At 50.3% G+C, this 229,733-nt stretch overlaps 3 protein-coding genes across 17 annotated transcripts; 1 reads left to right on the forward strand and 2 right to left on the reverse strand.

Annotated features, from left to right (window-relative positions):
- Positions 1 to 12,746: 12,746 nt before the first annotated feature.
- Positions 12,747 to 50,428, reverse strand: RPRD1B (regulation of nuclear pre-mRNA domain containing 1B). 8 transcript variants are annotated; one of them, XR_014790823.1, is made up of 9 exons: positions 50,147 to 50,428; positions 47,042 to 47,171; positions 44,723 to 44,856; positions 30,884 to 30,996; positions 27,980 to 28,106; positions 26,733 to 26,908; positions 24,615 to 24,739; positions 13,616 to 14,765; positions 12,747 to 13,461 (listed from the first exon to the last, which is right to left on the reverse strand). XR_014790823.1 is itself a non-coding variant. In XM_084854894.1 (8 exons), exons 1-7 carry the CDS (start codon positions 50,289 to 50,291, stop codon positions 24,632 to 24,634), a joined length of 939 nt encoding a protein of 312 aa, XP_084711020.1. In that variant the 5' UTR covers positions 50,292 to 50,428; the 3' UTR covers positions 12,747 to 14,765; positions 24,615 to 24,631. The 8 variants fall into 8 exon arrangements, 4 of the variants coding, with proteins under 4 accessions (XP_084711020.1, XP_084711019.1, XP_084711018.1 ...); XR_014790822.1 differs by lacking the exon at positions 24,615 to 24,739; XR_014790821.1 differs by lacking the exon at positions 24,615 to 24,739 and having other exon boundaries at positions 50,141 to 50,428.
- A 250-nt stretch (positions 50,429 to 50,678) lies between these two features.
- TTI1 (TELO2 interacting protein 1) lies at positions 50,679 to 91,574 on the forward strand. 8 transcript variants are annotated; one of them, XR_014790820.1, is made up of 9 exons: positions 50,679 to 50,777; positions 52,121 to 54,463; positions 55,104 to 55,304; positions 55,711 to 55,859; positions 56,577 to 56,717; positions 58,999 to 59,203; positions 59,785 to 59,872; positions 81,104 to 81,301; positions 83,914 to 91,574. XR_014790820.1 is itself a non-coding variant. In XM_084854886.1 (8 exons), exons 2-8 carry the CDS (start codon positions 52,165 to 52,167, stop codon positions 83,930 to 83,932), a joined length of 3,102 nt encoding a protein of 1,033 aa, XP_084711012.1. In that variant the 5' UTR covers positions 50,679 to 50,777; positions 52,121 to 52,164; the 3' UTR covers positions 83,933 to 91,574. The 8 variants fall into 8 exon arrangements, 7 of the variants coding, with proteins under 7 accessions (XP_084711012.1, XP_084711013.1, XP_084711010.1 ...); XM_084854886.1 differs by lacking the exon at positions 81,104 to 81,301; XM_084854887.1 differs by lacking the exon at positions 83,914 to 91,574 and having other exon boundaries at positions 81,104 to 81,690.
- A 1,253-nt stretch (positions 91,575 to 92,827) lies between these two features.
- On the reverse strand, positions 92,828 to 186,993 carry VSTM2L (V-set and transmembrane domain containing 2 like). Its single transcript, XM_084854896.1, has 4 exons — positions 186,653 to 186,993; positions 133,988 to 134,157; positions 120,366 to 120,416; positions 92,828 to 94,490 (listed from the first exon to the last, which is right to left on the reverse strand). The coding sequence occupies exons 1-4, from the start codon at positions 186,762 to 186,764 to the stop codon at positions 94,146 to 94,148; spliced, it is 678 nt and encodes a 225-aa protein (XP_084711022.1). The 5' UTR covers positions 186,765 to 186,993; the 3' UTR covers positions 92,828 to 94,145.
- Between the last annotated feature and the right edge of the window lie 42,740 nt (positions 186,994 to 229,733).

Raw genomic sequence — 229,733 nt, forward strand, 5'->3', positions numbered from 1 at the left:
TCATCTTGGTAAACATTTAGCCTGGGTAGATGTGTCCGTTCTGTGTCATTAATTCTGTGGTCGCCATTTTCCAAGATGGATGACATGTAAAAGTGGATAAGCAATAAATATGAATGTGTGCCTTTTTGGTGGCAAAATATAAGGGTTTGTTTTTTTACAAAAGCCAAGATAGGCAGAAGAATTATTATTAGCCACTATTACCACCAGTATTGTCTAGGGGATTGAATGCCAGAATAGGAGCAGGAACAGCGAGGTTGAAATCCCTGCTCCGCTACGGAGCTTACTGAGTGCCCTTTGGCCAGGCACCATCTCTTAGCCTAACCTACCTCTATAGTGCTGTTCTGAGGATAAAAGAAAAGGGGAATATGTACACCACACTGAGTTCCTTGGAGGAAGGGTGGGATAAAAATGAAGCATATAAGCACACTCTTATGGCAGAATTGGACAAACATCTCAACACTACCAACAGCTTATTTCACAAATTAGAATCATAGAGGTGCAAGGGACATCAAAGGCCATCTACTGTAACCCCTTCCCTCTAGGACAAATAGTCTGGACGGGCGTAAAGCAGCTTCCTTCGTGCCTAAGTGCACATGCTGCATAACCGAGAATCTCTTCCTCTGCTGCCAACTTTATTATTAGGGCCGTGTGCTGCTTTGGCCCGGGCCCCGAACCCCAAGACGAAGCAGGCTGCTTCAGGTCACTTTGAGCCCCTTCCAAGGCGGAGCGACTGGAGCAGGTCGGGGGCTCTCTGAAGCACTTGGCGCACTTTGGAGCTTCCCCCCCGGCCCGGCCCCCCCGGTGCCTCCAGGAACTTACCTGAGCTGCCTTCTCCGCCGCTGCCTTCGCCAGTGCTGCCTGCCGTGGCTATCTCCCTGGAACTTCCAGGAGGCTGCCATTTTGAAAATGGTGACTCCCTGCAAGAAGAGCCGCCGTGTGTCCAGGCCTCAGGAAATGGCAGCAGTGGCAAAGGTGGCAGCGGCAGCAAGAATGTGGTGGCGGCGAAAGCGGTGGCAGTGCGGCAACAGAGAAGGCAATGGCTGCAGCAGCAATGGTGGTGGCAGAAGAGGAGGTGGGGGCCCAGGTAAGGAGCTGAGGGGGTGCACGGGGGCATGGGGGGGACCCGAAGCGGGGTTCAGTATCTGAATCCCGCTTTGGGTTCAGGGCCGAGTCAGGTCGGGGGGCTGCTCTGAATCAGCCCGAGCTGAATCAGGCCCACATCCGAAGCCGCGAAGCGCTTCCGAGTCGGATCGGGGGGTCCCTGAACAGCCCTAATTATTATGGAGCCTGGTGCTTGCCCCGGGAAAGTGGGTGGGATACACCTTCAGCCCCCACCCAGACCACTTCCTGGAAAACAGGGCTGCTCCCAAGAATATGAAAGTTGGCTATCCCTGGCCCAGTGGATGAGAGGCAAGTGGCAAATCATGGCTATTGACTAAGAACCCCCACCCTTGATACCTAAAAAGCTACTCAGACAAGATGGCATGGCTCTCCCATCAGCACAACCCAAAAGGTTTCTCCAACCATATTTATCCAGGAAAAAAAGCCTACCTTGTCGGCTGCTGGACATTCCCCCATCCCCTCACTTCCATAGTTCTCTGAATTCCAGGTACTTCCCTGGCAACTGGGGTGAAATAACTTTTCAGAGGCTTCTCACAACCAGCAATCACCTCCAGTGACTAGCAGGTCCCCCCATGCTTGAAAGAGGGGGCTGAACCGAAAACAGCAGCTCCCTTTGGATTCATTTTACACCCAGACTGCAAGCATTACAAAAACTAACCTGGAACTCCCACCAGTTTGGGAGAAAGAGTTACTGGGACTCCAGATTCTAGCGGCAGGGACAATTTGTCCGAAGCAAAAAAGAACACTCAGGCTTTGCTTGGCATTCAGGGAGGAGGCAGTTTTTCACAATGGATATCCATGCTTAGCCCAGGCAGCTTACTAGCTCAGTGTTCGCATTTCCTAGACGTGAGAAGAGAAAGCAGAGAATGTGACCTCAGCCAGCGCCTGACTTAACTAGGCACTGAAACATACTGGCACAGCTTGTTTTAGTTGTAAAACTGGCTCTGAAATATACAAGACGTGATTATCAGCATCTCTCTAGCCCTGCAGCATCCCACATGCCCTCCTGCCAAATGGGAGCTCCTTCTGGGATCTCTTGTGGGCCGCTCTGCGCTGCCAAAGGAGGTCAGCTGGTCACCCCAATGGAAATGGAAGCTTCACACAGTCCTTCAGGGTTAGCAGTAAGATGTTTTGGGTACATTAGCTCATGGAAGCCCAACAGAATGACTGCATTTGTCCCAAAAGTCACTGCAGGCAGGGTGAGCAAGAGATGCCCTGGGCTCATCCTTGCAAGAGCTTGCACCCTCCTCTCAGACAATCCACATGGGGTCATTGGCTTGGCTCAGCGATCATCTCCCCTTTCAGCACGTAGAATCTGCATTGCCCAGGTTTGCAGGCTGGTGCGCCTGGCGCTTCCTTTGAAGGACTCTTTCCGGTGTAATTGCTTTTTCCTGGGAAGGCCCACCACCACGCAGCCAGTTGCTCCCCCTCCCTGTCGCCCTTGCCCAAACCCACGTTCACAGTTCAGGGCAGATCCTGCCTCACCGCAGTTGTAGCAGCCTGTGCCTGACTTGGGCCGTGGCAGGCGGGACCACATCGCCCCTTCCCATCAGAGGATGTCTTGCAATTAACTCAAGGCCGAGGAGGGGCTCTCGGGGCTTTCCTGGGGGAGGGGCTCTTGGGGCTTTCCTGGGGGAAAGGCTCAGATATGCCTTTCCATGGTCTCGGCTCTTCTTGGAGGATGTCTTGGAGCACACAAGGCAAGGTCCCGAAATATCGACTTCCCCTACGCAGACCTGTTAGACCACGACAGTGTTCAGGGAAGGCGTGTTGCTCGCGCCACATCCAGCAGGCAGCAACATGACAGCAGACCTTCTCCATGGCCCTCCGGAACGACCTTCCCTCTGCGGCGCATCAGGCATCAACAAGCATGTGCCTTGATCAAAAGCTTACTTGTTTGTTTTAGCTTTCCCTAACCATTAACTGATTAAATAGTTTTAAGCCCTGTCTTGCAGAACTTTGTGATTTTGCTGCATTTTATACCGTTTCACCGTGTTATAATTTATGGTAAACCACATCAGGATTTTGTAAATGCATGTAAATATTTTAAATACTTGTAACAACAAAAGAGGCTCAACAGGATCCAGCTTGCTACTGCAACCTCCTCACCCTTGGGACATACATATTCACACACACAGAGCCCCGACACTGCAATGCCAAGGGCCTTTGTATCTGGAGAGCCAGGATCTGCAGGAGAAGCCGCCACCCGGCCTGCCTGCCACTGCTCTCCCTGTGGACTTTGGCCAGGCAGACCGCCAGCCCCTGCAGGACCAGGCCCCCAGGCACTGAGCCAGCTGTGCTGACCACCTCCACCTGTCCCCTCCTGCAAGGGCTATATAAGCTGGCTGGCTGAGGTGGCCTGGGAGAATTGGGATCTGCAGAAGAAGCCGCTCCCCAGGGAAGAGGGCATGCCTGCCACCACTGCCGCTCTGCCGGTGGACTCCTGCCTGGCAGTATTTGTGAGGGGATGTATTGTTTTGATTTTGGTTCAATTGTTGGTGGGGGTGGGTTTGGGGGGGATTCTGTTGTGCTTTTAGGGGTGGGTAGCCTGCCTGGCAGGCGAGAGCGAGGGGGCATATATCTGCCTGACGGGGGCAGTGGGGGGAGCACTGGGGGCCAGACTATGCAGAGTCTGGGTGGCCGGCGCTGGTGGAGGATGAGGGGCAGCCATGCCGGGGCAAGGGGAACGAGGGAGAGACGTGTGAGATCTGTCCCCTGTTCTGGGCCTGTCCAGAGACAAAGGATGGCTGCGGGAAGCGTTACTCCATCTTCTGGCCTTCGTCTGCTGCTCTGCAATGCCAGGTCTGTTACCCAGAAAACATCCCTCATCCATGACATGATCTGGGATGAGGGTACAGACCTGGCATGTATTACGCAGACCTGCCTAGCTGAGGCTGCTGCTCCAACTCTGGTGGCCAAATGCCCAGCCAGATTTTCATATGCCCAGCGGCTGAGGGCTGGGGATCGGGGAGGGGGAATGGCTGTTATCTACCAGGAGTCCTTGGTCTTCACCAGACCCGCTCTCCAGGAGACCAAGGTTGCTAAGTGCATGTACTGGAGGTTGGGCCTGAAGGGCAGTCTGGGGATTCCACTCGTGTACCGCCCACCCCGCTGCACAACGGACTCCCTGGCCATGGTGCTTGAGGTGGTCTCTGATGTGCATATAGAGTCCCCTAACTTATTGGTGTTGGAGGACCTCAATGTACATTCAGAGGCCGTCCTCACAGGGGCACCTCGGGGCTTCCTGGGAGCTGCACCCTATTCCAACGGGGCCCACCCATGTAGCCAGTCATGCGCTAGACCTTGTGTTTGTTTCTGGAGAAGCAGGGATTGATCTGGAAGTCGGGGGTATATCCACCCCCCCCCCGTCATGGTCAGATCACTATCTGATGATGTTGGACTTCCTGGTTCCTCAACCCCTCCGCAGGGGTGGAGGACCCATTAAAATGGTCTGCCCCAGGCGTCTTATGGATCCGAATGGATTCCTGAACATGCTTGGGGATTCTCTGGAGCATGCCAATAGCCACTCGGTCGAGACCCTGGTGGGTGGCTGGAATGCTGCAATCACTGGGGCATTAGATCAGGTGGCTCCGAAACGCCCTCTCCCCCTGAACAGGGCTCGGACTGCACCATGGTTCAATCCGCGGTTATGAGCTCTGAAACAGGAGGTGAGACGGCTAGAGCGACGGTGGCGGAAGTCTCGCTCCAAAGACGATCAGACACGGGCTAGAGCTGTATCTTCAGCCTATCACGTGGTGGTGAAGGCAGCAAAAAAGGAATATTATGCTGTCTCTATCGCATCCGCAGAGTGCTCTCCCAGGAGGCTGTTCCAAGTGGTCCCGAGCCTGGTTGGTCCAGTTGCTCCGGAACTGCTGGAGCATTCTAAGGCCTCCTGTGAGGCCCTGGCAAGGCATTTTGCAGATAAAATTGATTGGATTAGGACTGTTATTCCGTATGCCATGGATACAGTTAGTGAGCAAGAGGCGGTCTGTGGCACACTGGTTTTGTGGGATCAGTTCCAGCTTCTTCCTTCTGATGAAGTGGACAAGGTGCTTTCATCTGTAAGGCTGACCACCTGCTTACTTGATCCTTGCCCATCTTGGCTCATTATGAGCTGCAGAGAGAGATTGGGTGAGGGGATCAGGGCGGTGGTGAACGCCTCCCTTGAGGAGGGACATCAGCCCTCAAGGAGGCAGTGACAAGACCACTCTTAAAGAAGGCCTCCTTGGATCCCCAAGTTTCGAACAACTTTCACCCAGTCCTGAATCTGCCATTTTGGGGCAAGGTGATTGAGTGGGTGGTGGCAATGCAGTTGAAGGCACACTTTGAAGAAGCCGATTATCTGGATCCATTTCAGTCGGGCTTCAGACATGGGCATGGGACAAAAACGGCCTTGGTCGCCTTGGTGGATGATATGAGGAGGGCTCTGGATAGGGGCGAATGCTCCTTCCTTGTTCTCCTCGACCTCTCAGTGGCTGTTGATACCCTTGACCACAGTATCCTCCTGGACTGCCTGGAGGGGTTGGGCATTGGAGACACCGTATTGCGGTGGTTCCGGTCCTTCCTCTCCGGTAGGTACCAGAGGGTAGCACTGGGAGAGGAGGTTTCGGACCCGTGGCCGCTCACTTGTGGGGTGCAACAGGGTTCCATCCTCTCCCTGATACTATCTAACATCTATGTGAAGCCGCTGGGGGATATCAACAGGAGGTTTGGGGTGCGGTGTCATCAGTATGCGGATGACACGCAGCTCTACCTCTCGTTTAAATCTTCACCAAGGTTGGCTGTAGAATCCCTGTCCAAATGTCTGGAGACGGTGAGTGGCTGGATGGGAAGGAACAAACTGAAGCTGAACCCTGACAAGACAGAGGTACTTTTGGTGGGAGACAAGAGGAGGTTAGAGGATGTTGACCTGGTATTGAATGGGGTATGGCTATCCTTGAAAGACCAGGTTGGCAGCTTGGGGGTCATTTTACACTCCCAGCTGTCCATGGAGGCTCAGGTGTCAGCTGTGAGCCGGACAGCGCTGTACCAACCCCATCTGATATGGTGGCTGCGCCCCTACCTTCCCGACCATCTGCTCCCATTGGTAGTGTCAGGCGTGCCCCTGCTGCCTTCTGAAATCCTCAAGTAACCAGAATCAACACACAGACAAAAGGGCTCTTTTCCAAGGCTTTCTTTCCATTCAACCTAATGACACTTACAGATGCTAATTGCCTGAGACTAAGTTGAAAACTCAAGGGAGCAGCCTACCAGGGATTCTAAGCATTAGGAAGTCAGTTGGTCTCTGTTTGGAGAAAAGCGCGGCAACTCTCTGAACTTAAGGTGTAGAAGGGGAGACTCCCCCCCTTTCCCGTGGGGCATCGGGGCACAGCTGTTGTCGTCGCGCCAAACGGGCTGAGCGCCTTCTCTCAGCGCCCATAACCTCTCACTTGTCTCTACGCCTGCGCCTCACGTCTAGCTCAAGTTGTCCCTCCCTCTCCATGCCAGGGTCACTGTCTGGATTAGACGAATTCATGGAGGATGAGGCTATCAATGGCTACTAGTCATGATGGCTGTATATTATCTCCAGTATCAGAGGCAGCATGCATATGTACACCAGTTACTGGGGAACACCAACAGGAGGGTGCTGCTGCGCTCACGTCCTCATTGTGGGCTTCCCATTAGGGCATCTGGCTGGCCACTGTGCAAACAGAATATTGTTTTGCGCAGCCTTCCATCCGATTCAGCACAGCTCTTCCTATGAGTTTTCCAAAACCCTCCTCCAGTCACAACTCACAGAATAACCCCTTTGAGCCCTGCTTGTCTGAACTGGCTCCAAAAATCCAGCAATGGATACACAGACGTAGGGCACTGATATGGGAGAAAGGAAGAAGCGTGGCTGGGGCGTCCTCTTTAAACCCAAGTGATGCCGTGTGGGAGGAACTTGTGCTGCTCTGGAGGCTGGCACAAGACAGCAGGAGAACAACACCAGTGCACTACCAAATGCCACTGTTCAGGTGCGCCTCAATGTGCAGGCCACGATCATCCCACTCATAGCATGGTACGAACTGCACACGTTGGCACTGCCACTCACACTGTCATGTGCTGCTGCCCTTTGGCATTGCCTTGAGTTTCTAGCTCAAGCTGAGGGAATGATGATGCAGAGCAACATGTACCATCATGGAAATGCATCATTGTTTAAACATTCAAGTTCTTGGAAAAAGCCATCGCAGAATGTTTTCAATTAAGATGTTGATACTGAAATTAGATTTGTTCCCAAGCCAAATGACAAAGCATGAGCTTTTGCTGTGGTAGATGGCAAGCAAGCTGAGTGAACCCCATTCTAGCCACACACACTCAGCCATCCTTTACAGTGAGCTTACACTCAAGAGCTCTGGGATGGCCAACCTGCTTGGCGTTAGGGCTCCACTGTGTTTAACAGTTGTACAAGAAACCACATTTCCGACAGTGTAGCACAGTTGCTGGATTGAGAGAAACTGCATTGCAGACAGGATTCTTAATGGTGAACAGGCTGCAGAGATGACCTATAACCCAGCCGCCTCCTGCCCCAGACCTTACCTGCCTAACCCACTCCTCCAGCGGATGACTTTTCCAAGGAGACAGAGAAAGCTACATCCATGCCTGGTACTCTTTTCCTGCCATTTCAGGCCCTCATCCTGTAGGCAGGAATGCTGTGCAGGTTGCCTAGAGGTTCCATTAGATAGCAGGGCTCACCACTGAGAATGCCTCTGAGCATGTACAGTGTGCTTTCCCCCACCCCTGCGTAACCACAGCCTACTTTGTATACACTAGGAGAAATGGGGATGGCCCCAGGGTGGGGGTTCAAAATAGGCTGTAGCCCTTGTACTTTTTCTGTTGCACTTCCTTCTGTTTAAATTACGTCAGTGTTCCTTGACACAATTAGGAGATAGAAAGATGAATGAGAAAGCCCTCCGTACAAGGGCACTCCAAGCTTACAATCCATATATTAATTTGGATTGAGAGAGATTTCACAGCATGCCACAGCCCAAATCAGTTGAAAGTTCAGGTTACAAACTATAACATTCAAATGCTAATGCTATGAGTGGTTTGATACATAAGTGGCCAGTATTTTTTTTAATTGGGAATATGCTTATGAGCATTTTGACATATCAGCACACCCACTGGGATGACTTCCCCTGGAGCGAAGGAGCTAATCCCTGCGGGAGAGCTAATCTGGGTGAGAAGAATAAGATTCAGAGAAACGATAACGGTTTCTTCATTGCTTGGTGACAAGTGGCAAATGTTGTGGTGCTGGCTTAGACTCTTCTCCAGGACAATCCAACATAGTATATGCCAACCTTGCCCAACCTGGTAACTTTTGACCAAGTCGAAAGTTGTTATGCAGCTTTTCAGTCTGTTTCTCCTTAACAGATTTTCTGCAGTAAGAAAAAAGTCAGAGGCAGTTGTGGGAAAACATGGGAGGGTTTCAAGTGGAAGATGTTGTCATCTGGCCCCAAAATTCTGTGAGCGAGGCTGGGGAATGACACCTCAAAAGCTTTGTCTAGAAGCATGCCAAGCCTCTGGCCAGGTTTGCTTCAAGCAACCTACATGGAGAGAAAACCCATTCACAGACATCTCAGGGTCAAAAACCATCAAGTTGGAAAGGACCTTGGACATCATTCAGCCCAACTCCCAATCCCATAATAATACTAATAGACTCAAAAACCCCAGGCAAGACTGAACATTTCCAGTGGCCATGGAATTGGAAATCTAGGGGCGAGAGATGGAATGGAATATCCTGGAAAAGGGAAAGGCTGGAACACAGCACACGCTGCAATGTATCCTGATTGGAGGTCAATGGACAGGGCATGCTCACCCTCTACGCGCATCCCCCAGCAGGGCAGCCAAGACCAACCTAGATCCTCACGTTGAGACGTTTAAATGCAGCTTATTGCAGAGGGATGCTTGTTTGAGGGCTTCAATTCATCCATGGGTTTTAGACCTCCACATGACAAACTCAGGAAAAATTACCACTTAATTAAGAGCGATGACAAGTCCTCACTCTGAGCGTTCAAGAGTTTAGGAAAAGAAGGGAAGGAGCTTCAAATGTGCTGCCAAGGCTCCCAAGCAGGTCAGAACATAAGAGCCCTGCTGGATCAGACCAAGTGTCCATCTACCCCAGCATTCTGCTACCAGGAAGTGGTTCTTCAACATCATGAGGAAATGCTCCCCAAATCAGTGCTCAGGAAAGAATGCCTGCATTTGCCACGGGTCCTGGCAACTCATTGACCAGCAGGATTCCAGCAGAATACAGGCCTCTCCTCTCCAAGGGGCTCCTGCCAGTTCTTTATGCTACAGCTAATTCCATCTAAAGGCAATTGGCGCTTGCAATGCCAACGAACGAGAGGGGGAAGGGCCATGGAGTAGAGGCACCAGCTGGGCTGGATTTAGCGAGGCCTGGAGCAAAGGCCCCCAAGGAATAGTGGTCAGAATTGTTTATGCCATGGTCAACAGCCCTCTCGACTGGCAGACTGGTTAATACATTCCTGCTAGAAACCCAGAGAAAATTGGAAAAACAGAAGACGATGGACATAATTTAGCCAAAGTTAAGCATGTGCTTAAATCCCTCCCACTGAAAATCAATAGGATTTTAAAGTGCTTAATTTTGCATTGTTGGGGAAAAAAACATGGCTATAGGTAATCATAATGGAATCTAGGGAGGAAAAACACTTGATTTAAAGCAAACAGATGAACAGGCCCAGCCAAAATTGAACACCCTGAAGTCCTGTTGATTTCAGGGCAGGGGAGCAAAGCAGGGCAGGGGAGCAAAGGAGGTTGCCTTGTGGCAGGTCTACTTCCCACGTAGCCCTGCATGGTCCCCTCTGCCTAGCAGATGCTCCCCAGGGCCCTGGGCTGAGAGCGACCCTGGCCCCTCACCTGCTACCTGGTCCTTCTTCGTTGGAAGTGCCAGGACTTGAGCGGCAGACCTTCTCTATGCAAGGCCCTGCCCCCTGTGGAAAAGAAAGCATCCGAAGTGGGATGAATTGGTTCTCTGCCTCACGGTTTGCTCAGCCCTTAATTTCTAAAATGCAAACCCCATATGAACCTGCCCAGGCACTGCAATCCACTAGTGAGGCCCCCTCCCACTGGAAGCACTGCAAGTGGCCATACGAGAGGCCTGATGGGTGCCCCCCCGCCTGGAATGTGGAAGAGATCCCAAGAGCAGTCTGCCTCACTCCATGTCTGTTCACCTTTCATCAGATAGCAAATATACTTTCATTCCTTCTCTGGCTGTTTTTAATGAAGATTTGACTGCTGCTGTATTTGTTTCTTTGATTATTTTTCTCAGATGATTTTCATTGAATTATGGTGATTCTAACGTATAGGCCCAGATCTTGGATTCTCGTAGCTAACTTCGATTCTTTTTATATACAAAGGCAAGATGTAAATATCGGTAACAGGTTCAAGCCTGAATTGCATTCGGTACCTTCCGAGTGACCAAGAAGCTCTTCCTTCAAATGCAAAATCTCCGCTGCTGGCTAATCGGCAGTCGGGCACATTCTGCACATGCTCAAAGAACTTCTTACTTTGCATAGCCTAAAGTCTGAGCCCTGTCACTGATCCCCTAGGGAGGATTCAGCAGACAGCATCTAATACTATTATGCCCACCTGAGAAGAGCTCATAGGAGATACTGTGTTGAAATGACAGCTGACCCTTAAAACAGCTCTGATGTCACCAGAAACTAAGCTAAACATTCCTACAGAGCATGGTTAAGACTGAAACAGTGTCCAGAAAGATGTGGCCTCTGCTGTTTTGGGGGCTGGGAGTAATTAAGCACTGGTCAGAAGCTGAAATCCAGTTTCTGACAAAGACTCAGTGTACCACTTCTTCTGTCCAGGCTGGAGGGATGACCATATGGCTCAAGGCAAGCAGAGATAATGAGGCTTGAGTACATCACTGGAGCAGAGCACAGTGTGAGAGAACAGAGCCCAGATTTTAAAGACCACTCTTCAGAAAACCCAGACGATGACTTTGCTCTCAGTGAGCGCAGCAAGATAGAAATAGCAACCTCAAGGATGGCTGAGAGCAGCAAGCAGCTTGGCTGACACACAAATTAGGGGAATCAAGCTATTTTCCATTCTCTCTGTGCACAGAAGGGAAAAGGAGGGTCAAACAGGTGGTAGACTGATACAAAATGTTTAAGTTCTTAAAGTGGATTAAGATTTTAAAGGAAACAGCTGAGTTGCAGCCCTGTAAGAGCTACCCTGTGTCCCAAGCTCCTTTGCCAAGGTTGCAATCCACCATGCGTATCAGAGAGTAAGAAGATTTCCAGTGAAAGATTTGGAGTCTTGTTACTAGACCGAGAAATTGTGGCCAAGGACTCCCAGCTGCAGCTGGCAAAAAGGTGGTGAGGCTGTTTAGGTTACAGATGAAGGTAAAAGGAGACCTTGTGCCCATCTAGTATTTCTACACTGTCAACTGTGCACCTGCTTCCACCTGTGCTCTTCCTTTGGCCAAAACACAACTACACACAATACTGAAATGCATTAGAATTACTTCAAGCTCCTGCTCAACAGGGAAACCATCATTTCTAACATTGGAGCTGGGCTGGGAGAAAAGAGCCTCAAGTGACAGACTGCAGAAAGGAGAGAAAGGCTCCTTTTGGTGTAAATGTGCCTCCCCCACTTTATACCCAAACAGGGCAGATACATAAACAAGCACAGCCGCCCCATCCTCTCCAGTGTGGCCCCAGGATGGAGAGGAAGACTGCTTTCTTACCACCACCATCACCACCACTAAGGCATGCTGACTGGGGGTTGCTGGGAAGTGCAGCACAATGCATCTGGAGGGCACCAGGTTGGAGAAGGCTGTTCTAGAAGGATCTGGCTGGCCACAGGGTGCCGTTCTACGTGGATCTAGGTTTGTTCCTGCAAGGCAGTTCTGAGGTACACAGTCAGACCAGAAGTGCTCTCACACACTACCATTTACCCTGCCTGCCAGACTCAGGCAAAAGATATAAAACTTTCCCCACCCTGCCCAAGGACCTTTCAAACGGAGATGCCATTTAAGCAGCCTAAGACTGTGGATGACTTTAAAAAGAGAAGCCCTGCCCTGAGCTATGGCTCCTCTGCAAACCAATGGCCAGCAAGCACCCTGCTTGCGCTGCGACTGAATTGCCCACTGCTCTTCCCCTTTCTCCTGAATATTCAGTACCAAGTTCACATCTGAGAGCAGATTTCAGAATTTAATAGTCAACACCCAATATTTTAACATTCTGCAGGAAAAGGACCACCAGTGCAAGGGCAGTTGGTTAAACCCAGACTTACCATTGCTCTGTGTAGAATTTCTCTGCCAGCACTACCATTAGCGAACTACCAGCCACACCAAACTCTGAAGAAAACAATAGCACAGGTCGAACTTTATGCACTCAGAACACCCAGCTGAATGGGTAAATACTTCCTGAAAGTAGCAATTATCAAGACTTCCAAAACCCAGATGCACTTAAATTGCACCCATGTTGTGAGTGTTCAAACACAAGAACAGAGTTTAAGGCTTTGAAATTGTTTCTAAATTATTTCACCTCCAATCACTGCAGGGACTGCTCTGCTTGCAGAAGACCAAACAGAGCTCCCCACTCCACAAATAAAACGCCACTCACCTGTTGAATGACACCCTCTTTATTCAAAAATATATTTATGAGACATTTCAGAATATACTGCTGCTAAAATGGCAGCCTATACCTCTAAATTTATTTCTAGATCGATTCATATACAGATTTAAGAAAATGTCTTGTGGCGAGAATATGGATTTGATCTCAACAAAAGACCACCCAGGGCGCTAAGTGCCCCAGCACAGACTCCTGCCTCTCCCTGACCCTTTAAAGCAAATTCGATTCATAAGATTTCAATTACATTAAACAAAACAAAGGAGGAACACATGGGCTGCCAAAATTGTGCTGCTGTGTCATGGACACATGTGGGGCTCTCCCCATCACCCCATGACCTATGGCGGGAAAAAGCCATTGCATGGAGACTCTTCTGCCTCAGCTGTGAAGATCGAAGAGATTTTTGTGTTAATAAGGTAAAACTCAAAACCCTACTGCACTATGCTTTGGGTTTGACAAATAAAGAAAAGAAACAGAGTGAAGGGCACTTCCAGGGCAAATGGAGAAGAGAACTATGGGGCAGGGGATTGCCCCAGGAGATGAAGAGAAGGCCAACCCCCTCCTGAAAGATTAGAGTGCAAGGGATGGCGGGATGGCCTTAAGCTGCTAGAATAGCATCAGATTTGTTTTTCCTTTTGAAAAGAACAGAAAATCCCCCAAACCAGTCAGCTAATATTAGTGTGAAATAAAAAATTTGATTCTCTAGAGCAGCCTTCCACAACCTGGTGCCCTCCAGATGTAGACTACAAATCCCAACTTCCCCCAGCCAGCATAGCAGAGCTGGGGAATGCTGGTAGTTGTAATCCAACATATCTGGAGGGCACGAGGGTTGGGGAAGGCTGCTCTAGAAGTACAAATATTGCTGCATTGTTTACATAGCCATGACTGGGTGACAGGAGAAGAACAGCAGACCAAGAGAAGGGTACAGACCAACAATGGGCACAATCCAGTTGGAACACCTCTTACTGAGTTCCAGTTCATTTAAATGGGCTTGTGCAAACTGATGCTCCTCACAGAATCTGGCCACTTATACCCTCCTTCAAAGTTCAACCCATTTACTAATGGCTAACGAGAAATTTAACTGACAAGGTTTCAAAACCTTAAAAAGATCGTCCTTAGCAAAGGATTTTTTTAAAATTACCATTCTAAGTCGGGTGACTTAAACCTAATGCGCTTTGATGCTTTCCACTACTAAATGCTGCGGGATGAAGAAGTTGAATACACACAGGGCAAAACTGAGCAAAACTGTCTTGCTGATTCACAAGTCATGCGCAGCACTGCACAGAGGACCAGAAGCTGGGTATCCACCACAAGAATTTAGTTTTGGTCACCTGGGGTCCCTGTGTCTCCATGTAAACATGCTGCAAGAGAGCAGGAACCACCCACCGAGGTTATCTGTAAAGCAGATCCTCATCCATGCCAATTTCTTTACAGAGTGGTGCTGCATGTATACTTCAGAATCGTGAAGCCTAGAAAAATCAAGCTTGACACACACCAAACCAATTTGGAAACAACTCAGTTCTTTTTATACAGAAAAAAGCAAAGCATAAATCAACCTCTTTTTTTGTTGAAAGCTCTTGGAAGTTGACACACATGATCTGCACAGGCTGTGGTGGAAACTGGAAGTGCTATGCGGGAAGGAAAGTAAACGTGAGTTTTTGCCAAACATGAGGACGTTCGCCTTCTTTCAAAAGAGTCGCAGCCCTCTCATCACACTCATGGATAGCACAGCTTGCTGAGAGGGGTCAAGGGAAGGTCTCTGTCCATTCCTTCCTAGGTCAGCTGGCCGTGAAGCTTTCCAATTATCATGAGGCGTTCTGGTGGTATTAATTGGGGGACAGGGGGAAATGCAGACACCCATGCATCTTAGTCAGTTGAGAAAAGGTCCCCAGCAGATGGCAGAGGCGCCAACCCTCCTGTAACATTGGGCAACAGTGACAAATCAGGTAGGCTCTGGATGTGGGATTTAAGCTCTTTGCGGACCTGAGTTACCCGAGCAAGCTTCTGTTTGTACTCCTAGGGAGAAAAAACAAACAAAATGGAATTAGAAGCTGTTGCTGCTGCTTCCCCACCATCCTCCCCTACTTGGGGGCATATAAGAGTTAATTTGCAGCCCAGAGGAATATCCCCCACCCCCCTTGGTGGCAACATGACGTGAAGATTGCCGTTTTAGCCACAGTCTGAAATTCTGTACTGGTAGGAGATCCCTTTGGCCCTACACTGGGTCAGCAGCAGCCACAGCAAGCAGCAGCAAAAAGCCTGAAACAACCAGGTATCACCAGGGAGGGAGAAAGAGTTCCATTTGTGGGGTGGAGAAAATGTAGAGAGGGTGCATTTCCCCACTCTTTCCAGGCATGCTTGTGGTGAAAGGGAAGCCATTTTCGACAACTTTCAATTACTGCCTGCAAGACACAGGATGTCTTAAGAAGCTGGTGGTGGGCTGACAAACTTTAGAGAAATGGGTGGAATAGCTGGGGCTTGGGCAGACCAGCTGTGAGATTAAGGGTCCTACTCAGCCCACGCGCAGCTTCCAAGGCCCATTTTACATGTTTAACAGTCAAGTCCAGGTTTGCCATCAACACACAAGCACAGTTTGTTGTAGACACACTAAAATGTAAAGCACATTTTATGAAGTGTGGTGCGTGAAGCAGCTCTCAGATACTGTCAGGATTTTCACAGGTGAGGGTTGGCTGCTTGTGGATCCAAGCACAAGTGCAAACCTATTAGTTCAACCATCTCAGGCTTTTAGGCACTCCAAATAACACTGTAAGAGGAATTCCTATAGGGACCCAGCATCATTGCAAGACAAAAGATTTTGTCCACGTTCAGCCAGGCATTTGCTTGAGGGGATGCAACAAAATAACCCAATGTAAAACTAAGGCCTCATTCTTACAGAGGGAGTTGGGCTTTGGCACCCATCAGACTGTGGGTGGGGGCACATAGAACTGAATGCTCCTCCGCACAAAAATAAATACATCCCTGCATATAGAAGACTGCCATGTCTGGCAGAAGGCTAGGTGAGAACTCTCCTCCCAAACAGCTAGTTTTCGATGCGCAGGGGATATTACATGTCCGTCCATGTGAGCCCCCACTGGCTGTCTGAGGTGCTACAGCCCAGATGCAGGATGTTTACTTTAGCATGAAATAGATCTAAAAGTCTCCTAAATGCTGGCTCCTCCAAAAATTGCTCCTACCTTTATTCTTATTCTAAACTATTCTACTCAACTGCTTCTACTGGATTTCCCTGTTTCCTCCAGAACTGGGTGCACCGCTAAAAAATTTTTTTTTTAAATCCATCTGCTGACCTACGTTGGAGAGCTGCAACTTTAACTCAGCTTGGATTGCTTGGGACATAGGGAGACTTTATTGCCCTGGGCAAACTATAAGTTGACCATATCCCAAAGAAAAAAAGGGCCCTGAAAAATGTACAATTTCAATCTCAGGTCTTGGGGGGGGGGGCATGCCCCCTCATCGCCACAGCTGGTGCACGATGCCACGTGGCGTAGCTTCCAACCAGGCAGCCAGAGTGACTGGCTCACACCTCCCTCTATACTGCAACCACCACAGATCGGGTTATGGTGCCCTGGTACGCTCTCTCCACTTGCTCTGGGAGCACAGCATGCATTTACCAACTCCAGCTGACGCACAGATATGGATTTCCTTTAACATCCTATTTCCAGTCTACATTGGGTGGTGAGGCTGAGGAAAGTGACAGGCTGTACTTCCATGAAGATCTATGTGAGGAGCAGCAAGAGATGGGGTGACTGCAGAAAAGGCTCCACTGGTTTCCAAGCATAAAACAGCCTGAGACTCCAGAGGGAAGGCAGGCACCCCACAGGACCAGCTCAGTAAAGTGCCTGGAACTGAACTTCAGCAGAGTTCTCTGTGGCTTGAAAACCAGAGTGTCACGTGGCACCTTTGCAACCCACACACTGATTGTGGCAAGGGCCTGATTCATCACATGCATGTTTCATCACATCCATGTTGCGTGGGATTAAGACAGATGCAGAACAGCTACCAGTGCTCTTAATGTAACCAGCAAACCAGTGGGATGAATGGTAGAGTGCGCTACAACAAATGGGCTTTTTTTTTTGCCTAATATTACACTTTAGCTATGGCCAAGACAGAACAAAGAATACTGAAATGCAGAGGGCCCAATCAAATACACAGCCAAGTACAACCTGACCAATGTAGGAATGCACAGGAATAGACATGGGGAATTAGTGCTCTATCAAATAACGTTATTAATTAACTAATTAATTGCGTTTCTATACTGGCCAATAGCCAAAGATAAGAATTAAAACTATTGTTGCTAATTATCCACCAGGGCATTCCCTGCTTCATTTACAGAACTTATGACCAGAGGCGGTATTCACACCAGTGGGGTGGGAGCACATTTACTCAGGGCCCAGGAGTTACACACACTGTGTTCCATTCCACATACAAAGGGCTGTCTTCTCTGTAGGTTGCTATAGGGTAGGAAAACTGGTTCACAGGCTGGTCACGTGAGTGAAGAGCAAGCTGGAGCAGGCCCTGGAGATAGCCGCATTACAAAGATAGGCTGGCTTCAAGTCAGTTTTATTTTCAAGGCTCATCCAAGGAATGCAGCAGACTAGTTTTGGGAGGATGCTGAGATTTCACTCTCCACACATCCTTTGGCTATCATTCAGAACTGCAGTCCCACCTCCTTCCCTCTACCTTTTTGTCAGGGTGGAAACTGAGCCCAGAGAGCCTCAGAGCAGTTCAGATTCTGAGGAGGAACAGCTATCCGTGGGAGAGGGGCCAGCTCATCCCTCCCAGGCTCAGCACCTGGCAGAGATTCCTCCTGCCAGCATTCCTAAGATAGATAGTGACCCTGGCAGTGAGGGAATGCGGGAGGGGGGCTTCTTAGATGCTCGACACAGACGCAAAGGGCGACGAGCGATGGAGGGCGTGGAAAGCGCCTGTTTGGCACGCAAGCAATGGCCGCCTCCCATGGACTCAAGGGAAAGAGGGAGGATCTCTCCCTAGCCCATAAGTTCTGGGTCTTCAAGTGACTCTCTTTCAAACGGGGATCAACTGACTACTTGAAGCTTAAGCCACCCTGCTGTTCCTTGCTTTAGTCGCTGGTGATTAGCATCTGAAAGAGTCATTAAGTTGTAAAAGGATTAAAGCTTCGAAAAGAAATCCTTTCCTTTGTCTTGAGTTGGCTATTGGAATCTACTGGGAGAGGCCGCCAGAGCGCTCCTGACACTTTTATGCAGCTGTGATCTGATCACAGCTGCATAATGCCATGGGGAAACTCAGTATGTTAGCAGGCTGCATTGCAGACTCCCATGATAGCTGGCAACCATGGAGATGGTCACTTTAAGATGCCTCAGTAAGGTTAAGCAGAAGCAGGAAAAATTACAAAGGAACTGCCACCAACCACTGAATGAGTTATTATATTGGATTTTATTGCCCTAAGTCACCATGGGAGGGCCCCTGCCCTGAAAGGGAGCCTGGAAATATTTTAACAAATAGAATAACAACCATGGAAAAGATACGGCGGTAGGGCCTCCCTTGGGATGAGGATTCAGGAGGTGGGCCATGGTCCGGTCACACTCCAAGTGTCACTGAATTACCATGCTGAGGACTGAGAAAAGATCTCCCCTTGGTCAGCCCAGGAAGTTCCCTTTAACCAGTCACACTGTTTCCAGTCCATCTCATCCAGCATTGCCTATTTTGATGAGACCCAAGATGCCTGAGGTCTTTCCCATCACCTGCTTGCCTGCTACCCAAGATCCCTTTAGCTGGAGATACTGGGAATTGGAACTGGGACCTCCTGCATATAAAGCATGTGCACCCCATAGTCTAGTGATCCTGTTCCTCCTTTACCGTGCAGTGAGCAGCTTGTCTCTTAAAGCCATATCAGTCCTTTATGAGATGGCACTTAAGAGTTTGGGGGAGGGACTATAGTTCTGCTTGTGGTATACTGTAGCCTGCATTGAGAAGGTTGTAGGGAGGACTGAATGAACTCTGGGGTCCCTCCAACCCCACACTTCTGTGACACAGAAACCAGATGCACAGTTCCCCCTTCATTCCATGAGCAAAACAAAGTCATTTCTGTCCTGTTGGGAAGTAAGAAGGAACATCAAGTTAAGAGTTACAGGACAAGCTCTTCTGAGTTGCCTTGGGCGAGAGACAGAAAGGGATTTTATCGTAGCTAAACATGCTCACAGTCAGGAGGCCAATACAGCCGAGTCCACAGATAGCTTTCTGCCAAGGAGCTGCTGCCTGGAAGTTGTTATGCATTGGAAAGACAGAGATGGATGTTGCACTGGGAGAGCATGGGGGGGGGGGGAGAAGCGGGGGGGGGGAGAAGAGAAGAGAGGAACAGCCAGTTCTTGCTCTCCCTTGCCCAAGAATGCAGAGATTTAAAAAAAAGATCAGGCCAGGCCTCTGAGGCCTTCTCCCTCACCTGGGAGATAAGCCAGGCATAAGGGGGAGAAATATCAGATTTAACAGGCACATTCCTTAAAAAAAACCCTTTTTCTACATTCAGGTGGAGCTCCATTACTGCAGCCTGTCTTCTCACCTCACCCAAGATAGGATGGGACAGGAGATCAACCGGTTCAATGGGAAGAATGAGGGTGGTCCTCTCTGGAATTTTTTTTAGAATGGAAGGTCAACACCTCTTCATTCTTACCTACACTGAAGTGCCTCCCTTGAGAAAAAACTCCAGACAAATAAAAGTGGAAAGAAAAAGAAAAGGAAAAGAAATCTCCCTGAATAAGGCAGGTTGACACACTACCCTGACTTTGGATCATGCATACTTGTTCCAGGCACCATGTAAGAGGGTCACATTTCCCATCTCAAGGTCCCACATAGGGCAGAGGCATATCTTTATGAGGAGCACCTCCATTAGAAGGCTCTTCTACTACTCTGCCCTATTAGACAGATTTTGGAAAAGCAACTCTTTTGAACAAGTGACAGCAAGTGGCTCAAAAGAAATAATTTTCATGATGAATGGTCTTCATGTGCTTGATTTTGGAATACCTGATTTTTGTTGCATACCCCAAGGCTTAGAATCATAGAATCATAGAATAGTAGGGTTGGAAGGGGACTACAATCTCCCCTGAGAAGAAAAGACTGAGGGGAGATATGATAGTGCTCTTCGAGTACTTGAAAGGTGGTCACAGAGAGGAAGGCTGGGATCTCTTCTCGATCATCCCAGAGAGCAGGACACGGAATCATGGGCTCAAATTAAGGAAGCCAGATTCCGGCTGAACATCAGGAAAAACTTCCTGACTGTTAAGAGCAATACGACAATGGAACATCAGATCATGTCAGACTTTGAAGCTTTGGGAAGGAAACTCAAGAACTTTGGGGCCCAGATAGTTTTCTCATCCATCCTTCCAGTAGTTAGAAGAGGGATAGAAAGGGAACGAAAAATACTCTGGGTGAATGACTGGTTACGAAGGTGGTGCCAACGAGAGAGATTTGGATTCTGGGACTACGGGCTATACTTCCTGGAAGATGGGCTGTTGGCTAGGGACGGGTTGCACCTCACAAAGGATGGGAAGGTTACTTGATCAAGTCCACAAGGGAGGTTACTTCATCAAAAAATGAGATCAGATTCATCTGGCTGGATTTGTTCTTGACAAATCCATGTTGGCTTCGAGTAATCACGGTATTGTTTTCAAGGTCCTCACAGATGGATTGCTTCATAATCTCCTCCAGAATTTTCCCAGGGATTGATGTCAGACTGACTGGTCTGTAGTTCCCAGGTTCCTCCTTTTTACCCTTTTTGAAGATAGAGACAACGTTAGCCCTCCTCCATTTATCTGGCACTTCACCCGTCCTCCTTGATTTCTCAAACAGAACAGACAGTGGTTCTGAGAGTTCTTCTGCCAGTTCCTTTATGACTCTAGGATGCAGTTCATCTGGCCCTGGAGATTTGAACTCATTCAAAGTAATGAGGTGTTCCTTAACCATATGCCTATCGATCTCAAGCTGCAGTCCTGCCCCTTCACCCTGTACTTCGCCTTTGCCAGGGGGATCATAGACCCTCTTTTGAGAGAAGACTGAGCCAAAGTAGGAATTGAGCACCTCTGCCTTTTCTTTGTCATCTGTTATCATTTTGCCATCCTTATTTAATAGCTGAACCACCATTTCTTTCCTCTGCCTTCTACTATGCATGTAGCTGAAGAAAGCCTTTTTGTTGTTTTTAGCATCCCTTGCTAACCTCAGCTCATTCTCAGCTTTAGCCTTCCTGACGCCATCCCTGCAACTCTGTGCTATCTGCCTGTACTCTTCCTTTGTTACTTGGCCTTCTTTCCACTTCCTATATGTGTCCTTTTTTGTTTTCAGGTCATCCCTAAGCTTTTTGTGAAGCCACATTGGCTTCTTCTGTTGTCTTTCACCTTTTCTTCTTGTTGGAACTGTTTGTAACTGTGCCTTGAGAATTTCCTTTTTTAAAAGCTCCCACCCATCTTGGACTCCTTCTCACTGGATACCTGCAGGATTTCATTTAAATACTAGTGAGGCTACTGCTGAAATGGAACATTTGAGAAAAATGTAAACATCTCCAATGTCCTGAGCATTGTGGGAGAAGAGTAACATCACCACCAGTGATGTCGCAAACACTCATCAATAGGTGCACTTTCCCCCCAGCAGCACCAGCTTGATGTTTAAGTGCTAAGAAGTCTCGGTTGCCCTGCAACAGACAAAGTAGTGGGGGGCGGGGGGGTAGGAGGAGGTGCATGGAGGGAGCCATTTAGCTCTTCTGCAAGATCTGTGTTATGACTGTGCATTCTTTGCGCCATGATACAACTGTCTGAAATGCCTTTGGTTACAAGGAAATGACCATAAGGTGCATTTTGCAAAAGCACAGCCTTATTCTGAGTATCCCTCTTTGTCCAGACTCAGTCGATAAGCATAAACACTGTGGCAGCACCAGGATTTTCAGGCTTACCAGCCATGCTGTCACCAGGCTTACAAACAGGATTTCAAATGACGAACACAATAAGCACAAATCATTGAATACTGAAGCACCAGCAATCCATTAACCGGTCACTGACCCCCTAAGCTGAAAAAGTTAGTCCACAGTCACATTATCCTTAAAAGGAAACAGTTCAAACTAGTTCAGCTGAAAGCTGAACATTTTTTTAATAGGCTTAATAAAGAGAGCCTGCACAGCACATACAGGGAACAGAGAGACAGATAAAGCAAACATCACAATCCATGAGTTATATCCAATACTGCCCCCAGCCCAGTTTAGCCGAGATGGGAGAGAGCGGGGGGGGGGGTGAGCAAGGGGAGTCTTTAAAGCCTAGAAGGGGGTTCAAAAAGGGATTCTGTTCTCCTTGCCCTTGTAATTTTTGGGAAATGTGCATGCAAATGGCATCCTTCAGAGAGGCACCCTAGGTAAGAAATCTTCTGAAATTCTGAAAATTTGCAGGACAGGTGCAGAGGTTAAGGAGTTCTGATCATTGAAAACCAATTTTAGGGGTGGGTTCGTTTAACTTTCTGTTCAATTGACACTAAAGTAACAGATATGTTATCATCCTTGATGGAGCCTATTGACATTATACGGAAGTGCATACTGTAGAGCTTGCACACGCTACAAAGTAGAAGGGGAACCTTTAAAAGCTGGGGTGCTTTTAAAAAGGAAGTCCCTTCCCCCTTTTGTGGGCAACTTGCTGCATTCTTTGTTGCACGTGACACACGGCACACTCTAGTGCCTGGTGGAACTACAAAACTTGCTTAACCCTTGGAAGACCGCCTTCCCGCTATTATTTCAAGCAGAGCAGGGGGTCCTTTCACTCTGCTTCAGATTGGTAAGCCTAGCTTCTCACTGGGCTTTACATTAAGCAGAGGGAAAGGAGGCAGCAGAGGTGGCAAAAATAGCTCTCTCCCCACTCCCCAGCTAGGTTCCCTGACCAACCGCCTGCAGCTGGCAGCCCCCTATTGCAAGCTGCTGGCAGAAACCACCTTTAGGAGGAAGGGGGCTCCTGCCCTTTGCTGTATCAGGCAGCTAGCGATAAAATGCTGGGGAAATTTGAATCAGGCTGTGGGGACTCTGGAATTCCACATACCTGGCTGGTACAGGCATCCTCCACTTAGTACTGGCTCTCAAGTAAACCCATTGTCGGAAGCCCTGAGCACTGCTGCCACCTCAGCCACAGCCACAAATGTAGCAAAGAAACAGGAGCAGCCTCTGCTAAGTTCCTTCTACATCCCTCCCAAAAGCACAGTGATCGGAGGGAAGAAGGAGAGCCCTGCTAAAGTTATTGCCTGGTTGAAAGCTGGAACTGTCATTCACAAAACTACACTTCTTTATTCTCCCCTTTCCTCACTCTGGTGTTTTTCTTACATGGCAAGGTGGGGTGTGAGGGTGGGGGAGGATAAATGCTCAAGACATAAAGTCTACACCTGTGTCCCTCCAAATGGGTCCTGAAGCTCCAGAATGAGCCAGATTTGGAAGATGTTAGTTTTGCTTTCAGACAAATCCCAAATTTCTTCAAAGCAGCCCACTTCAGCTCTAGATCCAGGAGTCATCTAAAAAAAATGCATGCTCCTAAAAAAACAAAAACCCTTAAAAACTAAAAAACACACACAACAAAAACCCACTTATTCCTCGGCCCAAAGGAATTCTGGAATGACATGCAACACTTTAAAAAAAAAATAAAAATCATGAGGCTACTGGGGTACACTGCACCTCTTTTTTCTATTAGCCCAGTATTTCATCTATGAACTTCTTGGTTTCTCTTCTATTATGAGGCCAGTATTTTACCTATGCATCTCTCTCCTATTTTCGCCTCCAGGCCTTCCTGATAGCCCAATAAGGAATTTGAGTTAACATTGTGAGATCCAATGGATCCCAACAGCTTTTGGATTAGACTATGTTTTTGGAATGTGATACCAATAAAAATATATATTTTATGTTGGAGTCATTTTGAAATCAGTCATTAACTTATTTCCAAGAAGAACTTTAAATGGCTCTGCTATATCCCAACAGCAGATAAATACTATAAAGAAAAAACACACTGTTTGAGAGTTAAAAGGATGCCACCAAAGTCTGAGCAAGGCTTCAGTGTTCCTGACCTGCCAGAAGTGTGCATGGCACAACTGACATGCAATGCTACAAAGCAAGGTGCCAATATTTCAGAGGAAAGGGCCCCATCTCCTTTCTGATGCTCTTGTGTTTTACTGACCTGTTTGCTTCTCCGTCCTTGCTGCTAGACTTTGGAGGCCTGAGTTTCACTGAAGAACAGCATTAGGAACATCAGCTGTTTTTCACTGTACTGCCTGGCCTGTGGAACACTTATGTGGATTGGCTGGAAGGGAAGCATTTTTCATCGGGGCACAATATAGGTTTTGCTTACAGTTCCACATCTGACTAGCAAAGTACAATGTTTTAGAAGCCTTGCTTCAGGCAGAGATTACCGATGTACTTCTGCTTCTTTCCACTCTGAAGATTAACACCGTGAGTTTCTTTCCACTCCCCAGTTAGCCTTTGGGTCTAGCAGTGATAAAGACAGTAGGAAGTTCCATCGCTGCTCTTTGGCATCATCCTGTCTCATCTGACAGTGTGTCTTGGCTTGATTAATGCTTTGGTATGACAAATCCCAGCAAGGGTGCTCAAGGCCCCAGAGCTGTGCTATTTCAGGATCTCTTGGTCAACAAGGTACGATGACTAAATATTGGCACTCCCTGTAAATAGCGTTCAGTTTCAGAATTTGCCTTGGCCAATGAGTGAGCATGTCAGCAGCCTCTAAATTATAACCCCATTGTTTAAATAGCCAGCTGTGGTCTCAGAAACAGGGATTAACTATTTTAATTATGTGAAGGGTGAAAAATAACTGAGAATCTGAAGCACCCTGAAGATGTACAGTTACTTGCCTTATTTGATCACAGCACTACAGACTTAGCAGAAAAAAATCTTGATTTTGATTGTCAGAGAGATGGCAATTTTTTCCTCCCTGCTTGTACCAGAAACAGGGTTTGGGTTCATGATGCACTTCCCACTGTGGACAAAGAGTCCATTTTCATAAGACAGGATGTGGAACAAACTCAGTCTTCCAATGCTAGGAGGACTCATGTCATGAGAGGACATCACAAACAGGATATTACATTAGAAGCCTACACAGAGGTGCTTTTTGCCACAGGGCCTGAAATATATCATGTTGCACAGTTGAGGCACCATTTGCCATCCTCCTAGTCAGGGGCCAGAAAAGCCCTGATATATTGGGGGGGGGGGGAAGCATCCCTTATTCTTTTTAAAAACAAACCCTTCTCAGCATAGAAATAATCTAATGGAGGATGCTTCCATAATGGAGTCAATATTCGTGCGCGCACACGCAGACAGACACACACACACACACACACACACAGAGTAGACGACCTTGTATTTCAGCAAAAGTGGTATTAAACCGTGACCTAAGCCAGCACAACCCTATTTGTAAGGAATGCTCTTGCTTCTTCACGCACAGTTGTGTGTGGTGTTGTGCTAGGCTCTGTGGACCTCATGGACCCCAAGAGCCTGAGAGCTCAAGAAGACCTTCTGCCCTTACACTGTAGCTAGCAGTGAGCAAATACGAGCCACAGCACTGCCCACTGGCAAGAGGATGCATTCAAACTCTGGCACAAAAGCATCAGTTGCACAGCTGTGCCAGAGCCATGACTCTCCAAACTTGAGAGCTGCTCTGCCCATAGCAGGTAAACAAGCATGTTTTAATAGTATTTTGAAACCACGCACTGCTTTCCCTCTCATTATAACTGACATCATCAGCCAACTCTACCCATCCAGTAGCCTCACCGTGGCTGCCTATAATACTGGCTGAGCAACATATAGGTGCAGGATGACAGCCAAGGGTAAGGGTACGGTGAAAGGCAAGAGCAACATGTAGCTTTTGAGAAGACAACACGTGCCCACAGCAGGATAAGAGACCTCTGTTGGGCAACCCGCTGAGCACTTGTGTCTCCTTCTGGACAGTTTTGCCCTCTCCAGTAACTCATGTCCCACCCAAGAACAGCTGCTCATAACAGTCAGTGCATGACAGTTACAGGAAACTCTTAATCTGCTGCCTGGGGGCAACATAACAGATGGCAGAATGACATACACGTAGAATCATTAATTACATTCCTGTACTAGCCCCGGGGTGCAGAGCAGAACATGCTGCCTTGCTGGAAGTGGTACATTTCAGATAAATGACATTCAGCCATGCCCATGAGCTCTTCCCCTCCAGCTTCTGGACACTGCTGAGCTAGTCCACAGCCAAAGACTATTTACAGCCATTTCTTGTTTTCCCAGTTCAAGCTGTCTCTAGAAAACGCATTTTTACCATCCACTCAGCTAGACAGTTAGGGCTTCAGCTGAACTGATGCTGGCACCTCAAGAATGGGGAATACGTCATTTCAGCAAGGAGGAGCACCCAAAAGGTAAAAGTATCAGTTACTAGCAAGGTGCTTCTTAGACATTCCAACAATGGAAAAACACTGGGAACTGGCCTGATCATCAGAATGATCTGGAAGCTTAAACGTTTTCCTTCACAAAGAGTCAAGTTTTAGGAGCTGCTTCTTCAAACAGAAGTATGATGTTTTAACATTAAATTGGCACAACAAGCATTTGGATTGCTGTGTTCAAGCTTGAACACACAAACATGCCTGCTCCCTCCAGTCCCCCATCTCCACCCCGCTTTCTTCAGTGGAGCGTTTTGGTGGCTACATTCAAGTGCTCCTTCACATATCATGGATCAACAGCACACAAAGTCCCGTTTTAAGCAGCTATGTCAGTTTCATCACGTTCACAAGCTCAATACACACAGTGAAGACCTATAGCTCCCTACTGCATGTACACACGGTGGCACAGACATGCATAGATGCTTCAGATATGACTGTGTAAACCACAGTGTGTGGTGAGGCAACCCTAGGTCTGTGTTTTAAAGAACTCAGCACTGACACAAGAAATTTCTACTCTGAGGAAGGACAACTTTTTGCATCCATCTGAGCAATACTCACTTCTAGCTTTTTCTCCTTCTCCGTCAGCACATCCTTCTGGTTCTGTGTGTACTCAATCAACATGCGTGCCAGCTGGCGCCGGTCTTCCAGCTCTGCCGCCAGCCGCCCATTGTACTCCGCTAGTAGCAAACATGCCTCGTCCACAGTCTTCGAAAGGCGCTCTGCTGCCTCTTTGTCTATGCATAAAGGTAGCAAATAATTTACATTGGCTCCATTCAAAACCTTTTGTGCTGACGGCAAAAAGCACTCCCCACTAGCCAGCCTCATGTGTGGGGTGAACTCCAACTGAGAGGATTTCAGGAGTAACAGCAAATGATGATCTTGAAACAGACCATGAGAAAAACAATGGACACCTTCTGACTTTAATGCACCTAGCTGAAGTTTTTTCTTTTTTTCTGGAAAACCAAGCTGTCAGTGTCAGGGCTGGGAATCGAGAGGCAACCCAGGAAGCGGGGAGACAGGTGGTGCCCAGGGACACGTGGCCCAAGAGCCGCTCAGTGTGTGTCCAAGGGGCAAATGGCTAAGAGGAGGGTCCAGGCCAGAATCTGCAGCTTTGCAGCACCAGGGGGAACACCACTCATCTTATGTGTCACCTGAGCCCTGCTAAGCTGAGAAGTGCAATACCGCCCCCTTTGGCCACCTGCAGAGGCAGAGCTGAAGTGCAAGAGCATGTAGGCCTCCAGCTCCCACCTCCGAAGAACTACCAAGAAAGCACATTGTGCATGTTGCAAGCTCAGCACTCTTTGCTCCACGGTGAAGCATTATAAAGAGCAAGCTTGAACGGGCAGTACATAATTTGGGTAAGGGGGCCAGAGAAGAACAGCAATCAGCAAACATCTCCTGGGCTCAAATTTACCTGACCATACATTCAGCAAATTGGCAGTCTTAACAATACAACCTGCGTGGCTCCCCTTACATGGTAGCTGCCTGACGTGATGAGAGGCAATTGACCATTTCAGTGAGGAACGTGATGACTGCTTTCACCACACTAACAACTGTGCTCCCAAAGAGGGAAAAGTAGGTAGTGGGCCAGATAGGCGGCGGTGGTGGTTGGTTATGGGCCAGCAACATCCAAGCCATATTGTGCTAGAAACCAAAGGAGAAGACATAGGTCTATATTCATCACTTGCCCTCTGTGGGGAAACCTTGAAGCCAGAACTCACTAAACCAACCTGTATGCCACATTCCCAGGAAAAAGTCACATCACACACCCTCTGCATTCAAGTGTCAGTACTTTAGATTCTCACCTGTAATCTTCTCTAACAGCGATACGTCCTGAACCTCTTGGGGAAGAGAGGCAATTTTCTGTCTCACTGTGGCATCTCCTGACGCTGCGTTTTCCAGATCTTGCAGGGCTTTGATCAAGTCCTCAGTCTGCGCAGTTGAGACATAAAAAGATTGCAATGACTGTTTTCAAATGCCACAGCCACTACATTGCTTTCTATGCATGGCACAGTCACTTTCAAAAGATCCTTTGGCCCCTCACTGTGCCGTTATAATTTACTATGCTACCCTCTTCACATTCTGGAAGTAATTCTTTAGAGTTTATTTTTTAAATTTATTTACTTATTTACTTACAACATTTATATACCTCTCCACGTCTAGACAGATTCCAGAGTGGTGAACAATAAAAGATATACACGCTTTGCACTTACATCCCGATGCCACAAAAGCACTTCTGAAACTTTTTGGGCACCTCTTTTCCAAAAAACATTCAGTTCCTAGAGTTTTGGTGTGTTATGTGCGATCTTTGTGAAGTTGCACTTGCCTGTTGCTTAGAAAAGGATGACTAACGGATCAGGCTGAAAACTGCAGTCACCCATGGCTGCGGTGTGTGTACACGTGCAGCACCAGCCTAAGATTTTGCTGCCACAGGGAACGTTACCTGAAAACCTAAAAGGCCTTGTAGCTTTGCTAGCACCCTTGCTGGAACAAATTGCTATTCCAAGCATCCCACATTTGCTCACTTCAATGGTGCTAGCAACTCTGATAGCACAAAAGAGCAGCCTTTGTGGCTTTTCACAAGTCCTCTTGTGCTCTGCAGTGCCATAACTACCAGTTCAAAGTCTGATGAAACTTCTGCCCAAGGCATTAGGGAGTTCCTTCTCTTTCAAAGTTAGACTCTATGCCCTCACACCAAGTTTAACGCATAAGCTCCTCCTGGCTTATGTTAGATACATAGATAGATAGACCTGTCTGTCTGCCACTGTGTAAAGCACCATGCACCCTAAGGAAATAAGAGTTCAGGACAGATTAAAGAAGTTATTACCTCCCACAGCACAATTAGATTATGGAATTCTCTGCTTTAAGATGCAATGATGGCCACCAGCTTAGATGGCTTTAAAAGGGGACATGCTATGCTTATAGCATCACCGGGGGCGGGGGGGCAGCTACTGCCTTCAAGCCCTACTTAGGGCTTCCTGGAGACATTGGGTGAACAGGATGCTGGTCTAGATGGACCGTTCCGCCAATCCAGCAGGGCACTTTGTATATTCTTAACAAAAAGGAAGCCTCACTCCTGGGAACTATTCCTGTACAAGTCACTCTTGAAATGAATGGCAAATGTGCAAGGCTATGCAAATTGAGCAGAACATACAGCAAGGGTCCTTCACCTTTTTGGACCCGTGGGCACATTTGGGAATTTGAAAAACTGCTCTGGGCACCACCACAAAATGGCTCCCATGGAAGATGTCACTAGACACATAATGGCTGCCAGGGAGCATGGCTAGTCAAAAGTGAGCTAAAGAGAAGTGGGGAAGAGAAATAGAGAAATATTCTCACAGAGGCTGGGAGGGAGGGGAAATAGCAAGGCAAACAGGTAGAGAAACAGCAATGCTACCGGCTAGGAGGGGAGGAACAGTGAGCTAAAGAGGATGGGGGAAATAGCAAGGTTAGTGGCTGGGAGGGAGAGAGGGAGGGGGAAACAGCAAGGCAAAGGGGTAGAGGGGAGAGAAAGAGCAAGGCTAAAGGCTATAAAGGGAGAGAAAGAAGACTGGCCTAATATTTCCAAGGTTTTTTTTTTAACAATTTTTTTAAGGGGACAGTGAAGGGAGATCTTTGTGGGTGCTATTGGAGGGACCCGTGGGTGCTGCGTTGGGGACCCCGACATACAGTGTTTTCATTCTGATACCAGCTGGGTTAACATAATATATTCTAAAGACAAAGAGGTACATTGTTGTGGAGTTTGAACTGGAATGTAAGATCGAAGGTGCTGCTGGCCTGCTCGATCCCTTTGCCAAAAAGGATGTAACTATATCCAGTGAGTTACAAACACGAATGCCCAACAGACCTTGACCCCACCACAAAGCTGTGACTGGAGCACAGAAGCACAACACATGAAACATAATGGGATTAAGGCATTGCTGCACTAAGTGCAGAGCCACCTGGAAGCCCCAGAGCAGCCAGGCTCTGTCAACGAGCAATGATGCTGTAGAAGTCGCTGCAGCAACATCCTGCGCTGGCTCAACTTGAGGATACCTCTGCTTGCTACCTAGCTGAAACTCTAGCCTTTGTTCCCCAGAGAAGTTCCAGGATGGAACCCTGCTGCCTCACTTGACTGGTTGAACTGGTTGACTTCCAACCTTCCAGAGCTATTACTAGGCCTTCTGGATCTCAGTTAACTCTTGGTACACCGGATCCTTGCCCACTGCCTGCAGAGGAGCACACCTGCCATCAGCAGACTCCCTTACACATCTCAAGGAGTACGCCTGGACTCACCGGATCCTTGTTCTGCATCCCTAACAATGCCAACACACCATCCCTAAACCAAACTGGAATCGCAGATTTGAAGGACCTTTTCTTCCAGCCCAAAGGACAGACAGCCTAGTAGCTCTGAAGGGCAGGAATTCCAAGTTTACCGAACTTCCAGTTATACGAATTAAATCACGCCCTGCTGGGCTGTAATACACTGCAGTGCTTTGGGCAATTCATTTCATTTTGCTTTGAGCGTGGCAATTCTATGGAATAATATTTGTTTTATATTCCTTTTTACCATGTTTCGTGTTCTTCCTTCAATTTGTGAGAGCCAATAGTTTTAAACAAATAAATGGAGATATTAGTTCTCTTGCACTTGCTAATGGCGCCATCTTGTGGCTCTCTCTTTACAAGAGGGGGCTTGAGTACATCTCCAGCCCCTGGCTTTCCAGTCATACCAGAAGGGGTCCAGCATTGGGGTCCTGTGGGGAGTAGCTCCCAGGGTAATCATCATCTTCCTCTTCTTGTATCTGCTGAAACGTCCGCTTCAGTGACTTCTTCTCCTCTGTAACTGAGAGAAGAGACACACATTCACAATCAGGGGAGACACATTGTTTAACGCAAAACCTAAATAACATTGGGCATGGTTTCCTTTACTTTGGAAGATGGAAGTCTCTGAGCAGGCTTACAAATTTTTTTAAAAAATCATCATTAGGCTCAAAAGATTTACACCAAGCCAACCTCACATACTTCAGTATCCTGAGTAGCAAGTCTCCTACTACAACCTGCAAGGTTGTTAAAAGGAACAGGTAAGTGCTTCCATTTCTCCTGGTTTCAATTGTGCACTGAAAATAAAAACACAGGAAGTGTACAGATAAGAAGTGCACAGGGCCTGACCAGATGCAACAGGTGCTCCTCTGAAGAGGCATGTCTCCAAGAGAACTTCCTGCGCAAGCCCTGATAACATGACCGGGTATTGTTAATGGTGGCTGTTGGAATCTTGCCCAATGACCTGCCATTTCTACAAGGGCTGAGCAGAAATGTGTTTTTGCCTTTCTGCTCATGGCAAGGGATGGTGGGAGATGATGTTCTTTGCCACTGGGAAAGCACTTGGTAGAATTAGAAATGTATAAACACAAATTAACGTATGATTAGGCCACTGTTTGATCCAAAGAGGTCCTGGCCTACGATTGCTCTCACAGTCTCCTAACCTGATCAGAAAGGCCTCTTGGCTTGCAACAGACTCCGTGGAAACCACTAAGAGCTTGGCCGGAATAAAACCAGCTGGTGATGGTGCCATGACTGCTGCACAGGTACAATAGAGCAACAGTTGTTCAACTTCACCTCCACAGCAGGGCATCTTTAGGCAGCTGAGTCTAACTAGGCATGCTCCCTTTCCCTGCCTGGACTTCCCTTGCTGATGAATTCAAGAGTTACATTCCTCTCTGAGTAATGCTCACAGGCATTCCCTCTACAGGGAAGAATATACGAGATTTAGAGAATGCTGTTTTGCTAAATGATATCAGCACAGCGTTATCTCTTCTGGTAGAATAATATACTGGCCTGGTACTCATGCAACAGCTATAGGCAGAAGGCTAAAACTGCACTCTCTTGCTGAAGGAGAGCCTCTGAGCAAATGAATACAGAATGTTTTTTTTCAGTGGCTCCTTGACCCTTTACCACGAGCAGAAAATACTGATGGCTCCCCTTGCAACCATCCTCTTGTAGCCCTATCTTAGCCTCATCAATTGCCTTCTTTACCAGTGAGGGCACACAAAGCCACACCCCTCCTCTGACCCTAGATTTGAATTTCAATCAACTCTCCACACATCACTATTTTGCTCTTTCTGTTCACTGTCTTTCGGGGCACATTTGCCATTTTGATTAAACTCAGTCACCAGATTTGCAGAAAGGACAGCTCATCCAGGTCTGCACAACACTCAAGGAAGTCCAAGGGCAGTGCATGAAGAGTCCTCTTTGGCAATATTGTGGAGAGAAACACCACATTCTTAAGCTTCCTGGAACTTCTTGAAAGCCACCAGACATCTACTATGCAGGCAGCAGCTCCTCCAACGCATGAAGGAAATGTCCATACAGCCTTTCCCATTTGTGCTAACCCTGTCTTACTCTATAATCAAACACACTAAGAATGAAATGCTTGAAAGCTGTTTTACCAGAAATCCTACCCACTAATTGATAGGCGTTTATGGACTACCAATTTTCATCCAGGTAGAAGGTGGGGTTGTTATAGAGTAACATAAGCTCCTGCCTCAAGGTGCTTACAGAGGGAATAGAGGGAAACGGGGGCGGAATGTGAGCATTCTCCAACCTGTGACAAATGTCTGGAAGGCTAGCATTTCACCTGCTGTAAACATGTTCCAATCCTGTACAGGTTAGAAAGGCACAAGGAAAGACTCAGACTCACAGTCCAGCTGTTTCCTTATGAGCCATACCCCCTTCAGTCTGTCAGCATATTTATTGCCAATTGATATTCTGGTGGTGATACAATGGCAGTCGGCCTTGATAACCCAGAAGGTCTTTCTGACAACTGCTTGCAATGCATGTATCTGCTCACTTTGAAGTGAACTGAGCTCCTATAGACAACAGTTCACTGTCAGAGCCCAAGACAAACCTGGTCTTGACTTCTAGTCTCCAAGATACTGGACACACCCTAATCCACATCCACAGGTATTTTGGAACGCACCAAAAGCAAAGCCAGACCACAATCTCTGGAGAGACACCATGCTGCAATCTAGAGTTAAGTGTTGTAGTTCTTCTGGAAAGCCCCAACAACAGGTACTACCACAACCCAGCAGTGATGGCTGCTCACTTGGCTCCTCTCAACAGGAGTACAATTCTGAATGAGACTTGTTGGGGGTGCATAGCTAATCACTCACACAAGTTGCCTAAGGTAACAGGACACGACAAGTGGGAAGAAGCCACAGTAACTCATGCAGGGGTAGGGGGTAGGTAAAAGGAAGAAGGAAAGTTTGTTTCCCACTTCCCCTCTGAACCAGCCCTATAAAGGAAGGTGGCAGAATGATCTAGTGGTTGGTGCCACTATGACTGCTATGCATTCAAGTCTGGGGTGATCTTGGGGTCCTGTCACCAGTTCCCTGCTCCTTCCTCCTCTACGAAGACAGGCAAGGAGAGGGGGCATAACAGAAGTCCTTCCCTCCCAAGACAGAGGACAGCATTATTTTGGGGACAAAACCTCAGGCTTTCCCAAGACAAGGCCCACTCCTCCCTGCATGTAGAACTATTTGCATATTTTTGCAGGTGGGAACATGTTTCCAGATGACTAACAGCTGAAGGGCAATGGATGTTTGCCATGTCCTCAGAAACCTTGCCGAGAAGGAAAGCAGCATCTGGCAACAGCAAGAGAAAGATGAAGCGCAAGCTGATCAGAAAGCATTTGCTGCCACAATCTACAAAGGGGTCAGGTGTTCCTGGCTGGCTTCCAGAGCACAAATGAAAGCTTCCTGAAGCAGACAGACTCTTCTCCTTATCCTAGCCAAATCTTCCAAATAAAAAAAACCCGAGGAAAGTCAACTGTACTAAGGGCACTCTTTCCCAAGCACCTCTTTCAAGTGCCATTGTACTGAAAAGCACAGTATTAAAGATTCTGACAGAGGATAAACCATTAGAGAGTAGATGAAGCTCTCTCACATCCTGTTGTTGTTCAGTCGTTAAGTCGTGTCCGACTCTTCGTGACCCCATGGACCATAGCACGCCAGGCCTTCCTGTCCTGAACTCTCTCCTGGAGTGTGCTCAAGTTCATATTCATTGCATCAGTGATGCGATCTAGCCATCTCATCCTCTGCCGTCCCCTTCTCCTTTTGCCTTCGATCCTTCCCAGCATCAGGGTCTTTTCCAGGGAGTTTTCTCTTCGCATTAGGTGGCCAAAATATTTGAGCTTCACCTTCAGTATCTGTCCTTCCAATGAGCAGTCAGGGTTGATTTCCTTTGGGATGGACTGATTTGACCTCCTTGCAGTCCAGGGGACTCGTAAGAGTCTTCTCCAGCACCACAGTTCGAAAGCATCAGTTCTTCGGCGCTCAGCCTTCCTTATAGTCCAGCTCTCGCAGCCATACGTTACTACTGGGAAAACCATAGCTTTGATTAGACGGACCTTTGTCGGCAAGCTGATGTCTCTGCTTCTTACTATGCTGTCTAGGTTTGCCATTGCTTTCCTCCCAAGGAGCAAGCGTCTTTTAATTTCATGGCTACAGTCACCATCTGCGGTGATCTTGGAGCCCAAGAAAGTAAAATCTGTCACTGCTTCCATTTCTTCCCCTTCCATATGCCAGGAAGTGATCGGGCCAGATGCCATGATCTTCGTTTTTGTAATGTTGAGTTTCAAACCAGCTTTTGCACTCTCCTCTTTCACCCTCAACAAGAGGCTCTTTAGATCCTCTTCGCTTTCTGCCATTAGGGTGGTATCGTCTGCGTATCTGAGGTTGTTGATAATTCTCCTGGCAATCTTAATTCCGACCTCTGATTCATCCAACCCGGCTTTTCTCATGATGTACTCGGCATATAAGTTAAATAAGCAGTGCGACAATAAGCAGCCTTGTTGTACTCCTTTCCCAATTTTGAACCAGTCGGTTGTTCCATGTCCGGTTCTTACTGTTGCTTCTTGACCCTCGTACAGGTTTCTCAGGAGACAGGTAAGGTGGTCTGGTACTCCCATCTCTTTCAGAATTTGCCACAGTTTGTTGTGATCCACACAATCAAAGGCTTTAGCGTAGTCAATGAAGCAGAAATAGACGTTTTTCTGGAATTCTCTTGCTTTCTCCATGATCCAGCAAATGTTGGCGATTTGATCTCTAGTTCCTCTGCCTCTTCGAAACCCAGCTTGTACTTCCGGTAGTTCTCGGTTCACATACTGCTGAAGCCTAGCTTGTAGGATTTTGAGCATCACCTTGCTGGCATGTGAAATGAGCGCAATTGTACGGTAGTTTGAACACTCTTTGGCATTGCCCTTCTTTGGAATTGGAATGTAAACTGACCTTTTCCAGTCTTGTGGCCACTGTTGAGTGTTCCAAATTTGTTGGCATATTGAGTGCAGCACTTTAACAGCATCATCTTTTAGGATTTTAAATAGCTCAGCTGGAAGACTGTCATCTCCGTTAGCTTTGTTGTCAGTAATGCTTCCTAAGGCCCACTTGACTTCACTCTCGAGGATGTCCGGCTCAAGTTCAGTGACCGCACTATCATGGCTATCAGGGACATTCAGATCTTTCCTGTATAGTTCTTCTGTGTATTCTTTCCACCTCTTCTTAATCTCATATGCTTCTGTTAGGTCCCTGCCTTCTTTGTCCTTTATCATGCCCGTCTTTGCACAAAACGTTCCCTTGAGATATCCGATTTTCTTGAAAAGATCTCTAGTCTTTCCCATTCTGTTGTTTTCCTCGATTTCTTTGCATTGTTCATTTAAGAAGGCCTTCTTGTCTGTCCTTGCTATTCTCTGGAAATCTGCATTCAGTTGGGTATATCTTCCCCCTTCTCCCTTGCTTTTCGCTTCCCTTCTTTCCTCAGCTACTTGTAAAGCCTCAGCAGACAGCCACTTGGCTTTCTTGCATTTCTTTTTCTTTGGGATGGATTGAGTTGCTGCCTCCTCAACAATGTTACGGACCTCTGTCCATAGTTCCTCAGGCACTCTATCAGGTCTAATCCCTGAAATCTATTCCTCACCTCCACTGTATATTCATCAGGGATATGATTTAGGTCATACCTGAATGGTTTAGTGGTTTTCCCTACATTCTTCAATTTAAGCCGAAATTTTGAAAGAAGCAGCTCATGATCTGAGCCACAGTCAGCTCCAGGTCTTGTTTTTACTGACTGTACAGAGCTTCTCCATCTTTGGCTGCAAAGTACATAATCTGATTTCGATATTGACCATCTGGTGATGTCCATGTGTAGAGTCGCCTCTTGTGCTGTTGGAAAAGAGTGTTTGCTATGATCAGCATGTTCTCTTGGCAAAACTCTATTAGCCTTTGTCCTGCTTCATTTTGTACACCAAGGCCATGCTTGCCTGTTATCCCGGTGATTTCTTGACTTCCTGCTTTGGCATTCCAATCCCCTATGATGAAAAGGACATCTTTTTTTGGTGTTAGTTCTAGAAGGTGTTGTACGTCTTCACAGAACCGATCAACCTCAACTTCTTTGGCCTCAATGGTTGGGGCATAGATTTGAATTACTGTGATGTTGAATGGTTTGCCTTGGATTCGTACTGAGATCATTCTATGTTTTTGAGACTGTACCCCAGTACTGCTTTTCCCACCCCTTTATTGACTACGAGTGCTACTCCATTTCTTCTCAGGGATTCTTGCCCACAGTAGTAGATATAATGGTCACCTGAATTAAATTTGCCCATGCTTGTCCATTTGAGTTGGCTGATTCCCAAGATGTCGATGTTCAATCTTGCCATCTCATGTTTGACCACCTCCAGCTTACCTTGATTCATTGATCTGACATTCCAGGTTCCTAAACAATATTGTTCTTTACAGCATCGGACTTTCTTTTCACCACCAGACACATCCACAGCTGAGTGTCCTTTCGGCTTTGGCCCAGCCGCTTCACTCTTTCTGGCTACTTGGAAATTCCCTCTGCTCTTCCCCAGTAGTATATTGGACACCTTCCGACCTGAGGGGCTCATCTTCCGGTGTCATCTCTTTTAGCCTTGTGATACGTTCCATGGGGTTTTCTTGGCAAAAATACTGGAGTGGGTTGCCATTTCCTTCTCCAGTGGACCACATTTTGTCAGAACTCTCCGCCATGACCTGTCCGTCTTGGGTGGCCCTGCATGGCATAGCTTATGGCTTCACTGAGTTACGCAAGCCCCGTCGCCACAACAAGGCAGTGATCCATGAAGGGGTCTCTCACATCCTACTTGCTGGAAACAATGCTTTTGGCAACTACATGCGGCTACTCTGGTGCATACCACAGGGAAAAGCACGCCAGACTTCAAATCTAGTTTCACATCACATCCACCTGCTCCAATCTCAAGATGGCAGTTAAATGGCATTGATCTATTAAAGATGAATGATGCAGATATGTGCCCAACAGCAAACTATTTGCATCTGGCCCAAAAGCCACTATCAGTTCATCAACATGTGCAAAGGCTTTGGCTTAACTCTTCGGTCCACATCCACAGCTAGAGATGTAAACTTTGTGGAAATTTTGAGGCCATGGAAAAAAACCATTTTTTCCCCAGAGAGTTTTCAGAAAAAAACAGAATATGGGAAAAAATGAAAAATGAGCAATACTTATTTTTTTAGTGCTCTTTACAGATCTAAATTCACTTTATTGCTTTCACGACTGCCTTCCCCAACTTCGTTCCCTCCAGATATTTTGGACTTCAGCTCCCATCAGCCTCAGGCAGCAGGGCCAATGGTCAGGAATGCTGGGCACTGTAGTCCAAAACATCTGGAGAGCACAACAGGTTGGGGAGGGCTGCTTTAGGAACATAAAGCAGCCTTTCTGTTATTTTATGTTTCATTTAATTTGCTCATAAAATTATCATTCTATTTTTAAAAGTAAACTCAGTAAATGTGCAATTATTGTCTGAATAGATTAAAACTACATTGAATGACTGCTACAGCATCAGAAACATAGGACTCTATTGAACAAAACTCAAACCAACAAGAATGCCCATTTACTGTCAAGAATGCACAATGGTGACTCTCTACTCACATGTTCGGAAACCGAGCATAAATGTCCATCCATAAAATATACTTTAGATCTATATTTTTAATAAGGAATGAAAGAAATAACTGTGCTGGGAATTTTACAGAGAGGATTAAAAATGTTTTTCCCCATGGCTTCATTATTTCCAGACATTTTACATCTCTAGTCTTTCTATAAAAGTGTTCTTATTACAATGTTTTTAGAAATCATTTTTGGGATCACTGCCTTGTTGTGGCGAAGGGGCTTGCGTAACTCCGTGAAGCCATAAGCTATGCCGTGCAGGGCCACCCAAGACGGACAGGTCATGGCAGAGAGTTCTGACAAAATGTGGTCCACTGGAGAAGGAAATGGCAACCCACTCCAGTATTCTTGCCAAGAAAACCCCATGGAACGTATCACAAGGCTAAAAGATATGATGCCGGAAGATGAGCCCCTCAGGTCGGAAGGTGTCCAATATACTACTGGGGAAGAGCAGAAGGTATTTCCAAGTAGCGCCAGAAAGAGCGAAGCGGCTGGGCCAAAGCTGAAAGGACACTCAGCTGTGGATGTGTCTGGTGGTGAAAAGAAAATCCAATGCTGTAAAGAACAACAGGCAGGCATGGCGTTGGTGTACAAAATGAAGCAGGACAAAGGCTAATAGAGTTTTGCCAAGAGAACACGCTGATCATAGTAAACACACTTTTCCAACAGCACAAGAGACGACTCTACACATGGACATCACCAGATGGTCAATATCGAAATCAGATTGATTATGTCCTTTGCAGCCAAAGATGGAGAAGCTCTATACAGTCAGTCAAAACAAGACCTGGAACTGACTGTGGCTCAGATCATGAGCTTCTTGTTGCAAAATTTCGGCTTAAATTGAAGAACGTCGGGAAAACCACTAAACCATTCAGGTATGACCTAAATCATATCCCTGATGAATATACAGTGGAGGTGAGGAATTGATTTCAGGGATTAGACCTGATAGACAGAGTGCCTGAGGAACTATGGACGGAGGTCCGTAACATTGTTCAGGAGGCAGCAACTCAATCCATCCCAAAGAAAAAGAAATGCAAGAAAGCCAAGTGGCTGTCTGATGAGGCTTTACAAGTAGCTCACGAAAGAAGGGAAGCGAAAAGCAAGGGAAAAAGGGGAAGATATATCCAACTGAATGCAGAGTTCCAGAGAATAGCAAGGAGAGACAAGAAGGCCTTCTTAAATGAACAATGCAAAGAAATCGAGGAAAACAACAGAATGGGAAAGACTAGAGATCTCTTCAAGAAAATCGAAGATCTCAAGGGAACGTTTTGTGCAAAGACAGGCATGATAAAGGACAAAGAAGGCAGGGACCTAACAGATGCAGATGAGATTAAGAAGAGGTGGAAAGAATACACAGAAGAACTATACAGGAAAGATCTGAATGTCCCTGATAGCCATGATAGTGCGGTCACTGAACTTGAGCCAGACATCCTCGAGAGTGAAGTCAAGTAGGCCTTAGAAGCATTAGTAACAACAAAGCTAGCGGAGATGACAGTATTCCAGCTGAGCTATTTAAAATCCTAAAAGATGATGCTGTTAAAGTGCTGCATTCAATACAAATGTGGAACACTCAACAGTGGCCACAAGACTGGAAAAGGTCAGTTTACATTCCAATTCCAAAGAAGGGCAACGCCAAACAGTGTTCAAACTACCGCACAATTGCGCTCATTTCACATGCCAGCAAGGTGATGCTCAAAATCCTACAAGCTAGGCTTCAGCAGTATGTGAACCGAGAACTACCGGAAGTACAAGCTGGGTTTCGAAGAGGCAGAGGAACTAGAGATCAAATCGCCAACGTTTGCTGGATCATGGAGAAAGCAAGAGAATTCCAGAAAAACGTCTATGTCTGCTTCATTGACTACGCTAAAGCCTTTGATTGTGTGGATCACAACAAACTGTGGCAAATTCTTAAAGTGATGGGAGTACCAGACCACCTTACCTGTCTCCTGAGAAACCTGTACGAGGGTCAAGAAGCAACAGTGAGAACCTACATGGAACAACCGAGTGGTTCAAAATTGGGAAAGGAATACGACAAGGCTGCATATTGATGCCCTGCTTATTTAACTTATATGCAGAGTACATCATGAGAAAAGCCGGGTTGGATGAATCAGAGGTCGGAATTAAGATTGCTGGGAGAATTATCAACAACCTCCGATATGCAGACGACACCACCCTAATGGCAGAAAGCAAAGAGGATCTCAAGAGCCTCTTGTTGAGGGTGAAAGAGGAGAGTGCAAAAGCTGGTTTGAAACTCAACATTACAAAAACGAAGATCATGGCATCTGGCCCCATCACTTCCTGGCATATGGAAGGGGAAGAAATGGAAGCAGTGACAGATTTTACTTTCTTGGGCTCCAAGATCACCGCAGATGGTGACGGTAGCCATGAAATTAAAAGACGCTTGCTCCTTGGGAGGAAAGCTACGGCAAACCTAGACAGCATAGTAAGAAGCAGAGACATCAGCTTGACGACAAAGGTCCGTCTAATCAAAGCTATGGTTTTCCCAGTAGTAACGTATGGCTGTGAGAGCTGGACTATAAGGAAGGCTGAGCGCCGAAGAATTGATGCTTTCGAACTGTGGTGCTGGAGAAGACTCTTACGAGTCCCCTGGACTGCAAGGAGGTCAAATCAGTCAGTCCTAAAGGAAATCAACCCTGACTGCTCATTGGAAGGACAGATACTGAAGGTGAAGCTCAAATATTTTGGCCACCTAATGCGAAGAGAAAACTCTCTGGAAAAGACCCTGATGCTGGGAAACACTGAAGGCAAAAGGAGAAGGGAACGGCAGAGGATGAGATGGCTAGATCGCATCACCGACGCAAAGAATATGGACTTGAGCACGCTCCGGGAGACAGCTCAGGACAGGAAGGCCTGGCGTGCTATGGTCCATGGGGTCATGAAGAGTCGGACACGAGTGAACGACTGAACAACAAAACAGTTTATAAATATTTTGTGTAAAATTCTTGAAGAAAATATTTCATAATCCAAACCTATTTAATTTTTTGAGAAAAAACAACAACACTCCTCACAAAAAACTGTTTTTCCCCTAAAAATTTTCTGGTTTTTTTCAGTGCCTTCACATCTCTATCCACATTTGAAACAAAGCTTCACATCTCTATCCACATTGGAAACGTGTAAATGCATCTGCTTGTATTAATCCCTTGTTAACCTTTTGTCCTGGATTTTAAGGAAAAGCTGATTTTGCTTTATTGAACTTGCTGGAAAGACTACTGAAAAAAATGCTAACCCACCTGTCTTAAAATGATATAAGATCTCTAATGAAATGCAAATGCTAAATATTAATGATGAATAATTAAGAACGTGAAAATGTAAATAAGTAAAAAGTAGTTAACTGTAGTACAGAGAAAATACACATTCACAAGCAGGTTCACAATGAATTCTGGTTAACTGGCATAAAAATAACAGTCAAGTTTACCTGGATGGTATCCAAAGAGAAAACATTGAGTTACAGCCCTATCTCTTGGGCCAAAAAGTTATTTGAGGAATGAACAGCTGTGAGACTGTATTATTCCAGGTCAAAAGTGTACTTCAAGTTTTTGCCTATCAATTAATGAGCAAAAAATACTGTGTAATGTATACACATCAAAAAGTTTGATATACAGATTCCTACAAAAATTAATAGACTTAGGTTTAATTGGTAAATTTTGAGTAAGGAGTTATCTTCTCAAAGGTATACTTCAAAATTGATCTTATCTAGCCTGACAGGTGTATGTGTAAGCCTTTTATATATGTTCTGATTTTTAGAATGTTTAATAACAATGAAATAATTAAGACTGTGAGCCCTAACCTATGGGACAGTAGATATTAGTTATGAATTAATTTCTACACAAAAAAGCTATAAAGATGAACTGATTTTAGAACGTGACAGGCCTGTGAACCTGTCAGCTGAATAGCCGATGCAGGCCACGTTCAAGCGTCACTTTAAGCCACGGTGGCATAATAAGCTACACACCATGGCTTATTTTTTAAATAATCCATGATCCCCCACCACACAAGTGGGCTAATAAAGTACTCTGAATAGCTTACTAAGCTACTGTGCATCATCTGAGCCATCCTCCCACCCCCCGTCTAGCTGCAGTCCTCCCGCCCAGTGGTGCTCTTTCAACCCTTGACAAAACCTTGTACGCCAACTCTGAAAGGAGCAAAAATCTAACCCTCACATCCTACCCCCTGTAGTAAGGAGGCGCCCAAAGCACCGCCAAAGCCCTGCGCGCTAACTCTGAAAGGGTCTAAAATCCCGGGTGCTGCTTTAACTTGTTCCCAATAGGGAAATTGCTCATCCCCCCCAAACACTACCAGTATTGGGAACAAGTTAAAGCAGCCAAGCCCACGAAGCACTATAGTGCATTAGTACAAAAGCAAATTGTGCACCCCCTTGCTTTGCTGATTGAACTGGTTCCCAATATCCGTAAAGCACTACAGAGCTTTAGTACAAAACTGTAAATGAACCCCTCCCCCCCCAACACTGCTAGCTTAGTTACTTTTACTTTTTAGCAATACCGAAATTCTGCATTCCCCCACCCTCAACACTGCTGGTCACTTTAACTTGTTCCTATTAGGTAAACTGCTCATTTCCACCCATTGACACTCCCCCCGCTTTAACATGATCCTAAGTGCTAAAGCCAGCAAGGAGCAGAGCGGCAGTGGTTTGTCTGCTCTTGCACCGCAGCTCCCTAGACGACCAAAATAAGCCACAGTAACCGCCAGATGACACGATAACCCACGGTGAGTTAAATAAACCCTACCCCAGACCATGGATTATCAGAGTGGGTTATTTTGGCCAAATAAGCCATTGTGGGTTAAAAAATCCCCGACAATATGATAACCCACCATGGGTTAAATAAGCCATCGCGGTTTATTTAACTCATTGTGGATTGTCCTGATGTCTGAACCTAGTCTCAGTACTGAATGGGTAACCTGGTACTTAAAATGAGATCTCTCCTTAAAAAGGAGATATAAGGATCTTTAGCAATGCTCTGTTTAACAACAAAAAGTGTTTTCTATGTGCAATATATTTTGATGTGATGCTACAATTATATTTCTAATGATTTTTTTTTTAAAAATGGATCAAAAAGATTTTCCTTTATTAATTCTTGTCCGTTGAATCCACCTAAAACAACTTTTGGTGTATACTTTGTTTGAAGTGTATCGATCAGCTATGAGTAATTAACTGGCAGCCAATGGCTTCCTAAATACTAGAACTATAGACTGAAAACACTTAGCAAAGGCCAAATCCGTAACACCTTGCTAATCACTCCCCCCTGCCCCCAATCAGAAATTTAGAATGCAAGCTCCTCTGGGCAGGAACATGCCTTTTTTGTGTTATTCCGTAAAGCATCACGACAGCGATGGCACTCTGCAAATACAGACTAATAATCATTAATAGCCAGAGTGCTTTGTTCATCACTGCCACTGCGATGGCAGGTCTCTTAAGAACAAACAGAGAGGCTTGGGCCTCTCCCAAGAGGAAAAAACTGTGAGCCACTAAGAGATACATCTATAGCCCCCTCCCAGACCAAATCTCTTAACACTTTACCAGCAAGGCTACCTTCAGAACACGGAATAGTCCTAATGCACTTACTGCTATTGCACCGATAAAGCTAAGCGGCATTCTTAGGATTAGGGGAGAGGCCACAGGTCAGTGGTAGAGCACCTGCTTTCCATGCAGAAGGTCCCAGGTTCAATTCCAAGCATCTTCTGTTAAAAGGATCAGGTAGCAGGAGATATGAAAGGCCCCTGCATAAGACTCTGGAGAGATCCTGCCAGTCAAAGCAGACAATACTGGACTGATGGACAACTAGTCTGACTTGATATAAATCCTATATTCCTATGACTCACCATAACCCAAGGATGGACAAATTTCAGGTTCGATGGATCTGCTTTTGTATTTAATAGAGCCCCAAGATTTACTAGAGAGCCAGGTGCAAAAGACATACAACTTCCGACTCGAGCATTCTGAGCCCAGTAACTGGTTTTCAGTACCAGAAATCAATGGAGAGAACAAATTTGGCTCCCTTTCACACAAAAGTCCACTACTGGTTACCCCAAGCTTTCTTCATTTCAGAAGAAATGAAGTTCCTCAATTTAGTTCCTCAAAAGTTCCTAAATTCCTCAATTTAGGTGAGGAAAGTGATTTTATTGTCACTATTATTAATCAATTGGGAGTCAGAAAGCCGTGCAGACCTACTGTAAATCACCTAGAGATCTACCAGCAGATCCTGATCTCCTTTCTGTCCACTCCTGCCCTAGCTGCTGCTTGTCATAGCCTAATAGACCACTTGTGATGACATATAGTGCTCTGAGCTCCCCAAAGGTAGACTGGGATGCAAGTTTAACATCACCACTTCTTATAAAGAATCCAAACAGACAGGATAAAAAAACCAAAGTGCTTAAAATGTATGGACATCAAGACTGTTACCAGGTCAGTTATGACCACACAAGAGCACCCTGAGTGCAAAGTGGTGCTCTGAATGTATTGTAATAAAACATACTGTGTTACGTAGCAAGCTATCATTTCATGATGGCTCAGTCAAAGATGTTGTGAAAAACAAGCATATTTTTACCTTTGGGTTGGGGACTATTAGAGTCCTCCATAGACAGTTTCAGCTGCTGTATGAACTCGCTGCCATACACACTCCTCTCTTGCCAGATGTTCAGCAATCGTTCCAAGGGCTTTTTGCAGCCCTCATCTGCCTCTCTGGAAGGTCAGAGATTTAAATATGTCAGTTAAAAAGAGACACAGAGCAAAGAGATGCTTGTGGCAAAGAGCACTAGAGAGTATCCACCCCATTCCACCCCTCCCATATGTTTTAATGATAGACACACAGGCAAAGCAGCTATGGAAGCCCAAGCTGAAACAGCCAGGCTTCCCAAGCAAGATGTTCACCTGCATGCCAGCTGTTAACAATAGGGATCCAAGTTTAAAAGAAGCTGTTTCAAACTAAGAGTATTTAATAACCTCCAGCATACACTAAGTACAGAGTTATGTAGAACACATCTGCTCACTCATTCCTCTGTGTGTTCTAGATAGAATCAGTTTTTAGACTTAAGGTCTTCTCTAAATAGCACCACAGCCTTTAACTAGCTGATAACATATTGCATGCCAGGAAATGGCATGAAGCAGCTCATTTGTAGCTAGCCTCACAGTGAGGGAACAGTCACCCAATGACAGATGGAGCGTGCCAAGCAGAAAGGCAATCTTGAAAAAAATCTGATAAATCCATAGCATTTGAGAAGCTGACCTCACTTAAAATGGTGTTCAGACAGAGCAAAGGCACATGAAATAACTAGCAATTGCTCAAGGCTGCCAATTGGGGGGCTGATGGAAACAAGCTGAAATTTCTGCAGGGAATAGTCCAATTGATAATGTGTTTGCCATAGTTATAACTCTTCAAATAACAGATCAAAGGGAAGTTAGATTTGCTGACATCTGAGAACATTTATACCACGTGGGAAGATCAAATATAATGTCCAGTTAAATCCCAGAAAGAGCAAAGCAACTTTGCATTAAGCAAGCACCTTCACATTCTTGTTGCAGTTGTGTAAAGACTAGAGATCTACAGCCAATGTTTCAGCTGGTAAACTCCGATATGTCCCGTCTACCTCATACCAGCAGCATTCTTGCGCTCTTTCTCTCAACCGCACCACCACCACCACCAGCTTCCCACATGGCCTTCCCTCCACCATGCATCTCAAAGAACATGAGACCAGATGCTTCACACTACCACCACCTAATCACACAGATGCCTTGTTCACATGACTGATCACTGTCTCCTTGCCCCCAGAGAAAAGAAAGAAGTGACATGAGCAAGGGTTTTATGTGAATGGAAGTCACTGTGGAGGGATGTTTAGCTCACACATCCTTCAAGAGGAGAAAGAAAATAGAGGGCAGAAGCCACTGCCAATGAAAGAAACCATGGCTTCCCAACACTGTTTCTTTATGATGTATGCACTAATCACGGCAAACATCAATGCAAGATTTAAATGTCCAGAAGCCATAAAGCTGTGGGACATCCACAATGTTGGGGCAAAAACAAGGAACAGTTACTTAATCTAAACTTTATTTACTACTTTAAAAACTATGAACTCATAAACGTCCAAGTTCTAGTCATGTGCAACCGCTTAACCTGGATGGAGATGAACATCCCCATCAAGAGCTGCATCTGATAAGTTCAACAAGACCAATATGAATGTTGCAATGCAGGGAAAGCAAACACATGCACACACATGAAAAACATGCAATACCTGAATGTTCCCATCTCCCCCCTCCACTGGCTTTCATTTCCTCTTTTAGTCCACAGCCATGTGGATTAAAAGGGGACTTCTCAAGAGAAGGATCTGAGCTGGGATGATCTCTTCCATTTGCCAGGCAACTGATTCTGGACATGTCAGCTGAATTAAACTCATTCATAGCACCACTTTTAAGAGCAGAAGACAACCAAACAACCACCCAAGTTTGGAGGTTTCCACTAGCTTTGCTTGAACAAATAATAAACTACAAGTACTTCAAGCTCTACACAAGAAAGAAGCACCACTGAACAGAAGATCTGATGTGGGGGCAAGCAACAGAAGGTCTTCATCATCTCCAGCTAGCTCCACTTCCAAGCTTCCCAGGCGCAGCTGACTAGTCACTTTTGAAAACAAGAGAGATGGACCCTTGGTCTGAACCAGGATAGGCTGTTCAACAAACTGAATCCCTCTCCTGTAACATCCACCAAGTTTCTTCTGAATTGGCCAAGAGCAGTTATTTCTGTGAGAAAGGGCATTGGCGCTGACCTCATTTCTGGTAGCAAGCACTAGTAGGCTAGAAGGTTCCCAATATTAAACAAATCCCCTCAAATCTGTGAAGAGAAATTGCAGAATGAAGAGGTTGTTATACCTACCTGGCAACGTGTGAAAAAGCATCCACAAGAACAGATTCAAATTCCCTTGTAAACTCGGGTCCCTTCCTTTTACTGTTCTGGATGACATCGTTTGCCAAGTATAGGAAAGTAAGTTTCCTACTTGACTTTGCTAGTAAAGAAAGAAAGAAAAATATCTGTATGGCACATTTCACACTCAACCCACCTTCTAATCATTTTCATTCTGTCTCACCTTGTGAAATGGAATGAAATTCCCATTCTGGATGTATATGCAGAGGAAGAACCAAGATTAGGCTGCCATGGCATTAGGGTTCGTGTGGCACCTTACAGGCTGGGTTTATTCTGGCATAAGCTTTCAAAGGCTAGCACCTACTTCATCAGATGCAAGAAGGGGCCTTCCAATACTTGATGAAGATGCTTACAGTTAAACTCAGTAGCTACATGCTTCAAAGGCACATAGTTCTCAACTAGCCTGCCTCAAGTCAGTTGTTCAGAGAGGAAAGGTATAAGAAAGAGAGGGGAAATGTATTTAGTTTTACTTATTTTATGTATTTACATTATCTATAGACTACCCCATAAGAAAAAGTTCTCTGAGCAGCTCACAAAACAAATTCAAAAGATATAATACAATAAAAATACAGTAAGATAAAATGCAGCATTAAATCTTCATCAGATAAATTCAGGAACAAATCCAAAAGAAAGAATAAAAATCAGCAAAGTTAAAATGCTACAATCAAAACTACAAGTTTTTAAATGTGTGGGAAAATAAAAAGGTGCCAAAAGGACATCAGAGTAGGTGCCAGGTGGAACTTTCTGGGAATGGCATTCCATAACCTAGGTACTATCACTGGAGAGTCCTTTTCACTTGTAGCCACCTGCTACACATCGCTTGGCGGGGGGCACATAAACAGGAGCCTCAGATAAAGTTATCAGGGTCCAGGTACATATGTAAAGAAAGAGGCAGTCCTTCAAGTATTATTACTAACAGTATTTTTATACCGCCTTTTGAGGCAAAGCCTCCTCAAGGCAGTTTACAAGGTAAACTGTAAAAGCGATAAATAGATAAATGGGCAAGGGATCACCCTCAAGGAATCTCAAGGAATGAGGCAGCCCCAGGCAAAGCAGTGCTGATAGTGAACGACTGTGCAATTCTACAAGACCTCCTCCAAGCATCACACGCAACAATGACACTTGACAGGTCACAATATCAACATTCAGATGAAAACACAGAGCATGATAGCAACATACAAATTAAGAGATGAGAGAGCTGTTCTAGACACAGGTGCACTTGCGCTTGGCTATTATTCAAGTGCTACTAAATGGTAGCCCCTGAAATGTGCAGTCCCCAGGAATTCTTTCCTTGGGTCTCTGCTTAAAGTTAATTGCAGTGAGCCTTGTGCTGCCTCTCTGCACTACAGTCAGCACATGTTAAACACAAAATGTCTAGCCTTCTGCATTACACTCGCTACACAGCTCTCTACTTGAACAAATAAGGGATCACCCTAAGCTATGGTGACAAGATACAAAGGAGGATGGGGGCATAATTTTTTGCTGGAGGCCAACAGCTTTCCAGCAAAACCTCATTTAAAAAGCCACAGCCCATAGGATACTAATGCTTTAATTCAAATACAAATTTACCAAGCCTCCTTAACAGTTGTGCATATCTCCTTTGCAAATGAGCCATTTCTCCTGGCCAAAAGCAAAGCCCACAGACTACTAAAATGTAGCTGTAGCACATGTACGCATCACATTAGAGAGACTGAACATTGTACATTTTTCTATATTCTTCCCAAACCTTCCCTTGGTTTGCTTTTAGGTGACAACAGAGCCACAAACATTCTACTAATTATGCAACATCCAAGCCCAACATACTAGTGGGGCGACTCCATCTCTAGGGTTCTTTAAACACTTGATGAAAACCTGGCACATTGTCATGAACACACACCAACCAGGTGGTGGGGAGAAAGGAAAAGCAAAGACCAAAGTAGAGTAAGGTACTGGCAGCTCAAGACAAAGGGGAGCTTCTGCTCCTTATGCGTGCTACTTTGAGGTCCCGTGTGAATATTCTACTTTGGAAAGAATGCACTACCTCCGAATCACGTGTGCTCTAATTTTGACATCACATCTTGGGTTGTACCCGATGGTGGCTTTGCTTTAGCAGAAAGCACTTCCGGTCACGCAAGGCGGGGTGTGCCCAATTTTCACCAATCCACTTAATCTCTCAAACTGCTCCTGAAGGTTGGGGGACAATGAGCAGGGATAGCTAACAAATATTGGGTGCCTCAACTTGCACAAGCAGAAGTGCAAAGCCACCACTGGACACAAACCCTTTTTTCCTTGGGCCTCAGATAAAGATTAACATCACTCCTTCATACACTTTTGCATACTCACACAACGAGGCCTGAGAGGGAATTCTACATCCCACTCTTATAGAGTGCATAATTTTTTGAGATAAAGTGGGTGTTCTAGTCCATTATTAGCGACCACATACAGTGTTGGTTCAGAATACAACATTGTGGTCTCATGTACATGGTAAAGTAACCTGTCAACGTGCTGCCCCCGCAAATTCTACCTCAGCATCATTTATCTTTTACTCAAATATAGTGTCTTCATTTGTGACTACACCCTGCCAAAGTCCCACACAAGCTCAAACGCAGTAACGTCTACACCAGCTTGAACGCGCCTTCTTTCCACTCTGACGTGCCCCGCTGCAAAGCAGGTCAGGTGTGCCACCGTTCCAATTCCGGCTACACGTACCCTCTTTTGTGGGCTGAGAAGCCAACTAGAACCCCTAAACGAGCCACTGGGCCTTGGGAGAGAGCGCTCCCCTCTTCCCCGCACACCCAGGGGCTCCTTCCCCACGGATAACGCCCCGCGCGCTCCCCAGGGCCACTGCCCAGCCGCGCCGACGCCGGCAGCTCAGCCACGACGGGCTGAAGGAGGCGGGCAGCTCCCTGCGGCCGGCGGGCTCGCCCCTCGCTCTCCTTCCCGTAGCGCAGTTGTTCAGCCGCGCTGGCATCCCGGCACGGGCTCTCTTTCCCGGCGGGCACGAGAAGGGCCGCACGTCGCGAGGGCCCCTCCCGCGCACCCGGCCTGCCGGCCGCCCTTCCTCCTCCTCACCCTTACGGAGCTCGCGGTGCCAGACGCTGACGATGGGCCCGGCGTGCTTGCGGTGGTGGATGAGCCACAGGCTCAGCGTCTGGACGCTCTGCTGGGAGTTGCTCAGCTCCGACAGCTTCCGCTCCAGCGCCGACTCCGAGAACGAGGACATGGCGGAAGCGGGGGCCGCGGAGGGCCCCAGACCCGCCCGGCTCCGCGCTTCGGCTCCGCCCGGCCTGGCTGGACCGGACCGGCCCCGCCGCCCGCCCTCTCCGGGCCCCCCTTGCCTCAGAGACAACCAACCGCCACAAAATGGCCGCCCGCCCTTTCACCCCGGCGCCGGTGCGGGCCAAAGGGCAACATGCTACGGGTCGCCGGAGGGAGGCAAAAAAGGGAAGAGGCGCGGGGAGGCGGCTTATAGCGCGCGCGGAGGCCGCGGCCGGGCGGGGCGCATGCGTGTGCCCCTCCGGGCGGGAGAGGCGCGAGCGGCGCGCGTGCGCGCTCAGCGCCGCCCCGCCCCGCCCCGCCCCGCCCCGCGCCGCCCCGCCCCGCGCTTTCTCGCTCCGCCCTCGCCTCGCTCGCCGGCGGGAGGTTTCTCGCAGGAAGAGCGGGGCGCGGCTTCCGGCCTGCGCCGGGCGCCCCGTGAGCGGCCGCGCGGGTGAGGCGGCGCCGGGTCCGGGGCTCTCCGCGGGGACGGCGGGGCGGCGGCGCCCCATTCCGCGCCTCCGGGGGAGGGCGCGGCGGCCGGCCGCAGGCCGAGCGAGCCCCAGGGCTTGGTCCGCCTTGCCCGGCGCTGGCGCCCCTGGCGGGCGGCCGGGGATGCCCGGGCCCGGGGATGCCGGCGGGCGGGGCTGCGGCCGCTTCCCCGGGAGCGCGGCAAGACTGGCCCCCACGGCTGCGGCCGAAGGGCCGGCTGGGACGGGGGCACGGGAGCTGCCTTGCGCCCGTCCAGGCCCGTATTGGCAGCGCCGACCGGCGGCTGCGGCTCTCCAGGGGTCCGGCGGGGGCCTTTCCCGCCCTGCCTGGAGAGGCCGGGGGCCGAACCCGGGGCCTTCTGCAGGCAAAGGAGGGGCTCCGCCGTTGAGCTCCAGCCCCCCGGGGCATCTCTCTGTCCGCCTGGTGCGTCGGAAGCAGCCGAGAGCCCTGGTGGGGCGCCTGGCAGCGGAGCGGGACCAGAGCTCAGTGGGGTGACTAGACGCACCCCTATTTGCATGCGCATGCACGCCACCATGTTCAGCCCCCACACCATTCTCAGCTGAGGTAACAGGTCCATAACGGCTGGGGGTTAATAATGCTCCATCCGTCAAAGAGCACAATGCGTTTGTGAGCTGCCACTTTGGGAAACCCTGAGGAGTGGGTGTTTATGAGCCTCTGCCAGTAAGGTGTGCAGGATCGAGGGCAACCTCTCTTACTCCTCCTAGTTGCAGCCCATCGTAACACAAGGACTGTGCTGGTTTATCCCCACGCAACACCCCTGTGAAGTAGATCAGGCTGAGAGGGAGTGACTGGCCCAAGGTCACCAAGCAAGCTTTGTGGCTGAGAGGGGATTTGAACCCATCACCCTTGCCCAAGTCCAGCACTCTAGAGATTACACATCAGCGATTCTCCTTTACATAGCCCAGCTTCAAATGTCCCATGCGACCCTAAGCAGCCACTGCTCTCGCTTCCCCATGAGACGAGGTTTCCCCATTCAGCTCTGATTGGAGCAGCTTTTGGGAGGAGCGGGTGCAGGGCTTGGAGGTTTTGGATGAGAACTTTGTGGCACGCTAGAAAGTCTGTATGCGCTCTCCACCGGACAATGGTTGCCCTGAGAAATGCCACTCTGATGAAGAGCTGCGAGGGCTGCCTTGCAGCGGTAGTGGCTGAGTGCCAGCAGCACACGAAGCAGTGTCCAAAACACAGCAGGGGTGGCCCAGTTGCTGCTGGGAGGGCCTCCACTGGGAAATGTGTAAAACAGAATGGAACTGCTGTCATGGGTCCTTTTTCCCCTTCTGCATGCAGGTGACGGCCGAAGAAGCGTGACGAGGGAGCAGCAGGACTGGGCCATGGCAGTCTTTGACACCCCACAGGAGGCCTTTGGGGTCTTGCGCCCTGCTTGCGTCCAGCTGACCAAAGCGCAGACAGCGGAGAACGTGGAGCGGCTCCGCTCCCAGCTGCAGGCAGTCGGTGACTCTGCTCTTCAGGAGCTTCAGGAGTATGTCCTCTTCCCCTTGAGGTTCACCCTCAAGACGCCAGGACCGAAGCGAGAGCGGGTGGTCCAGAGCGTGGTGCAGTGTGTGACCTTTGTGCTCTCTGCCACCTGCGTGAAGAAGCCGGACCTTCTCCTGGAGCTTTTCTCCGAGCTCTGTGTGTGTCTGGCGTCTCCTTCCAGCCCCCAGCAGCTGGCCCCGTTGTCGGAAGACTTAAAGCAGGCCGTGGCTCAGGCGCTTTTTGCTTTGCTTCATTCGGCTTCTGGGGACACGATCATGTCTCTGTATCAGCCCTCCACCCTTCCCCACCTGGGCTTCGCGGTGTCCTTGCTCTTGTCCTTAGCAGAGCAGGAGAAAGCCAAGCAAATTCAGGTGATGGCCTTAAGATGCCTGCAGGCGCTCCTTCTGCAGTGCGACTGCCAGGAACATCACAGGCCCCTGGATGAGGAGGCAGTGAGGCGCTGCGGGGATTTGTTTGCCTCCTTCCTCCCTGGAATCTCTACCACGCTGTCCCGGATCATCACAGGGGATGTGAAGCAAGGCCACGCAGTCATTGTCTCGGCCCTGAAGCTCTTCTTTCGCGCCGTAAGTTTGGTAATGGCGGATGAGCACCTGGCATGGATCCCACCAGAGAGGGAGAAGGTAGCCTTGGGGCAGAGCAGGATAGCGGAACTCATGGTCCGTAGAGGCCTGGACTGGACAAAGAGCACCGCAGCCAAGCTCTCCATCCTTATCAAGAAGGTGGTTGCATCTGTTTCTGCGCACCCTCACTGGAAAGCAAGGCAGGAGCTAGTTGAGATGGTCCACCTCCTGATGATGACATGCAGACGGTCTCTGGCAGAGTCTGCTGGCCAGCTTTTAAAAGCCTTGGTTGGTCTAGTTAATGACGAGAGGTCTGAGATCCAAATTCAGAGTCACGAGGTCCTGAAGAGTATTGCAGTGCAGGGAATCATGGCTGAGGACAGACTGCTCACTGACATCCTGTCGGAGGACCTTCACTTGCTCGCCACGGCTCTTCCTCGCTTAATGAACTCCCAGGATGACCAGGGCAAGATTGCGACCTTGAACTTGCTCCTGGGGTACTTGAAGCTGTTGGGTCCCAAGGTGAACGTTGTTCTCAACTCCGCGTCCCACCTCCAGCGCCTCTCTAAGGCACTCATGCAAGTCTTAGAGCTGGAGGGGAAGGATGTGAAGGTTGTGGAGGAAAGGCACTGCAGCTCTGGAGGGCTGGGGGAGGCTTCGGGGCCTTTGCTGGAACCCTGGCGCCCAGGCCGCATCCAGACCAAGTCCTTCCGGTTCTTCACAGATGATCGGATTTTCTTCCTGCTTCAGCAGATTTGCCAGGCTCTTGGTTACTATGGGAACCTCTATTTGCTGGTGGACCATTTCATGGAGCTGTATGGAGAGTCTGCCTTGTACCGGAAGCAGGCTGCTCTGGTTATGAATGAGCTGATCGTTGGGGCTACAGGTCTGGAGGCAGACATCCTTCTCGAACGGGAAACTGTCCTGAGCGCTGAAGATCTTAGAGGGGTGGTAGGTTCCGTGTTGGAAGAATACGTGGACCAAGCCAACTGGCATTTGGTCACCAGCATGGAGACAGAAGAGCCCCCTGCTGAGCCAGTGAGGAACTATGCCGGGCTTCTTGCTGTCCCATCCAGAGCACCCAGCCAGCCTCTTCCTTCCTTGGATTCAAGGCCCACAGCCAACTCCATGAACAGCAACATCTGGCAAATTTGCATCCAGCTGGAAGGGATCGGCTGCTTTGCCTACGCACTCAAGGAAGACTTCCGATTGCTTCTAATCTCTGCTTTGTACCCTGTTCTGGAAAAGGCAGGAGACGGCACGCTACTTATCAGCCAGACGGCGAGGGGGACGATGGCGGACATCTGCCGTGCCTGTGCTTACGACTCAGTCCCTGACATCATCAACCAGAATGCTGACTACCTGGTGAATGGGATCTCCTTGCACCTGCGCCATCTGGCTCATGAGCCCCACGCCTTGCAGGTCCTGGAAGCCATGCTGCAACACTCCGACGCCAGTGTGCTGCCGTTGGTGGAGGACATCGTGCAAGACATTCTGGCCAGGCTTGACCAGAGCCACAGCGACCGAGTGTCTTCATTCCTCGGGGTCATGCACACGCTGATGATGACGCTAGGTAGCTGAGAGCAGAAGTGCAGCAGACATGTCTGCACGGTGGGGAACTTCTGGCCAGAGGAATTTTCTGTCCTGCCCAAGGTCTTAGCTTTGATTGCAATGTCTTATGGTCCATTCCACTCTTGCAGCAACTCTGTAAGCCGAGTGAGGATTTGAACCAGGATCTTGGATCTGTGCTGTGATCTGCCCCATGTTCCTGACAGCATCTTCACTGTGGGGCTGCAATCTTATATGTGCTTCCTTGGGAATAACCCAATTAAACTAAATGTGCCTTACTTCCAGGTCCACAGGCTTAGGATTGTACTTCATGGGTGATATTTAGCCCTGAATGTGTCGTGCTTAAGAAGGGGCTGATTGGATTCAGTGGGAGTTCCTGGTAAATTGCTTAGTTTTGCCTCCTAACCGTAACAGCTGTAGAGAAAGCCAGGAGGACTAGCATTTGCCCCGGTACACCTCATGCCTCATAATGTCCAGCCTGTGTAGCACGGAACCCGCTTCTCTCAAACCAGGACTTAAAAAAAATCAGCTGCCCAAAATATAATCTGTTTCCACCAATATCGCTGATTTAAGATCCGTGTTTTGTACATTCAGTTTTGGACCTGGGTGGGACAACATTTTCTCTTCCCTCTTTCTTTTGGCAGCTTGTCGGTTCTGCGTGGGGCACCAAACAGAAAAGGATTTGGAGCAGGAAAGCAGCACTTCCTTGGGAGCAGCCTGGCAGCGGGAGAAAACGCCTCCCCCGGCGCCCACGTCGGAGGAGGTGGAGGGCTTTTTCCTGGAGTATGTTACACAGAAGCGCATTGCGGAGGGGGAGCTTTCGGATGCGGAGGCTGAGAGGGAAGGTCAGTGCAACCATGAAATCCCCCAGTTCTCTATTTAGATGGAAGGCTGTACGTTGCCCTACACCAGCTTTCCCCAGCCTCCAGTGTTGGACTACAACTCCCATCATTCCCACACAGCATGGCCAATAGCTGCCTGGAAATAATGGGAGTTGCAGTCCAACACGTCTGGATGGGATGGCTGCCCCACATATGGGCATGCAAGCACATCAAAGTCCCCAGTGGATCCCCTGACTGGGTGGGTGAAGGAATGCTTTGTGAGGAAACATGCGGGCCAAAGGTGTGCCCGTGAGGCTGGTTCTTTGTGCAGCATCCAGCCAGCAAGTCCCTTGTGCTGCGTTTGAATGCCACCCAGTGGTGGCCAGCCTGTCCCTACACCCGCCAGTTCTGTCCCCTTTCTATTCCCCAGGAGAGGAGCTGCCCGCTTCAGAGCCTGAATCCAGCAAGCAGACCCTGGAGGTGGAGAGCCCCTTGCCCCCCTATGCCCAGACTGCCAAAGATGTGATGGAGAGATGCGCCCACTTGCTCTCCAGCAAGAGTCTTCGTGTGCGGCTGAAGGTACTCCTCAGAGCAGCTGTGCTGGCCGGAGCCCCCTTAGAAATTCCAGGAGGTTGTAGAAGCACCTCCGTGCCTCGCCTGGCTCTGATACTCATGGGACCCCCTATGAGCCCATCGATGGAAGCAGCTTCCTCCTGCCTCAGCGTCCTGCTCATGGGACACTGGCACCGTCCTCCCAAGCTCCTGTTCCCCTCGTGGCTTTTCTGTTCCCCGGGCGCCTTGTTCGGAAGCAAAAACGCCACTCTTCTGCCGCTTTCACCGGAGCAAATTCAGCAGGGCCAGTGGGGGACTGTGGAGGAGGCCTGTGACCTGTGGGCCACCTGTTGCCCACCCCGGTTTAGAGTTTAATTTGAGCCAGTGCTTTCCAGAGCTGTGGGTCCAGCCCTGAAAACGGCGTTGATGCCAAGGGTCAGTCCGGAACATGTAAGCCAATAATACGAAAGTGAGTTGCTTTGAGCATGTCCAGAGTTCCTTTCCCTGCACCTGAGATGAAGGGGTATGGCTCCCTGCTTGAAGGGCTTTCTTGAAGATGGCCAGAGTGGGGGTGCACACACGTATCTCTCTTTTGTTAAGCAGCAAAGCACTGATCCCATCTAAAGGTGAGGACAAAGCAGGAGAGCTGCTGTGCACCTCCATATTGGAGAGCCACTGATTGTGTTGGAGAACCGCCCCCTAATTCCAGTGTGTTTCCTCTGAATCCACCCTCTCCCCTGGCAGGTCCTGGATCTCCTGGAACTCTGTGTGACAGTGCTACATCCTCACGAAAACCACTTCCTCCCGTTGGCTCATCGCACGTGGCCGGCTCTTGTCAGCCGCCTAACTAGTGACGACCCCCTGGCCATACTCAGAGCCTTCAAGGTAAGCCCGCCCTGGAGCCTGCGAGAAGAGGAGCGTGGTCCCAGAGCAGCCCATGGTTCCCTGGTCAAAGCTCTGTCCTACTTGAGACCTGGGTGCCAACCCTCCTGAGCAGTGTTATTGATGCCATTTCGTGGGGCTGACCTGCCGCCTCGGAGACCGCCCCCTATTCATGCCCACTGCCTCGGCCGAAACCCCGGTCTCAGGTGGCCTGACTCCTCCTGACTTTGGAGTGCATTCTTCTAAGACAGCAGTGAGGGTGCTGGAATGGATGCACATGGGATTGTAAGTGGCTCTTTGCATTTCAAAGAAGTGGCAGCAAGCTACCACAAATTCTGTGCCAAGTTGAGATGGGTCCTGCAGCTTGTATGCAATGGAGGCAGATGAAGGTTATTTGCTTTTTTTCTATTTCATTGATTAAATGTTTATAGACCGCTCCACAGCAAGGCTCTCTGAGCAATTTACAGTAAAATCTCCTATTTTATGCTACCACTCATTTTACATGAGGCTCATTTTACAGGCTATTGTTCTGATGAAGAAGGAAGTTCTCCTTAAGCCTGCAGTCCTATGCACACTTCCTAGGGAGTCAGTGCCAGTCACCCTTAACAGTACTGGGCTAGATGGACCAAAGGTCTGACTCTGCCTAAGGCAACTTCCTAGGTTCCTGTGCTAGTAGTGAATTCAGCTGCTGAATTATTGATTGTTTAATTTATAGCATTTTTATCCTGCCCTGTAGTCGAAAAGTCTTCCAAAGTGGCTTACAAAGATATTTCTTAAGCACATCCCTGCCCGCAGGCTTACAATCTAAAAAAATGACACAAAAGGAAAGAGGATTGGGAGGAGGAAAAAAGCAAACCCAGGCAGTAGATCCTTCACTGCAGAGTTCAGCAGGTCATGGAACGGCTGCTGCTTCCTCTCCCTCGGATGGCCTCAGCAGTGACCATCGGTAGCAGGAGCGGTGGGTCTTTTGGCTGGAGATGGATCCAGGCACAATGGAGCGGGGGGGGGGGGGGGAGGTTTCCTGACAATTACAATGGTTATGTAGCCAAAATGGGGCTACCGGGAAATAAGATGCATGTTGGGGCAAAAAATCCCAACTTCAAGGATAGCCTCATGGGGTCTGAGCTAGCAGTGACCGACCAGGAAAGAGATCTTGGGGTTGTGGTGGACAGCTCAGTGAAGATGTCAGCCCAGTGTGCGGCTGCTGTAAAAAAGGCAAATCCATGTTAGGCATAATTAGAAAAAGAATTGAGAATAAACTTCCAAAATCATACTGCCATTATACAAATCTATGCTGCGGCCACATCTGGAATACTGTGTCCAGTTCTGGTCACCATACCTACAAAAAGATATTGTAGAGCTAGAAAAAGTGCTGAAAGGGGCAACTAAAATGATCAAGGGGCTGGAGCATCTGCCCTGTGAGAGAAGGTTTCAACAGCTGGGATTGTTTAGTTTGGAAGAAAGGAGGGTCAGGGGAGACATGATAGAGGTCTACAAAATTGTGCATGGTGTGGAGAATGTGGATAGGAAGACATTTTTCTCCGTCTCAAAATACTAGAACCTGCGGTCCTCCCACGAAGCTGAGTGGTGGGAGATTCAGGACAGATAAAAGGAAGTGCTTCTTCACACAGCGCAGAGTTAAACTATGGAACTCGCTACCACAGGATGTAGTGATGGCCACCAATTTGGATGGCTTTAACAGGGGGTTGGACAAGTTCCCAGAGGAGAAGGCTATCAATGGCTACTAGTCTTGATAGCTATATGCTACCTCCAGTACCAGAGGCAGTGAGCCTATGTACACCAGTTGCTGGGGAACATGGGTGAGAGGGTGCTGTTGTGCTCATGCCCTACTTGTGGATTCCCGGTCGACAGCTGGTTGGCCACTGTGAACAGAATGCTGGACTAGATGGACCCTTGGTCTGATCCAGCAGGGCTCATCTTATGTGCTTAAGAGGGAAGCATCAGCATGCTCAGGGGAACCCAAGGTTTGCAGAAGTAAAAGAAAAATCTTTAGGGGAAAAGAACTAAGGGGGGAACCCTGTCCCTTACAAAAAACTCAGCGAGGATGGAGCATGCTCAGTGGTCACAACCTGTGTTGGTTAGGGGAGAATGGAAAACGGTGGTGGTGGTGGTGGTGGAATGGAGTATCCTGGTGAAGGGCATAGCTAGCTGGAACCTAACCAGGAATGCTCCGCTCTGCAACATTTTGTTGCAGGTCCTGCTTGTGCAAGCAAACGTTGATGGTCTCTGTCAATGAGAGCCTGTGTGGCGGGGCTTTTGGCAGGTGCTGTGCGCTTTGGGCTCCCACAGCGGTGACTTCCTGCGGCGGCGATTCTCCAAGGATGTGTTGCCGAAGTTGGCCAGCTCCCTTGTCGCTCAGGCACCAATCAGTGCCCGCGCTGGGCCCATCTACAGCCACACCCTTGCCTTCAAGCTGCAGCTCGCGGTGCTTCAGGGCCTTGGGTCGCTCTGCAAGACCCTGGACCTTGGTGAGTACCCAGGGAAGGCGGGGAGTTGCCCTGATTACAGTTCTAACATTTTCATCCCATCCTGGTGGCTTCAGGTGAGTTTATAAATAAAGGCAGGCGATACAGGAAGACTCTAAAAATAGCCATCCATGACATGTTAAATATCCACGACATGTTAAACATCCACAGAACTGAAAACCTCAGCCAAGCCCGTTCTGCACTTCTGCTCTGCACCAACATTTCCCACCCCTCAGCTTGTGTTTTTTGCCACTGAAGTGTGAAGCAGAGGGGGTGCTGTGTATCCCATGATTCCACTCAGATGCAGGATGCGACATTGGCTGCTTCCAAGGAAGAGTATGTTTCCGGTCCCATCATGGACCAGTCAGAAAAAGGAACTGCATCTGCCCATGATCCCACCCCTGCCTCTGTTCCCCTTGCCCATTCTAAGGCCTCGATTGGCTTGGCAAACTACATCCCATGCACTCTTCCTTGCGTTCAGGTTTAAGCTGGACTCTGACACACCAAACCTCATCCCCTGCCCCTCAGGACACCAGCTGTGCGAGTTGCCTCCAGCTGATGCTCCCCTTTTCCCATTTCTGCAGGTGAGAGTGACCTGAATAAAGTGGCGGATGCCTGCTGGGTCTACCTCAGCGCCAAGCAGCCAGTGAAATTGCAAGAAGCTGCCTGCAGGTAATGCAAACATTCATAGGCGCGCACACACTGCAGGTCTTGCATGTGCACGTGGAACAGGGTTTTGTAGCAGTATGGGATTCCGTTGGCCATCAAGTCTAACTAATCCCTCCCATCACTCCAAAGCATGGCTGTCTATGCAGTATTACACACACACACACACACCCCTCTCTATTCAGACCGTGTTCCTCAAGCACACTGCAGAATTGTGCCCACAGAGCAGGTTGCTCCACATGAGTTATGCAAGTGAGCCAGGTTGCTGGGCTACAGGAGCCCAGGGGAAGCCCTCACAGGCCACATGGTCCCTGGTAGATCTGGCCTGGGAGGTTCCCTTCCTGACTTCAAGTGTGACACTTAGTCAGGCTGTGGACATGAAGACAAACAGAGCCAGTTGCGCCAGCGGCCATTGCGAGGGGTGGAAACGGCCACAAGAGTAATGGGCTTCAAACAGGCTGAGCAAATTACAGCGAATGGGCAAGGGGAACGGGCGTGAGGCGGCCTATCGGTGGCTCCTAACATGCAACGATGGGAGGCAGCATCCTGTGCAGAGGCAGTATCCCCGTAACAGGGCTCTTGGTGGCTTCTCATGTATAATGGTTCCATGGTAGCCTGTCTGACTGCCAGATGCTGGGGATGTACGAAGCTGGCTTGCTTACCCTCTGTCCCTCCATCCAGCCCAGTGTTCCCTCCTGTGACGGGCCGTTCTGTCTACCTGCTGCCTGGTCCTTTCATCTACATGCACAGCATGTGCTCCGCCACTGAGTGATGATTTCTTGCCCCACAGACCACAAGGAGTGACCATTTTCTTCATGCTTTTAGCTTCTGGAGCCAAGTGGCTGGACACGAAATGCTGGGCGACTTGGACCTGTTGTTCTTGTCCAGCAAGGGGATTCTGCTGTTCTGGCAGCTTAGCTTTAGGCCTTTGCGAGGTCCAGATTTGATTTTGTGGGGAATCCCTCCTCCCCAGCATGCCATTGTCTTCTAAATGTTCAGAGAGCCCCCTCTCCCTTCTGGCCCATGACATCTTTTTCGCTTGCCTGTGCAACGGAAAGAGCTGAGCCCCGAGCCTGGACCGTTTCTTTCCTCCCCTTGGCTGAGCGTGGCAGACAACCGGGAGCTCCTCTGCTGTATCCTTCCAAAGCTCTGCTCTGTGTGACTTCAGCCCCAGCAAACATGGGAGGGGAGAGGTGCCCTGCTGTGCTGAGCTGGGAGCTGCAGAGCCCCATGCATTTCCAGTCTTGGCACTTCTGTGGTCTTTATTTGTTTGCGTACTGCATTTTTCTCCCACTGTCCAGGCAATTATTGTCTCCCAAAGTGGTTCACATCCAGACAAAAGAGAGAGGGAGGCCCTGCCCTCAGGCTTACGGACTGAAATGACAAGACACGCCAAGGAAGCGGGGCAGAGGCAGGAGGAGGAGGAGGAGGGAGCAGAGTTTTTCAAGGCCAGCAAGGGCATTTCAGTGCACTTAGGGCCAGGCTGCTCTTCCCTCGCTGCTGCTCTTGATCGGATTGCAGTTGGTGGCTCCTGTCCCTCCGGCAGGAGGATGGGGCCAGAGTGTTCTTTCCCTGTCCTTCTGCAGTTGGAGCAGAGTGTCCTTTCTGGCAGGGCGGGCGAAGCGACCTCCCTACAATCGCTCCTTTGGCTGCTGGATGGGCCAGGTTGATCTCCCGCATGGCTTGATCCTATGGCTAGGAGAGCGGGGCAGGGTGGCTGTCTTCTGGGGGCCTCAGTCATGTTACATGACCGCTGGCACTGGGAGGCCAGGGCTGCTCCGTGCACCCCAAGTCTGAGAGCTTTGTGGGCCCCAAAGAGAAGAGGGTGGCTGTGGGGAGCTAGATGCCGGCGGGGCTGAGCCCCCCTTGCTCCCTCCCTCCAAGGAGTGTTGTGAGATGGTGTGGAGAGGGGCAAAGCCAGCTGCAAGTCCTGAGCACAGGCCCGGGGGGCACCGGGGTGGTGGAGGGAGGCCGGCAGATCAGGCTGGAGGAGGTCCTGTGGTCAGCCCAGGCCCAGCGCAGTGCGGTGCGTCAGCCAGGAAAGCGCCTGCCGTCCTGGGCCACATTAGCGGGAGCAGTGTCCAGGTCATGGGAATAGTTCCCCTCTGTTCTGCGTTAGTCAGGCCGGATTTGGAGTATCGCGTCCAGTTCTAGGCACCCTATTTTAAGAAGGACGTTGGCAAGTTGGAGCGCATCTGGGAAGAGCAACCAGGATGGTGAGGGGGCTGGAAACCGCGCCTCACCAGGAACAGTGGAAAGAGCTGGTCGTGTCTGGCCCGGGGCAGAGCAGGCTAAGGGGAGGCATGATCGTGGTCTTGAAATAGCTGGAGGGCCGTCACGCTGAAAGGGAGCAGACTTGTTCTCTGTTGCTCCCAGGGCAGGACTAGAACAAAGGGGTGGAAATGGCAAGGAAGCAGATTTCAGCTAAGCGTTTGGAGCAACTTCCTAACAGTGAGGGATGTTCAGCAGTGGAACAGACAGTCCTGGGAGAATTGTGGCTTCTCCTTTGCTGGAGATATTTCTGTAGGGGCTGGATGGCCCTCTGTCAGGGATGCTGCAGCTGCACCCTGCAGTGCAGAGCCTTCATTGAGCAGGGGGTGGGACTAGATGATCTCTGAGGTACCTTTGAACCCTGTGATTCTGTATGAGCATTTCCTGGCTAGGCTGGCTCTCTGGCCTGGCCACCGACCTCCCTTGCGCCACCTTGTCCTTGGCACATGCCTTGCCCTTCCCTCGTGGCCTTCATCTTGCCACCCCCAGAGCCAATTCCAAAAAGTTGCCAGAAGTTCGCCTACCTACCTGGCACTCTGTGCACCTGGTGCTGCCTTTCAACTGGGTGCCCCCTGCACAGGCAGCCTTGGCGGGCCAGGGCTGTGTGGGCCGGGTGGCTGCTGTGCCACCAGGTTCCCCCAGCAGGCTCGGGCAACTTGATTCCATGGAGGAGACGCCAGGGATGTGGAATGTCCCTTGGGTCAGTACACTTGGTATCATGTTTGGATCGGGCCCCCTGCCTCTACCCCAGGATCCCTTTTTATTGATCGGACTACCGGGGACTATTTAGCCTCTACCCCGGGCCAGGATGCCAACATGGATCTGCTCTGGGCTTGAGTCACGGTAGTCTTTGGGGAGTCTCTGGTTGCCTCCCCAGCAGCTGGTTCTGCCTGTCTTCTCAAGGGCCCAGCATGCCTCGGAGTCCAGTGAACTGATCCCAACAGCAAGGGAGCATCGGTTCTGTGGCTCCGGGAGCGGGGCGGGGGCGTCTTCTGCCTCTGCACGTTGCAGGAGCCAGAAGGATGCCATAGCTTCTCTGAAGGACAGGACAAATCCAGTGTCACAGAAACATAGTGGACACCCCCCAGTGCATAATCTTTGGGCACCACACAGGATCTCAGCATGGTGGATCCAGAATGGCTGTGCTGTACTCTCCCTGCAAGGCTTAAGCTGGCTGGCTCTCCCCTTGCTCCTCGAAGGCGTACTTGAGCTGCATCTGATTACTCCCCCACCCCACCCAGAAGAGTGAGGTTTAGGTAGAAGGGGGGGGGGGGTTGGGAAAACATTGTAGCTTGTGCCTGGTGAGTGACAGACACCTCTGTAACACAGTAAAGCGAACTAGCAATCCCTCTACATTGATCTAGTTCTTGCCAGTTGCAAAGCCCGGACTGCAGAGCTGTGCAGCACTTTCCGAGCAGGGAGGTAAGAGCAAATGTCAAGCAGTGGGAGTTGGACCAGGTTGCCTCGCCCCCCTTCCCCTTCCCCCGCCCGCCCCTCTCCTGGCTGCCTCTAGCACCTCTGCAGTCCCCTGGCGTCTTCAGCTAGCCAATATACTCAGTCTTGAAGCTGTTTCCATGCTTCAGCTCAGTGTTCCGACAGTGTCAAGGGTCTCCAACAGACCCCAGAAGAAGATTGGGGTTTTTTTTAACCTTAACAACAAAACAGCCCATACAGATAAATATTTTATTCATTTATTTAAAATATTTATTTCCTGCTTTTCTATTAAAAAATATCCAAAGTGGCTTACAATAAAAATCATCCGAGAAGTGTGGGCTTTGTGTCTCTGCGTACTCTGCCTTGGCACGTGAAACTGCTTAATAAAAAGGGCTGTTCTTGGGACGTCCAGGGCATAGCCTACGGCCCCTTCCAAACCAGAGACAGATCGCAGAGGAGTTGCCCTGCCGGGCAGCTTGCTTCCATCGTGGCTCCAGTTTTGTCCAGCATGTCAGGAGGGCTGCAAACCAGGAAGAAGATCCAGTTCTATTCCAGGCTGATTAGATGAGTGTGCAGAAGTCAGCGATTTTGAGCCATATCTGTTCATAGAAATGCAGGTGCACACACCTCTCTGTGACCAGTGTGAGCCACGTTCAGTTCTTGGATGCCTGTTTGTATCTGCCAGTTGTAAGCCAGGGTGTAGTAGGCTGCCAAGCAAAAGCAAAAAAAGATCAATAAATGACACTGGAACAAAGCAAATACAAACGTAAGCACACCAGCCAGGATTAACCCTGAGATCTTTTACCATGGAAACGGAGGTTGCTTGGAAACTACCCGAGTAAGAGTTTAAAAAAATAAAATGCAGAAGTCAAGTTGCTGCTTAAGCTGCAAAGCCACCAGACTCTCTCTCGAGAGAGAACGGCTTGCCTTGAGCCATAGGGGGAAAGGTGTGTGTCTGTCTGTCTGAGCTTGGCAGTTTTGCCATCTCTGCCTGGCTGTGCTGGATCTGGGGCTGCTGGGTGAGAGCAGAAGGCACAAGGCAGGCAGCTTGGATGAGGGGCACGGGGCAAGATGGAGGTGCACACCAGAAACCCTGTTGTGCTCCCAGGCAGGGTAATGTGCACCTGTGGCAGCTCTCTGTCTTTTGTCAGTGCTTTGAGTGTCCCTTGGAACCCAGCCCATCACTGAGCTGGGTGTTCTCAGCTGGCTTAAGTGTGTGTGGAGAGGCAAAGCCATTGCCCTCGGATGCTGCTTTGCTGGGAGGAGCCCCCGCCCCCCCAGGGTGCGTCGCATAGTGGCGGCACAATCACTTTGCATGCAGAAGGCCCCTAGCTCAGTCCCTGGCAGCATCTCCACCTAAGAGATGTCTGGTAGGAGGGCTGGGGAAGCAGCCTCTGCTGGGGGCCTTGGGGGGCAGCTGCCAGCTGGAGGCTAGGCGGACACCCCCTCCCTGGCTGGGCTGGGGACAAGGCAGCTGTGGGTCTTCCTGTCGTTGACTTTGGCCATTGCCATCGGTGCCCTTCAGTGGGGTTCGGTTGCCTGGAGGCCTCCGGTGCCACAGCTGCCACTCATTTAGGCCAGTTGGGCATCTGTGTCTGGTCTGCAGAGCAAGAGAAGGCTGTGGTTTAATTTCTCCTGGGTAGTGGAGGGATAACGGAGGGCCACCTCCCTGCGTCGTCTTGCGTGCCCAGGCAGGTGGAGGAAATGCAGACATGATAGAATTTGTGTGTTAAAAAGGCTGGGCATGAATTGGCAGCAAGAGAAGCATCAAAGGCTGGAGCCCATCAGGGGGCTGGTTCACTGCCTTCCTGTGTGATTTGGGGAGCCCTGGCAACTCCCCTCTGTGTACCCCAAACAAGCCCAGGCCCTCTCCCTTTTCCTATGGGACCATCTGTGCATTGCCGCTACCATCTTTATGGAGGAGGCTCTTTGGCCCTCCTGCGCGGGGCCTTACCCAAGAGCATGGATTTCTCCTCGCCTGGCGGCTGTTTCCTAGGCCACTTGGCGTACCTGTGATTATTCCTCCAGGAGGAGGGTCTCAGCCTGGAGAGCCTCTCTTGGCTCTAGCAAGCTGGGCCAGGTGCAATGAGCCTCTGATTCCAGCCTCTGGGGTTGCCTCAGTGGACCTGAGAATGCCCAGGTGCAAGTGTGCTCTGAAGGAGCAGGAAAGCAGCTGGTTGGAAGGCTCCTTGTCTGGTTCAAACAAGAAACTGAAAATTCCTCCTTCACCAGGAGAAGAGGCTGGATTTCTCCAGGGACGGCTGCCTGCAGCCGGCTCCTTGGCATTTGACAAGGTCTGTGTGCTGCTGCTGGCCGGGTTCAGATTTCTGTGACAGAGACCCTGATCCGTACTCACCTCGGTCTTTGGCTCTGGCAGTTCAGGAGGTCACTGGGTTTCATTCCCTCAGCTGCTGTTTTGTGGCTGGCTCTGCCCTCCAGCCACTATTTTGCACCCGGCTCTGGTAGTGGGACCTCAGGGTGCCAGGAGAAAAAACAAAGTAGATCCTGCAAGCTTGATGTCTCCCTGCACCGGTGGCAGGGGACGATCTGAAGCTGTCCTGCAGAGACTCACCTGCTATTACGAATCTTCTCAGTGAGAAGTTTCCCCCAAAGCTGAAGTTCCTTGGAACACAGTTTGAACACCCTTGGCCATGACTTGGTCATGAGTCACAGAAACACTTGCTTTGCAAATGTGCTTTGCTAAACGAGGAATCCTCTGGGTCAGGAATGTCGTCTCTCCTCTTTTGTTCATGAAAAGCCACCACTGCATTCAAAAAAGCTCCCAGCTCCTTGATGTGGCCGGCTGCAATGCAACTCCACCAACAGACTTTAAGGGAGTGACTCGAGTCTGACATTGACATCTCCGGCCTGAGCGGAAGTGGAAGACCACTTGGTCCAACTCACAGGCATTTGGGGAAACTATCCAGATGGGAAAGGAGGGTTAGAGGGCCACTTCGTAGGTGATGTTTTGCACTTTGGTGTCACCTCTTGAGTACCAAATACCCGAGTGGGCCAGCATGCACAACCCTGTGGACTCCCAGGATTTCTGCATCCTGCCAGGCTGAAGCCAGCAGAGTGGGAGCAGCAGCAGAGGCAGTCTTTGCCTCCATGTCCTCCGATCCCATTTTTTTTTTCGCCAGATGGGCTTTTCAGCCTGTCTAGGGAGGACTCTTCAGAGGGGGAGGGAAGGGGGCTGCAGGAGGCTCAGGATAAATAGTACCCTGGCCTCTCCAGTCTCCATTCTCCACTCCCACTGGAACACCCCCCTTTCCCCCTCTCCAAGGTCGATTTTCCGACCTCAGAGAGGCAGCCAGCGCAAGGGGGTGGGGACGGGTTGGATCTCCAGTGGGGGCGGTGCTGTCTCTGACCTCGGAAGGGGTGTGCCAAGCCACCCTGTTGTCCCTGGGATGCTTGCCATAGAATTGCACTCTCAGTCACTGCGTTTCCCTTTAAAGCCGGGGGCATAACGGAGTGGTGGAGCACTTGCTTTGCAGACAGATGGTCCCCAGTTCAGTTGCCAGCAGGGCCGGGTGGCAGGTGATGGGAAGAGCCTTCTCGTCAGAGAAAATAATACTGAGCTGAATGGACAAATAGTCTGAGTTTGCACAAAGCAACTTCCCATGTTACTGCTTAAAATGTGTGTAAGCAGGGCTGATCCTTTCTTGTGTGTCGGTTGCATTTTTAAAAACAAGCAGGGGAGGGATGAGTTTTATATAGGTCAGTGGCCGTTGTAACTGGTGCCATATGCATGATCATAGAATAGTAGGGTTGGAAGGGGCCTACAAGGCCATCGAGTCCAACCTCCTGCTCAATGCAGGAATCCAAGTCAGAGTATCCCTGACAGATGGCTGTCCAGCCTCGTCTTGAAGGCCTTCAGTGTGGGAGAGCCCACCACCTCCCTAGGCAATTGGTTCCATTGCGTATTGCTCTAACAGTCAGGAAGTTTTTCCTGATATCATTTTGGGATCTGATATCAGCACCTGAGTACGAAGTGTTAAGAAAAGCAGCATTGAGGTATGAAGTTAGTGGGAAATTAAGCTGTGTAAGGAAATATTTTGCAAAATTCCGTGTGGGGGAGAGAGAGCAAAACGAAGTCTCTGCTGGAACTAAAATAAGACTCTGGAAATGACAGCCCAGATACTACCACACTGCCATGTAATAGTTTGAATTTTGTTTATAAGTAATTTCACCCTTTAATAGAATTGCTTGAAAAAAGCATCAAACCAAACTGTATGCAGATGTTAGGGGTTCACTATTAATCTATACGCACGCGTACACGTTGCTGCCAGGGCTTTTCTTTGTACTTGCACAACCTTTTAAAAAATGTAATCTCTGAATCAGCTGTTTTGTGCAATCACATTCTGAAAATGCAACTAATAGTAATCCACCATAGTTTGCTATGTATTGATAAACCAGGTTTAAAATGAGAAGTGGCAATGCCTGAAATTAGGGCTCTGGCTTTTTCCCCCCAGGGTCCGGCTCCCAGTAAATCGAAATTGCACTATTATACTTAGTACGTTTCATGTGTTCAGGGAACTGACGGTGCTGCATGCCAGTCTTCCTCGACCTGGTAACATCCAGATGTTTGGGACCAACTCCCATCATCCCGTCAGCATGGCTAACAGTCAGGAATGCTGGGATTTGTAGTCCAAAACATCTGAAGGGCACCAGGTTGGGAAGGCAGCCACATACCAAGCCCACACTGAAAGCTACGACCCCAAGTAAGGTGTACCAATGATCCTGTATCTGTTAAGACGAGTTGTAAACAATTCAAGATGGAGTTGCAACTCTCCCCAGTCATCCAGGATCAAGTGTATAGACTGAAAAGCAACCGGTATGAATTACCATCCTTTGGCATCGATTGGGCTGTGACAGACTGGCAGGAATAATTTCTACTGTAGCAAAATGGTCCCCAGTCATCCAATCAATAAAAAAAGGAAGGAAATCCTTATTGACAGCATGCAGAAAAAGTAGTTTAATTTCAAGGCAGGCAGCCCACTATGTGGGGGCGGGGGGAGTTAGGTAGTCTTTATGTAAGGGAGAGTTGGTGTGATAGAAGTTTTGGGTTGCTTTACCATGATGGTAATGTGTACGTATGAAAAGTCCCCTGCGTGAATTTTTTAAACTGCTGAGCCTCTGAAGTGGGAAATTAGGGCAGCCTGAAAAAAGCAAGAGCAACCTGGAATTGTTGTTGTTGTTCAGTTGTTCAGTTATGTCCGACTCTTCGTGACCCCATGGACCATAGCACGCCAGGCCTTCCTGTCCTGCACTCTCTCCCGGAGCGTGCTCAAGTCCATATTCATTGCATCGGTGATGCTATCTAGCCATCTCATCCTCTGCCGTCCCCTTCTCCTTTTGCCTTCAATCTTTCCCAGCATCAGGGTCTTTTCCAGAGAGTTTTCTCTTCGCATTAGGTGGCCAAAATATTTGAGCTTCAGCTTCAGTATCTGTCCTTCCAATGAGCAGTCAGGGTTGATTTCCTTTAGGATGGACTGATTTGACCTCCTTGCAGTCCAGGGGACTCGTAAGAGTCTTCTCCAGCACCACAGTTCGAAAGCATCAATACTTCGGCGCTCAGCCTTCCTTATAGTCCAGCTGTCACAGCCATACGTTACTACTGGGAAAACCATAGCTTTGATTAGACGGACCTTTGTCGGCAAGGTGATGTCTCTGCTTCTTACTATGCTGTCTAGGTTTGCCATAGCTTTCCTCCCAAGGAGCAAGCGTCTTTTAATTTCATGGCTGCAGTCACTGTCTGCGGTGATCTTGGAGCCCAAGAAAGTAAAATCTGTCACTGCTTCCATTTCTTCCCCTTCCATATGCCAGGAAGTGATCGGGCCAGATGCCATGATCTTTGTTTTTTTTAATGTTGAGTTTCAAACCAGCTTTTGCACTCTCCTCTTTCACCTTCAACAAGAGGCTCTTTAGATCCTCTTCGCTTTCTGCCATAAGGGTGGTATCGTCTGCATATCGGAGGTTGTTGATATTTCTCCTGGCAATCTTAATTCCGACCTGTGATTCATCCAACCCGGCGTTTCTCATGATGTACTCTGCATATAAGTTAAATAAGCAGGGTGACAATATGCAGCCTTGTCGTACTCCTTTCCCAATTTTGAACCACTCGGTTGTTCCATGTCTGGTACTTACTGTTGCTTCTTGACCCTCGTACAGGTTTCTCAGGAGACAGGTAAGGTGGTCTGGTACCCCCATCTCTTTAAGAATTTGCCACAGTTTGTTGTGATCCACACAATCAAAGGCTTTAACGTAGTCAATGAAGCAGAAATAGACGTTCTTCTGGAATTCTCTTGCTTTCTCCATGATCCAGCGAAAGTTGGCGATTTGATCTCTAGTTCCTCTGCCTCTTCGAAACCCAGCTTGTACTTCCAGTAGTTCTCGGTTCACATACTGCTGAAGCCTAGCTTGTAGGATTTTGAGCATCACCTTGCTGGCATGTGAAATGAGCGCAATTGTACGGTAGTTTGAACCAACCTGGAATTACAGGGAGACAACTACAACCTGTAATCCAGAGCGATGTGACTTGGTTATTCCCCTTTTTGAAATATTCCAGACACAGACAGAGGCTACAAATCTGGCCTTTGGGGGTTCCACCCGTAAAGGCAGTCTAAAAATAATTTTAAATAAATGAAAATCCAAGGGCCCAATCTGTCTGTAATGCCAAGTACTAAGGAAGCGATAGCACAACAGATGTGTGTGACTCTCTTTTGGATTCCCTGTGACACTTCAGGGAATGAATTGCTGGGCTGGTTCTGCCTAATGTGATATGCAGAGCAAGTGAGCAAAGACCTGTCTTGGACAAATTAGTCTCTCAACCCATACTGCAAGTCAGCATTTGAGGTAAGCACAGCTCTTCTTCGGGAGAACGTGTTCAGCAAAATAAAAGAAGGTGACCTCACACCCTCAGGCTTGGGGTAACCTAGAACTAAAGGGAGATCAGAAAATGATGCAGAAAAACTCCTGGGGCAAGAGGTGACGTGCCGAACAAAGCCCGGCTCTGAGGTTATCCTCGTGGTTGTGCAATTGCTATTCTTAGGGGCTGTGGCCATCACCTCCCAGGGATGCGTTGGGGCAGCCACCCCCTGGACGGCAGCTCCCATTATCTCTGTCCATTGGTCAGTGGCTGGAGGGCACCAAGTTCGGGAAGGCTGCTTTAGGATTCCCCCCCCCCCCCAAGGATCCAGTGATACACCCTCTTGCAGCCTTCTGTGCTTGTAGCAAAATCATTGAGATTTTCCTAGGGCCGTTTTAACTGATCAGGCCACCTCCGCAGTCACAGAGGAAAGAGGTGTTTGCCTCCTAGGATTCCTTGCACCGTCACAGAGGGCTGCATGATGCAGGAACTTTGAGGGGCTGGCAAAATGTTTGGGGCTGCTGGCCCAGATTCGTTCAGCAAAGAAACTATGGCCCCACAGCACAGTCCTGTGAGGGCCTCCTCGGCAGTAGGTCCCATTGAGTTCAATGGGATTTACTTTCAGGTAAGTGGTCATTGAGCACGCTCCGGGAGACAGCGCAGGACAGGAAGGCCTGGCGTGCTATGGTTCATGGGGTCACGAAGAGTCGGACACGACTGAACGACTGAACAACAACAACAAAGTGGTCATTGGATTGCAGCCTTCTTAACAGGGTGACGTATGAATACCCAGCAGAAACTGCCAGTGGGGCAGCGGTTGGCTGTGGACTGGGGAGACCTGGGCTCCAGTCTCCCCTCCGCCCTGTAGCACCTGCTAGCCTTGAGTCAGTCATCAGTTCCTCAGCCTAACCAGCCTCTCGCAGGTTGTGTACTCCAGAGATGCCACCTTACGCTCCTTGGAGGAGAGATGCAGTGCAGATGTGATAAAGCACCTGATTCGTAGGCTGACAGCCCTCCTGCATGGCCTTGTCGCCCATTGCAGTGAGAATCTGAAGCAGAGGCACAAGGAGTTTATGGCCCTTCTGGATTGGTGGGAGGTGGGGGGCTGATGGCCTCGCTTTAGGGTAAGCCGCCTGGGGCCCTCGGGACATTTTGGACTACAACTCTCATAATCCCTGATCATTGGCCATGCTGGCTGTGGCTGATGGGAGATGTATAGAGGGCACCGGGCTGCCTACCCCCGGCTACGATCCTGCCTGCCTTTCTTCCTCCCGTGCTGTCTTGTTCTCTGCTGCCGCTCAGCTAGGTAGACTGTAGTAGACCTTTTGAGTGTCTGTAAGGAGGGATGGGCAAACGTGTGATGTTTGAGCTTGTTGAGGTTCTCCTAGTTCCTCCTCAAAGCGCAGCTTGCCTCGTTTGTGTTTCTGAATGCACGGCGGGGTGGGTGGGTTGCATTTTGGATTGGGAAGAATGTGCATTTTTAAATGTGTGCTTTTTTCAGATCAAAAATGCTCATTTCCCCCCAATAGGCTAAAACATGAAAATGCGGATTTTGAGGAGAAATGCGCATTTGCAAACTTGCGCACATTCACATTTTTTTGAAGTGAGCAACGGAAGTTTGGGGAATTGCAAAGACTTTGTGAGGATTGCGCCCCTGCCCAGGTTCAGGGTTGTGAACGGGGCACATTCTCATGATGTGTGAGCAGGAACAACGTTCCCGCACATTCCAGTCTGGAAAGGCCATGGAAACCCACTGCCGCTCCGAGCAGACCCTGCTGGCCGAGAGGGACCACCAGCGATCTGATTTGGTGCAAAGCCACTTCCTGTGAGAAAGCTGGTGGCATTGCTGGCTGTATTTTCTGAAACCAGGAAATCTGGAATCTGGTGGCGGAAATGGAACAGCAACAGCAGAACACGCCAGTTCACTTGGCATGGAATTCCGAGTTGGATGCATCGGCATTCATTTATGTCGTTTAAGCGCTTTATTCTGTTTGGAATGTGTGCGTGCTTCCGCTCTGCTCGCTTGCTTGGAGAATAATACTTCGCTCCAATCGCGCGTCAGGCATTTCTGGATTCTGCCCTCCAAGCCGTTTTCCTTGAGCCGCCGATACCGGGGCTGTGCGCAGGCTCCCGGATGCCTCGCTTGAGGCCTGCTGTGTTTGGGGAATGGCGGGGGCCGAGGGGCCGCCTTTCCGAGGAGACCCCACTGGGCTGGGTGGAGAGCTTGGCTGCCGCAGCGCAAGGCAGCTTCGGGCGTTCGGAGGGCGAGTGCCGCGAGCAGGGCGGGATGCGGGGAGGCGCGGTTCGGGGCGTCCGTCGCGTTGCGGCCAGAGAGAGGCACTCGCTCGACGGGTGGCAGCGGGCCGCCTCTGCCATCCTGTCGACGTTGCCGCTCCGTGGGCTCGCGGTTTGCACAAATGCGGGGGGGAAGCTGCGGGTGGGAAGCGAGGCCAGAAGCAGAGCCACGCCGTGGGTTCGATCCGGGCTGAGTCAAACTTCGAGGAGACCCACTGGTTTCAGTAGGCCTACTCTAAACATGACCAAGCCTGGATCCGCCCGTGGGGAGCTAGGGCCCGGCAAGCCTGCGGAGAGGGCCTCGTCGGGTCGGGTCGGGTCTCTGGCGCGCGCCTGCCGGCTCAGCGTCTTTCTGCTCTCGTTTCTGCAGCGTCTTCCTCCGCCTGATGGAGATGGACCCGGACGCCCTCTGGCTCCTGCTCAGCGGCGCCCGGCGGCCGCACGCCTACGAGCCCCCGCACCCCGGCCTGCGCCCCGTGCGGCTGGGCGGGGCGGAGGAGAGGAGGGGCGAGTTCGCGGGCAACGCGGGGCGCCTGCTGGACGCGCTGCACCGCGGAGAGGGCGCCGCCCCCGGCGGCCGCCCCTGAGCCGCGCCCCGGCGGCCGCCTTCCCCGCCGCGAGGCCCGGGCAGGGCAGAAGAGCGACGATCCAGCGGGCAGCGCCGTGCTGCGGAGGCGCGTCCTCGGAGGGCGATGGCTGCGGGGGGAGGACTTGGCGTCCCCGCGCCCCGGCTTCCTGCCGGCCGACTTCCCCGTGCAGCGCTCCTGGCTCGGACTGACCACGGGGGGGGGGCGCCTCCGCGTGCCGGCGGCCGGGCGGCCCACGCGCTGCGGACGGCTGAGCGGCCGCCTGCGCGCCGCCCCCTCCGCCCTGCCCGGGGAGTTCGGAGGGGGCCGGGGAAGCGCGCGGGGCGCCTGGGGGCTTGGCGTGGAGGGCCGGGGCGTTCCCGAGCCGCTGTCTGGAGACGGGCCCAGGAGCGAGGCGCCGCCTGCCGCTGGGCCCGATCTGCGGAAAGCGGCGCCCTGCCTGCTCGCGCCTCGGCCTGCTGGCCGCCAGCGCTCTTCGCGGGTTCGGCGCCCCGTTGATCTCGTTGCCCGGCGGCGGCGGCGGCGCCTCAGCGGCTCTTTCTGGGAGCGCCGCTGGAGCGGAGACGGCGCCGGGCCTTCCTCGGGCGGCGCGTGTCTTCGGGAGTCGCTGCCCTGGGCCGGCGCGTCGGGCCGCAGGGGCTCCGTGCAGCGGAGGCGGAGCAGCGGGCTGCCTTCGACCCGGGCTGCGGCGCCAGTGCTGGGTCGCTATCTGGCGTCCTCCGTGAAAGCCGCAGGCGCAGCGGGAGCAGCGCTTGGCAGGGGCGGCCCAGTGCCCAGGGGGCGGCTTCGCCCCGCGGGTGTCGATGGCACAGCAGAGTCAGAGCCGCGGAATGTCTAGTGGCCGGGAACGATGGGAGTCGTAGTCCAGCACCTTTGTAGGGCCCCGGGTTGGGGAAGGTGACTTGGAAACTCGCCTAAGGGGAAGTGGGGCTGGGAGAATGAGAATGGAACAAAAGGGGCGTGTGGTCCCCCCCCCCCCGGATATTTGAGTTCTGGGCTATTCGGCCTCTCTCTGGCTGCCTTCTTGGAGGCCCCGATCCATTAATGGCTTTGGCATAAAAGGTGAGACTCGTACACATCACATCTATTGATTACAGAGCAAGGTTTACAGTGCTATGGATGAAGCTCTGTCAGCGGAAGGCAGCTTTTTCCAGGTGTCATTAGTTAGGGAATAAAAGATATTAAAGCATCAGTCTTTTACTTTGTCAGGAGCCCAGGGAGAGAGCGGGGTGTGGGGACCTTGTTTTTGGTCACAAGCAAATTGATCGGCTGCATTTCTGTGAAGATGCTTCAGCTTCTTGGTTGAATCCCAGGCTGTAGCCCAGAGATGAAGAACAGAGGAGCATAAATGCTGCAGTGTCATTAGGCCTGCACACTACGGGTAGCCAGGGGGACAGGCAACCTCCTCACCCTGGCACTGAAGCCCTACCGCCTTTTCAGCCCTGCACCCTCGTTACATGCACAAGCCTCTCTTTCTGATCGCAGGGGCTAGAAATTCGCCCATGTTCGTTTCGTGGGGTTTTTTTAATGAAAGCTGAGATTCTCAAGGCTGAATGGAAACATTTGCAGTGCACTTCCATGATGTGATGGTGGAATGCACAGAGCCTGGAGCCAAGCAGTGCACAAATCTATTGACAAATGAGGAAAGAAGCCTCACTTTGTTCAGGGTCCAGTCCCTGCCTCCATTTTTCTCTTGTAATGCTTGAAATGATAAGATATAATGAACAAGGGATGTACAGCTAAGAACCTGGCCTTCCTTACCGAAGGGATGATGGCTGTACCACCCTTTCACAAGCAGATTTTGGGGAATTGCAGAAATACTCCCCCCCAAAAAAAAAAACTTAAGAAAAATTCTATGGAGGGGGACCCTAAAAACAGTCCCATGAGGACAGAGTGTGAGCACAGAATGCTGGCTGACTTTTGAAGAGTAACAATGGAGTATCTTGAAAATGGGCATAGCTGGTTGAAAGCCTGAACAGAAGCAGCCCACACTGCAGAATTTTTTTTGTCAGGCCCCACTTGTTAACCACGAAGGCTCAGAATGGAACTTCTGTGTACCAAAGGCAGCATCCCTCTATATATACCAGATGCAGGGGACAAAACAGGAGGACGGAGGGAGGCTGCTCCCTTTCCAGCCCTGTTCGTGGACACTGCTGGAAACGGGATGCCAGATTAGAGGGTTCTTTGGAGAGATCCAGCAGGACTCTTCTGGGTTATCTTCTGAGTGGGTATAGAATCATAGAATAGTAGGGTTGGAAGGGGCTTACAAGGCCACTGAGTCCAACCCCCTGCTCAATGCAGGAATCCAAGTCAGCATCCCTGACAGATGGCTGTCCAGCCCCATCTTGAATGCCTCCAGTGTGGGAGAGTATATCATTGGGTATATCACTGTGACTAAAAGCATGGGCTGTGAGCCAGGAAGTCCTTTCAAGTCCTGCCACTGCTATAAAAGCTACAAGTGCTCAACTCCCATCCCCCTCTGCACTCCACAAACTGGTCTACCCTGCAGAGCTGGTGGAAGAAAGAGCTTTCAGTGTACTGGATCCCTCTCTGTGGAGTTCCCTGCCATTTGATGCGAGGCAGACCCCAACATTGCTCTGTTTTCACCATCTTCTAAAAATACTTTTATTTAAACAAGCCTTCCCTGAGTAAAAGACCAGCCAGTTGAATTGGTATAGTTTGATTTGTTTTTTAATGGATGTATTTTTCCCCACTGTTCACTGCTTAGGAATCTTTTTTAGATGTAGAGTTGTACATCGAGGAACAGCAGCCCTGAGTGTGGGCAAGACCCCATCCCAACCTTTTCCTCCCAGTATGGGCTGAGATTACCAGGGGAGGGGGGTTGCAGGAAAACCAACCCTAGGGCTCCTGCCACGAGCCAAGCAGCAGCATAAATTGGCGCACTTTCTGGCGTGGTGTGTTTGGAAAGGCCTCTGGCCGTGTGCTTTATTAGTTTGCAAAGTGTCCGGGCTGTAGGAGCCGGGCACTGCGGGAGAAAGGCTACATTTCAGAAAATAAGGCACCTAGACCATGAGTCAAGCAGTCGACTGATTGCTTTGCAAACCACACTTCTCCCTTTCTGCCCCCCGCCCCGAAGTTTGGAGAGTAAGCTCATCAGCACCTTTCAAATTGTAGCTGAAAAGTAACCCTATTTACCAACAGTGGTGTAGCTGGGTAATTTTAGACCTTGGACTGCATGGTCTTATGGGGGTGTGGGGCGGGGGTGCTTCAGATGGCCACGAGCATTACTTCCGTTGTGAATCCCACCACCAGCATTGATCTTCTCCTTGCATACACACATCAGTATTCCACACTTTACAACTGCTTCTACATTCCTGAATTGTTAGAGCAAAAAAGAAAATAAAAAATTATTTGCCATCCCTGATTTTTGTTTAAAGAAGTACTCTGAACATGTACAGTTTTGCATTTTAAACTCACCTAAATCACTGCACCATCATGACTACAGGAATAAAATGGAGTTTGTTTCTGCTGCCCTAATGAGGAACATATTTACTTGGGACTAAGCACCGTTTTGTTGTTCAAAAGAATATGTTTTAAAAGTTAAAAATAGAAATTGAGCAACTGTAGCCATGCACATGTCTGGCTCGGTGCCTCCTGACTAAAACCGGTTTAAGAAAGAAAGGATGCTTTGACAACCAGTGTCAGCCTGGGGGACCAGGCCTGCCTGTGCTGGCCCAGCTGCAAATGCTGGGTCTGTTTGCTGCTGCCCCATCACCTGCCACTCTGGGTGATTACTAGGGGGGATCTGGGCTGTGGACCCCTGGACTTTGGCTCTGAGGCTCAGCCCCAGCTGCACAATCACTTCCCAACAGGAAACGGGGGAGTCTTTCCCACCTCCAGCCCTCTTGTTTTTGCTGAAGCTCAGAAGTGAGTGGGGTTCCTTATGTAGCCAAAATGGCACTATCCATGCGCAAGAGGGAGGCATCAGCAGGGGAAGTTAAAACGAACAAAAGGGGGACATTGGAAAAGAAACATCCTGTGGGAGAGGGGGACCCTGTGAGAACTGGATATGCTCTGTGGGCATGGAACGCTGAGTGGCATTTGGGGGAGGGGAATGGAACATGGGGGGGGGATGGAATGGAGTGCTCTGGAGAGGGTCATGGCTGGCTCGCATCCTCAACAGAAGAACATGTTATTAAGAGCAGGGGGTTGGACTCTATGGTCTTATAGGCCCTTTCCAACCCTACTATTCTGTGATTCTGTAAGAGCTGAATGTACAGGAAAAACTGAGGAAGGCTCTGGCAGGTACATATGAGCCATGCAAATAAGAGATTTCCGGTTGCCCTGAATGTGTCCAGGACCCCATTTCACGTAGAGGTACTGGGAGACGGGTGCCGAAGCATTCAAGAACTCCTGGGTTCTTCCCCTGCCCACAGTGTACATTGTACTGCCAGCTCTGGGCCCCTTGGGATGCCCTTTCCCCCTGCCCCTGTCGTGAAGAAGAGGCCCAGGCTTGGACCACGTTCAAATGTGGGGTCGTATCCAGGGCACCGAGTGACCTGTCAATCTGAGAATGTCCTAGGCTTTTCAGAAACTCAAAAGATTTGTTTTACGCATTAAAAAATAGCATCATAGCGTTATGGTGTTATACCACCGTCATAAGCTTCAAACCTCTGCTGCTTATAAAAATGGCACCGGCTGAGCTAATAACCTGAAACTTGGCATCCATGATCTACTGATGAATTCAACGGACGTGTCGTATTTCAGACCCATCCAGTAAAATTGCCACAAGTATAAGAGCCTTGAAAGAGCCTTCAGGTGCCTTCACACAGCGCTACACGAGGTGCCCTTAACATCCCAGATGGATGAAAAACAGAGTTTTGAGAGGGTAGTCAGAAACACCTTGGAAACACAAAACAGTTTAGTTCCACTCTAGCATGAAGAATTGGTGTTCAGATGCCCCCTGCTGTGTGTGCCCCCCCATCAGCCAGGAACCGCTGGATGCCCTCAAAGCCAGGCCTGTTCTTCTCCAGGGGCAGCTTTCAAGGCCTGGCTTCCTGGTGATGGACTAAAACAGCCGCTGGTTCGTAAGCTGAACCAGGGCTCGCTGCAGAACGCTGGAGAAGATGCCAGCGCTTTGGAATGAAAAAGGCAGCGGTGCTGAGCGCAGTGCACCTGCTGTTTTGCCCCTACTGGAGCAGGACTCTTCACTCTGGGCTCAGAGCTGGATGAAGAGGGGATTGTCCTTCACCAACTGACAGAGTGCAGCAGAGCTCAAGGGGGACCTGCAACATGTGGCAACTGGGAATGCTGCTGCTCAGGATTCCAGCCAAACAACCAAGCTCCTTTCCTGGACACTCCATTCCATCCCCTCTCCCCTCCAACAATCAGCACTCTGTGCCTACTGAGCATGATCAGCTTCCATTGGGGGGGGGGGTGTCCCTCCCCTGCTGCGTTAGGGTTCTGTCCCCTCCCCCCTGCCCTGTAAAGGTGTTGGGTGTGTGTCAAGTGCCCAGCCTCTGGCTTCCTTTGTAGTCAAGCTGTCAAGCCAGTGTTTCCAGTCAATTACTTTTATTATGCAAACTATAAACAAACAGGCCCTGCCCCAGGCTACAGGCAGTATCCTCATGCAGCAATTGTCAGCAAGCTTTCCTAGCAGGCTTTGCATGATACAGTAAGCTTCAGGTCACTACCTGGGATAAAGCACCATGAATGAGAGTTGCTACTGAACTGCAGCTGGCTACCTCAGACCCCCCTTCTCAGGCTGAGTGGCCTTCCAAGTCCTGCCCTAAAGGTGGGTCTTTCCATGGGTTCGCCTACCTTGCTGCAAGTCTGCTGGAGCACCTCGTGACCCTGCGTTGCTCTCCCTTTGCATCTGCATTGAACTCATGGGGTTTTTATTCCTACCCCTCCTCCTCTTCACTAGGAGCCAGCATTCCCACGGGTTGTGGGGAGGGCCCAGTGTGGCTGTCCTCCAGCTGATTAGAGTGCAGCCAGGCTTCACCCTCCCGGTCACTGTTATTCTCCCCAAGGCCCTGCTCTTGCAGCCTTGGGGCCTCAATCACTCCCTCCCCCCCGACTTGTTCAGAAAGAACAGGAGGAACAGAAAGGGAGGTGGGGTTGCACTGTATGCGAAAAATATCAACAAAAATACAGGACGATGAGCTTGGTAGCCCCATCAAGAACATCTGGATCAAAATAAATGGAGCAAAGAATAAAAGGAACCTGGTGGTCGGAGTCTACTACCAGCCACCCAATCAAGGAGAAGATGAGGACGAAACTTTTGAAAAGCAAATAGCCAATGTTTCAAGGAAGCATGATGTAGTAGTAATGGGGGACTTTGATTTCCCCGATATTTGTTGGGAGACAAATTCTGCAAAACATGGCCCCTCCAGCAAATTCCTGACTTGTGTGGCAGATAACTTCCTCCTACAGAAAGTAGAGGAAGGAACTAGAGGATCGGCTGTCCTTGACTTGATCCTAACCAACAGAGATGACTTAGTGGATAAAGTAGCAGTTACAGGAACTCTGGGGGAAAGCGACCACGTTGTTCTTGGTTCTAAGGGAAGCAAAAGCCGAGTGTAGTCAAACGCGTACCCTGGATTTTAGGAAAGCTGGTTTTAATAAACTCAGAACAGTGATCAGTAAGGTCCCATGGCAAGCGGCTCTAACGAGAAAAGGAGTCCAAGATGGTTTTTTCCTTTAAAAAAGGAAAATTCTCAAGGCACAATTACAAACCATTCCAACAAGAAGAAAAGGTGGAAGACAACAGAAGAAGCCAGTGTGGCTTCACAAAAAGCTTAGAGATGACCTGAAAACAAAAACAAAAAAAGGACACATATAGGAAGTGGAAAGAAGGCCAAGCAACAAAGGAAGGGTACAGGCAGGTAGCACAGAATTGCAGGGATGGGGTCAGGAAGGCTAAAGCTGAGAACAAGCTGAGGTTAGTGAGGGAGGCTAAAAGCAATAAAAAGGCTTTCTTCAGCTTTGTTGTTGTTGTTCAGTCATTCAGTCGTGTCCAACTCTTCATGACCCCATGGACCATAGCACGCCAGGCCTTCCTGTCCTGCGCTCTCTCCCGGAGCGTGCTCAAGTCCATATTCATTGCATCAGTGACGCTATCTAGCCATCTCATCCTCTGCCGTCCCCTTCTCCTTTTGCCTTCAGTCTTTCCCAGCATCAGGGTCTTTTCCAGAGAGTTTTCTCTTCACATTAGGTGGCCAAAATATTTCAGCTTCAGCTTCAGTATCTGTCCTTAGTAAAAGGCAGAGGAAAGAAATGGTGGTTCAGCTATTAAATAAGGATGGCAAAACGATAACAGATGACAAAGAAAAGGCAGAGGTGCTCAGTCTTCTCCCAAAAGAGGGTCTATGACCCCCGTGGCAAAGGCGAAGTACAGGCTGAAGGGGCAGGATTGCAGCTTGAGATCGATAGGTATATATGGTCAAGGAACACCTAATTACTTTGAATGAGTTCAAATCTCCAGGGCCAGATGAACTGCATCCTAGAGTAATAAAGGAACTGGCAGAAGAACTTTCAGAACCGCTGTCTATTCTCTTTGAGAAATCATGGAGGACGGGTGAAGTGCCAAATGACTGGAGGAGGGCTAATGTTGTCCCTATCTTCCAAAAGGGTAAAAAGGAGAAACTTTGGAACTATAGACCAGTCAGTCTGACAACAATCCCTGGGAAAATTCTGGAGCAGATGATAAAGCAATCCATCTGTGAGGACCTTGAAAAGAATGCAGTGATTACTCGAGGCCAACATGGATTTGTCAAGAACAAGTCCTTCCAGACTAATCTCCTCTCATTTTTTTATCAGGTAACCTCCCTTGTGGACTGTGGGAATGCTGTGCACATCATATACCTCGACTTCAGCAAAGCTTTCGACAAAGTGCCCCATGATATCCTGATGAGCTCAAAGTGGGCTTGATGAAACAACGATCCGGTGGATCCACAGTTGGCTACAGAATCGGACTCCAAGAGTGCTTATCAATGGACTTTCTCATACTGGGGAGAGGTAACGGGTGGGGTACCGCAGGGCTCAGTCCTGGGCCCAGTGCTCTTCAACATTTTTATTAATGACTAGGAGGAGTAGGTGCAGGGAATGCTGATCAAATCTGCAGATCACACAAAGTTGGGCGGGATAACTAATACTTCGGAAGACAGAAACAAAATTCAAAGTGATCTTTATAGACTGGAGCACTGGGCAGAAAACAACAGAATGATATTTAATAGGGATAAATGCCAAGTTCTGCACCGAGGAAAAAGAAACCAAATGCACAGTTACAAGATGGGGGATACGTGGCTCAACCACACGACAAGCGAGAAGGATCTTGGAATTGTTGTGGATCACAAGCTGAATATGAGCCAACAATGTGATGTGGCTGCAAAAAAGGCAAATGCTAGTTTGGGCTGCATTAATAGAAGCATAGCTTCCAAATCCCAGGAAGTACTAGTTCCCCTCTACTCAGGACTGGTTAGGCCTCATCTGGAGTACTGTGTCCAGTTCTGGGCACCACACTTTAAGAAGGATGCAGACAAGCTGGAGAGGGTTCAGAGGAGGGCAACGAAGATGTTCAGGGGACTGGAAACAAAGCCCTATGAGAGAGACTGAAAGAACTGGGCCTGTTTAGCCTTGAGAAGAGGGGAGATAAGATAGCGCTCTTCAAGTACTTGAAAGGTGGTCCCAGAGAGGAAGGCCAGGATCTCTTCTCGATCATCCCAGGATGCAGGACACAGAATAATGGGCTCAAGTTACAGGAAGCCAGATTCCGGCTGAACATCAGGAAAAACTTCCTGACTGTTAGAGGAATACGACAATGGAACCAATTACCCAGGGAGGTGGCGGGCACTCCCACGCTGGAGGCATTCAAGACGATGCTGGACAGCCATTTGTCGGGGATGCTCTGACTTGGATTCCTGCACTGAGCAAGGGGTTGGACTCGATGGCCTTGTAGGCCCCCTCCAACCCTACTATTCTATGATTCTGTGATTCTATGACTCAGAATCTGTTCCCATGTCTTCTTTGGGCACGTCTGCAGAGGTGCTGGGCCCCATCCCTACAGTGTGTGTGTGTACGCACACATGTATGTATTTCTTCAAAACCTGGAGTTCTCCCAAGCCTGCTGATGCCTCCCTCTTGTGCACATAATAGAGGGTACTGTGTTGGCTATATCAGGATCATTACTCAGATCGTGAGTTCACTATTAGCATATAGCAGGGATGGGGAACCTCCAGCCTGGGCCAAGTCTGGCCCACGGGTCGGCCTCGTCTGACCCACCAGCCTTTTCCCAGCCCCCCCCCCACACCTTCTGCCCAAACTGCCAGCAGGGTTCCCCAACTCAGGGCTGCAGAAAGAACAGAAGATTTCCTCGTCTCCTTTCCTTTTCCATATCTCTGCTGGCTGTCACGTAGCACCTCTGCAATGCCCTGAAGATTTCGGAAAAGCAAATGCAGGCAACTAGGCTTGCTCAGGCCAATGGAGGGAGGGCATGCCCAGAGGTCATCTGGCCCCAGGGGTGCCCTGGAGGCACATTGGCCCCTGGAACTGAAAAGGTTCCCTGCCCCTGGTATATAGGACGTTAGTGCCGCAGCTGGTGGAGCAGAGAGCTGGCTGTTCCTGAGCCAACGTTCATCTGTTGACTGCCTCAGCACCGTCTCCCTGTGTCTCTGTGGTCGCCCATCCGGTCTGGCAGCTTTGGCCCCACCCCCTCTGCCGCGGGGGGACGGGAGGGCTTTGCTCTCTGATCAGCAGCTGACTGCAGAGGTGCTTCCCCTTCCGTAGCGCTGAAAAGGGCTCCCTTTCCCTGTGGGGCAGAGCGGGGCCCCCAGGGGGAGAAGCGGCTGAGTGGTTCAGTCCCACTTCCTTCTGAGCCTTATCATCCAGAGGCGTGTCATGCTTTCTTTGAGTAGGTAAGAACATCAGAAGAGCCCTGCTGGATCAGACCAAGCTTCCATCACACAGTGGCCAAACAGCTGTCGACCAGGAACCCACAAGCAGGGCATGAGCGCAACAGCACCCTCCTGCCCAGGTTCCCCAGCAAGTGGTGTACACAGGCTCACTGCCTCTGGCACTGGAGGTAGCATTTAGCCATCAGGACTAGTAACCAGTGATAGCCGCCTCCTCTAACCCCCTTTTAAAACCAGCCAAATTGGTGGCCATCACTACATCTTGTGGTAACGTATTACGTATTTTGACTATGCGCTGTGTGGAGAAGCCCTTCCTTTTCTCTGTCCTGAATCTCCCACCAATCAGCTTCTTGGGGTGACCCCACTGGGTTCTAGTAGTGTGCAAGAGGGAGATAAATGTCTCCCTATCCACATTCTCCACACTGCATAATGTTGTACACTTCTGCCATGTCTCCCTTACTCGCCTATTTTCCAAGCTGTTTAGCTGTTTTAACCTTCCCACATAGGGGAGATGCTCCAGCCCCTTGATCATTCTAGTTGCCCTTTTCTGCACTTTTTCCAGCTCTACAATATCCTTTTTAAGGTGAGGTGACTGGAACTGGATACAGCGTTCCAAGTGTGGTCGCACCATAGATTTGTATAGGGGCAGTACGATGTTGGCAGTTTTATTCTCAGCCCCTTTTCTAATTATGCCTAACGTGGAGTTTGCCTTTTTTACAGCGGCTGCACACTGGGCTGACATCTTCATTGAGCTGTCCACCACAGCCTCAAGAGCTCTTTCCCCAAGATGTGAAGAGGTTTGCCCGGCTTACTTGTGAGTAGACATGCTACTCATTTTAACATCTGAGTAGACATGCAGAGGCTTGGTGAAATCAGGTTCTAATCTGGGTTAGTGATGATACTGAGAAAAACCGGGGTTAGTGTTTAGTCCAGCAAAACTAATGTGGAGCACAAGAGTGTGAGTGGTCAACTTCTTCCAATTTAAACTGAAAGTGAGAAAAATCAGAGTCAGATCTTGATGACGCCGTGTTCTACCGTTATTAAGATTCAACGTGGCCTTGTCAAGCTGGAATGCCGGGCCAACACAAGCCAAACGAATTTCAGCAGAGATAAATCTTGCGTTTAAGTACAAAAAACAAACTGTAAATGAAATCAAAGGCATGACTGCAGGGTGGGGAGAGCTGGCTTGGAAGCAGGGCCTGACTGATCACAGGCTGAAGCTGAGCCAGCAGTACAGTGCAGCCGCTGAGAAGCCGGCTGCCACCTTAGGCAGCGTTAATGGAAGGCTGATGTCCAGATCAGGAGATGTAATATTTCCCCCCTGCTGTAGAGAGTGTGTTCTCCACAAGTCCCATGTGGAGAACATTTTGAGCAGGTTGACCAACGGGAGCAGCCAGCATGCCGAGTCCTGTGAGGAGGACTGGGGAAGAGGAGATTAAGGAGATGCTAGTGGTCTTCACGTATCTGAAGGACCATCACACAGAAGATTGGGTAGGGCAGAGATGTTCTCTTGCCCCAGAGGGCAGGACGGGATGGAAATTGCAGGAAAGGAGATTTCAGCTAAGGTTGGACTAGATGGTCTCAGAGGTACCTTCCATCTCAGTGATTGGGAGGAACTTCCTAATGGTGTGAGTTGTTCAGCAGTGGAACAGATTACTTTGGGAGGCGGTGGGCTCTCCCTTGCTGGAGGTATTTAGGCAGAGTCTGGTCAGGGATGCTGTAACTGCATCCTGCTTTGAGCAGAGAGTTGATGACCTCCATGGCCCTTTTATGAGTCTATGATTCTCTGCTGCTCAGCATACAATAAGACACAAGATGGTGGGGCAACGTTCTCATTTGCATAGGGCAGAAAGTGACCTTGAGCCGGCTGCCCTGGCTGTCGAGATGGCTGGGCTGGGCTGGAGGGAGGCGATTCAACGTCTGCCTTCCCCAGGGTCCAGATGGTGTCTCGGAACTTGGGCCAGATGCTGCAGAGCGGGTGGGATTCAAGGCGCCGCTGCCACCACCACTCCCCCACCCTCTCTTCCCCTCTTGTTCCGGAATGTGCCGTCTCGGCCGTTTGTGATTTGCAGTGCTGGTGTTTGGGGCAGGAAGCTTCAGAAGCCTTGCACAAGCCTTGATTTTTGGCTTGCAAATGGAGCAAACTTAATATGCAAAGCACTAGCAGAGAATAAATAGGCAGCGTGAAAATGTCATTTCCACACAGTCACTTTTCTGACCATTATGCTGCTTCAAACAAAAGCAATTTACTCTGCCTATAAGCCAAGGTGATAACGAAGCTGTTGGGTCTCTTCTCTCCCCGCCCCCGCCCTCCCTTCCCGACTGCCCAAGTCCCAGCCAGACACCACCATAAAAAGGAAGCATGAACAATCCTGCCTAGAGCCTGCAGCTTCCCAGAGAACTTCTCATGGAGCCATAGAAACATCTTGTTTCCTGGGCAAGGAGGGCTATAACCTGGACCAGGGAGCTAGGGGCGAAAAGTCAGTTCCTTGATGGGAGGATTAAGCTGGGCCACGAAACTAGAGGAGAGGCACCCGAGGGGGGGGGGCATGACTGATCCATCCATGGCCCAGCCCAGCTAGCAGTCCTGAGTGTGGAGATCTAGCAGGCCTTTGCATGAATCAGTATTGGAGTGGGGCCCATTTCACAGCATCAGGCACGGCATGAGGCTGACGACACAAGAGCCTCCAGCAGGAGGAGTTCTGTTTCTGACCCTGTTTTGTCTAGCCCAAGGAAGGAATTCATGCAGAAAATCCACCTTCCTATGCACGTTCCGTCTGATTCCTCTCGTGCTGCCTCTTCTCCAGTATCAGGGCTGGTGTCAAAGGTCGGCATGGCCAGGCAGCTGCCGCGGGCCCACCGCCCAGCAGGGCCCCCCGACAAGGGCCCCCGGACCGGCTCCTCCGCTTCCCCAGGGCCCCCGGCTTGTTCCCCTGCTTCTCACCCTGGCCCAGACCACGGTGGTGGTGGTGAGGTGGCGCAGGGGATGCCCGGCCCACCGGCTCCCTGGCGCTCTGCCTGTGCGGCAAGCAAGTGGCGGCCACGATGAGAGAAGAGGAGGAGCAAAAGGAATGGCGGTGAGAAGGTAGGCTGGCCAGCAGAGGGGCCGCTGGGGGTGTGTTGCCCAGGGGCCCTCAAGAACCGGGAGCAGGCGCTGTTCAGCGTCGCCAGCCATGTGTGCAATGCAACATGGGCCTTGTAGTCTTAGGGCCTTGTAGTCTTAAGGCAGCCCAGCCCTCACCATTTCTAGCTAGAAGTATTCAGAACCACATGTGCGGAGACCTTGTCGCACAGGCCTGTTTTCTGTAGGTCACACAACGGGACACAGAACACTCTTGGCCAGGTGGCCGCCTTCCTCGTCCTACTGGGGCTCCTGTGTCTTAAGCGCTACAGAGCAGGCAGAGATCCAGCACCTCCCAGCATGGAGACGCAGCGTGTGTGTGTGTGGGGGGGGGCTGAGCAGGGGCTCCCTTCGCATCCTGGGGCTTTCCTTCTGGTGACGCACTGGGAGCCGGAGCCCCGTCTCTGGAAGTCCTCATGAAACAGCTTATTTGTCCTTCTTGGTTTGGGGCACCCCCAGCTTATCAGTATCGGCCTTGGGCGCACCTCGGCTGGTCCCCGGTTTCTCCCTCCTGCCTCTTGCTGGGGAAGACATACGTCTGCCTGACAGGAGGCACGAGGAAAGGCGCGCAAAGCCAGAAAAGCACCGTCCAGTGAAGCCAGAGAGGCAAGAGATGATTGCGGCTTCAGGTCTCCAACCAAACGGCTTTCCACTCGAGCTGCTGCGCGTTTCTTTTCTGACAAGACAAGACAGTCAGGCTACTCACTTGCAGGGTTCTGCACAATTTAACCCTGTATCCCATTGAGTCCGGGCAGCAGTGGGGCTGAGGAGGAAAAAGAAGCGATCCTGCTCCACTGCGTATGACGCCTTGCGCATCTGTCTGCTCTCTTAAGAACATGCAGCCAAAAAGTTAGCAGCTAAATTCAAATCAAGGCGCATCATTCATGCCCCCCACCCGCACCCCTCGGGGTTCCCTGCCCCTCCCTTCTTGCCCACCACGCACACCTCTCCTGCCCTGAGCTGCCATAGGGAGGGGCCATTGCCCAGTGGCAGAGGCCCTGCTTTGCCTGCAGGAGGCCCCAGCTCCAGTCCCCGCCATCTCCAGCTAGAAGGGTCCCGGAAGAAGGTGCGAGGAGCCCTGCTGGATCACACCGAGGCCAAGCTAGTCCGTTGTCCTGTTTCCCGCAGTGGCCATCAGACGCCTCGGGGAAGTCCACAAACAGGATGCGAGGGCACGCGCCCCTCCCGCGGATGTCCCCCAGCGCGGGTGCTCGGGAGCAGCAGGTGGCAGCCTCTGACGCTGGAGGTGGTGTAGAAGCGGAGCGTGTCTGGAAGAACTTGGGCCAGAATGCACGTGCCGGCCTTTCAGGTGCCACAGGACGCCTGGCTGTTGTAGTCACAGTCATGATGACCAGGAGCCACTGGCAGGCCTGTTCTCCACGGATTCGTCCAGCTGCCCTTTAAGCTAGGGAGAGGGACACCCCCACATCTTGTGGAAGTGGACCCCAAATCCAGCTCCAAGGGGAAACAAAATGATAATCCATTTCTTTGCAAAATTCTGCCTATAATTTTTGTATTAAGAACGTAAGGTAGAAACCTTACCCCAGGGGCATCCCAGGTATGATCTGAGATGGGTTCTCCTGCTCTGGATGGACGGGGTGGGTGCTACACATTTCAGCCTAACAATGTGCTCGTTGACTCAGGGCAACAGCTTTGAGGGATAACCCTGTTCCTCTGTTGCAGAAGCACCAACAAAGGGTTTTGTGGCACCTTGAAGACTAACACATTTATTGTAGCAGAAATGTTCATGGACTAGAGTCCGCTTGCCCTTATTCTTCTTGATTGCAAGTCAGGGGGTGGGGTGGTCAGTGGACAGGCCATTTCCCTGGAAACACCACCTGACTTTTCCAGCCTTGTGTTCCTTATCAAAGTAGAGCCATAAGAGGGATTGTAGCTCCATGGCAGGGCCACTGCGTTGCACACAGAAGTCCCAGGTTCGGTCCCAGGTTCAATCTCTGGTGTTTCCAGGTAGGTCTAGGGAAGAATCCTGCTTGAAACCCTGGAGAGCCACTGCTGCCAGTCAGTGTTGACAATACTCAGGGTCTGCCTCAGTATAAGGCAGCTTCCTATGTTCCTAGAGCCCCTGAGGCGCAGGCTCCTGTGCAGGCTGTGCTCAGTATGCTTCCTTTACCCCACATGAGAACAGTGATGGCTAGAGCAGGGCCTTTGTTGCTGTGACTCCTGAGGCTTTGGGATGCTCTGTCTGTGCCTGTGAGGCGGTTGCCTTCTTCTCCCCACTTTCTGCACTGGCTGTAAAACTTTTCTGTATCAACTGTCATTGCTTGGCTGATTTCTCTGGAAAGTTTATTGGCTCTTTTACTAGCTGTTTTTAGTGGTCATTATGTAATTTCACTTATTGATTTAGTTTTTAAGTGTATTTTTATTTTACATAAGATGCTTTAAGGTGTTTGGAAAACCAGTCTAGAAATATTTAAAATGAGGAATTGCAACAAATGCATATGCCTGGCAGGAGCAAACTTCAGCCAGCCCAGGTTTTGCTGCTGCCCTGGGCAAATTAAGGTCCCCTCCTCCCTCCCCTTATTGTATGCTGAGCTCCAGAAAACCACACATTAAAATGTGCAGTTCATTCTATACATGTTTAAATGTACATCTTCACTGTATACATTTATATACCCAATTAAGACCTTGCCTTTCTAGCAGGCATTTAAACTTTAATCCGTTGCTCTGGTTATTAATTTTACTGATGGCTCCTTAATGTTTTTAATATTTTAAAATGTTTAATATTGTATTATTTTCATCGAATCACAGAATCCTAGAATGGAATGGAAGGGGCCATTTAGGCCATTGAGTGCAGCCCCCTGCTCAGTGCGGGGATCCAGTTTAAAGCATCCCTGACAGGCGGCCGTCCAGCCTCTGCGTGAAACCCTCCAGCGACAGAGATCCCACTGCCGCCCTAGGCAGCTGCTTCCATCGTCTGACTGCTGTGACCATTAGGAGGTTTTTCTGATATTCAACCAAAATCTGCTTTCCTGTAACTTAAGCCCCTTATTTTCTGTCCTACAGTCTTGGATGACAGAGAACAGGCTGCAGCCCTGTTCTGTATGACATCCCTTTAGGTATTTGAAAAGTGCTCTTATATCCCCCCTCAGTCTTCTCTGAAGCCTAAACATTCCAAGTTCCTTTGATTTTACCTCATAGGACTTCATTTCTAGTCCCCTGATCATCTTTGTTGTCCTTCTCTGAACTTGTTCCCATTCAACTGAATCCTTCTTAAAGTTTGATGTCCTGATCTGGACACGGTATTTGAGGTGAGGTCTTATCAGCGCAGCGTGGAACTATTACTTCCCATGATTCTGAAACTATGATTCTATTGATGCAGCCTAAAATTGCATGTACCGTTTTTGCAGCCATATCATGCTGCTGATGCATATTCAGCTTGTGATTGACTACAACTCCAAGATCCTTTTCACACGTATTATTGCTAAGCCAGGTATCCCCCATCTTATATCTGTGCTTTTGATGTCTTTTTCCTAAATGAAGAACTTTGCATTTGTCTCTGTTAAGTTGCATTCTGTTATTTTCTGCCCAGTCTTCTAACCTAACAAGATCATTTAAAATTTTCTTTCCATCTTCTAAGGCATTAGCTATGCCACCCAATTTTGTGGTATCTGCAGATCTGATAAGCATTCCCCCTACCTCCTCCTCCTCCAAGTCATTAATAAAAATGTTGACAAGTATGGGGCCCAGGACCGACCCCTGCAGCACCTCACTCAATATCCCCCTCCAGTGATGAGCTCTCTTTGAAGACAGTTCTCCAGCCAGCTGTGAATCCACCTTGTGGTAGTGCCATCCAGCCCACATAACTAGTTTGCTCATCAGAATATCATGGGTACTTTGTCAAATGCCGTGCTGAAGACAAGATATATTATGTCCACAGCATTTCCACAATCGACTATGGAAGTTGCATACAGTCTCCTGGTCGACATTTGATTGATTGGTTGATTGATTAGATCTGTATACTGCCCAACCGGTAGAAAAGGAAGGTCTTAATTGGGTATCTAAATATATACAATGAAGATATACATTTAAATATATATAGAATGAATGCACATTTTAATGTGTGGTTTTCTGTGGCTCAGCATACAGTATACAATCGATCGATCTATCAAATATTGACCAGGAGACTATTCTCATCATTAATGTCCATTGTTTCTTTTCTTCCTCTTCCCATGGAGCCCAGAAAGCTCTTGATTGGGTCAAGGGGATGATAATGACAATACCAGCCAGGAAACTGCTCATCTGCTTCCATGCACCTCCCCCAAGAGTGCTTCTCCCCCAGATGTTTACACAGGTGAAGTGGGTGCCTCTTTACTATTGTCACCCCAGGGAAGTTGCCAGACTTTGCCTCTTGCTTGGGCCAGCCCTGCTGGGAGGGACAGACTTTTCACCACATGGATAACCAATGCCAATAGGTTGGGGAGGGGGGCGCTGTGGTAGCAGGTTCCACCCTGAGCCATGTGCAAATGAACATGCCCAAGTCTGCCCATGCATTGCCACAGCCCCTCCCATCTATGCACACTGATTGACCACACATGGTTAACATCTGAAATGGGCTATTGTAACTGCAAATCTGAGTTAACTGAGAAGAAACAGGGTCCAACTTTACCCCTCCCACCAGGTGGCCTTAGGCAAGTGACAACCCCCCCACCCCACCCCACCCCAAGCCTTGCCCATCCCCATCTGCAGTGCGGGGATAACAACACTGGGCAATTCTACAGTGCTGTTGTCAGGATAGCTGAGAGCATGTGTGTGAAGCACTTTGAAGATTCTAGAGCACTTTATACAAGCGAAAGGTGCAACCCTATGCATGTTTAGACGGGAAAAAAGTCCTACAACTGCTGGGACTTGCAAGGCTTTTTTCTGTCTAAACATGCATAGGATTATGCCATATACATGGCTACAATTATTGCTGTCCTCTTCCTCCACCACCACCACCGTTCAGTACTTGGGGCTTAGTTGGGGAAGCTGCACACGAGTATTTTAGACAAATAAATTTTTGATTGCCTTTGATGCACACAAACAGAAAATGTGCCCGTTGTCTTGCGTTGTGGCTCAGCTAAATACATTCGTGTCACGTGTTCCTCCTCCAAGCCAACAGCAGTCCCTGGCCACGCTGAAAGTCTCCACTTTGCTGCCCTGAACCCACCGTCATAGCACTTACTTGCACAGCACCTAACGACATGCCAGCATGTGCATGTTTGATAGGAATGAATGACGACGCTGACACTGCATGTCCATGGAAAGATCTTTATTCACATCAGCTGATCACAGACTGGTTCGTGTGGTGCAAGGGTGGTTCCTAGCAGGAGAAGGGCCTGCCTACTTCCCTACAAGCTTAACTGTCAGTGCAACATTTGGGGCTCCCCTGATGCCCAGGGTTTACAGGCATAGGGCTGGAAGGGATGGCCCATTCTCATCTAGGCTGACCCCTTGCCCAGGGGCAGGAGACTGTGTTCCAAAAGCATTCGTCTTGGCTGCCCAACTGTGCCATGAAACCCTCAGAGATCCCTGCCCCCCCCACCTGCCCACACCAGTCTTGATTGTTTATGCAAACGGCCTCCCGCCAGACACAGCAAATAGAAATGGATACAAGAGGAGTGGGCTTTTATTTTATTTATTTATTTATTACATTTATATCCCGCCTTTTTTTTTTCCTCCAAGGACCCCAAGGTGGCGTACATAATCCTCCTCCTCTCCATTTTATCCTCACAACAACAACCCTGTGAGGTCGGTTGGGCTGAGAGTCTGTGACTGGCCCAAAGTCACCCAGTGAGCTTCCATGGCCGAGTGGGGACTAGAACCCGGATCTCCCGACTCCCAGTCCAGCACTCTATCTGAAGTATTTTTATGCTGCTCTTCAGCTAAAAGGGCTTCCAGAGTAGCTTACATTAAACAAAGCAGTTGGTTTGGGTGTCTATTTTGAACCCTGGAAGATGCTTATTTCTTGTGCCTGATAGCGGGCCTGCATTCTACACTCTCCCCTCCCAACGATGCAGATGGAGATACCTGGCTGCACAGCCCCGACCTTCCCATAAAGCCGAAGACAAAGAAGTGCCTCCCTAAAGCAGATCAGAGTGGGGCGGGATACGTCGAGTTTCCGAGTGTCTGTGTAGCCAGGAGCCTTTCCTTTCCCAGGCCTCTCCCACCCTGCGGAGATGTGCTCGTGAGATTTTGTCGACCTCAGAGTCGCCAATACTTGTGCGTTGCCAGAGGCATTTCAGTGGGTGGGGTTCATGTCTCGAAGGCATTCACCCAAGTGTGTGTCTACTCCCAAACCGCCCATAGCAGTGGTTCGGGTGACTCTCCAGAACAGTCTTGAAACCCAACTAAGTGCTGCTTCTTATGGGACTGCCTATCCTCATCGCTCAGTTGCTGAGAACGAGGCATCCATGCCTCACGGCAGTGGCGACCGGTGCCCATGCTGCTTCTCTGAAGACAATACATAGAAGCAGGAGCCCAGTCTTATCCCAAATAGCATTTTTACCAAAGGACAGCAAAAGTATCATAGAAGCAGCCTGACAATCCAGCCTGTCCCCTCCACAAGTATATCTCCTTTTTCTCTCTGTGTGTGCACCAGTAGCTGATGTTCAACCAATCCTGGAACATACCCTCCAGATATAAGTTTCTGGTAGACAGAATACCACCATAGTTTGCTCTGGTACCAGGCCAAGCAGCGCAAGTCGAATACACTGCAGTGTTCTGGGGACACTGATTGGAGTTTTACATTAAAAAAAAAGAAAAGAAGGAGCGGGTGAAGTTCCAGTACAAACGCTGGTGTCGTAAGGTACAATCCATTTCAGAATGGTCATTTCTCAGATTTTAGGGGGATTTCCAGTCCCCCAAGACAGCTATGTAAAGTAAAACAAGCGTGCCAGTGTTCAACAGATGTTGAGCTGAGTGCAGGGAGAGTTGGTGCATTTAGTGGACCTTTTTGGAGAACTGGGTACAGAGCTCAGTATCCTGCATGGCAGTGGGGAAATATGGAGGAGAAACAATCAGTTATATTTACAATATACAGTCATCGAGTTCATAGTAACACAAGTCGATACTAGCGAGTTAAGAGTGATGAGTCTAAACGGCTTCCCTCAGAGATCTCGTTCACAAAGCAAGGTCAAGAAACTCCGAGGGGTTTACAAATGGCATGAGAAGTGAGCGATGCAAAAGGCGGGGCTGCGCCAGAGGCGGCTTGAGGTGTCCTTTTGTGGGGAAGGCCCAGCTTTGAGAGAAGTGTCCTCACAGCAAGGCAGGCGACCTTGGAAGTCCAGGTCTGGGGACCCTAAATACTTCCGAAAGGCCACCCTGCTCGGAGGTGCCACCCGGGATGCCAGGGTGGGCTCCACAGCTGTATTCCTTGGGAACACGCCCTCGCCCACCTCTGTGGCCACAGGCAGTCGGGGAAGCAGCCGGTGGAACAGCGCGAGCCCACCAATCCGGCTTGCTCCATCCATGGCCACCCAGGGGTGGCTCCGCTTTACCTCCCGAGTCCCAGAAGCAGCCCACTGTCCGTTCAGGGGAGAATGAATCGTCGGAAAGGAAGGCGAGAAATGCTTATCTCTATGGCGAGCGGAGGGATCGTGACCACGGCATTCATGCGGAGGGGGGGGAGTCTCTAGTTGTGGCGCGGGTTTCACACTGATTCGGTGGCAGCCAGGCCCCAACCCGCTCTGGCGACGGAGAGGCTGCGTTCCCACCGCCCAAGAGGGCGGGGCAGGTGGTGTGCACGTATGAGTGCGCGTGGGGGGGAGGGGAGGGGAGGGGGGGAGACACCCCACCAGGCCGCTCAGGGCCGCTCCTCTGAACGCAAGCCCGTCTAGAGGGCGCAAGCGGCGTCATCGTCCGCGGAGCGTTTCTTGAGCTCCTTGCCCGGCGTGCGGTGCTGGTGCGGGTGGTGGGGCTGCGAGCCGCTCGCCATGCTGTGGCCGGAGAGCTGCGCCCCCAGGGGCTGGGCGTCTTGCAGGTGCCCTGCGGCGGAGCTGTGGCGGCGCGGCCCCGTGGTCTCCTCTGCTTCGACCCGGAGGTAGGCCTTCACTTTGTGGTGGCGGGCTTTGCTGTCGCTGAAGTCGATGACCCGGCACTCGTACGTCCCCTCGTCTGTCGGCTTGACCCGGGACAGCCGCAGCTTGTGGGAGATGTTGCTGCCGACCACCTTCACCACCTGCGGGGTTGGGCAGAGCAAAGGGGAGTCTGCAAGAGCGCAGGCACCGCCGGTGCAGGCGCCCGGGCAGGTGGGGCGCCCAGCTCACCTCTGCTGGGAAGGCCGCAGCCTGGCACGGTGCTTGGGCACGGCGGGCCCTGGCCTCGCTGTAGCCCACAGCCCCCCCCTTTCCACCACTGTCGGGAGCGCACTGCCTGTGTAATAGCGCAAAGACCCGGGCGGCACACGCCCTTGTGCAGCTCCACGCCGTGCCCACATTTGTATGTGCAAGAATACTTGTGAGTAAAGCCTTGCCCTTTCCTTTCACCAAAGCAGGGCGTGGCCCCTTTTTTTAGCCTCTGGTGTGCAGGTGGGAGCAGCGAGCGCCCCCCTGCTCTGCCTGTTGTTTCTGCTCTGCTTCCTGCCTTCCCAACAGGCGGCAGCAGTGCACCCCATAAGTCCCTCCCCATCTCCGGCGGAGGCAGCCCTTTGCATCTATCTACGCGGTGGAGGCAGGTGGCCCCAGGATCAGTGGAGCGGTGAATCCACTCTGCGAATCCACTCTGAGTTTCTGTCAGAACCCTATCCAGAAGTCGCCTTGGAGAGCTCCCTCAGAGTTCTGACTGAAACCCGGGGCGGATTCACCACCCGCTGACATCGGAGCCACCAGCCTCCACTGCACCTGCAGCCGCCTTCCCACCCTGGTGCCCTCCAGATGAGCTGGGCTACAGATCCCAGACACATGGGGGGAAAGGGGTCATCCGCTCCGCTCCTCTAACTCTCACTCATCCCAAGCTGGGTTTCACGTTCTGGCATGAGTCACAGAAGGCGGCCAAGTCCTCCTTGAAACGTATTTTTACATCAGCCTGTGTGTAGCCATCTTGACCTGGTGGAGCCATTGTCAGGGACAATTTTTAGTCCAGACAAGACAGAGGTGCGCCTGGTCAGCTGAAAGGCAGATCAAGGAACAGGGACTCATCCTGCGCTGGATGGGTTGCACTCCCCCTGAAGGCTCAGCCTCACAGCTTGGGTGTGCTCCTGGATCTGGCCTTGACCCTGGATGCCCAGGTCTTGGCAGTGGCCAGGGGGCTACCGGGCCAGCTGCGCCCATTCCCGCAGTCTGGCCACAGTCACACATGCCTTGGCTACACCCCGTTTGGACCACTGTGACGTGCTGTACATGGGGCTGCCTTCGAAAACTGTTCTGGAACTTCAGAACAGTTCAGAATGCTGCAGCCAGACTGGGGCTGACTACAGAGAGCACATGGCTCCCTTGTCACAACAGCTTCACTGGTTACCAGTCTGTTTCCAGCAGGATTCTATGTGCTGGTTGTGACCTATAAAGCCCTATGGCAGAAGTCCCCAACCTTTTTGGACCCATGGGCCCATTTGGGAAGGCTATCAATGGCTACTAGTCCTGATGGCTATATGCCACCTCCAATATCAGAGGCAGTAAGCCTATGTACACCAGTTGCTGGGGAACGTGGGCAGGAGGGTGCTGTTGCACTCATGTCCTGCTTGTGGGTTTCCTGTGGGCAGCTGGCTGGCCACTGTGTGAGCAGAAAGCTGGCCCAGATGGACCCTTGGCCTGATCCAGCAGGGCTCTTCTGATATTCTTATGAATTTGAGAAAGTGTGGTGCGCACTACCACAAAATGCCTAATCAGCGAATTGTTTTGGCATCTACCTGTCATGTCTATGGAACTTAGGCTGTGCCTTATTCAGCGGACTTTTGTTTTGGGTCCGTGGGACACTGCAGCTGGTTTGGGATCAGGCTACCTGAAGCATTGCCTTTTTCCCTACCTGCCTGGGCCTTGAGATGTTCAGGAGAGGCCCTCTTTTGAGACCATTTGGTGATGATGCAAAAGAGGGCCTTCTCAGTATCTGCTCCCAGGCTGTGGAACTCCCTGGTGAGTTCCACAGCCTGGTTCGCTCCCTCTCTGTTGTGCTTCCGCCAGCAGGCAAAGACCTTTTTGTTCAAGCAGGTCTTTGGCATGTAAGCAGGTCTGTTGGGTTGCATGCAAATTTTATTCTGTTATTGTTGTGTTTTTAATTGTGATTTAATGCATTTGTTTTATTATTGTTTTCATCAAGTTTTATTTATGATTGTAAGCCACCTTGAGTGCCATTTTTCTTGGTAGAAAAGCAGGGTACAAATCAAATAAACAAAACTAAACAAACAGTTCCATCCATGTAGATCCCCCCAAACATTCATGTTGACTGCCTAAAATGGCTGGTGAGTGACCCCACCTTGAACGGAGAACTTTGTGGAGAAGCTGTAAGGTGGGTCATGTACCATGGTCTTCTCCCTCTCCAGTTGGCTCTTGACAAATGGCTTTGGACCCCATGACACCATCCAAGGGCCCTGGAACCCACAGTTCCCCCAGTCATGGGAAGATTAACTCCCGGGCATCCTGCAATGCAATGCGTTTGAGATCGATGCGGAATCACGCAAGCTAATTAGCTTTCCCACCAAATTGATGTCGCTCTCAGTATTTATCACCTAATGAAATTTAAGACGTACTCACTAGCCAGAGCTGCGGCTGCTGTTATTGGGCTAGGTCAATAAATCAGGTTTATTACCACCCTGAGGCCACTGGCTCTGTTCCCTATATTCACACTGGATGTTAAAGGCCATTTCCCCCCTTGCCTCCACCACCTTTCTTAGCTGGAGATTTTATAGTGTTTGGGTAATGGTCCAGGGTCACTCACAAAACCGCCCAGTTTCTGAAGGCCCAAGAAAGTGAAAGCAGGACAGATTTCGGTGGGACAGATTTATGAGAGCACTGTTGGAAATGGCCTTTCCTGCAGTCTGAGCTGCCAACAGGAAAAGGAAAGGTTTACAGAGCAAGCAACCCGCCGGTGTGAATCGAGTTCCCCGGCACTGGCACTAGAGGCACAGACAAGGTGCTTCTGCTCTGCTTCTGCCCTGGTCTCGGTTATCTTGGCACAACTTCCAGCCCATCTGCCCTCTGTTCCAGAGCAGAGGAAGGCAAAGAGCACGGGCATCAGGACTTCGCCCAGCCTTCCCCCACATGGTGCCCTCCGGGTCTTTTGACTTCCACTCCCATCAGCTCCATCCAGTACGGCCCTGAAAAGCCAAGTTGCGGACTGGGGGCCGCAAGTGGAAGTGGTGCAGGGGGGTAGGGGTTGTGACAGGATTGGGGAGGCCTGTGGGGGCTAGCCATGCCCCAGAATCCTGCCTGCTTGTCTCTACACTAATCCCTTGTGGCCCATTGCCCAAGGAAGGGTGGCCATCTCTGGTTTTGTCCACTGGAGTGCTCTGCCAAATGCTACGGGCTAGACAATGCTTCCAGTTCTAGACCTGGAGAAAAACACAACTTGTTTTGGAATCCATTTGATCACCACTGGCACTTGTCAAATAAAAAACTGGGGATTCTGAATGAATGAAAATGACAAGGGGGACTGAGAGACTCAGAGGGACATCAGAACCTGCCTTATACTGAGTCAGACCATCGGCCATCAAGCCCAGCATTGTCAACGCTGCACTGGTTTGCACGGCTGAACAGCCCACTGTGGCTTTGTAGCAGCCATATCAGGGGTCAGACTAAGTAGCCTCATGCAGTCTCATGCTTCATGTTCTTGCTGAGCTCTTTCTCCCTTGAATATATTGTTGTAAGCTGACGAGACACAGGAATTCCTTATCTTGTCAAAGGTCATACAATTGTATATCTTGTTCTCTGCTGTTCTCTTCTGTTCTCTCCTTATCATGGCTACCCTATAACCCAGTTCTTGTATTATAAACAATGGTGCTAGGAGGAAAAATGTTGAGGATTGCAACCCCATGCGGGAGGGAGAGGAGGAGCCATTTCATATATGTCACAATGTCTATAAAACCAATGTGCTAATGTAAATCGGGGCTTCTGGCTCTTTGGAAACGATTCCAGCCTTAAGCCCGCGCGTTAAATAAAGAATCTCTTTTTCCTTCACTCCGTGGTCTCTCTGACTCTGGGTTCTGCAACATAAATGGTGCCGTGACTCGGATGTGGCAGGCTCTGAGCCAGACAGGTGGCAGTTGCCTGCTCTTGATCGCCGCACCGGGAAGACGAGCTCGGCGCATGCCTCCCTTTCTTGGCGCCACCGACCTTTTTGTCGAGTGAATGGGAGAAAGCCTGCACCGGGATCGCCCAAACGGTAGCGAGCAGCAAGAGAACCTTGGGAAGCGGAGGAAGGAACTTGAGCCCTGCCTATATCGCAGCTGCAATTGAGTTGAAACCCACATTGGAAGCCTTCAGGAGAAAGGCAAGTATATGGGAAAAAGAGGGCCCCGCCTTTAGGGAGAAAGGCCACTGGGCAGAAAAAAAGAGGGCCCCGCCTTATGAAGAAGGTCAGTGTTGGTGGTATACGTATACAAAAGAACCTACTCCTTGCGGGTAGAAGGGGGGCCTGATCACACCCCCGAGTGGGCGCCAGTACCTAGCACGCCAGTACTCAGTAGGAAGCTGAGGAAGCTGGGGAAGCCGTTTTCCGCTCTGGTAAAAAGTGGGAAAAGTGGGTGGCAGGGACATATGGATGTAGTGGAGAGATTGATGATTGTGTGAGTGGCTACTGCGGTTTCTGACGCATACCGTTGACCGTCCGGGTGCCCAGGCCAGTAGCAAAGTGCGTGGTGTGAAAAATCCTCTTGTGTCGGCCAGTGAGACCCCTTACTCACTGACCAATTCCCATTCCCTAATTGTGTCTGTCTTCAATTTAGGAGGGAGGCTATGGGTGGTGGGGGAAGCAAACCTTGCACCCCCTTGAGATGTATGTCAAACAAAGAAGGAAAAAGGTTTTTTTTAAAAAAAGATTCAGAATAGAGAGAGAAAACAGCAAAAAGCTCAAGGTCGAGCTGAGAGAAAAAAAAAAACAAGATCTGAGGCTGTTAATTAGAAAAATGTTGCAGGACAGTCTGGCTTTTAACAAAGCGTGGGAGCGTGAGAGTGTAAGGCCAAAGAAGTAGCTGTTAGCCTAGCGCGCCGAGAGAGGGGGGGCAGGAAAATTGCCCACAACCTTCTGAGTTGTGCAACATCATCACCTCGCCTAATTGAGATGAAATCCCTAAGAAATGGAAACTGAAAATGAAGACCCAGAAAATGAAGGCAAAATAGAAAATAAAGGTGAAGAATCAGCCCCCAGAGCACAGGCTAGACCCCTCTTCGAGTGAAAAGTGTGCCATAAGACTGTCCCAAAGCAGAATGAAGCGGAAAGACCACGTTGAAGATCTCTGTCAAGGTAACCGTGTTTAGCTTTGAACTGTGTTAAAATTGCATAGAGCCTGTAGCTACTGACCATCAGCTATATGATTTCTGAAGAGCGTAACCATTAAGCTTTTGCCGTGGGATTCCCTGCAATGAAGAAATCTCACTGATTTGAGTATCCAGTGTTACACTGCCTAAGTGTGTGTGCTAAAGAGACCGAGAAACCAGACAGCATGTTCCTGGCCAAGCCAAAATCACGCTACTGCCATGCTCCTGGAAGCTGCAATAAACTGTGTAAGCTGGGAGACCCAACCTGATTGAGAAGAAAAGAAGATATTGGAGCAACTGTCTTGAAAAAACAATGAGATCTGTGTAGCTGGCTGGCTGACGCTGTCAGTGATGTTACAACTTTAAATTAAGACTGTTTTCCTGTTTGAGACCCCAGTGAAGAAAGCTAACCCGAGTTATTTGTTGCCCGTGCCAAAGCAAGAATTTGGTGGCCCTGTACCTCATCGTGTCCTGTTTTGAGCTTGGGATTTACAAATACAAACAAACTGAGAAGCCTGCCTTTGAAGTCCTGCAAATCACCCCACCGCCTCCCCGAAGATTAATGGCTGCCTGAAAAATGCAAGTATAAAGCGATGCCCATCACCCCCCAGCGTCCTGAGTTTCGGCACTCAGTGTTTCAGTGCTTTTGTGTACCAGGTTAGAAAAGAAAAAAAAAAGAGTAAGTTTTTAAAATGTCTGTGAGAGAACCTGACAGAAGTAAAATAAAATTTACAAAGGAGTTGCCCAGGTTAAAGTGTCACGGCTAGAGAGCTAAGCTGTGCCGCTCTGTTTAGACAGAGGCCTTGCTAAAAAGTTAAAGGCCCTTGTCTGTCAGAAGGGGTGTAGGGCCACACTTCCCCTTTTTAAACTAATGCAAAAGTGGAGAGCCTTTGCTGGAAACATCGCATCTTCATTGCCCAGAGCCTTCTCTGTTTGCCTCCATCAATGTCTAGGCTTTTTAGAGACACTCTGCACATGAACTAAAATTTTAAATTGTCAAAGACTTGCCATGGACAGTGCTATGAAGCTTTTGATAAACTTGAACTCTCATCGCTGTGGACCGTGTGTCTATGTTTGTAGTCAGCTCAGTGTACAGCAGGCTGAGTTTGATCTATAACTTTTAGATTTCCTTCTGCCAGAACTCATGCAGCATAGAGTTGCCGATGCAAAAATGGTGACCTAGAACTCTGCGTGTGTGGGTATGCCCGTCCCTTGATTTTAATGAGCCCTGAGCTTTCAGCCAGAAGACCAGTATAATTGCTGGATCTGCTCCATCATGCCTTACCATGCAAAAAGTGTTTTCCATTCATTGTGTTAAATTGCAGAAAAAGTTTGTTGTGTATATTTTATGATTTCTTAAATATCATAAAGTATATGTGATATTTGCAGATTAGTGTTAGTTGCAACTCCAAATGATACTAAGTGTAGTTCCCAATGGATGACGAAGAGAAAAGACAAAAGCAAGTAGAAAAGAAGGAATAGAGAAAGTAGAAGACAGATAGAGAAGAGAGAAAAAGAAAAGGCAAAAGGCAAAGAAAAAAAAAAAATTTGTAAAAAAAGAAGCGTGGCCATAGTTGCCCCCAGGGTAAATTAAAAGCAGCTGATTGTGCCTGGAGCTTATTACCTGGGGTAAAGTAGCCACAATAATGTAATAGTTCTTTAAAATGAAGAAAATGTAACTAGAAGGAGAAGAAGAGCCTATCCCAAATGTGTGTCAGTGGGACTAGTGTAAGGCAGAAAAGTTTAAGTAAGTTTAACTTGAAAAAGACAAATAAAGAGACAAGGCTGGTGCATGGAGCAGAAAGTTTTATATAAAAAGTTTGAAACATGATCTGCAATACAGGCAGATCAGCAAAGAAAAAGAAAGCAAAAAAAAAGAGAAAAAATTTGTCTTCCCATACTAATAAATAAAAAGTGTTATCAAGCACTTTGGAAAGCGAAGTTGTTTACAGGAAGCTGTGCCTGAGAACCAAGCACTTCTAGCCTATGCTAAAAATGCTTGCTAGTGTTGTGCTGCCTCATGGGTAACATGTATAGTATAAAAACCCATTTAGTGCAATAGCTCGTGGTTCAGAGAAGCTGTCTGATCCAAAAATTAAGTACGCCTGTGTGCTGTAAGTTACCCAATAAAGTCTCCTTGTAAGTAACCCCCCCTGCTGGAATCCCAAAACACAAGTGGGGCTAGAGCGCCTCACCCAGTATCAAACCCTGCTGTTAAAAGCCATGAAAGCAGGTATGAAGAAGTCAATTAATATGACCAAAGTGTCTAAAGTGCTGCAAGGTGCCACCGAGGCCCCAGAGCGTACTTGGAGCGTCTTTCAAATGCCTATCGCCAGTACACCCCCCTCGACCCAGAGGCCCAAGAAGACATAAACGAAAAAAGAAAAGAAGAAGACCCGGCAGAGGCAGAAGATTCTTAAAAAAAGAACCAGTGTGCCCAGTGTGGACAAGATAGACATTAGTGGCATGAATGCCCAAATAAAATAAATCAAATACACAAAGGAGAAAACCAAAGGGGCCAGAATGGGCGAAGAGGGAGACAGCTTGAGAGGGGCCGTGATATTGACTGTGAGGGGCCGTGACATTGACTTCATAATTGACACTGGAGCAGCATCAAGAGCAAGCAAACGTTAGCCTTAAACAAGAAGTCCAAACACTGAGCAAAGGTCTTCAAGCCCAGCGTCGCTTTGTCTTAAAAAAATAAGCCCCCAATTCCCATCACAGAAGTTCATCCTTTCCAACCAAGAGTTAAAGTATGAGTTAAAGAGGGAAAAATAACCCTTTGACTCCCAGATAGAGAAGACTGAAAACTGTCATACTTTCCACCCCCGCAGCTATGAAAGCAGCTAGAATTAAACCCTGGATACATTGGACACGAGTCAAGAGAGCGAGAGGGGGAAAGTAGACCATAAACAGAAATCCTGAAAATCCTTTAAAAATCATTCTGAAAAAGCAGTAAGAAGACTCAGGCTAGACCTTACTGTGGACACACCGGGAAACTGTCCCCCTGCGTATGGTCAGACCTGCAACTGGAGAATTGAAGAAGGGGACTAGACCCTACTGCAGCTTGCCAGGTAAATAGCTGCCCAGCGTACGGTCAGATCCCAAAGAAGATCAAACATGCGTGTTGTAGTGTTAGTAGTGTTGCATTGTGTTTCCTTAATAAGGTGCAAAAAGGGGGGTCTGCCCCTGGAAAAAGAAGTTTGTCCCAGTGATTTGCTGATAATTACTGGCTTCACCTGGCTAACATCATGAAAATAAAACATTTTTGTTTGCCAAGAGGTATACCTGCAAACAGGCTTATTAGCTCTTGCTTAATACCTGTCTGTAGACATCCTGGGAAAATTCAAAAAGATACCATGTTAAAAGTTTATGGTGTAAGTTTAACTTATTCCCAAAATGCTAATTGGGGCGTGGTTGCAAAGATCCTACCCCCTACAGAGTTCACTCTACGCACCCCCATCATTGCTGAAACAAATGCTACGTGTGCACAAATGCTTAATTGTCAAAATTTTTTCCAGAAAATATAAAGCTATCCCTGGCCCCCTTCCACTGTAATAAAATTCAAAACATATCTTTTAATGATGCCCACATACTTTTGCCTCATGGATGGTTTTAGACATGTAATTCCCGCACTTGGTCATTCATTCCTGCCAACTTGTCTGATAACCACCCATGTTGCCTCAGCCGCCAATTGAACTGGTGCCAATTCTTCCCCTGTAGCCTGAAAAAATCCGTCAACGGCAGCCTCGAGCACTCCAACTAACTAAAAATTGTAATAGTCATGTGCAGTTATATTCTGACTCAGAAAAATTGGCCTTAGCAATGTCACTAGTTGGGGTTCCAAGTTTAGCCGTGGCTGATGGTCTGGAAATCAACCGGTTAGCTTGCAGCTTAGCCAAATGCATAAATGCCACCTCACGAGCATTGTCATTGTTAAATAAAAAGCTGCGTGATCTAAAAGGTGCAGTTCTAGAAAATAGAGCTGGTATAGATTACCTCTTCCTTCTTCATCATTTAAGTTGTGAGACACACCAAAAGCTCTGTTGTTTTAACTTAACTGATAATGGCAATGCTGTAGATGAACAGATCAACAAGCTGCACAATATAGTAGCTAACAAAACAATAAGACAAAACAATTAGCTAAATTAGTTAACCCCTTGGCTTCCAGATCTTAGCTGGCTTGAAAGCATTGTTCATCCTAATTCTACCAGTATTGTTCATAAAAGTTCTGTTATGTCTCTGCGTTCCTTGTCTTATGCGCTGTTTAACCAATCTGTTTTATGTCTCAGCTAGTAAAACTGCTGCCCTCTATGCTCTAATAGCCCAACAAGAGGCTAAGTAATATGTATGTCACAAAAAGCTTTGTATGGTTATCAGAAATGCTATAATTGTAATGAAATTATGCATTTAAGGGGGGAATGTAGCAGCCATATCAGGGGTCAGACTAAGTAGCCTCATGCAGTCTCATGCTTCATGTTCTTGCTGAGCTCTTTCTCCCTTGAATATATTGTTGTAAGCTGACGAGACACAGGAATTCCTTATCTTGTCAAAGGTCATACAATTGTATATCTTGTTCTCTGCTGTTCTCTTCTGTTCTCTCCTTATCATGGCTACCCTATAACCCAGTTCTTGTATTATAAACAATGGTGCTAGGAGGAAAAATGTTGAGGATTGCAACCCCATGCGGGAGGGAGAGGAGGAGCCATTTCATATATGTCACAATGTCTATAAAACCAATGTGCTAATGTAAATCGGGGCTTCTGGCTCTTTGGAAACGATTCCAGCCTTAAGCCCGCGCGTTAAATAAAGAATCTCTTTTTCCTTCACTCCGTGGTCTCTCTGACTCTGGGTTCTGCAACAGCTTATTTAAGCCATGGTGGGTGGCGCATGCCGGCATGTGCTGGCAGCCATTTTGAACATTCAGTGGTCTGTTGCTGAGTTATGCAAGGGATGTTTAACCCTCACATAGCCCACGGCCCCCAGGTTCACATGACACAACAAACCATGACCGGGCATTGAATGTGCAAATCCCACCTGGCGCGTGCCACAGCTGGCCATGACTGATGCTTTGATCGTGCCAGACGGGTCACTGACTGGCAGCGATGGCTCTCCAGGTTTCAGGCAGTTTTTCCAGCCACAACTGGAGATCAAACCTGAGACCTTCTACATGGAAAGCAGGGGCTCTGCCACTGAGCAGCGGCCCCACGGCTCCTAGAAGGACATGCTAAGGCCCCTCCAATTTTGGTCTGGATGTTGCTCTGCCCTTTTCCTCTGCTCCAGCCACCAGCATGAGGAAGGGCAGAACCAGCCCCAGAAAGGGCTCACCCGGAGCCTGGAAGCACAGCCAAGAGGCAGGGCGGCGGCTGGCCTCCCTGGTTAGCCTAGGTGGCGGTAGCAGGGGAGGGGGGCAGAGGGACACAAGGCCCACTGCTGTCTCTATAAACTGAATATATTGCCCATCCCTGAGGCCCCAGACGCTGCTTGCTATAATCACCTCTGGAAGTTAAAGGCCATTTTTCTACTTGCCACTGCGTTTGTTAGCAGACGGTTTTATGGCATTTGGGTAAAAGTCTGGAGGCGCATGCAGAAGGCCAGGGGCCAAACAATACAGGACACTGAAGGCCTCACTTGAAGAGGGGTGTGTGTGTGGGGGGTTAAAGTACAGTTAATAGCCCCAGCAGGGCCCCATTTTCATGGTGGCCCGAGCAGGTGTTTAGGTGGGCGCTTAACCCTTTCCTCCAGCAGTCCTGACCACAGTCAACCCCCCCCCCCCCGGCAACATACACACACACACACACACACACACACACACACACACACTCTGTGGCAGCTCCCCAAGGGAGTTTGCGTTCTGGGGCTGTCAACAGAGGCTGTCGAGGAGATTTTTGCCAGGACTGCAGCAGGGGAGGAAAGTGAAAAGCCACTGCTAACCATTCCCCCAAATGCCACAGTAGCACGGCTCCTTTGGCTCAGAGAGAGAACTCGTGCTGCCTTCCCCGAGCTGGTGCTCTCCCAATGTAATGAGACTGCAGCTCCCCTAATGACGCCATGGAGTCGGGGGCTGAGTTTGGTCAGAGCTGTGTTGGAGGAAAGGGTTAAGCACTCACCCCCCTGCTGTGGCCCCTATGAAAATGGGGTCCTGCTGGGGCTCCCACAATTATGGGTGTTGTAGCCCCAACACATCTGGAGGGTGCCGAGTTGGAGAAGGCTGAACTACAGAATCAGGCCTTGGTGCACTGGCCCTACCCACATTACTGTAGGGAAGCCTCCCCAACCTGGTGCCCTCCAGACGTTTTGGACCGCAATGCCCAGCATTCCTATGGTCCATGGTGGCTGGGAGTTTTAGTTCAAAGCATCTGGAAGGCACCACGTTGTAAAGAGCTGCTCTTAAGGAACAGCAGGAAAACGTGAGTTAGACTCCCCTTCATTTCAGCAGGTTCTTCGCTCAGGTCTGAGTCTCCCTTTTAGTTTTTCACCAAGCGGACTGACGACATACTCATGCTGCTCCGGTTTCATTTTTTGGGATTAGCACTTTTGAAGACAAGCAAACAAGACTCAAGATGCCCACGTGCATCTGAACATTGCAGGAGTAAAAGCAGGAGTAAAAGAGGAAAGCAATGCCGTAGCTTAGGAGAGGTCACTATGGCGTTCGCTAGATAGAAATGATATTTGGAAAAAAGAAATAATTTTGTTTTGTAGCTCAAAGAGATTCAACGTAAAGTTAAGATAGAGACTCTGAAAAGCAAAAGAACAGAAGTCACTGTTATTTCCAGGCTATGATCTGAACCTTGAACAGCCATTGTTGAAAGTGCTGTCCAAGTAAATGCCTTAAGGGTGCAATCCTATGCAGGTTTAGACAGGAAAAAGTCCTACAACTCCCAGCATTCCCCAGCCTGCAGTGCAGGCTGGGGAATGCTGGGAGTTGTAGGACTTTTTCCTGTCTAAACCTGCATAGGATTGCGCCTTAAGTGTATGACTTCTGCTTAAAATGAGAAAAAGGATACAAAAAAGAGACTGTCCAGAGAAGTCAGGGTGCAGATGAAGACCTGGAACTGCTCCTCCCCTTCTCCCTGGGACACCTTTAGTCGTTGTGGTAAGGAACTGGGTTTAAGACTTGCTCCTTAAAACCTCCTTTTCATTCTTTCTAAATGCATTCTGACTAACTCTTTAGGGCACAGTGGTGTGTGTTGGGCTTTTAATGTAATGTAATACTCTGCTGAAGACCCTTTCAGTAAAATAGTTTTTCAGGAAGCCTTGTCTTTGATAAATATATTGGCAGGGCAACCCTGCCACCCAGTTTCTCCTGGCATTGCCCCCCGCCCCCTCCTCACTCATTGCTTTTGCTCCTTCCCAACACTGACCTTTCAGTTTCAGAAAGGAACCGCCACAGATGTTTCAGTGGTGGCGGGGATCCAAGGTCAGACCACCACCCCGAGGGTGGCCTTCTCTCTGTGTCCTCGGAGGAGACCCAATGAATCCTATGGCCCATGAGGCTCACTGTCAGTACGATCCCTGTCGCATCTCTCTGTGTGGATAATTCTCAGGCATCCTGGTTAACTCAAGTAACTTTGCTGCTGGGCTGGGGGAACTTATCTCTACGAGGCAGCTGTGGCAGAAAGGGCTTTCGTAGGGCTCTGTGGAGCCTGGAAGCATCTTCTATGGAGCAGGGATGTTCTGATAGAAGGTGGATTTCCCCAAATTTGTGCACTCTCCCACAGCAGTCCCTGCTAGCCACTAGGCATGACTGTAGCCAAATGCAGAAAAACCATGAACATCTGATGAACACCAGATACATCACAAGAATGACCGTTCCTCAGCCCCCTCCTGCCTCACCTACCCATGAAGGCAAAGCAGAGAATCACCCCATGGGCAGCACAGCCTGCAGGGCCTCCTGCAAGGGCACTCGCTCCCCCTCCCCAGCCGATGCTAGCTGTGCCACCCATCAGGACAGATTGGGCTCCCGTGGGCCCTCCCTTCCCTCCCATCCCACCTCCAGTGGGGCTGACTGATCCTCAGACAGCCAGCCAGTTCTCCCAGAGACAAAGGGGGCTGTAACGATGCGGGACGGCAACAGGCTGGCCTCTTTCATCTTACCCTCTCCCCCAACCCACAGATTATTTCCCCATAGCCCTGCTCCCTAGGCACTTCCAGCCAGGATCACTGCCAGCCTGCAGGAAAGCAGGCTAAGTTCAGGAGGAGGGCTCCTGATCCTGCACCCACGTGACACTTTGGGGCCCCCCACTGTAGAAGTGATGGGACCAACCCTGATTGAAACAGTCAGGTGTGCTTGGGCTGGCTCTGGGAGGCACTGACCTCGGGGACCCAGCAAATCCCAGCACAAAGGCTGCTCTGGCAGTCCCTGCAGCCCCGGGGCTCTGAGGCACGGGCAAAGTGTCCCTGACATCCCCTTTCCCTCCTGTTTAGGCCAGCGCCTAAGAGCTGAGCAGGAAGGAATCCAGCCCCCATCCCACCCCCAGTTAACTTCATCATACGAGAACAAGGAGTCACTTAGGGAAATTAACAGCCGGCAAATTCAGAACCAGTAAAAGGAAATGCTACTTTGCACGTCTCGCAGCTCAGACTAGAGGGGGGATTCTCCAAGGCAAGGGATTATAAAAGGGCTGGATAACTTTATGGCCCTTAATAACATTTGTAGTTATTCAGGCTGGGAGAAAAACCCAGAATGATGTTTCATGCTCCATCACAGGGGTCAGAAAGGAATATTCTTGTAATCCTTAAAAGACTGCACAGTTTGCAAGGGGGGTGCTGAGGCGGCGGGAGAGAGACTAGTGAGGTTATCTCAGGACAGGTAGGCAGAGAGTTTTGCACTCTCTGGGGTAGAAGACCCACTCAGGTGTGATGCCAGAGTTGAAAATCTTTCCTGATAGCAGCCCATGCACAACAAGTCTACGGGGCTTGCCCTCGGCTCCCTGCATGCTTGCCAGGCTGCCTGGGCAAGGGCTGTGGGCAGAGATGGGATGTCATATTGCACCCCCCACAACCTGGAACCTTCCAGATATGTTGAAATGCAACTCCCATAGCTGGCTGGGGGGTTATGGGAGTTGTAGTCCAACACAACTGGGGGGGCAGGCTGGGGAATGCTGCACTATTTACAGGGACCTGGTATATTAAAGACTGAAGCCACTTCTGACAGCAGAGGTAAGCTACTTGGTGTCCTCCAGACGTCTTGGACTACAATGCTCATCAGCCCATCATGCATGGCCAATGGTCAGGGCTTATTGTAGTCCAGAACATCTGGAAGGCGCCAGGTTGCATATCCCTGGCCTACAGCCTGAGGCATGTGTGAAATTGGTTATTCATTGTCTTGGGCAGGTTTTGCATTTTATATCAAGTGGGCAATACAAAACTGCCCTTTGTCAAAACATTGGGAGGAGTTTCCTTATTTCGACCATGCTGTGGATGAAGCTGCGCCCCCCTCCTGATTGTATCCTGGATGCTCTGGGCCAATCTCATTTTCAACCTGGCTAACCAGGGGGGCATCTTCCAGCATTCACTCTGTTGTAACTGCGCAGCATTGCAGCTGCGAATTAGCTTCTGCTGCAGTGAACGCACGATTTACTGCGGACTTCTCCAGCCGAAAAATCCTCTGTGCCCTGACACCCGGCCATTAAAGCGAAGTAAACTGCGGCAGTTGCACTGCTCTTTTTCCCTACCATTGTATTTAAATGTGCAGGTGCGCAGCCACGTGAGGGTGGGGGTGCAACAATTCGGGTTTTAGTGGCTGTTTTGTATTGTAGGGGTTCTTTTGTGTCTGCCCGTCCATTCCTCTTTGGTAAGATATGGGTAGTCTGCGCCTTCATTACCAGGCCAACTGTTTGGCACGGTAACTCTCGCGATGGTTCGCACATGCAAAGGAGCGTGCCCATGTGAGAGGTATGTGCCTACCCAGCATTCCAAAATGGATCCCTCTCTGTTACTGCGCAGCTGCAAAGGAACGGGGAAGTGTGAAAAGGTGTCGCATAGTGATGCAGTCACTAAGCACGCCTATCCCACGCCCACCACAAACTGCGAAGCCAGTTCGAGGAAGGGACAGACAGCTCAGCAACCGCAGTAAACCCGCAGCAAGCTAAACAATTGCAGCAAAACGACCTGCATTTTCCCTGTGAAAACCACAGTTAGGCTGTGAAGTGGCAGCTGCGTCATATGTCCCAAAGGTCCTCGGACTGCAGCAGCCCCGGAGTAAATGGCTCATGTGGACGGGGCCCAATACAGAGCCACTTGGGGCGGGGGGGCTCAGTTGGTGGAACAGAGCTGCTTTGCCTGCAGAAGGGCTCTGGTTCAATCCCTGGCATCTCCAGGGAGGGTGGGAAAATTCCTGCCTGAAATTCTGGAGAGCCACACCCTCAGATAGAGTACTATCGGCGATACCAAGCTATACGGACCAATGGTCTGGCTCAGTATATGGTAGGTTTCTACCTTCCACTCCTTGCAAAACTCCAACTTTACCTTAAGCCCAACCTATCTGTACCCCTCTCTCTCTTAGACCTTCTCTCTTACCTTTCCTTAGGTGCTGATCAGAAGCAACTTACGCAAGATCAGAAGCAACATACGCAAGATGCATAGGAAAGAGCTGATCTGGGACAGTGGTGGGCAGGCTGGGCTGAAACAGATGTGTGGGACCCAGGTTCAAATCCTGCCCAGCCACGAGGCTCTTTGAGGTGGCTCAGAGCAAGTCACCATCTCTCTGCAATAATCCTACAGGGCTGCTGCAAAGACGGAATGGCACAGCACCACATATGCCACCCTGAGCTCCCATAGGAATGAGCGGGATACAAATGTGGATTACCAATTAGTGCTGAATTGACCCAATCCCTTTCCTGGAGTTTCCTATCATTGCAGAGTTGGAGTCTTGTGACTTGGGATTTTAACATTCCTCAGTTTATGCCTTGAGCTTGTTAGAATCTATCCTTGGGATCTGTTTATTGTCTGCCACTTAAAAGAGAAAATGGGGGAGGCTGGCCCTGTTGGCTGGGGACTGGATTCTAGGCCACTCAGTGAACCAAACGCCATTTCTGTGGGAGCAAAGTCTTCCTGCTTGGAAGGGCCTTTCAAGCATGTGCAGAGTGACATTGTCTTCCAACGTTCATTACTTAGCCACAACCAGCTCGTGCAGGAATGGGTAAAGGCTTTTGGGTCAAAGAATGATGCTTTCTTTCAACTGCAGCCTGCCCCCGCCCAGTCCGGCTCTTCTCCAGAAATGTGCATTTGCACAAATGCATAAACAGTCCTGCAACATCTCCCAAATTACTTTAATGGCAGTTTGCCTTCTTTGTTGTTGTTGTTGTTCAGTCGTTCAGTCGTGTCCGACTCTTCGTGACCCCATGGACCATAGCACGCCAGGCCTTCCTGTCCTGAACTCTCTCCCGGAGCGTGCTCAAGTCCATATTCATTGCATCCGTGATGCTATCTAGCCATCTCATCCTCTGCCGTCCCCTTCTCCTTTTGCCTTCAGTCTTTCCCAGCATCAGGGTCTTTTCCAGAGAGTTTTCTCTTCGCATTAGGTGGCCAAAATATTTGAGCTTCAGCTGAACACTCGGGGTTGATTTCCTTTAGGATGGACTGATTTGACCTCCTTGCAGTCCAGGGGACTCGTAAGAGTCTTCTCCAGCACCACAGTTCGAAAGCATCAATTCTTCGGCGCTCAGCCTTCCTTATAGTCCAGCTCTCACAGCCATACATTACTACGGGGAAAACCATACCTTTGATTAGACGGACTTTTGTCGGCAAGGTGATGTCTCTGCTTCTTACTATGCTGTCTAGGTTGGCCATAGCTTTCCTCCCCAGGAGCAAGCGTCTTTTAATTTCAGGGCTACAGTCACCGTCTGCGGTGATCTTGGAGCCCAAGAAAGTAAAATCTGTCACTGCTTCCATTTCTTCCCCTTCTATATGCCAGGAAGTGATGGGGCCAGATGCCATGATCTTTGTTTTTTTAATGTTGAGTTTCAGACCAGCTTTTGCACTCTCCTCTTTCACCCTCAACAAGAGGCTCTTGAGATCCTCTTCGCTTTCTGCCATTAGGGTGGTATCGTCTGCATATCGGAGGTTGTTGATAATTCTCCCAGCAATCTTAATTCCGACCTCTGATTCATCCAACCCGGCATTTCTCATGATGTACTCTGCATATAAGTTAAATAAGCAGGGTGACAATATGCAGCCTTGTCATACTCCTTTCCCAATTTTGAACCACTCGGTTGTTCCATGTCGGGTTCTTACTGTTGCTTCTTGACCCTCGTACAGGTTTCTCAGGAGACAGGTAAGGTGGTCTGGTACTCCCATCACTTTAAGAATTTGCCACAGTTTGTTGTGATCCACACAATCAAAGGCTTTAGCGTAGTCAATGAAGCAGAAATAGATGTTTTTCTGGAATTCTCTTGCTTTCTCCATGATGCAGCGAATGTTGGCGATTTGATCTCTAGTTTCTCTGCCTCTTCGAAACCCAGCTTGTACTTCCGGTAGTTCTCAATTCGCATACTACTGAAGCCTAGCTTGTAGGATTTTGAGCATAATCTTGCTGGCATGTGAAATGAGCGCAATTGTGCGGTAGTTTGAACACTCTTTGGCGTTGCCCTTCTTTGGAAATGGAATGTAAACTGACCTTTTCCAGTCTTGCGGCCATTGTTGAGTGTTCCAAATTTGTTGGCATACTGAATGCAGCACTTTAACAGCATCATCTTTTAGGATTTTAAATAGCTCAGCTGGAATACTGTCATCTCCGCTAGCTTTGTTGTTAGTAATGCTTCCTAAGGCCCACTTGACTTCACTCTCTAGGATGCATTGTTCATTTAAGAAGGCCTTCTTGTCTCTCCTTGTTATTCTCTGGAACTCTGCATTCAGTTGGATATATCTTCCCCTTTCTCCCTTGCTTTTCGCTTCCCTTCTTTCCTCAGCTACTTGTAAAGCCTCCTCAGACAGCCACTTGGCTTTCTTGCATTTCTTTTTCTTTGGGATGGATTGAGTTGCTGCCTCCTGAACAATGTTACGGACCTCCGTCCATAGTTCCTCAGGCACTCTGTCTATCAGGACTAATCCCTTAAATCTATTCCTCACCTCCACTGTATATTCATAAGGGATATGATTTAGGTCATACCTGAATGGTTGAGTGGTTTTCCCGACGTTCTTCAATTTAAGCCAAAATTTTGCAAGAAGCAGCTCATGATCTGAGCCACAGTCAGCTCCAGGTCTTGTTTTGACTGACTGTATAGAGCTTCTCCATCTTTGGCTGCAAAGGACATAATCAATCTGATTTCAATATTGACCATCTGGTGATGTCCATGTGTAGAGTCGCCTCTTGCGCTGTTGGAAAAGAGTGTTTGCTATGATCAGTGTGTTCTCTTGGCAAAACTCTTATTAGCTTTTGTCCTGCTTCATTTTGTACACCAAGGCCATGCCTGCCTGTTATCCCAGTGACTTCTTGACTTCCTACTTTAGCATTCCAATCCCCTATGATGAAGAGGACATCTTTTTTTGGTGTTACTTCTAGAAGGTGTTGTAGGTCTTCATAGAACCGATCAACCTCAGCTTCTTCGGCATCAGTGGTTGGGGCATAGACTTGAATTACTGTGATGTTGAAGGTTTGCCTTGGATTTGTACTGAGATCATTCTATTGTTTTTGAGATTGTACCCCAGTACTGCTTTTCCCACCCTTTTGTTGACTATGAGTGCTACTCCATTTCTTCTAAGGGATTCTTGCCTACAATAGTAGATATGATGGTCACCTGAATTAAATTCGCCCATGCCTATCCATTTGAGTTCACTGATTCCCAAGATGTCCATGTTCAATCTTGCCATCTCATGTTTGACCACCTCCAGCTCACCTGGATTCACTGATCTGACATTCCAGGTTCCTAAACAATATTGTTCTTTACAGCATCGGATTTTCTTTTCACCACCAGACACATCCACAGCTGAGTGTTCTTTCGGCTTTGGCCCAGCCGTTTCACTCTTTCTGGCGCTACTTGGAAATACCCTCTGCTCTTCCCCAGTAGTATATTGGACACCTTCCGACCTGAGGGGCTCATCTTTTGGCGTCGTATCTTTTAGCCTTGTGATATGTTCCATGGGGTTTTCTTGGCAAGAATACTGGAGTAGGTTGCCATTTCCTTCTCCAGTGGACCACATTTTGTCAGAACTCTCTGCCATGACCTGTCCGTCTTGGGTGGCCCTGCACGGCATAGCTTATGGCTTCACTGAGTTACGCAAGCCCCTTTGCCACAACAAGGCAGTGATCCATGAAGGGGAGTTTGCCTTCTGAGCCCCTTTAAATGGTAGATGGGCTTCACAGACGGCTTGTAACTCTTCCTGAAATGGAAGCATCATTAGAAAGCTGGTTTAAATAAGATTCCCCATGTGTCTCTGTCTTGGCTCAAAGTTCCATCTTCAGCTCTTCTTATGGTTGTGGTCCTCTTCAGACCAACAAAAATCGATGTTCCCGAGTCCCACTTAAGCAGTATCAGTCTCAGAAATGGGTCTTATGGGACACCAGAGTCTTTTCCAGTGCAATTGGCACAAAAGTTAATTTCACCCTTGGCAAGCATTTATGGATTACTGATCCCCTTGGAGGTGCTGTGGCCTGCTCTCCTGGGTCCCGCAAGGCATCTCTGAATCCGAATTCATGCCTTCTCCAAGCATGGAAACACTGTTGACTGTGTGGTCGGCATTTAGATGCAGGGCTGCGCATCTCTGAGCAGCTGCCTGCATCTGGGCACGCTGGCTGCACCGGTCTTTAAACGCCCTCTAAGTTTAAAAAGTAGCTGAGAAAATGGTTGCTGTCACATGACAGTCTCAGTTTTCCCTTTCAGCAGCACCAAAACCCCAAACTTCCTTTGAAATGTGTAGAGAAACGTTTAAGAAGCAGCTGGGAGAAGAGGGAGTTTTTTGGCGTGGGGGAAGCTGAGCAAGAAGAAGCAAGAAAATTGCTGGCTTTTCAAGAGGCACCAGCCCCGATTTTGCTTTTACGCTAAACTCACATTTGCATTCTGTTTAAGGAAGTTAACATAAGAAGAGCCCAGCTGGACCAGACCAAGGTCCTCTCTAGTCCAGAATCCTGTCTCTCTCCCAATTATTTAGGGTGGTCAATGCAAAAGAGGACAGCAGGGCACTCCACGAAGGTCTCTCCAAGCGGGGAGTGGGCGTTGAAATGGAAAGCGCAAGTCAAGGCCAGCCAGCACACAGGGAGGCCAGTCAGGGCAAAGAAGCATCCTGACCTTGCGCCGATGGGCCCTGGGCGGGCAGTGGCTGGCCAGGAAAGGGAACTTGGGGTTGTGGCTGGACTGGAAAGCTGGAGTGTGGCTGCTGTGAGAAAGGCCAACTGCCTGTTGGGCCTAACTCGTCGGAAATAAAGCTGCAGATATCTGGCTGCCTTGATACAAATCTGTGGTGCGACCACACTTGGTTCTGGTCACCCCATGTTGCCAGGAACTCTGCTTTATTATCAGCCGAAGCGACAGTAAGACTGGACTCCCAGGCCGGCCTCTGTTCTGCATCTGCTTGAGAAGAAGAGAGTTGGGGTGTGTGGATCCAGTGTGGTGCCGGACAACCTGAGCTAATGAAAGTGAGCAGCATCCAAGGGCCTTGTGGGATCCTTGCAGGATCAACAGCACCCCCGCCAGCAGCCATGGGTGGCTTCCCTCGAAGGCTGAGATGGCGGCAACCGCCACCCTGGAGCTGTTGGCACAAGCGCACGCAGCTGCCCATCGGGGGAATCCATGCCTGCCGAGCGTTATTAAAATGACACCATGTCAGAGGAACGGCAATTAGCATAAGTGCTTTTTAAATATTATCCTATTTTTATCATGGGCAAAACCCTTTGCCGTAATGAGCTGGAAGATAATTGAGAAAGCGATGTCTTGCCCGCTCCCTCTTTCCCCATCGGAGCAAGAACAGCATGACCGTGGGAGACAGACAGGCCAAGGCACCAGGGGTGCGGGGGAGCCATGAATGGCCCAGAACAGATCTTTTATTTCACTAATTAGGGCGTCTCCTCATTCGGATCACGCGAGCCTAAATGGGTTTGGAATTCTAATCCGCTCTGCAAATTAGACTGCTGCCTCCTTAGAGTAATCTTGTTCTTAGATGCTGGGACAAATCAAAGAAGATATTTCCCGGACTGACAGGTGGGTGTTTTGCGCCAGGGCCCTCAGCGACAAACACAGAACAAGGAGCGGAGTGGCAGGCTGAGATCGCCTCCAAGGTAATCGGGGGCTGGACCACAGTGCCCAAACAAAATGCCGTCTCGGTGGAAGAACACAGCATTGGGAGGGCCCCTTTCCCCGCCCGTGGGATCTGACGGGGCAGCACATTCCCCCTTCCGCCACCCCAGGGAAGATTCGGAACTAGGGTTGACGTGTCACGGATAACGCCCGGCCTGCTCCTGCAGCACGCAAGCCTCTCCAGTGAGGATTTGTGCAGCCCACCTCGCGGTGTGCGGGACCAGCAACGACAGAGCGCAGGCAAGGAGGTGAGCCAGCACCCCTCAGGTGCCAAGAGCCAAAGCCGGCCATCAGAACCACAGGCCTGGCCAGTCCGGACACCCCCAAGGAGACGCGCGGCAGGGCTGGCCGCGGATGCGCCCTCCGTGCCCCCTCCACACACGACAAGGGATGCAAACGAAGCCCCCCCTCCCCGCCACACACATGCCATTGCTTCCGGCTCTTTTGTCCTGGATGGGCACCAATCCAGCTGCGTTGCGGCTGCTCCCATCTTGTCAGGTTTGGCCCCCAGAGTGTCTCCTCTGCACCAGAGGGGTCAAAACCCATTCAGCCCAGGGACTGGATTTGATTTCAGAGAAACTCTTGGGGGCGGCATCCAAGGGGTGGGCGGGGCTAGGGGAAGGGGCGGGGCCAAAAGGCCAGGATATTTCAGCTGAATACTCACACTGCCGTCTCGGGAGAGGGATTCCAGCCTGCCGGGATGGGGAGAGTACGGCACAAAAGCTGGGAAACGACAGAACTACTGGTGCTTTGGGGAAAGGGGGTGGGGCCAGGGGAAGGAGGTGTGGCCCACTGGGGAGCCCTGGTGGGCTGTACTCGCCCCAGGGAGGCCAGATTTGGCTCACAGGCCTGAAGCTCAAGGCCCCTGCTTGGCAATGACACTCAGAGCAGATCCTAAGGCTGGCTGCAGACCTAAGGGGGTCCCTCTGGATGGTGTCCTCTGGCGGGACACCTCTGATACTGGCAGACCCCCCAAAGCCCTGGTGGGCTTACCAAACGGCAGCGGATGGCAGGGTGGCAGCAGGGGTGGGCTAGTGAGCCAAGGGCTTCTTGGGGTCGCCCTTCAGTTTTAGTGCAATGCCCCAGAGCACCCCCAAGGGTGACCCACTGGGTTATGGTGGAGAATTTAAATGGCAGCTCCATGCTGCCCAGCGCTCCTTGGGACCCTGGAAGCATTGGGGGGCGGGGAGCTGGGCACATGCCATGGGCCTTGCCTGAGAATCAGGGCCCTGGCAGTTGCTCAAAGATGCCCGGTGTTGTCACCGACTCCGGATGGTACAACATGCCTGTTTGTTACTTGATGACTGTAGCCCTGCAAACAAGCCATCACAGATTCAGAGCCTTTCTACACTAGGCTTTTATTGTGTGCTTGATTCCTCACTCACAATAGTTTGCGGGACCTTTACACAACGTCGTCATCCTCCAGGGTCTCTCCCGTGCTTTGCGATCATTATTGCAGTTTTTTAGATTGAGTAAAGTGCAGTATTTTTCTGAATGGCGTTATATTTATAGCGTATAATTGCACAATTCCGCTATACCACAGTGCCATCTACTGGCTGTATAATGAAACACATAGAAAAACAGAGAATGAAAGCCCTGGAAAAAAGCACGTGTAAAGGAGCCGATCTTAAACCTGCAAAGAATTCAGAAGCAGAAGCCCTGGTAAAGGTGCAGGATAAAAGCCGTGTGTAGAAATGCCCATAATGCCATTGATGGGACTTTTCACACATTCAACTGCTGGTCACAAAGAATGCAGCAACAAAAGCTCTTTTCAGGCTCCCTCCACCCACCACAACTTATGCACAGGTGTTTCAATGTGTGAAACAAAGCTAAGCACATGTAGAGTCTGTGTAAGAACCTCTCCTCCCCCAAGCAGGAATCCTGCCTTTATCGGGTTCATGATCATGTGGAGCAGCCTTCCCCAACCTGGTGGCCACTAGATGGGTTGAACTACAAGTCCCATCAGCCCCAGCTAGCGTGATCAGGAATTGTGAGATTCGTAGTCCAAAACATCTGGACGGCACTGGATTGCCACATGACTCTGTTGTTAGTAGAAAGGAATGCAGCAAAGTTTTTTCTTAGTACCAAAAGGACATCCGCATTCATCGTCCCTGAGTAAGATTGGTTTCTGTACTGAAGATATCCTTCTCCTGGAATAAATCTTATTTGGCACCAGCTTGAGGCTGGCTTCCCACGTCTGGGTGCTTTGTTTTGGGTGCTTCCTCCTTCCCCCTTTTTAATTTCAATAGGATATCTGACATCTCTAAACGTCAAGCGAGTACGGCAAGCCAGCTGTTCAGAATAAAATGCACAGCCCACAGACTGTGGCCTGGTCCCTCTCCTATCTGGAAAGTGGACAGCAGCTTATGCAGGGCTCCCCGTCATAACAATAAGAGCCAGCGAACCTCAAAAACCTCCTCAGATCAATGGGACCCTATGCAAGAGATGGAAAAACAGGCAATGCAGCTACGGCAGGGCAGTGCTGGTCTGCCTCTGGCCCTCTCAGCGAGTTTTACTGTGGGATTCTTGGCCTGAGACAGCCCCATCTATCAGCGTAAATGGAAGTCAAAGGAAAAGCAGACGTCCTTGGCCTGAACAATTTATTTCTCACGCTGTCCTTGCTCTGGCAAAGGACTTGGCTATAATTTATCAGTTGGCCAGAGGAGGTAAAAAATAGCTGTGGATCCAGCAGGGCCTCGAATACCAGCCACCAGGAAATTTAAAATCCCCACAGTAGCCCCCAGCGCCCAGCCTCAGTAGCATCGTTCATGCTGTTACAAAGACAGACTTGTCAACCGGGAAGCAAAACTGAAATGGGCATGAGGGCCGCACCTTGAGAAACTTCCCTTTCCAGCCATTGCTTCAGCTGGAGAAGAAGCGAGCCAACGCAGGGGGCAACTTCCAGTCAATCCTGGGAGGGCCTTCCGGCACACCCCTGGAGCAGTGTGCTCGAGGACACCGTCCGGCAATCCCCTGTGTGCGATGTGAATGACCCCAGGGCAGGACTAAAGGGCAGCAAGCAACCGCAGCGGCTGCCTGTTCAGAGTCAAGTCGAACTGCCTGATCCCAATGAAGGAGGGGCCAAACATGGAACTGAGGGTGTCCAGGATAAGGCCCTCCCAGGCCAACAAACCTCACCGGGATACCAGTGGCGCACAGGGCCCCTTCTGAATGTGAGCTGCATCCCTGCCGCAGGGTTGGAGGCTTGTGAAGCTCTCCTCCCTCACATGCAAGGCAAGCTTTGCGCCCCAGAAGGTCTTCTATGGCTCAACTTAGAACGGTGTGGGCAGGGCGTGGGTCAGAGCCTCCCAGCGACATTGTCAGAGGTATGACAGGGTCTGACTGGGCTTGGAATAAACCCAGCTGTTCTCTGAATTTGGGGGGAAACGGTTTCGTTTCCAGAGCGCAGTTCCAAGCTTAGTTATGAGTCAGCCTCACCTGTGCTTGCGATCGGAGTTTCTGTCTCAGTCTTTGCATCTGCTAGGAAACGAAGCGTGTCCATTCCTTATGCTTGAGCAGATGGAGCATGATCCAGGCAAAAACAGGCCTTTTGCAGCCCCATGGACTTCAGTGGGAGAGGTAAGCACGGGCGTCAAACTCTCCTACCCAAAGCGGTGAGACAGGCTGATGACCCGACTGTACTTCTAGCCTAAAACCACCACTTCTCACAGACAAGGCAACCAGTGATTCTTCCATCATCCAGATGAGACAGGCTTCCGTGAGTGTGGCAGGCTGTCCAAAAGAGGAAGCCAGAGAGACGTCTTCCCCCGAAGGACAGGCTGTGGCCCACATCGGAGCAACCCTGCACCTTGGTGGACTGAGCTAGCAAAGCCTTCCCAGAGGGTGCTGCCCCAAACGGGCAGGGAGCGGTGGGGAAGAAGAGAGAGAGAGAGAGACCCACTCCCGTGGTCTCTCTTGGATTGGAGGGGCTGGACATGCCACCCCTCCTGAATGCCACGCTGAGGCAGCTTCCAAAGGGCATTTTCCCCATTGTTATTCCTTCAGTCTGGAGCATGCTGGAGAGGGGCCATAGCTCTGTCACAGCGCACATGCTTTGCTGTGCATGCAAAGGTCCCCGGTCCAATCCCTGGCAGCGTCTCCAGGTACAAAGATCTCTGGGAAGGGCCCTGGCCTGAGACCGCCAGAGCCACTCGGAGGAGGCAGCACCTGCCTAGATGGATGTCGCCAAAGCCCCTGCCTACGCACATAAGCCCAGAAAGGTACAGGCACCCAGTCTCACCAGAATGCAAACTGGGTCGGGGCAGGGGGACCATCTCAGAAGTTTCCCATTCCCTAACTCTGCACTTTTCCCCTTGTCGGTTTTGCAACCCTCCGGCTCCCAACATTGCTGAAGAGGAAAGCTACAGCTGTGCCCTTGATTCAGTCTTCCCAAGAAGTCATTACTGAAAAACTCACGCTTATTTTTGTCGCGTCCTTCCAGGGTTCTTCCTGTGGAGATGCTTTTAGCTGTCGGGAATGGAGGGGAAGGAGGAGGGAGAGAACAGAGAGAGAGAACCCATTAGTTCAGCTTGAAGAAAAGGGAGGGTGGGGGGAGAAAACCCATCAAACTAATTCACACCTTGGATGTTAATGCAGTCTTCAAAGGCAAAAAACTGGGCTGGGAGTGAGAAATTTACAGGGAGGGAGGAAAGAGGTTTAAGGACGACTGGTGAGTGCTTCAAGCCATGAAAGCGGAACAAGGAAAGGATGTTGCCCAAGGAGGCAGATTGTGGGACAAAGCAACGGTGAGGGGGCCTTCTTGAGGTTGAGCTACATAATCTTGACAGCACCTGATGGACTCAATTCATAGAATCATAGAATAGTAGGGCTGGAAGGGGCCTACAAGGCCATCGAGTCCAACCCCCTGCTCAATGCAGGAATCCAGGTCAGAGCATCCCTGACAATTCACTGTAATAATACTTGGCATTTATATAGCACTTTCCCAAATGTTTCATATACTTCGTCTTAGTAACTCTTACAACAGCCAGGTAAGGTAGGCCAGAATTATATTGCAGAAGGGAGGGGGTGCTGAGGCAGCAGAGGCTAATAACCAAAGTCCATTTAAGAAGTCAATGGCTGGATATAAATTGATACATTTCCAGGGAGTTGGTGTGGGATAGTGCTTAGAACGCTGGATTGGGACTCAGGAGATCCGGGTTCTAGTCTCCATGTGGCCACGAAGCTCACTGGATGACTTTGGGCCAGTCAGTGACCCTCAGCCTAGTCTACCTCACAGAGTTGTTGTGAGGATAAAATGGAGAGGAGGAGGAGGATTATGTACACTGCCTTGGGTTCCTTGCCTGAAGGAAAAAGACAGGATATAAGTGTAATAATAAATACAAATGTTCACTTGGATATATCAGCCGTTACGCATGTTTTCTCTCGCGCATCCATTGAAGCAGCCCTGCGAGGCGGCCAACGAAAGTTCCGCTCCACTGCCACTCGGTCCTGGGAGGCAGGAAAGGCTTGGCAGACCGGTCTCTTCCAGAAGAAGACAAATGCTCCCAGGAGCTTAGAGTGCTTTTCTGCACATTTATTTCCGAATTAGTGGCGTTAAGAAGGACAGGGCCGCCATTGCCAACAGGGACACACTGGGCTGCTCTACAGGAAAAATCAGCCACGGAGCCCAGATCCAAGGGACTCGGGCAGCCCAGGGCGCTGCTCCCTGCCGTCCACCTTGGGGCTGCTGCTGACCGAAGTGCTCCTTCCCGCTGGCAAGGCGGCCAAAGGGCAGCTTGCAAACTTCCTATTTCTTTCTTCAGACAAATGGCGCCCAGTCGGTCCTGGAGGGCTGGAGCTCCAGCGCAGGGGCGAAAGACCTCAGGCGTGGGAGCCAGACCCAGCCCTCCAGGGCTCCCCAAAGGCCACACTCCCCTCCCCCTGGCCCCCGTCCCTTTCCCCCAGCCACCGACAGTTTGCTGGTCTCCCACCTTTTGTGCAGTTTTTTCCTCCCATTCAAAAAAGCTGAAAGGCCTGAGGGTTTTAAGCTAAGACATGAGGGCACTTTGGCCCCTTTTGCCTTTGGCGCCACCCCCCAGCAGGACGCAGCCCCCGAGAGCTGCTCTGAAATGGAATTTGGCTGTTGGGGGCCAAGGAGAGCTCTGCACCCCTGCTCTGGATAGAGAAGAATGACCCAGCGCAGGGTGCACTGCTCCTGGGAGTTCCCCTGCACAAGTCCATTCATTTCAATGGGATCTGTGCAGGAGAACAGCCTAGTGGAGCTGCATGCCCCTCTCTGGGGCATCATCACATGGGCACAGTGTTTGAAAAGGGCAGCATGCACGCATGCGTGAACTCAAACCACACAGTCAACACCCCACGTTTACGTGGGCTATCAATTGTGCCACTTAATCCTGCGTATCTTGGGTGTTACGCCTGTGTATGCCTACCTGTAGGGGTCTCAGATATTGGGCAGACATGTTCAGTACAGTATTGGGCAGACATGTTAAGTGTGTGTGTGTGTGTGTGTGTGTGTGTGTGTGTGTCGGGGGGGGGGGGTTGCATTAGCTGATTTAGGGCCATTAGTAACCCTGTTTTCCGGATGAAAGAATTTAAAGCAAGAACACAAGCTAAATTCCCCACAGCAATATTTAGAACCCTCTAAACAAAGTTATTAAGGGACTATGTTTGTTCTCTTGTTTTAACATTTACTTTAAAAATCAATATATTAATAAAACAAAAACAAACACATGAGTTTGGAAGGAAATGGCTTTCTGAAAAACACATTTGCAAGCATAGTGTTTTGATGCACAGGCATGACCGCTGGGGCACCCACTGCAGAGGCACTGGGGCTGAAGGAAAGGGTGGGGGTGTAGCCCAAGGGCTCCCACTCCAGCGAACCCATGCATAGGTAAGATATAGGAGGCCCCATTAGCAGGACTGTACAAACAACCAAAGCCCAGAGGAATCAGGTGCAGGGCCAAGAAAAGCAGAATAAATTATGCAGAGCAAAATTTCCATATCTTTGCTTATTTTGCAGAAAACCGCTCTGCTTCTCCTAGACACAAAACACCTTTGATCACAGCAAGGATGCATACAGACAGATCTAATTTCACTGGCGAGGCCACTGGGGAGGCGCTCCCTCTGAGTCTGGTAAAGAAGCACAACCTCCTTTTCCAGCTAGAGCTCAAGGGAAGCCCAGTCTCCCTGTCTGTAGCCAAACCTGTCTGTGGCCAGTCTTGCTAGGCGGCCATTCCCTCCCCACTGCCCGGAACAGCTTTTGGTTACCCAGGTCCCTTTTCAGGGGGTTTCAGGTGTTGGGGACAGAGGGCTTATCAGGGAGCCACGGAATGGAATGGGGGTAAAGGTTTGGTTTGCAAGCAGCCCGCCTTTCCTAAAAGGCAGAAAATTGTTGTTGCCTGGAGTCTGAGATGCAGACAACCATGCTGACAAAGCTGGGGCCAAGCTGGGGAACCTTTGGGGACCTTTTAGACCACAGTTTGCATGTTTGAACTTCTTGTAGAGAAAGAGAGAAGAGGGAATTTCTTACTTTGACCATGTCCCTCCTTCAGTTTTCAAGGCTGCTGCTGGCCGTCTTTTCTGACCTGGCCTCTGGGGCTCGATGCCTGGCTCCTGAGCAGCTTGGTTCCGCTTCTCCTCATTACTTTAGTCTGTTCCCTAGTGCAGCTCAGACTCCACCACCCTTTTCCATTTTGAAACATTTTTTCACTTCCTACCTGGATTAACTTTCCCATCTGGACTTTGCTGAGTCCCATACCTTGGACAGTGGGAGAGGTCTCCTCCACTCTTCATTTGGGTCCGCTGATATATAGTTGGGAGCTTTAAGAATTGCACCGAACTAGTTTGGACCAGTGGGAATTTAAGTAAAGCTAAGTAACAATTCAAACTGCTGCTAGTTTGGCCTACTATAACTTCTGCATGCCATAGCCGGTTCTATTTGATGCTCTAATACAGTTTTCCTAATATTGTTTTCTAATAGGGCTCAGCAAGAATCAAACTGTAGTTTACTTTGGATGGTGTAATCGTCACATGTTAGTCACACTGCTATGTGGCTGATGGTTACAATTATTTTCTCTGTAATCGTTATAAGTTTTACATGTTAATCCTGCAAGTGATGTTCTTTTGCATTTACTTTTCTCTATAAACCATTCATACCTTAATACTTCGTGTTTTAATCTTCTATATATATAAAAGTCAAAACTTGTGTGTGGGTTTGTGTGTTTGTGGCTGGCTGCAGGGCCGTCTGTAACTCAGGGAATAAGGGGGAGCTGCCCTGGGTGCAATGACACTGTAGGGGCCCACTGAGCCTGTCATTTGGGCCCTACAGTTGCTGCTCCTTTTACTTCACATTCTCACTTGCCAGAGTGTATGACAGGAGTCGCTGGGCTGCATTATTACTTTGTTTATACTTTCCCTTACTAACAAGTACACCCTCTCGATCATGGTGCAGGCCAGGTTTCTGATTTCAGCTACCAGTCATCCTATCCTATCCTGGTTGTTCAGCTATTAAATAAGGATGGCAAAATGATAACAGATGACAAAGAAAAGGCAGAGGTGCTCAATTCCTACTTTGGCTCAGTCTTCTCCCAAAAGAGGGTCTAAGACCCCCCTGGCAAAGGCGAAGTACAGGCTGGAGGGGCAGGATTGCAGCTGGAGATCCATAGGCATATGGTCAAGGAACACCTACTTACTTTCAATGAGTTCAGCTCTCCAGGGCCAGATGAACTGCATCCTAGAGTAGTAAAGGAACCGGCAGAAGAACTCTCACAACCGCTGTCTATTCTCTTTGAGAAATCATGGAGGACGGGGGAAGTGCCAGGTGAGATGACTGGAGGAGGGCGAATGTTGTCCCTATCTTCAAAAAGGGTAAAAAAGAGGAACCTGGGAATTACAGACCAGTCAGTCTGACATCAATCCCTGGGAAAATTCTGGAGCAGATTATAAGGCAAGCCATCTGTAAGCACCTTGAAAACAATGCAGTGATTAATTGAAGCCGACATGGATTTGTCAAGAACAAATCCTGCCAGATGAATCCGATCCCATTTTTTTATCAAGTAACCTCCCTTGTGGACTGTGGGAATGCTGTGGACATCATATACCTCGACTTCAGCAAAGCTTTCGACAAAGTGGGTTAGATGAAACAACGATCTGGTGGATCCACAGTTGGCTCCAGAATCATACTCAAAGAGTGCTTATCAATGGGATCTTCTCAAACTGGGGAAAGGTAACGAGTGGGGTACCGCAGGGCTCAGTCCTGGGCCCAGTGCTCTTCAACATTGTTATTAATGACTTCGAGGAGGACGTGCAGGGAAGGCTGATCAAATTTGCAGATGACACAAAATTGGGCGGGATAACTAATACTTTGGAAGACAGAAACAAAACAAGTTGGTAGACTGGAGCGCTGGGCAAAAAACAACAGAATGACATTTAATGTGGATAAATGCCAAGTTCTGCACCTAGGAAAAAGAAACCAAATGCACAGTTACAAGATGGGGGATATGTGGCTCAACAACACGACAAGCGAGAAGGATCTTGGCATTGTTGTGGATCACAAGCTGAATATGAGCCAACAATGTGATGTGGCTGCAAAAAAGGCAAATGCTACTTTGGGCTGCACTAATAGAAGCATAGCTTCCAAATCCCGGGAAGTACTAGTTCCCCTCTACTCAGCACTGGTTAGGCCTCATCTGGAGTACTGTGTCCAGTTCTGGGCACCACATTTTAAGAAGGATGTAGACAAACTGGAGAGGGTTCAGAGGAGGGCAACAAAGATGATCAGGGGACTGGAAACAAAGCCCTATGAAGAGAGACTGAAAGAAGTGGGCATGTTTAGCCTTGAGAAGACTGAGGGGAGCTATGATAGCGCTCTTCAAGTACTTGAAAGGTGGTCACAGAGAGGAAGGCCAGGATCTCTTCTCCATCATCCCAGCGTGCAAGACATGGAATAATGGGCTCAAGTGACAGGAAGCCAGATTCCGGATGAACATCAGGAAAAACTCCTGACTGTTAGAGCAATACGACAGTGGAACCAATTCCCTAGGGCAGTGGTGGGCTCTCCCACGCTGGAGGCGTTCAAGACGAGGCTGGACAGCCATCTGTCAGAGTCTGACTTGGACTCCTGCATTGAGCAGGGGGTTGGACTCGATGGCCTTGTAGGCCCCTTCCAACCCTACTATTCTATGATTCTATTGGCCATCTTTCATTCTATTGGTCTCTCTCCCATTCACTCTGACTTCCTTCACCTTGGATTGGCTGGCCTCCGTTTATTCCCTCCCCTTTACTCATGGTTTCTTTTCTGACCGTGCAGAGCATTTAGTTTCTCTCCCCTGTTCCTGCGATATCCAGCAAGGAAGCCTCTGTTGAGCATTTTAATAGTGGTATGAGATTCAGTGTGGATTATATTGTAGTAGTGCTTACAGATTCAGTCTCTTGCATTTTTATTAGTGTTTTTATTCAATCTGCTCATTATAATTGTTGTGCTTTTTTAATCAAGTCTGGTGGATTCAACTTTCCACCTTTCTTATGGGGCCTTTCCGAGAAGCGTAAACCTACCTTAATATGTTTCTAACAAATAGTGCCTATGACAAAATTACATCCTAGGCAACGCCGGGTATATCAGCTGGCTTTTTTATAAATTAAAAAGCATCCACTGTTTTCCTGCTTGAGTTTTAAAATACATTTTCAGACCTGCTGAAATTTTAAATAGTCTTAGACCAGCTCTGGTTACACTCTGACCTACTGGGGTCAAGTCAGAGCCTCATTTTCACTTTTCAGCTTCGAGAAAGATCGCATTAAAAAAGATGGCAAATTAACGTTAAATGGAATTAATGCCTATAAAAGTGGGAGAGAGCGTGCCTGAAACATCCTAATTAGAGTTTGAGCTGCTGATAAAACATACATCTAGCATTTGCATGTTCCTGGCAGAGTCAGGGAGAATGGCTCATTTTGCAAGAGTCCCAGGCCCACCTTCTCCTCTCTAGCCATGTTGCTTCTGAGATTTCACCACCGTGTTGCAGTGGAGGCTAGTGGCTCCAATGCCGGTGGAGCAGTAAATCCGCTCCAGGATTCAGTCCGAACTTTAAAGGAGCTGTCCAAGGTACACCTTGGAGAGCTCCTTTGGAGCTCTGACTGGTTCTGGCTGAAACCCAGAGTGGATTCACCACCCCACTGACATTAGAGCCGCCGGCCTCCACTGTTGTACAGCCCAGCCCTCCGCAACCAGGCACCCTTCAGGTGTGGCTACAAATAGCACTGTTGCACAGCCAGTGGCCGTGTGGACTGGAAAAGGGGAGGGCGCCTGGTTGGGGAAGGCTGGTCTAGCCGCACATTTCCAGGTGTTGCCTCCCAAAGCCATATTAGCCAGAGATTCTCCTTTAAGAAAAAGCTAAAACGTTCTGAATGCTGATTCAGTGGGGGACCAGTCCCAGGTCCCCCACTCACACACCACAACCACCAGGTGAACAGAGCTCTGCCTAAAGACCCAAGGAGTATAATCCATTAATCAATCCAGCCATGCACCTCTGGGTCTGACAGTGGCTGGGAAAAGCTTATTATCTCCCATTTGACCATGTAACGCATACATAGTCCGGTGCTTCCGTTATCCGAATGTGTTCTGTTATCTTTAATTCTCACCTTTTTTAAATGCAGTTTTTAACTATGGAGCATGCAAAAGCATCTCCTTTGGAGTCTCCTTCACACAGCTGGAGAAGGGAGCTGATAACCAGGAAAGCTCCTGCCAGAGTTAAGAACTAATTGGTTTCAGGTTTAATATTCCCTCTCCCAGGAAGCTGCAATTCTGTGAGGGGACAGACGATTCTCAGTGCCCTCACCAAGCTGCCACCTCCAGATTCTTTGGGGGAAATGATGACAGGGAAATTGGGGGGAAAAGTAATCTTTTCTGAATTTTGAACACAGAGAGTGGCTTTGCTGCCATGGGCATGAGGCATCTTCCGGACTGTGTCCCAGGTTGGGTTCCCGGCCTTTTTTTGTACTTGATGATGTGGTGGCAAGGAAAAGTATTGCTAGCCCTGGGAGGAGTGATGTATGGAGAGCAATGAAATATGCACTGCTTAACTAAGTTATGAAGTTATAATCCTGACCACACAGAGGGGCCAGGGGCAGGGGTGGGGGTGGGGGGAGATGGGAGAGAAAGTGCTGAGAAGGTGTGAGGAGAAGAGAGGGAAGAGAAAAATGAGCACCGCAAAACCGAGGCTGCATGTCTGGAAATGCCAAGACCTTGGAGGAGGGACGGGGACCAGTCAAGGAGAGCTCCTTTCTTGAGCCAAGCGACAAGAAGCGTAGAGCAACTTGACAGTCTGCAGGTACAGAAGCGCACAGAAACTGAACTTGGAAATAAAAACAAATTAAGGAAGCTTTAATTTTAAATGGGATGGCTTCCCCCTACTTGCAGGTTGCTTTAAATCACTACATACCTTGCTGCTGTCATTACAGCCTTTTTCAGGCATTAAAAGACAAGGGTTTGTTTTATTTATTACTAGCGAACAGACCCAGCTTTACAGAAGTTGGAATAGCCCGTAGTTTGATACAACAAAACCTTCAAGCAAACTTATGTAGCTTTCAGAGTTGGAAGCCATGTGCCTGCCCTGTCTGAAAGATGCCATACCTATTGGCACCAGCAGGAATGGCCCCTGCCATGGTGCACCCCTATAGCCTCCTGAGGGGGGGGGTCGATCCACTCCATTCCCCTGGGGGGCTGCCCCACAGCAGGGGGGAAGGGGCTGGCCCGTAACTCTCTCCCTTGGCCTAGCAATCTCCCCTGCCTTCAACCGGTACTACAAAACCATGAGCTTGTTAGGGAAATCTGCCCCTAGTGGCTAAAGATGTTACTTGCAGGCTTCAACCACATGGACATATTCAAGTTAATTAAAATGAATTACTGTATTTTAAAAACAAAATAATCTTGAGGTGCATGCCCCTAGGGTCCACTTAGTATGCATGCCAAGTTTCATGTGTCTAGGTTTCACTGTCTTGGAGCTATGATGCCGACGGACAGACAGAAATCCCCTTTTATTATTACAGAAAACATTTCTATCCCATCCTTCTGGTGCAAACGTACCACTCAAGGTGGCTTACAACATTTAAAATTACAATTTTATAGAAACAACAGTATCAAACCATATCTATGAATGCGTAGGAAGCGGGGAGGCATCCAGACGACTGCCTCCACCTATGCGCAATCATCGGGAGGTCTGAAGAGAGCCCCCTGCACTAGGCAGGCACGCCCAGCACACCAGGACAGGGCTGCTGGAGAGCCCCTGGTGTGCTGGGACTGAACACATGCATCAAGGGGCTTTCTCTGCAGCCTCAACCTTTCAGTGGCAGGGAAGGGAAGGAGACAAAGCTTCAACCAACATGCACAGTGACAGAAGTTCAACTGGAAATGTTGTTATAGGATCAGATGGATAATCCTGTAGATTCTTCAGTTGGAGAAAGGTGGTAACAACCACAACCACAACCACCACGATGCTGATGATGAAGGGTTTCCTGCATTTTTTATACTTGCTGCACAGCCTTTTTCTGGACTAAAAGTGGAGACATGAGTCATTCTTATGCAAAGAAAGGTACATATGGTTGTGAAAGGGGAAGGGTTTGGATAAAAGAGGATTAATGGAGCCGGAGGTTGACCCATTCAATGGTCCTGGCAAAGTTGGCAAGTATCTCTTTTGTTGGGAACTACAGGTGATATTTTTCCATGGGAACTCATGGTGAGACATCTCCCTTAAGTCTTCTGAATGGGGCAAGAGCAGACGCCACTCTCCCCACCAGCTAAGGATCCAGGTGTCTGTGTGGGAGGAGAGACTGTAGTTTGAATGAGACAGACACTCCACCTATATATCTGTCCATACACTCAAATATTACAAAACGGTGTAAGTCCCCAGTGACATCCTTCCAATGGAAACCAAACCTGAGTAAGTGTTGTGCCCCTGAAATGTCTCACAATGTGGAGAAATGGGAATGAACGTAAGAATGTACATGCTCTTGACCAGCTCCCAGAAGAACAGCGAACACCCTCACATCTTGAAACTGAGGGGCAGCCTGTTTAATATTGCCCCCTGGTGTCCTGCTCTTCCCTTTGGTCCTGTCATTCAGGATACAGGGATGGGACCAGATTTCCTGGTCAATGGTGATGCTTCTAGGATTCCCTTGCACCTGCCAGCTATAGGCTGGCCTGCATCAGGGGATCTGAGTGCATCCTTACTCTCCCTTGCCTTACTCTCCTGGGGATGATGTCACTGCCCATAAAATGGCAGAGAATGAAGAGCTGAGGGGGCATGGGCCCTCCTTACTCCAACAGGCATGGAATGCTGGATGCATTCAAGATTGTGGCTTAATTTTTCAAGTCTCACAGTCTGGGATATGCTGCTTTCCAACAACCCTGCAAAAAGTGCCTGCCCATTGGTGATAGCACGACAAAAAAACCCAATGCAGCACAGGGGAAGCAACATGATGCCCACGGGCACCAATGTGCCCCCAGACACTTTTCTTAGTGCCTGCCAAGGTGACATTTTGTGGTGGTGCCCAGAACAGTTTCTCAGATTGCCAAATGTGCCCATGGCCCCAAAAGGTCGCCAAGCCCTGTGGTAGAGCAATAGCTCTATCATTTCTTGGGGAAAACCCCAAAATACACGTGAGGCCTGTTTCTAGCGTATGAATAGGAAACTGCATTTTTTTGGCCTTTTTCTTCTCTGACCTCATAGTTAACCTGCAACTCCTGTAATGGCAGTGGGGGAAAAGTGCTCCTCTTAAGAGCATAAGAAGAGCCCTGCTGGATCAGACCAAGGCTACATCTCGTCCAGCATTCTGTTCACACAGTGGCCCACCAGCTGTCGACCAGGAACCCACAAGCAGGACATGAGTGCAACAGCGCCCTCCTGCCCAAGTTCCCCAGCAACTGGCGTGCAAAGGCTCACTGCCTCTGGTACTGGAGGTAGCGCATAGCCATCAAGGCTAGTAGCCATTGATAGCCTTCTCCTCTGGGAATTTGTCCAACCCCCTTTTAAAGCCATCCAAATCGGTGGCCATCACTACATCCTGTGGTGGCGAATTCCATAGTTTAACTATGCGCTGTGTAAAGAAGTCCTTCCTTTTATTTGTCCTGAATCTCCCTCCAATCAGCTTCATAGGATGACCCCTTTGGGTTCTAGTATTTTGAGAGAGGGAGAAAAATGTCTACAAAATCATGCATGGTGTGGAGAATGTGGACAGGGAGACCTCTATCATGTCTCCCCTGACCCTCCTTTCTTCCAAGCTAAACAGTCGCAGCTGTTGTAACCTTCTCTCAACGGGGAGATGCTCCAGCCCCTGGATCATTTCAGCTGCCCTGGTTGCTCTTCTTTCCTGTGAGACTCCCCAGCCCATGGTAAAGGGTGGTGGTCTTTCCCCCCTTCCCTGGGTCTCCCCCCTCCTGCTGCTCAGGGCGAGAGCATTGCCCCAGACAGTTCCCCCCTGGTTGATGGGAGCCCCAGCTACAATTGTGCTGCCAAAACGCAAATAATAAAAGCCTCATTAAAATAACGGAAGGCGCCTCGCCATTATTTGGCCCTTATCTCTGTGTGAGCAGAGAGAGAAAAATAAAGAGACAGCTGTTTGCCAAGCCTGATACCGGGGGAGAGAAAGACGGGGAGCGAGAGATGGAGTGGCGGATAGCAGAGGACAAGAGCAGGAAGCAACAAAGAACATGGGAGCATGAAGGCAGATGCGTTTGCTGATGGTATCGAAGAATCCCAGAAGACGCAGGAGTGAGGGGTGGCAGGGAGAGAGAGGCCATCTGTATACCCTCACCTGCACTTCCCTTGACAAGTGATCCTTCATGCCATTGTAACTGGCCGTCTAAGTGCACGACGAGTGGTCTGTGGAGTGGGGCGGGGCGGAGGGTGTGGTACAAAGAGCTTTGTTGCCATGTCCGAACTGAGATGGCATTGCCACGTTCCACAGACGCCACAAACCCACACTAGGCAGGACGAAGATGCAGTGATGACAATGGTTGTTCATGTCTGTCTGACTCCACTGAGCTTTTTCTAAATCAACAAGTACAAGAATGTAGGAACAGAGGAAGCCGCCTTACACAGAGTCAGACCCTGGGTCCATCTAGCCCGGTATTGTCAATGCTACGCAGCCATAGCAATCCAGGGTTTCAGGCTGGATTCTTTCCTAGCCCTACCTGGAGATGCCAGGGAATCTACAGCTGTTCTGTAGGTGTAGATTGCAAAAACAAAACAAAAGTTAGAATTTTAAAATCTGTGTATTTAATTTTGGGGTGCTGTGCGTCTTGTCATCATACTTTATGTTGCTTTTGATTTTATTGTTTTATATTTTATTTTGTGTTTAAATTATTTTTATGTTTATTGTACGCTGCTGAGAGAAGTTTTATGTTATGAGGTGGCATACAAATGTCATAAACCGATAATCCATTCATTGATTCAGAATTATTTCTGCTCCTCTTTAGGAGTGATGGTTTTGCTTGAAAGGGACCTTACTCTGGGGCGTGTGATTGCTGCGGGATAGGACAAGAAGCCAGCATCTTGTGTTTCCCCAACATTTAGCACAAAGACCTGCTGCCACAGAGCACCAATAATTAAGTGCAGCATTTCCATAGCACATTTCAGCCTCTGAGAACACTTCAGATAAATGTATATTCTTAATACTGCCTTGCAACAAGCCCTGTAAGGCAGGCTGAATATTATTATCCCCAAATGGCAGAGGAACAGCAGGTGGCAGTGATATCGGGGCCAGTAGAAGGAAAGAGGGTTTGAGGTCAAGAGGGTTTGTGGCGGAGGCAAGGTTTGAATGGGGGCTTCTCATCTCACACACTTCGCCAATGACAGGGCCGGCCCAAGACATTCTGCTGCCTAACATGAAGGATAAAATGGTGGCCCCCATTCCACGGGCAGGAGTCGCCCAGAGAGGCAGCTGAACCTTGCTTCACCAGTAGCAATTGTACAGCATCCTCTGTCAGACCTGGGGACAGCAAGCTAGTTTAGGGGGCGCAGGGCAGCTGCGCAGCACCCACACCTCTGTCCTCCAACGCCTTACTTCTGCCCTGCTGCCTCTGCCGCCTGAGGCGGCCACCTCACTCCACCTAACGGTAGGGCCGACCCTGGCCACCAGGACTGTGCATTCATTTCGTCAAGAATGAAAAACGGAACCAAATGGGGCCCCACGTGATTGCATTTGTATTTGTTATGATACAAATGCCACGAGAAATGCATAGGCACAAACAGGGTTGATTCCCATCGTCCCATTTGTGCTCACTCGGGGGGGGGCAGCGGGGCCGCACCTTTCTCTGGTGGCTGCGGTTGCTTCACTCAGGGGACGCCTCCTGGCAGGAGCCATTTTAAAAATGATAAGCTGCCAGGGGAAGGGTGCCATTGGGGGGAGCCACCATTTCCCTCCCCTGAACGCCATTAATTGGCGGAAGATTTGGGGGGCGTTCTGGGAAAATACAGTGAAATCATTTCAGCTTCTGAGAGCAGCAGGAAAAAAAGTCAGAGAGAGGAGAACAAAGCAACCATGGCAACAAATGTGAGTAATTAAACGGAATGCCATTTAAATGAATGAACAATGAAAATGAGTGAAAGTACAGAAATATATATTCTCACGCCTCCTCCTCGCAGGCCACTGCTGTACGCCTGCTCTCTGCAGCAGCAGCAGCAGCAAGCTGTGACACCGCAGCATTTCACCCACAAGGAACTTTCTTCCCAAGCGAGAGCCACTGTGGCGTAGCAGCCAGAGTGCTGGACTGGGACGACCCAGGTTCTAGTCCCCACTCGGCCAGGGTGACTCTGGGCTAGTCACTGACTCTCGGCCTGACCTACCTCACAGGGTTGTTGTGAGGATGAAATGGAGAGGGGGAGGACCATGTAAGCTGCCTTGGGCTTCTTGCAAGAGGGGAAAAATGGTGGGATATAAATGCAATAATATATAAATAAATCAAACCCTGAAGAGAATTCTGCAAAGAACAGCAGTGCTGGGACTAGGGAGGGGGGCCAAGCACATGCAAAGAAATGGAGAAGGAAAGGACGGAGGACGGGGAGGAGTGGTTGAGTCCAGAGCAGTACCTGGTTGGAGGCCCAGTTCTGCTTGTCCGTCCAGTCCTTGTGAGTGCGCACGTACCACCACTGGATCTCGAGTGAGTAGGAAGGGGCGCCGCTGCCACGGAAGGAGCAAGCCATCTCGACATCCTCTCCAGCCCGGGCGGTCACATCACGAGGGGTCTCCGTGAAAAACGCTGTGGGGAGACAAGGAGCCGTCAGGAGGAGGTTTTGCTTCTTCTACCGAACCTGGGTGTGACGCCCATCCACAGGCAGGTGGGAATGCTGATCTCCCTGCCGATTTCTGCACATCTTGAGCGGCTGTTGGGCGCGCAAGAGCAGGCAGGCCGTATGAGGTGGTCAGCTGGAGACCCTGGCCCATGACCCCTGCCTGATGGCCACTTCTCCTCAGAACACAAACTACGTACAAGCAGCGAACAGAGCTGTGACTGCATTGCCATACTTCACCCTGTTGGGGGTTACAGTTGGGGGTGGGTGGGTGGGGGTGCGCCTTTTCCTACTTTCTTTTTCTTTTTTACATTTCTCAAACAATTAAAAATCAGAGCTGTCAGCTCATTAAAGGTCCTTTAGTTAATTAGCTATCTTCTTTCAAATGATTAATCAATTACCCAATTAAAATAAATACTACAGTAACTCAATGCAGGTGTTATCTTGAGAATATGCAATTAAGATGGCAATTGCTCTTGACTAAATAACACAGACAAGTCATTTATTGTTGGGGAAATCATCTTAAATGTGTTGCTGTGATTGAGAGATGTAGGGAGATTAGTTACAACAATTCCTCCAGCAGCCCTGAGCTCCTGTTTGCACACCTCACCCCGCTAGTCCTGCATACTTTCCATCTGGGCATCTTGTCCAGGGAACATTTCTGAACTACAAGGTGGTCAGAATAAAAATGGCATTGCTGCCAACCCTGCCCCCCGCAATGAAGGCATAAGGCAATGCAGAATGAGCCAGCTTTAATACAAATTGTCTCAAGATCTGCAGGGAAGGCTTTTCTCTAAGTACCTCCTACCCACTATGTGGCCAATAGGGAGAGCGCCGTCTCTGCTACAGACCCCTGTTGTGGTACACGCTCCCCACAGAGGTGTGACTGGCACCGACCTTGAAACCTTTTCTGTGCTAGGTCAATTTTTTGTGTGCTTGCCCACGCATCTTAAGTTGCACCATCGGACCTACTGTGTTTTTGACGCCTTTTAATGTTTTATGATTGTGCTCCATTGCATTTTGTGCTTGTAGGGCCATTTTTATTATGTTTATTGTTCATGGTTTGTTAATCATGAACAACAGAAGTTCCCAATCCAACAACAAAACATGGGTTCTCTTTGTGGATTGTTCATGGTTAACAAACCATGGTTTGTTAGTGCAGCTGGGTTCACACAACAACCCATGATTCAATGACCACTGACACTCAACCCGTACTCTTGGTTTGTCATGTTGTGTGAACCCACCTCCCAGTTGTGACCGGTTACTGGTGCCCTCTAACTGGTGCCCTTAGCCTTGCCTGTGTGCAACAATGCAAAGCAGGCAAACCCTTAGCCCCACTGGCAATCGAGCAGAGAGCACCAAAAATAAAATCCTGTTTGTATTATTAAATGTTGTATGGATTGATGCTTTTAAAAATGTAATTTATTATTGACACTATTACAAACAGTTTGTAATTGCTTTCATTACATTGCTGTACTGTTATGTTATTGCTCATTTCACTTGCTAGGAGCCACCTTGGGGCACAGTCTTATGGGAAAGCAGTACGTACATTGAGGAGGAGACTTGGGGCTGCAAAGAGTGATCCACTATCCACACTGTCAGTCCAAAGGTCAGCGAGACGGCTTTGCCGCTCTGCCTCACACTGAGCAGTGGGAGGGAGGAGCAGCCCACTCAAGGGTCTTTTGTTGCTCGTCTTCATTCCCCTGCCAGGGCCCAATCCACCACACTTGGGTCTTCACCCTGAAGGGGTGGGACATGGTAACCCCCCTCCCATAGATGAGCAGGGGGTGGGGGGAGATGGTAGGCCTGGGTGTTTACATGGATGGAAAAGAACTGCATTTGCAGGAGTACGGTGGGGAAAACCTGGCTGAGATTTAGCACATTTGAGAACAAGTTAGCAATTATAGACTGATCAGCAAACTGAACATGAATTACAACCACTCTTTGAGTTAAGCCCAGTAAGTGTGGGGACCTCAATGCAGCTGTGCCACATCGAAAGCCAACACAGGGCCCATAGTAGCCCTTTGAAGGAGGAGGAGTGCCATGAGGAAGGCCATACCAGGCCCGTGGCCACGGGGATATGGGGGGGCATTGGGCTGGATGGATCATCAAATATCAGCCACCAGTTCAGGGGGAAAAAACAACAACACAGGAAGGAAAGCACAACCAGATTCCACCATCATGCAAAACAAAAAAAGGCAATGACCTGGTTCACACAACACAAGCCAGAGTACAGGCTGAGTTCACAACCCAAGAACAAACCACGGGATCCCTTGTGGGTTGTTCCTGGTCAGCAGGCCATGGTTTGTTAGCGTGGCTGGGTTCGCATGACACAACCCATGATTCAGCATCTATGATTCTATGAACAACCCATGATTCAATGACAACCCATACTCAGCCCACATTCAACCTGTACTTGGAACTTGTGTTGTGTAGACCCTGTCACATACTGGCTGCCTCACATGATGGGCTTTGGGGAGATCCAAGCATGAACCCTACTAGGTTGCACCCTGTGAGAAAAAGTGGGATGACGGTCCCACCCCTGCTAGACTGAGCCACTGGAGGAAGCTGCCGCTGGAGGAGTCCAGGAAGTGCATTCAGCTCAGACGTCACCAACCTGGGGCCCTCCAGATGTGTTGGAATGCAACTCCCATCATTCCCAGCCAGCATGTGCCTTGTAGATATAGAAACTAGAGGGCACCAGGTTGGGGAAGGCTGGCTTCACTTGGCCCACTCTCCTGGCTGTTTAGGGAACCAACCTGCATATTCAGTGGCTGTGCAGGGAGCCCGTTGTAGGCAAGCAGTGGGCAGGCAAGGGAGTCAAGTGCTCCAGAGGCTGCTGGGCTTCCAGTACAAACTGACATCTAACCATAAAAAGGGGAAGCTGCACCCGCGCCTCAGACCCCCCCCAACTGCAACCTGGGGGAGAGGGAAGGCAGGCCACACTCGCCTCCCGTGCCCTCTGAAAGAGCCGAGGCAGAGCTGAGAAAACCCGGGGCCCATGCCCAGGCAGGCCACGCCGCCCATGCTCGGCTGCGCATCTCCCCCGCGGCGAGCGAAAGCACGAGGGGAGAAGGCGCGCCCCCGCTCCGCCTCGCGCCGCGCGGGAGGGCTGCGCGGGGCACGCGACCGGGTGGCGTCGACGCCCGCCCGGAGCCCCCGCTTGGCGGCGAGCGCGCCTCGGAGGGGGCCTGCACCGCCCGCCCTTTCCGCGGGAGCAACGTCGAGGCGGCGGGGCCGTCGCGCTCCAGCAAAGCCGCGGGGGGCGCCGCGGCGAGCCCCGCCCTCCCCGCCGCCCTGCCGGGGCTGCTCTGTCCGGCGGTGCCGCTCCGCGGCCGGCGAGCGACGGCGCCGCCTCCGCCGGGCTCGGGCCCGGCCCGAGACGGGGCTGGGGGGCGCCCCCGAGGCGGAAATCCGCCGCCTTACGGCTCCCCGCCGGCGCTTCCGCGGCAGGACAGGGAGAGGCGACCCCCCGGCTGCCGGAGCACGAGGTTGGCCGGGGCGGCTGCGCGTTCGGGGGCGGCCCGGGCGCTCCCCGAGCCTCGCCGCGCGCCTCGGCGGCAGGGCCGGCCGCCTTCGGGGCTGGCGTCTGCGAGCGAGCGATTCCCCCCGGGAGGGGCGCGGAGGCGGAGGGCGCGTGGCCGGCCGGCCGGGCCGAGCCCTCGGCGCGAAGGGGGAGCGCGCTGGTCAAGGCCGCTGCGGAAGGCGGGCACGGGGGGGGCTGCCTCGCGCCGCGTCGGGCGTGGGCCCGCAGTGCTCGGGATCGTCTGCACCGGCCTCCCCCGGCTTGGCGCCCTCCGGACGTGCCCGACCACACCTCCCAGAACACTTCTTCTTCCTGCCCTACCTGGAGGCGATGGGATTGGACCGGGTCCGCCTGCATGCCAAGCAGGGGTCCGCCACAGCGAGGCTGCGTCTAGAAGCAATCGCCCGCTGGCTCGGAACGAAGCCCCCAAACCACCAATGTGTGTGAGCGGCTATGGCGGTGGTGCGTGACACGCAACTTGCCCATGCTCAGAGGCAGTCCGTTGTTCGTCCATAACGCCTGGCATTCAAAAGAGCCCCGATGAGCCCCAGCTCCAATTAAGCCAAATGTCAGGGGAACCTTGGCCTTCGACCTAAGTGTGTGTGTGTGTGTTGGGGGGGGGGGGCTTTTTTGATTAGAACTCTGTTCGATTAGGGTTCTTTACCCCCACCGCTGTCCAGCGGCCACCACCATTTCAGCCACGTACCCACTGAATTTGGCATGCAACATTCTCTGCAAAACTTCCTCCAGGGAAGCTACTTTAATTATAGAGTTTAAGGAGCAGGCATTGTATGCAATCGCCGGGAGGTCTCGAGCCAGGTCTAAATTACTCAGAACACAATTAAAATCCCTTCCCAAAGATTAGAAATTCAGCAGAGGAGCAGAGAAGGGGCCTGATTGAATCAAACATCTTTTTTCTGTCAGACTTTAATTGGGAAGCCACAATATTAATTAACCTCGGGGCTTGGCCTTCTGAACGTACAGCCACAGCAAGGCCGAGGGGGGGCTGTACACGTGTTGTGTGGGTGCGCATGATGTCGGCGGGTGGGAGGGAGGGAGGGCCCTTCCTGCAAATACCACTTTGTCCTCCCCATCATGCCATTCCTCACTAGCCAGGGCTGGGGAAAGACCACTAGTTTGGCTTTGGGGGAAGGCATGTCCCTGGTGGCGCTGCAAGCGATGGCCTGTGGCGGAAACGGCTGCTTCAGGCTGGGGCGGCAACCAAGGGTCCTGCCCCCCCCCCCCGACTCCTTTGGCAAACTGTTGTGAAAAATTACTGAAAGGGGGAATCATTTCACGGGAGCCCCCAGATACTTGTGAAAGATGCCACCCCTTTCACCTCGTCACTAGCTGGCGCCTTGCCCACCCCCATCTCCACCCTCTGGCCCCGCACCTGTGCCTTTCACAGCAGATGGACAACTCGGAGATTAAGCGAGCAAAGCTTCCCGGCATGGAAGTAACTGACGGGAAAAGCTTCATCTGTGCCAGGCTGCTGTTAAATGGAGAGGAGCAGAACCAGTGGGAAAAGGTGGCAACTTTGGGCAGAAAGCCGTGTGGCGGCAAAAAGGAGGCCTTTTCAGATGACCAAATGCAAACACAAGCGGGTTCCGCTACCTTCAATAGACAATGTCAGTAAGGAAGGCTTTTGAGCAGGCTGAAATTCTGTCTTCACTTCTATTCAACATCCACTTTCCTTTGCATCTGGCCACCCTATTTTAGACTCTCCTTTTCTAGTCCTCTTTTAATCTAGCAGCAGCTGTGATCAGAGAGAGAGAAAGAGACCAGAGGGGTGAGAAGTGAGAGGAAATAAACCCGGCTGTCATAACTGCATCTGTTACAATATCTGCAGTTTTCGAGGCTTAAGGTCTTAAATCTGCTTATTAAAATGAAACAGAGCCCAAACCAAAGCCCCTGGAAGGCCCGGCAGCTGGTAGCAGCCTCCGACGGTGCAAGTCCATGCAGGGCGCTGGAAGCCAAGAGCTCACAGCTTTGCCTCTGCCTTGCTAAATCCTCTTGGGTCCTGTGGGGTAGGAAAGACCCGAGACCAAGCAGGAAACGGAGCGTGGCCCTGCTCTGCAAGGAGAGGGCAGCGGGGGGGGGCAGCATGAGGTGGGGCTGGGGCGGCCCTGGTGCCCCCAATTAACCTCCATGCCCCCAATTAACCTCCACTTAAGAGGGGCACTCAAGAGGGAAACTCGAGTTCCACCTGGTAGTTTGAAACCGGCCTGGCTGGATTTCTTTCATGCTATGCAACAAGCAATTTCAAACACCGCATGTATTTAAATAAATCAGGATATTGTGTGTCTTTCTCTGAGCAGAGGGAAGACCAGGGCAGCTCTGCCAGAACCTGTTTCCTTTGAAAAAGAAAGCCCTGGAGGGGAGATGTGACTTTGGCAGCACCAAAGGCCTTTAAACATGGCTCTGCCCCAGCAGGAGGGCAGTTTGAGAGGTGCGTGGGCAGGGACACACACACCCTGTCTGGCATCCAGTGCCAGCTCCAGGTTTTGGAGGGCGCCCTCAGTCCCCTCCCGTGGCAGGCTGGTTCATGCAAGGTCACCATGGGTTCCCTAAGTGGCTTTGGGCTGTGGGGCGTTTTGAGTATCCAAGCTGCAGCCACAGCTTGTCATGTTGCCCGAACCTGGCGGGGTGGGTTGCGCAAGGGTTAAACAAATAAGCCCTATTTAATCCAGACTGAGACCCTAGTGTAGGGGTAGGGGGTTTAATGATCCTGATTAGGCCCACTGTGTCTACTCTAGAGTAAAAAAAACAAAAGACATAGCTGGTAGATACGGATTTAAGTCAATATCTGATTTGGTCCTGGGCGTGTTTGTGCACGAATGAATGCAGATGTGTGTGTATGAGAGCAGGAGTGGTGTGGCCCTTCCCATGTTTGCTTTGTTGTTTTATTATTTATTATTTTATAGCCAACCTTTTTTCCTCTTGCAAGGAACTCAAGGCGGCTACCCAATCCTCCTCCTCTCCATTTTCCTTTCACAACCCTGTGAGGTAGGTGAGGCTGAGAGCCAGTGGCTGGCCCAAGGTCACCCAGTGAGCTTTGTGGCCAAGTGGAGACTAGAACCGGGGTCTCCAGAGTCCCAGTCCAACACTCTCACCACTGTGCCACACTGGCTGTCCACCGAGCTTCGGCCCCACCAGCCATGGGCAAGTAGCCCTTGGAAGATTAGCCACAAGGGAACGCAGCCCCTGGGCGAGGAAGGTTCCCTGCCCCTGATCAAGGCACCGGCATGGGTGCTGGTGCGGCCTATTGCTGGTGCGGCACAGAGCCCCTGCTTGAATTCTGCTTCCAGAACGAGCCCCCCCTTTTCTAATATTGTTCTGTACAGCTGATGCTTAGAATGTATGAAGGGATAAGCCATCCCTGCTGAGCAATCTTGAATATTTAGCCCAGTCATCATTTCCTTACTGGCTTGTTCTTTCTGTTGGCACATCCTTGTGGAGAGACCACTCTAGGGAGGCAGATGTTCAAAGGGAGGCATCAGGCCCCAAACCTACAAGGGAACCCAGGACCCAGCATGGGGCAACAGAAGATCTCGAGGCAGAATCTGGAGAGGGAGAACGCTGGCGGCCTTCATGACCTTAGCGTTGCCCCCCCCAACATGGTGTCCTCCAGATGTGTTGGGCTGCGATTTCCAGCAGCCCCCAGCCACATAATTTGAGGCACATTGTTGGGCTTGGACAAAGAAAGGGAGTGCTATGCAGGTTCTAAATCCTGTGCTGCACAGAAACTTGAAAGGGCCCAGATACTGCAAATTGGTATGGAGCTCGGCAGAGATCAGAAGCACCCAGGAGCCCTCCACTGAGCTAAGCAGCTCCAGAGGCCCTCCTCTCCCGCTCTGCCTCCCTGTCCCTATCAGCAAATGCACCAGGTTCCTAAAGGTTGCTTCCCAGTTCCCACACTCGAGTACTAGAGCCACTGCTAAGGCAGCCTTCATGCAACCCCCCTTCCCCCTGCCCAGGAAGCATCTTCAGATAGTGCATTGTTAAGGTATACACCTAAGGTATTTTAAAGTGCTCGCCTTAACATGGAAGGTGACAGACACATTTCTGAGAACACGTGCGTTAGAGGTGCAGGCTTTTGGCTGCAGCTTCCTGCAAAGACAGGTGAGGAAGACGGCCCAGGTTCGTTGTCACATAATGTATGGAACTGCCCAGAGGAAAATGGCTGAAGCCAGAGTTGAGCTCATGATCAGATTTACGCAGAAGGGCCTCAGGGGGAGCAGCTGCTCGGCACGCTTTGTGGCTTTCTGTGGCTTTAATCAGCATCAGCCACGAAGGAACTGATTTCTTTTGCTCTTTGTGGTCATTGATCTGGCAGGTGAATGGGCTTTGATAGTCCAGCGAGGACATTCCAGGTGACACTTTTGTGCGAGAAGAGAGCACCTTGTCCTCACACATCTTGTTCCATTTCATTTCCCCCATCAAAGTTGCTCAGTTGCCACTGCTCTGACTGTGAAGCATTGCTGAGACCCCAAGGAGAGACAGTTACCAGCCCCCCTTCCCTGTCCCGCCACAGCACTTGTTGTTCAGTCGTGTCCGACTCTTCGTGACCCCATGGACCATAGCATGCCAGACCTTCCTGTCCTGCACTCTCTCCCGGCGTGTGCTTAAGTTCATATTCATCGCATCAGTGATGCTGTCTAGCCATCTCATCCTCTGTCGTCCCCTTCTCCTTTTGCCTTCAATCTTTCCCAGCATCAGGGTCTTTTCCAGAGAGTTTTCTCTTCGCATTAGGTGGCCAAAATATTTGAGCTTCAGCTTCAGTATCTGTCCTTCCAATGAGCACTCAGGGTTGATTTCCTTTAGGATGGACTGATTTTACCTCCTTGCAGTCCAGGGGACTCGTAAGAGTCTTCTCCAACACCACAATTCGAAAGCATCAGTTCTTCGGCGCTCAGCCTTCCTTATAGTCCAGCTCTCACAGCCATACGTTACTACTGGGAACACCGTAGCTTTGATTGTGCAGACCTTTGTCGGCAAGGTGATGTCTCTGCTTCTTACGATGCTGTCTAGGTGTGCCATAGCTTTCCTCCCAAGGAGCAAGCGTCTTTTAATTTCATGGCTACAGTCACTGTCTGCAGTGATCTTGGAGCCCAAGAAAGTAAAATCTGTCACTGCTTCCATTTCTTCCCCATCTATATGCCAGAAAGTGATGGGGCCAGATGCCATGATCTTCGTTTTTTGAATGTTGAGTTTCAAACCAGCTTTTGCACTCTCCTCTTTCACCCTCAACAAGAGGCTCTTTAGATCCTCTTCGCTTTCTGCCATTAGGGTGGTATCGTCTGCATATCGGAGGTTGTTGATAATTCTCCCAGCAATCTTAATTCCGACCTCTGATTCATCCAACCCGGCATTTCTCATGATGTACTCTGCATATAAGTTAAATAAGCAGGGTGACAATATGCAGCCTTGTCGTACTCCTTTCCCAATTTTGAACCACTCGGTTGTTCCATGTCTGGTTCTTACTGTTGCTTCTTGACCCTCCGTACAGGTTTCTCAGGAGACAGGTAAGGTGGTCTGGTACTCCCATCACTTTAAGAATTTGCCACAGTTTGTTGTGATCCACACAATCAAAGGCTTTAGCGTAGTCAATGAAGCAGAAATAGACATTTTTTCTAAAGTTTCTGGGACTTCTGGGGACCAGGTCCTGAACTGCGTCCATCAGCTCTGTGTGGCTGCAGCCATGCTTGGCTGCAGGGGTCTTCTCCTGGGGAATACATCCCTATGGGTGCAAGCCTGGGTGGGGTGGGCAGGGCTGGGCTGGATGACCTCCAGGGTCGTTTCAAACTTGTTGATTCTAGGATTGTAAAACTAGGGTCTAGTCAAACCCGTAGGGCAGCTGGAGAGTATCTTAATGGCCCTGGCAAATCACTTTTGCACCAGGGAAATTATTGGTTGATGATTCAGCAGTTCATCTTAAGAATGGCTAAGGAAAGCTCCAAAATGATGCCCCCCCTGCCCTTGCAACCCCAATAAAGAATGCTGAAATTCAGTTGTCTGTGTAAAGCAAAACAAAAGGATGATACTGCAGTTTTGACTGAAGGCAGAGATGAGGTCTGGTGAGGGGTGGGGGCTCTGAAGTATCTTTGGGTGCAGGCTGCCTCCCTGGAGATCTGACGCCAGAGCAGTAGATTTGCAGTATCTGCTGGAGTGTTTAAGCTGCCGCTGTGTTCACCTTGAATACTTGTAAATAAACACATATATTACAAAACACCAAGAAGCCTCCAGTGATCTCCTTCCAAAGGGAACCAAACCCAAGTACGCACTGCACCCCTGAAACTTCGCACCCCTTGGAGAACTGGGGTGAGCATAACACACTGAAGTCTTGAGAAGTGTTTTGTTTGCATGCAGCTCTTAGGGTTCCCCTTTGGTTATTTAGTTTTAGCAAACATAAGCTGCATAACAGAGCAGATTGATATAAAATAAAGATTTCCCAACTCAGATAACAGTAACAGAAAGAAAGAAAAAAAGATGGATGATCACCACCAACTCCCATGAGTCATTATTTATGGAATAGCGAACCGTCCTAAGAGTTTTCATACGAAGGGAAATGGAAAGCTACAATTAGCCCACTAACGACAACAATTATAAAATTGCCTGTGACCAATAAACACAAAATGGCTAGGTTCAAGACAACTTTGCTCCTGCCCTCATTCAGCCTTGTGTGTCGCCAGCACCCAAGGTAAGATGCCTCACTCTAGCCTATGCACAATGTCATGGATTTGGTTGTGACCCTGCCCACCCCCGCACCCATGCCAAAAATGTGCCTGAACATCCAGGGACATCTTTGACTGAGGGGAGACCTGGCAACATCTGTGCAAGAAGGAAATGCTAAGTGATAGTGAATGGTTGGCAAGGATGCCCTAAGAGAGAGCTCTAAAACCATTCAGAGGAGGACAACCTAGAAATAGCTGGACAAGGTGGGGAGGGAGGATCTACGTCCATTCCTCATTCCCAGAGCCCTACATCTTTTGGACACTAGATCCTGCCCGCCCACCGCCCTAGCACACACATTTCCAGTCCTTCTGTTTTTCCGCCACCATCCAACTCTTCCCCCTGTTGTTTCTTCTTGTCTTTCCCTTTCATTTAACATTTTTCTTCTTTTTTACTTCAGTTTGGAACAAGTTAGCTCCTGTTTGGGAGGGGTTAGCAAATCCTTGCATTGGAGTAAGGTAGAAATTGATTTGTTACTTTCACAAGAAAAGCTTAAATTGTGTTCATGTTTAAATTGCATGTGTTTGCACAATGACAGCACACTGATCCACATTAAGCTTGTTCAAATGCCACTGTTCCCCTGTTCGGCTGGAGACTATTAATAGCTTTTAAAGAGAGTGAAGTGGTTTGGGAGAGGCTTTGCTTCTCCTACTATACATGCACAGTACATGCACACTTTATCCCACCATCACCCCTAATCAAATAGGTTTTGTAGGTTTTGGAAACAAGAAACTTGCCAGACCTGTTTACCAGAGGTGAGGGAAGGATGTGTGTACATAGCACAAGGGATGCTTCATCTTTTAAACTGCTCTCAACAACCTGAGGTGAAGATAGTTGTAGCATTTTGAGAGTGGCATGAACTGCCTGCACTGCATTCAAGACACACACATTTTAACTTCCTGAGTTCCAGGGGCGGGGGGGAATCTACACGTTTCCAGCATGACCAGTTTGAGCCAGGGAAAAGTTAGTTTGTGAAGGCCATGTACTGGCTAGTATCCATAACAACACCAACTCGCCTTCTCCCCCATGTCTGAAGCAGTTTAACAACTGTTTTTTAATGTTTGGGATGGGGATGGGGAGATTGACATAGACATAAAAATGACAATGTATTATTTCTTAAAAAGAAGAAGGCAGACAGGCCATCTGATGAATAAAGTGTGGCAAGAGAGTGCTAGAATGAATGCCTGCAATGGAAGTTGTAAGCCAAGCACACAGCACAGGAGAAGACCCCCTGGGACTGCTCTTAAAGTGTTACATCTGTCTTCGTGCTGAAAGACCAATCGTTGGCTTTACCAATAGCCCGCGTCTTGTCTTCTCCTGTTTCCTCGTCCCCTGTGCATGGCTTGAATGCCATCCCTTAGCTCAGAGGAAGACATGGCAAACGTATTTACAGACGGCCTCCAACATGCACAGAAGACCCTCTTACCCACCCCAATGCAATGAATCCCCTTTGCAGCCAAGCCGCCTCCCTCACACTTCCTGTGATGCAGGAACAGAGTCTACAAGAAACGCCTGAGGCTGCTGAAATTGGGATCTGGCCAGGGCACCACAGAGCACATGCCTCATAGAGTTGCTGGTGGCCACACTCTCTCCCTCTCCCCCCACCCGCATCTCTGCTCATTGCTAAGAAATATATGTCCGTTATCCTGTTATAGGATAACAGACGTCCATCAGAGAATCCAAATGAAATATTTTCATTTCTGGGGTGGGGCAGAATTAAAAATGAGCATTTTCCACTTAACATGTTGCATCAACCACAGTTTCTCATTCCCTGCAAAAATAACATTGGGCTCAGCCCACTGGGAAATTCTCCTGCTCCATCCCCATTGCAAGAATGCTCTTGGCTCAGTTCCTATGCAATGAAACAGGACCAGAGCAAGAGAACCTGGCAGTCATGTGTTTTTAGCTTAAAGGAGAGCATCCCTAAGAACCAAGGATGGGCCTTGATGGGATCTTTTGTGCCTGGGATAAATCAGCTGCATTAAAGAGAAAGGGGAAGTCCATGCATTGTTTTTCAAAGGCCTTCCTGCCTCCCCTCCATTTACTGCCTGGATACTCAGACAGAGCAATCTAGCAAGGGCAGTGTGTGCGTGTGTGTGCGTGCACGCGCGTGCAATTTGACGGAATAGAAATGGGGAAACATTTCCTTTTGCTCACTATCATTGGAGTGCTGTGAGTCTGAGGTAGAACACTGCCAAATTGCTAATAATTCACCTGAACCTGCTTTGGGGTTTGTGGGGATGCATACATTCTAACCACCTCTTTTAGCATTCCCTCAGTATGCAATTTTTGAATTTGCAAACCTTAAAATAAATCAAAGCATGCCTATTTTGAATTTGCAAACCTTAAATAAAGCAAAGCAAGCCAATGAGAAATCCAGTGGTTTCCTTCTGAGTAAATATGTTGGCAGGCTCCCTTCAAATCCAACTTTATTTATTGCTCTTGTGTCTGATGGAAGTGATGGGTCTTGGTAGCCAGAGGCACCCAGCCTGGTCAGTGACTAATTGTTGGCTTCCACATTTCATTGGAAACTCAGCATCAAGCTGGTGTTGCTGGAAATGAGCTTGCCATGTTTTGTTTAATTATTGGTCAAACGTGGTAGCTGTTTAGGAGGAGGGAAAGCCTGAGTTTTCTGTAGAAACAGTCGCCCCATTCTGTGCTAATTAAAGTCACTACCCAAAGCCCCAAACCTTCAACCTGATTTATGGAGAGGAAACCTTGTAGCTCTGTAACAGCTCCATTGATTTCTTCTGAGATTCCACAATGGTCTGAAGGATCTACTGGAAGGGAATGGATTGTGGGATTGTGACCTCTATCGTATGTTTTCTCTTGTTCATTAAAAGTGGGGGCATACAGAAGCAAGCTGAATAGCATTTCTGGTTAAATGAAGGATTACTCCACATTTTGATTTCCAAACACTGCTATGTTCTGTAGCTAAAACCACAACTCATTCCAATTACATTGCTTTAATCTAAGAAAATGCAATCATCAATTAAAAGTGAAAACAAGTGTTTTTAAAACTAATATAAACATTTGCTTTTGATGGTGTGTAAGTCTGTTGTAGTTTTGTGGGAGGTTTTGAGTTCAGGATTTGAAAAAAAAACCCAGTCCTTTGTCAAATTGCACATTGCAGTGCAGTAAGTTACAGATAAATGGCTTCCTTTCTGATTTATATGCACACACGCGCACACGCACACACGTAGTCCTGCCACCATAGCCACGCCACTGCAAATACAGCACCTGCTTGTAGCTCAGGTCTAAAGAAGAGCTGTCTTTTTTCCTCTTTGAGTTTTCTCTGCTGTTCCCTTTGCATATCGCATTAGCGAGCGATGCTAACGCCCAACTTATCAAGGGGCTCTTTAAATAAAGACGGATATAGGAGGGACCTACTCGGATTGATAGATAGGCAGAGAGATTCTTTGGAGGATATATTTGTGAGCGATGCTACATTTGTGAGAAACGGAGACACAGAGTCAGACAGCAACCCAGAGTGGAGGCAGGGCAGGGGGGACGATGGGGACTGGATGAAGGATCAACATGGCTCTCAGAGAATCTACCCAGTGGTTCTTGCAGCCAGGAAATGCTGACAGAGCTGAACTGGAGTAGGAATCTCAAAGCAGGCCAACCCAAAACACAGTTCCTTCTGCCAAGCAAAAAGCTCCATTCTACAAAGAGGAAAGGTGACGGCGCTGCTTGGTTGCAGATCTGAATATTGTGTGCAAAGTTCCACACCTTTTGTGTGGGGTCCATCAGCACCTGTTGTTTTCTGGCAGCCGGCAAGGTTTCACTTGCATCTGTCACGCTTGCTGCCTAAAAAAGAAGGGGGTATGGAGGAGGCATGGCAAGCAGTGCGTGTGTGTTGCCGGAAGCCCCTCTCCTTCAGTCCATTGTGCCGAGAGAGACGACCTCCTTCGAGCACAAGGTGCAGACTGGGGCCAGTTTGACAGCAGCCTCTTTACCTCCCCACAGAGCTGCTGATGACTTTGGAAAAACTTGCTATTCTTGTGGCAGGGTATGCCAGTGGTTGCCAGAATTAAGCTCATGGTTGCCACTGATGACCAGACAACTGTTTTTGAAACCCTGGCTGTGATTTTCTTTGTGAGTATTGGTAGTGGATTGGGAAATAGATCCACCATTGATCCATCTGAATCTAGGGAGCTCTGGGAGTTCTGAGTTGATGTGTGAATGCAGCAATGGACTGGGTGCTATGAAGCTGAGACATAATCCAGCCAAGGCACAGCTGCTGTTGCTCAGTAGGAGAGCCAATGCAGAGTTAGGTGGAAATCAGGGATGGGCGACTTGTGGCCTTCCAGATGTCTAGGCCTACGACTCCTGTCATCTCTCACTGTGGACTATGCTGGCAAGGGCTGATGGGAGTTGTAGGCCAAAACATCCGGGGGGGGGGCACAAGTGCCCCAGAGCTGATGTAAGGCCTTTCAAAGGGGGGTTCCACTCCCATTAAAGGACAAAGTCCACAGTCTGGGGATGCAGCTTTACTCCTGGCAATGGTGGCGGCCCGGTCTGCCAACTTTGGCTGGTGTACCAGCTGCACCCTTTCTTGGGAAAGACCAGTCTGGCCACCGTCACACATCCCTTAGTCACATAAGAACATAAAAAGAGCCCTGCTGGATCAGACCAAGGGTCCATCTCATCCAGCATTCTGTTCACACAGTGGCCCACCAGCTCTCGGCCAGGAACCCACAAGCAGGGCATGAGCACAACAGCACCTTCCCACCCATGTTCCCCAGCAACTGGTATACATAGGCTCACTCCCTCTCATACTGGAGGAAGCCCAGAGCCACGAGGACTAGTAGCCACTGATAGCCTTCACCTCCAGGAATTTGTCTAACTTCCTCTCAAAGCCATCCAAATTGGTGGCCATCACTGCATCCTTTGGTAGCGAAGTCCATAGTTTAATAACTACGCACTGTATGAAAAAGGACTTCCTTTTATCCGTCCTGAATCTCCCACCCACCAGCTTCATGGGAGGACCCCACTGGGTCTAGTTTTATGACAGAGGGAGAAAAATGTCTCCCTATCCACATTCTCCACACCATGCAGTTCTGTACACCTCTATCATGTCTCCCCTTACTTCTAAGCTGAACAGCCCCAAATGTTGTAAACGTTCCTGACAGGGGGTTGCTCCAGCCCCTTGATTATTTGCCCTTTTTTCTGTACTTTTCCCAACTCTACAGTATCATTTTTTAAAGTGCCGTGACCAGAACTGTACACAGGATTCTGAGTGTGGTCACACCATTTGTAACAATGTGAAAGGACTGCTGGATCCAGCCTGAGTGGGTTGTGCTTCTTGGGAGGAACCAGGACGTAGTTTAGGTTCCAGGACTGCTTCTGGCTTGAGGAGAGAGAGGCCACAGCTTGAGAGAGCGTTGTAGAAAAGCCTTCATTTAAATAAAATGTTGAAATTCATTTGGAAAGCAGAGCCTGTGTGAGTCTGTGGGGTGCAGTCTCCCAACTCTGAAACACCACAGATTTGTTAAAGTGCAGTATGATATTGGCAGCTATGTTTTCAATTCAGTTCCTTTCCTAAGTTTCCCAACACGGAGTTTGCCTTTTTTCATGGCAGCTGTGCACTGAGCTGCCTCTGAATAGTTTTGCTGCTGGTACAAAATGTGGCAGCCAGGTTGAGGCCTACGTTTGGGGCACGAAATGCTGCTATGGTTCAATCTACACTGATGCCTAGTTTGTTTCAGAAGACAGTTCAATGTGCTGGCTATTACTACTTATAAAGCCCTAAATGGTTTGAGCCTGAGGTGTTTGAGGGACCACCTCCTCCCACATGAGAAGACGTGTTCTGCTGCAGTTGTTACAGGAGGCCCTGATCCTACTGCCAGCACGGTCATGTGGCGTGGATGCAGAGCAGAGCCTTCTCTCTTTTCAGGCTTCCCAGACTATGGAATTCCCCACCACAAGCGGCCCAGCGGGCATTTCAGAGCTCTGTAAAGGCCTTTTTGTTTTGTTTTGCTGTGCTTTTGGTTTTGTTACATCCCCCACATCTTCTGCTGTGATTTTAATATCTGACTTCTGGTTCTTAGTTTAGTTTTACTTTAGTCTTTATTGTTTTATGGATTGTATACTTTCCAGGATCTCTTCTCAATCATCCCAGAGTGCAGGACGCTGAATCATGGGCTCAGGTGACAGGAAGCCAGTTTCCGGCTGAACATCAGGAGAAACGTCCTGACGGTTAGAGCAATACAACAATGGAACCAATTGCCTAGGGAGGTGGGGGGCTCTCCCACGCTGGAGGCGTTCAAGACGAGGCTGGACAGCCATCTGTCAGGGATGCTCTGACTTGGATTCCTGCACTGGGCAGGGGTTGGACTCGATGGCCATGTAGGCCCATTCCAACCCTACCATTCTATAATTCTGTGATTCTACTTTTTTAGTTGATGTTATGAGCTGCCTTGTGAGGGGTGAAATGCAGGATATAAATATTCTAATAAAATATATTTTTCAAATTAAAAAACAGAAAAGGAACTTTGGATAGTGGAGGACAAAGGTTGGAACATTGCAATATGTAGGCACATTCCAAATGGCCATTAGGGATACTGCACAAGATTAACAGCTCTTTTATGAAATGCTGATTTTTACATTTAAAAAGATCTACAAGTGTCAAGCTACACTGGAACAAGGGATGAGGGATAGATTGCACAAGGTACCTGAAGTCTTTCTTGATCCATATCAAAGGCAAAAAGAAATCACCTGTTTCAGGTAAAAATAATCTGTGATCGTTTGGGATTATTTGGAGGGCAGCAAGAAGAGAGACTATCTGGAGGGCAACAAGAAGAAGTCAGTGAAGTGCACTGAATGTCTAAACCAAGGAATAAGACACAGGCTTTTTCTAGAAAGCGCAGTGGTTTGGTTTGTTGGCTAGGCTGGAGACATCCAGCCAGGAGACAAGTATTTAATGACGCAGTTTCCTTACTTGGATACCTAGCCACGCATTCCTGGGTCTTCTGATCCTCCTGGTGAGCTCGAGTGCCCGACTCTCTGAACCAAGCTGCCAAGGCTGGAAAATGTTGCATCTCCAAGAGGAGAATGTGACCACAGCCTCTTTAAATATTAATTTGCCGCGTAACCTTTATTCAATATTTGCAAAAGCACGGTAGATCATTCAGTAGGAGAGCTGACCGCAGCGATGCAAAATGGGCTGCTTTGCTTTGGGGGAATTGATTTCCGGTATTTGCAAAAAGCAAATCTGAATATGTTGCTCCTGCAAAGGGCATCACCTCTATTTCCACCTGCACTCATCCAGTGGTCCGGCCTGCTGCTCTTTGGTCCTTCTCCTTATTGTTTTGTTCTCACAGTTTCCACAGTAATGGGAGATATGTGTATTTCGACTGTGTAATTCCCAGCAAGAGGCAGAACCTTCCTGAACCTTTCTAGCAAAGCCCGTACAACCTACAGCCAGGATAGATGGCAAGGCCTCCTCTGGCAGCCACAACCCCCCTGAACGGGGCTGCTGATGCAACTAAGCAGGCCGCCTGAGCAGCTGTCAGCTTCCTTCCAGGTGCCGTCGCACAGGCCCTGGATGCGACGGGAGTGCCTCTGCCCAGGTTGCTGACACGACCCTGGGCGAATGAGGCAGGTGGGACTGGCGGAAGGCCGCAGAGCCACACTCCGCTACGGTGGAGGAGCCACTGGGGCTCGGCAGAGGGATGTGCATTCCCTTTGGAGCGAGTGGGACAACACAAAACGGGGCCTGTTCCTTTCACTAGTCCATCATTATGAAACACATGGTCCAGAAGGGGCAGATCTGGGCTGGTTTCATTCATCTCTGTTTACCCTCACAGCAGCCAGTTCAGCCTGAGGCTACAGAGAAAGAGAGAAAACTTTTGCTGATGTTGTGTGTTTGTCACATTTCTTAACAGGAGATCCAGCTGGTCTTGCACGGAGTTCCGCCTGATCAGGATGAAACCCTCCAAGGGAGACGCCCTGCCAGATTTCAGTCAGATTAGTAAGCAAGTAGCGCAGTCTTTTTGCCTCTTCTATGAACGCCAGTTCACCAAAGGAACTAGTGACAGAGATAAACGAAGAAAGGGATGCAGAGAGCAGATTTCAAAGGCTTGTACAACTGCAGAGCTATCTTGGGGCACCTCTGTGGGGATGATCATCCCAGCCATAGTGATCTCAGGGTGGGCAGGGAGTGTTGGAGAGTATGCTTTGTCTGGCCACAGTTGAGGCAGAAGACAACTGCAAGCTTTAAACAGGACCTAGACTTAAGACTAACAGGCATCTTCTTACAAGGAAAGCAGGCAAAATGAAGTGGGCAAAAGTGAACCCAAAGCCAGCACCCTGACTCCTTACGTGCATTAACCATTTATTGGCTTTTCAACCAACTATTTTTCCCTCCATACTGTGGGTTTGAACTACCGGCTGTTGCTTATTCCAACAGGGTGAAAACAAACAAATGCATAAAATTCCATCTCAGACAAAGCAGCCAAATGTCTCATATTGGAAGCAGAGCATTGTAAGCTGTTATGGAATAATTTTTTTCATACTTTAAACCAGCTTTAAATGATTCAGACAAAGCCTTTGCAGAAGCAGAAAACAAGTAGCCCAGTGACATGGTTCCGTTCTCCCTTACATGCCACGAGTGCATTTCTGCCAGAGACAGCTTCTCGACACACACACGGAACCAGTGCCTGCAGCGTGGAGCTGTGACACTTCCCACCTAAAAGGGGAGCACACACGCTTTTTCGCCCCCACCCCACGCAGATTTAAGCAGAGGCGCTTCCCCAGGTTCCACGGAGCACTTGCAGGCGAAAGTCCCAGACCATGCGCAGCAAGACAGGCGAGGGAGAAGGTGTTTTTTATTTTTCTTCAAATATTTGTGCTCGATGAATCAAAATGAGGTTCCAAAAGCTCCCTCACCTGCAATTCACATTTCATGAATGTTGTTGCCAGGAAGAGATGACTGCATACAAGTTTGCAAAAGCAAAGCCAGAAGGAAGAAGTGTGGGCTCGGATTGCCATTTGACTCCAGCAAACAGAAGGGCTGAATGGGAGAAACTGCTGTCCTGGATCGGATCCAAGCCAGTGGCCGTTGTCATGTCTCATGCTCAAGAATCCCATGCATGCATTATGCATGGTGTGGAGAAGGGCATGGTTTCCACCTTTTCTAAACCTACTGCCCGTCATCTTGTGCTGCAGATCGTATAACTGGCCCTAAACTGAACACAGCCTTTCCAGATGCAGTTGAGAGATCCTGTTCCTGTCAGTGACAGGGCTGAATCACAACTGGAATCACCAAGTCCTAGGGCTGGAAGGGGCCGTTCAGACCATTGAGTGCAACTCCCTGCTTGGTGCAGGAATCCAATTTAAAGAATCCCAGATGGATGGCCATCCAGCCTCTGCTTGAAGATCTCCAGCAACAGAGAGCCCACCACCTCCCTAGGCAGCTGGTTCCATTGACTGACTGCTGACTGTTAGGAGGTTTTCCGGATATTCAACCGAAATCTGCCTTCCTGTAACCTAAGCCCATTATTTTATGTCCTACAGTCTTGGATGATAATAGAATTATAATAAAGGCATTACTCTTGAATGAGCCTAGTGGAGCGCCTTTCCCCTCGGTCAGCCCCAATTCATGGGGGATTAGGAGGTAGGCAGACAGCTACATGAACAGTTGACTCCTCTGCTCTGCCAACCTGCGCAGCAAAAGAGAACCACAGATATCTGTGTGAAGCATCCTTGAGAATGGAACTTCAAATTAAACTAGAACAGAGGGACAGAGCAGGGCCCCCGCGTCCCTCCAGCAGTGACCTCCTCTTGGTTCCTGCTCAGAGCAAAGAAGTTCTTTCCTTCATGTGCTCTTATTGAGGTTGGAAGACTTTGGGGTTTGGCAGGGGGAGGGGAGTCTGTGAAAGGAACCTGCAGCTGGCAACACAGGGCCTTTCTATTTTCAAAGGTATTTTAAAGATCACCGTCTGCTTTTAAGTTTTAAACTTGGAGGTGTTTTTCTTGGTTTTGATGGTTGTAAAAAATGTATGCCATCTTGAGTATCTGGAGAGATGGCATATAAATACAGTGGTGATGACAACAACAACAACAACAACAACATACATATATACATAAAATATGCACTGGTAATTCTAATTTGGCAGAATAGTGGGGGCTAGGACCTTAACTCCATTGAGCCAGGCATAGTTTGCCTGAGGAAGGCTACAGAAAAGCTGTGGTTGGAGAAGGTTCCCCTGGCTGCAGCTAAAGAGATGGCCTGGTTCACACAACATGACAAGCCATGGGTTAAACAACCCATGGGCTGTCGGGCAGGAGAGAGCAGGTGTGCTGCTTCCAGTGCGCCTGCTGCTTCTGCTTTAATCAGCAGTCTTCCTTCATAGGTTGCTGAGCATGTCGTCCAAATTTGGAGCGCTGGGTTGCTAAACAACCCAGTGGTTAACCGTGGTTTGTTGTTGGGTTATCCACTGTGTTGTTTAGCCCCTAAACAACCCAGAGCTCCAGGTTCAGATGACATGCTAAGCAGCCTGCAAAGGAGACACTCCTGGGTTGCTAAGTTAAAGCAGAAGTGGCAAGCTCTCTCCAGTTGTTGTTTAATGCATGGGCTGTGCGAACCCGCTCAATGTCTCTAGTCCACCAATCACCAACAGCATGCACGCACACACAGCCTTGCTGCGAAGCGCTTTTGCAGCCACAAAGCCCTTTCCTCCTCCACCAACATTGATGCTGCTTCCCTTAAACACAAACAAAGCAAGAGAGAGACTTCAATGGTCTCAGCGTGCGTGCTGGTTTATAGCGTTCTCCCCGTCATAAACTGAGAAAATCAGGATGAATAAATCTTCCAGGAAACAAAATTCAGGGGAAATAAAATGAACTCAATGGGGAAACAGAGATAAACAGAATTGAAAACGCCTGCTGGGACAGCTTGGTGCTCTCATAAACCTAAGATATACAGGTTAGCACGCACTTATCTCCAGCCTCTGAGCCAGCATCCATTACTTGAGCAGGAAGGCCTTGGCAGACCAGGGCAAGACGGACTTAACCCATGCAGGGATGACAGGCGATTTCCACAATGTCTCTTAAGTGTCTGCAGCCATCAGGGGCAGACGTGACCAAAACTAATTGATCAGCTGCCTCCTTTTTAAAAAGCACTCTTGCAATGTCTTTGAATCTCAGCGGGGCCTCGCTTTCTCTTGCATTTGCCCCCAGCCATGACTAATGGCTGCCCAAGACCTGCCAAACCAAGCAACAAAGCCCTTTAGGACCCAAGGTGGCTGAAGACATTTAGAGAATAAGAAGATCCCCGATAGATCAGTCTGTCAGTGTCCTCTTTTGAACCCTGGCCAGGCAGATTCTCTCCCAGCCCCCACACTAGCCCAGTAGCCCAAGAGCGAGGCATGAGGCCGCCATCACCAATTTGCCAGGTCCCCGTGCAAGCCATCCTCGCCAGTGGCCGGGGCAGCTGCTGCCACATCCTGGGGCGATGAACCTCTGATGCATGGAGAATGGCTGACTTTGGGCCTGTCCTGAATCTCCGGCCAGCCAGTTCCACTGACTAGTGACCCCGAGGCCTGGCATTATGGAGACGGGAGAAAACGTTCTCCCTCTCTCCACACCCTTCCCTGTAATTGCGTACATCTCTCTCCTGCCACCTCTCTCCCTCTTTCGAATGTCCATGGGGCAATTAATGGCGTGATGCAGCCCTCCACAGCCCGCTGTTCTAAGACTCCACAAGCAGGGGCATTGCTAGGCTGGGCCTGGGGTCTCTGGCCCCGGATCTGGTCCCCAGAGACCTCCATGTCCATTGGCACCAATGGAAGGTTTTCTTCTCAGCTTAATGGCCATGCAGGGGGCCGTCCTCAAGGGGGGTTGCAGCTGGGAGGGAAGGCTTCACCCCCCTTCCCACATGCTGTGATGCCACCCAACCTTCCCGCCTCCCCAGGCATGTTAATTAAGCTTAGAAAATATATTTCCATGGGTGCTCATGGGGGATTTTTCTTAAGCTTGGTTGCTCTGCAGGGGCGGGGGTGGATTTCCAGGGGGAACACAGTGGGGGAGGCAAGGCTTACCCCCCTTCCCTATGCACTGTGGCCCCCCAAATCCCCCCTCTGCATGGCAATTAAGTTTTAAAAATCCATTGATACAAATGGAAAGATTGAGCCCCGAATCTTGTAAGTGCCCAGCAACCCCACTGCAAGCCCAGGAGCTTCACATGGCATAATAATGCAACCCCTCTTTTAGTCGGAGTGCTATCGCCCCTTGCTGCAACCTGTGCTCTTTTTTCACCACGCACAGACCACCAATGCAATGCCAATTAAGTCTGCAAAACACCCCCTCCATTCCAGAGAAAGGCTGCTTCCAACCAGTACTGGCCAGGGCTCCCATCATGCCTCTTCCTCTTTTTGGTGGGGGTGGGGGTGGGTTAACATCCAAGCTGACGAATAATTCTGGCTAACTCAAAAGCTTGCACACTGACTTGTGAAGTGCAGTTGGTCATAATAAGGTTGTGGCCGTATTTGCCCAGTATGGGCTCCCCCCATCCCCACCCCAATAGTGCAACATGGTTCCTTGTGTTTCGTTAGTTAGTGTTTAATCTCTCATTGGGAATTCTTAATTAGGTATTCCTGCTCTTGCTACCTCCAGGCTAGGCTACCATAATGCACCTTACATGTGCCTGCCCTTGAAGACAGTTTGGAAACTTCAGCTGGTTCAGAATGCAGCTGCCTGGGATTTCTCTGGAACCAGACCAGATTGCATTAGTCCAGTCCATGACCAGCTTCACCGGTTCGCCATGTGCTGCTTCTGCATTCAGACAGAAGGTGCTGGCTTTGACCTTTCAATCCCGCAAAGCCCAGGGGCCAGAATACCTCCAGAACTGACTGCCTCCACATGCGTGTGCCAAAGCACTCCAGTTCACCTCCGTGACCCCTGGGGGCTTCAGGGATCCCTGCTGTCAGAAGTGCAGCGAGTGGGTAGCCAAAAGAGGGCCTTTGAAGTCATGGTGCCCAAGCCCTGGAGCAACCACCCAAAGGAGGCATGCCTGGACCTGCCACTGCCTCTTGGAAGTGAGCATCAGTGACGTGCTTCCGCTGGCTGTCTTTGACCTGCATTATTCTTCAGGGTTGACTATCGCTGCTACTGTTGTGATCGGCTGTTCTCGCGTCCGTGTTGGCATTTCCTGGTTTTTCAGCTGCATTGTACCTTTTGTTTACTGGCACTGATTTTGTTATTCTAAGATGACATGAATACTTTTAGGAAAAAGTTGGTGTAGCCATTTGAACATGCCATTAGGGAGGAGAAACCAAGCTAAGAGGAGAGGATTGAATATTTGGTACCTACATGCCAGGGCTGTGGCATCAACTGCCTCAGTTTGGACGTAACGATAAGCCAGGATACCAAAGAGTTCTGGCTGACCAGGAATTGGACTCGATGGGGTTGGACTCGATGGTCTTATAGGCCCCTTCCAGCCCTACTGTTCTACGATTCTAGAAATGCGCAGGCAGGTGAGTGCAGGCTGCTTGATCACTCCTGCTCGCCTCCTCCGGCCAGAAGGGGAGCTAAACAAGCCAGGAAGCCTCTGTCTACGGTTTGTTCAGCGTTTGTCTGCACGGGGATCCTGGGTTGTTGCTCTCGTAACAATCTGGTCTTGTAAGCCCAGAACAAACCCTGGCTTATGATTCCGGTTTGTTTAGCCACTGCTGCTGACAGGGGGAGCCCAGCAGGAGGGGTCAGGCAGCACGCATGAGCCTGCTTGCCTTTTCCTGTCTGAACTGGCCTGCCAGCTCATTGTTTGTGGTGAGTGGTTGGCATGACGGTTGCGCCCCCCGAATCAGCCTGAGTTGAATTGGTCCGTTTTCAGAACCACCTAATAAGGGTCTGAATCAAATCTTGTGGCTGGTGCACCTCCTAATCAATATGAAGCTGGGCAAAGCAATACTGAAGTGTTCTATGGCCCTTGTGTGTGGGGGGGGGGGGGCTGGGAGGCAGTACTTAACTTCCAAAGAAGGCCGGACAATTGCTGCAGTGCAGAGGTGAAGCAGAGTGCATCTTGTGAAATGCCAGGCTGGATGAATCACAGGTCGGAATTAAGATTGCTGGGAGAATTATCCACAACCTCAGATGCGCAGACGATACCACCCTAATGGCAGAAAGCGAAGAGGATCTAAAGAGCCTCTTGTTGAGGGTGAAAGTGGAGAGAGCAAAAGCTGGTCTGAAACTCCACATTAAAAAAACAAAGATCATGGCATCTGGCCCCATCACTTCCTGGCATATGGAAGGGGAAGAAATGGAAGCAGTGACAGCCAAAGTACTTTCTTGGGCTCCAAGATCACCGCAGATGGTGGCTGTAGCTATGAAATTAAAAGACGCTTGATCCTTGGGAGGAAAGCTATGGCAAACCTAGACAGCACAGTAAGAAGCAGAGACATCACCTTGCCGACAAAGGCCTGTCTAATCAAAGCTGTGGTTTCCCAGTAGCAACGTATGGCTGTGAGAGCTGGACTGAGCGCCAGGAAGGCTGAGTGCCGAAGAATTGATGCCTTCGAACTGTGGTGCTGGAGAAGACTCTTACGAGTCCCCTGGACTGCAAGGAGGTCAGATCAGTCAGTGCTAAAGGAAATCAACCCTAACTGCTCATTGGAAGGACAGATACTGAAGCTCAAATATTTTGGCCACCTAATGCGAAGAGAAAACTCCCTGGAAAAGACCCTGATGCTGGGAAAGATTGAAGGCAAAAGGAGAAGGGGACGGCAGAGGATGAGATGGCTAGATAGCATCACCGCTGCAATGAATACGAACTTGAACACGCTCCGGGAGAGAGCGGAGGACAGGAAGGCCTGGCGTGCTGTGGTCCATGGGGTCACGAAGAGTCGGACACGACTGAACGACTGAACAACAACACCAAGGAGGTGACTGGCAGGAGCCAGCCCCGGCAGAGCAAGCCTTCTTCTCTGTGTCCCTGGCTGCCTCCTGCTGCGGTTGGGATGGCCTCCCCATCGCTGCCGTGACTCTGCACTCCCTCCCCAGCTTTAACCTGCTGCTGCACTGCCCTTGCATCAGGCGCAATATGGAAGACTGCTTTTCGGAACATGAAGTAACCAGGAAGGCTCAGAAGGCCCCCTGATTCCCGGCTTGCCGTTAACAGGGCAGGCATGTCCTGCAACCTGACTCCGCTGCTCTGACAAGCACAGCGCTGGGGGAGGGAGACGGGGAGGAGGAAGGCGATTTCCCTCCCTAAATGACTTTGTTGCCTGCCTGGCTCTGTTGGCTCTTACCCTGGGAGGATCAGGGTAATGAATGAATGAATGAATGAATGAATGAATGAAGGCCCAGTAATTGTCTCTCCTGCAGCCAGCAAAGAGGGTCTTTCTCTGGCCCGGTTGGCCCGCAGAGTCAGAGGGCTGTTTGTTGGAAGCCGGGAGAGAAATTATGCCGAGGGCTCCGGTGCTTTCGAGAGGCCCGTCCGCCTTGTGGCTCGTTAGTGGTGCTCGTTAAGGCCTGAGGTTCTGGAAGGGCACCTGCTGTCAGCGGCACATTTGCTTTCAGGGGCGAGTCTCCTTCCTCGGCAGCCGCGGCAGCATCCTCACTCCAAGTTGCCCCCGCCAGGCTGGTGTCGCGTCGCTCTGGGTCATGGCTAATTTGTAAAACGAGAGGCTCCGCAAACTTGAACTGCCAGCAATCTTTGCCCTCCGTCACTGGGACATGACGCCTGCAGCTGCTGTTAGGCAGTTAGGAGGTATGCAGCTTTCTGCACATGTTCAACGGCCCTGTTTGATGAACTTATACCCCACCATTCCAGATTGGCATGGCCTTTTAGCCTTACAATAACCCTGTGAGGTGGATTTATTTATTTATTCAATTTATATCCTGACTTCCACTTAAAATAGTGCTCAAGATGGCCAGCAATAATAAAAGACATATAAAATGTAACTTAACTAAAACATCACTACAAAAAAATCAAACATGTCACTTAAAAGAAGAAGGAGAAGGAGGGGAAGGACAGGAAGAAGGAGAAATAAGCCGCATGCACCAGTTAAAATGCTGTTTGAATAAAAATGTCTCTGCCTGCCCGCAGAAGGACAACAGACATGGAGTTGCCTCCCTTGGCGGAGAATTCTAGAGCCTGGGAGCTGCTGCTGAGAAGAGCCTCCCTTTGTTTCTGTCAAGTGCGTTTCTGCTAGTGGCGGGACTGGGAGTGGGCCTCTCGCACGGCTCTTGAAGCCCAGGCAGGCTTGTAAGGGACAGCGGGGTCTTTAAAAGAGCCTGGTCCCAAGCCAGAGAGGCCTTCATGGATCACAATCAGATCTCTGAATTGTGCCTGGAAACAGGGCGGCAGCCGGTGAAGTTGCTGTCGCAAGGGAGCCTTGTGCTCCCTGTAAACAGCCCCAGTCAACAGCATTCTGGACCAGCTGAAGTTTCTGAACACTTTTCAAAGATAGTTGCGCATACAGCTGTGAGATGTGACTGCGGCATATGTCAGCATGGCAAACACGGCATCGCCAAGAACAGGCACAGCCGGTGCACTCGCCTTAGCTGTGCAGATGCACTCCTAGTGGCTGCCAAACCTGGGCATTCCACCCACACACCTGACTCTGCAAGGGAAACATGATCCCATCAGAAGCATGTCCACTGCCCACCCCATTCCAGAGGTCAACCAATGTTTTATGTATTTATTTGTTACATTTCTATGCTGCCCAATAGCTGAAGCTCTTTTGAGAGAAGTCATTGCTTGCTGAGGTCACAGGACATTCCCGAAGAGCCAGTAGCAAACGATCCAGGTCCATCAGCCTCCTGGGGCAGACCATTTTAAGCATCATGGATGTGGGAGGATTTCAACTTAGCTAAGCCACTGCACTGGCTCAGTTATGGCTCCATCAGATCTCTAAGCCCTGGTATCTTAAAAGATGTTGGACTGGGACAGGTGAAGCCCAATGAGTACCGCCTCCATTAAATCTTGGCTCCAAGGGGCACGCTATGCCCTGAATGGAAGTGGGAAGTGGGGTCCCCGAAGGGTCCGTGTTAGGAGGGCCGATTGAACGTGTCCCTCTTCATTATCTAGAGTCAGTGTGAGCAGCCGGGCAGTGGCCAGAGTTATAGATGGCACCAAATTATTTAGGATGGTGTATACCCAAGTAGGCTGCAAAGAGTTTCCAAGGGATCTCTCCAAAGAGTCAACAGAATAGTAAATGTGGTTCCGTGTAAGTAAGTATAACTGATGCACTTTGGGAAAAGACATCCTTACTCCACAAAAATGTCAAACTTGTGTTGTGTGTGGCCACAATATTGAAGTACCTCATGAGGAGTCACAGATAGTTCAGGAACCTCTGCTGGCAGCTTGATCGTTTGTTCAAATGGTCTGGTGGTTGGTTTACTTTTTTCATCGATACAGTCTAAATCTTGCTTCCTTTCATTTTACCCCATTGCTTCCTGTCCTATCATCAATAAGCAACTGTTCTCGCTTTCCTTTGCTAGAAACTCAAACAGCACACGCAAGTCATAGTCAGGCCTGTTTAGACAAAAGTCGTAAGGCGCACTGCACTGCATGTGTTTTCCTACCGTCCTCTGTATGCTTTTTACACCATAAAGAGCCTTGCTCTCATCACTGCTTAGTAATATTAATGCAGTTCCACAAATTTCTGCGGGCATTCATGATTACAAGCAAATTGTTCAATAAGCTCTGTGTTCCCTCTAGAGATTATGAATAGGACTTATTTCTATGCTCCTAGGCATAGAATACATACATAATACATTACAGATGGGTGGTGCACAGCACCTGCTCAGAGAGCTGCAGAAAATAATCCCTTGTGCAATTCCCCCCAATTAAATGTTCAGGCCCACCATTACAGCAATTAGACCTGGCTGATGGGTTTCAAAAATTTGCTCCAGTCCAGGGGTCGGTGGTAGGCAGAAGGGTACGTACTGAGCTTCTGTGCACAAAGGCCTGCTCGCCTTCCATTTCACTGAAGTCTGATGGACACAGAAGGATGACTACATGGAGCTGGCCCTCCACTGAAGTGAATGGGGAAATGGGTGCACACAGAGGCTCTCTGTGTGGGCTCCAGCATACATGCAACTCTAGAACCAAATGCTTTGCACCAAAAGACAGCCTGCAGCTCTGCTCTGCTTGCAAAACCCCGGATGATTTCAAGCAGCAGCTACAGGGGCTGGCAAGTAAAATGTTTCCAGTAGACTTCTCTTCCCAAGTTGTGCTCAGCCAATCTGAGGAGAGAAGTGACGTCCCCACAACTAAGGCAAGCATCTCTGAATATAGAATAAGCAGCTGGGTGCTGCCTGACAGCAGATCGCACATTATGCACAAATAAGCCTGCTAAGAAAAACTCTTCATCAGACAATTTCAGGCAACATGCTTCTGGGGCTGGTGATCCATCTGCAGAAAGGCAAATGAGCGCAAGGCAGCTGCCACTCACACAGAGAGAAAAGAGCGCCTCCCCCAGCAGCTGCAGTGGCATGCGCAACCCTTCCCAGTGCTCACCACCAAGGGTAGGGAAGTGGCTTCCTCCACACAGAGAGGCTGCCTTGCAGGGTGGGCCATTCCACCCCCTGGCAGGGGTCCTCCGTTGCCCACACCCCTGCTGCCTGGAGTGGCTGCCAAGACCTTGTCCCGGGCACCACCAAGAGGGGCAGCAACATGGGATTATCCCCTTCAGATGCTCATGCACATCTGTGTCCACTGAGAAGAGCAGTGGCTGATGGAGGGCCAGGGCAGGGCCTACAAGCCACAGAGAGCAATGGGCAAGGGAAGGGAGAGAAAGGCCCAGAGAGGCTGCCATCACATGCTCTAAGGCAGAAGGCCTCCAGCGTAGGGATGTACGAATCCCTTACCTCCGGGTCCGGCAGCGGGGGTTGGGGGGTTCGCAAGGGGGGGAAGGCGATCCGTCCCTCCTCCCCCCCGAATCCATCTGGGCTGGCTCTGCTCCGTGGCAATCCTGTGGAGCCAGCCGCCAGCTCTGCTTCGCTGGCAATACGGCCGGCCGCCATTGCCGTGCCATATCGCTGGGGTAGGGTAAGTGAGTCTCCAGATGCAAATGACCTAGTGGGTGCCATTTGCGGCCGTAAAGCTGGTAGATTAGACTAAATGCAGTCGTAAATGGTATTAGCTATCCTGCCCAATTTTGTGTCATCTGCAATCAGTCTGTAAGCACCTTGAAAACAATGCAGTGATTACTCGAAGCCAACATGGATTTGTCAAGAACAAATCCTGCCAGACTAATCTCCTCTCATTTTTTGATCAGGTAACCTCCCTTGTGGACTGTGGGAATGCTATGGACATCATATACCTCGACTTCAGCAAAGCTTTCGACAAAGTGCCCCAGGATATCCTGATGAGCAAACTAGCTCAAAATGGGCTAGATGAAACAACAATCCGGTGGATCCACAGTTGGCTACAGAATTGGACTCCAAGAGTGCTTATCAATGGGACCTTCTCAAACTGGGGAGAGGTAACGAGTGGGGTACCACAAGGCTCAGTCCTGGGCCCAGTGCTCTTCAACATTTGTATTAATGACTTGGAGGAGGAGGTGCAGGGAATGCTGATCAAATCTGCAGATGACACAAAATTGGGCAGGATAGCTAATACTCTGGAAGACAGGAACAAAATTCAAAGGGATCTTGATAGACTGGAGCGCTGGGCAGAAAACAACAGAATGACATTTAATAGGGATAAATGCCGAGTTCTGCACCTAGGAAAAAGAAACCAAATGCACAGTTACAAGATGGGGGATACGTGGCTCAACAACACTACAAGCAAGAAGGATCTTGGAATTGTTGTCAATCACAAGCTGAATATGAGCCAACAATGTGATGTGGCTGCAAAAAAGGCAAATGCCATTTTGGGCTGCATTAATAGAAGCATCGCTTCCAAATCCCTGGAAGTACTAGTTCCCTTCCACTCAGCACTGGTTAGGCCTCATCTGGAGTACTGTGTCCAGTTCTGGGTGCCACAGTTGAAGAAGGATGCAGCCAAACTGGCGAGGGTTCAGAGGAGGGCAATGAGGATGGTCAGGGGACTGGAAACAAAGCCCTATGAAGAGAGACTGAAAGAACTGGACATGTTTAGCCTTGAGAAGAGATATGATAGTGCTCTTCAAGTACTTGAAAGGTTGTCACAGAGAGGAAGGCCAGGATCTCTTCTCAATCATCCCAGAGTGCAGGACACGGAATCATGGGCTCAAGTGACAGGAAGCCAGATTCTGGCTGAATATCAGGAGAAAAGTCCTATTAGAGCAATATGACAATGGAACCAATTACCTGGGGAGGTGGTGGGCTCTCCCACACTGGAGATATTCAAGATGAGGTTGGACAGCCACCTGTCAGGGATGCTCTGACTTGGATTCCTGCATTGAGCAGGGGGCTGGGCTTGATGTCTTGATGGCCCTTCCAACCCTACTATTCTATGATTCTATGGTCCCAAGTTGCATAGGACTTCATAGGTCATAACTAGCACTTTGAATTATGCCCAGAAATGGACCAGCAGCCAGTAAAGCTCTGTGTGTGTGGGGGGGGGGGGGCTGCAGAACTCAGCCACTGTTTGCACAGCTGGTGGGTGTACAGTTGGCTGCTTATTTCGAAGACTGGATTGGGGCGTGCAGCAGCCAGCCATGTGCTGTACCCTCACACTCAACTTACTTCCCCCACACATCTGTGATGGGACACTAAGGCTACACTTGTAAATAGACTGACTGGGAGAAAGTCCCATGGTGCCTGTTTTGAAGTGAGCATGTGCAGGGTTGTGCACCTCGGATGGTGGCGCAGTCAGTGCTGCACTTGCTGAAGCAACCACACAACCCATTCAGCGGCCCAGGGTGGCCCCTCGATCTCATCCTGACGATGCTCCAGTCTGCATAAGTATCAGGGTGGACACTGAGCCCATAGAATCCCAGAGTAGTTCTGATTCGGAGGAAGAGCAGTCGCTCCTGGGAGAGGAGCACACCCCTTTTTCCCAGGGCCCGCAGCTGACAGAGATTCCTCCCACCCACATTCCTAGATTAGAAAGCAGTCCAGGGAGTGACCCAGCACCGATAGCAGACTGGGTGGATGCGCACCGCAGACGCAGAGAGCGGCGCCAAATGGAGAGCGCAGAAAGGAGGCGTAGCGCCCAGTTGGTGCTCAAAGAACGGTTGCGCCCAGAGGATCCAAGGGAAAAGGGGAGGGATTCTCCCTAGTCCTTATATTCAGGGGTCTGCCAGTAATTGCCTTTCAAACGGGGACCAACTGTTCCAACTTAGGGCATAGGGATGCTGCTGCTCAGATCTAGTTGCTACCTGTAGAGTTGTAAGTTGTAAGAGAAGAATAAAGCTTTGAAAAGAATCCCTTTGTCTGCGTCTGAACTTAGCTACTGGATTAGACTGAGAGAGCCCTCCAAGGAGCCCTTGACAGTAAGGGCCTCCGCCCTCGGAATGGAGCCAGGAGCCTCGTCCTGTAGCTGCCTCCCCCACCCTGGCACTGCCCAGGTGTCTTGGACTGCCACTCCCATAGATGCGTGGTCCAACACATCAGGTTGGGGAAGGCTGTCCTGTAGAGTTCTGCAGTGACAGGAGGGACCGAAAGCCTTGGGCAGGAGCGTGGATCCATCTGGAGAGGCAGACTCCTGGCGGGGCCAGTTCAGAAACGCAGCTGCAGCTGCAGGGTCAGGTGAGAAAGCGCTGCAGCTTGGTTTTCACAAGTGTGTGTGGGGGCCTCCTTGTAATCACAGAAAACATTTGACACCTGATGTCCAGGTGACGGGAGACGAAACCAGAAACATTCTTCTGACATAACAGCCAATTCTGCAGGCCTCATTAGCCTCTTACGGGCCACGTTTTATGCCCCCCAACCCACATCCCCACACGTCTGCCTGGTGATGCCTGGCTGAAGAGAGACGGGCCGGTGCACCGCTGCACCCAGCATTTTCCTGCTCCCCACAGTGGCAGCCAATCAGCTGGGGAAGCGTTGAATGCAGCAGCCCTTCTCTCTTTGGCGAGGGACTCGCAGGACAGCACAAAGAGGAGCCCCGGGTTGCCGCCGCCGGCCTTCCCCCAGAATGTCTAATTCGAGCGCCCAGCCTGGCAGCAGAGTTAGGCGAGCTTGGAGCCATTGTTTCGACTGGCTCACGTGTGCCGAACCGTGCTGGACGGTGACTGTTGTGAGGTTTTTTAGGGGGGTGTTATTTGATTAGTGAACCTTTGGGGCTTGCGATAGCCCGGAGAGAGGTTATGTGAGCTCTACAGTCCCCTTCCCAGTGATGCAGCCCATGACTGCAGGCACCTGGCACCGCCTGGGTATGGCTGCCCATTTTGCAGCCAGCCCCACTTGCTACATCCTTAGCAGCTTGCTCTGCAGAGATGAAACACAGGAAAATATGGGGCTGCCTTCGACTGAGCCAGCCCGTCTCGCCCAATATTGTCCCCTTTGGCTGCCAGGAGCTCTCTGGGATCTTGGGCACAGACAGGCCCATCCCCAGGGCCCTGATCCTTGAAACAACCCAGGAGTGATGCCAGGAACCCAACCTGGGGCCTCCTATTGGCAAAGCACGTGCCCCTCTGCCACGGAGATGCAGCTTCTCTGCAGCAGCCCTTAGTGCTCCCAGCAGCTGATACGCATTTATTTCCATGCTGCGACAAGTGTCACTGACTGGCTTTTGCGGATCTAGCTGCTGCTAAAGGCACAGGAGCAAGCCAGTCTGGTTCCTTTCTGGTCAGGTGGCAACCACCCTCTTGGATCTAATTATTTGGGGAGAGGAGGGAGACTGGCAGCTGCCTCCGTGGTGCTGTGTCAAACTCACAGCACCCAAGCAGGAGGAAGTTGGGATCACAGGGCTCCGGACAGCTGGGTGGGGGCGGGGGGGGGTGTCAGGCCTCGCTATCAGTATTGCTCTAATGCTCCAGTCCCTCTGGCTCTTCTGATGACTGCTGCCACGTGTGGGGCGGCGACTGCGTGCCACTCTCTTCTTGGCCCTCCCCAAAACCCCTTGTCATCATTCGTGGTTTATTATGGCTCGGCGAGTCGAGGCGCGCAGAGAGACCTGACTGCCGGCTTTGCTTCACCCCAGCGACACCGGGCTCCCTCCTCCCATCCCTTCCCTGCCGTGGAGGCCGTGGGCCCACCAGCAGGGAAGCACCAGGAGCCCAGCCGGCTGCCAGCTGGGGCTCAGCCACAAGGAGCCGCCGGCCTGGCCGGCGCATCCGGTTTGGGAGCAGCAGCACTGAGTGGGGTGCAGATTAAGAATGCCACGGTCTACATGGGTTTATTTATTTATTTCTTTTACAATGTTTCTATACCGCTCCACCTCAGAAGATTTCAGAGCGATGAACAACAAAGATAAAAGAGTAAAACACCCTGTTAAAGCAAGGATGAGTTTGGCCAAGGAGGCTGCCCTCAACAGAAAGTATGAGAACAGGCTGGAGCATCGGGGAAGGTGGGGGAAAGAGAGGCAATGGAAAGAGAGGTTTATACAATTATGAACAGGGTGGAGGAAACAGACAGGGAAAATATTGCTTTGAAAACGCACTCATAATACAAGAACTGTTGGTTACCCAGTGACTGAATCTGTTTGGCAGGACAGACAATATAAACTGCAGTGCAAAATTAGCAGATGGAGTTCCCTGCTGCAAGAAGTGGTGCTGGCTGTGCACTGGGGTGTTGTTAAAAAAGGGTAGATAAATTCATGAAGGGAGGCTGATTAACCAGAACAACCAAAGGGAACCTCCATATGCCAAGGAAGTCTATCCCCAAATGCCAGAGGCTGGAGACAGGTGACAGGGTGGGATGCAGGCTTGGGGATGGCTGGCTGGCCGCTGCAAGAAGACAGAGGATTCTGGGCTCAGACTCGGGTCTGATCGTGCAAGGCAGTTCTTTGCCTAACTCGGTGCACCTTCTGCTTCTCTCCTCATTGATGAAGGCAACAGCACAAACAAGACCAAGCGCGTGAGGTGGCTGCTAAGAGACCACAGGAGCACAGTGGCAGAGAAAGTTAAAAGGGTCAGGTGATGGGGAGAAGGTGTGCCTGATACCCCAGACTGTTGCTACCAGCCAGAGCAGAAGAGATGAGACTGGGGGAAAATAGCCCATTTTTACGGCAAATGGGGGAAAGCGCCACTGCTGTGAAGCAGCTCCCTAGGAAGGAAACTGCTCCCGTGGGAACAGTCCAGGGGGGCAATTGGCCAGGACTCCCCAGTGGACACAGTTGGCCGGGGCCGCCCTCTCCTTCACTGGAGTTGCTGCTCTCCAGCCCTTTGTCTCCCGTAGTGCCAGTCGCCTGCAGCTGGTATCTGGCAGGCAGCAAGGCTCCAGAACCCCCCACCATCTGGCCTCCATTGTTCTGGCTTCATGGCGCTGGAGAGGGCTCTCTCAGTGCTGAGCGGATTGCTTCCTGTAATTATGCCATTGCCCTTTTCCAGATGAAAGTGGTGGCCTTGGCGGGCATGGCGAACGTGCCGGTGAGCGCCAGGGGAGGGCAATTGTTTTCTGAGCAGGCGGAGAAGAATGGTTTCCCTGACCCTATTTATTGTCATATTAGTGGCAGAATTATCTCAAATTTGCACTGTAAATTAAAGACAAAAAACCCCGCCAGCCCATTCAGAGATTGCTATCAGGACTGGAGCTCACCTTGCCAAGGAATTTGAATTAACCTTGAAACCTGCACGCACTTCTAATTCTCATCAAGCCTCACCAGCTAGGACGAGGGGAGGGGGTGCTGGGGGTGGGTGCTGGGAGGGAGAGGGGCTGTCTGGTTTAGCGTTGCCAGGTGGGGGGAGGCTGATCCTCTCCTGATCTTTCCAGCTCCAGAATCTGCTACAAAGGCTATGAAGCAGGGCGGAGGAATCGTTGGGAGGACGCCTCTCTGTGGCTCGCAAGAATCTCTGGCTCTCACTGCTGGCCAGCTAGGACCAGGCACCTTCTGGATGATGCTTTCAGGCTAGCAGAACTTGCAACCCACCAAGTGAAACTCCGCCCACCAGCCATGGGTTCGGGCCTGCTAGGCAGGCAGCAAAGCAAAGTCTGCTGCATTTGGCTTGGGGGTTCACAGGCTGTGCAGGCCTGATGGAGCCAGGCCCAGGCAGGGGAACGGCGGAAATGCATCCTTAAGCAGCTTAGGCCCTCCCTTCTTGGGGGACCAGCCTCCAGGGACCCCAAAGGCAGGCACCTGCTTGGCAGAAATGGGCTCCTCCCAGGTCCAGCTGCCTGCCAGCCCCTACAGTGCCTGGGCCAAGGCTGGGAAGGACCTCTTTCCCAGACCAATAGATTGCTGACCCAGCTCTGCATGCGTACCTCAGCAGCAGCACCTTTTATTTTCTGAAACAACCTCAGAAGCCAACTCCTCTTACCCAGAGCTGAAGTGAAATGGGGGCGGGCGGATGAATTATGAAATCTGACACAATTTCAAATTTCCCAATTCAGATTTTGCAGAGGGAGGGGCCGTAGCTCAGTGTGTAGAGCCCTGGCTTCGCATACCGAAGGTCCCTGACATTGAGTTAGATGGACCGATGGAATGACTCTGTATAAGACCCTGTTCTATCTATGCACCTAGTCCTCAGGACAAGGGCATACACAGAGACTGTCTTGGTGGTTGCCCCACAGTTGTGAATTTCCTCTCCCTTGGTTACTTACCCGCTAAAGGCCTCTGCATTAGGGATGCTGGAGAAATTCGAGACAGACTAAAATGAGCTTGGATTTCTAAGAATCTGACCTGTGGAATCTGCTGTGGAGAGACCCCCTCAGGCAGCATGGAGTCCGTGGACTTCCGGATGATTTTTTTACTTTCCCGAAATTTATGCATATAAATTTGTAGGAAAATACGTAAGTTTCTGCTGAGAAAACTGTTGCATGGAATGGGGGACAATACACTAAATATTAAGTACTAAGGTAAGTTATGTAAATATTTATATAAATACTTAGGTAAATACTTATGTAATTATTTGCATAGTTTTCTGCACGGAGGGAAAAAAATCGCATCCGTCCGTGGGCAGACAACGGAACAAAAGGCACCTGACAATCCACGAAACACAGATGGAGCGGATTTTACACAGTCCGTACATCCCTACTCTGCATCTTCCAACAGTGCTATTAAACAGTCTTGTTTTTCGTTACTGGTATCGGCAGCTGTTTCCGTATTTGAAGCTTGCTACGCCGTGTGTGACGTTTGGCCAGGGCCAGATACGGTCTGTCAGTGTCACTTACCTCACAGGGTTGTTCTGAGGTTAAAACGGGGAATCCCCACACACTTTCCTCAACCCCCTGGAGAAATGGGATAGAAACAAGACTGATGACATGTTTTGTGCTGTGCTTAAATTGTGCTCTGTTGAACATTTGGGATTGGGTGGGTTGGAAACCCTTGCATGTTAGCACGTTTCCCAGAGGACTTTATTTCCGGGGTCCCACCTGAGCTGATGCCTCAGTGGTCTGTGATGCTGCTATTTCCTTTCTGTGTCTTCGAGGCACACGCTGGGGAGCGGGGAGGAGCTGGCCAAAGGAACAAAACTTTGGGCAGCCAGAGTAGCCAGTCACGATTTGGGTTCAGGCAGCCAGTAATGCTCCTTGAAATTGGTCTGCAGGTTGCCAGTGCTGGGCACCAATCCTGACATTACGAAGACTTCTGTCTCACTTTCTTACCACTTACTTTCTTACATGCACCTGAAGGAGAAGGGGAAGGAATGTGGAACCACCTTCAAGTAGGCGGACAATTTCTTTGTGAGCGTGCAGAACCAGGAGCCAGCACTAGAGGGAGTTATTCCGAAGGAGACTAAGACCCCACGGAGCATGCGACCGCTCCCTTGAGACTGGGCAGGACTTGCTTCTGAGCAAACGTGCACAGGGTCAGGCTGCAAGAACACTTTCACAGCACACACTCAAAAGTGCGTTTTAATCACGTGCACGCAACGCGTTCACAAACCTGGCTTGCAAGCTGATGCACTGCAGTGGCTCAGTGGACACCAGGAAGCCACCTCAGCCATGAATCCACAATGGGGCGCCCTGCAAGTTCCTTTTCTCACCGCCTGGGCTCTTCATCGGCAAGATGGGGTAATGCCGTTGGCCCACCTTTCAGGGTTGTTGTAAGGGTTACGGAGATGATGATGTTTGTGAAGTGGTTTGAACACTACATAACATGCTATTAATGTGAGATAGACCGTGGAACATAAACCAGATACACATTCCAGCCTTTATAGCGGGGTTGGCAACTAGTCCTCCAGATGTATTGGCCTACAACTCCCCTCTCCCCTCACTATTGGGGATTAGGACTATGGAAACATGACTTACAAATCTGAAATGGTCCTATTATTTGCCCTCTGTTAAAAATAGCAAACAGAGAGCAGGGCTGCTAAATAAAGGTCCCCACCTCCCAACATATTAGGGACAGATTTGACAGGTGCAGCTTCTTCAAGTAGTTCTGCCACACTGGTGGGAGAAGTTGCATCATTCTCTCTCTCGCTTTCTCCTCCCACCCCCCGACTCCATGCAGCCATTGGAAAGCACAAAATTTTCCTACAAAGATAAGTGATGGCAACACTCTTTCTCCTTGAAAAGCTGGATTTAACCCCCCCCCCCCGCCAAGAATGTGACAACTAGTCACTGCATCTTCCCACCTCCCTGCCTGAAAGAGAGGCAGAGCTATTCCTGTCCGTGGAAGAGGTTGCCAGAGGGAATGTTGCAGCAGGAAAAAAAATATTTTCCCCCACTTCTCTCTCTCTCTCTCTCTCTCTCACTCACACACACACACACACACACACTGTCTACACAGATGCTGAGAGAGCTATCAAGAAAGAAGACGACAAAAAATGCTGCGACATGAAGGTGGTTTCCACAAGAGACACTCAGGTTGTTTGGTTTTTTGTTTTGCATTTCTTCCAACTGTAAATCAAATGCAAGAGTCACATTGATCAGAAGGTACATCCCCCTTTAAAGCCTCTAATCACACGGGCCTCTCTCAACAAGCAACGTGAGAAAGGCGGGCCTTGTGAAAGCATCCTGCCACAGCCTTCCGCAGCCTGGTGCACTCCAGGTCTCTCAGCCTACAACTCCCCAGCATAGCTGGCTGGGGGATTCTGGGCGCTGCAGTCCAACACAGCTGGAGGGGGCCAGCCTGGGGAAGGCTGTGCTTCTGGTTTCTTGTGGCAGAACGGTGACTTCATTGGGTGCATGATGCGCCATCCAGCAAGTGGCATGTATATCATGCCTCCATGCTCCCGAACTCATGTCCGCACATATATATGGCTTGGAGTCCACATTAACAGCATTGTAGGGCATCTGTTCCATCCTCCTGCCCACCATGGATTTCTTCCAGTAGAAGAACTGGGTATGTTTAGCCTGGAGAAGGGACGGCTGAGGGGGTGGCAGGCAGCGGCAGCACCCTCCAAATACTTTTTGGTATTTGAACACAGTTGGTATTTGAACACAGACGTTTTGTGTACTTCTGACACAGAAGTAGGCAAAGACTTGTTCTCTGCTGCTGCCTCAGAGGGCAGGACTAGATCCAAGGAGCTTAAGTTGCACGAGGGTAGATTTGGGTTGAAAATTGGGACAAACGTCTTAACAGTAAGAGCAGTTTGACAATGGAACCAATGACTGAGAAGAGCCGTGGCTGGACACCCAGCGGTTGCGGAAGCTTGAACCCTGGATTTCCTGCACTGAGCAAGCAGCTGGACTAGATGGCCTCCAAGACCCTCTCCAACTCCATGGTTCAGTACTTCTAACCACAGCTTGGATAGAGGATAATAACCCTGGAGTGAACTACAACATTCTCTAGCCCAGCCAGGGGCAACTGCAGAAAAACCAGTTTGTGGGAGCGAAGGGCTGGCAAAGGCCATTCATTATTGGGGGAGTGAGGATTTAATCCATGCCAAATAGGACATTAATACATTGCAACTGACAGCTGTGGGAGCAAATGGGATTGCAGGAAATTTGGTGCGGGGGGGGGGAGTGCCTGCGGTCTGCCACTGCTCCTTGAAGTCGTCCCTGAGCCCAACCCCACTGAGCAGGCAAAGCCCCCCCTCACAAGCCTCCTGCAGATCAGCCTGCTCAGTGCTCCGTCATCACGCCATGAGCGGAGCCAGGCACAGGGCTGCCAAAGAGGGAGGCGGAGCAAGCAGCTCCAGGTGACTCCAAGTGACAACCCCCTTCAGACAGCGCTATGCACACGCTCCCCAGAGCTCCTTCGATCACAGAACAATCACGACTTCAGCCTGGGTCACTCCATCATGAATAATAGCCCCTTACACTCTGCCTTTGCTTTCACTCATTAGGATGCCCACTGCAGTGCACGCCTTGAGAGAGGAGCACCAGAAGAATGGACTCGTATCAGACCGCTCCTTTGGGCAGATGACTGGTTAAAAGACGCGGTGGGGCTCGAATCCAAATTTATGGCAGGTCTTGAAAGTGCCTCCTCCCAGCAGTAAAGCAGAAGGTGGTGGATGGGGTCACCTGGACAGCTGCAGAGCCTCAAGGGCGGCTGCGCCATGGAGCACAGAAGCACTTTCAGCTGGACATGGTGATCGCCAATGACTGTCACCACAGATTTCACCACAGTGATTCTGCTATTTCCCTTAAAACACATAGAGATGGACCTAGCAGGGGGGCAAAAGAAAAGAAGGCAACGCCAGAGAACCAGGAAACGCCCAGTTTTCAACTCAATCACCCACATGATCACCTTCTCACGTGGCAACCAGAATCACAGAATGGGGGGGGGGGATGTTCACAACACACGAAGCAAGAAAAGCTGACTGTGCCGTACCATTAAAATCCAGTTTGGGGGGGTCACACAGCGCTTGAAAGGAACATATTCCTGGTGGGGTGGGGGGAGTAGAACTGAACATCATCAAACTGGCAGCGGCTGCTCAACCCATGAGAGAGGCTTGTTCCCTGCCCCTGTCCAGGCTTCCGCCTGCTACTACATTATGAAGGGAGAGCAACTCATTTTCCCCAGATGTGCAGACTTCCCTGAAGAAGCCCAAATCCCCAGTTCTCCAGTGCAGCATCTGAAGGCTCCCCCTGAAAGCTTCCCCCAGCCCAATTTTGCCACATTCCAGCAATCTCCTGCAGTTATTGCTACCACCCCATTTTCCCCAAGTGTGCACTTTTGCCTATTGCTTCCAGCACCCCCTTTCTCCTTTTCCCTGCTTGCAGTGAGAAGCTCCATAACAAGGGAGAAACTTTACATCAGAAAAACTACAGAACATCAAAGAAGCACAGATTTAAGACAGCAAGGGAGAAGAGAAAAAGCGCTCTAGGGAGAGTTACTAAAGTCAGCGTTTAACCCTTTCACTGCAGGGGAACAAGATGTATTTCTTACTTCTAAGTAAACATGCACAGAAGGGGGATATGCTAAAGGTTAAAAGCAGGCCAGGTAAGGTGAATGAGTGTCCCCACTACTGCGATAACGTAAGGGGTCGCTGCTGCGCTCCAGAGGATTTTCTCAATGGCAAAAACTACTTCCACTGGGGAAACAAGAGGGAATGGGGCATCCCACCCCCTTGACCATGTCACTGCCAGGTCACAGAGGCATGCCCAAGATTTAATGCGGGGGGAGGGGATGGCACACTGCGGCAAAACCATTACGGAGCTACTTTCAGTAAAAAAAGTTGGAGTAAAAGGAGTTTCAGAAAATGCAGCTTTTCAAGAGGGAAGCGGCTGGTTGGCAGCGGATTGGTGACAACGTCATCTGTTGCGAAGGAACTCAGGCTGCTCTAACTTTGCACTAAATCGCTCGTGAAGAGTGCCCCATGGAGTTGAAAGGGACCTCAAAGGTAAATGAGTAACAGGGGACTTAAAGTTCCCCGATATTTGCTGGGAGACAAATTCTGCAAAACATGGCCCCTCCAGGAAATTCCTGACTTGTGTGGCGGATAACTTCCTCCTACAGAAAGGAGAGGAAGGAACTAGAGGATCAGCTGTCCTTGCCTTGATCCTAACCAACAGAGATGACTTAGTGGATCAAGTAGCAGTTACAGGAACTCTGGGGGAAAGCAACCATGTTGTACTTGAGTTCTTGGTTCTACGGGAAGCAAAATCCGAGTGTAGCCAAATGCATACCCTGGATTTTAGGAAAGCTGATTTTAATAAACTCAGAACAATGATCAGTAAGGTCCCATGGCAAGCGACTTTAATGAGAAAAGGAGACCAAGATGGGTGGGAGCTTTTTTAAAAAAGGAAATTCTCAAGGCACAATTACAAACCATTCCAACAAGAAGAAAAGGTGGAAGACAACAGAAGAAACCAATGTGGCTTCACAAAAAGCTTAGAGATGACCTGAAAACAAAAAAGGACACATATAGGAAGTGGAAAGAAGGCCAAGCAACAAAGGAAGGGTACAGGCAGGTAGCACAGAATTGCAGGGATGGCGTCACAGAGGCTAACGCTGAGAACAAGCTGAGGTTGGTGAGGGATGCTAGAAGGAACAAAAAGGCTTTCTTCAGCTACGTGCAAAGTAAAAGACAGAGGAAAGAAATGGTGGTTCAGCTATTAAATAAGGATGGCAAAACGATAACAGATGACAAAGGCAGAAGTGCTCAATTCCTACTTTGGCTCAGTCTTCTCCCAAAAGAGGGTCTACGACCCCCCTGGCAAAGGCGAAGTACAGGCTGAAGGGCAGGATTGCAGCTTGAGAGATCGATAGGCATATGGTCAAGGAACACCTCATTACTTTGAATGAGTTCAAATCTCCAGGGCCAGATGAACTGCCTCCTAGAGTAATAAAGGAACTGGCAGAAGAACTCTCAGAACCACTGTCTATTCTCTTTGAGCATTCATGGAGGACGGGTGAAGTGCCAGATGACTGGAGGAGGGCTCATGTTGTTCCCATCTTTAAAAAGGGTAAAAAGGAGGAACCTGGGAACTACAGACCAGTCAGTCTGACATCCATCCCTGGGAAAATTCTGAAGCAGATGATAAAACAATCCATCTATAAGCACCTTGAAAACAATGCAGTGATTACTCGAAGCCAACATGGATTTGTCAAGAACAAATCCTGCCAGACTAATCTCCTCTCATTTTTTGATCAGGTAACCTCCCTTGTGGACTGCGGGAATGCTGTGGACATCATGAACCTCTACTTCAGCAAAGCTTTCGACAAAGTGCCCCAGGATATCCTGATGAGCAAACTAGCTCAAAGTGGGCTAGATGAAACAATGATCCGGTGGATCCACAGTTGGCTACAGAATCGGACTCAAAGAGTGCTTATCAACGGGATCTTCTCAAACTGGGGAGAGGTAACGAGTGGGGTACCGCAGAGCTCAGTCCTGGGCCCAGTGCTCTTCAACATTTTTATGAATGACTTGGAGGAGGAGGTGCAGGGAATGCTGATCAAATCTGCAGATCACACAAAATTGGGCAGGACAGCTAAAAACTTCCTGACCTTTAGAGCAACACGGCAATGGAACCAACTACCCAGGGCGGCGGTGGGCTCTCCCACACTGGAGGCGTTCAAGACGAGGCTGGGCAGCCACCTGTCAGGGATGCTCTGACTTGGATTCCTGCATTGACCAGGGGGTTGGACTCGATGGCCTTGTAGGTCCCTTCCAACCCCACTATTCTATGACTCTGATTCTATGAATCCAATCCCCTGTCAATGTAGGAAAACCACTGCTACTGATGGGTCATCCAGAAGCCACTTAAAAACCTCTGAAGACGAAGTGTCTATCACTTTCCAAAGCAGGCTGTCTTTTCCACTGTCAAATACCATCAGGAATGTCTTCCTCATGTTTAGTCGAAATCCCCTTTCTTGTAATTTGAACTTGTTGATTCGGGTCCTGCCCTCTGGAGCAAACAAATGTGTTCCATCATCAATGTGACAACCCTTCAGATATTTGAAGATGGCTATCACATCGCCTCTTAATTGTCTCTTCTCCAGGCCAGACATACTGAACTCCTTCAACCCCCCTCCATGCTCCACACCATCTTTGTCACCCTCCTCCAGACACGTTCCACTTCATCTAGATACTCATTATAATATACTTATTAAACAACAGTGCCCAGAACTGGGCACAGTACCCCAAGTGAAGGCTGACCAAAGCAGAGCAGTACCACTACTTCTCATGACCTGGACACTATACAGCTGTGGATGTAACCTAGAACTACACTAGCCTTTTTAGTTGCCACATCACACGGTTGACACATGTTTAGCTTGTGGTCTACTAAAATCCTGGATTCTTTTCACATATACTGCTGTCAGGCCAGGTGTCACCCATCCTGTATTTGTGCATCTGACTCTTCCTACCTAAATGCAGAACTTTACATTTATCTCCGTTAAAATTCATTTTGTTATATTTCGCCCAATTCTCCATCCTGCCAAGAACATCTTGAATACTGTTCCTGTCTTCTAAGGTACTGGCCACCCCACCCAGTTTGGTGTCATCTGCAGCTTTGATGAGCATCTCCTCTACTCCTTCAAACAAGTCATTTATAAAGACATTGAGCAACACCAGGCCAAGGACAGAACCCTGCAGCACCCCGCTGGTCACTTCTCTCGAAAGGAGCCAGGGAGCCATTGAGTACAGTCTATCAGCCCATCAAACAGTAGCACCACCTAGGCCATATTTTGCCAATAAGAATATGATGGGGAGACCTTGCCAAAAGCCTTGCTGAAATCAAGATATGCTACATCTACAGCATTCCCCCGATCTACCAGGCTAACAACTTGATTACCCCCTACCCCAAGAATATAGGTTTAGTCCGATCTGACCTGTTCTTGAGAAACCTGTGCTAGCGCTTTGCAATCACAGCATTTTTTTCTAAATGCTCACAGACTAGCTGCTTAATTATTTGTTCTAGAGACAATCAGTAGTTGCCTGGATACTCCCCCCCCCCTTTGAAGATGGAGATAACATTTGCCCACCTCCAGTCCCTGGGTGGTTCACCTGTCCTCCAAGAATTTTTAAAAAATCAGGCAGAGGCTCTGAGATTATGCCTGCAAGTTCCTTTAGTACTGTGGGGTGCAATGCATCTGGCCCTGACGTTTTGAACCCCTTTAAAGTCTGGAAAGGTGCTCCTGTACCTCCTCTTTGCCTATTGTGGGTTGCAACCCCTTCCCTGCATCACCTGCTCTACATTTGCTTGGCTGAGCACAGTCTCCTTTGTGGACAGGATGGAGGCAAAGTCGGCACGGAGCAGTCTTGATCACCCGCTGACATTTCTCACTCTTCCAGCGGAGGCTGGGGGCTCCCAGGTCAGTGGGGCGGTGAATCTGCTCAGGGTTTCAGACGGAACTCTCCAAGGTGTGAACCAGTCAGACTGGTTCTGACTGAAACCTGGAGTGGATTCACCGCCCCACTGACATCGGAGCCCCCAGCCTCCACTGGTATCTTCTCCATGCAGCTGACCTACCATTTCCACATTCTAAAGAACACAGGAGCATAAGACCAAGGGTCCATCTAGTCCAGCATTCTGATCACACAGTGGCCAACCAGCTGCCCCAATAGGAAACCCACAAGCAGGACATGAGCACAACAGCACCCTCCCACCCATGTTCCCCAGCAACTGGGGCACATAGGCATGCTGCCTCTGATACTGCAGGTAGCATAGAGCCATCAGGACTGGTAGCCATTGACATCCTTATCCTCCATGAATGTGTCCAATCTCCTTTGAAAGCCATCCAAATTGGTGGCCATCACTGCATCCTGTGGAAGTGAATTTGATAGTTTAACTATGTGCTGTGTGAAGAAGCCCTTAGAATAATAGGAAAGTAGGGTTGGAAGGGGCCCACAAGACCATCAAGTCCAACCCCCTGCTCAATGCAGGAATCCAAGTCAAGTCCTTGTTGTCTCTCCTGAATCTCCCACCAATCCCCCTCATGGGATGACCCCTTTGGGTTCTAGTATTATGAAAGAGGGAGGAAAATGTCTCCCATCCACTTTCTCTCCACTGCCCCCATGAGCTCTTGCCCCCATGAGCTCTTGTGCAAAGTAAGCTTGGAGGTGCATCCAGGCGGAGGTTGGGTGCCTAGTGCTACAATCCAAAGGCCTTGTGCAGCTATTCTGCCTTACCCTCCTTAAGGCACTTTTTTTGTAGGAAATCAACAGATGGAAGAAGCTGTGGGAAATAATGGAACAATTACAGATGGAGGCTGATGACATCTGGACCACCCATAAAAGGCAGTGTCTGAAGGCAGGATGCTTGCACAATAAAAACCTTGTCTGGAAGCACCCCAGAGCTCCATGGCAGAAATGTCCTTTGCATGGAGACGGTTCTGGGGTCAGCCCCTGGCAGTGTCTCTAATCAGGAGGATCAGGAAGCAGCTGATGGGAAAGACACTTTTCTGCTGGAGGCCACCCTGGAGTACGGCTGCCAGCCAGAGCACTGCATACTGGCCTAGATGGGTGAAGAGCCTGGTAGTCTGATATAAGGCCGTTCCCTCCGTCTTTCCCCTTCAGTCCACACTCTTTGGATCCTCTAAGCAAGAGGCTGGGAACCCCCGGCCTGGGGGCCAAATCTGGCCCTGTAGGGGTTCCCCAGAGGGCCATGCCCCTTTTTGTCCCGCCATGGATGGCTTTGTGGTGTCCTGGGTTGTGCCCAGCTCCCCGCCCCCGCCCCACATCACTCCCAAAGGCTGAAATGCCTCTCCTGCAGCCCAGCTCTTTGCAATAAGAGCCTGGCGTCAAAGCGGTGGGTGGTTTTGGCCCCACCCCTTCTGCCTTTGGCCCTGCCCACCACTGGCAGGTGGCCCCAAGAGCTTCCCCCAGAGGTGACGTGGCTTTGGGCTGGAAGAACTCCCCCTTTCCTGCTCCAGGCACCGAGGGCTGCTGTGGCTGTAGCATGTCTCTGAGGCACCTCGCACGTGGCGTGCTGGCAGTGAGACGCTTGGGCTCAACTCCCGAGAGAAGACGTCCATGGAGGCCGTCTTGTCCTGCCTGCCCTCTGCTCTGCTCTGCCATGGCCTCTTGCCCTCCGTTCTTCATCTGTAACATGGCAATGGAAGAGACCCGCGAGGCAAAGACGCCTTCCCAGCATGACAGACCTTGCTGTGCCCGGCCAAGAAGCAGCGGACAGCCACCATAGGAAGAGAGCCTGCCGCCGCCCTGTGCTGCTCTGCACACGCTCGAGGGTTTGAAGCCAGAGGCAGCCAGGCACAAGGCAGAGGGACGCCTGTGGTTTTGAGTTCCATTAAGAGCGGCAGGCAGGCAGGCAGGCAGCACAATTCCTCAGGAGGCCTGCCCCCCCCGCCCCCCAATGAACAGGAGTGGATGACGAGCACAAGAGTGTCTGTGCTAATTAATGGAATGGGGGCCCAAAAGAATGAGTTGGGATCTCAGCCTAGGTGGGCTCTTGAGCTGGATCTGGCTAGCCTGCCTTCCTTTCCCGGACTCTGGCATTGCGTGTGGCGAATCTTCTGAGAATTTTTGAACTGGGAATGGATTGGTGTTGCTCTCCAAACCCCAGTTCCCACCATCTCACTCGAGCCTTACTGAGCAGGCTAAGAGGCAGGGTTCAGACCCATTTCGCAGGGAGCAGCAGGGTCAGAAGCAATTGCACTGAATGCCGGTCTGAGCAGCCGGAGAGAAAAACAGGGGGCGGGGGGAGAAATCCTGACTGGAAGCTGGAGGAAATCCAGCTGAATGCAAAGTGCTTCTAGGGAGATAATGGACAGAATAATCGACAGTGGCTGAGACAAAGGAGAGTGGCGCTGCACAGGGAGCAGGAGGGGCCTGCATGGGCCTTAATTGTCCAGCTGCCATGCCAAGCGGTTCGCCAAGCGGTTCGTTGATGGCGCTTGCAAAGGCCACGGAAGAGAAGGGCCACACGCTTGGCTCTCCTCTTTTGTAGCTGCTTACCAAGGCCCTGGCTTGGGCGGGATGTTTCTGGCAGAGAAGATGGCCAGACGGGCAGGCATAGCACAGCCTGGCATTCGCAGACTGCCTGCAATGGAAGGTGTTCGCCTGAACGGAAAGTCGAGAGGCAGCGGCAGAGGCCCAGGGATGTGCCCTGCAGGCCGGCTGCTGGACAGGGCAGAAGAAATGCACTGCCGGGCTTCTGTCACTGTCTGGCTCCCATGCACCAGCTGTGCTTGCAAGAAACACGAGGGGGAAAGGAGGGGGCTCTGTCTACTCAACTGCCCAAGGAAGGGGTGGGGGAGAGTTCCTAGCTGGCTACTGGTTCACGGCAAGATTGCAAGCCATCTTGGGCAGAAAGGAGGCCCTAACCCCTTTGCCAGCAATGCTGGGCGGTTTGCAAAGACGTTTCAAAAGTGAAGAAGCCAGAGGAAGGTCAGGGTGAGGCCTGGGGTTCAGTTCAAGGTGTCTGAAGTCAGTCCTTTGCCTATGCTGGGAATCACCTGGCGTGGAAAAGGGCTCTGATCAGAGTCTCAAGGGGTGGAGAAAAGAGGACAGGGTGGTGCCTCCCACAACAGGTTGCTGAGTGCCAGAGGCCCACAGCCAAGACGGTCACCAGGTCACCATAACAACTTTGTCATGTTAACCCCCATATAACTAGCACTGCCTGTGCAGCTGGTCTCTTTGAAGGACACTGTGATGTGCAGCTCCAAAATGTGCAGCCCAGGAGGCAGGAAAACGGCATCTGTCAGGCATGCATGTGGCATGTGCTAATAGCGGGCCTTGCGAGGTGGTATGTGGCCAACTTCTAAAATGTTTTAATTATGGGTTTTTATTCTTTTATCTTGTTGTTCACTGCTCTGGAATCTTTGATGTGGAACGGTATATAAATATTGTAAATAAATAAAACCAATACATCCATCTCCCAGCCTTTCCCAACCTGGTGCTCTCCAGATGTGCTGGACTACAACACCTACCACCCCCACCCATCATGGCTATTGGGGAGGGCTGCGGCAACCTGTCCCAGAGCACAGCCCCCTCCGCCCTCACCGCCCTGGTGAGTGTGCCGGGATCTGCCTCTGCTTCGATCGGACAAGGAGGGGCCAGCCAAATGCTTCCCACACGACACATGTGCCAAGGGGCAGGGCCTCGTCGCACCCCCACTCCCAGCCGCCACGGAGCGGTGTTGGAAGTGTGTGTCCTGAGGAGTTTGCAGAGAACACTGCACAGCTCTCCAGGGTGGGCTCGGTTCGGGCAGGTGGGCCGCCTGCCCAAGCAGCTGGAAACAGCTGAATGTTGGCAGCACAGTGAACTCCTTGGACTGAGGAGCCAAGCAAAGCACAGCAGTTCTACATGGCTCGTGGAGGTCATACTGGTTCCTCTGGTCACCTGAGCCTGCCGAGTCTGAAAGCTGCAGTGCACTCTTTGGCCATCTGCAGCGGTGGCACTGCGGAGCAGCAGTGATCCGGCCAGCGTGATCCAGCCAGCGGTTCCTTCTGCCTGCAAGCAGCCCCGGGGGGGGCGGGGGTAGAGGAAGGGGCCTGGGCCCCACGGCCTGAATCCCCAGGGCAAGATCTCCAGCACTGCATCATTTTGACCAAGGGAGTTCAGCTTGCATGAGGTTTTGGGCTGAAGGTGTTTGGAAACCCCTTTCAGTGTATGGTTTTCCCATTGGGAGCTCCTGACCTCACTCTTTTGTCCTGCGATGCTGTCCCCCTCCTCGGGGAAAGGCCAGCTGCCTCTCTGGTGCCGCCTCTAGTTCCAGTTACTGCCTCGCCTGCCATGCATGCGCACCTCGAGAAAGCACGGCAGACTCGCGCTACCTCCCCGTCGCCCACATTACCCTGGACGGACGTTGCGTCTTTGCCGTCGTGGCTTCAGAGCTGTTTCGGCAGCAAACCACACAGGCCTCAGAGCAGTGGGCACTTTCTGCGCTACTCTCAGCCTCCGTGCTCTTAGAATCATAGAATCATAGAAGAGTAGGGTTGGAAGGGGCCGACCAGGCCATCGAGTCCAACCCCCTGCTCTTCTGCTCCTACGCGTGCCTGCTCAGCCCCACAGCCATTCTTCTTTGCGGTGGCATGTGAGTGCAGCTCAACTAGCCAGCAGCAAAGGAAATAAGACCGGACAGACAACCAAGTACCAGCCACCGATGAAGTGAACCCCTATCTTGCAATGCCCCCCTTGAGCTCTGACAGGCTGTTAACTCCACACACACCCACACACACCACAAAGACTGGGAGAATATTGGGAAATGGCCACCAGCAGCTCAGAAATGCTGCCTGCATTCTCTCCGGCGGCCGCCACTGCTGGTTGGGAACCAGGGAAATGACGACCAGGGCCTCCACCCACACTCTGCTTTGGGAGGCAGCCCCCCTCCCGTGTGCCCCCGCCTTCTTCTGCCTTGCACCTGCCCTTCCTTCCCTAAGCCAAAAGTAACATGATGCCTGGGTGGGTCCGGACAATCCCTCCCCAGCCACACTCAAAGCTTCCCGGGGTCCCTCCCAGCCTATTTCTCCATGGCTCTCCACAGGCACAGTGGCTGCCCAAAGTCATCTCACAGTGGGAAGGGTGGCCAAGGAAATCCATCCTGTGGGTTTCTCCAATGCTGGAGTCAGGCCTTTGCCTGGCTAGGGGATTGCTGCCCAAGCAGATGGTGGAATTTGTAGTCAGCCTCCTGTCTGCCCTCGCCTTCTTCCACTACGTCTCCATAGTTTTTCTCCCAGCTTCCAAGAGAGTTCATGCAGCCTCCTCCGCACTGTCTTGCTGTGCTCAGAGGAAGCGGTAGCAGCCAATAATGAAATGATCAATCTCCGATCTGCTAAACAGTCATTGATACCAGTGTCTGGCACACACCACTTTTATCAAATTGGTATTCACCTGCTGAACACAAACGGCTTATTATACACGAGCCACTTACTCACAGCCTTGCTAATAAAGGGTTTGGCTGTGATTAAGTGAGTGGCTGCAGAACTCCTCTCAGTCGAATGCTGTGCAACACCGGTGCTCTGAACAGCTCTCTCTGACCCAGCGCCTTTGTCCGGCAACCCTGGAGCTTTATAGAAATCAACCAATGGGTCTCTCTCTCATCTGAATGAGGGAAGGGCAGGGTGCTGACAGGGCAGTGCTGGGCAGAGCAAGGAAAGGTTTGTGCACCCAGGAAGTTACCTGCTGGGGCCTGCTCAGGGACAGCACAGTGGGATCCTTCCCATCCCCCATCTCCACCCAGGCTTCATTTACAACACCACAGTGCCAGAGAGACAGCCTGGCCTAGGCCCCATCGCTGAACATGGAGCATCCGACCATTTCTCTGTTTTGCAGCGGAGGTCAGCAGCAGAAGCACCTTCTGGGCCAACTCTGGTCCCTGCTGAGCGGTGCTGGATGACCCACCAGTTGCTCACTCAGACCCACCTCCTCCCCTCACCAGAAGGAGGGGATGGGAGAAGAAAGTGAGCAGGTATGGAGGGGGGGAAGGGGCTGCATTTGGGCAGGGGGTGGCCCAGCAGTGCCATTCCAAAATGCTGAGCTTCATGGGGTTCACTTGGTTGCCACCATCATCCCCCCTCCTTCTCTGGATTCCTTTTCCTATTGCCTTCCCCTTCCTGTTCCAGGGAGCCCCTGTTCCCCCCTTCTCATCACTTGACTGTTCAAGCCTTCCCTAACCTCTCTTCCCCCTCCCCCCTCTGCCCAGCCCATCTCTGGGGGGAGTTAGAAAATAAGAATACACACAAAATGTCAAAATTCTCATACAGACAAAGTCCCATAAGATTTCTGAGCAGCAGTTGGACTTGGGCAAGTCTTTGTGGGAAGTGAGCTGTGCATCCAATGTCTATATACCCACCTGGCCCTGGCCCTGTCTTGGCAGATGCCCCCTTCCTGTAAAGATCCCAGCAGGATTAGACAGAGGATCCATCTAACCCAGCACCCTGTTTCCAAGAATGGAATGGCCAGCTAAATACCTTCAGGAAGCCCGGAAGCCAAGTGCGAGGGAACCAACGTCCCTGCCCCATGGCTCAACTGAGAGTTTTAGGGAAGGTAATTGGGGTGGTGGCTATTTATCAGTCTCATCTGGAGAGCCTTGCATGGTTCTTGATCCTGTTGCAGCCATCTGAGACGTATGCAGGACTTGGCTTCTGCCTCGATGAAGGAAGCCCAGGGTGTCCCCTGGTGGGCTTCTCTGGGAGAAGGACTGGCAGGCTCTCTTGCCAGCTTTAGCCCCCAGCCCAGCCCCTTGGCTGCTCAGGAACAATCCACTGGGGGTATTCTCCCAATCGTGGAGTGGCCTGGCCAGTCAGGTCAGCCAGGCATTCATTGATCCTGTTTCTGGCTCTGCAAATGGAGGCACTGACACCACCGGAGCCCTGCCTGGGGGAACCGCAAAACTGGACAACCTCCACCCCCAAATGAGGGCAAGAGCTACTCAGGAGCAACCTCAGAGCTGGGGAACCAAGAGGGCAGAGGGAAAAGAAGGACGCCGCACAGCACTACAGAGGAACTCCAACTGTTTGAAAAAGCCTGCCAGTGACAGTATGAATTCTCTTTTGCCCATGCGCCCACCTTTGCATGTGCGGTGAAGCCACAACAACAGTGTCTGGCACAGCACCCTTGCCCCTCTGCACCGCGCAATACTGGGGACACGTTGCCCCTGCCACCACCCATGCAACTCTGGCCACCTCACAGTTTCTGCACAATAGGAGGGTGGCTTGCCTGGGGAGCGGGCTTTAACATAACAGGACCCCCAACCTTCCTTCCAAACATGGGGGAATACCACGGAAAAGCCCACCCATCCCACGGGTCCCCTTTCTAAACTGAGCGCCCCTTGCCTCCTCCCCGACTCCGGCACAGAACTGCGAGTTCGGAGTCTGCCTCCTTTCCTTGGCAGAGGAGAAACTGTCTCTCAACACCCCAAACCGCACCGCTTTGCTGCTTAGGAACAATCCATGCGGGGTGCCCCTTCCCCCCAATCATGGACGCCCCAGGAACTGAGGAAAGCAATGCCAAAACAAGCCCTCCCGCCGCCACTGCCCAGCCCGCACCTGGGAAGCCGCAGGTAGCGCCCGGGCGACTGAAACGGGCTGCGCAGAGAGAAGGACAAGGAAACGGGGCTTCCTCGGGAGACCGCGTCCACGCTGCCCGCATCGCCGGATCGCGCCCGCGCTCTCCCCGAGGCCGCTTCTAGCGAGGCGCGATTCTGCCCCCCAGCAGGGGGCGCCCCAGGACGGGGCCCCTCCTCGGCGCCCTGCACCCGGCGGCCCCCGGCGCCGCCCCGTCCGAGCCTCTCACGCCAGCCGCGGGCAATGCGGGGCGGGGGCGGGGGCGGCTCTGCCCTCCACGACCCCGCGACCCCCCGCGGGCCGGGGGAGAAACCCGGGCTACGGGATGGCTCAGCGGAGCGCCGGGATGCTGCGCCGCTCGTCCGGGGGGCGGCGGCACACGACCCGCCCCGCCCTGCGGCTCCCGCTTTTCCCTGCCCCCCCCACTCACCGTTGCCCGAGATCTGGTTCTCCCACTGCGGGGGGCGCGAGGAGGCGCCGAGCTGCAGGTAGAGCCCCACGGAGTGGCAAAGGGCCAGGGTCAGGCCGAAGGCGCAGCCCATCTTGCTCCCGTCCGCCGGCCGTCTCACATCAGGGAGGCGAGAAGCCCCCGCCGGCGGCCCCGCCGCGCCGCGCCGCGCCCCGTCCCGTCCCGCGCCGCGCCGCCCGCCTCGCGGCCCCGCTTTGCCAGCCGGAGACTGCGGGACTCTTCCCCACGGCGGAGGGCGCCGCTGCGCGCGGCGGCTCTCCTCCGCCCTCTCCCGTCCGGCGGAGGGATCCGAGCGGGGCTTGATTGATCGTCGAAGTTTCTCCGAGGGCCGCCGGGCGGGCGCGGGGCGGCGGCGGGGCCCGCCGGCGGGGCCCGGCGACGCTGCGCCTTGGCGCGGGAGAGGAGCTGGGTTTCGGGGGGCGCGGAGCCCCCAGCGCGGGGCACGGCGGGCGCCTCGCTCCGGCTGGGACCCGCGCCGGGCGGCGCCGGGCCGCAGCGCGCGCCCCTCTCGCGGTCTGCCCCGGCCCCCCGGCCCCGAGAGCGGCCGGGCGGGCGGCCTTGCTGCTGGCGGGCGCGGGGCCTGCTCAGCGGGCAGGGAGGGCGCCCAGAGGCACCTTCGCCCCCCGGCCCGGCCCGCCCTCCTTCCCGGGGCCTGGGCCGGCTCAGGGCGTTGGCCTGAACCTCGACCTGGTGCGTGCGTGTGTGTGTGTGGGGGGGGCTGAGCCGCCCCCGCCCCAGGCACCCGCCAGCACCCCGGCCGCGGAAGAGCGGATCCTGCGGGAGCGCAGCCGGGAGAGTGGACTGGACCCCGCGTGCGCTGATCGTCGTCGATTATTTATTGCGCGGCCCTCCGGGGGGACGGGCGGGCGCCTGCCGGGGGACGAGGCGCAGAGCTCCGCACCCCTCCGGGTGTGCACTTGTGCCTGCAGCGGGGGGACTCGGGTCCCCCAATCCCCTGCCCTTTGGAAATAGCCCGTTGCTCACAAGGAGACCCCATTTTACCTCTGCCAGAGCAGCGGGCGCTCGGACTAGGCCAGCCCCTTCCCAACCTGGTGCCCTCCAGATGTGTCGGACTGCGACTCCCATAACCCCCAGCCAGGTTATGGGAGTCGCAGTCCGACACATCTGGAGGGCGCCAGGTCGGGGGAGGCCGTGGTAGGCCGAAGCCAATGGTGGCCCCGCTCCAGCCCGCTCGGCGCCGGCCCGCGGAGCTCTTCCGAAGCCAGGCGCTAGACGGACCGGCCCTTTCAGTTCCCGCGGCTGCAGCACCGGAGTCGGGGCAGCGCCCCGTCCTCCCTCCCGGCCAGGCGCGCGGCAGTCCCCCGCGCGGGTCATCACCGCTGCGGAGACCTCGCCTCCGCCCGCCGCGGGCAGCCCTTCCCGGGCCTGCGCTCCTCCGGGCCGGTGCCACCTGTCAGGCGGATGCGCTGGAGGCCATCGGAGGGGTCCCTGCAGGTGGTGGCTGCCTTGTGTGCCAACGAAAGCACGTCAGCAGAGCCCTGCTGGATCAGGCCACCAGCTGCCCACAGGAACCCACAAGGAGGGCATGAGTGCGATAGCACCCTGCCGCTCACTGCCTCTGATGCTGGAGGCAGCATAGAGCCATCCGGGCTAGTAGCCATCGATGGCCTTCTCCAGGAATTTGTCCAGCCCCCTCTTAAGGCCATCCAGACTGGTGGCCATCACTGCATCCTGTGGTAGCGAATTCCACAGTTTGACTCTGCGCCGTGTGGAGAAGCCCTTCCTTTCCTTTGTCCTGAATCTCCCACCAATCCGCTTCAGGGGTTACCCCACTGGGTTCTAGTATTACAGGGAGGGAGAAAAATGTCTCCCTATCCATACCATGCAGAATGTTGTGCACCTCTATCATGTTTCCCCTTACTCATCTTTTCTCTAAGCTAAACAGTCCCAGATATGGTAATCTTTCCTCATAACAGAGTTGCTCCAGCCCCTTGATCATTTTAGTTGCACTTTTCTTCATCTTTTCCTGTTGGCAATATCCTTTTTTAGGTGCAGGGTCAGAACTGTAGACAGTATTCCAAGTGTGGTCACACCATAGATTTGTACAAGGGCAGTACGATCTTGGCAGCTTTATTTTAAATTCCTTTCCTAATTATGCCTAGCATGATACTGCACAGCAGCTGCACACTACTTTTTCACAGCAGCTGCACACTAGGTCAACATCTTCATCGAGCTGTCCACCACAACCCCAAGATCTCTTTCTTGGTCAGTCACTGCTAGCTCAGATCCCATCAGGCTATACCTGAAGTTGGGATTTTTTGCCCCAATGTGCTTCACTTTACACTTGCTTACACTGACCCTCATTTGCCATTTGTATGCCCATTCTCCCAGTTTGTTTTAACCATCCTAGATAATCTCCTTGATGGCCCCACCTGGCCCACTGCTTGTCTTCCCTGCTGCCCCACTGACTATGCAAAGCCCTTCCTGATACATGTGGGCTCCCACTGCAGCTGGTGAATCTGTGGGTCTGTGTGGGTCTGTGACTAAGATGTGCCACTTTCCTAGCATGAGATTGAGAAGCACCTCCTGTTCTTAGGACTTCCCTGACAGCTTCTTGAGAGTGGAGCTACCAACCCTAACCTTTCTGGACACAGAGAATGCGCTGCTTTTTTGCTGCCACTGAACTCTATCCCCTCACCCCATGCCACACACAGCGGTACATGAAACAGGGATGGCATCTGCAGCCACAGGCCCCCGGCTCTTCTTTTTTTCTCACCTTGATCTCTCAGACTCTGGACTCTAGGGAAGATCCTGGTATTTGCCCCATTTTTTAATCTGGAAAAAGGAGACATAGGATTAATTATCACCCGCCTTGCATTTCAATGTTGGTTTTTTCCATGTCCAGGTAAAGAGCCATGTTCCACCACAGGGAAAGTCCCCCTGGCTTCTTTCACAGTGCTGTCAGGAGTAACTGCTCTAAGATTTGTTCTTTTAATCCAGAATCAATAGCAAATTTCATTTAAAAATAAATTAAAGCCGGCATTGGAAATCATTCACTGTGTGGGTTGGGGCTGTATGTGGAACCGTCTAAATGGCTCCCTTTGGCTCATCCATCACTGCCAGAGAGTGAGGTGGCGGGGGGGGGGGGCACAGCAGCAACAGCAGCAGCACTGATTCATGGGAAACCTTCTTAAATGCATTGGCTCTTAACAACAAGCAAAGCAGGCCATGAGATTAGACCTTTAAACATGCACTGCCAGAGCTTATCCAGGCAATTGGTGAATGCAAAAGTTGAAGCCTGTCTCTAAATGGAAGCAGTGACTTTTCCTGTGATGCAAGTCATCATCTTCCACTTGTACTGCACCCGTGCAGGAAGGAGAGGCAGGTGATCGTGGAAACCAGGTGGGATGAAAGGGATGCGGCTTCCCGAACGCACTATTAGCAGCACACACCTTGAACAATCATTGATTCATTGTTTCCAAGATTTCTTGGACAGTGTTTGAAGAAAGCTCAGGGCTTTCCACATCCCCACCCCCAAAGAGTTCCCACCTGCTTCATCATGGTGGTGCACACACCACTGATAGTGTGGGACAGCAGTTAGAGGGTAGGACTGGGATTGTGGAGCTCCAGGCTCTAGTCCCCACTCAGCCATGAAGCTCAATGGGTGACTTTGGGCCGGTCACTGATTCTCAACCTAACCTACCTCACAGGGTTGTTGTGAGGATAAAATGGAGAGGAGGAGAACTGTGTAAGCCACCTTGGGGTCCTTGCTAGAGGAAAAAAAGGCAGGATATAAATGTAATAATAATACAGTTAATAATACAGTTAATGATGATGATGATATAGGGTTTGGATCATAAAATAGTAGGGTTAGAAGGGGCCTACAAGACCATCGATTCCAACCCCCAATGCATTATGTTTGGCTGTATGATATTAATATTGTGAGAGAGGGAGAAAAATGTCTCCCTCTCCACTTTCTCCACACCAGGCATATTCTGCACACCGCTGTCACGCCTCCCTTCCCCCGCCTTTTCTCGAAGCTGAACAGTCCCTGACGTTGCCACCTTCCCTCACAAGGGCCTTGCTCCAGCCCCGTGAACATTTTGGTTGCTCAGAGCCTCAGCCCCTGGGGCCAGACACAGACCCCCTGAGGTCCCCATCTGCCCCTCTTGGGTTCACGAAAGTGCCCTGCCCCCCTGCCCCAACCACCAGTCATGTGGTGGTTTCTCAGATGGGGGCTGCAGTCCAATGTGTCTGCAGGGACCAGGCGGAGGCCCTGGAGTCACTCTCAGGAAGTGCTCTGGAGATTCCAGGGGAACCACAGCAGAGCAGGGGGTATATAAAGGACATTGGACCAAACCGTGGACACCATCAGGCAACAGCATTGCCTCTACCCTGGATACCGCAATGCTCCAGACCTGCAGGGGGCATCACCCTTGGAGACCCGGCCACACCGCACCACACCCAGTTTATACACGTCACACAGGGAGACCATAACTCAGATAATGTTTGTTTGTTTGTTTGTTTGTATCCCACTCTGTATCATTAAGATCTCAGGGAGGCGTACAGATAGACTCAATCTAAACAGTATAAAACAATAAATAATTTAAGCAGTTAATAGCATATTAAACCACAAACAAATGTATACCAATTAAAATCTAAAACAATAAAACAGTTAAAGCAGTGTGCTACTTTAGGGAACATATTTAGCCCTCAAAGGCTTTGGTAAAAAGCCGTGTTTTTACTTGGCGCCGAAATGAGACCGATGTCTGCGCCCGTTGGGCCTCCAAGAGGAGGGCCTTCCACAGCCAGCCAGACTAGGCTGCGTGGCCTGAGGAGACCGGTACACAAGGCAGCGTGGGCGGGGTGGGCTCTGTGGGTGAGGAACTGGAGAACGGGTACCTTGCAAACAGCTGGCTCCAGAAGGGACAGAGGAACCCCAGCACATTGCTAGCACTTCTCTGCCTAGCAGCCTAACAGGTACCTCGCCTCGGGACTCCAGACACAAGCACTATGCCGAACCCCACCCGCTCCACCTGGGAGTGCCAGGACACAGCCTGCATGCAAGAGCTGCTTCCCACCCCTTGCAGTGTGGGGTGTGCCCCGGATTCCCTCCTGCGCCCTCCTGCATATAAAATGTCTTCCACCTGGCAAAGTATCCCCTGCAGGCCCCGTGCTCCTGATGTCTGTGATGGAGGCTGGGGGTGGCGTGGTGTGGGGGAGGCAGGTGTCCCGCAACGTACCTGATCCTGGCTTGTCTCTTGCTGTGCTCCGTGTAGTTCACAGTGTGGCTCTGAGTCCTGGCTCCCTCCCTTTCACCCCCAACATGACTTTTTTTGGCCAGGTGTGCAAAGGGGAGGGGATGCATTTTCCCTTCCCCTTTGGGCTTTGAGCTCCTTCTGCTTCCCAGCCCCGTGCCCTGTGCAGTGAGCCACCGTAGCCTGCTGCTGTCCCTGTGTGTCTGGCCCTTCCCTTTGGCTGCCTGGCAAATGGCATTTCCCTCCCTGGGTGGGTCTTGGAGCCTTGTCCCACGAGGGCCATGCGGGCTCTTTGCTGGCCTCCTGCCAAGGGAACTGTGTGACTGGTGGGCTGCAGAGCTTCTCCTTCCTTCCCTTGGCATGTTGTGCATGCTCCAAAGCTATGCTTCTGAGCAGCCCAAAGGGGCTTGGCCCACAGGCTGGGTGGACACTGGTGGACTCTCAGCAGTGGCAGCATTGCTTCCTGTGCCACTGGAGCGCATACAGTGGGAGCGCTGCGGCATTGTTCTCTGCCTTGTGTGGGCTGTGGTGCTGAGTATTCTCTTGCCGTGTGTCCTTGCCATGGTGAGTTTATTAGCCCTCTTCCCACATGTGTGAGCTGATGCAGTCCCTGAACAGTGGACACTGGTGGTGTTACAAGGGATGCTGTCCATGTGTCTGTCATTTTAATGCAGTTTTTTGTAATTTGGGGAGAGGCGTTTTTCACTTCCCCTCCCCTTCTAGTCTGAGCTCACATAGAACATGGTGGCCAGCCATGTCCCCTGCACAGCGGCAGAGTGTCTCCCTCCTTGGTCTAATGTGACTATAGGATTGCTCTGTAAAAGAAAATAAACATTAATTTAATTTTAGTTTATTGAGTAAAATTTAGTAAGTTGTTCAACTTAAACTGGGTGTTACCCTTTGAGCATCATCTGATGGGGCAAAATGCCATGAAAGTCATGCATTTTTTTGCTCTTGGGCCAGGACACGGTGGCGGTGCCTGCCTGAGTGCATGGAACAGCACCTGCACCTCTGAGCAGCTCTCGTTTTCCAGGGGCCGGGTGTGTGGTTGCTGAGTTGCCTCACCAGCACATCAGCACTAAAAGCCTCTGAGAAAAGACAAATCATAGAATCACAGACTCATAGAATAGTAGGGTTGGAAGGGGCCTACAAGGCCATCGAGTCCAACCCCCTGCTCAGTGCAGGAATGGAACTGCTGTGTAAATGCAACAAAGCAGTTTTTTTTTTAAAGCAAGGAGGAGGACGAAACGGGCACTTGAACGTGCCCACCAGCCCAATGCCATGACAGGCAGGAGGGGGACTTATTTTTAAGATCAGGATGGTGGGCAATGCAGCCAACAAAGAAGTGATCCACCCCCTGACACAATACCATGGCTGCAAGTCATATGGGAGATTCCCAGACCATTCCCAGACCTGTGACCAGGTCCAACTGTGGATGGGTTATAAGGTTGCCATGTGTCCTCTTTCTATGTAGGATAATCCTCTACTGGAAAAGATGCCTGAGGTCTGTTTTGACAGTGTCCTCTAGCTGAAGAGCTCTCCTGTCCAACTGTGGTGTAAAGATAAAGAGCCGTCAAGAGGAGGAGATCGGCCTTGAAGTTGTCCAGCACCTGGGCAGCAGACTGAACAGGTGGGTACACCGGTCACCTAGTCAACAGTTTTCCCCTCTAAGGTGAAATGTATTATATTTCTATTTAAACTATAGTAACAATTTATAAATTGGCATCTATAGATATAAATTAGCATTTATTTATATCTATAAATATAAATTTATATTAATTTATATATATTAATGTCGGGCTCTAGTCCCCACTCAGCCATGGAAGCTCACTGGGTGACTTTGGGCCAGTCACAGACTCTCAGCCGAACCTACCTCACAGGGTTGTTGTTGTGAGGATAAAATGGAGAGGAGGAAGAGGATAATGTAAGCCGCCTTGGGTTCCTTGCAAGAGGAAAAAAGGCGGGATATAAATGCAATAAATAAATAAATAAATATGCAAATGTTATGCAAATAACTGTCCTCTTTTCTCCTATTTTTTTGATGATGCATGTCCTCTTTGGGGGCAATCTATGTGGCCACTCTAGATGGATATGTTCAAGTCCCCTGCTGTTGAGAACATAAGAAGAGCCCTGCTGGATCAGACCAAGGTCCATCTCATCCAGCATTCCGTCCACACCTTGGCCAACCAGGGGCCCATGGAAAACCCACAAGTAGGACACAAGTGCAACACCACCCTCCTGCCCATGTTCCCCAGCAACCAGTGTACATAGGCTCACTGCTTCTGGTCCTGGAGGTAGCACATAGCCATCAGGACTAGTAGCCTCTGATAGCCTCCTCCAGGAATTTGTGCAATCTCCTTTTAAAGCCATCCAAATTGGTGGCCATCACCACATCTTGTGGTAGCAAATTCCACAGTTTAACTCTGCACTATTCTCCCTTCTTAGGCGTCCTTGCTTTTAAATGAGGCTTGGACTGGACAGCCCTTCCAATGCCACTTGTAGCGTAGGACACATGGCCCCCCTAGGGGGAAAAGGGCTGCTTAGAAGCCCCATGGCGGAGGTGTGAGCAAAGGGTGGAGTGGAGCAAAAAGAACTGTTGCCAGGGGTCATGATGGGCCTGGAATGGCTGGATCATCAAAGGGAGGCCAGGACAGAGGAGGCCAAGACCAGGTCAGGCCAATGGCTCCAGGCTAGAATGAGGGGGGCAGGGCAGGGAAAGGGGACAATAGCAGGGGGGGAGAGGAGGAAGGAGGAAAAGTGGGGACAGCCCTCAAGTATGGGCGCTGGTATTGCTGGAAGGTTAAGAAAGGAGACTTCTGCCAGCATCAGGGTCAAGCCTGGAGCCAGGGGTGGTGGGAGGCCGCCTGGCAGACACTGCGTCCCAGGTGGGAAGGCACCAGAGGAAGAGACAAACCCCTTCCTGGATGCCAGAACTCAGAACCCTGAGAAGAAGAGGAGGAAGAAGTCCAAGGCTGTGGGTGAAGTTAGCCAGCACACCTAAAACTGTAACCACAGATAAAGCATCCACTTTCTGGCGACATGCACTGAGCAACGCCGTGTTTGCCGGACAGGCAGCTGGGGAAATGTTATGGGACCGTCACGTGCTGTGTTGAGGCAAGCTGGGGGCAGCTTCACAATGTGGTGTCCCAATGTTAGGGGGGCTCCACTGCCTCTGCCCCCAGATCCTTTATTCCCTGCCTGCTGCCCACTGAAGCCCCTGGGCTAGCATAGCTGGTAGTGAAAAGGGCCACTGTCCAGCACAGTTATGCTTAAAGGCATGGAAATCAATCTGCTAGAATGTGCCTCACTCTCTGCTGTGGCTGTTTTCTGGCCACGAGCTGTCCTCTGATCCGCACTTTCCTTTGGGGAGATACAATGGGTGAATTTTGCTTGTTTCCAAAGCCTGGCTAGAACTCTGTTTTGATATTGGGACAGACTTTTGCCTCAGGCCAGATTAGCCATTGGCCTGCAGTGGAAGGTGGAGTGGGGAGATCGCCTCCCCCAGCAGCGTGGGGCCTAGTTCTGTTCTTTGCTGCTCATGCGCCTTGCTGTAGTGCCTGTAACTGCAACAGAGAGTGATGCAGCAAGGACACAGTAAAAACATCCACAGAAAGCATGTGGTTTCTGATTCCAGAATGATCAACATTCTGATGGGGTTGGGGTCTTACTTTTGTTTGAGATGTACATGCAAAGTGATAATATACAGATTTCATGTCCTTTTTTAGAGATGGCTCTTTTGTGAAGACCTGAGCAGCCCCGAGGCCCCGCAGAATGTAGGTGGCTCAGGTGCAGTCGTTCCTCTAGCTTGCTTGGGAAGACTATTATGCCGCACACATGCTCTCTGCTTGGGACACACCACGGTCTGGACTGCTCAGGTGGATCTGGGCTAGGCTGGTAAGTTGTGCACCTACCTCCCAGTTATTAGTGAATGAGGGGAGGCTTTGAATGAGGGGAGTACCTCCCACCCCCACACTGCAACTCTGCCCACACCTGCTCCAGCACCCAGGAAGAGGTGCTCACCCAGCTAAAAGTGAGGGAGCAAACACAAGGTTGGCCTGGACACAGAAGCCGATTAGCTTTTACATCAGTAAATAAAACCTTTCTATGAAGTACACCAGGTCTCTCCTGGCATTAGCTTTTTATAGCCTCTGCATATTTCACTCACTGCAACTGGTGGGCAGCCGGCTCCCGTTCTCCACAATGCAATTAAAAGGTGAAATGCAAATTATAATGGGACACTTGACTAAAATGAAATAGTTATAGCTAATTGCAGCTGCCCCTTTCCTGCTGCCAGATGTAAAATGCATCACTTAGGAGCTACTATTTAGCAGAGACACAGGGAGAGTCGCAGCGCCCCGGCAGGGCCCATCCTACACGGGTCCTCGGGGCCAGCTGAGACAGGCTGAGACAGGCAGTCTGCTCTGCCGAGAGTTGCCCAGTGCCACAAGAGGTGTCACAGGGGCTGCCAGTGAATCCCAAAGGATGTTCCAGAGCAGTGCAGATGGGGCCGGCCCTACCATCGAGTGGAGGGAGGCAGTCACCCCAGGCAGCAGAGGCTGGGGGGCAGCGGCAAGGGGCTGGAGGACGGAGCGGTGAGTGCCCTGCAGCCTGTGCTGCACCTCTGAGGCGAGCCCGCTGCCTCGTGTGCAGCGGAGGATGTTGCCCCACGGCCCGCATGGAAGGAAGGCTCAACTGCCTGTCCAGTCGGCTTTCATGCATGGAATGGGAGGGGACACCGCCTTGTTCTTGCCTCGGGCAGCAGAAAGCCTGGGCCGGCCCCGAGTACAGTCGTCTGCCTACGCTGCCCAGGGATGGAGAGCAGCTCCTGATGCTGGAGTAGCCGTAGACCAGCCTTCCCAACCTGGCGCCCTCCACAGGTGTTGGATGCCAACTCCCACAATCCCCAGCTATCACATGGGAGTTGGAATCCAACACCTCTGGAGGGTGCCAGGTTGGGGGAGGCAGCCAGAGACCTTCAGATGCCCAAGAGCAGTGTACCAGGACAGGCCAATAAGACATTTCTGGGCACCCCCAGCATTTAAGCTCCCTAGTTCTCTCCCCCCTTATTATTTGTGCCTTCTCTCCTTTGGTTTTTTGTTCTCCTTTGCCAGTCATAGCTAATATCCATTTGTAGACCTGTCCTCCCTGAATTTGTCTAATCCATACATACAAGGACACAACATCATCCAAGCAAAGGGTGAGTCCCTCTAAACATCCCAAACTATTGGAAAGGGTTGCTGTAGGAAGATAAACAGCCATCAAGCAAACCTTCCATTGTGCTTATGTGATTCCAGCTTATAACTTCTGTTTGGCTAGATGCAGCAGTCTCCAGTGCTAATTTCCTGGGCCAGTGAAAAGGGAGGCTGGACTGAGAGATCTCCGGGGCCTTGTCCATTCCTGACTTCTGTGATGCAGTACATGCTCACTGAGCTTGAAGGATGCGGCTTTCAGAAAGGTCAGAATAAATCCCTAAACCCATTTCCTCCCTGTCCCCCTATTTAGGGATGGAATAGGCATTGATCGTTATTAAAATGCATTTATTCCTCTCCCTGATTTTCTGGTTAAGTGGTCTAATCTCTCTCTGTTAATAGGGGAAAGTAAAATGTAAGAGTGTAGCCCATGAAATATAAATGGTGTGAACCCATAAATGCTGCATTTGCCAAGGCTGTTTGCATACATTATGCACGCAACATATTGAGGGAAAGGAATTTGTCCCCCCGCAAAGTGCAAGAAGTGCATCGCAAATCACTGCTTTGCCGAGTCCCCCTTCATAAGAGAATACAATACAATCAAAGCTTAATCGTCTCTAATACAAGATTTGAGGGCTTCCACACCTACCCTCCACCCGCGAGGAGCAATAATCTATGCAAAGCCAGCTCCTGCCTCGTCCTCATGTGGGCACTTCGGAGAGGTGGGCAGGGCTCAGCACGCTCCCCTCCCTCTTGCAACAGAAAGCACAGTATTTACACACTGGAATAAGATCATGGCAAAGCTGTGTGGTTTGGCTGCCGCAAGGCCTTCGCAGGCTCCACTCCGCCCCGCCGTCTGCCATAGCAGGCCTGGCCAATCCACCGGCTCCAGGCACCAGGGCCCAGGGGAAAGGGCTTGCCAGTGGAATCCACTTCGGGAAATCTGTGCTTTGTGTGTGCGGGAGGGGAGGTTTTTCGGACACCTCCCCTCTGGTGTGCAGTGTGTCCTTTCCTCGCCCACCTTGCTGGCCTTCTGTTTATTTATTTATTTATTAAATTTATTAATCGCCCATCTGGCTGGTCACCCAGCCACTCTGGGCGATGTACAACCCACCATAAACAATTTAAAACAATAAAATTTTACCATAAAATTTTTTTTAAAAAAATACCCTAACCCACCCCAAATGCCTGCCTGAACAACCACGTTTTTAATGCACGACGGAAGCTCATTAAAGAGGGGGCATGACGGAGTTCCCTAGGGAGGGAGTTCCACAGAGTGGGGGCCACCACAGAGAAGGCCCTCTCCCTCGTCCCCACCAGTCTAGCTGTCCTGGCTGATGGGACAGAGAGAAGGCCATCCGAGGCTGATCTTGTTAAGCAGCCTGTCTGGTGTTGCTGGAGGCGCTCCTTAAGATAGGCTGGGCCGGAACCATATAGGGTTTTAAAGGTCAAAACCAACACCTTGAATTTGGCCCGGAAAACAACTGGTAACCAGTGCAACTCCTTCAGCACTGGAGTGATGTGATCTCGCCGGCGGCTGCCTTTAATCAGGCGAGCCGCCGCGTTCTGTACCAGCTGCAGTTTCCGAACCGTCTTCAAGGGTAACCCCACGTAGAGCGCATTACAGTAGTCTAAACAAGAGGAGACCAGGGCATGTACTACCGATGGGAGCAGATGGTCGGGAAGGTAGGGGCGCAGCCGCCATATCAGATGGAGTTGATACAGCGCTGTCCGGCTCACAGCTGACACCTGAGCCTCCATGGACAGCTGGGAGTCCAAAATGACCCCCAGGCTGCGGACCTGGTCTTTCAAGGGTAGCTGTACCCCATTCAACACCAGGTCAACATCCCCCAGCCTCTGTTGAGCCATTGCTCTCCTTGCCATCCCATGGTGAGGGTCAGATCATTACGCACTGCAGCAAGCTGGGGTCAGCACTAAAAAGAGTTCCCCTGTGTTACATCCTCCCATCTCTGGCTGGCCAGGTGGCCTCCTTTACAGTGGTCAGTCATGTATTTGGAGGGCTGCCAGAGGAGCATCCTCTGTTTGAAGCACTCCTCTATTTGAAGGGCTATCCTGTCCAATAAGAACCATGGGAATGCTTGTCCATCTCCAGGTAGCCCCTGGGCAGCAGACTGAGCAGGCCAGTGCAGAGCTCACGTGGGCAGAGTCTTCTGGACCATGGGGAGACGTGCTGCATTTCTATTTACATTGTCATAACAGTTTCTAAATGTGCACCCACACCTATAAATGACCATATGCAAATGTTACGCAATTGGCACTGTCTTTTGTCCTCTTCTTTGGCGAGTCATTTGTGGCCACCCTACATCCTGACAGTCTGTATCCAGAAAATGTAGCTTGGTAGGACCCAAGAAACTCTGCTGGGCCAGACTGTTTTTTTAACACGGTGTGCATGTAGCTCGTGTCATTCAAACACACTCCTGCATTCTCCTTGTATGCGTGCGTGTACGTACTTCGTTGCTTAGAGTCACATATATTCTGAAGTCCACACAGAGTGGCAGGAAAGCCTCAGACCTGGGAATTTGGCAGCACTAGCGCAGAAGAGTAGGACATTCAAGCTTCACACAAGAGGCATAATGAACTCCAAGAAAACTTTGTTTGGAGGTCGGGGACCCCATGGAATCCCCTCATTCCGCAGCACCTGGATAAGGCTTTCCATAAATGTAGACTTGCATAAAACAGTTCCCAACACATCCCCTTCTGATGCAGCGCCTGACCCCTGCTCCCATTCCTCCCTTGCACACCTTGCTATAATGGGAGAGCTAGGTGAGCAGTGAGTGGAAAATCCTTCTCTGCTTTCTTGATCCGTCTTCAAGTTATTAAAACCACTGACAGAGAAAGGTGGTTTCTGATCTTCCTCCTTCGTCCTTCTGATCTTCTGACCCTCCTCCTTCCACGAGGGTAGCAGAAAACATGGTCCCTGGAAACTGGGGGTACCCATTACCTTTACAGCACTGTTCTGTTATGACGTACCCCCAAATTCTGCTGATCTGGGAAAAGGTAGCCTGTATCTGGATGGGGGACTAGGGTTTTTTGGACTTGGAGAAGGGCAGAAAAACAGGTCCCATAGGATGTTAAGGCCTTGCACAACCCAAGAGGAGATGCAGACTTCTTGCATAAACTTGCTGGACAGCCATTGTGCTCTGATTGCCTTGATTCCTCTGTGTTAACACTTGCAAAAAATTCAGGTCTCGCCTCAGGACAACAGCCACAGAAGCCCCCACCATGAAAATATTTTATGCTGATTTCTAGCCTTCCTGTTTAAGCCAAATAGAAGGGAAAATAAAGAATTCAATGCCATTTAAAGCTGTAAGACCCTGAAAATTCAGTATTGTGTAAGCAAGCTTGCCTACATGACTCTTGGATCACCTTTGTTTAAGACCATCACCAAAATCCCCCTGGCTATCTTACTCACCTGGAGCTGTGAAAGCCAGAAATATGCACCCATCAACTCCCATCTTTTCCACACATCAGGAAAGAAAGAGAATCCCATTATCTTCTTTCTTCCCTTAATGTCTGACACCTAAAAATCCTTTTCCAACATCCATGAGTAATCTTTGGAAGAAAGACTTATTTCATTTTATTCTGATTACTACATCCTGAAAGAAAAAGGATAAAAACAGCAACCCGAATTCATAGAACACAGCAGCAAGGGAGAGAATAAAAGAGGACTCCTTCCATCCTTTCTGCTAAGAAGAGCAATCCCCCTTCCTCCCCTCTTTCTCTCCGTTTTTCCCAGAGAAGGAACTCAACAGAGCTTCTTATCATTCCACAAGTCAGCAGATAAGGAGAGGTAAATCTTTGCATCATCTTCTATTCTCCTCCTCTCTTTTCTTCCCTTTCCCTAATATTCCATCCAATACCAAACTCCAAAACTCCTAGGCTTTAGCTCTTTCTCCTTCCATTTTCTCCCCAAACCCTGCATTTGCTCTAAAACTCTCTCACCATCCCCCCAAACAGTCTGTTACTCTCCCATTCAAAAATATCAAGCAGAAAGTTCCTTCTCCCTCCACCCACCTTCTCTCCCATCCTCCATGATCAGCTACACCACACACACACACACACACACACACACGATTTTCTATGCATGCCAGTATACTTCACTGTTGACTTTAAATGCTTGTCTTTAACTTTCTGAGTGTTAATGTATTATTCTAATTCCCCAAATGTATGTCTAGTTCTAATTGCCCTGATGAGTGATTTTACTTCATTTTAAATTCCTCTTTAATAAATCAAAGAATTGCTTTCAAGGACCTTGTTGTGGTCTCTGACTCTCAGCTTGGGGCGGGGCGGGGGGTGTATCAGGTTTTCCTAAGTGCCCAGAGTTCAATGCCAAAAGATCATTCAGGTGTGTGTTTGCTTTACCTGGATGTGATTTGCACGCCCATGTGAATGAAAGCCCGGCTTTGTAGCAGCTCTCTGTCCCTGACTTCAGAGCTTGGATAGCTGGGGAGAGGCAGTGGTGCAGGCTTTGGGCTGCCTAGGTCCTCAGGGCACTTGAACACCAATGGCCATGCTGGCTGAGGATTGTGGGACTGTGAAAGTGGAGAGTGCAAAAGCTGGTTTGAAACTCAACATTAAAAAAACTAAGATCATGGCATCTGGCCCCATCACTTCCTGGCATATGGAAGGGGAAGAAATGGAAGCAGTGACAGATTTTACTTTCTTGGGCTCCAAGATCACTGCAGACAGTGACTGTAGCCATGAAATTAAAAGACGCTTGCTCCTTGGGAGGAAAGCTATGGCAAACCTAGACAGCATAGCAAGAAGCAGAGACATCACCTTGCTGACAAAGGTCCGTCTAATCAAAGCTATGGTTTTCCTGGTAGCAACGCATGGCTGTGAGCGCTGGACCATAAGGAAGGCTGAGCACCAAAGAACTGATGCCTTCGAACTGTAGTGCTGGAGAAGACTCTTAGGAGTCCCCTGGACTGCAAGGAGGTCAAATCAGTCAATCCTAAAGGAAACCAACCCTGAGTGCTCATTGGAAGGACAGATACTGAAGCTGAAGCTCAAGTATTTTGGCCACCTAATGTGAAGAGAAAACTCCCTGGAAAAGACCCTGATGCTGGGAAAGATTGAAGGCAAAAGGAGAAGGGGACGGCAGAGGATGAGATGGCTAGATCGCATCACCGATGCAAAGAATATGAACTTGAGCACACTCTGGGAGAGAGCGCAGGACAGAAAGGCCTGGCATGCTATGGTCCTTGGGGTCACGAAGAGTCGGACACGACTTAACAACTGAACAACAACAAGTCCAACACATCTGGAGGGCACCAGGTTGAGGAAGGCTGATATACTGTGTGGCAGATTGATGGACTGAACGACTGAACAACAATAAGATTGATGGCATGTGTGCAGGTCTAGGGGACGTTGGCTCAGGTTTAAGCACCTTTGAAATAGGGGAGCAGGGAGTCCAACAAACATTTCCTGGACTGGGGCCAATTATGAGTTTTAGCAAGTTGTCGCGAACCCTTGACAAGCCCCGTTCTCTCCGCAGTGGACTAGCATGCAATGTGCTCAGAGTGCTGCCGATGTCATGGGCACGACAAGACTGCTTGCGTGTGCGCGCAAGGCCACCTCTGATCATGCCACCTGGAATGCATAGCTCCACATCCAGCATCTGGAGTTCAGCACAAGGGGTTGTGGAGGTCGAGGGAGCCCTCGGAAAGATGCCTCGCTGTGCCAGTGGTCTCCCAAGGATAGCATCCTGAGCAGCCCCGTATGATTAAGACTGCCACTCTCAAGCAAGGATCCCAGGCACTGCCGTCATCCTTCTGGCATTATCCATGCCCTGCCTGAGATTTCAAATGAGGCTGCCTTTCCAGGCAAACAGTCAGGATCAGATTAGGGCATTTCCCAGTAAGAGATGACAGACAGTACTTTCCTTTTGCAAGAGAGATTTATTCATTTTTAAAAAATCAGATTCAGGGAGGGAAAACAAGACAAGCAGCACACCCAAATTGCTCCTGCACTCTGTGGGGTTCTGCTGGAAGAAAAAGCAGTGGGAAGTCTCCTATTACCATTCCTGGGGGTCAGGGAGGGGCTGTTGCTCCAATAGGGCAAACTGATACCATTGAAGAACCTCCATGCTCTGCAGGGCTGGTCACATATTGAAAGGTAGCCCATGTAAAAGCACAGAGATGGCACTGACCTGCAGGCTCATTAGGACTGAAGAGGCAGAGAAGTGGACAGCCCTGGGAGGAGGAACCATACAATGCCTGTGATACACCTGGGCCAGCGTGCTCTCTTGTGATGCACAAGAGCAGCCTTCAGTTCCCAGGGTTGCCGCTTCGCAACATCAAGGGGACTGCTCATCAAAGATAACGCTGAAGGAGTCCCTTACAAGGTGATTTGACAAAGCCCTGGTCCCATCCTGTCACTTCAAAGGGGGAGGCTGGGAGGGGTGGGGTGGAAACCACGGGAGGCCATGTTGCCATTCGCATGGCACAAGAGGGCTGCCATGAAGCTCTCTCGGGGCCATCCCATTAATTTCTGCCGGACGTATTCTGCTGGGCCACATCACACACATTACATTTCAGAGCCCATTCATATGAGCAATTTAAATGTGGAAGAGTCACCACTTGGTGGCTTTTCCCTGTCAATTGCCACATGCCAACATGGGTGTATGAAGGCATTTCCCATGTAGGAAAATAAGTTAATTTCTAGTGGTCTGTCTGTCTGTCTGTCTGTCTGTCTTTCTTTCTTTCTTTCTTTCTTTCTTTCTTTCTTTCTTCAGAATGTGGTAACTTCAGATTTCACCATGTAGGGGCACTTTCCTATCTACATTTTACCATGTAAGTACTGTAAAGGAGATCAAATCAGTCCATCCTAAAGGAAATCAACCCTGAGTGCTCATTGGAAGGACAGATACTGAAGGTGAAGCTCAAATATTTTGGCCACCTAATGCGAAGAGAAAACTCCCTGGAAAAGACCCTGATGCTGGGAAAGACTGAAGGCTAAAGGAGAAGGGGATGGCAGAGGATGAGACGGCTAGATAGCATCACCGATGCAATGAATATGAACTTGAGCACGCTCCGGGAGAGAGCGCAGGACAGGAAGGCCTGGCGTGCTATGGCCCATGGGGTCACGAAGAGTCGGACACGACTGAACAACAACACTGTGTGTGTGTGTGGGAGGGGGGATGGGGGGAGAGTCACCTCATTGGAGCTCTTCCCCAAATAGTTGTGATCAATTTTTTCAGATCTTCATTCATTCTGATAATTTCCCTAGATGGCAAACAACAAAAACTTGAAGATGCTACATCCAACATTCCTTGTCCATGAAAACGTATGCCATAATTTGTTAGTCTTTCAGGTGCCACAAGACTCTGTTATTTTTGCTGCAACACACCAGCATGGCTATCTCTCTTGAAAGAGTATATTTAAGTCTTTCTTATTCTACATGGTATACAAATGCTAATCCAAACTTTTTCAGTTTAGCTAGCTGGAAAAATCGCTACGGTCTTGCAGTTGTAAGGCCTGCTTTGCAATAGCTTAGACCCAAGCAAAGCAGGCCTTGAATGACCTTTGCTTCTGTTTCACTGTTTGGAAAGGAGCAGAGGGTGTGCAAGGAATTATTATTTATTATTAACATTTATATACTGCCTTATTTGCTAAAAAGCCATCAAGGTGGTGTACAACAATTTAAAATAATAACACCTTAACACAATAAAAAACAAGAACATTAAAGACAGTGAAACATCAGAACATTTTAACTACATATTTTAAAAGTCTACATTAAGAAGATGCATTTTCGCACCCTTTCTGAAGGCCAAAAGGGGGGGGTCAATCACACTTTTTGAGGGAGCGCAGGCTGTAGTTTGGGGGCAACGCAGGAGGAAGCCTCTTCACATGTGCCCAACAAATAAGCCTCTTCTGCGGATCTGACAGGCAGCCCCTTAGACAGCCAGGTCTTAAGCTGTTTAGGGATTTTAAGGTTAAAACCAGCACCTTGAACTGAGCCCAGAAACCAACCGGCAGTGTGATATGGGTGGGTGGGGTTATTTTAATTAACTTTAAGAAGGGCTGCTTTGCAAACGTTTTGCTTTGATCTAGCAAGAGGAGCGTTTGGAAAGCTTGCCTTGAATGTTATTGGCTGCTGCTGCTGGAAACAAAATATTGAACAAGATGGATTTCGGCCTGATCCAAGGAGGCCGTTCCCATGTTCAGGAAACGCTTTTTTTTTTTTTTTAAAGAAAGCCAGTCTCAGGAGAACAGATTTTGAATAGGGAGGGAAACAAACCCCCTTATGCTGGCAGATCTGTCTTTTGTGGTCAGGTTGCCACTAAAGTCGCTCTCTCCCCTTGGAAGGACAACGAAACAGTAAAGGACAATGAAACGCACCCTGATGAGTCCAGGGGTCCTGCAGCCATTGCTGCTTATTCTCCCTGGGCCCATTGTCACGCTTTGCCCATTGAACAGCTGCAACATGCACAGGTAGCAGACATATTAATGATTTATCTCTGGAATCTGGATGCCAAAGTTTCATAATTACATTTAAATGGCTGAAACCTGCTAAGATCTTTCATTGTATCATCAAACGTATTTAAATCATGCTACGAAGAAGCAGGGAGGGCATAAATTCTGCACCACGTTAGGAGCAACTCCAGGTGGGGAGCAGAACGCTCTGCATTCATCTCTGTCTCTGGAAGATTTCTGCCTCCCCGGCACGAGGAGCTGTAAGTCAGCTGTGGAAGGGGCTCTGGTGCAGGGAGGCAGATGATTGTGGAGTCTTCTTTGTGGAACAAAGACCTTCTGCCATCTTCTCTTACTAGACCATGAGTTTCTGTAGCAGGGGAAGATTTTGGCCTTTCTAGCTGCTTGGGAGGATGCAGGGGCTTCCCCATCACTTAATCATTCAGGGGGCTTGCATCTGAGGCAGTTCTGAGGATGGCCTCCATCAGGGTCGACGCTTCCTCCTGTGTAATGTGTGAAGCAGGGCCTTGTGCATCCCTCCGGAAGTGTGTGGTGCTCACATATTCTTCTGCAGGGGAGATTAGCAGGGATTATGGGAGCTGTGGTCCAAAACATCTGGAGGACATCCAGCTGGAGAAGGCTGCTCTAGAAGGAAGACAGAATCGCAGGTGTTGTGAGCAGTTCTCCTGACATGCTGTCTTCTCCCTCCTTTGTGCACTTGGGGGTTTAAAGGCAATTCAGAAGGAAGCTGCTTTCTCTGCCAACGTTGACAAATAGCCTTCAGTGGGGCCTGCTCCTCCAGACAACAATTCTTAGACATATCTGCAAGAATATGCGCCAAGATCTTAAATGTTTGATCTCAGAAATTCCCACTCAAAGCTCTGTTAAGTATAGGAGTAACTGAAATGGAGGCACAAACTAGCACCACAGTGGGAGAGTGTTCCCCTCCACCACCACCACACACACACCTGCCTCGCTCAGGTTGAAATGCATTGGCCCAGAAGGGTTCTCCGTAGTGTTCTCCTCTGCAAATGTTGATGGTGGATAATATCTCTGGTTTTGCAAATATTTGATAGCTATCCTGGGGATTTTTAAAACCGGTATTTGATACTCAATTATATTTGATTTCAATATTTGATTGATAACGGACATATCTGATAATATATGATAGTTGACATGCAGTGGAATATCAGAGTATGCCATCCCCCCACCCTGGCTCACATTACCTACCCACTGGGAATTCTTCCTTATTGCAACCTTACTTCAAACTGTACATGACTGTGTTCCGCACTGAATGGAACAGATTGTACTCGCTCTTCATGGGATTCCTGGATGTCGTTGTCTGGTGCTGTACTTGTCCTCATCCAGAAATCTGAGTGGCACAATTCAGGGAAATCCCTATATTTGCCAGTATCAGTTTTAGCTCTAGTCCCATGGAAGATGGCTTTCTCTGGCCTTTGGGTCTGAGCAGGTAAGGACTGGCAACCAGAGAGGATCGGACGTCTCACTGCTGCCCGTGTTTAACGGCAGTGGCTAGGGGAGTGCTGCTCTTTCTGAATGTTAAGTGGCTGTGACACGGGTAGTCGGGTCTAATGCCTCCTCCTCGTCTGGGCATCCTGGCGTTTGCACCCAAATGGGACAATCCCCCATTTGTCTATTGTTTACAGAGATCTGTGTGCATCACAAGATGACAATATTACCAGCAGCCAGCGATCAAACAAAAGGCAATGTTTTATTATGCCAGCATGTTACAACAATGATAACAGCTCCATGGAGACAGCTAAGGGCAGATTTTAGATATAAAAGGAATAATCAGAAGTAAGGCGGTGCCAGGGATTTATGGCTCAAGCCAGGAATGCAGCCCTGTTTGTTCAATGGAAAAATAATACCAGGATGAAAATGGATTTAAACACTGGTGGGGTTGGGAGGCTTCAGGAAGGGATAGGGTGGAGGGGAAAGAAAAGAGTAAACTGTTGGGTACCAAAAGAAGCCTAGGGACCTGTAACTGCCCACGCGTGTGTTTCTCTTTCAGCTTAAGTCTCCGGTATCCACCACACGTAACTCAAGGCATTCAGTGGGATATGCAAATTAGGCAACCCAGTGTGCTGAATGAATTTACTGATGTTCATAAAACGTAGCCAAAACTAGGAGCTCAAGTAGAAAGGCTGGGAAAGATCTCTGCCTGCCCAGGACCCTGTGAAGAATCTGCCAGATGGAATAGGTAGTACTGGGCTGGATGAACCTGCGATGTGACTCATTTATTCAGGGCACAATCCTATGCATATTTAGAGACAGAGGAAGTCCCACAACTCCTAGCTGGCTGGGGAATGCTGGGAGCTGTAGGACTTTTCTCTGTCTAAACATGCATAGGATTGTGCCGTTATTTGATATTCCCCTCCTTTCCACACAGAAGATAGTGCTCAAAGCAGCTAACAGTAATAAAACCAAGATTAGAATAAACTTAGTTAAAATCATAAAAAAGGATTAAAAACACAATGAAAAAACGCAACACTGAAGCCAGTGAAAATAGCACCCAACCAATTAAACCCCCCTTGAACAGATTGGCTCGTGTGCCAAAGGCCTGCGTGTATTAAAAACAAAATTTGGCTGCAGGTGGAAGGACAGCAGAGAGGGGGCAACCTAGGCCCCCTGGGCAGGGAGTTCCACAGCCTGGGAGCAGCCCCTGAGAAGCCCTTTGCTCGTGCATCTCCCCCAAATGTGCCTGAGAGAAGGGCCTCCCCTGAAGATCTTAACGCCTGGGCAGGCTCTATTGTCCTTTCAGGTAGCCTCCTCCCAAGCCATATGGGGCTTTATACGTCATAGCCACCTCGCTGAACTGTGCATGGAAGCCAGTGAGGCTGTTGGAACCAGGGAGTCCCGTGCCCTATGTGATCGGTCCCAGTCAGGAGCTGGACTGCGGCGTCCTGCACCAGCTGAAGCTTCCGCTGACTCTTCAAAGGCCACCTCGGGTAGAGGCCGCTGCAGTAGCCCAAAGGCAGTTTCATCGTTCAGCAGCTGAGTAGTTCAGAGAGTTCAGGGTGGGAGACCCAGGGCAGACACATATTAAGGTTTTAGGGAGGAGTAAACATAGAAGGGATCAAGTATGAATGCGGCACACCCCTTCCAAATGTACGCGTGGCACAGATGACATTTGCCAGTGTGTGGCCTGTTGAACCATGGCGGTTGGATTCAGGCTCCACGGAGCTGCTGGCAACCCAGTGGGTTTGGTGACACGTCCCTGCCAGGGTTCTTAATGCCGGCCAGCCCAGCTGTGCCTCTCCTTAAGGGGACAGCACACAGGCAATTCACCATGCCTGGACATGGCAGAACCAGGAGGAGCTGGAACTGGCTCCGGCTCCTCGGCGAGCGCACACCCCACCTTTTCTGCTGCTAAGCATTGTCAAGGGAGCTCCCAGCCTGTCAATGAGGACCTCGCTAACTCCCCTTGCTGGAGCCCTGGCAGACCAACTGGGGCTGCGAACACAACAGGGAGTGCAGATCCCACCCATCCCTTCTCTTTCTTAAGGTCGCTTCCCTGCAGGAAGATTGTTTGCTCTGAATATTTTGCCCCTTGCTTCCTTTCATCTAGCTTGTTTACTGCACTGGGTGTTGCCCACAGCCTCCCTGTGGGGGTTGTCCTGTCTTGGCAGGTCAGAATTATTTATTTTGGTGATGATTTTATTTGATGTCATGATTCTTTAGGGCCAGAAATCAAACCTGAAAGAAAACTGCCTGATTTGCTTTGCCTTGTTTTATTTTCCTTGGCCCAGGATAGCACACTCCCTGAGACAGAGATCTTAAGAAGAAGAGAAAATGCAATAGCATGAGATGGGAGTATTTGTACTTCTGAAGACCTACTCCCCAAAGTTGACAATGCCTCTTTGCATTTAGCATGACTTCCATCCCTGTCAAAGGATGTCAAAAATATTCTTCACTTCTGATTTGGACTCATTCCTCCCTGCTTAGAGGCTCCAGCACATTGCTCAGGTGGGAGCAAAGCTGGAGATGTCCAGAGATATCTTGATGAATCTGCAGTCTGGCTGATGAGCGCCTGGGATACCCTCAGCAGCTTCAGGCAATGAAACTGGAGCAGTTGCATTGCCCAAACAGAGCTCTTTCCAGAACCCATTCAGAAGATACTTAGGCTGCCTTGCAAAAGGCCCTTCAGCTCAGACACCCTGAAGCACAGCTCTGCCAGCTCTTTCCCTGGAGCCTTGAGAGCTTGGAGGAAGTCAAGAGGCGTGGCTGGAGCAAAGGCCAGGGCCCCTCTCCAAGGGGGTCTCCACCCCCCCCGCTAACCACCACAGTTCCCCCCATTCAGTCCTGTCACTCCACCATGTGCACAGGAAGCAGGGCAGGAGCAAGAAGCACCGCTGGATTTCTGAGACATTTTGTAGAAAAACAAACCTATTTTGTTGTACGTGGGATCCCCACACTTGCACCTGGTAAATATTTCCAAAAACTTAGTGCTTTGTTTCATAAATTCTTCTGGGGTTCCTCTCCACCAAGAATATATTTAAAAAGGATGCAACTTCCAATTAATGAAGGCAGGTTTGGTTTTCCAGATCTAGCTATGTACCATTGGGCCTATTTGCTGACCTCTACTAAATTTTGGTCTTTTCCACTCAGATCAGATTTTCCACCTTGGTCAGTGTTGGAATCTTCTTGTCTGGAAGCCCTCTCTTAACCCTCTCTTTAAATGGATGGCATTAGGTCCTCGGCATATCAAGGCAGACAGAGCTCCTCCCACAATTTTGGCTGTTAGTGAAGTTTGGCGTATAATGTCACGCCAGTTACAGTTTGATCCATTTTCCCATGCTAAACTGACTTTATGGGGAAATCCAGATTTAAGAATTGGTAAGAAAATGTTTTTATGGTGGACCTGGATGGATAAAATGATCTTTACCCTGGATCAATTAGTGGGGGTTGATGATGAGTTTTTGCTATTTCCAACTTTGCGAGATAAATTTGACTTGCCTGCTACAGTGGAATGGCAGTACTTGCGATTGAAACATTTGTTGGTATCTAGATTCAGTCCTGCTGCTTTTACTGCTTCGGAGTCTCCTTCGCTACTGGAAATACTTATTGAAGCTGATCAGATATATTGATCCACAATCCATGTTTACAAATATTTATTATCAATGAACAAATATGATGCAAGCAGTATACAGCAGGAATGCAATAGGGAATTGGAATGTCCTATTTTGTCTGATCAATGGACTGCCATCCTGGCGTCTGTATCGGAGAGTTCAATGGATCTTCGGTTATGCCTTATTCAGCAAAAGCGTTTGTTTCTGGTCTATTGGACACCACAGTGTCTGTTTAATAAAGGTTTGTCTAATTCAGCTAATTGTTGGAGGTGTAATGCAGTCAATGCTTCTCTTATTTATATGTTTTGGAATAGTTGTCTCCTTTTGGGAGGAAATTATTATACGGATAACTTTTGCATTGGAAAGCTCTTTAATATTTATTGATGGAAATGTTCTTTTAAATTACTTACCTGCTTCTTGGATTGTAATACACAGTCAGCGTAAATGGATTTTTCGCGCCCTTTTGGTTGCTAAAAGACTGATACTACCATACTGGAAGGATAAAAGCTGACTGCCTATAATGCAATGGACTGAAGACTTAAAACTTCAGTCTTAAGACTGAAGACTTGAGAGCCAGTGTAGTGTAGTGGTGAGAGTGACGGACTGGGAGCCGGGAGATCCGGGTTCTAGTCCCCACTTGGCCATGGAAGCTCACTGGGTGACTTTGGGCCAGTCACAGACTCTCAGCCCAACCGACCTCACAGGGTTGTTGTTGTGAGGATACAACGGTGAGGAGGAGGATAATGTAAGCCGCCTTGAGTTCCTTGCGAGAGGGAGAAAGGCGGGGTATAAATGCAATAAATAAATAAATAAAAGAGGCAACGGAAGGTCAGGACTCTCCAGTGGTGGAGAGTGTGTGCCATGTTTGTTTTCTTGCCTGAGAACAACATGGCCTACACCTGCAACAAGGGCAAGTTGATCACGCTGCTGGAGGAAAAAGTAAGTGGACTGGAGCGGCGACTGTCGACCCTCTGGAGAGTAAGAGAACACAAAGAGTTCTTGGACAGAATGGGGGAGCTACAGCAGCAAAGGGAAGACCAGAAGCTTGAAGAGCAACAGCAAGCTGAGGCAGTGGGAAATGCTGAGGTGAAGAAAAATGGAGTAGAGGATACTCCTTGGAAAAGGGTGACAGTTAGGAGAAGAACTAGACGCCACTCTGTGCCAGTGGAAGCAGTGGAGCTGTGGAACCGATTCCAGGTACGTGCGGATGAGACTGGAGGACAGCCTGCAGAGGAAGAATCACAGGGGAACCTACATGAGAGTGAGCAAGAGGCTGAAGGTCAGTCAAACAAAGGCGATGAAACCCAGGCCTACAACAACAAGAAGAGTGGTAGTAGTGGGAGACTCCTTGCTGCGTGGGATCGAGACCCAAGTATGTCGCGAAGACCCGTGGACTCGCCAGGTATGTTGTCTCCCGGGAGGACGAATTAGAGACGTGACTGAAAGGTTGCCTGCACTAATAAAGCCCACTGACAGGTATCCCTTTCTTCTCATCCATGTGGGAACAAATGATACCGCCAAGCGGAGCTACGAAGAAATCACGTCAGACTTTGAAGCTTTGGGAAGGAAACTCAAGAACTTTGGGGCCCAGATAGTTTTCTCATCCATCCTTCCAGTAGTTAGAAGAGGGATAGAAAGGGAACGAAAAATACTCCGGGTGAATGACTGGCTATGAAGGTGGTGCTGACGAGAGAGATTTGGATTCTGGGCCCACGGGCTATACTTCCTGGATGATGGGCTGTTGGCAAGGGACGGGTTGCACCTCACAAAGGCTGGGAAGAATGTGTTTGGCCACAGCATGAAGAACTTCATCAGGAGGGCTTTAAACTGAATCCTACGGGGAAGGGAGATGTAATGTTGGGGGTAACAATGGACGTAGGCGCATGCACTGCAACAGAGAGAACAGCTCTGATAGCGCCCAATAATAGTCTTCAGACACATGTAGGAAGAAAGCCAGACTATGAAGCACATGGTCTTCGATATCTATATACTAATGCCCAGAATATGGGCAACAAACAGAACGAACTTGAACTCTTAATACAGGACAGAAATTATGACTTGATAGGTATAACTGAGACTTGGTGGGATGACTCTCATGACTGGAATACAGCAATTGAAGGATATAACTTGTTCAAAAAGAACAGGAGGAACAGAAAGGGAGGTGGGGTTGCACTGTATGTGAAAAATACATATCTCTGCACAGAAATACAGGAGGATGAGCTTGGTAGCCCCATTGAGAGCATCTGGATCAAAATAAATGGAGCAAAGAATAAAAGGAACCTGATGGTCAGACTCTACTACCGGCCACCCAACCAAGGAGAAGACGAGGATGAAACTTTTGAAAAGCAAATAGCCAATGTTTCAAGGAAGCATGATGTAGTAGTAATGGGGGACTTCAATTTCCCCGATATTTGTTGGGAGACAAATTCTGCAAGACATGGCCCCTCCAGGAAATTCCTGACTTGTGTGGCAGATAACTTCCTCCTACAGAAAGTAGAGGAAGGAACTAGAGGATCAGCTATCCTTGACTTGATCCTAACCAACAGAGATGACTTAGTGGCTAAAGTAGCAGTTACAGGAACTCTGGGGGAAAGCGACCATGTTGCACTTGAGTTCTTGGTTCTAAGGGAAGCAAAAGCCGAGGGTAGTCAAACGCGTACCCTGGATTTTAGGAAAGCTGATTTTAATAAACTCGGAACAATGATCAGTAAGGTCCCATGGCAAGCGACGCTAACGAGAAAAGGAGTCCAAGATGTTTTTTTCCTTTAAAAAAGGAAATTCTCAAGGCACAATTACAAACCATTCCAACAAGAAGAAAAGGTGGAAGACAACGGAAGAAGCCAATGTGGCTTCACAAAAAGCTTAGGGATGACCTGAAAACAAAAAAGGACACATACAGGAAGTGGAAAGAAGGCCAAGTAACAAAGGAAGAGTACAGGCAGGTAGCACAGAATTGCAGGGATGGCGTCAGGAAGGCTAAAGCTGAGAACGAGCTGAGGTTGGCGAGGGATGCTAAAAGCAACAAAAAGGCTTTCTTCAGCTATGTGCACAGTAAAAGGCAGAGGAAAGAAATGGTGGTTCAGCTATTAAATAAGGATGGCAAAACGATAACAGATGACAAAGAAAAGGCAGAGGTGCGCAATTCCTACTTTGGCTCAGTCTTCTCCCAAAAGAGGGTCTATGACCCCCCTGGCAAAGGCGAAGTACAGGCTGAAGGGGCAGGATTGCAGCTTGAGATCGACAGGCATATGGTCAAGGAACACCTCATTACTTTGAATGAGTTCAAATCTCCAGGGCCAGATGAACTGCATTTTAGAATAATAAAGGAACTGGCAGAAGAACTATCATAACTGCTGTCTATTCTCTTTGAGAAATCATGGAGGACGGGTGAAGTGCCAGATGACTGGAGGAGGGCTAATGTTGTCCCTATCTTCCAAAAGGGTAAAAAGGAGGAACCTGGGAACTACAGACCAGTCAGTCTGACATCCATCCCTGGGAAAATTCTGGAGCAGGTGATAAAGCAATCCATCTGTAAGCACCTTGAAAATAATGCAGTGATTACTCGAAGCCAACATGGATTTGTCAAGAACAAGTCCTGCCAGACAAATCTGATCTCATTGTTTGATCAAGTAACCTCCCTTGTGGACCGTGGGAATGCTATAGACATAATATACCTTGACTTCAGCAAAGCTTTCGACAAAGTGCCCCATTATATCCCGATGAGCAAACTAGCTCAAAGTGGGCTAGACGAAACAACAATCCGGTGGATCCACAGTTGGCTACAGAATCGGACTCAAAGAGTGCTTATCAATGGGACCTTCTCCAACTGGGGAGAGGTAACGAGTGGGGTACCGCAGGGCTTAGTCCTGGGCCCCGTGTTCTTCAACATTTTTATTAATGACTTGGAGGAGGAGGTGCAGGGAATGCTGATCAAATTTGCAAATGACACGAAATTGGGCGGGATAGTTAATACCCTGGAAGACAGAAACAAAATTCAAAGTGATCTTGACAGACTGGAGCACTGGGCAGAAAACAACAGAATGACATTTAATGAGGATAAATGCCAAGTTCTGCACCTAGGAAAAAGAAACCAAATGCACAGTTACAAGATGGGGGATACGTGGCTCAACAACACTACAAGTGAGAAGGATCTTGGAATTGTTGTCGATCACAAGCTGAATATGAGCCAACGATGTGATGTGGCTGCAAAAAAAGCAAATGCTCTTTTGGGCTGCATTAATAGAAGCAACTATTAAAGCCGGCTGCTTCAAAAGAGGTGGTAATCAGGCCACTCCTGAAGAAGCCTAACCTGGACCCGGAGGACATTAACAACATCCCCTCCCGAGCAAGGTGCTTGAGCGGGTGGTTGCAAGACAGCTCCAGGCACTCTTGAATGAAACGGATTATCTAGATCCATTTCAATCGGGCTCCAGGCCTGTCTTTGGAACGGAGGCTGCCTTGGTCGCCCTGTGGGAGGGCCCACGTAGCACTTGGGGCCTTCTGCACGCAAAGCAGCAGCTCTACCACGGAGCTATGGCCCCTCCCAGTGGGGTGTGTGATGGCGGATGGAGAGATGGGAGTGGCTGGTTTTGCCTCTGGGGTGGACTTGATGGACTTCTCAAGATTTCTACTCTGTGATCACACAGTTGTGTGGGGGTGGGAACAGCAATGGGAATTTGACTTGATGCAGCTCTGTCACTGCTAGGAGCCTGTCCTCGCAACCGAGGGGATAACTGGTGGCGTTGTCTGGTGGATGAGCTGCTGCTTTCCCCCCAAACAGCAGCATGCGCCGAGTTAATCGCTCTGTGCTTCCTCTGGTTTGGCCTGGAGATGCTTGCCTCTCCTTCCTTGCCACAGTGCTAAACATTTGTGGAACAGTGAGCTCAGATCTCCATGGCAAACTGCCTTTGCAAAGCTCCTGTCAGTGAGGGAAGGCTTAGTTCTGTTTTGCAAGAGTGCAGGCAGGCCCAGGTGGCTTTTCTCTCTTCGCCCCGGTGCCAGGCCCCAAAGCGAAGGCCCATCTACTGGCCTGGGACTAAATGCTGAGTGTGTGGTGCTGTTAGCACTGCTCATCCTGTGTTTTTGTTTGTTTGTTTTACTGTGGGGGTCCTTGCATCCCAAACAGGCAGGCTCCTACACCGATGGGCTTCAGCTCAACAAATGACAAAGCTAGGCTTGCAGCTGTGAACCCCCTCAACATCCTAGAAAGAAGCCCCCCTTGTCTACAAGGAGCTTCAGGGTTCTGATGGGGGGGGGCGTTGCTTATGAAGTGGAGGTCCTGGTTTTGTACCCAGCCCTCTAACTGCAAAAGCTGGGGTTCCCATGATGCAAACCTTTGGTTGCACTAGATCTGTGCAGGAACACCCAGGAGTGCTGTGAAGCAGTTGGCCTTTGTGCAATATGTTTGGGAGCCTCCTGGCTGTCCCCTCTGCTGCCTGTAAATTGGGCAGAGGGGGATCCCAATCCTACAGGGGAGTTTGCTGGCTCCTACATCCTGGAACACACACCGAGACCTTTGCAAAGGCTTAGCAAGGCCTTTACATGCCAGAGATGAACTTTCAAACATCTTTTTTTGAGATCTTGGAACCCTGATTGGCATGTCTGAGTAAGCAGTCTGGTACCTTTAAAATATTTCTGAACCAGACTGGGAGGAACTGCAGAAGTGACAGGAGGGCTTCCCTGGCACCCCTTCCTCCTTTCGCTTGTCTCTCTTTGTCTGTCCATAATAGGTTTGCTCGTCTTTCTCCCCCCCCCCAATTTTTTATTGTGAATTTTAACAAAACAGAACAAACCGAAAACATAACAAAACCAAAGAAAAAATATATAGAACAAAATAAAAATAAAAATACAACATGTTCCAATATCCTGAGTTTCAATTACAATATTCAAGAAAGAAAAAAAGGGAAAAAATAGGTTCCACATAGACTTCAGTAAAAGCAGACCAAATATCAAAACATTAGTCCATTTGCAAGTTACACCTATATATTACTCTTTCAAATGTTGCTAGCATTGTTAAGTCATAGAATCACAGAATAGTAGTAGGGCTGGAAGGGGCCTACAAGGCCATCGAGTCCAACCCCCTGCTCAATGCAGGAATCCAAGTCAGAGCATCCCTGGCAGATGGCTGTCCAGCCTCGTCTTGAAGGCCTCCAGTGTGGGAGAGCCCACCGCCTCCCCAGGTAATATGTTCCATTGTCGTATTGCTCTGACAGTCAGGAAGTTTCTCCTGATGTTCAGCCGGAATCTGGCTTCCGGTAACTTGAGCCCATGATTCCGTGTCCTGCACTCTGGGATGATCAAGAAGAGATCCTGGCCCTCCTCTCCGTGACAACCTTTCAAGTACTTGAAGAGCGCTATCATAGCTCCCCTCAGTCTTCTCAAGGCTAAACATGCCCAGTTCCTACAGTCTCTCCTCATAGGGCTTTGTTTCCAGTCCCCTGATCATCTTTGTTGCCCTTCTTTGAACCCTCTCCAGTTTGTCTGCATCCTTCTGAAAATGTGGTGCCCAGAACTGGACACAGTACTCCAGATGAGGCCTAACCAGTGCTGAGTAGAGGGGAACTAGTACTTCCCGAGAATTGGAAGTGATGCTTCTATTAATGCAGCCCAAAAGAGCATTGGCCTTTTTTGCAGCCACATCACATTGTTGGTTCATATTCAGCTTGTGATTGACAACAATTCCAAGATCCTTCTCACTTGTAGTGTTGTTGAGCCACATATCCCCCATCTTGTAACTGTGCATTTGGTTTCTTTTTCCTAAGTGTAAAACTTGGCATTTATCCCTATAAAATGTCATTCTGTTGTTTTCTGCCCAGCGCTCCAGTCTATCCAGATCACTTTGAATTCTGTTTCTGTCTTCCAAAGTATTAGCTATCCCGCCCAATTTTGTGTCATTTGCAAATTTGATCAGCATTCCCTGCACCTCCTCCTCCAAGTCATTCATAACAATGTTGAAGAGCACCGGGCCTAGGACTGAGCCCTGCGGTACCCCACTCGTTACCTTTCCCCAGTTTGAGAAGGTCCCATTGAGAAGCACTCTTTGAGTCCGATTCTGTAGCCAGCTGTGGATCCACCGGATCGTTGTTTCGTCTAGCCCACTTTGAGCTAGTTTGCTCATCAGGATATCCTGGGGCACTTTGTCGAAAGCTTTCCTGAGGTCAAGGTATATGATGTCTACAGCATTCCCACGGTCCACAAGGGAGGTTACTTGATCAAACAATGAGATCAGATTTGTCTGGCAGGACTTGTTCTTGACAAATCCATGTTGGCTTCGAGTAATCACTGCATTATTTTCAAGGTGCTTACAGATGGATTGCTTTATCACCTGCTCCAGAATTTTCCCAGGGATGGATGTCAGACTGACTGGTCTGTAGTTCCCAGGTTCCTCCTTTTTACCCTTTTGGAAGATAGGGACAACATTAGCCCTCCTCCAGTCATCTGGCACTTCACCCGTCCTCCATGATTTCTCAAAGAGAATAGACAGCAGTTATGATAGTTCTTCTGCCAGTTCCTTCATTACTCTAGAATGCATTTCATCTGGCCCTGGAGATTTGAACTCATTCAAAGTAATGAGGTGTTCCTTGACCATATGCCTATCGATCTCAAGCTGCAGTCCTGCCCCTTCAGCCTGTAGTTCGCCTTTGCCAGGGGGGTCATAGACCCTCTTTTGGGAGAAGACTGAGCCAAAGTAGGAATTGCGCACCTCTGCCTTTTCTTTGTCATCTGTTATCGTTTTGCCATCCTTATTTAATAGCTGAACCACCATTTCTTTCCTCTGCCTTTTACTGTGCACATAGCTGAAGAAAGCCTTTTTGTTGTTTTTAGCCTCCCTCGCTAACCTCAGCTTGTTCTCAGCTTTAGCCTTCCTGACGCCATCCCTGCAATTCTGTGCTACCTGCCTGTACTCTTCCTTTGTTGCTTGGCCTTCTTTCCACTTCCTAGATGTGTCCTTTTTTGTTTTCAGGTCATCCCTAAGCTTTTTGTGAAGCCACATTGGCTTCTTCCGTTGTCTTCCACCTTTTCTTCTTGTTGGAATGGTTTGTAATTGTGCCTTGAGAATTTCCTTTTTTAAAAGCTGAACAACAACAACCCATCTTGGACTCCTTTTCTCGTTAGCGTCGCTTGCCATGGGACCTTACTGATCATTGTTCTGAGTTTATTAAAATCAGCTTTCCTAAAATCCAGGGTACGCGTTTGACTACCCTCGGCTTTTGCTTCTCTGAGAACCAAGAACTCAAGTACAACATGGTCGCTTTCCCTCAGAGTTCCTGTAACTGCTACTTGATCCACTAAGTCATCTCTGTTGGTTAGGATCAAGTCAAGGATAGCCGATCCTCTAGTTCCTTCCTCTACTTTCTGTAGGAGGAAGTTATCCGCCACACAAGTCAGGAATTTCCTGGAGGGGCCATGTTTTGCAGAATTTGTCTCCCAACAAATATCGGGGAAATTGAAGTCCCCCATTACTACTACATCATGCTTCCTTAAAACATTGGCTATTTGCTTTTCAAAAGTTTCATCCTCGTCTTCTCCTTGATTGGGTGGCCAATAGCAGACTCCGACCATCAGGTTCCTTTTATTCTTTGCTCCATTTATTTTGATCCAGATGCTCTCGATGGGGCTAGCAAGTCAACTGTTATCCGGGAATCCGTTTCTGACTGCAATTGTGTGCACCTTTTTGCATTGCACCTGAAAACTGTTGTTCTCAGCACCTGCAGTCATGATGGAGAGACACCTGGATGGGTGACCATCCCCTCACCTAAAACAAACATACCTGTGAACAAGAGAGGCTTTTGAGATCTGGATAGAGGAGAACCACCACGTAACATTTTTTGGTAGAAACAAACTGACCCAAAGACAGAAGACACTCACTGCATGAAAGGCTCCCCAGTCAGGTGGTTTGGTCATGTGATTCAGAGCAATCAGCAAGTGTTTTGCAAGATTAAAGGGTGTAAGTTCAAAAACTCCGGCACCTGAGCCTACAGAGCAGCCACCTTCAGGCATCCGACTGCTCACCTGCCACCTGCAATGTGCAGGATCCCGTTCAGCGCTCCAAACTGGAAAAGGATATGTTTGGGGGAAATGGTGCTGCATTTGCAAGACACCCAAGCATTGTGAGCTCGACAAATTCAAACTAGAGAACTACACATTTAGACATCACACATGAAAACACCCAAGCGGAATGGCCTGATTTCCCCCCCATTCCATTTGCTTCCACCCATCGCCAAGCAGAAGATGCTCGGCTGGAAAAGTTTGCTTTGGGGGTCTCTGCTGAATGAACTTGCTGGGGAATTAAGCAGACAAAATCAGTGTGTTTACCCCAGCAGGAAAGAGGAAAGCTTGGCTCAGCCGGCTTCCTTTTTATGCTCAATTAGCTGCAGCCTCCAGGGCCAGAGGAGTGGCAGCGGCCTCCTGGTCCGGCTTGTGCAGTTTTCTGGTGAGGCGCCAAGAGGCCAGACTGGGAGCCTCTGGGAATCGCTCTCGACATGCTAAATTATGATTGTGCTGCAGGCAGGGAAGAAAAGCTGTTTTACAGGTGCTCCCTCCCTCCAGTGGATCAGTCCCCAAATCTCTCCCCCTGTTCCTCATCTGCCACAGCACTGAGACACATCCAATGAATCTGAAGTCCTTTGGGACCCTTGCAGGACTCACAGACAGGGCACACGTGACAGGCAAGGGGAAGGGCAGCCCGGGGGGCACGGCGGTGCGGGGGCTTCATCACAACACTTGCAGAACCGGGGCTGCAGTGCCACACAGGCACAGGACAGGGAAGTGCTCCCCATTTACCTACAAGAACAGCCCCCACCTTTAGACCCTCCGTGTTGCCTTTCGGAGTGAAGTTAGAGTGCATTTTTAACATGTATTAGTAGTGTGTACACACATGCAGCAGTTTTCAGGTTTCAGCCCCTTCTGTCAGGTCTCCAGAAGTCAAGTCTTGGGTGGGGGAAGGAAAGGAGCAAATTCAGCTTGATTCTAAATTCACACACGCAGGCACAAGTGTGTCAGGTCACTCCTTCCCTTCCATCCACCACCCCAAGCTGCCTATCCAATCATCACCATCATCACCATTGCTGATTGCATCTCAGTCGCCATTGTTAGTGCTGGCAGATCCACTGCAAAATTAAGCAATCTGTTAATCATTCTTAAAAGGAAAACAGTTCTGGTCCATTTACCATTGCAGGTGCTTAAAAGCCAATGCAGGACAGGCTTACTGTTGCAAAGGAAATGATCGTGACACACTGCAGGCAGGGACAAAAAGCCTCCCCTAAGACGCATTGTGAGAGGGGAAGGCTTGCAGGCAGCGGCCCTTGGCAGGAGGATAGTGGGCTTACAAATAGGCAAGAGAGTGCCCCTCCCTTTCATGTCCCAAACACTGGAGGGTAGAAAAGGGATCCTACGCAGAATGTCTTTGTTTCTTTAAAGAGCAAGTTCCTGTTTGCAATGGCAAGTTTGACAACTCATGGGAACAGAGGTGCCCTGGTGCAGGCAGGCAGTGGGGAGAGGGCACTTCTCTGGGGCTCGCTCGCTTGCTCGCCTGCTGCTGCTGTAGCATTCAAGGCCTGGCGCCATGGGAGTCTTTCCCACTGTCGCTGCTTGCTGGCAATCAGGTGGGGAGGACCCACCCAAGTGACACCTGCCCCGAGGCCTTTGTGTTTCCCCCAACTCCTTAATCCCACCCTCCGTGACTAGCGGGAAGACACTAAGGGTACAGTCCTATGCAATGATAAGGAAGGTCCCATGGCAAGTGACTCTAACGAGAAAAGGAGTCCAAGACGGGTGGGAGCTTTTAAAAAGGGAAATTCTCAAGGCACAATCACAAACAATTCCATCAAGAAGAAAAGGTGGAAGACAACAGAAGAGTCAATGTGGCTTCACAAAAAGCTTAGAGATGGCCTGAAAACAAAAAAGAACACATATAGGAAGTGGAAGGAAGGCTGAGCAACAAAGGAAGAGTACAGGCAGGTAGTGCAGAATTGCAGGGATGGGGTCAGGAAGGCTAAAGCTGAGAACAAGCTGAGGTTAGTGAGGGATGCTAAAAGCAACAAAAAGGCCTTCTTCAGCTACGTGCATAGTAAAAGGCAGAGGAAAGAAATGATGGTTCGACTATTACATAAGGATGGCAAAATGATAACAGATGACAAGGAAAAGGCAGAAGCACTCAGTTCCTACTTGGGCTCAGTCCTCTCCCAAAAGAGGGTCTATGACCCCCCTGGCAAAGGCGAAGTACAGGCTGAAGGGGCAGGACTGCAGCTTGAGATCAATAGGCATATGGCCAAGGAACACCTAATTACTTTGAATGAGTTCAACTCTCTAGGGCCAGATGAACTGCATCCTAGAATAATAAAGGAACTGGCAGAAGAACTCTCAGAACTGCTGTCTACTCTCTTTGAGCAATCATGGAGGACGGGTGAAGTGCCAGATGACTGGAGGAGGGCTAACGTTGTCCCTATCTTCAAAAAGGGTAAAAAGGAGGAGCCTGGGAACTACAGACCAGTCAGTCTGACATCAATCCCTGGGAAAATTCTGGAGCAGGTGATAAAGCGATCAGTCTGTAAGCACCTTGAAAACAATGCAGCGATTACTCAAAGCCAACATGGATTTGTCAAGAACAAATCCTGCCAGACGAATCTGATCTCAGTTTTTGATCAAGTAACCTCCCTTGTGGACTGTGAGAATGATGTGGACAGAATATACCTCAACATCAGCAAAGCTTTCCACAAAGTGCCCCATGATATCCTGATGAGCAAACTAGCTCAAAGTGGGCTAGATGAAACAACGATCCGGTGGATCCACAGTTGGCTACAGAATCGGACTCAAAGAGTGCTTATCAATGGGATCTTCTCAAACTGGGGAGAGGTAACGAGCGGGGTACCGCAGGGCTCAGTCCTGGGCCCAGGGCTCTTCAACCTTTTTATTAATGATTTGGAGGAGGAGGTGTAGGGAATGCTGATGACACAAAATTGGGCAGGATAGCTAATACTTTGGAAGACAGAAACAAAATTCAAAGTGATCTTGATAGACTGGAGTGCTGGGCAGAAAACAAAAGAATGAAATTTAGCAGGGATAAATGCCAAGTTCTGCACTTAGAAAAAAGAAACCAAATGCACAGTTACAAGATGGGGGATACTTGGCTCAACAACACTGCAAGCAAGAAGGATCTTGGAACTGTTGTTGATCACAAGATGAATATGAGCCAACAATGTGATGCGGCTGCAAAAAAGGCAAATGCTCTTTTGGGCTGCATTAACAGAAGCATAGCTTCCAAATCCGGGAGGTACTAGTTCCGCTCTACTCAGCACTGGTTAGGCCTCATCTGGAGTACTGTGTCCAATTCTGGGCACTTTAAGAAGGATGCAGACAAACTGGAGAGGGTTCAAAGGAGGGCAACAAAGATGATCAGGGGACTGGAAACAAAACCCTATGAGGAGAGACTGAAAGAACTGGGCGTATTTAGCCTTGAGAAGAGAAGACTGAGGGGAGACAGGACAGTGCTCTTCAAGTACTTGAAAGGTTGTCACAGAGAGGAAGGCCAGGATCTCTTCTCCATCATCCCATAGTGCAGGTCATGGAATTATGGGCTCAAGTGACAGGAAGCCAGATTCTGGCTGAACATGAGGAGAAACTTCCCGACTGTTAGAGCAATACGACAATGAACCCAATTACTGGGGCGGGGGGCTCTCCCACACTGGAGGAGTTCATAATGAGGCTGGACAGCCACCTGTCAGGGATGCTCTGACTTGGATTCCTGCATTGAGCAGGGGGTTGGACTTGATGGTCTTGTAGGCCCCTTCCAACCTCACTATTCTATGGTTCTGTGATTTTAAGATTAGACAAAAAAGAAGTCGTACAACTTGCAGCATTCCCCAGCCACCTATGCTGGGAGTTATAGGACTTTTTTCTGTCCAAACATGCATGCATAGGATTGCACCCCAAATTGTGCAAAGTAGTATAACTGGAGTACAGACAATGCCAAAGTCATGAAAAGTTGCTTTTTCTTCAGCACAGAAGTTTTAGTTTAATTATTTAGTTAGTGCAGAGTACACAGATCCAGGCTCCTAGCCAATGTGATCCAAGGGACGATGTTCTGGATTAAGGGCGAGTTTGTTCTCCCCCCACGTATGTTAGGCACACAATGACGGCAACATCGAGCGGGGCGGGGTTTGCGCAAGATGCCCGCTCCCTGTCTTTGGGGGGTTCCAGCCTGCCAACTCAGAAAAATCGGAGCCTTGCTCATGGGCTTATGGGAGAAAACAGGGACTTCAGGCGACCTTGGCTTAGAAGGTGGGCCTCCGAGATTCCTATGGGCAAAGCTGTCTGCAGGCTGCGTTCACCGCACCTCTCCATCGAGGATTCCGGAGTGCTCATTTGGGGCCCCTGCTGCGCATGCACATGCCCTGCTCCCCTTGCAATGGCTGCTCGTGCCACAGCTGCGCTGCTGTTTCCCGCCCCGCGCACGGAGGCCGGAAGGCCGGGCTGCAGACGGCGGGCGCGAGCCAGAGCGCCGCGCCCCGGGGTGCCGGAACGCGCGCGTGCCCCACGTGCCCACCCGCTTGCCAAGGGGAAAGAGCCCTCGAGCGGCAGCAGCGCAGCCCCTGCACAGCCCCTCTCGGAAGGTCTCCCCCGCACGGCAGGGGCGGGAGCGGCCGGCCCGGCTGGGAGCCCCGGCAGGGAACAGCGACATGCACCGCCCGGGGCAAGTGCCGCCTCCTCCCCCCTGGGAAAGCACCCGACGCGCGGCGGCGGCCCTGCAGGGCTCCGCGGCCTCCTCCCTGCGCTACGGCGCAAGCCGAGGAGCCCCCGAGCGGGCAGCGCGGCGGCGGCGGCGGGCCTCTCGAGGGAGCGCGCGCGGCATCGCCCCGGGGACGGCGGGCGTGCGGCCCTCGCCTGGCTTTACATGCCTGCGCCTCCCGCAGCCCGACGTCGGCACTCGCCCGCTAGTAGGTTTCAAAGGAATTACGCACAAAACGCCTCCGCGCTGGCGAGGAATCCGGGCCCTCGGGTGGGGGGCGGCGGAGCAGGGAGGCGCGTCTCGCCAGGCGCCCCTGCGCGGGCCCGCTGGAGGGAACGGGCAGGGCGCAAGAGCAGCGCAGCAGCAGGAGCGCGAGCTCCCGAGTCGGAGCCCTGGTCCCCTGGCCCAGAGTTGCCGCAGTGACTGGCAGCCGCAGCTCTCCGGCGTTCGGGGCGGAACTCCTTCCAAGCCGTACGGGGATGGCGGGGGTCAAGCCTGGGGCCTGCCGCGTGCAAAGCCGGGCTGCGCCCCGGAGCCACGGCCTTTCGCCGGAGGGGGGAAGCGTGCTGGCGGACCGTGCCCCGTGCCAGGGTTTCAGCGGGCCCTTGAGCCCGCCCGCCGGGTTCCTTAAGGGCGGACAAGCCAAGGCGGTTCGCTTCGCGCGGCCCCGAATGCCACGGGGATGCCTCCCGCCGCCCCCTTCTGCGCAGGACTAGGGCTTTCCCGGCCCGGCGGGGCTGCTCCGCTCCCTCGACCCACCGCCGCATCCCCTGCCCCCATCTCACCCCCGAGCTGTCCTTTGCCAGCTCTTCCCCGCGCTCCCTCCTGCAGGCAGCTCTCCGGACCGGTTCTGTTCCATCCCGACTGGAAAGGGCCTGCCGGACCCCCCCCCCCCGGCGGCTGTGTGGGTCGCCTTCCTGGCACCCCTGCTCGCACAACGGAGAAAGGCACCCAGGGCAGTTCACGGCCCTTCCTTTTTTTAAGTACCGAAATCTTCGGCACAGCCCCTGACGGGCTTGGCGCCGAGAGGAGAGCGGGCGCCCCGGCCAGGGCCACAGCAGCCGCAGCGGGGCCACGGGGCCTGCGGCACCCGGTCGAGGCTTCGCGCCGTGGAACGGCCGCAGCGGTGTGCTGTGGATGGCGCTTCCCGTCTGATTCCTCTGTCTTTGATCTGAAAACGGTGCGGCCCCTGCGGGCCTGAAGGTGCCGGCAGGAATGGAAGCCGCCGCTCTGAAAGCTCGGCTGGAGCGCACAACCCCGGCCTGGGCTCTGAAGTAGGGCGCAGGCTCCCTCGGCTCCGGCGGGGGGGGGCGGCTCCTCCATCTCCAGAGCGGGATCTGGCAGTCAGCGTTTTGCACGCTGCTGGGGGGGGTCCCCTCCCACCGGCCTGGCACTCTTTCTGAAGCAGCACATGTGAGAGGGGCGCGAAAGGGGGCGGTCGAGCTGCCCTGGCTCCAGACAGCCCCCCGGGCAAGATGACAAGAGTGCGGAGCTTAGTGCCTCCAGCATCTGGAGCCTGGCTCGTCATCCACTGGGCGAGGAAGTGACCAAGATCACCTTGTGCTCAGATAGGCAGCAAGTGACCAAGATCGCCTTGTGCTCAGATAGGCAGCGGCATTTCAGCAGTTTTTATAATCCCCTCAAACATTTCTTTCATTTGGGAGAAGAGAAGAAAAACAGAGAAAGACAACAAGCAGCCACCCGCAGGATTAAGCTTTGCCGGCTTTGGGAAGGCTCCAGCTTCTCTCATTAGGAACTCCCCAAACAGGGGCTGTGCCCGCCGCCTCCAGCACACAAAGCTGAAGGCCTGCCCCAAAGTACTCAGTGTCCCAAGCCCCCTGGGCCTGGCACGAATTCCTTGGTACCACCAGACTCCATCCACCCATAAACGAGGTTGTTGTGGAAGGAATTTCAGGGCTGCGATTCCTGACTGGCAGAGCTGACCGGCAGAGCTGGGCACGTTGCAAGACTTGGCCTGAAAACCAGACAGGAACCAGCCCGCAACCCCGGACTGTGAGCAAGGGTGGCAAACACCGAACATCTCAGGATAGCATCTCTATGCGGAGAGACGCCGAGCCATCAAGGGCACAACTGCTCCACCTCTCCCACCCCCGGGCCTGGAGACCTTCTAAGCAAGGCTGGAGCTGCAGCTGCTATTGTTTTAAACAGTTGTTGTGATATTTCTGCTTTAAAGGTGTATTCAGTGGATTGTTTGAATAATGTATTTGCGTATTTTTGTGAGCCGCTGTGGGGGCCTCTTGCCCAAAAGGTGGCACAGAAATCAAGTGCAACATAACACAACATACGTCCCCACAACCCCTTGAGGCAGCTGCCAACGTCCGCGTGACCGGCCCGGTCCTTCTTCCAGGTTTTACAAGCCAAATGTGATCAATTCGGAGCAAAGGCAAACGGAATCATGGGAATGATGGTGTTGCCCCGGCCACTTCCTGGCAGAATGGCAATTTATATAGATACTCTGTTCTATTATTTATGTATTGGATTTGCATACCTCCTGACTGCAAAATGCCTTTGGGGCAATTTACAACCATATTTTTAAAAAGAAATACATGCGGAACGGGGGAAGTCTTGCAAGACCCGCCTCAGTCTCTCACGCCCTTGTCGGAAAGCAGGGCCAACCCCCTCCGCCGAGGGCCGTAGCTCCTCACGGGGTGCCCTGCCAGCAGTGGGCGGGGCCAGAGCTGGAGCCCCCTCCCCCATTCTCTCTCTCTCTCACAAACACGCTGCTCTCATGAGTAATGCAGTCCCCTACTCTCTCCTCCCGTTCTAATGTACACCCACCCCACCGTTCCAGTCTCTTCCTCCCTCTTCCATCCCCACCTCGCCCCTCCCATGCCTCAACTGAGGCCCCTGCTCGTCTCCAGGCAGAGCACACTTGCCCATAGGGCCAGACTGGGCCGCAGCTGAGGGTCAGCAGCCCTGCCATGGAAGGTGGCCTTGTGCGGGAGGAAGAAGGGCCAATGTACATGTTCTGCCCACCACCCAGAGGCCACTGTGCATCGTTTCATGCGCCGCCAGTGTTCGGCAGGCCCTCCCCAACCACAAGGCAAGCTGCTGCAAGTGCTCCATGCGCGCGCCGCCTGCATGCTGCAGGAGCCGTAGCTCTGCCTGTCCGACAGCATTGGAAAGGAAGCAGCCACGAGGACGGGGCTGAGGCCCAGCATTGCCCCTGCAGGCATCACTGGACCAGTATGGGAAGCAGCCCCACTGCCCCGGTGGGGAATGGCTTTGGCCACAAAGTCATTTGACTTCTGCCCTACCACTGTCCCAGGCCAGTCCCCACACATGACTTTAAGGGACTTGAGGCACATTCATGGGAAGCAGCAGAGGGGTGCAGAGGGCCCAGGCCGAGCAGGGGAACACCTGCCCCATCCGTCACACTGCTGCTGCCGCTTTCTCCAGCCACCGCTGCAGCTGCAGCTCTCCGGCTGATGACCAAAATAACAGCATCCGGGCCTGCTGCGCGCAGAGGAGCTTCCCTGACAATGTGTTTTTCATGGCAATGAGGACTGAATGCTGCCAGCATGCAAATCTCCCTAAACGAGGCCCGGCCCCTTCACGGGAGCAGCTGCTCTGTTCTGTGCCGGCTGCCATTAACCAGGGACAAGAGTATGGGGAAGCTGCCAGGGCTGCTGCAAATGCCCCCTGCCCCATGGGGCACCTCGAAGCTGGAAGCAGAGGAGATCCCCGAGGAGAGGGCGGGGAGGAGGAAGAGAGGCCAGCCTCCTCCTGCCCCGCCTCGGAGAACTGGCATGCTCAGGGTCTTGTGCTGGGTAGGGAGGCCGACGCCTGGGGAGGTGGAAATGTCCTCGAGAGATGGCAGCTGCCACTGGAAGCCGAAGATGGGCTGGGCGGGGCAAGGGATCCTGCATAGAGCCCAGCTCGGTGGCGGAGAATGCTGGCTGGGGTCTCGCTTGTTCCTGACGTGGGCTGGGTTTGAGGCTGCTACCACAGAAAGCTATGGGATGTCCTGCCTGGCTGCAGCAAGGCTCCAGAAGACAAGGATCTCTCTTGCACCAACTGCCCTTTCACACATCCCGTGCTCTAGAGCATTTTGCATCAGCCCGCTCTTTCCACCTGAGACCCCCTTGGGGCAGCATTCCAGGGGTGGGCGGGGCTGAAGGCAAAGGGGGCGGGCCCCAAACCCAGCTGAGCCAAGTGCTCTCACTGCCTGTCACTCAGCCTCGGAAGAGGCACCTCCACTATTCAGAATGGCAAGAAAGGGCAAAGGCTGGGAAGCCGCCAAGCGGCGGCTCTGGCGGTCAAGACGCCAAGCCATCAGTGCCGCAAATCGGAGGTGAGGACCGCATGGCCTTCCGGGTGTTGCTGAACTCCAGCCACCCCCATCACTGGCTAGCATCTCCATGAAACTGCTGGGGGGGGGGGTGTCATCCAGAGGTTTTGGCTGAAGCGACATCAGCAGGAGGATGAAACTTTGCCTCTCGTTTCCATCTGCGCATCCCAGGGAGGCTGCAGAACTCTTGAACTCGTGTCTGGAGGCTGTTTTGGGGTGGGTGAGGGTGAACAAGCTGAAACTTAATTCAGACAAGGCGGAGGTACTGTGGGCTGGGAAACCAACTGCTTCGGATGGAGGTTCACAACTGGCCTGAGATGGGGTTGTGCTCCCCAGAAAGTCAAAGTGCACAGCTTGGGAGTCCTCCCGGACTCTGACCTCACTGGGGAAGTCCACGTGGCGGCGGTGTCCAGGAGTGCTTTTTACCAGCTTAGGCTGGTACGCCAACTGCAGCCCTATCTGGAGAGGCCGGACCTTGCCTCAGTTATCCACACACTGGTCATACCCAGGCTGGACTACTGTAATTCGCTACACGTGGGGCTGCCTTTGAAGACGATTCGGAAACTCCAGCTCGTGCAGAATGCGGCTGGCTGAGTATTGGTGGGGGCGAGGCGATTTGATCACGTAATGCCTGTATTGTGCCAGCTTCACTGGTCACTGGTGCGTTTCTGAGCCCAATTCAAAGTGCTGGTTTTGACTTTTAATTAATTAATTAATTGTATTAATTGCCCATCTGGCTGGTCACCTGGCCACTCTGGGCGATGCCAGCCACTCTGGGTGATGAAGCCTTAAACGGTCTAGGACCAAGTTACTTGAAGGAGCAACTTCACCCATATCAGCCTGCCCGCCCTTTAAGATCAGAAAGCGAGGCCCGTCTCATTTGGTTACCAGTGAGAGCAGTCAGGTGGGTGAACACACGTGAGACGGCCTTCTCTGCAGTGGCCCCACGCCTCTGGAACAAGCTGCCATCGGAGGTCCGCCATGTTCCATCACTGCAGACTTTTAAGAAGGCCTTGAAAACATATTATTTTACCTTGGCCTTCTTGTGATATGACTGCTATTTTTGCTGTT

Source organism: Heloderma suspectum, chromosome 4 (genome assembly GCF_057233095.1).
Source record: "Heloderma suspectum isolate Gila_16-S chromosome 4, 16-S_ref, whole genome shotgun sequence".
Classification (NCBI taxonomy): Eukaryota; Metazoa; Chordata; class Lepidosauria; order Squamata; family Helodermatidae; genus Heloderma; species Heloderma suspectum.

Excerpts from the sequence above, each read along its gene's own strand:
- RPRD1B (XM_084854892.1), bottom strand. The coding sequence starts at position 50,291 with ATGTCCTCGTTCTCGGAGTCGGCGCTGGAGCGGAAGCTGTCGGAGCTG. Across the intron at positions 44,857-47,041 it reads GCTTTTTCACACGTTGCCAG|AGAGGCAGATGAGGGCTGCA; the intron begins GTAGGTATAACA and ends CTGACCTTCCAG. Across the intron at positions 30,997-44,722 it reads TAATAGTCCCCAACCCAAAG|TTACAGAGGAGAAGAAGTCA; the intron begins GTAAAAATATGC and ends CTCTTCTCTCAG.
- TTI1 (XM_084854888.1), top strand. The coding sequence starts at position 52,078 with ATGGAACTGCTGTCATGGGTCCTTTTTCCCCTTCTGCATGCAGGTGAC. Across the intron at positions 55,305-55,710 it reads TGCGGAGGCTGAGAGGGAAG|GAGAGGAGCTGCCCGCTTCA; the intron begins GTCAGTGCAACC and ends TCTATTCCCCAG. Across the intron at positions 59,873-73,104 it reads TTGCAAGAAGCTGCCTGCAG|CGTCTTCCTCCGCCTGATGG; the intron begins GTAATGCAAACA and ends TCGTTTCTGCAG.
- VSTM2L (XM_084854896.1), bottom strand. The coding sequence starts at position 186,764 with ATGGGCTGCGCCTTCGGCCTGACCCTGGCCCTTTGCCACTCCGTGGGG. Across the intron at positions 134,158-186,652 it reads GAACCAGATCTCGGGCAACG|CGTTTTTCACGGAGACCCCT; the intron begins GTGAGTGGGGGG and ends GTCTCCCCACAG. Across the intron at positions 94,491-120,365 it reads AGGACGCGACAAAAATAAGC|GTGGTGAAGGTGGTCGGCAG; the intron begins GTGAGTTTTTCA and ends CCAACCCCGCAG.